General features: G+C 52.0%; 7 protein-coding genes across 11 annotated transcripts; all 7 read right to left on the bottom strand.

Moving 5' to 3' along the window:
- Positions 1 to 8,005: 8,005 nt before the first annotated feature.
- SUSD2 (sushi domain containing 2) lies at positions 8,006 to 15,735 on the bottom strand. Its single transcript, XM_080821976.1, has 15 exons — positions 15,626 to 15,735; positions 13,915 to 14,122; positions 13,656 to 13,807; positions 13,062 to 13,229; positions 12,319 to 12,493; positions 11,976 to 12,177; positions 11,693 to 11,778; positions 11,345 to 11,613; positions 11,127 to 11,270; positions 10,874 to 11,032; positions 9,754 to 10,002; positions 9,376 to 9,648; positions 9,056 to 9,232; positions 8,871 to 8,973; positions 8,006 to 8,715 (listed from the first exon to the last, which is right to left on the bottom strand). Exons 1-15 carry the CDS (start codon positions 15,702 to 15,704, stop codon positions 8,691 to 8,693), a joined length of 2,469 nt encoding a protein of 822 aa, XP_080678102.1. The 5' UTR covers positions 15,705 to 15,735; the 3' UTR covers positions 8,006 to 8,690.
- A 2,147-nt stretch (positions 15,736 to 17,882) lies between these two features.
- Positions 17,883 to 173,234, bottom strand: CABIN1 (calcineurin binding protein 1). The gene is made up of 37 exons (XM_080821182.1): positions 173,180 to 173,234; positions 154,369 to 154,445; positions 153,341 to 153,433; positions 152,105 to 152,218; positions 149,290 to 149,424; positions 148,001 to 148,181; positions 144,184 to 144,313; positions 142,612 to 142,761; positions 139,419 to 139,705; positions 138,167 to 138,335; positions 135,157 to 135,293; positions 134,387 to 134,604; positions 133,036 to 133,114; positions 132,260 to 132,447; positions 131,284 to 131,436; positions 129,897 to 130,091; positions 126,065 to 126,307; positions 124,131 to 124,287; positions 119,151 to 119,266; positions 113,709 to 113,870; positions 112,527 to 112,733; positions 112,159 to 112,304; positions 108,579 to 108,840; positions 102,764 to 103,024; positions 99,579 to 99,730; positions 96,661 to 96,839; positions 83,231 to 83,413; positions 78,210 to 78,541; positions 63,625 to 63,738; positions 31,110 to 31,273; positions 30,198 to 30,294; positions 28,610 to 29,284; positions 27,311 to 27,385; positions 24,835 to 25,117; positions 19,767 to 19,931; positions 18,506 to 18,732; positions 17,883 to 18,396 (listed from the first exon to the last, which is right to left on the bottom strand). The coding sequence occupies exons 2-37, from the start codon at positions 154,369 to 154,371 to the stop codon at positions 18,253 to 18,255; spliced, it is 6,576 nt and encodes a 2,191-aa protein (XP_080677308.1). The 5' UTR covers positions 154,372 to 154,445; positions 173,180 to 173,234; the 3' UTR covers positions 17,883 to 18,252.
- A 2,957-nt stretch (positions 173,235 to 176,191) lies between these two features.
- DDT (D-dopachrome tautomerase) lies at positions 176,192 to 178,996 on the bottom strand. Its single transcript, XM_080821329.1, has 3 exons — positions 178,495 to 178,996; positions 178,025 to 178,200; positions 176,192 to 176,434 (listed from the first exon to the last, which is right to left on the bottom strand). Exons 1-3 carry the CDS (start codon positions 178,600 to 178,602, stop codon positions 176,362 to 176,364), a joined length of 357 nt encoding a protein of 118 aa, XP_080677455.1. The 5' UTR covers positions 178,603 to 178,996; the 3' UTR covers positions 176,192 to 176,361.
- An 18,241-nt stretch (positions 178,997 to 197,237) lies between these two features.
- LOC308354074 (glutathione S-transferase theta-3-like) lies at positions 197,238 to 203,472 on the bottom strand. The gene is made up of 5 exons (XM_080821328.1): positions 203,252 to 203,472; positions 201,754 to 201,841; positions 199,771 to 199,921; positions 197,989 to 198,165; positions 197,238 to 197,657 (listed from the first exon to the last, which is right to left on the bottom strand). Exons 1-5 carry the CDS (start codon positions 203,361 to 203,363, stop codon positions 197,463 to 197,465), a joined length of 723 nt encoding a protein of 240 aa, XP_080677454.1. The 5' UTR covers positions 203,364 to 203,472; the 3' UTR covers positions 197,238 to 197,462.
- Positions 203,473 to 204,576: 1,104 nt separating this feature from the next.
- LOC308354072 (glutathione S-transferase theta-1) lies at positions 204,577 to 215,161 on the bottom strand. 3 transcript variants are annotated; one of them, XM_080821323.1, is made up of 5 exons: positions 214,895 to 215,161; positions 212,906 to 212,993; positions 210,969 to 211,119; positions 206,014 to 206,190; positions 204,577 to 205,810 (listed from the first exon to the last, which is right to left on the bottom strand). In XM_080821323.1, exons 1-5 carry the CDS (start codon positions 215,004 to 215,006, stop codon positions 205,616 to 205,618), a joined length of 723 nt encoding a protein of 240 aa, XP_080677449.1. In that variant the 5' UTR covers positions 215,007 to 215,161; the 3' UTR covers positions 204,577 to 205,615. The 3 variants fall into 3 exon arrangements, with proteins under 3 accessions (XP_080677449.1, XP_080677451.1, XP_080677450.1); XM_080821325.1 differs by lacking the exons at positions 206,014 to 206,190; positions 210,969 to 211,119 and having other exon boundaries at positions 214,895 to 215,077; XM_080821324.1 differs by lacking the exons at positions 210,969 to 211,119; positions 214,895 to 215,161 and having other exon boundaries at positions 212,906 to 212,988.
- A 7,127-nt stretch (positions 215,162 to 222,288) lies between these two features.
- On the bottom strand, positions 222,289 to 233,967 carry LOC308354073 (glutathione S-transferase theta-4; the record flags this gene model as incomplete). Of its 2 annotated transcripts, none has more annotated exons than XM_080821326.1 (5): positions 222,289 to 222,601; positions 223,821 to 223,997; positions 224,545 to 224,695; positions 230,763 to 230,837; positions 233,869 to 233,967. In XM_080821326.1, 5 exons carry the CDS (start codon positions 233,913 to 233,915, stop codon positions 222,404 to 222,406), a joined length of 648 nt encoding a protein of 215 aa, XP_080677452.1. In that variant the 3' UTR covers positions 222,289 to 222,403. The 2 variants fall into 2 exon arrangements, with proteins under 2 accessions (XP_080677452.1, XP_080677453.1); XM_080821327.1 differs by lacking the exon at positions 233,869 to 233,967 and adding an exon at positions 232,984 to 233,095 and having other exon boundaries at positions 230,763 to 230,850.
- Positions 233,900 to 237,106, bottom strand: LOC308354071 (glutathione S-transferase theta-1-like). Of its 2 annotated transcripts, none has more exons than XM_080821322.1 (5): positions 235,914 to 237,106; positions 235,742 to 235,829; positions 234,717 to 234,867; positions 234,254 to 234,430; positions 233,900 to 234,158 (listed from the first exon to the last, which is right to left on the bottom strand). In XM_080821322.1, the coding sequence occupies exons 1-5, from the start codon at positions 236,023 to 236,025 to the stop codon at positions 233,958 to 233,960; spliced, it is 729 nt and encodes a 242-aa protein (XP_080677448.1). In that variant the 5' UTR covers positions 236,026 to 237,106; the 3' UTR covers positions 233,900 to 233,957. The 2 variants fall into 2 exon arrangements, with proteins under 2 accessions (XP_080677448.1, XP_080677447.1); XM_080821321.1 differs by having other exon boundaries at positions 233,900 to 234,175; positions 235,914 to 236,348.
- Positions 237,107 to 248,637: the final 11,531 nt, after the last annotated feature.

Here is a 248,637-nt window from a genome sequence, read left to right as displayed (position 1 = left end):
AGAAAAAAAAAATCAACCATCTCGATATAGGCAGAAGAGCATTTGGTAAGATTTCCCAACTTGCATTCACAGTGAGAAGTTTCAGGAACTGTTAACGGAAAGAAACTTCCTTAATCTGATAAATTGCAGTGGCAGAACCTTTAGAGAAAACGTCATACTTCGTGGTAAAACATAAAAAGCCTTCCTTCTGAGACTGTGACCAGTCCCTTTTGAGACCAAGATAAGCATGGCAGGCTGGCATCATTTCCTTCCATTAACGGTAGGGAAGTTTTCACTAGCATAACAAGGTGAGAGGAAAAAAAATAAAAGACACAAGGACTGGGAAGGAGAACATAAAATTGTAGCTACTTTACAGATAAACTGTTAGAAATAAGTGAATTTCACACAATCGCTGGAATCAAGGAAAATGTACAAAAACCAATAGTATTTCTACATACCAGCCACAAATAGAAAACATTTTTGGAACTGAAATCGTAAAAGCATTAAACAAAAAATCAGGGGCGCCTGGGTGGCTCAGTGGGTTAAAGCCTCTGCCTTCGGCTCAGGTCATGATCCTGGGGTCCTGGGATCAAGCCCCACATCGGGCTCTCTGCTCAACGGGGAGCCTGCTTCCTCCCTTCTCTCTCTGCCTGCCTCTCTGCCTACTTGTGATCTCTGTTTGTCAAATAAATAACATCTTTAAAAAAAAACAAAGCCTAAAAGTAAAACTAACACGGGTATGCGAGATCTCTATAATAAACATTATAAAATATAATTGGGAGAATTTTTAAAAGACCTAAATAAATGGAGACTTATACTATGCTCATGAACTAGGAGGCTTCATTCTGTGAAGATGCTCATTCTCCTCACATTCATCTAGAGAGTCAATGCAACCTTAATAAAAATCCTCAAAGATTTTTGGGTGGAAATTGACAAGCTGCTTCTAAAATTCATGTGGAAACACCAAGAACCAAGACCAGCCCAGGCAATTTTGAAGAATAACATAAATGGAGGACTCACACTACCAGATATCAAGAACAAGCTATGTAATTAAGTAATTAGACAATTGATAAGTAAGGCAATTTGGTACTGGTGCGAAGATAAACTAGGCAATAGGACAGAACAAAGACTCACCGTGCCTCTGATAGTGGGGACACAGCAGTGCAGAGGGGAAGGAGGGTTTTTTCAACACATGGTAGCTGAGACAACTAGATATCTGCATGAAAAATGTTTACCCTGACCCCTACCTCACACCATGCACAATCTATTCCAGATGGCTTGCAGATCTCATTATGAAGTATGAAGCAACAATGCTTTTATAGGAAAACACAGGACAGCTTTGTAACTTTGGAGTAGGCGAGTGTTCTTAGGACACAAGAAGTATTAACTATAAAAGAAAAAATTGATAAATTAGACTATATTAAAGAACTTCTGTTCGACAAAAGATATCACTAAAACAGTGAAAGTCATTAAAACAGCAACCTACAGAGTGGGAGAGTGTTTATACTACTTATATCCGACAACAAACTCTTATCCAGAGTAAAGAATTTCTACAAATTAATTTGAAACATCCAGGTAACCCAACAGAAAATGGGCAAAGGACTAGAACAGACATCTCACAAAAGAGGTGCTCCATGTGGCCAATGAACATATGAAAAGGTATATAACTTCACTAAATGTCAGAAAAATGCGAAGTAAGTCCACAATATGCTACCAGTACATATCCATGAAAATGGCCAAAATGAAAAAGACTGACAATACCAAGTGTTGACGAAGATACAGCAAAAGGGAATTATCATAGGTTGTTGGTGGGAATGTCAGTGTTGGGGTCCGTTATCGAAGGAACGAGACTGAGACAAAGTGAAAGTTATGCAAAGTTATTCTATGCCAAGCATTAGAAGTCAGACTGACCGGCCAGGGGAACAAGACTGAGACAAGGTGAAAGTTATGTAGAGCTTTATTTTATGCCAAGCATTAGAAGTCAGACTGACCGGCCAGGGCTGCCTCCAAAGAGAGTGACCCTGTCCCGATCTCACAGGCTGGTTTTATAGGGCATAACTGCAGACCCAAGGTACGTGGCTTCTATTGTTAAGGTGTTTACTCCCGGAATTGATACCCGGAACCGATACCAGGAGCTACTGGGGCGTTTATTCCCGGAAAGAAGTCCGTGGATGTAAACAACAATATGGCTACCTAGGCAATATGGAGTTGCTCTGGCTAAGCAGGCCCTAATAGTTAAACAGGTTTTAACATTAAATTGGCCCTAACAGTCAGTTGTTAAAATCACTTTGGAAAATTGGTATTATCTATTAAAGCTACCAACACACACATGCCTCAGGCCCAGCAGTGCATGTTCCTGGGAACTTACCCAACATAAATTCATATATTTTTGTGTCAAAAGTAACATACAAGAGGGGCTAGGGATGCCTGGGTGGCTCAGTGGGTTAAGCCTCTGCCTTCGGCTCAGGTCATGATCTCAGGGTCCTGGAATCGAGCCCCGCATCGGGCTCTCTGCTCATCAGAGCGCCTGCTTCCTCCTCTCTCTCTGCCTGCCTCTCTGCCTACTTGTGATCTCTCTCTCTCTCTGTATGTCAAATAAATAAATAAAATCTTTAAAAAACAACAAAAAAGAGGGGCTCCTGCGTGGCTCAGTCATTAAGCATCTGCCTTCTGCTCAGGTTGTGATCCCAGGGTCCTGGGATCGAGCCCCGTGTTGGGCTCCCTGGTTGGCAAGCCTGCTTCTCCCTCTCCCACTCCGCCTGTGGTCCCTCTCTCATTGTGTCTCTCTCTACCAAATAAGTAAATAAAATCTTTAAAAAAAAAAGAAAAGAAAAGACATACAAAAATGTTCACGGCACTAGCCATTATAGCTCCAAAATAAGAACCCAACCCAATGTGCCTCAGCAGGAAAATGGATAAACAAATTCATTCGATGGAATAATCCTCAAGGAAAAAAAAAGTCAATGACAGCCTCATACCTCAACATGGATGAATCTTTGCACACGCAAAAAAAGTCAGACACAAAAGAGGATCTACCCTAAGATTCCATCTTCTTAAAGTACAAAGCCCACAAAACTAACGTACGGTGTGAGAAATCAGTGACTAACCTGGGGACGAGGGGGAGGGCAGTGCCTGATAGAGAAAATGGGGGAGGGTGTGAGGGGGTTGGTACGGTTCAATTTCTTGACATGAGTGGTGGTTAACTGGGCATACTCACTTTGGATTTTTTAAAAAAATATTTACTTATTTGAGAGAGGAAGAGAGAGGGAGAGAACAAGTAGGGGGGGCGATAGAGGGAGAGGGAGAAGCAGGCTTCCCACCAAGCAGGGAGTCCGATGTGGGACTGGATCCCAGGACCTGGCATCATGACCTGAGCCGAATGCAGATGCTCAACAGACCGAGCCACCCAGGCATCCCTTTGCTTTGGATTAATTCATTGAGGTGGACCCTGGAGCAGTGTACTTCCTTGCATTTAATTTATACTTGATTTATCAGGGTTCCCTCAGAGAACCTGCCACTGTGGGAGCTGGTCAAGGGACCTCTGTGAGACTGTTGTCTTCTAGCTGCTGTTGGAGCTTGAGCTCCATGTGGCAGAGTCTGGAGGGCAGGCACGTGGACATTAGGTGGAGGGGGTGCTCCAGAGCTGGCTGGAACCCCGCTTGTTGGTTGGAGCCCATGTGGATTGGTTGATACCCAATAGCCTTCTTGTTGCCAAGGGAGGCAAATGTTCCTGCAGAAGCTGGACACCTTTGTCAGGCACCCAGCCCAGCAGTGTGGAAGCTGAACGTGGCCTGAGGGCAAGTGAAACGGCTTCTACCCTTGACCTCTTCTGGTGCCATCTGAGCTGAGCCAGCAGACACACAATGATGAGGGTGAGCTATGAATGAGACTGCCGATCTGTTTCCCCTCTCCGAATTGGGCAAGGAACTCTCTTGCGGTCCCTCCTGACCCGGATGGGAATTCTGGGAATGTTCAGTCTAGCCAAGTTGATGTGGGCCTCACCACATGTTTTGTCTATCTGGCAAAGAGCAAACAATGTGAAGGCTCCTTGTACTGACGTGGGTGAGGGGACCCGGCTCTCCCAGTCGCTTAGGATGTCAGTGAGTGCCACTCCAGGAGGACAATGCACGAAGTTGTTTAACCAGCCAGTCCTCCGGTATGAACTGCTTCTGCAAATAAACCTGAACTTCTTGACAAAGGACAGCAGTGCTTGAAGAAGCAAAAGACTGAACACAGCTTCAAGCCCACCAACTGGGGACTAGTTCCATAAACTTCACATTTTTAATTTCGTATTGTAGGAAAATAACATAAACATGGAGCCTTCACCATCTGAAGCGTAGAAGAGTCAGGCTCTGAGGCATTAAGCACTTTCACGGTGTTGACCAACCGCTGGCACCACACCTCTCCAGAATGTTTTCATCTTCCCAGACTGAAACTTTGGTCCCATTAAACGCTAGCTCCCCATTCTCCTCCCCGGGCCCTGATAAGTCTTTACTGTCTGTCTCTATGAATGTGGTGACTCTAGGAGCTTCATATGAGCGGAATGGTACAGGCATTGTCCTTTCGTGTCTTTTTTTTTTTTAAATATTTTATTTATTTGACAGAGAGACAAAGAGGGAGCACAAGCAGGGGTAGTGGGAGAGGGAGAAACAGGCTTCCCGCTGAGCAGGGAGCCCGATGGAGGGCTCCATCCCAGGACCCTGGGATCTCCACCTGAGCTGAAGGCAGACACTTAACCGACAGAGCCACCCAGGCACCCCTGAGCAAGGACTCTTAACGTTCATCCATGTTAGAGCCTGTGGAGAACATTCCGCTGCATGGGCGGACCACGTTTCCTTTACCCCTTCCACCACCAATGGACACTTGGTTGCTTCCACCTTTTGGCTGTCACGAATAACGGTGCTATGAACACTAACCTATCTTGAGTATTTAAAAACCTTATGCCCATAGAATTTATTTTCAACAGTAATGAAAAACGTCAGACCATCTTTTTGCATCCCTGCCCCTGGCATTATAGTTAAGAGAAACTGCTGCAAAAATGGACCTCAAAATGTATTATGGTTTGGGGCACCTGGGTGGCTCAGTGGGTTAAAGCCTCTGCCTTCGGCTCAGGTCATGATCCCAGGACGGGATCGAGCCCCGCATCCTGTTCTCTGTTCAGCGGGGAGCCTGCTTTCCTCCTCTCTCTTTCTGCCTGCCTCTCCGCCTACTTGTGATCTCGCTCTCTGTCAAATAAATAATAAAAATAAATAAATAAAATCTTTTAAAAAATGTATTATGGTTTAATCACCAGTTTGTTTCTCATTCCGGTGGTAGTACTGGATGGCTGAACAGGTCAGTGAGGGAGGGAGAGGGTTCCCTGCCACATGCTGAGGATCCACGTTGGTGTGGGGTCCAGAGCCACCCTTGTAACAGAAGGGGCAGCAGAAAGATCTTGGAGGGATGCACCCTGTTCTTTTCTGCTCGCTTGGCACAAGCTAGAACTCAGTCACATGACCACCCCAGCGCAAGGGGCGCTAGGAAATGCAGTCTAGTGTGCAACCCAGGAGTGGTATCTGGGTGTCCTGGGCTGCTCGGCTCTGCTGTCTGCAGGCACCTACTCAATCTCACTTCCCTAATGGTTTTTATCCTTTGAAGTTCTGCTGGAACGGGACTCCTCCAGGAAGCATGCCTTGACTTCCTACTGCTGAGACATACTGCACTGAGCGTTCCCCCACAATGGGCAGCCATTGGACTGTGAGCTCTGAGGAAAGAGGTGGCCCAGGGAAGGCACTCAGCCACCCCAAGGCTTGCAGAAGGAGCCAGGCTGGCCAAAGAGGGGGCCCTGCTCCCCACTGTGCTCCACCGCTCCCTCAGCCCTGTGCTCCCCACTGTCTTCAGCTAATGGGCGGCCCTAGAGAGAGGTCAGAGGGCAGCGGCAGCAGATGCTTCCCCCATCTTGGGCCTGTGGCTCCTGCTAGGGCCTGCGGGCCTGCATGGTTCCTGCTGTGAGGTTCCCACGTTTGCGAGCACCTGGGCCTGGCTCTGTCACCCTCCTTCCTTTGTTCCTCAGCCCAGGGCTGTTGCTGGGGTCCTACGGTGGCCTCACCAGCTACTTGGCTTCCTGATTCTCCCATCCCTGTGTTTCTACTTCCTTGGATGACTGTCTCTCAAAATCCGACCAGTACAAAGGATAAGGGACTAGACATTGGGGTCTAACTTGGCACTGTGGTTTGGGGAAACCACTCCCCTGAGACGGTGGTCCCTTCCTTTGAGGTCTCTAAAGGGAGTCTTTGTGGGACTCTGGGACCTTCTGCCTCACACAGGCCCAGCAGCACCCGACTCCCTTCAGGCCCATGGGGAAACCCATCAGGTGTTGGGGCTTCCCAGCCTGGCCTGTCCCTGGCAGAGGGATTTCCAGACGTCTGGGGGCCAGGGCCACAGAGAGTGCACCCCTTCTGTGGGGGAGGGGTTGGGGCAGCTCTTGGTCCCAACAAATGTAGGGTTGGGAAGCCAGAGGGAGGCTATGTTTTCCTCTTTTAGGATGAAGCGTAACTGCCATGGTCTGATGAAGGAGGAGCCTCACTATTCCTCAGACTGGGCTGCACTTCTCTTCCTCTGAGCCTTCGCCCAGGCTGTTCCTCTGCCTGGAATGTCCTCGCTAACCAATCACGTCTCTGAGAATTCGACCTAACCTTTCAGTTATGGCCCGGGAGTTGTGAGATTTCCCCTGCCATCCCTGGGGTACCTGCTCCCCCAGGTCCAGGCTGCCTCATGAGGAAACTGACCTGTCACCCACTGTCTCGTGCCTGGACCAGCACTGAGGACTCAGGTCTGTGGGAAGTCAGCCCTGTCTTACCTCATCTGCAGAGAGGAAAGTACCTGCTCAGTGGCCAAAGGGCCAGCTCTCAGCCCCAACCTGCCCTGAGCTGGAAAACAGTGGGGCAGCAGCAGCGTGGGTCCTGGAAGGGCAAGCACTGACCCCCATACCCCTCCTTTAGTCTCTTGGGTACCACCCCAGGGAGACCCCCAACCCCTCTCATCTGTTCCTCCGAATATACCCCATCATGCAAGACTGCCTCCTCCAGCAAGCCTTCCAGACTGCACCTGCCCCTACCACCCAGCTTTCCCACCTTTGCCCAGGACCCTCAGCCAATGGCAAGTCTAGCAGGGTGGGGAAGCTCTGCTTCTGACCCTGGTAGCCAGTGCCAGCTGGATGGCCTGTGCTCCGGAGACTGTGGGATGACTCAAGGCTCTCCTAGCAGAGGGCGATGCAGAAGTGGGCCTGTATGGGCCTTGGCCAAGGTAGTGACAAGCCCACTGGCCCAGGTGGAGTGGCTGCGGACTGTCAGGACCTGGTGTAGGTCCCATCTCTGTTCCTACCATCTGCTGCCCCCACGTGGCCACTATCAGCACTGCAGGTCGCAGTGAAGGGAGCCTCCACTTCCACTCATTGCCTCCCACCCAAGGTTTTACATCCCTTGGGCAAGCTTCTGAGCCACTGGCCTGGACCAGGGAGAAATCAACCTCCAATCCTGCCCTCCACTGTGCTTTCCCGGAGACCCATGATGCAAGCCTGGCCCTATCATATGCTGCCAAGGCCCTCCCCTAGCCCACCACTCAGCACCCTCCCCAGCAATAGCATGGAGCCTGAGCTCCATACCCTGCTTCTGGACACTCCTAGGTAAAGAACCCAGGCACCCAGAACATGGGCTCTGGTCAGGAACTACCAGTCACTGCCTGCCTGCAGGGCGGTGCTGGGGCAGGGGAGGGGCCCAGGGGCGGGCTGGGCTGGGCCAGCAGGCTGCAGGGGTGGGAGGTGCGGGTGCCAGTGCTGGCCCCACCCCCTCCTGGGCACCCAGCATGGCACTCCATGGTGAACCCTTTGCAGACACTGTCCCTTGTCTTCAGCCCACGAAGTGGCCACCGTTCTCAATCCCACTTTTCAGGTGGAGACAGGCCAGTGAGGGACCCACCCCAGGTGGCTGGCCAGTGGACCAAGGTTGCTCTTGGTGCTACTGGCCCCACAAAGCAACCATGGAACCATCCAGAATCAAAGTGTATCATGAGCACCAGGACACCAGGGAGGGGGCACCACAGGCTTGTTTTCTCTGGGTAGAGAGGGAGGGGTATCTCAAGTGACATTCCAGTAGAGTTAGAAGGGACATTCCAGAAGAGTTAGAAGTGACATTCCAGAAGGGTTAGAACTCCGAGCCTGGAGCTCAGAGAGTGACCCTCCACACTGGGGTCCTGAGGCCTCTCCCACCAAGGCTGGGCCAAGTCCTGCAATCAAGGCAGCTGGGTGCTAAGGCTCCTGTGCTGGGGCACCAGGGACCAGTGGATCGGGGTCACAGGTATCAGACACAGAATCTGAGGTACCAGCATTTGAGTTTCAAGTACCAGAGTGCTGGGTCTCTGGAGACAGGCATTCGAATCGGAGGGAATTGAGTCTGGGGGTGAGAGCTTAAACTACATGGGGACTAGAGCACCAGGTGCCTGTCGGGAGCTGCCAGGCTTGAGCCAGGTGTCCAGGTCTGAGACAGAGCAGGTCACTAGGGTAAGGGTACACATGGGTATTAAAGGCTCAGGTATCAGGTGTCCAGGTCCCTGTACATGGTGCTGGGAATAGGGGGATCGAAGTGCCGGGGTGCACGCTCTCCAGCGCTTTCTCCTGGGAGGCTGGTCTTGGCTCCAGGTTCTTGGTCTCTGGCTGCAGGCCAAATGAGCCCCCTTCAGGGCTGCGAACCCCAGCTGGCCCTGGAACAGAGACACCATCTAGAGCAGACATGGATGGCACTGTGGGGTCTCAGTGGGCTGAGACCCTCCCTAGAGCCAACAAGGAAGGGGCACAGACGGGGGTCCCACTGGCAGAACCCTGGGTCTGTGGGGCTGGCGGGGGGGCAGGGCCTCACATGTTGCCCTTCCTGCGGCGCAGAAGCGCATACACCAGTGCGACCAGAGCCACCACGGCCAGGCCTCCGAAGATGATGCTCAGCAGGACCGCATGACTCCGAGCTGGAAACAGGGCAGAGAGGTGAGGGTGCTTGCAGGCGGTAGGGGGGAAGGGGGGAGAGGCAGGTGGGCCGGGCACCCTCACCTGGCTGGCACATCGGGCTGGGCCTGGACCAGGTGCCATCGGCCTGGCAGGTGCTGGCCTCTGCCCCAAACAGGCTGTAGCCAACGTCGCAGTGGAAGTGGACGGTGGAGCCCGCCAGGTAGCTGATACCCTCCTTGTGCCCATTGGGGGGCGGAGCCAGCCAACCACAAGATGTCACTGGGGTAGGGGACCAGGAGCAGAGCACAGGATGAAGCTACTGGCCGACAACCTCTGCCCCCCACGCTGCAGCTGCCAGCTTAGGAGGTCACGTCTCAGCGGGAAGTTCCCATCCCATCTCCTTGGCCCCCAGCCGCCCTCACCAGGCTGCAGGCTCTGCGCACGATGCTGGTGCCGCTGGTAGGCCATCCGCGTGCTGTTGCCCACACTCAGGCTCCCAGTGGCCATCACGTCAAAAGCACAGAAAGTGTTGTCTCCACATAATTCAGCCACCTCGGTGGCCTGACTGGGGTTGGGGGTGGTCTCCTCGGAGAACAGGGGCTGAAAGGTGTAGTCATGCTTGGACTGATGCAGGAAGTTGTTGACCAGGAACCAGGAGTCATAGGTAAGCAGGGACGAGGCGTTCTCCACGGCCCCTGGGGAGACGAGCAGCGGGTTGTGCTGGTGGCCGACGGTTCTGGAGAGTCTCCCTTCACACTGCCACGTTCCCCCCATCCCCAGTGGGCCTCAGGGTCACTCACAGTCAGCCCCAAAGCGGAACAGCTCGCGGGAAGTGGCCTTGGGGGGCAAGACCCTCCCATTGCGCAGGGTAAAGTCGTCGGTGGGGTCATCATTCAGTGTCCCAAGAAGGCCTTGCGTGTGGGTAAGGAACTTCTCAGGCAGGAGAACAGTCACACTCAGGAACGGACGCTGGACGATGACCTCCAGGCCAGCCCCTGATGACAGCATGATGGACACGCTGTCCTGGGCAGCTATGGACAGGAACATACCTGGGCACAGGGGGGTCTGGAGTCAGGGTTGTCCACTCTGGGCACCGTGCCGTGACTCCACAGTCCCAGGATGAGTGCGGCAGCCTCCGTGGGCTCCCAGGGGAGGAGTGTGTGTCCCCAGGGCCAACCCTGCTGTGACACTCCCTCACCCCAGGCCCACCCCTGTCCTAGGACCCCCCACACTGACACGAAGTGCCCGGGCTCCAAAGGGACCCCTCACACCAAGGCCCTGGCTGGGGGGGGTCACCTGTAGGCCCTCACTCCTCGAGAAAGGCAGCAGCCATGCCCACCTCCACCCTTCCTGGGGGTCCCTATACCGTCCGCAGTAGCAGGCCCAGCCCAGGTCCTGACCTGACCCATCCCAACCGCAAGAAATTCATTTCATTAACTCAGTTCCCTGAGGCCGTGCCACCACAGAAGGGGCAGACAGGGGGCTGCTCCTTAGCCCTTGGGGCCGACCAGCATCCTCGAAGCAGGTGATTCCTATCACTGCAGCTTCCAGCTCCTCGTCCCACCGTCCGGGCATCTCAGGTTTCTGATCACATGGCTGGGGCTCCATGGGTGTGAAAGCATGAGATGAGACCAGGTCCCCAGGCTGGACCTCCCTACCTGGGACCTAGAACCTCACCTGCCCAAACAGCCGTGGGCTGGGGACGTGGGTCCACCGTGCTGGGCCCCTCACCATGGGGCGCAGGGGAGAGGGGCAAACTTGTGCCGCTATGCTGGGACAGCATATGGACCATATCGAGGCCCCCATCTCCACATCCATGCCCCAAAGCCCAGGGCCGTGCCCACCATGAGAGGCAAGGCTCAGGTGGGAAGGAGAGGGTGTGAGAGCGGCCCGCAGAAGCTCCCGGGCCATCCCGCTCACCTTTCAGGTCCATCCAGCTCTGCTCGGTGAAGCTGAGCACTTCCTGGTTCAGCAGCACCTGCAGAACCCCCTCCTCACCATCCAGCCGGACCTCCACCACATCCGAGTTGCCCTCCTGGACAGCCACAGCCATCAGCCCTGTGCCTCGGTCCTGCGTGCCTGGGGTGGCACACGCAGAGCGGGGCGCTCAGCATCAGCCTTCCTCCCGGGAAGACCCCCCGAGCCTCCCAGAGCCCGCGGGCCCCAGCCTCACCCTCCGAAGTCGTCCGGGTCTGGGCCCGCCCATGCACCCTCAAGTTGGTCAGTGTGGCCTCCAGCAGCACGTACTCGCCACGCCCATTGAAAGAGAAGTTGGTGCCATCGAAGGTGAAAAAGTGTGGGTCCCCGAAAGTGGAGGCTGGGGAGAGCAGAGGGTCAGGTGGGCCGCTCTGGCGCAGCCCTGCTCGGGGCCTGGCCTCCGCTGGCACCCACCTAGGCGCGAGGGCCGGTAGTTGCGACAGTCACTGGATGGCCGCCGCCGCATGTACCGGGAGCACTCGGGCGCCCAGAGGCAGCAGTGGTAGAAGCTGACGACATCGTAGAGCCAGTGGGAGAGGCCAGGCACGCGGGGTGGTGTGCGGAATGGGGGTGCGCCCCAGTCGTGGCCACGGTCTGGGGTGCTGCCCCCCGTTGAGTCAGCCGTCAGGAGCAGGGTGCCAGCCGCCGTGTAGCAACACTGCTGGCCGGAGGCGTACCGGGGGCTGGGGGCAAGGACAGGTCAGGGCCACCGTTGGTGCCCGGCCCAGCCCCCCTGGCCCCACCACCGCCTGGGGGGCTCACCTGGCTTGCACAGAGCGCACACAGTGCACGGCCCCGGGGTGGTAGGTGCACACGCTGCCGTGCTCAATGTCACAGCCGTAGTCAGTCTACAGAGCGGGAGGCTGCTGTCACCTGCGCGAGCCTCAGGCTCTGCCACCCCCTCCCTGGGACCTGACCCCTCCTCCCTCCTTTAGCCCTCAGACCCCAGCCTCACCTCCCTGGGGCCTCTATCTACACACCCACCCTGGCTGCCTCTAGCTGGCCCCTCGCCCTCTCCAGGGCCCCGACAGCGGTTGAGGCTTACGTGGAAGCGGCCCGAGTCAGCCCGGGCCTGAGCCAGGGTGCAGGGGCAGTCCGGCACCTCCTCCAGGAAGTTGGGCAGTTGGTCCTCCAGTTCCTCCCAGGCCAGGCACTGGGCCCGGGCCCAGGCCTCGGGGTCCGCCTGGAAGTCCTCACCCAGGTGCCAGGCCAGCGCGTGCTCGTTGCTCCAGAGTGCGTGCACATCTCTGTGGGGGAACCGAGAGCACACTAAGGGCCTCACCCTTCCTCCGTCCCCCCTGGCCCGGGGGCCTCCCCGTTCAGCGTGCTGAGCAGCGGCCCAGGTCCAGCGGTCCATCCTCTGCGTGGCCGGGGCCCGGGGCCCTTACTTCTCCCCTGCATAGTATCTGCTGCTGATGATCCGAAGTGCACCCACTTCCCATCTCTGGTAGTTCTGCGGTGCGGGCTTGGGAGTGAAGGTGAAGGAGCCAGAGTTGGGGATGTTTGTAGCCAGAGGGTACAGGTACGACCACTTTGCGGCCCACTTATCTGAATATGGTGTCCCTGAGGGAGAGAAGGCCTTAGTCAGCGCTGGGGTCCCTTCAAAGAGGCCCGGGGCCCCTCCAAGTCCTGGGGCAGAGGAGGGGGCCAGGAGCCCATCTTTGTGCTCAGAGAGGCCTGACAGATAGACGAGACAGATGATTCTCAGAGGAAGGCCCGCCCCACTGCCCCAGGAAGGACCCTGGCTCAAGGGACCACCGTCTCCTCTTCCCACATGTTAGGGTCCCAGACCCACCTCGACGCCAGGCCTAGAGCCAGGCTAACAGTCCAGGGCCTTGGGAAGGCTGGGTAGAGCAAGCTTCTTCTATTTCCAAGGCAATAGATCCAAGGGCTGGGAATGTCCATACCTCCTCCCAGAGCTGGGCCCAAGCAGCGGGAGGCCTCCAGGCTCCCCCCACTCCCACACTTCCCCCCTGTTCCCGTTTCTTGCCAGTGCCCTTCCCACACAGCATCCCCACCTGGGATCTGGCCCTGCCTGGAATCCCTTTGCTCCCACCTCTGTAAGCCCCCAACTCCCAACCCTCAGGGCCCACAGAGCAACACCGTTGGGCCAGCTTTGGGCTGGCCTTACCTGTCTCCTCATAGCCCCAAAGCTCGATGATGACAGACTGTGTGGCCAGGGCAGAGGGCTCCCAGGTCACGGTGAGGTTACCCGTGATCCCAGCTGTGCCATAGTACTGCCAGCGTGTCTCATTCACCAGCTCGCTCTTCTCTGTCTCTGACACTCTGTTGGGGTGCACTGGGCAGGGGGTGAGGGGTAAGCGGAAGCCTGAGGCTCCGGGGGCTCTGAGAGCTGGGTGTGCCTCCCAAGGACAAAGCAATGGCAGTCCCAATGGAGCATGGTCTCTCCCAGACCCTCGCAGTCAGGAAAGGACAGAGGCTGCAGGAGAGGTGGGGCCCTGGCCTCCCCCACCTTCCCCTGGCCTGCCTGAGCCGAATGGCCCACCTTGCCAGGGGACCCCGGAAGCTCCCAATCCTCTTTTGGGCTGGAGTCCTGCGTGGATGCCAGGAGGCAAGGGGAGGAGCTTGAGAACCCTGGCCCCCATGGTTGGGCGCACCTCCAAAGGGACTGGTTGAGCCAGAGCAGCCGGGCAGGGCTGGCAGGCGAGGCATGCCTAGGGTAATTCCCTGTAGGGCGGCCAAGGCTCAGTAAGGCGGGACTCACCAGCCAGCCAGGTCCCCGAGCGTGGAAAGGAGCGACCATTGTCCAGAGAGAGTGTGAAGGGGATGCGGCCTGTCTCATACAGCAAGGGGGACACACAGTGCACACGTCCAAAGGAATCCACGTGTCCGAGGGTCTGGATGCTCTCCTTAAACCTGTGGGGGTTGCAGGTGACAGGAAAGGCGGGGCCCGGGTGGGGAGACCCCAGCCAGCCAGTTGCCCCTGGGCCCCCAGCAGGCACAGAGCCCCTCAGGCCTCCCACCTGCAGATCACGCCTTCAGTGGGGCTGAACCAGTTGAGATGCTGCACTACGAAGTCCTTGCCACCCATCATGGAGCCCGAGTAGGGCGAGATTTCCAGGCAGAAGTCCCGAAAGTCCGAGCAGCAGGAGCTCAGGCCAGAGCAGGTTGGGTGGCAGGAGCAAGACCCATCCCGGTCTCCACAGCGCTGGGAGCAGCTCCCAGGGGCACCTGGAGGAGAGGGCCCTGAGCACCCGGCTGCCCCACAGGCAGGGCTGGGCATTTCTTTTCCCAGCACCCAGGAGAGAGAAGCATCCCCAGGAGAATGCGGACCAGGAATCGCACTGACCGCAAGTGAACACAGTAGAAACCCACAGGCCCCGTGGGGTGAGGGATCCTTGGTACAATGATCTTGCAGTTGCCTGAATGACTTGCCAGAAGGAGGGGAGATAAGGGCAAAATGCCTCCATGCAGAGATTTTTGCAGCATCAAGAGAAGCCTCTAGGGCAGGACTGACCTTCGGCCACCAAGTCCCGGGAGACCGCATCCTCAGACGGCCAGAGGTGGCTGAGCCCTTGACCTGGGCTGGGAGGTGGTCTCTATTCCCTGAAGGGTCGGTGGACCCGGCCTGGTGGATCATCTGGAGTCCCACTGGAAGCCTGGCAGAAGCTCATTCCCCAGCCTCAGTGTGCCACATCTCCCTTTGCCAGGCAACACTGGCTTACGGACTGTGGCTCCCAAAGGAGCCCCACCCTTAGGGGAGAGGGTGAGGAGTGCTCCCCTCCTCTGAGGGGAAAGGAGAGTCATCTCCAGCAGAGGGCCCAGCCGGGCCAGGGGGAGGACGAGGGTGGTTTGGTGTGGGGCTGTGGACATCAGGCCTCAGCTCTTGCCACCCTGGGGACCCATGACAGGACTCCATACCTCTGTAGTGGGAGTGGCTGGGCAGGCTGGAGGGTGGACACTGAGGGGGGCACTGCAGACACCGAGGCAGGGATCACATGTCCCACCTGGCCCTTCCCTACCACTCCACCAAAGGAGGCCAGTCAAGAGCTGGGGTTGGACCTGAGCCACCCCGGGTGACCCCACTTCACCCAGCGCAGGGCCTGGCACTCAAGAGAGTCAATAAATATTTATTGACAGAGGATGTGAGGGCTCAAGGGAGTGGGGGAGGAGGCTGAATGAGGCCAGTAAGTGAGCTAAGCGGCTGAAGGGTGGTGGCGCTTCCCTGAAACAGGGGACAGGGGTGTGGCGGTGTGTGTGGGGGGAGCCTGACACTGCCAGCCCAGCCCAGCCTGAGGCTCTGGGGTAGGAGCCTTCCACCCAGACTTTCCCGGGTTCAGCCCCACCCTAATAAGGACCCACAGTCTTGCCTCTCACCGGTCAGGGGGCTTGGGGGTTGGGGCCCCCTTCACGTGTGAGCACACCCTTCCCAGGGCTCGGAGCTGCAGACGGAGGACTCTTCTGAGACCTCCCACTGACCCCAGTGGAGGGGGGGCACTTCCCTCCCAGGCAGCCGGCACCTCCCAGTGGGTTCAGGGTGGGCAAAGCCCAGACTCCATCCTGCCTGCAGCTCCCGGACCCTGGGCATCCCAGAATTTCTTCTCACAACCCCCAGTACAGTCCCAGATGGCCTGACAGATGGACAGAGGCTGAGCAGAGGGGGCGTCCACCTGGGCATGACCGTAGCAAGCAGGCAGAGGGAAGACGGGGCAGAAGCGCAGGGTGGGGGCGTACCTGCTGCAGGCCGGGGGCCGGGGCCGGGGGCTGTCGCGAGCACCAGCAGCAGGGCCCAGAACAGGACCGGCGGCTTCATCGTGCGGCCTGAATCCGCAGCCTTGCTGCGCAGCAGTGGCTGGCCGGCTGCGGGCCGGCTAACTCCCCTCGGCCTGGCCCCGCCCCGCCTCGGCCCGTCCCGCCCCGCCCCGCCCCGCCCGGCCCGGTCCCCTCTCAAAGTCCACAGGATTCCCCGGGGACCTGTAGGGCCCAACCTGCTCCGTTAGCACATTCCTGACCCGCCGGCCCGGGACACGGTGGGAGGGGGTCCGAGCCTTCCAGGGGTTGGATCCAGATGTCTAGAGGCTGCAACGTAGCCCACGGGATCCCACCTCTGGTCCAGCCCCGGGGAGGCGGGCGGGGCTCCGCTGGGGCTGGGCTTTGGCGGGGTGGTTCCTGCGGTCTCAGGATTCCAGCGCCCAGGGGCCCTCAGCCACAAACCTCTCATCCCTTGTCCTTGGCTTCCCTTCCCAGAGCAGGTATTCCCAATTCCTCCCCACAGCCTTGCAGGGAGGGAGAGCAAGTAACTTCCTGCTGATCGCTGGTATGGGTGTGTGTGGGTGTGCGTGGGTGCTGAAGGAGGGCTGGAGGAGGGGGCCCCTTCTGAGGGAGGTGAAGGGTGTGGGAGGGGCCCAGGCAGGGCAGGTTAGCAGTGGGGTTAGGGGCTGAGACCAGACCCCCATCCCCACCCTGGACTGGAATCCCTGGAGTGGCGTGGGCATCTGAAACAGGGCTCCAGAGAAGAGCCACCCAGCCCCACCCACCCCTGGCTGTCATTCATTGAATTTGCATAATCTCCTCAGTGTAATCTCTTCAGTGTTCTCCCTTCTCCAGTGCAGGAAAGGAAATGCAGGTCCAGATGTAGACAGGCGGGGTGAAGGTCACTGGGAGAGGCTGCAGTGCTGGGCCAGGGCCCAGGGAGCTTCTTGGAGACCTCCACTCCACTCCTGAGGCCTGGGACTCACTGGGACCCTGCCACCTGGGCTGGGTGTCCAGACAGATGGTTCTCTCCCCAGAGGCGGGGTCCAAAGGGGACACATCCCCAGACCTTGAAGAGAGCTGAAGCTGGCGGGGGGCTATGAGCTAAAGCCATTTGGCTGTGACCCATCTCAGCTCCTGGGATCTGGCCAGCCCCTGTTCCCTGGGCAGCACCTCTTCCCGTCAGGTGGATGGGTCTGCAGTTTCGTCAAGAGAGGTGGCTCCTAAAGGTGTCGGGAAAGCCAGTTGGGGTGGTTAGAAGCCACAACTCCCAGTTTGGTTGTGGGGTGCTCAGGTCACCCTCTGTAGGCAGGTGCTGGGGGCTGATGCTGGGACTCATCCCAGGCTCAGGATCGAAGGTGTTCCCTAATGGCACAGGTCAGGGGAAGGAAGATGATAGGAATGCTCCCCGGATGGGTCCCAGGTGCCCTGGGGACCTTAGAGTCAGGAATTTGGGGAGAGGGCATCAACTGAGTAACTGTTGCCCTCGCCTTGCAAAAAGCCTGAATTAGGGCAGTTCTGGCAAGGGTCTTTCCAAGGTCGCTATGCTCCTGGGTCCCCATGATGGCTCTGCCAGGTGTGGGCTGGGGACCCTGGCAGTGCCCAGCCCATGAGGGGCACCAGGCAGCAAGGTGCATCCTCATCTCCCTCCTGGATGGAGAGCCTTTTTGGGGAGACCCCTGGGGGTAGGGCCAGCCCAGATCCAGGGTGGGGAGAGGAGACAGCTAGGTCCCCAAGGCACTGAGGGGTTATAAAGAATGAACTTATGAACAAGGAGCCCCAATTTTATGTTGCACTGAGATCCGCAACATACATGATCAGTTCTATCAGAGGGCAAGTGTGGTGGAAGGTAAGTGCCTTTCCTACCAGCCCCCACTTCCCCTTCCTGACACTGACCCCACCTCTCAGGGTCCCCTGCACTGGGTCCCTATCACAAGAGAGTTCCTCAGCCTGGCCTGGATGCTGCCTGCTCCTCCCACCCCTGCCCACTCCAGAGGGGCACACCCCACACTCTTGAGTCCTTCAAGGGACACCCCAGAGACCCCTTCCAGGCCTGGCTCCAATCCCACCCAGAGGGTCTGTGCTCCCCTCTCCCCCCTCACTCACCCCCCCCACCCCCAAACCTGTCTGCTCCTGGGAGGCCCAAGGGTTGGTGCCTGACCAACAGGAAGAAGGGCCCAGAAATGCTGGCCAGCAACTGGTTGAGGGAGGCCCCCTGGGATTGAACAAAGAGGCAAAAGCAACTGTCCATCTTTATTAGAAAAGAAACCAAAAAAAGGGAGTTGGGGCGAGCCCAACCCTAAATGACCCCTCTGCTGTGACACAGGCAGAACCTGGCTCATCCGGGCATCGAGGTGTGGACATGGCCACCTGGGCTGGGTGTGGGCACGTTTATACAAAGTCAACATTTCATAGAAAAGGATGCCAGCCCTGCTGTGCGAGCCTCCTCCAGGCCCCCATGCAGGGGGGACAGACAACAGCCCAGGCAGGTGGGGAGGACATCGCAAGGGATGGAGGCTGGGCAGACCAGGGCCTGCGTAGGGAATCGTGCTGTGCCTAGGTCAGGCATGGCCCAAGGGGTTCAGGCCAAGGCGGGGAGGCCCCAGCCCTCAGATGTCCATGTAGTCGTCATCCTCATCCGTCTCGCTCTCCAGAGAGGACTCCTGGCTTGACGTCTCCAGGACCTCCAGGGCCGGCTGGCACAGGCTCTCCTTCCGCACGTTGGCCGCTGACTGGGCTGACAGGATGGCAGACTGCACACAGAGCGGGGCAGGGCACTGGTCAGGGGTGGCCCAGGCCCGGCCCCAGTCCCGCCTGTAGCCCACATCCCGCCCATGCCCCCCACTCGGCACCCATGGTCACCTTTAGCTTCTGCTTGGTCTCCTCCGAGATGCTGCCTTTGGGTGAGAGCAGGGTTGGGGTGGGCGGCGTGACGGTGATCTCAGGGGGGAACTTGGTGGCGGCCGAGGGGATGACCAGCTTTGGCATGCTGGGCAGGAGGCGCGACTTGGCCCGGCCAGGCTCTGCCTTGCCGGGGGGCCCCTCGGGTGGCTGGGCACTCACACTGCTGGGCACCTTGGAGCTGGTGACTGTGGGGTGGACCGTGGGAGCTGAGCCTTGCTCACAGCCTCCTGGACCTGCCTGCCCTTCCCTGGCTTGAGCATCAGTTTCCCCTCTGGAAGACAGAGGCAACCAAGAACGCCTCCTCCTGTGCTTTCTCTCGGCCCTCTGGTCTGTGCTGGCTGGCAGGCTCCAGGCCCCCTGCTGTGTCTGCCTTCCTGACTGCCCAGGTCTGGCTCTGGGCTGTGGGGCCTGGGGACTAGGACCCCCTGGGGAGTCCAGGGCCTAGGAAACAGGCAAGCCCCTGGAGCTTTCCCAAGGATTCTGCAGGCCCTGCAGGCACTGTGCACACATGAACTGTTCCATCCCTGCATCAATCTTAGGATGCATGTCCTCATGGTGTCCATACCCCAGGGAGGATGCTGGGGCCCGGAGCCAGTCACGCATCCACTTGCCCCTCCCGCGCCAGGGCTGTGTATCCCCAGAGCCTGGAGGCAGCAGTTCCAGGGCGGGCAGCCTCTGGGAAGCTCTAAGAGTCCTGAGCCATGGGGTCGGCCTGGCTGGTCTCCACATTCCTCTGAGATCCCATGGCTTTAAAAGGACCAGGGCTTACTCAGAGCCCATGCCTGGCTCTGCAGGGCTGGCACCACGCCCTACAGTCCTGAGTAGGGTCGGTGAGATCCCTGAACCTGAGGAATCCCCGAGGGGGCCAGCCAGTTGGGAAAGGATGACTACTATGCAGACAACGGTCTGGAGGGCCCTGACTCCTCCCTCCACATGTCAGCCACTCCCTTGGCCCCCATCTCTGGGCTGGGGGGGCTCCTCCCCAGGACTGAGCAGCCTCAGCTTGGGCTGGCCACCGGCCCTTGCCAGTCTCTGGAGCTGGAGGTAGAATAAGGGGCTCTCTACTCTCCAGCTCTTCAGCCCAGGCCTCCATGCCCAGTTGCCACTCCATTCGGCTTCCCCACTACTGGGTCCTCCCAGGCCCGGCTCCACCAGCTGTTCACCCTGTGCCCCCTCCCACCAAGGCAAAGCTCCCCACACTGCTCCCAAGTCGCCTTACCCTGGCTGCATGTGGGCTCGGTGCCTGTCTGGGGCGTGGACTCTGTGGGCCAGCAGTGTGGCTCTGCCGAAGGGCTCTCGGGGACAGTCTTCACCTGCTCACTGCACAGTGGCTCCTGGGGCGGGAAGCCCATGCCCTCTGCCGCTCCTGCCAGCTCCTCTCCCTCTGTGGGGACACAGGAGCGCTGTAAGTTACAGTCCTCACTCAGCCTGGAAGACAGGGACCCTTCCTCTTGAACCCTGGGACACCTGGCAGGAGACCTACACAGAGACAGCTTGCCACCTCCACCTGTGGACCAGCAGGGGCTTCTCTGGAACAATCGCATGGGTGGGGCCAGGCCGGTACTGGCAGGAAACCACTCCCACTCCGGGTGGACACTGGTGGGGCCAGCTCACTAGCTGGGGTCAGTGTGGGCCTGACATAGCAGGGGATCATGGACACTGTGGGCTCCCCAGCCCCGTCAAACACCATCACGGGACTTCAGAGGTGGGCTCACGGGCTCTTCCCTCTAGCCTGTGGGAGAGGCACTGAGAAACATGGTCACGACCCAAAACCAAGCCAGCTAGCTAATACCAAAGTGGATGGAGTGGTGTGCTGGCACCGTGCCCTCCCGCCAGGCCACACCTTCCCTGGCATGAGGCAGGGGCCGGGAATTGGCCTCCTTTGAGCCAAGGCCTGATGGGCCTGAAGGGTGCTGGCTGCACCTATGGCTGCCAGCCAGGCCGTTAGTCAGCATCGGTCCACGGGCTCCCAGCCCCCCCGGGGTTGCAGCCGCCCCTCAGCTCCTGCTGCATCCAGGCCTCCTCCTGTTCCTTTCTTCACCTTTCTCCTCTCTTCCTTTGTATTCAGGCCGAGATGGCCATCACCTCACCACCCTTCCACTGCCCCACTTCCCCATCAAGTCCTGCCTTCCCCTTCTCCAGCAGGTGAAGTGTCCCCTCACCCCTCCTCCACCCGGGGTGAAGCAGGAGTGAAAGCTCTTGGGAAGGAACAAAGACGGGGTGACTTAGCACCCTGGCCTCCTGCCTGCTGGCTTCCAGCTCCTGGAGGACAGAGCCTTCCCTGGCTGCCTATGCCATGAGCCAGTCCCTCTCTTCCTCAGGACCCACTGCATGGCAGTCATGATCACAGCCTCTTTGTCCTAGGGTCCAGCACCCTACACTACACCCCCTACACATCCCCCAGGCAGGGATGAGCACCTTGGAAGGCTCCTTCTGCTGCCCTCCCGGACCTGGGGAGCAGGGGCCACAGCCTGAATTCAAGTCCCTGAATCTGAGTGGGACTTGGTTTGCTGTCGCTGGGCATGCACTCATGAAGCAGGCCCAGTAGGTGTCTGGTCCAGGCCTTTCTAGAGGTGGTACCACTCTGCCTCCCTCTGCCCACCCTCTTCTCATGCAGCTGTCCCCTGCAGGGTCTGGAGCAGTGCTAAGGTGGCCTGGAAGGGCAGCTGGCTTCCCTGCTGATAGGCATCTACAGGACAGGAGCACGGTTAGGGGAGGAGCGGAGCAGGGTGCAGGGAGGGCCTGGAGCTGGCAAAATGGATGGAGGCTGCCCTCAGCGGGGCCAGGTGTCATGCTGGCTCTCTCCTACCCCAGGGGGCTGTCCACCCTCTGCAGGCCCTTTCCTCTTGGTGGGCTACCAGGAGGAGAAGGGACACTTGGGGAAGGGCATCTAGCAGAGAGCTTCAAGCATGTGGGGTAGTGCTCCCTAGGCCCAGCAGCCCCCTCCCCTCGCCAAGACCGCCCTAGAGGCCTGTGAGGAGGGCTGCAGGTGGGCCTGAGCAGGGTGGGGGTGGGGGGGTCAACCTGGAGGCCCAGCCTTTAGAGAAGGGCCCTGTGGGGCCCCCTGGACTCCCGGGCCTCAGGTTCTCGGTCAGTGGGAAATATATGGCCAGGCTGGAATCCTCTGCCATCAGGCCACTCTCCCTCTTCCCCTGGGCAGACTCACGGCCTGGGCACCAGGTCCCCAAGGACAGGTGTCCTAAAAGTGCCAGCCCTGACTCAGACTCTTCCTGGCTTCTCGAAATGGCAAGAGGCTGGCTTTACAGCCTGCTTAACTCACTGGCTGGTAGGGCCCTGCTCAGGCAGGCGTTTCCTGACCTGAGAATGGAAAGGCCCGAAGTGTCCTTTCCACTCTCCCTCCCTGATCTAGTTCCCCACTCTGAAGGCCTGACCCCTCAGCAAAAGGGACCCTCACTTATTCATGGACCAGGCACTATACTAGCACAAAACCAAGTCTGGGCCTGTGGCGGGCAGATGCCCAACAAAGAGACAAGAACGGAGGTGCTCAGTACAGAGGTGGGGGGTGGGGGACACAAGGTTAGGAGCCTCCCCAAGGGGATGCATCTGCCACATGAAGCCAGCGGCCCTGGTCAGCATGAGCTGGGCAGATGGGTGAGGTCTTAGTGAGTGACCAGGGAAGCTGGAGAGCGTCCCCGCCCATCTGCAGGCCCCAGTGGGTGGGACAAGTCAGGAGTGGACACTGCCAGCCACTGTCAGCTGCCTTCCCCTGGCCGGAGCCAGCAGGCAAGGGTGGCAGGCACTCCGGGGGAGGTGCAGGGTAGGGTTGTCCACCTTGGGGATGGTGCCAGGCCAGGTCTCCTCCGAGGCTGCTTTCCCCCTGTTCTCGAACCTTGGGGATGGTGTCCTGTGAAGATCCATCCCAAGCCTGCTCTCTCAGGTGGCTCGTGACCTCCTGTGCTGCCACCGTGTCTGACTGCAGCTCCTAGCCTGTATACTCTCTAGTTCCTGGGCGCCTCCGCAGGGTAAGCCTGCCCTTCCTGCCCATCCAAACTTACACCTGGGTCTGGGTTGCCCACTGGGCACTGGGACAGATGCAGATCACATCACCAGGCCACCCTGTCACCTCTGGGCGATCCCTTCCCAGTGCTCTCCCTGTCCTGGAGGTTGTGGGAGGCAGGCTCTGAGCCAATGTGCCCCTCCAAGCACGGCCCTGACGCCAGCCCAGAGAGCCCTGGGAACCAACAGGGTGGCCACCCTGACACTGCCAGCCAAACGCCACTAGCCTGCAGATCCTGAGGCGGTCCCCAGAGGCCGGCAGGTCGCTCCGCACCAGGGCCACGTGTCCCATACTCTCCACCCAGGGCTGCTCCCATTCCCAGTGTCAGGTAAGAGTTTGGTCCTAGCAAAAGGCTGTTCAGTTTAATTTGGAGGAAGGAAATAAGAAAGGATCCATTCTCCAGGACGAAGAATAACACCGGGAAGTACACGCTCTTGCGCTGATCTAACAGAGGGAAAAAATGGGTGAGTCACAGTTTGGGGCCTGCTTGGGTCCGGGACATGGTGAGGAGAGAGAAGGAAGGCAGCCAGGCTCCAGGTGGCCTGCTGTCCCCACCTCCTGCTATTCACACCTGGAGGAAACTTCCTATCCTGTACCCGCTCATGTGTGACCAGCACCAGTGATGGTCACTCGCTTCCAAGGTCAGGTTATAAAGGACAGTGCGGCTTCCTTTGAGTGCTCTCTCTCTCTCTCTCTCAGACCCTGGGTTCAGGTCCCCTGAGGACCCTCAGCAGCCCAGGGAGAGGCCCACAGTGGAGGATCTGAGGCCTCCAGTCAATAGCCAGTGAGAATCTGAGACCCGCCAGCAACTGAGTGAAGAGATGACCAGCTGACACCTTGACCCTCCCGAATTCCTGATCCTCAGGGGCTGCGGAATCACGGGGGTGAGTCAGGTGCAGGCCAAGAGCCTAAAGTGCGGGGGTGGAGACACCCTGGGGAAAGCCAAGTCTTCGTGGGATGGAGCGGTTTCCCTGGGCCGTGGACTCCTGTGGTCTATCACCACGCCCAGAACTCGTAGCTGTGCTCACTTCTGCCAAGTGCTGTGCCGAATGTGTGTCACCGCCATCTTACACATGGCGCGCTGGACACGGAGACACAATAAGCTACCCAGAGGGAGCAAGGACAGCCAAGGTCACCTGGTGGGGGAACTGCCCTTTGTCCCACAGCTTCAGAGGCTCTGCTCAGAACAAATAGCTGCAGACTGACTTAAGGTTAAGTGATTCTTCATTTCATGAGGCCATGACCCCTGTAATTGTGAGCAATAGGGTAGAGGATCCCTATACCTCTATGATCCTCAAAGCAAACTGGGGACTGGCATCAGATGAGCACCTGATGGCTGCACGACTGCAGGAAAGAGCGAAGACAGGGAGCACTGCCACCCTCGGCCTCCACTTGGGGAGCACCTAGCTCACGGCTGCCACCGCTGCCTTCAGGTCAAGGTGACACAGCCAAAAGGCTGCATGGGACTGTGACCGGGCAGACAGATGAGCCAGAAGGAGCAAAGAGCCAGTGCAGGGCCTCAGTAGGGGCACAGGCTGGTTCCAGAAGCAGGGCAGGGAGGGCAGGGGAGGGCCTGGCATCAGGGTCAGTGTCCCCTCCCAGGAAAGCTGCAGGCCTGTCTGCCCTCTGGTCTGCCAGCTGTCCTTGCCTGTGGGCTGCTGTTCCCAAGGGTATCTTGGGTTTTAGAAGAAACCTTTAGAAGGCCTCTGCCAGAGCCCAGGACCCTGTTGCTTGTCCCTCACAAGCCCATCAACCAACCTTGCTCTGTCCCATGCTGGCTGGCTTCCGTATGCCTTGCCCACGGGGGCCTGGGTAGGAATACCCCCAACCACAGCAGGTACCCAGGGATGGTTCACAGCCCTGTGAGGTCTCTGGGAAGCCAAAGTCAGGATGCCCTCTCCTCTCCAGAATTCCTATTTATCTATTCATCACAAGGTTTTGTGGTTAAGAGAGAGCAACGGATAAACACCTGATACCAATGCTGGCTCCCCACCTCCTCACCACACCCACTGTGAAGGGGCTGCTGTCCCCACCTCCATTTTGGGATGGGAGGAAGGTTGAGAGAGTGGTGGGCATGCCAGCAGGTTGTGCCCCCAGCCCTCCAGGACCCCCATGATATGCTTCTCAAGGATCACCCGGCTGGAGGTCGCCCTGGCCTCACCCTGCCCTGCCCCCACTCCCCATGCAAGGATCAGGACTTGCTGCCACTGGTGCCAGGGGCCGGGGCCCAGCTCTAGCCTCACTGCCTAGTGGATGGGATGGGACCTACCTGGGCCCAGAGAGACCATGCTGGGGGTGGCCTCAGGCCTATGTGGCCGAGGGGGCCCCGAGTCCTTGGATGGGTCTGGTGTGGAAGCCGACGCTGAGGGAGGGCCGGGGATGAGCGCCGTGGAGGTGGCCGGTGCAGGGCGAGGTTTGATGTGAGCGTCACTGGGCCGCTGGAGAGCATCAGCTGGCACAGAGTCAGGAGCCGTGGGAGCCACAGCCCCAGGGAAAAAGTTCTCTCGGCTATCCTTGGGGTGCTTTGGGGTGGTAGGTGTATCCCCTGCAGCCTGTAAGAACAAAGGGAGGTGAGGAAGGCTGGCTGGGCAGCCCAGAGCCCTCGCCATCCCACAGGACACCTGTCTGGGTCTGGGATTGCCAACCTGCCCTCGTGTCATCAGACCCTGAGCCCCCCATGCTCCCAGCGAGGCCCCCAGGCAGCCCTTCAGGACTCTGCAATGCTAGGAAACTGCTGGGGACCCGTAGCCCCTCCCTGGGAGGATGTCCAGGCCCTGCTGATAGGGACTCAGCGGAGGGCCTGCAGCTGGCCGACCTCATGCTCCCATTCCCAGAAGCCTCCTGGAGAGAAGCATGACTCCAGGCAAGAGAGAAGCACGACTCCAGGCAGGGGGTCACTGCGACCAGTTTGGGGACTCTCTCTGAGAGGCAGGGGAAGCAGACTCAGGGCCATAACCTACCCCCCCAACCGCCGCCCCACAACCTGCATGGCCAGAGGCGGGCCCAGGCCCCAGCTACCTGCTGATCCTCTTTGGGCCTTGATCTAATCTAAGAAATGCGACCCTTCCCTGCCCTTGGCTCCTGCCAGCTCAGTATCTCCTTTTGCCACAAGACAGGGAAGGTAGGTGTTTGGGGATTTCCTATGTGGTCCTATCACTGGGAGCACCCTTTCAAAGGCTGCATCAGAAACAGTCATCCTCTGTCTGGAGTGCTCACTGCCAACATGCCCCTACCTGGGTTGGCAGAGGAGGCAGGAGGGTACCCCTGGGGCCAAGCCCCACACTGCGGCCCCGGGCAGTTACTCCTGCCCCGTGTAGCAAAGGCTGTGGTGAGGGCCGCACAGGCCACAGGAACCGTAGTGGCTGCACCGCGAAATCTGGCTGCACTGGCAATGGAGCAGTGGGGACTGCTGGTGGCCTGAGGCAAGTCTCTCCTGGGCTTCTTCCTCAGCTGGGGGATCAGCCTGCTTGGTCAAGATCCAACTGGACTTCCTCAGACCTAGAGCCCTGGGCAGGGATGGTGGCCTGCTGCCCCACTTCACTGAGAGGAAGCCTGTCTGGACACTATCCAGCATCCTGCTGCTGGGGGACATGGGACTTGAGTCCCTGGGCTGTAGGTGGATGCCCATTGTCCTGAGTTCCTCCTTCCGGACTCCCTGTGGGGTACCTCCCTAGGGGGAAATGCCAAGAAAGGGCCATGTGTGGGCAACGATGGGAGGGGAAGACATGTTTTCTTGTGCTGCTGGGGAAGGGGCAGTTGGGCCACCCTTGGAAGGACAAGAGGCCACACCTATTCAAATGGCAAGTATGTGCCCTTTGACCCAATGACCCAGGCCTAGGGTCACTCTTTAAGAAATGCCCATATGTGGTACAGGAAGTTGCCCCATTGGCACTATTGAACAGGACTGCAACGGCCCCCTAGTTTTAGACAGGGTGCCCCCTTTCTCTGCTGGCCAGAGCCTGCCTATGGGCCTTTTCTTGAGCTGGGCCTCTCCCAGGAAACCCCTCTCCTTCAGCCCCGGCCCCTCACCCCCTCCTCAGTTCCACCACTCCTTAAAAGCTCTGGCCTCTGAGCCCCAAACTGATGGCTTCAGCGGCACCTACACCCAGGGTTCTGGCCTAGACCTCTCTCCTAAAGGAAAAGCCACTGGCCAGAGCCCAGGAGGGCCTCACCCCTCCTCCCTGCCACCGAGTCACGCTGGCCCATCTTCTGACATCTCAGCCCACCTGTAGCTCACTGGGCCCCTGCACCAGCCCATCCTCTCCACTCAGGAGTGGGGAGTCTTTCACAAACCCGGCAGCACTCTGCTCCCTCCCTTGCTGAATAAACCTCAGGACACCCATCCATTCTGCTTCTATCCAATTCATATCCCAGCCCCGCAACCCTTCCTCTACCTTTGTCCCAAATGGAGTGACCTTTCCAGGTGAGCTCAGCTGGGTAAGGACCATCTTTCCCATTTACAGAAAAGGCAGCTGAGGTGAGGGGACCCCTCAGGTCACACACTCAGAGCTGGGGTCTGGGTCTGCCAAGGCCCCACCCACCATACAATGCTGCCCCTCTTGGGCCAGTCATCAGGGGCTCCCTATGGGCCCAAGGCTCAGCTGCCTCCTCCATCTCTCCTTGACCCAGGCTGACGCCACAAACGGTCCCTCCTGAGGTGTGCCCACTTTGCAGCCTGCGGCCTAGGGCCCTGGCGTGGGGCTGGCCCCATATGAGGAGGATGGCACAGGCTGGGTCCAACTTACCTGTCTCTGGGCAGCAGCCCCGAGGTGGACCTGACAGAACTTCACAGCCTGCTCCAGCGCGGCCTCCTCGTCCACCTGAGCAAGGAAAAGGACCCGGGCCATGGTGGCTGGCCTCGTCCCAGCCCCCCGAGTGTGAGGACCAGCTGCTCTAGATCCCCTTACACTCCCGTTTTGCTTGGGGAGCATGGGCAGAAGCACACATCCATCTCCCGGGTCCATCCCGCAGGGCCACTGCTCTGGGCCAGGCCGGTCCTGTTGAGATCATGTCCGAGACCATGTTATCGTGTCCTCAGGGGCTGAGGCTGGCAGAATGGGAGCCAGATCCTGCTCCTCAAGTGAGCAGGATGAGTTTGAGGTCTGGGTGGTGGTGCAGGAGGGAAGGTCTGACTCACCCAGAGCCCAAGAGCCCAGGGTGCCAGGTGGATGGCAACCAGGCCAGGGAGGCCCGGGGGCCGCCCTGGTGGAGCAGTGGGCAGGGTGTGAAGAAGACAGGCCGGGGTGGCAGGAGCAGCCAGGCGGGGACAGGCAGGGTGGGGAAGGGCCCACCCTCACCAGCAGGGAATGCAGGGCGTGGTTCTTATTTACCCAGGATAGAAAGCAAGCAAGCCTGATCCCAGATGCTGGGGAGGGAGTGAGAGAACAGGGACTCTCCACAGGTGTACCACAAACAGACACGGTTTGGGAGGAAACCACTTATCAGGATGGACACCCAGTCTGAGCCAGCCGTAGCAGCTCTGGGGGGGCTCTTGCTGTGGAAATCTTAAACAGAGAAAGAGCTGAATGTCTAACATAGTGAAAAAAAAAAAAGGGAAAACACACTAAGGAGGGTGGCGGAGGCTCCTCACACGCTTGGGGCACTGAGCCTGCTTCGGATGCCAGCCACAAAGGTCTCTGAGGAAGTGCCCTAGAGCCCGGCACCGAGTGGGGTCAGGGGTCCTGTCCCCCCGTGCTGGATGTCATGAGATTTGTGCAAATGGTTTCATTTCCTTTAAAGTTGAGAACAGAGTTTTCCAAGCACTTTGTTCTTGTCTTTTTCATGTATTTTCCCCAGCTCTCCTGAGATACAGTTGACAAAATCGCCCCATACTTAAAGCGTACAACTTGATGACTAGACATGACCCTTGTTTTTCTGACTCTATGCCCTGCTTGAGGCAGAAAACCTCAAACAGAGGGAAGCAAACAGCAGGGCTGGGTGGGAATAACACCTAACAAGCACGCCCCATGGCCCTAGCACCCCTGGACAGACTGGGAAGGACATTCCGTGAGAATAGAATTGTAGGCCTGCCCCAGGCCACCCACCTGCTTGATGAGCATGTAGGTCTCGGACATGATCCTTTCAATGCGGCCCAGGTCGTAAGCCACACCCTTCTGGCCCTGCTGCCACACACGGTAGGCATCCAGCAGCAGTGTCTTGCCCGACTCTGTGTCCTCCAGGAGCTTCCTCTTTCGGCTGGGCCGTGTGGGTGGCTCCTCGGGGTGGCTGCCCATTCTGGCCCCAGTGGTGGTGGTAGGGGTGGCGGCTGGGGCTGGCTGGGCTGGTGTGAGCGGGCTGGGTTGTTGCCGGGCACTGATGCTCAACTCCTCGAGAGACAGCTCAGTAGGACGGCTCTCGGGGCCACGGTCCCTTGGGGGGCGGCCTGGCTGTGGGGGTGGCGCCCGTTCGGAGTCTGAGCAGCGAGCAGGGGCCTCACCCGTGTCCATGGGCTCGGTAGGCCCTGCCCGGGGACTCTCTTTGTCCTTCTGCTCGCCAGCCTGGTCTGTGCTGTCTCCTGCCTCCATGGCCATAGGCCGGTGGTTGAGAGGACCCACCTTGCCCCCTGGCTCGGCTCCTGGCCCTGGGCCATCCGCCAGAGGGAGCTTCTTGGAGTGGGGGAGGCCCTCTTGACTATCCTCGGGACTGGCCTTATGAGGGACGTCGGTGGTCATCCTGCCTCCAGGGAGGCCACAGGACTTGGGCCCCGGGCGTTCTGACCCCTATGAGAAAATCGAAGGTAAAAGACTGCATCTTTTGTGTTTCTACCACAAGGGTGACCAGCCCAGGCCACTCTGGGTCTGCCTGTCTGCTAGTTGGCACAGGCTGGCCCTGGAGACTTGCCCAAGGAAGTCCCTCCCTGTTCTGCTCCTCCAGCCTTGAATGGGGATGACAGGAGGCGGGAGGTGGTGGGAAGTGGCTCCACTCTGGAAGGATGGCCTGTGCGGGGACGGCCCTCCTCTAAATGCAAGGCTGAGGGGAGTACTGGACGTCTAAAGGGGAGGTGACCCACCAGGGGCCACCATGCATGCTGGACACAGAGCTGAATTTTCCCGTTTTGGGCTCTCACGTGTCCCTAATGCACAGCAGCCAAGGTGGAGTCTCAGGGGGCATGACCCTGAGCCCCCACACGATGGCCCAGCTAGTCCTACTAGGCAGGGGGCACTGCAGCAGCACTGCCCTGCCTCAGCCCCCTCCCACTAGGTTGAGTGGTCAGGGTGCTCAGCTCTGAGAGGGGGTAAGGGCTGTGTCTGCCTCGAGGTGCAGGGTTGTGGGGTGAAAAGAGGGCAGGTGTGCCCGGAGCAACCCGAGGCCTCATTCAGCCCACTGGGAGCCCACCGTGTGCTTTAATATCAGCGCTGCTGTGACCCTGAGGTTGACCTGCCAGGTGGGGGTACACTGCTCAGGGAGCAGCCTCAGGGAGTGTTGCTACCATCCTCCCCGCCCACAAGTCCACATCTGCCACGTGGGTCAGCGCCTTACTAAGTGTCTGCCACTTCCTCATTGTGCTGCCTTCCCCACCCAGGGGGGCAGGGGTGTGCTACTTCATAAGTAGGGACACTGGGACATGCCTCATGGCAGCTGAGCGAAGGGCCGAGGCCGCCTCCTGGGAGAGGACAGGGGCCATGGGTGTACCTCTGCAAGCTCGCTCAGGGTGTCCTCCAGCACCTTCACAGTGAGGATGAAGGCCCGCTGTGCCAGGACCTGGCGGTCAGCATCTCGCAGATACTTCCTGCAGGCACACGGGGGTGGCCGGAGAAGAGAGCAGAGCCTCAGAGCCACATGGCCTGGGGCGGTGGCCCACACCTCTCCTTGCCCCGAGAACACCTGCGGGTCCCTCAGCATCCCTTCTGCCTGGGGCACTCCCCGGAAGCCTTCCCTGAGCCTCTTGCCACAGCACCCAGCATGGACTGCCCTGGGCCCTCCGGGCCGAGCAAGAGCTGGGGGCCTCTGGCTTTTCTCTGTAAAGCTTGTCTCCAGGGTGCCCCAGACCCTGGCTGAAGCCCCCCGCCCCCACCCCCCACCCCAGCCCTTACAGGTGAATGAGACAAGAGAAGGTAAAGTGGTGCAGGAACAGAGAACAGCTGTTGGTCCAGCTGGGCCAGACCATGACTCCCAGGATCCCTGACAACCGCCGCAGGTGGCGGCTGCAGCAGATGTCCCTCGGGCCTATCCCGCCCTGTCTGGCAAAGGGATCCCTGGTTACCTCTGCGGCCCTGGTCCCCCTGTTGCCTGGCCAATTATTACTCGCCTTCCCCTGAGGGACCCTGGCTATCATCTGGACCCCTGTCTTCCCCCCGACCTGACAGCACCCTGAAAGCTCCAAGCTAAAGGAAAGTAGGAGGTAAGGAAGGGGTAACTTGTGTTTGCCCTGAGGGCACAGGGCAGGATACTGTCTGATACCAGACAGGCCCCTGAAGAGAAGGGCTGGTGTGGGCTCCCCAGCCAGTGGAGAGATGCCCCGGGTGGGTGAGGGGCTCTGGCCCACGGCAGTGCCAGCTGCCCTCATGGGGCTGAGTGCGCATGAGGCCGGGCGGCTGCACTCACTTGCCCTGGTCTGGGGTCCGCTGCAGCATGGAGGACACCTTCAGCAGGGTGCTGTGGTCCCGGAGCTGGGCCAGCACCTTGAGCAGCAGCACAATGGAGCGGTTCATGTGCCAGGCGAAGCTGCCCGGCCGGTCGATCTCGTCCACGGGGATCCGCCAGATGCCCTGTGACAGGGACAGAGGTGGGCGTGTGAGGGCGGCTGCTGTGGCTGGAGCCCGCTGCAGTACCAGAAGGCACTCTGCCCAGGCCAGGACATCTTGGAACCCTCCTGCCGTCCCAGGGGAATGGGAGTGTTCCCCCTATGGATGGTGGCAAAGGAGACACATGCTGTTCCGCCCTGTCCTCTTCTGAATGGCTGCGTGGCACGTGTGTACTTGTTCTGTCCCCTGCACGAAACATGCAGGTTGTGCCTAGTCAAACGCAACCAGCTGGAAAAGCCCGGAGCCTCTGTGCCTTCACACAGGTGCTGACTCAGCTATGCAACCAATTCCTAGGGCCAAACTGATGGGTCAAAAGGTGGCCACTGTGAACTTCTGGCAGCTGCTGCTGGCCAGACAGGCTCAAGCCTGGCCCCCACCCATGTGCATTCCCTCCAGCGATGCCCAGAGACTAGAGGGCTAGGCTGAAAATGACCTGCAGCTTGCAGAATGCCCAGCTTACCTCCAACCTGCCTTTGTCCGGGGTACGCTCCACCTGGGATCCACCCCCCCTTCTCCGCCATCCAACCTCACTGTCTGAAAGTTGAGCTGGAGCAGGACTGGCTCTGGGGAGCCCTGCCACCATCTCCCTCAGTCTGGTGTCAGACACCGGGCACCCTGCCCATCGGCAGCTGGTGCATCCCCATACCCAGCACGGTGTCTGAGACCTACTGGTCCAGCTGAGGCATGGTGAAGGAAAAGATGCCCAAGGGAGCGAATTGTAAGTGAACAGAAGCAGGCCTGAGGCTGCAAGACCTGGACATTAGGATTTACGTCTCTGGGACAGGACTTTGGGGGCCTGGAAGGAGCAGGTGGGCACACAACTGGCTCCCTGCAGCCAACACCCTAGAGAAAGTCCTGCCCAGAATGGACTGGGGCAGGGAGCAAAGCTGCCTCCTCCACCCGGGGGTCCCAGCAGGGTACCCAGGGGGTGTCATTCCCAGACCCTTCCTGTGGGTGCTCAGTGACTAAGTCCATGCTCTAGCAGTCCCGGGACGGAAGGCAGAGCACCTCCAGCCCTGAGCCACTCAAGCAAGAAAGCCTAAAACCCACAGCTCCAAGCCCCCACAGCCTCCACGCTTGATCCCGGGGGCTCACACTGCACACACTGGTGCCACCCCCCTCCCTCCAAGCAGTCTGGGGGTGCTGTGTGAAGGCTGGCAACCACCCTTCATCCCAGGCAGTGCCAAACAAGGCACTAGCTGCTTCCTGGCCTGGACAAAACCAGGAGGCTGAGGCCACCCTTGCCCACAGCGCTGACACCAATGCTGTATCTTCCAATGGGGCCCAGGTGGCTTCTACAGCAGCACAGGAAAAGCTGCCACTTGACAGGACAAGGGACAACTTTGAGCAGTTGTCTGGCTGGTGTGCCATGACACCCTGCCCCCAGATGTGCAGCAACGGCTGAGAAGGTGCCATCTCTGTTGCCTGCCAGGCCTCGCAGTGTAAGACTGAAGAGCCTGGCTCTTCCATGGCACTGCAGACATCACCCTGTTCCTCACCATGGGCTGCCATAGCCCATGACAGGGAGGGCAGAGCTCAGAGAGGAGTGACTCCCTCAGGGTCACACAGCACAGGGGTAGCCTGAGAGTTGGCCCCTCGCCACACCCACAGCTCTGAGGACAGGGAGGACAAGCCCAAGCAGCCCAGAGGGAAGCCTCCACCACCTGCTCCAGCCCTCCACTGCTGGCCTTGGGCTCCTTCCCACACCTCACAGGAGAGGGGGGAAGCCAGAAACACAGCCTGACCATGTGCCGATACACTGCAGGCGTGTGCCAGGGCTGGCCCAGCGCCATAGGCCAAGTCCGGGAGCTGGGTGTGACCCTACTGCTCCGGAATCTCACTCTTCCTTAGGGCACAGAGGGGCGTGTCTTGCTCTGCACTGTCAACCATAAGGGCCCAGAATGACCGTGGATTTCACTGAGGGCCTCCCTCTTCCCTGGCTAAACCTCTGAAGACTCGGGGACAGGGGGACGTCACTTTTCCCAGTGCACTTCTGGGGTCAGAAGGTCTCTCTCAGCTGTCTTGTGAGCACCCCCACCTGGGGGTGGAGGACCCCTGATGTCCTTCGGGGGGCAAGCAGGGAGGATGGATGGAAGACACACATTTGTTTCTCCAAATCGTGTTTGGGGGTGGCTATGTAAGAAGAAGGGTGCTGACTTTCCTAGACCCTCCCCTGGTAAGTGGCCCTGTTCGTCCCATGTCACCCCTGTCCTCCATGCTAGCTGAGTCAGGGCACAGGCTGCAGGAGTCAGGGTACAGGCTGAAGACAGGCCCGCCAGGGACTTGGGGTGAGTTCGGCTAAGGGCACAGATAAGGGTCACGGGGCCTCAGATATGGTGCCAGTGCCTCAAGAGGCTTCAGGTACTTGGGGTACATAAGCCCCAATGCCTGGCCCCCACAACTTGCCTGGTGGGCACCAGCCCCAGCCTGCACCAGCCCCAGCCTGCTCACCACCTCTGGAAGGGGCCCATTTCATCCTTGGTAAATTATCAGAAAAGGTTTCTTCCACAGCGCTAGAACCACAGGGTAGCTCCCACAACCCTGCCCCTCCCTGGCATTCAAGCCTGCCCTTTGTGCCCCTAACATTCTTGCCCCAGCTTGGGCCTCATCCTGCCTCCTGCTTCTGCTCTTGCCCCCAGTCCATCCACCCAGCCTGGGCCAGGACAAGTTAGGAAAAAGATAAGGTCGGTGCATCCCTCCCGCTTATATCCTTGACATCCAGCTTTCTTACCTACCTCAGCTGAAGCCTGAGCCTCACTGGCCTTTGCACTCCTCCTCCCTTGACTCCAGACACTCAACACAACCTCCCTCTTATAGAATTGTGAATTTTATGCTTCTCACTTTTTGGGGTGCCCTCTCACCTCCTCTGCCCAGCCAGTCTTCTGTGCCCTCTCAAGCCTGGCTATGATGTCACTTCCTCCCTAAAGCCCTCCTGGCTTGCTGCCCTCCTAAGTCTCTGCCAGGACCACTCAGGGTCAGCTCCTTAGATGGTCAGGGGGTGGGCCTGTGGCTGGGAATGCATCCTCAGTGGGGGCAGGTCTGCTTCAGCTCCAAGTCCCCAGGGACCCGACACAACCCCGGTAGAGCAGGCAAGGTGCCCAGCTTGAGAAGGGCTTCCTGCTTGCGGAAGCTTAGTTCCTCCATCTCCCTGCCAGTCCCTCACCCTGGAGGTTTCCAGGGTAGGCGGGAAACAATTCTGCTCACAGGGAAATGAATGCTCTTCGGAGCTCTGGGTGTGCACATGAGCCTTGCACCGGAGGGGGGTGGGTGGTGGATGCCAGCAGCATGCCTCCTTGCTCATGGCAGGTGAGCAACACACTCGCTGAGGGCTGCAAGGACCTGGGGCTGCTTGGAGGTGTACCCTGCCAGGCTCCTGGTCGGGCGGGGGCCAGCTCTCCCCTCCCCTGAAACACAGGAGGGCCTGAGAAGGTGATGCCAGAAGGAAAACACACGTGGCCCTCTGCAGGGTGGGCCAGGTGACCACAGCAGACTTTGCAGATGGTGGGGGACATGGGTAGGGTCCCTGCAGAGAGGGGATCCCAAACTCCTGCTCTTGCCCCCAAGTTCTAGAATCAAAGATGCAGGGCATTTACCTGTTTGGTTTTTTTCTCAGAAGAGGGATGGGATGTGCCAAAATGAGCCAGTAAGCATGCTAAAACAAAACAAAACAAACAAACAAAAAAAAAACCTCTCTGGAGGACTTAGCATGTCACCTCCCGAAGTGGGCCAACCTGGGACTGTGAGGGGTGGCCGGGCACCGCTAGACCCACCGGCAATCGCATGCAGGCAGGGGCTGTCGTCTGCTCATTGAAGCAAGGAAGTACCTTCAATAAGACACTTTCTGTCTGCCTGCCACCTGCTCCCTGTCATGCCATGGCACCACGGGCCTGCCCATCTCACGTTCTGGGACTGCCCTTCCCACCGCTACCCTTCCTCCTGCACCCTGTTCCCGATTTCCAGGATACTGCTCCCAGCCAGGCAAATCTGGTGGCATCAGAGTTCCACAGTCATGGACGTTTTCAAGCATACTCAGCTGGCTCAAACTGCTCACTGTGCAGGTGGGAACCTGAGGCCCACTGAGGGGCAGCGAGCCCCCAGCCACCTTGCTGGATGGCAGCCAAGCCCAGAATGCACGGCTGGCGCCCTGGGCTACCTTCCACCACAGCCACTGACGGATGGAGTCTGTCCGAGTGGCATCTGCCCCGCAGGCCCGTCTGTGATTCCTCTGCGGGCAGAACAGCGTCCCTGTGCCTGGGAACCAGACTCCTGAAGGGCTTTTGGTCAACTCCTGGGGAGGGATGGGGCCAGGGTGCACCCTGTGAAGACAGGAGTACATGTGTTTCAGGCCATGGTTTGGATCCTTTGACACAAGAGTGGCCTATTCGTTCATTTCCTTTCCAGATATATTCACACAGCCATAACATAACTGCCTATTTCAGAAAGGATGGAAGACCACACGTCAGGCAGAGAATCCATGGAAATTCAGAAGGGAACCACAGACACCAGAAGCCCTGGGGAGGTTCCTGCAGACATGCAGCTAGCCTCCAGGGACAGCTGGCCTGAGGGCGGGGAGCCACCAGGCAGAGTCATCAGCTGGCAGGGTGGCAAGTAAGCCAACAACTCAGCCTTCTGCCTAGGCAGTGCCAGGCTTCTGTGTCTACAGCCAGAGCCCCCACAGTACCAGCAGCCCCAAGACAAGTGGGACACTTCCCGCCTCCTACAGAGGGGAAGAAGCCGAAGCACCCTCCCCCTACCGCCCCTCGAAGAAGCAGGGAGGGCCCAGGGCAGGGACAGGCAGCTGGTGAGGGACGTCTGCACACAGAAGGAAGGGGTGCCAGCCAGAGTCCCACCTGCAGCAGCTGAGGCCACGTGCGCGGGCCTCAGGGAGGGTGTGGGGGATGTGCCAGGAGGCATCTGAGGGGGAGGAAGAAGGGGCCTAAGGAGAGGGCAGTAGGCTGCAGTGCCTGAGAGGGGGAGCAGCTGGGAACCGCCGGAGGGAACCCTGCACTTGGGTGCTGAAGGGCAGGCCAAAGCAGGATCACAGAGAGGTAAGGGCAGGAGTGGGAGCCAGTGGCAGCAGCGAGCCCACAAAGAGGGTCTGGGATGGGGCTCCCCTCGAGGGAGGAAGGCACCAATGGTGCTGGGCAGGGCCTAGGAGGCATGACTCAGGGTCCCTCCGACTTCTCCCCTGTGCCTCACCCACTGGCCCCCTGTCCTGTAGCTCTGGCTTCCCCCTAAGACTCCCCTCTGCCAAAGTGCAGGCACACACGCAATCCTGGCTGGGACAGTGCCTGCTTGGAGAGCTCTGGGGAGTTGGGGTCACCCAGCAGCAGCCTCGGAGCACTTAGGAACATGGGACCTTGCTCGAAGCTCCACCCACGTGCAGCTCCTCAGGAGCAGCTCAGCCGACCCCAGTGCACCGACCCCAGTGCGTCCAAGTGGTTCTAGGCTCCTGGCTAGCAGATGAGGTCACGGAGACAGACTATAACCACCTGAATAATTCATGGAGCCCCAGACTCTGAGCTGAGCGCTTGATACAAGTTATCAAACCCTCCCTGTAGCCTCGAGACTCTGGCATCCTCCTGCTGCTCTTAAGGAAACAGCTTCACAAGCTGAGCCCCACGCTGGGGCAAGCCTGGGGGATTCATGGAGGATGGACAGCATGGTTGGGGGCCCTTGGAGACTTTCCCAGGGGAGCTGAGAGCTGGGTTGGTGGAAGGGGTGAGGTGCTGCTGGGCCACCCTACACTCTTGCCTGTGAACACACTGGCCACTCCCAAAGGGGGCTGGAAAGCAGAGTGAGGCTGGTGCCTGGGCAGGAAGGCCACGAGGCCTTGGCCTCTGGTCACCAAAATCTTGGCAGGTGGCCCCTCAGGGATGGACAGCAGATGCCTCCGCTGGCATGGAGTACTGCTCCTCGCTGCCAGGCTAAGGTCGTGCTCATTCCCAAGGCTCATGCTGTCTCCAGCACATTGTCGTCTGGGGGCAGCTTCCTGGAGGGGCTAGGGACTCCCCTCTCCCCAGATTCCTGATCAGCGGGCCAGTCCACACCTCCCTTCCTGCCTCAGTGTGGGCTGGCAGGCCTTGCCCATCCATACTGCTGGACCCCTGGCTCCCTGCATACCAGCAGGGCTTGCCATGGCTTAGGAGCAACTCTGAGCTTGGCAGCCCAAAACCACAGGTCCAGATACAGTTCTGATTCTCGGTAGCTCCAAGTGCCCTGTGCAAGGCCACTGTTCAGGCCATTCTCAACAATACACCCCAAGGTCATTCTGAGGCTCCCAGATTTATCTGTCACCTACACGGATCCCATCTTTCAGTAACAGCTTCTCCGGGGCCCCCTCCCCTCCAAGGGCACAGGCAAAGGCCCCTCGGGGAAACAAGGGGCCCAGAAATGCCAAAGCAGAGAAGGAGGCAGGTGGGAGGTGTGGCCTTGTCGGGCTCTTCCAATTAAGCCACACTCAGACCCAGGGCATGGGCTTGTCACTGAGTGGACGAGGCTCAAGCCCTGGGGGCCGGGTGAAGACTCCGATTCCTCCCATGCCCACACTGGCAGGGACTGTCCCAGTGTGTAATCCACCCACCCCTCATTTTCCAGAGGAGTAAGGTGAGTTCACACAACCTGCCCGAAGCTACCTGGTGACCTGGCATGGGACCAGACACAGGGACTAGACTCCCCGACTTCAGGTCTCTCTCCCTGCATTCTCTCTGAATGCTTACAGAGGTACAAAAGGTTAGCAGTGTGATCTGTGATTTACAGACTAGAAACAGAAACACAGAACCAAGCAGTGACACCAAATCACTTCAGTTTTGAGCCAGGGCCTTTGAAGACCTGAGAAGGCCCCCCTGGAAAAGGGAAGCTGGAACTGGACACCTGCTGGCAGAGCAATGAGGAGTTAGTGTCCTCCACCAGTACCTCTGAGCGCCTCAGAGACTTCATAATCTAGTCCCCTGAGCCCCTGCTTTGGGCATGGCCTCCAGGACTCAGGTGTCCCTTCCCCACTCTGCTACTACTGGGGTCATGACCAACAAGGACACCTGGCAAGGCTCAAGCAGGAGGACAGAAGAGAAAGTAACCAACCCTGGGAGCACCCAGAAAAGCCATAAAGGAGACAGACTTCTGTGCCTTAGGGATAAACTAAGCAGGGAAAGGCAGTGAGATGCCAACAGTACTGCGGGAGACCCAGGGGTGCTCAATCTGTTGAGGCAACAGGTGGGCAGCTGGCTGTCCGGATCCTCTCCAGTTCACCCCAGGCTGCTGCAGCCAGAGGGGCTTACACCTGCCTGGGGCCTTCTTAGGCCTCCCCTACCTGACCAGGGGCTGCTCACAGGATGCTTATAAAGGCTAGCTCTGGAGATTAGCAGCCAGTCCCAAGCACCCAAATCCTGGGCTGCCCTGTCATGGCCTCCCGGACTCTGAGCTGCCTAGCGCTGGGCAGGAACAGCTGTGTCTCTCTTGCTCACCAGCTCCTCAGGCCCCCAGAACAGATCCTGGGGGGAAGGGAAGGCCTCCCACATGAGAGTAAAGCTAGACAGACGGGGATTTGGGGCCACTGGGCCTGCCCAAGCGGCTTCGAGGAAAGGAATGTTACAGGGCAAAGCCACAAACCCTGGCCTCCAAGTCCCCTCAACCTCGGTGCAGCTCTAAAGTGCCTCTGAGTGAGTCCCCAGCATGAACCAAGGCCTAGACAGGCTCTAGAGAGTTTATACCTCAGGTGAATCCCCTTTGGGTGCTGGGGAGGCCCAACTCAGGGTTGCTCCAGAGCGGCCTTGGGTCTCCCAGGGTAGATCGGCCTGGGAACTGCACAGAAAGCCAAGTGCATCCCAGGAACCAGGAGTCTCAGGGATGGGTCAGGCACACCCCCCAGAGGGGGTCCCTGCAAGTAGGAAAGACAGACACACCCATATCCAGGGTGAGGGGAGAGAAGGAATGGCTGGTATAAGGAGTAATGGGCTGGGAGAATGAGGAGGAAGGGAATAAGGGGAGGGGATACTCAGGGAAAGCCAGAGAAAAGCCAGGAAGGAGAACGGGCCAGAGGAGGAGCCTCTGTCAAGCGGGAGAAAATGGGCAATCCCCTAGAGCTGACCTTATCACCCAGAGTAACCTGAGCAGAAGAACAAAGGAATGTGGAATTTTTTTGTTTTTGAGCTCGCAATTTTTATCTTAAATTTTAACTCGGTAAACAGAGCACAAGTATTTTTTTTCTATCATCAAAACTCCTGTTGTTTAAAATGACCACAACGCATTACCCCACAGGTGTACCCAACCAGTCCCCTCCTGGTGGGCACCTGGGGCTGAGTCCTTAGAATTACTATGAACCATACTGGCTAAACAGCTTTCCCCATAGATCTTTTCTCCCTCTCCTTGGACTGGATCCCCCAAAGGGGACAAAAGAGTGGGTATGCTGCAGCAGCAGGAGCAGGGCCTGGATGCTGACCTATGACAGGGGGTGCATGTTGGGGGGGCAGTCCATCATCCCAGGCCTTCCCTGTCCCCAGCTAGCTCCGTGTGCCACAGTACGACAGATGAACAGGCCTCCCAGGGCTGCTTAGCTCCAATATTCCTGTTCGCAGAAAACACAGTGCTGTGAGCACCCAAGGGAGAACCCGTTCCTCTGGCAGAGGGATTCCTGCAACCCCCCCACCTCCCGCACCTGGCATGGGTGCAGTGGTGACTCAGAGCTCCAAATAGGCGAGGGCGGGTAGCCTGCTGGCATCCCATTCCCAGGAGCAGTGGGCATGGGGCCGTGGGAGCAGGCTGCTTCCATGCAGGTGACGAGTTGAAGGGAGCAAAGGAGCCCCTCAGTAGGGAGGGGTGCTGGGGTAGATTAGGGGCCTCTCCCCCCAGAGAAGCATAGATACTTTCCACGGTCTAGCCTCAGTAAGGCAGTCTTACTGACCCCATGCTGAGCCAGGACAGAATCTGGACCCTTGGCCCTCAGGTTAGGAGCAGCCTTGGGAAGAATACCAGCATCCTCCAAAGTCTTAGGGAGACACCTGTCGCGGGCAAATCCATATGGTCCTTCCAAACAGCAATACTACTTGGAGAGGGTGTGCAGGGCTGCACTTGGTGGCTGTGAGCCCCAGGGGCCAACGGTACTGACAGGGTAGGGTGCCTGTCCAGCTTCTCCAACATGGGATATTAATTTAGAGCTCATGGGGAGAGACTTGTCTCAGGGCACACAGCCAGCAGGGAGCTGAAACTATGGCAAAACTCAGACTGCTCTGCTCTTCCCACTGCACCCCGCCTGCCCCCAAGTAAGACGAACATCACAGTGCCCGGCTGGCAAATGCAGTGCCCTTCCCACAGCTGGCCCACACAGCTCCATCGCCTGCAGGAGCCACCCTCCTCTGCAGTCCTGAGGCCTTTGGGGTCAAGACGCCTCATCTTACCGATGCCCCGAAAAGCGAAGGGCCCTGCCCCTCCCACATCACTTGGAGCCACTGTCCTGCTCCAGGCCTAAGGTTGGTGGCACAGTAAGGGGCAGGCTAGGTTGAACACCACGGGGGCAGGAAGTCCTGCAGCTTCCACTGCAAACCCACCAGGGCCCGCCTCTCTGGCCGCAGGGTTGTACAGAAACCGCCAGGGGCGCCGTCGCCCTCCACCCAAGCAGCGGTCCTGGCGGGGCTCCCGAGGGCAAGGGATTCCCCGCGCCATCCACAGGTAATGAGTCCCCAGCACAGGCAGGGTTTGGGGAAGCCTGCAATTTGCCTGCAGCTGGCGCCCGCCTGCTTCCAGCCTCTTTTACCAAATAGACGTCGCACACTGGGTCCCCAGAACTGCTGGCTGCCCCTCCCTCCCCCCCCACCCCGCCTCCCGCGGAAAACCAGAAACGACAAACAACTAAGTACGTGGGGGGGGGGGGGTGGGGGCAGTCCACAACTCCACCACGGCCCCGCCTGCGTGTGCCGCAACCCCCCTCGCGCCACCCCCCACAACCCCGTCCCATGCCCCCGCCCCGCGCCCCTCTGCACCCTCCCTCCCACTCTGCCGCGGGGCAAGGTCCTGGCCCATCTCCGGGCTCCGAGCAGGCTAAGCAGGCGCTCACAAACCGCTGGCACCAGCCTCCCACCCCCGCACAGCAGCTATTTATAGCTGGGGAAGCACCGCGCCTGGTCGCTGCTGCCCACCCGGCCGGCCCGCTCACCATTCCCGGGAGCGGCCCGCGCTGCTCCTCCTTGGCGCCGCCCGCCGCGAAGTTGCTCGGGCCGGCGGCGAGAGAGCGGCTTTGGCTTTCGCTTTCGCGCGGCGCAGCGCAGCGCACACCCCCGCGCCCCGGCTCGCGGCCCCGGGCTGGGTCGGGCTGGACTCGCCCGGGGCTCGTTGCGCTGGTTTCTCCCCCGGTGGCGCGGGTGCGGGTGCGGGTGCGGGCTCCACTGGTGCCCGCCGCCCGCCCCCGCGCGCCGCCGCCCGGCCCACCCGGCCGCCCACCTGACGCTGTGCAGGGCGCCGGCCCGGGGGCATGGGGGCGCCGCGGCCCCGCCGCCGGCCGACTTCCTCCGCGGAGGCGCCCGGGAAACCACGGCCCGCGGGCTTCCTGCTGTGCCTGGCGGGCAGGGGGCCGGGGCGGGGGTGGCAGCCCCAGCCGACCCGGGGAGGGCTGGGCAAAAGCTTTGGAAAGCGGGGAGCCGGCAGGCAGAGGAGGAGAGGCGGTCGCAGCCCAGGCCCCCGCCCCCCAGCCCCGGTCAAGTTCCTACCCGCCGGCTCCGCCGTGGCATCTGTGCAGATGAGCTAGGGCGGGCGTCGGGCCATGGCCGCGGAGGCTCGTTCGTTCGCGGCGGGCCGGGGCGGGGCGGGCAGAGCCGGACGGGGCGCGGGCACTCGCTCCCTCGCTCGGCCTGGAAGCGGGCCCAGTAGCGCAACTGACTTGCCGGCCAATCCTCGCAGGTTCCCTGGCCTGGTGGGCGCGGGTGGTGGTGGGCTGTGCACCCGGCGAGGGGTGCAGCCCTCACCGCGGGAGGCTGTGGGTCCCAAAGGCGCCAGACCAAGCGATGTAGGGGCGGCAGGGAGTGCGGGGGGCCATGGCAGTCCTCACCCTGCACGCGGTAGCTATGTGAACGGTGCCCCCTGGAGTTGTGCCAGGCGAAGGCCCTGTGGAGGGCAGAGGAGTGGGTGTGTGGGGACACGCAGCTACACTGAGCTGTCCTTGCTGATCCAATGGGGCAGTGGGAGGTGGAGTAAAGACTTTCCCACTAACATCCTCAGGGGGAAGGGCAGAACAAAGATGGCATGGCAGTCCCCCTGTGGGCTTTACAGCTGGCAGGGGCCTCCTTTTTCAGTTGGGCTGCGAGGCTGAGCCTGGAGAAGGCCCTGGGTCAAGGCAGTGGGAGTGGCCAGGATGGGCTCAGGACCTCCTATCAGACTCTATTCCAAGAAGGGCAGTAGCACCTCTCCCTCTCAGCACAGGATAGCCTGGAAGGGGGACTGTGCTCCTTTTACAGATAAGGAATGGACTTAGAGGGAAGAGCCTCACCCAGGAACATAACACCCTGCCCCCAGCACCCATAGCTCCGGTGTGCGCACAGCACTGTGGGGCACATGGCTCCAGGACTGTCTGCCAACTACCAGCAGCTCCTCCCTTCCCAGGCGAGGAGAGGCCAAGCAAAGACAGGGACAGTGGACAGAGAGATGGTGCACCAAGCCCTGGCACCCCCACCGCTGCCCCCCAAAATTCTCTCTCACCACCTCAATGCCAGGACTGCCTTGCTTCCTCCTCCTTTCCCACACACCCAGTGGCCTCAGATCCACCTGGCCCCTGTCCTGGTGACACTTGTCCTGGTGCCATCTCCCTGAGCCAACTTGTTTCCACCTATACTACACTCAAGCTAATTCCTGCCCGCTAGTGTTCCCAATCTTGCTATGTGCCCCTGCCAGGTGCCCTTAGTTCAAATGGGCTCGGGTCTGACCTACCCCTTCAGCCAAGGGGATGTCACACACTCTGTTCTCCCTCCCTACCCCCTGGAGGACCACTACTTCCTGCCAGGCACTGAAAGAACCAGGCCGTGGTTCTAGAGGTCATCCACTTGCAGGGAAACAAGCATGAGCACAAGCCATCCTAGGGTTATGTGAGGACAAGGGTCTCCTGAGTGCTCGCCATAGGTCCAGACTCAAAGGAGTTCTAAATCCACACAGTGCTCAAGTCACAACAGCCCCTCGCCATCTACATGCATATCATCATTTGACACTCACATGTGGGGACAGGTTCAGAGAGGTTGGGCACTGGTTCAGAGTCACACAGCAGTAAGGTCAGTATGGCCAGGACCCGTTCCCAGGCCTGGCTGGCTTCAGAGCTGGATGACTCCTCCTGGCTGTACGGAAGGCTGGAGCAGACAAGTGACACTTGTGCCTTGCACAGCTCATGACCTCACTTCATACCTTATCCACTTCCTGTAAGATAAAGTCAGACCAAAGGAGGCTGAGAACATGTGCTCATCACACCTAGGCCAGGAAGAAGCTGTGTTGAGTATGTAGTTTTCTGGAAACCAGCCCCTGTGGTGCTCTCATGACACACCTGAGGCCCAGGGTGGGGTGAGGCAGCCTGGGGTCCCATGGTCTTAGCTGTCATAGTAGGAGGGAGGCCTGTAGCGGGTGAGGGGAGCTCAGGGGCTCTGTGCCAGGCCCCTGCCCAGCAAAGTCTCTGGAGAGAGACTAGCCTGGGACAGTGTGTGCTCCCAGTGGTCTCCAGCTTCCTCGGCCCTCCCCTGGGGACCTCACAGTACACAGCACCCCAAGCCCTGGTTTATGCAAGCCCTCTCCAGAGCCCCGTGGGATGGGCATTGACATCTCTAGCTTGTCAGACCACGGCACTAAGGCCCAGAACCAGGAGGGGGCAATCACTCTCCCCGAGCCCTTGGGAGGAAGCCTTCCTGGGTACACTGGAAGCCCCCTGGGGTTTCACATGAGAGTGCTGAGACAGGGAACCGGGGTGGGAGGAGGCTTGCATAAGATCCTCAAGAATTCTTTGGGCCCAAAAGAGCCTTGTGCTCCTTCGGGGACTCATTAGTACCCTATACAGGAGAGCCCCCATGGGTCCTAATCACCCACAAAGCACCTGGATGTGCAGTACACAGGCCTCTGACTGCTGTCCAGGAAGGATGGCAGCTCATCCACCTCAGGGCCACCCCTGAAACCTTGGCCACCCTGACCATGCTCACCTAGAGTCCAGCAGGAGCCCTGGCAAGCAGGGTCTAACCTGTGGACTTCCTGCTCTGGGTCAGCCCTGCGGATCAGGGTGCTCCTGCCATCTGTCTGGGTGTCAAAGGGCATGCTTCTGCCTGTCCATGGAGAAAGAGCGATGTTGGAAGTGGATGTGCTGGCCCTGGGTTGCACGCAGGCCCAAGCCTCCTCAGCCTTGGGCCAGGAGGACCGCCATGCCATCAGAGTGTCCCACTGCCTTTCCAAGGGATGTCTGACCTTAAATCTCCAAAGCAAACTTCAACAATTGATCATAAGAAAACAAAAGTCCCAAGGACATTGCCTGGTCCTACAGGGGTTTTCCCAGTCCAGCTCCAGGATGGGTGGGTCACCATGGAGAGGACAACGGTGGCAAGGGCAATAGGTAGGTCGCCCTGAGGGCCACCTCTGCACCACTGGCCCGAGGCCCCTGGTTAAGGGCCAACTCTTAAGAAGTGCTGACCCATCACGTCCCCAGCTGCTGTCCACCCAGCAGCCTCTGGCAGCCAGCGGGGAGGTGGGGAGCCAGGGCTTCACCCATTTTCATGTTGGGAAGTTGGGTGGCCAACATTCCTCTTTGCAGCCCCTATCTGGCTCCCCTGCCCACATGGTGCTGTCTGGCCACATTTATTGTCTACATCACAGCCATTTCTAGAATGCCAACTGCTCGCTGCCCTTAGTCAGGATAGGGGCCTGGCCTCCCCCGAAGCACGTGTGCTCCCATGGGTGGCTGCAGAGAGAGAAAGCTGAGCTGGCTCTCCAGGAGCCCAGGGATGATCAGCAAAGCCAGAGGAACTAGAGAAAGCGAAACTGAACGACTGTGGCGTTCTGGACCACAGTACCAGGAACATGCGGGGTGAGAAGGAGGTTGAGCAGGGTCAGAGGGCAGAGTGTGAACTGTCCCCAGGTGTCCGGACGAGCAGTCCTTACCAGGAACATGCGGGGTGAGAAGGAGGGTGAGCAGGGTCAGAGGGCAGAGTGTGAACTGTTCCCAGGTGTCACTGTTGAGTGAGGAGCCACAGAGAAGGATGAACACTGGCCTGTGGGCAGATGCTGTGACCCTGTGCTACTTAGTAGACAGGAAGACATGCCATGTACCTGGGTGTGGAACTGAGACTGACAGGTGCATGTGTGTATGTCCCCAAGCCTCTGCCTAAGCATGTCCTCACCCTGGGGGGGCTACCAGCAGAAAGGGCAGACGGGGCACTGTTCACCCTTTTCTGGACACTTTCTGGTCACTGGTGCAGTGCAGCCCCCTGGAGTAGTAACCACAGCCTTCCATAAAAAAATAGATGCTTGGCCTTTGGCTCATGTGCCAGTGAGAGTAAACAGCCCCCAGCAGAGGTGGGTTCCTGGCCTAGTGAAGCCAGTTAGATCCTAGAGCTTAGCTGCTGCCCCAGGCACTGCTGGCTGAGCTGCCCAGGGGACCATGTGGCCTTAGTGGTCCCCTGTGACCATCCCCTCTCAAGACCTGAGCCAACAAGACCTGCAGGTCACTCCTGGTTCTCTCCTGCTTTTACCTTAGTCCCCACTTGACCTAACCTCATCTTCCTCCTTGGCTAAGTCCAGGGCTGCCTTTAGGTGGCAGGAATTCTCCTTGGAGTTAACAGTCACAATCCTCAGCCTTGGGAGTTCTGAGCTGCCAACTAGTTTGGAGGCACAAGCCTTCCTGCTGCTCACCTGCCTCCCTGCTGCGGGACACTGGCTCTGTGTGTGCCTGGGCAGCCTCTCTGCCAAGTACATGCCAGCCTCAGACGCTGGGCCTTACAGTCCTATGCTAGCCAGCTTCCTCCCTCTTCCCTGATAGCTAAGACAGTGAAACGTGCCTCTCCTCCGCAGGTATATAGACCCCAACTACAACCCCACTTCATTCTCATATGCTAGAGCTTCTGGTACTCAGAAATTCTTTAGACTGTACTCTATGGCTGCAAGAGTGAATCCAGCTGTTTTGCCTGTATGACCATCAGTGAGGACACAGTGGTGGGGAACAGGGAAATGACATGCCCAGGGAAACAGCGCAGCTACGGTGGGCAGGGTGCGACACAAGGATCCCTGTCCCTCAGGCTATGGCTGTGTCTGCCTGAGAGAGCTGCACCCGTGCCATGTGTGGCACTGCAGGGACCAGCACGTGAGCCTCTGGCATGCACATATTCCTGCCACTGCCTTACCCAGAAGGGAATGCCATGTCCATATTCCCAGTCACCATGAGGCAGACGCGGACACCAAGGCTCTCATGGGCAGGGACCAATGCAGCCACAATCCACATCAACTCAGATCACCTGGCACTTCCAGCCCAGCCAGCTTGGGGATCAAGAGCAGAGGTGGCCACAGAGAGAGAAACAAGAACGAGACAAAGGGACTGTGCAGCTTCCTGGGGAAGACACAGTGGCATCCGGGCCGGGTGCTGTTGAACAGGTATCTCCCCACACAGGGGAACAGAAATAGAGGAGGAGAGACAGGTGGGGGGCCTGTGACAGCAGGGATAGCCAACAGGGACCACGTGCAGGGGCCTCTGTGGAGAGAAAAGGGTCACAGACCGGGTAGAGAAGGGAGGCCAGCAGGCTTCTCAGGGCAAGCTGGGTCTTGGGGCATGATTGATAGGGACCATGAGAGCCTCCTTGGAGTGAGAAGATGCTTACAATGGGCTCCTCTGAGCCCACCCCCATGTCAGGGCTGGGAATGAGAGCTCTGTCCAGGCTTCTAGAATCGCCCACTCTTTGGAGGACTGCTGAGCTGCTTCTGCTTCATCTCAGGAGGGAAGCCTGCATCCTAGAAAAGCCATGTCTGACATGCACACTGAGAAAACTAGGGCAGTCTAGCTATCGTCTGACCCCAGGTTCCTAATAAATGGACTTCGTGGGCTGGGGAGGTCTGGGGCAGGGGAGGCAGATGGTGGGCTGCTAAGTGAAGGGGAGTGATAGGAACCTCAGTAGGGCCAGGTTCAGGGCACGAGTGGCTATAGTAGCTGTGGCCCAGCCCAGGATTCTTCCCTGGATGGTCCCCACAGGATCCTCGTGCAGGGAGAGGTGGAGCTGAACGGTGGGCAGGGGTGAGCTGACATCAACTGCAAGACAGAGGCTAAGTCCTAGGCAAAGCTGGCACCTCCGTGGGCATGTGGGTTCCCAAGCAGGCCCACCACTTTCTCCTGCCCCACGATAGCCACAGGCAGAAACCCTTCAAGTCTCATAAACAGCATCAGAAGGGGAACAAACTCGTCCAGACTCTCCCTGCAGAGCACAGCTCAGTCCAGTCCACAGAGGTGCCCCCGAAGCAGAACACATTTGGGATGTGATCAGAAGACGCAACCCAGGCACAGTACCCATCCCCTCTCTGGAGCAATGTGCAACCTCTGTGGCAGCACTGGGACCTTCCACCCATGCTGTGAAGGGATGAGACTGGGCTCCATCCCCTAGCAGTGGGGTTGCCCTTTCAGAGTGGCTCCCACATAGACAGGATGCTCCTGCTGGCCCACCTCAGAAGGTCAAAGCCTGAACACAGCACTGTCCTGTGAGCCGAGCTACACTGACTACGGGGGACATGGGTCTTATTCATCTACCCTCCCCCAGATTTCCCTCTGACCCTCTGCAGGGCTCTTTTTGGTCCAGCCCCGACATTCACCTTCAGCTCTCTAGCCCCCAGTTCCTTCTCCAGGCCTTCCTTCCAAGCTACATAGCCCGCAGTTCTAAGAGCTCCCCACTCGACCACAGCACTGCCACCAGGAAACCCTGAGGTGGGCGCCCCACTGCCATGGGGGCAGAGCCAGCCTGCTGACCACAAACACAGGGCTGACCCAATCTACCTTCACCACTCCTGCCCTGAGCCGTGGTCCTCCTCACATCCCACACGGCCTCCCCTGGTTCCCTCTCCTGGAACACCTTCTCCCTGGTTTGACAATCTGGCCAACTCCCCCAGGAGTGTTCCTGACTACCTGCCCCCCTACCCCACCACCCGCTGAGGCTGGTAGGTACAACTGCCCTGGACCCACAGCACCCTGAGACTCACAAAGTAGTATACTCAGGGTGCATAGGCCAAGTGCTGACACCCAACCTCATACAGAAGTGAAGCTACAGAGGGTAGCGGACTCCTGTCACCCAGGGGAGGGCTCCTCACCCCAGGCCTTGGGGCCAGCCTCCCGTTTCAGAGGCCTCCCATAGCACCACCTCACTGGGTTTCACATGCCTCTGCCCCTGTGGCAGAGCCAGGTTCACTTCCCACCTGTGAGGAGCCCGGGCCGGAGCCTAAGCCAAAGCATGGTCTGGAGCCCAAAGTTCCCCACCTTCCTCCAGGTAGGTCCAGACGGGTCTCTCTCTGGGAAATAAGCCCTGCACTGACCTGAGGGGGCTGAGGTGGCCAGGCCCCAAGAGATGCCCCTGCTGCCTGGGGTTCCCTATGACCAGTGTTGGGTGGGCTTCCCCTGTACCCCAGAGTTGGCCCCTACTGGTATCTGTCCTACATGGGGAGTTGGAGGAGTGGGGTGTGGCTGGATGGAATCTGCAAGTCTGTGCTCCTACAGGTGATGGGCTGGAATTCAAGGGGGGAGTTCAAGGGGAAGTTCCACCGGCTCTGATATACCCTAATTTTAGACTTCTTATGCATATTTAGAGATCAGCATTTAAATTGTTTTTAACCAACTAAATTCCTGTACTTCCAAGGCCTTCCCAGATGGCTTTGATCCATGTCACCTTCTCTTCCTTCCACTGGCCCTAGTGAGCCCTGTCACCCATGTGCCTTATATCATATGGGTGCCTTCCCCCAGCTCCCTCCTTCTCCTGCAGGGACCCTCCAGGACCCTCTCCTGGGCACAATATCCTCATGGCACATGGCAGGCTACACAATCCCACTCTGCAGATGAAGAAACTAAGCCTTACAAAATCTGACTAGCTTGTCTGGAGTTACCCAGGTGTATGGCTGGAGCAACCGTGGAGCAGAGCCTGAGCCTGCCCTTGTGAGGGAGTCCTTGCTCTGCCCTCAGGGGCACTGGTGGCCACAGCCCATCACCATGGAAACCAGGCAGGGACTCTTGGAACTAGAGTTCTGGTTTGGATTTTCAACCCAATGCTGCTCTCTCAGAAGCAATTTGGTCAAACTTTCCAAAGAGGAAAAGTGGAAAAGGGGGGCTGGAGGAGGAAGAGACAAATTCCCAGACTGAAGCCACCACAGAAAGAAGGCCTGGCCACAGAGCTTAAGAAGCCTTGTCTGGATTGGCAGAATGGTGGCAGGGCAGTGACCTGGCAGCCTTCTCCAGGTCTCCTGGCCCTCCTTCCCAGGAGCCTGGACAGGGCAGGAGTGTGGCCGGAGCAGGTGGCACCCAGCCCTTCCTGTAAGCTGGAGAGGCTGCCTTTTCATGTTTCCCAGCGGGGTGTGTAGGAAAGTGTTCCTTTGGAAAATGGGCTGGAATACCACTGACCTCATCCACTGGCCCACCTCTGGAGATGGGGAAACTGAGGTCAGCAGGGACCAGGAATAGGAAGTCACAGTAAAATTATACTCTCAGGGCAGGGCAGCAGCCTTCACCTTGCCTGGAGTAGGGTGCGAAGATGTGTGGACCAGACATGCAGTATCCCCATCCCAGCCCCGCTCCGGCCCTGCCCTCCATCCACAGGCCCCAGCCACACCCACAGAGGCTCCTGGCTAAGAGAAGCTCCGTACAAGGCAAGCCCACCATTACCCACAGTAAAAGATGGGAGACATCAGGCCAGAGCGTGACCTACAGACAGGGCCTGAGGCAACCTAGGGGGGGCAGCCCCATCTCACAAGAATCCATCACAAGCAAAACCTGGTGGCCTTGCCATCGGCATGCTCTTGTAGGGGAGCATCTCTGAGCCATGGGCGGTACTGTCTGGGCCCCTCAATCGGGCTCCTATGGCCAATGCCCATCACCTAGGAAATCCATCCTCCTAGCTTCCACTCTAGCTTAGGGTGCCTCAGAGTAGCCAAAGGCTGTGGGCAGCTCACCCTGCACCCGCCCCCAAGCTCCCCTAAAGGTACCAATGATCTGTCTGGAGGGACAAGGAAGGGGAGCCTTGGCAAGGAAGGGGAGGAAAATGGGCAGCAGCCATGGGCACAGCTCTGGGGAGGGCAGGCAAAGGCCAGCAAATACAACCTGCCCTCTCTCCTGTCCCAACCCCTGTTGCAAAACCCCTTTGGGACCCTCAGCTGCTCTCCACGCCTGCCACGTCCCACATCTAGAATCCTTCCTGGTGGGGGGGATGCTACTGCTTCCTCTTTTTATCACCCAGGTGGATTTGGGAGAAGCAGGATAGGAATGTTACATGCTGCCAACAGCCCACCCGTGACCACTGCTGCAGGGAGGACCAGGCAAGGCAGAGTGGGTCTCTCCCATGCCCTGGGGCCCCTGTCTACCTACCCAGGATGGGTCAGTAACAGGCTCTGGTAGGGATTAGGCCCAGAAAAGGTCCCATCTAGGCTGTACAGGGCTACTTCTTGGGGCTCAGATATGTGACCTATAGCCACCTCAACACAGGGCTGGGACCACAAGGCTCTCAAGTATCACGGGCTGCACATTCAATCTCCCATCTCAGAGATGGAGTCTGAGAGGTCACATGCCACCCCACAGAGGATAAGGTACTTCCACATCCTGACTCAGTCAGCAGGTATGCCCGCCAGGCCCACAGGGGCAGCACCGTGGCAGGAAGCAGAGCCCCTATCCCACCACTCCCTGGCTCAGGAGCCTGGGGCTTGCCCCCTCGGGTTCCTCATCTGCAAACGGTAATGCAGCGCCCCTTCTCCCTGCAGGGTTTGGATGGGGCCAGCTGGTCAGAGCCTGGCAAGGGGGATAAAGCCCGGGGCAGAGGTGGATGGTCACTCCTGCAGGGCCCCTCCTATCTGCCCTGGGCACCATGGCCAACAGCATGGGCTCTTACCTCAAACCTTGTCAGGCCAGGTGCAGGCTGGGTGTGGGTGGGCTGGTGGGAAGGGGGGGCAGGGGGGTGGGCAGGGAGCGGTCTGAGCTCTCTGAGGCCAGGCGCTTTGGGGTGGAAATCCCAGCTTTGCTCCTTCTGGGCTGAGTGATGCTGTGCCTGCGCTGCCATTGTCCTTAGCCTCAGCTTACTCATAATGAGATGGGGATCATGGGGTTGAAGGGAGGAATAATGATGGAGGTTCCCTGCACCCATGGAAGCAAGCCCTGTGGCCTCCCTTCCCTCCATGGCAGAGGCCCACTCACTGGCAATCTTTCCCACCTTTTAGCTTTCCACAGGGCCATACCCACTGATTGGCCACCTGTAGCCTGGGGATGGGGGCACAGGGAGGGCCTGCCAGCAAGCCCCCTCTTCTTCCTGGCCCTGTGGCAGGGTGCCTACAACCTTAGCAGCCAGAGACCTCCCTCAGGCTCTCCCATCGCTCCCAGCCATCCTCAGGTCCTTGGTCCGAGTGGGCCGCCTGCCCTGTTCCGCTTTCTAAAGCCTTGCCAAGGCCTGGGCCTCCTCCTAGCAGTGCGCCTCCCCCTGCTGCCTTCAGCACCACGGTGCTGCCCCTCCAGATGGTGTGCCTGGGCCTAGGACCGCATCCCAGGCGGGTAAAGCCCGGAGCTCTCTGCCTGAGCTGTGTGCAGTGCCCCAGAATGATACAGCAGGGACATGTATCCAAGAGCAAGCCTCTAAAAACTAGCATGCAGTGGGAAAAGAAGTCTATGCTGGAAAATGTTCTTCAGGAATGTTAAACAGCAAGCTCCTGACCGATCACCCCCAGTGGCTGGGTGGAGAGGGCTTTGGGCTGAGGTCAGTGCTGGATATGTACACAATCCGCGCTGGCCCCCCGGGCTGGCCAGAAACTCTGGCATGGAAGCTGGTGCACAGGATGCGGGTCCCAGGCCTGGGCTCTCATCTGGGCTCTGCCACTTGCTGGCTGTGTGACCCAGGGCAAGTCACAGCTGTGCCACCTGCAGGGGTCTCTGCACCCCCTTGCAGGACTGGCACAGTGTGCGGGATCACGAATGCCAAGGGCTAAAACATATCCTCTCCCTCCGGCCGAACATTCTGGCACTGCCACAACTGTGGATCTGTATGATCTGTATCCAGGGATGGAAACGGTCTCCAATGGCAGAAAAGACTGCACGCTGGGGGATGACCATCTAAAGGCTGTTTACATTTGATTGTTGGTGGTTTTTTAAGAATTCTAGCTGTGTGGAGCGCCTGGGTGCCTCAGTGGGTTAAGCCTCTGCCGTGGGCTCAGGTTATGATCTCAGGATCCTGGAATCAAGGTTCGCATCAGGCTCTCTGCTCAGCAGGGAGCCTGCTTCCCCCTCTCTCTCTGCCTGCCTCTCTGCCTGCCCCTCTGCCTACTTGTGATCTCTCTCTCTCTGTCAAGTAAGTAAATAAATAAAAATCTTTAAAGAATTCTATCTGTGAATGAGGGTGGCTGGGCTTGGGCAGGGACTGAGGACTGTGCTGTGGTTCTGTCAGGATAGGGGCCTGGGTGTCCTGTGGCCTTGGGCCAGGATACTCTGCAGCTTCTCAGGTGGGAACAAGTACCCCCTCCTCTCCCCCAGTCAGCCACCTCTTGGGTTCATGTGGTTCCCACAGACAGAGAGACAGGGATGTGGACAGGAAGGCCTACAGCACCTGTTCCAGGCTGTTCCAGCCTGATCCTGGGCCCAGCAAGCTGGAAGCTGTGAAATTCAACAGAGCCTGCAGAGCCCAGGACATGGGAAGGAAGGAAGACCCGGGGATAAGCTAAGAAGCCACACAAGTTTGCTAACCTTTTAAAGACTCTTGAAAACCGGACCTTTTTTCCCTGGAGAACTTGAAGTGAATCTTTTGTTTACTTTTGCAACTGGCCAATAGATCATCTCAACAATGCTAAAAATAGCACCACTGCAGCAATTTCTACTACAGCCAAGGAGCTCAGATTTCCCCAATTTAAACTTTTCCCTTCTTTTCTGTTCTCTAATTCCCACTGTGATGTGACTGGATTTCCTTTAACCCTGACGATGGTGCTGCTGTGGCTCCACACATCTTAGTGTGTTGGGGGGGGGGAGCAGGACACCTGCCACAGTTACCTCCGCCAAGGGCAGGGCCAGGAGCATAGCCTGATCCCATTCCTCACTGGCCAGGTGGGCTATTCACAGCCACCAGGGACTCAGTACCATGGGGGAAGAGGAAAGCCACAGTGAATTCCCAGATAATTTCTTCTGAGAATCAGATGACATGGGTGCGCAGGAAGTACTGGGATGATGAGCAGTGGCCCCTCGGTGGCGTCCGGGAGTCCCACATGCACACGTGCAGACACAGGTCTATACCACACCAGGCAGAAGTGTGTGGGACAGTGGACCTGGTATGCAAGAGCAGAGCTGAGCTCCAACCTACCCCCTCCGCCCCCCCGCTGGCCTCCTCATGCTTCCTGTCCTTGCTGCCCTACCCATCATGCCACTGGTCTGAGGGAGCCCTGTGTCCCTCCTCTGCCTGTCTCTAGGGCCCATCTACTAGCTGCCATTCCCACTGCTTGGGTCCTGGCTCAGGGGTGGGCTTGCTGGGTAACCAAGCCTCGGTGTCCACATCTGTAAAGACAGGATAATGGTACTACCTACATCTCATGGGTTGCAAGGATTCCATGAGCTGTCATGTGTAGTAGAGTCCCCAAAAGTAGCAGGTTGGCAGCGCTGTGTACCTGCCCCAGCCTGGCCCCTCTGGTGCATCGTGTCAGCAAGTGTGATGGCTTAAAGATCTCGTCCCCCCAGTCCCTCTGCCCTAGGAGGAAGTCTGCACTCTGCACCTGGCCCAGCCTGGCCCTCTGCTGGCACACAGCACCTGCCTGATGCCCACGCTGGTTCACACCTCCCTCTGCTCGGAAGGCCGCCGAGCAGGCACCTCCTCCAATGTCACCTCCTCTGCCTTTCTCCCACTGTCAGCTCCCCCGCTCCCAGATTCTGGGGTATTAGCCCTAGGAGGGGTAGGGGATTTATTCAGGGCTGAGGGTCTCAAAGAGCACATGCACAAAGGTGACTGTAGTGGTGTGGCTCAGGCAGGTCCTGACACTTGCTGGAGGAGACCAGCCTAGGCAGGGCTGGGCAGGGCTGGGGGGGCAGGGGGTGGGGGTGGTCAAGAGGACATAGAGTAGGCTTGGAAAGGCTGGGCTGGGCAGTGACCCTGTGTATGGAAAAGACTGCGAGGGGACCACAGAGGGAAGCCCCTACTGCAAAATGGCCCTCAACCGGTATGTTTTCAAAGGACGATGAAGGCCCTGAAGCCAAAGGCCTGTGGGCAGGAGGGACAATGACAGCAGATGAGGTTCCAAAAGGGAGGCCAAAGGTGATGGGACTTATATTTGGCTGGAACAAACCCACCCCTGTCCCCACCTCCTCACAATCCTTCCCCATCTAGCCAGCCCTACCCAAAACCCACCATGAGCTCTGGGCACCCACAGCTTTCGTTCACCAGCTCACCTTCCCCAGGAACCTGGGTACTCCTCAATAGGGGGCCTCTCTAATGGCTTGAAGACAAAATGGGCTATAAAGTGATAAAGACCCAGTAAGAGAGTACCTCACCACCTGGAGGCCTCAGAGCAAGGTAGGGGCAAAGGACTCCACCCCCTGAAGGAGGGGGCAGAGGCACAGGACACAGTCTGCCACTGCCCATAGCAGATATCACTAATGGAGCAGAGAGAGCCTGGATGTGGCTGGTGATTTCCCAACACGGCAGCTAAAGGAGCTGGTCATGGAGTGGGACAGACCTGGGTTTGGATTCCAGCCTTACCACATGCATAGCTGTGTGATCTTGGCTCACTCCCTGGGCTTCTGCACACCGTTCAAAGGGCACAGATGGAACTGATCCCTGCAGGGTCCAACCCCCACCCCCCACCACTGAAGAAGCATACCCCACAAATGCCCCTTCAGTGCCGTCCTCTCCCAGTACCCAGAGCAAGCACATCAGCCGGGGAGTGGCCTATGAACAGGGCCTGAAAAAGAGGGTCACAAGCTCTGCTGTCCAACAGGGGAAGCCAGGTCAGCCTGGTGGGCAGAGGATAGAAAAGGGCTTTTGATTTTGACAGCCTAGGGCACCTGCTGGTGTCAACTTCCCCATCTGTACAATGGGGATAATAATAGCATCTAAGCCATTCACACATGCTGTGGAGGATCAAAGGCGGCACCCCAAATAAAGCCCCCAGGGAGAGCCTGTTAATGGGGCCAGTCCTGCCATTTGCTGCTGTGGGCCAGGCTGGGCACAGATGCTCTGGGCCTGTGGCAACAGTGGCAGCCTCCACTGTTACTGTGCTCTGCCTCAGGGGCCCCAGACCCTGGGTGGAGCCAGGCAGAGATCGTCTACCACAGACAGGTGGCCCAACCCAGTCGTGCCCACACAGGTGGGTGTCCACACCAGCCCACAGCGCAGGCATGGCCCCCAGGGGTGGTCCTGGCCTCTACCATTGCCCAGCTCCTGACTCTAGCCCCCATCAACCTGGAATCCCAGCCCCGCCTGCTAGAGCAGGGCTAGATGCCCATGTTCCTCTGGCCACTGCCACACCATCCTCCCTGCCCAATAAATGAACCATTCGGGCAACACTCTTGCTTGGGAGCAGCTGGGCCGATCCCAGTGTAAGAGCCAACCTGTGCCTGGCTTTCTGCTCTCCTTCCCTCATGTGCAGCTGCAGGCTACCACCCACGGGCTTCAGCACCAGACAGTGAGGCTCACAGTCTTCCTCCAAAATGGACGGGTTGTGGGACCTTACTTCCTGGCACCTCCATGAAATGGGCCTGTGGACACTCGACCTCCCTGACAACGTAGCTGGCCCAGGGCCTGGTGCACAGCAGGTTTAACAACAGGCCAACACATTTCTTGAGGTGTGGGCACAGGGACAGAGGTGGAACATGAACTAGTCACAACTGGTCCTGAGCAAAGGTGATGTGGGTGGACTGACTGCAGGAAAGGTGTGGGTCTCCTGCCAACAGGGGGGCTTCCTATTCCGACATTCCCTGGCCCTGACCAGAGAGGACGGGCGGGACTCTGCACTGGAGTGCCCCATAGGCCGGCACACCCTACACAGACGCTCCTGGGGCTTGTTTACTGCTGGGAGGCAGGACGAATCTGCTGCTGTCAGGAGCGGTATAGGATATAATTAAGTGGGTGGAGACCAACACCCCGTCCCTGGGTCGTGCCTTGGTCTTCCCTGATGTCTTATTGCAAAAGGCCCCGAACTTGGGGCTGACATCTGGGGTGGGTGTCAGTGACTCAGCTCCAGGGGTAGGTGCAAGTGAGGCAAGGGCTGCCCACAGGCCCACCAGGCACTGTGCCTCCCAGGAACTAGGAGGGGGCGGGTAGTGGGAGAGAAGGGCCAAGTCAAGCCCTGCAGCAGGAGGCAGATGTCTTGGGCACAGACCCCAGGACCTGGCCAGGGCTCACTCAAGCCAGGATGGGGCCTGCTGTCCCTCACTCTGGGGCTACTTGGTTCCCAGCTAACCCTGTCCCAGGGAACTCTTGAGGGTGGGAAGAATTCAGTCTTTAAGCATGCCCCGCCTGCTGGGCCCTGTGCCAGGGGACTGTGCCGGGGGTGGAGGGGAGGTGACAGAGACACTGTTCTGGATGAGGTCCCTGCTTGGGAGTGCCCGGTGTACTGGGCTCCAGAGCCTGTGCCCTGCGTAGCACCACTGGCCTCCATCTGGAGCCCTGGCTCCCTCCCGAGGGCCCGGGCACTGTCTCAGGCCTGGCCATGCATTAGGCTTGGAGGCTGGGCTTCCCACAGCATGCCTGCCGCTCCCTAATACCTGGCATCTGCTCACTGGGTGGGTGGAGGGGACTCCCTCAAGATCACACAGTCAACTGGCGGCAAGTTAGAGTAGAAGGGGTGTGACTGATTCCTGCCGATAAAGATGGGGTGCAGGGCATTTTAGAGGTCGTCCCTCCTTTCCCCCAGCTCTGGTGAGTGGCTCTCCCCTGAGCTGGCTGCCCAGCCTTTGGGGGCCCTTTCTTTCCCAATCAGGGCCCTCAACGAGCACTCAGGCTCCAGAGCTGGAGACCACACAACAAAATCCCTCGAAGAACAAAGACGACGGCTCCTGGTGACTGTGTCTCCCAGTACTTTCAGCAACATGGACTCAGGACAAACAGAACCACAGAGCCGCTGCCAGGTAGCAGCGCACACCAGAGCCGGGGCAGTCAGAAGCACTAGCCACGGGTACAGGAAGGGGCCTGGCCTTCCCAATCAGCCCACAGATTGGCCAAAGTGAAAGTCATCTGTGGTTCTGGGTGCCAGGAAGGGTGGAGAGAGGGCTGGTGAGAGGGAATCTGGATGGGATCTGCAGAACCACCTGGCTTCTGACACGTGGAGGCACTGGTTTTGGAGGGCCTGTGACCTTGGCCTGGAGACCTGCACAGGTGAGGAGAGAGACCGGGGAAGGCCATGTCTTTGTAACAGTGGAGAACGGGAAGCTATTGCTCCCCAGGGAAGAGGGCAGATCGATAAGCTGGAGGACAGACAGCAGAGCACTATGCAGCACTGACCAAGGAGGGAACACGACCTGCACCGACAGGCACCAAAGGCCATGCCGGGCCATGCAGAAAGGGGCCCATGTGGTGGGTAGAGACGGCCCCACATGTCAGGCTACCCCACTCCAGCTAGGCCAGGCCCTGAGCCTCTGGAGGGCCCCGGCCCCGTGAGAGATGGGGCTCTCACTGCTGGCTCTAGCCACGCCCCTTCTGATACCAGCACTGCCCTCCTGCAGCACCACTGGGATCCACAGTTAAGCCCCAAAGCCCTATGCAGGCTGACTTCTGATCCTAAGGGTGAGTTGTGTGATGTGCCAAGCGTGTGCCGGGTGAGGGCTTCCATCCGCCTATTGTGACCACCCTGCTGACAGGCGGCCCCATGCCCTATGTGGGGCCTAGGAAGGGGTGGAGTGGCCAGGAGCCAAGCCCACCTACGTCCAAAGTTTGTGCCCTTCTCAGTGGCCCCAGGGTCTGGGAACCTGCCCTGGGGGCTTCTGGCCACAGGCTGCTCACCTAAGCCACAGGCAGACCCCCCACATGAGGCAGAAGTGGCACCGTGACAGGGTAGCCAAGTCCCAGCAAGCTAGCACCTCCCCTCCATTCCCTCAAACTCGAGCCACAGCCGTTGCCCACCCCACGCAGTCTCGGACGCAGGAAGCCGTGCTAGTTGGGCCCTCAGCTTCCTTTGCTTCTTTCACAGTGGCTGGAAATTGGGTTGAAACAAGAAAAAACCCTGCCTGCTAAAATAAGCAAACATTTTGGGAAAGTAAGGAGAGCCATCTCTGGCTTGGTTACTATGGGAACGTTTCTGAAGCAACTATAAGAGGGAGAGAAGTTCACTCTGGACAGAGCAGCCAGCTCCAGCCTGTGTAGGCCCACCTTCCCAGGAGTGCACATACCAGTAAAGGAAGCTGTAGAAGCTTCTGGGCACTTGGAGACAAGCCCTCAGGCTCTACGGTGTACTTGGAGCCTGCTTTCCTGGCACGTTCTGCCCAGAGAGGGACAGTTCCCTGCACCCTCCCTCCCTGGCAGCCCACTCAGGGCTGGCACTGGCTTGGAAGGGTCCATATGTGCACGTACCCAATGCCCACCTCACACCCTGGCCCCAGGCCTCCCTGTCTTCCCTGCTCTGTTCTGCACAGTTGGCCTGGGGAACCACCTCTGAATCACACAGCCACAGGCCTCCGCCTGTTCCTACTGATGCAGTGAAAGAAAAGGCACCAGGGCCCAGGCCAGGCCCTGGTGGGGCAGGGAGGGCCGCAGGACCTCAACCAACCCCCAACAACTCTGGCTCGGTTTTGGCAGAGACCAGACCATTCCACCTGGTGGGAGAGGCTGAGGTAATGGGGCCCTCAGCTGGGGCTCCGGCCTGCTCTGGAGCACAAGCCATGGCCCAGGAGCTCCAACCTGCTCGGCAGATGGCCCGAAAGCAGGGATTTTCCACAGCAGAGGAAGGGGGTGGGCTGGGAACTGTTCCCTCACAGTCAAGTTATGGAACAGTGGGACTGGAGATGTGCCAAGTTCATTCCTCTCTCTCTCACATGCTCATCCAATCACACTGCTGCACCCTGCTACACGCTGCAGTTACGTGGCTGTGGGTCCCCAGCCAGCTGTGCAGCAGGCCTGCTAAACCCCCCATGCAGGAGCTCCCATGAAGAGAGCTGCCATCAAAGCCCCAGGTCACACTCACCGGCCCTTCAGCACCCAGCCCTTTGGCTGGCTCTTCACCCAGCACCGCCTCAGCCATGGCCCAGCCTTGACGAGCTCCCCCAAGGGGACCTCTGTCTCTTGGCCCTTTCCTGGCTGAGGAACACCCGTGCTGCAGTGGGAAGCCTGCCTCCAACACACCCAAACTCCTTAAGAGTCCCCCGACTCTCCCATGTGCCCTGTGGCATCATACAGAGGCCCTACATGGAGGGACCCGCGTGTAGGGCTCAGCCGCAAGCTGTCAAGCACCCTGGGGCAGGGGCGCCACAGCAGCCAGCACTGGCTGGACCACGAGGACATGCTGGGAGACTGGCTGTTAAGGGAGAAAGCAGGAATGTAATCGGTCCACAAACACTGAGCACCTCTCTGGGCTAGACCAGAAGAGCTAGGGACTCGAGGAACACGGCCCCAAGACAGGCACAGGCAGGCCCGCGGCAGCCTCCTTATGAGCACGAAGCCGGGCCCCATATCTGTGCCCACTCAAGGAGACTGTGGCCCTCGCACGGCACAAAACTGGGTGGCAGCTTCAGAAGTGAGATGGCCTATGCTCCTTTCAGGGAAACTTCTCTCAAACTCAATGTCAGGGGAAAACAAAACAAAACAAAAGACCCAGGTTGCTGAAAAGCACGTGCGTGTGTGCACACACCACTTTTCACAGCTGCAAACAAACTTGTTTGATTTTGTACACACACACCTGAGACAAGAGAACAGCCCAACCACGCACAAAAGCACCTCTGAGAAGGCCACGGCACCTGGGCTCTGCTGTGTGTCTGGACTGTTGGCAGTGACAATGGGGCCCTAGGAAACTCCCACAATTTTCAGAAATTAGCACTAATAAATAACAGGAGGGTCCCCTAGCCCAGGTCCTTGAGGATGGTGAGGGGGGCTGTCCAGATAACCTCTTGGGTGGCACAGGTGGCCTAGGACAGTGGGGGTTTTGAGGGATGGCCAGTCAGGATGCCTAGCGCCCCTGGCTCTCACTCTCCCTGCACCTCCTCACAAGGGCCAGCAGCCCCATGCCTTTGCCCCTACGCCAGGCCGAAGCAGTAACCCCAAAGCACAACAGAAAAGAGAAGAACCAGCCTGCTCCTCCCCACCTATAGCCCCACTTGTCAGAGCCACGGCCCCATCACAAAAGAGTCAGCTAAGGGGGCTCTAAATGTTCCTCTGGAAACTTGGCAGGAAACCATTTGCTCACACTTGGTCAAATCTTCCAGACAAGTTCGTGTACCGAGAGCACGTAGGGTCAGCACTCTCTGGGTGTGGAGGAAGTGTCCACCCTGAGGTCCTCCTGCAGCAGGGGCAAGGACAGGTGGGGTGGGCTCAGCAAGGGCAATTCTGTCACCAAGCAGCTGGGAGCACCTGTCCCTTGGTACTTCACAAGTGGGGGTGCAAGCATCTGGCTTCTGCCCAGAGGGTAACATTTTGGGCTAGAGAAGCACGAGGAGCCCCAACCCACCTCCAAAGAGAGGAGTCGAGAGAGTGGGTAGTTAAGATTTGGGCAGGAGAGGGCATGAGGGTGGTGACACAGCAGGTTACTGGGAACCACGGAGAAATGAACAGCTGACACGGCAGAGGTAAGACTACCCACATCATCCAGGCCAGGCTGGGTGACCCATATCTGCAGGGGCTTCTGGTGACAGGGAGGTGTTGCCCAGGTGCCAGGCTCACCCAGGGCTCTGCCAGCCTTCTCTCCCATGGGCACAGCCTGACTGCCCTTCTGCAGAACTCATTTTCTGGAAGGCCCCAGAAACCAAGGAGCTGCTACGGGGAGTGAGCCCAGTAGGGAAAGCGCCTGGAGCACCCGTCTGCCAGCTCAGACATGCCCTGGGTTTACAGGCATCTGAGGTGCTGGTCTCCTAAACTCTGTCATTAGGAAGGGTAAGCATGCCAACCCACAAGGAAGCCCTGGAGGCTGGCTCTCTCCTTCCAGCATTACTATATAGTCTCTGAGGGCAAATACCACCAATGGGACAGGGAAGAGGGAGGGAAGCTGTTTTCTTGGAACACCTACCATGTGCCAGGTCCTCACTTAGGGTCATTGTCCCATCATATAACTTGATCCCTATGATTACTCTTCAAGGCAGATAGTAATGGTAGCTCATTTGATAAAGGAGCTCAGGAAAACTAGCTAGCTGCCTGGCTCTAGCTTCAATTTAGCAACTGCAGGAAAAAAAAAGGCTTGCACAGCACTGACAAAGAGCCCATTTCATTAATAGATGGAGTTTTTATAAATCAAAAAGAAAAAGATCAACAATCTAGTAAGAAAATTAACATGAGTAGAAACAGCACAGAAGAAATTAAAACTGCTAATGTGATATCCTGGGCAATCCCACTAATAATAAATGAAACATGATAGCATTTCTCACCTACCAAAGAGTAAATATGTAACAGTTAAATAATACAGAGTGTAGAAGAGGTCTGAAAGAAATGAATCTACATTTGGGAAGGATCTTTGGAGGGTACTGTCTTCTAAAACTTGAAAGGCACCATAAACCCATTGACCATGGAATTGTTTCTAGGAATTTATCCTATGAATGGATTTCCACATAGCAAAGATGTATGTACGAAACACGGAAATAACAAGACCGGGAACCACCTACATGCCCATCAATAGGTAGGGTATGGGGAGGTAAATTGTGGCACAACCATATGTTGGGAATGCTATGCAACTATTAAAAAGACAGAACTTAAAAAAAAAAAAGACAAAACTGGTTCTTAAACACTCTCTAAGATATGTTTTTAAGTGAAAAAAAACAAAAACAAAAAGCAAAAAACAAAGGTCAGAAGCACGTGGACTTTGTCCTTTGTGTACATGTCTGTGCCCCTGGATTACAAACAGGCAGACACCCTCTGGAAGGACACACAACAGGGTGAAGAACGGTGGATGCAGCCTGGGCATCTGGGTAGAAGGGAACTCCTCTTCCTCTGCAAGCCGTTGGTACTGTGTAGATTGGTTACAGATTATATCTACTGCTTGTCTATAAAATACTCAGAGAGAGCAAGAAAGAGAGACCGGGCTGGCAAATGCAGAGCTCCTGGGCTCCACAGCCCCTGCCTAGCCATTAGAAGGTCAGAGCCTGAGAGAGAAGGGCCATGGACCCAGACACCTCACCACCTGGCTGGCTCTCAGTAGGGAAGCCCCCACTGCCATGTGCCTCAAGAACCAGCCTTTGACACACCCCCTCCAGACCCAAGACCTGCTCTCCTCAGCTCCTGTCCAGGCCAACCCCACCCTTCAGTTTTCTCACGTGTAACAGGGTATCAGGGAATACAGAGAAGACACCAAAGCTCAGAAGGACTGGGTAACTTGCCAAAGCCACCCAGCTGGGAGCTGGCTGTGCTGGGAGGAGAGGATGAGGACTTGCTGGTGGAACAGAGTACGGGGCCAGCTGTGCAGGACAGAGCAAGTGAGGGAGGGAAGGGCCTGGGTGGGGTGGCCAGGAAGGGTAGATGTGGGCTTTATGGGGCCCCAGGGATGGAAAGCAGATGGGCCTTGGTGACAGGCCAAGGGGTGGGTCTTTACCCTACCCAGAATATCAAGGCTGGAAGGGTGCTGAAAGCCCAGCTCTGGCCAAACTTGGTTTTTAAGCAGTAGAGCTGGCTTCAGTCAGAATTTCCTAGGTGCCCAAGACCACACAGGGGCACAAAGAGCTGCTCCAGGAGGAGACCCTGGGCCTGGAGCCCCTTCACCACTGCCTGCTGCGGCCCCAGAATATCTGAGGCTCCAGAGAACACACTGAACCCATCCATACCTCTCCCTGCAGATGGGCAAACCAGCGCCGAGAGGGGGCAGTGACTTGCCAGAAGTCGCTCGGCAGGCACGGCCCCACTCCCGAGTCTGGCGCACGCTTGACTGCACCACCCTGCCCGCCCTCCAAGGATGCCGCAAAGCCGTGGTCTTGGGAGTGCCTGCCCAGGGGGGGCCATTTGCACGCCTCCGGCGCAAGGCAGTGCAGCAAGCAGCCTCGGAAATCAAGAAGGCAAAGTACTCACGTTGAAGAAATTGGTCTTGTTCCTCTCGCAGAAGAGCCCCTGTGCCGGCATGTGCTGCAGTTGTTGCCACGGGATACCGCTGCCTAGCAACACGTCGCGGGCCCACTGGAGGTTCTGGGGAAACAAGAAGTAGGTTGGAAGTGAGTGTGTGGGCAGCTCGCGGCGCCCACGGGGAAGGGAGGCAGTCCCCTCCTTCCTGGCTGCGTTGGCAGGGCGGCGATGAGCAGCGGCTCCTGCAGACACCGATCCCACAGCTCCAGGGAGCTCTGGCTGCAGGCTTTGATCATCTGGCTGTGGGGTACATTTCCGGCACTGGTTTCCTGCCTAGCACAGCTGACTTAGGAGAGTGTGGCCTCAGATTGCCCAAGAAGGGTGCAGATAGGGACCCCTCACCTGGACTGGCCTTGAAAAGCTGCTACATGGAACCAGTGCCCTGCCTTCTCTCAGGGGGACCCCTGCTGGCCCAAAGGGGCAGCCCTGACTTGTCAGGGTGTTAGCAGTACTCATCACAGCTGGCGATACAGCCACCTTAGGCTTCAAAGAGCTGGTCCCTGTAGGATGCCAGAGGCGTAAGTGCTTGGGAGGGGACGGGAGTTCCACCCATAGTGCTCAGGCCAGTGCTCTCTGGGCAGTAGTGCCCCCGACTCCAGGCCCAGGGACCTGGTAAGGTGGGAATAAGAGCCTGCTAGCCCAGGTAGGACTCCGGGGAACTGTGAGAGGCTGGGTGTGGGCCTGGCTGCTTTGGCCTTCTCTGGGGCCTTCTCACTGACTCAGAGGGCAGCCCCTCCCCACAGGCTGTCTGGCCTGCCACCTTCCCCTCTCAGGTCTTTCCCACACTAGGACCATCTCATCCCAGTACCTGGGACACAGCTGTCTTACAAGGGAGAAGCCAGGAGGGGGCAGGAGCTGGGACAGGGACCTGGACTGCCCAGCATCAGACCCTCCTCTTTTCCACAGCACCCATCCACCCCCAGCCAAGCAGTACTCCTCCCCCATTCCCATCCAGGTCCCTTCCTTGCCTCTCTCACCCCTGGTGTCAGGTCTTTATCACCTCGAGTCCCAATTGCTTAATGCCTTCTCATGTCTCAGCCTACAAGCCGTCTCACCTGCTCCTGGGCTCAGTATTGGTCAGGCTGAACTTATGAAATAGTCCCCATAGTCACAACTTTTGGCAGAATTGCAAAGCCCAGCTCCCTGGCTTGCTGGGTGGGGGCCCCTGCTGGCCTGCATCTGAGCCTCTGCTCCTGCCTCTGCACAGAGGGACACGCCCCACGGGCTACTGTCAGGGCTGAGGGCTGCTCTGCACCCAGGACCAGGCCAGACCCCGCAGCTGCAACAGGGTGGGATACAGAACTGAGGATCCCTCTGGGATGGAGACAGGTGAAGTTTCAAGCACGCATCTCCTGGATGACAACACTCACAGCAGACGAAGCTAGCTCTTCTGTGGAAGCCTGAGGGAGATAATCTCCTGGGGAAAGCCTGGATAATTAAGCCTGGCAGTGACTCCAAGGCCATGTCCTATGGGGACGTGGCCTGGCTCTGAGACTGGCTGAAGGCTGAGGCCCCATCAAGTCAAGGCTGTCCTCGCCCAGCAGGGCTGCAGCCCAACCTGGTCTGAGCAGGTTCAATGTGGGGCTGGGGACTAGAGGGCCATGGGCAGCCCAGCACACAGGACAGCAGGGTCAACCCCTGCTGGACTCGAGAGGGCACATGCTGTCCACAGCCCTCTGCACAGTGGACCCCTCTAAGCCTGCACTTAGGAAGCTTGCTTTTTTGCTCAGAGCCCTCCTTGAACCCAGACACCTGCTCAGACACATCTGGCATGCTAAGATCAGGAGCAGACTGAGACTCTGCCTCTCTCACAGACTCCGATCAGAACAGCAAGACGAGCCCAGAGTAGGAATCACACCAAGGGCCACGTGGAGGCTGCTCTCGCTAAGGCTCAGTGGCTGTCAGGGAGGGGCAGCCACAGCTACAGTCTCCTGAGACATGACTTTGCCATGACTCTCAGGCCTTTCTAGGGCTTCAGGGGCTGATGCCACAGCCATTCATGGTGAATGACGAGGCTTCTTCCTGAAGGCCAAGGCACCTCTTCTCTGCCCCCATATGGGGGAAGCAGAAACAGGCAGAGGAGAGGGATTACCCAGGCAGCAACAGTCCCTGACCCTCAGCACGGGCCCTTGACCAGGAACACAGGGGCCACTCTGCCCTATACATAGGAAGAAGAGCGAACTATTCAGTCCCAGCCTTTAGCTTATGAGTTCCAATGTGCCAGGGGGATCAACTTGCAGTTCACATTCCAATGTCCAGAGCAGGGCCCAGCACAGCAGTATGGCTGAGAGACCCCGCCTCCCAGACCAGTTCATTAGGAAGCCTCCTGAGGCTGGTTACAAGCCTGGCCTGATACTTCTCCCAGGAGACGGAGGGTCAACCATGGACAAATGGAGCATGGAGCAGGGAAACGGTGGGTCAGGTGTGCTTCATTTCAAGGAATAAGATCCAATTCAGATTAGTTCAAGCTTCTCAGGGTTCCTCAGGGCCCTGGGACATAGAACCCAAAGAGAAGATAAAGCTTCAGACCTCCAGCAGGCAGGGCAACTGCCTAGGAAGCCCAAAAGCTCACAACCTCTATCAGTACTCAGCCATGATCCCTTGGTCTCAGTGCCACTTGGTTCAAAGTCTCTCCCAAGTGAGATGGGAGAGGCTGCCAGTCTAATCAGCCATGAAGGGAACCCTCACAGAAAGGGACATGAGACAGAAGACCGATACCTGCACTTTAAACATGACAGGTGAGTCCACCTGACCATGACCATGGAGACAGGGTACAAAGGGGACTCACCTATGGTTCAGTCTAAGTAAGTCAGTGAGGCTCCTCTGGGAGATGACACCTGAGCTACAGTTTGCACCCAGCTGTGACGGAGCTGGAGTCATGACATGAAAGCCCCTTCTGGGGTTCCTTTGGAATTTAAGGGAAGTGTCCAGTTAGCAGCAGTTTGAGAAGTGTGGGGAAATAAGACTTGAAGAAGCATCTCCGTGGTGGCTGTGATTTTCATAAGAACATCAAGAAAATAAAATACAACAAAGACTTCCATGTGGCTTGGGGGACACATGAGAGAGATGGCACCAGGGCCAGGGTGGAAAGAGTGGGGGACCCTGCTTCCCTGAGCCAGGCATCTCATTCCAGACCCCAAGCTGGTGGGACAGGAACACACATCCCTGGAGGGCTTCTGTTTCTGCCAGAAGCTGCTCTGCAGCTTCTCCCATAACACCTGCATTGAGACAGCCCTCCCAAATGAACAGTCAGGCAGAAGGTGGAGGACCAGGGAGGGAGGAGGCTGTAGGAGAGGTCCCAGCACTCCTAGAGACCTGAAAACCAGCCACTTGACAACTGAGTACAGAAAGCGGGAGGCCTGCCAAACCCGATCAAGACTGTCAATTAGCCTCCTGCAGACTTGGCCCCTGCACACCAGCAGAGAACAAGGCTCCTTAGCTGTCTCCCAGGCCCGCCAGAGAGAGCCGATCGATGGCTAAGGCACAAAGCGTCCAGACGGCTCAAGGGAGATCTCAGCTAATTTCTCTCTGAGGCCCCGGATGGGAGCTGACAGAGACAAGGAAATCTGCGCAGAGAACTGACAAGCGCCAGGCTTGGGCGGGGGTGGAGCAGGGGGTGCTGCCCCACTGAGGCACACCTATACTGCAGAGTCTGCCCTGCAGCTACACGCTGCGGGGTGGCGAGAGGCATGATGCCACCTGGGCTGGGCCCAGCACATGACTCCTCATCCTCAGTATCGCTGGTTTACCAACAAGGAAACTGAGGCTCAGGGAGGTCCAAGAGTTGGTCCGAACCCCCCAAGCCAGGAAGAGGCAGAGCCAGGCTTGCATTCTGGTCCAGACCCGAGGGACTCCAAGGCTTGGGCTCTTATCTTGCACCCCCACCCCAGGGTGGGCAAGTCATTTTACAAATCTACCTGGGGTCATGTTATGTGCAGCTCCAAGGCAGCCCCGTCTCAGGCCTTGAGCAACCTGCCACCATGCCACTGGCCTGGAGCCTCAGCTTACCGTCACCCCCTGGGAATGGGAGAAACACCATGGAGCCACTTGCCAGATAACAGCACCAATCTTCCTGGGATCCGTAGGCCCCCTGAAGCTTAGTGCACAGACCCTCCTCTGACAGAAGGCAAAACACACTGAAGGCCCAAACGGGGCAGATGGAGGGAAGAGTCCTGATGAGAGATGGGGGAAAAAATCCCCAGAAGCACATCGCACCTCAACATCCTGCACTGTCTGGCACCTGGATACCCCTATCTTGCCATAAGGCCAAGGGACTCTCCTGACTCATCTACTTGAAGGCCTCAGCTCCTTGAGAGTGAGAGCCAGCTCCATAACTCAAGTTTACCCACACACATGCAGGTTCCCCTCCTATCCTCCCCTCTCCTATCATGCATGGCCCTGCAGCCACACCTGCCTCTGTCCCCACCTTGGTCCCTACAGGTCTCTCTGCCTAGTGCCATCTCACCCCACTTCCACCTGCCCCAAATACAGTCCCCACAGCCCCATGGCCACCTTAAATAGCCTCTTCTGCTGACCCTCCAATGGCTTTGTTGTCTGCACCCTCTTGTGTGTCAGCCCCATGAGGGCAGGGATACCATCTGACTTCTTCACTGATGGCTCTTCAGGGGCTAGGCCCAGATGGGGTCCACAGAAGAGTTGTGACAGATATTTGGGAAGAGTGAAAGGAATGGGCAGGGTGTGAACTTGTGGGTCAGTTGGAGGAGCCAAGGCAGGAGAGTACCAATTGTGCGTGGTGGGGTGGGCAGCCTAGCAGGAGCACTAGGGCAGAGCGAGCACCCCGGGCTCCTTTACCCAAGGAAGCTGTTGGGAAGCTCACGTGCTGGGCAAACATGAAGTCCATCTTTCAAGATACCCTTCTCTGTTCTTTCTTCAAAACAGTAATTCAGAAGCCCTAGATTGGCCTGATAGTTCTTCACAAGGGCCCACAGTGCCACACTCTGAAGCGCTATTGAAGGAACAGACGAACAAATGCCTGGCAGCCTGGGGGTCATATAACTAACCTCTTGGGGCCTCAGTTGCCCACATGGAGGATGAGACTGGCAGTGACCATCAGGCCTCTCTTAGGGTCAGCTGAAGAATGCCAGAAGTAGCAGATGGAAAGCAACTGTCCACAAATGCACCAAGTTCCTCACCTGCACCTTGGGGAGAACACCCCAGCCCATGCAACCCACTCCCCCTGCCAAGCCGGGCCTTCCCGTATTTTCTCCAAGGACCTGGCCTTGCCCCTGGACTTGGCAAAGTGTGCCACTGCTTCCCCTCTGCCCTCCCCACACGGACCTGAAAAGCCAGGCCTGAAGTGCAACCCCAGGGCTGCTGGGCAGGTTTGGCCAGCAGGAGGCATGAGTGGAGCAGGGCAGAGACCAGAGCAGAGCCATCTATCCCAAGTTCCCTCTGGTGCTGAGAGTTGGCCACCAAGGATGAACAGCTCTGACAGGCAGCCTACTGCAGAGGTGCCCGGGGCTGGCCAGGGCTCTGCACTACCTCTTCCCTGTGAGTTCCTGACGTCCTCCCAGGCCCCTGTAAATCACTCCTTCATTAAGGCTCTTCGGATTAGCAGTTGGATAGAGCCATCTGAGGCATGACTGGCAAACCCTCTCACTTTCTACACAGCAGCCTGAGTCTCTTACACACACAGCCTTGAGGTTGGTTTAACCTCAGAATGATACCCCACAGATCCTTCCTGCCTCCCCAGGCCCTCATGACCTCTCCCCCCACGCCCCAACCCCCAGCCAGTCACAAAGGCTTCTACCTGATTCTAGTCCTGCCAGGCCCATTCCCATCTCAAGGCACACATGTGGGCTATGCTGTCCACCCAGAAGCCTCTCTTGGTATCACCTTGCCTAGTTCCCTCACCTGCTTCAGGCCTTTGCTTAGAGAGACCTTCCCAGACCTCCCTGCCTAAAGAGCCACACTCCCCCACTGCACGCCCTTACCAGCATCATCTTTCTCCCAGACGCATCACTAACGACCATTAGGTGTGTTTCTACTCTCCATTCCCTCTGTGCGCACTCAAGGGGAGGGTCTTCGCTGTGCATACCACTGTATCCCTGCCCCTCAGGCAAGGGCCTTGCACGTGACAATGCAGGAGACAGCTGTTGAATGAATGAACCTGCAGAGATGCACACAGGACAGTACTAAAATATAGGGGTTCGGCCTTGTCATGGTCTATGGGATGACGAGGTGGTAGTGATTTCTTCCAAACTGAGTATGATTTATAATGGGTGCTGCCAGCAGAGTACTCAACCCATTCAGACTGCTGGGATCCATATCTCTCCTCCTCCTGAGAGACAGCAAGGAAGACAGTGGGTCCTTATGGGGGCCATTTGTCCCTCCTCCCCAAAGGCACAGCAAAATCTTCAAACCATGTTGCAGAAAGACTTTGAAATGCATAATAGAGATTCTGAAGTTGAGACAAATCTCAAGTTTCCTTTTGAAAAGCCCATTAAAAAAAAAAAAAAAAAAAAAAAAAAACCTGGCTAGCTGGGATGAGCAGCATCCCAGGGATTCTGCATGGGGAGCCTGGGGCCTGGAATCATTTTGTGCATACAGAAAGGGAGAAGGGACTGAAGGAAGGGGCACACCCTGCTCTGTGGCTGGCACGCCCTCGTCGTGCTTGGCCCTGCCCTCTGACCTGGAACGTGTGGTTTACCACCTACTCCTGGGACACTCACTGTGTGTATGCAGCAGGGTCTCCCAGGTTGCACCCTGGGGTGGCTGTGTCACAGCCTGGAAGGTCAATCCCTTCACAGCCATCCAGTTGGACCATGCATGGCCCTCCTCACAGGCTCTCATTTAACCTGACTCTGCAGGGTCTGGACATGAACTAGTGGCACAGGCAGGTGGGAAACTACCCACAATGGATGGGTGAGGGGCAGGTGCTCACAGCCCGGCTGACCAGTCTCTTGCCCACGCTCACACCAGAGCATAGGCTGACTCTGAAGTCAAAGTTCAGTGGCTTCTCTGGAGATCACAGGCAGCAGCAGCACAGTCAAGATTCTCCTGGCAGGAGGCAGCTTCTCACCAAACAAGTCCTACACAGACACTGGGGCTGGGCTCACCCTACACAGGTTCTGGGCCACAGAAGTTGGTCTGATGGGGCTGGAACGGCCAGGCCACTATCCCGCCATCTACCATTGGGAGGAGGGACTGCAACAGGGCTCAGCCAGGACACTGAGGCAGCTTCCGCCGGGAGGACAGTTGGACAGGGGCAAAGGCCCAGAGCTGGTCTAGAGCACTGCACAGCCAGTGGCTGCTGCTCCCATCAGAGAGGTGTGCACGTGGGGCTTGCGAGTCAGGCTGTGCGCTCATCATCGGTATGAATGTCTCCCAGCTGGGAAAGCACTATGAACTCACTTTTCCTCACAATAAAACTTAAAACCTACAGCAGAGATGCTGTTATCCCCACCTGACAACTTAGGAAACCTGTCACAGGACTGGAACTAGAAACCAGCTGTCTAGCTGACTGAGCCTGAGTGAGGTTCCAGGAGCTGTTGTTTGGAGGGGTGGCTCAGGTTCCAGCAGGCATACCGGGAAGGGGACAAGTGCTGGGAGGGGGACACACTCTAATCACAGGGTCTGGGGAAGGGCCAGGTGTATGATCAGGGCAGGCTGAATAGCCCCTTGCCCATCTCATGCCCCTGAGGCTCCTGAGCAATTCTCACCTCTCGGTGACAATGTGGATGCTAACTATCAGAGAGCCGCTCCAGCTCAGAGGGGAAAATCCATATGGCACAAGGTAGGCTTCATCCCGTAGCAGAGCGAGCAAGGCTCACGCCCACCCTGGAGGGTGGGAGGAAAACCTTTTGGTCAAGTGTAGGTTGACTGCAAGCCAAGCCTTGACTTGGGCGCTGGGGATAGATGAGCAGAGCCCCAGCCTGGGACCCAGAGGTCAGCTGTGCGCTGAGCCCCAGGACGGTGGCCTCTTCCATAGAACAGGCCCTTCTCCTCTCCTCTCCTTCCTCACTTGGGGTGCCATGCACCCCTGGCTCACTGCCTGCCTCCTGCCACACTGACTGGCAGCTGCCCAATTACCATGAGGCCACTGTCACAGGAGCTGGCATGTCAGCCTTGCTTCTGCTAAAGCTTCAGTGTCCCACACAAGGGCTCTCAGTAAGCCTTTCCTGGCTCAGCCTGAAGTAGCCAGTCAGTGACCATGTGGCTTCAGCAAGAAGCTGGGCATCCAGCCATCCAGCCAGGTGAGGGACATGAGTTAGAAGGCGTCGGTCTCCCCGACTTGGAAAGCAGAGCCCCAGGAGCTCCAGGCCCTGCCACACCCTCATCAAGGCATTCAAGACAAGCTGCTGTCCCCTTAGAGCCTCAATTTCCCGCTCACCCTGCCTGGGCCAGGTGCTGTGCAAAACAACATCCAGGAGCTGACCCAGGCCAGGCTGCCTTAGTACCGCAGTGGAGTCTGCTTCTTGACCTTTCTCTTAAGATGTCAAGTGACCTGGGAGGACCAGCAAGAGCAGAGAATGCGAAGAACATTCCCCAAGTTGACACCCAGCAATGAGCACAAAACAAGTAAGTTTAGGAAAGGCCGTTAATTTCAACAAGAGGGTCCCCAGAGAAAACTTCCTCTGGAAAGCACCAGTGTTTACAAACTCTAGCCTCTAAGAAGGGGGCACATAGCCCTGGTGCCCAACTCCCTTGCCCACACAGAACTGCTAGCGAGGGGGTGGTTGCTCACCCCCAGGCCGCCAGGAGGAGAGGCTGAAATGTTTGATTCTAGTCAGACTAGTAGGTAGGAAGTGGTAGCTCAGTGTGATTTGGAGTCCCCTTTTCCTAATGGCTAATGGTGTTAAGCATCTTCTCCTGTGCTTACCGGCCATTTGCATATCTCCTTTGGAGAAATGTCCACTCAGATCCTTTGCCTACTTTTATGCTGGGTTGTCTTTTAATTATTGAGCTGTAAGAGGTTTTTTGTTTTTTTTTAATATATTCTAAACACAAGTCCCTTATCACAAATAAGTATACCTCAGAAGTACTGTGGGTTCAGTTCAGGACCACAATAACGTGAATACCAAAATAAAGTGAGTCAAATGAACTTTCTGGTTTCCCAGTGCCTATAAAAGTTATGTGTATGCTATACTATAATCTATTAAGTGTGCAATAGCATTATGTCTAAAAAAACAATGTATAGACCTTAATTTAAAATTACTTGATTGTTAAAAACTGCTCACCATCATTTGAGTTTCAGCAAGTCATAATCACTGATCATAGATCATTATAATATAATAATAATGATGGGGTGCCTGGGTGGCTCAGTGGGTTAAGGCCTCTGCCTTCGGCTCAGGTCATGATCCCAGGGTCCTGGGATCGAGCCCTGCATTGGGCTCTCTGCTCAGCAGGGAGCCTGCTTCCCTTCCTCTCTCTCTGTCTGCCTCTCTGCCTACTCGTGATCTCTGTCAAATAAATAAATAAAATATTTAAAAATATATATATATTAATAATGAAAAAGTGTGAAATATCGTGAGAACTACTCAGATGTGACACAGAGACACAAAGTGACCAGATCCTGTTGGTGCTGAAAGACTTGTCCAACAATGGGTTGCAGCAAACCTTCGATTTGTAGAAAATGTAGTGTCTGCGAGGTGTAATCACATGAAGCACAGCAAAACCAGGTGCGCCTGCACAGGATCTGCAAACAGTTCTCCCTTGGTATGGACCATCTTTTCATTTCAATACTGTCTTTTGAAGCACCAGTTTTTAATTTTGATGGTGTCACATTTCTTATTATTTATTTATTTTTATCACCTGTGCTTTTGGGTGTCCTATCTGAGAAACCACTGCCAGGTCAAACTACACCTATGGTCAAAAATCAGTTGGCCGTAGATGTATGCCTTTGTTTCTGGGCTCCCAGTTCTAGTCTGTTATCCATACACCTACTCCTAGGCTAGTACCAACCACACGGTTTATCTTCAGTTGTGGTACAAAACATGTGGAAATTTATCACCTTACCCATTTTTAAGTGTACAGTTCAGTAGTGTTAAGCATATTCACATTGTTGTGCAACAGACCTCTAGAACTTTTCCATTTTATGAAATGAATTTATTAAAATTCTATACTGATTAAACAACTCCCCATTTTCTCCCCCAGCCCCTAGCAAACACCATTCCACTTTCTGTTGCTCTTATTTTGACTTATTTCCTCGTGTAAGTGGAATCATAGGGTGTTTTATTTTTTTGGGTGTACCTGGCTTATTTCACTGAGCATAATGTCCTCAAGGCTCATCCACGTTGTAGCACGTGTCAGAATTCCCTTCCTTTTAAAGCTAAATAATATTTCACAGTTTTGATTACTGTAGATCAGCAGCAAATTCTGAAATTGGGAAATATGAATCCTCTAAGTTTGTTCTTTTTCAAGACTATCTGGTTCTAAGAACCAACTTATAACCCACTCTGTCCTAGACCCCTTGCAGCAGGAGGTGCTGAAGTTCCCCAGCTGAGCCATAGGCAGTGGGTGGGGGGAACTGGGACAGGGGCACCCATACCCCACCCTTCTTTCTGGCTCTCATTAGTGAATTTCAGAAGCCTCACAAAAGAAGGTCCCAATGCCATGTGGTCTGTCTACTGGGCTGTTCACAGGGATTCCAAGAGACAGGTTTTTCTGAGCATAGACTGACAGTCCAGGTCTCAAAATCCTGGTGGAGACTATAATCTTGGAAACTGTAAGTGATGTAATAGGTAGACTTAGGGTCCTTATGGCCAACAGCACCTGTGATCTTCCCTAGGGTGAGGAGAGCATTAAGGAGCCCTGCTTCCTCAGGTGTCCCTGGCCCTCAGTGTAGAATAGCAGGAGGCCTGCCTTGGCAGGCCCAGGGGTCAGCCTGTGCACAGCAAAGCCAACCTTGGGCAGGAGCAAGGCCTTAGGCAGGCAGCAAGGGTCCCTCATGGGCAGCTTCAGCCAGCTCCAGTCAGAAGACCTAGTAGACGGGCTAGGAGCCATGGGAGATGCTGACACTGAGGAAATGGGCTCTGGGGTCCTGGTGAGAGGCTCAATGGGAAGGCCCCCAAACCCTCACCCCATCACCTGCGCAAATACCACAAGAGAAGACTCCTGTCATCATCCCCCTGCTCAGCTGGGATCTGAACCCAGGTGAGCCCACATTCAGAGCCCACATTCCTTCTCCTTCCCCTAGAAATCCTGCTGCCAAAGGCTAAGCAAATGGTTCCCTGCACCCTAGGGTAGTTTCTCTGCAGAGGCCTGGGGTGGGGAAGCCTCTGAACAGAACAGAGCTTCTTCAGCTGGGAAAACTTGAAAGACCCAAAGGATCTGGAGTCAACCTGTGCAGCCCCTGGGGCCTCTCTAAAGGCAGGGATAATGGATGTTCCAGCCAGCTGGCCACTGAGCCATGAGATGGCAACAGGAAAATGCTACTGCCAAGCCCACAGGCGGATTTTATGAAGAAATGTGCTGCTGTTAAATATACACAGCGGGAAGTGTCTGTTACCAAACAGCTGTGTTTGGAAAGCAGTCACTGCTTGTCGGCTAATGGTTCTACATTAGTCACTGAGAGCACTGGCTGTGTCCCCCAGATCTGTGGACAAACTGACACCCAGGGCCTGGGCAGAACCACGCCCAGCCCCCAGCACAAGGTCGTGCCCCAAACAGGATCAGCCTTAACTCAGGCTCTCAGTGCAGTGAGGTGTTAACAACCTGCCATTCAAGCTGGGTGACACTTGCTGCTCAGCAAAGGTCTCTGAGTCAAGTCAGCAAAGGAGCCAGTGGAGCTAGCTGGGGTGCACCAGGGCCTAAGGTGTGGTGGCCTGGAGAGCTCTTGAGGCATACCCAGCACCCACAGACAACTGCCAGGTAAGAAAGGGGGTCTTCCTTGGAATCAAGACCAGCATTCCATTTCTCAAAGCCCAGGAACCCAGCCTAGGAATGCAGCTAACAGAAGAGCCAACAGAAACAGAGTGTGATGGCTGTGAGAAGGTTTTCCGGGAAGGAAGCCAAGGCAGCCTCCATCCCCACGACCAGTGATGGCTGGATCCACTGGGGTCCACCCACCCACCAGACCATCAGAGGGTGACCAAGGTGACCTGGGGGACATTCACAGAAATAGCAACAAAATGGCAAACTGAGCACAGATGCTCTAATGTCGGGGGGAGCAATGGAGCAACCGGGCCGGGATGAGGCTACCTGAGCCAATGCCAGGCCGTCATTCCCCACTGTGGGACCCTGAGCCAGGTATCCAGATGTGAAGTGGAGAGAGACCAAGACCCCCAGCTCCTGGACCTGCAGTATCTAAGAGCCGCAGAAGTGACAGTCAATGGCGTGTGTGCACGAGAACTGGAAAAAATACACATACAAAATAGCTTTTGTTTTAGGGTGGCAGAACAGTGGATATCCCCCCTCTAACTTTTAATTATAGATTAAATTATAGATACTATTTTCCACTTCTAAAAACCTCATCCAGCAAGGGGACAGGCAGGGAAAACGGCAGCCTATGCTTCTCACCAGGTGGGGCCCTTTACATGTATCATCTCCTTTGAGCTTTAAGCCATTCAATGGGGAGGCAGGGGCTGGGTGCTAGGGGCTCTGTGGGGCTGCACTGCAGCTCAGCTCTCCCTCCATCTAACCCTGCATCTTCAACCCCTTCCATAGTGGCTGATCCCTCTCTAATAGGCACCTCGTACCCCAAATTCTGTCACAGCAACTGCTTCTGGAGAAGACCACCTGCCACAGTGTGGGGAAGGTATTGGCTCAGCACTGGAAGCTCCAAGTGCTGCTAGGAGCCGACCACAGCTGGAGAAGCTGCATGGCTGCTTGGAGGGAGCATCTGAAGAGAGGGATACCCAGGGTGGCAGAGATCCCGATGATGGATGCTAGTGTCCCTTCCTACATGGGGCTCTGCTCCTCTCAAAGGAGAGAAGAAGGAAAGTTCCCAAAGCAGTACTGAAACATGGTGGGGGGCAGGGGCAGCATCAGCCATCAGTCCCCGAAGACTGCTGCAGAGAGGGTTTTATTAAAACACAGGTCTACCTGGATTCCAAAGGCCCAGGGCACCAGAGGTAAGGTCCACCACAAAATGCAGGCTGGCCAGTGAGGGAACCAAGCTCAGACAGTTCAGTGGCAGCCAGGAGAGCCAGATGCCCTGAGGCAGACATCCCATCCTTCCCCAGGCTCACCAACACCAGCTTCCCCTGCTCTGCTCTGACAGAAACCAACCAAGTCATGTGAGCACTTTGGGCAGGCACGACTATGACAGGGCACCTACCTGTGCCTAGTCCCCAAACAGAATTTGGTCAAGTAACAACTTCCTGTCATGTAACTGGCACCAAGCCAGCATCCATCCCTCCAGCCAACTGCCCTTCCTGGCTCTTCAGAGGTCCCACAGAGGCTGATGGGGACGGGGAGGAGGGTGGGGGAGGGGAGGAGTCTCTGGGAGGAAGAAGTTTCTGAGCTCGGACCTTACTGAGTAGGGGAGCCACACAAAATTACAGACTATAGCGAGACTCCAAGGGCTGCCCCTGCTTAACCCCAACACCCTGGCCCTCTATGGCCCTTACCCACACCAGTTTGGCTTACCCAACACTGCCACATGCCCAGACAATTTGCCTGATTGGGACTCTGCCTGTACTCCAACTTGCCCAATGTCCCCTACTCTGCCCATGGCCACCCTACAGGTCTCAGCCTCATGGGTGCCTTCATGGCGCTGCAGCAGCACCCCCACCCCTGCATGTCCCCCATTATCTTCTCCGTAGCATGTGTCACAACAGGACTAGCTTTATTTGCTTGCTTGCATATTTTAAAATCTGCCTCCCCTAGAATGGAGCTCGGTGGGGGCAGATGCTGTGACCAAGACACTTTCTCCAGTGCCTCCCAGGTGCGTGAGGAAGGAGAAGAGCACAAGTGCCACATTCCCTGCACAGATGCCACATGCCAGCAGAAGCAGTCTGGCCGGGAAGCCCCTGAGAGTGTTGAAGCCTGGGGCACAGCTGTTAAAGAATTGCTACATCATCTGCTTTCCAAAAAGAGCTGGAGGAGGCTGTCAGCACCCAACCCCCATGCAGCAGAGGCTGTGAAGATGGTTCTGGCAGCTGCACTGGGGAGGCAAGCCCAGGGGCAGGATAATGGTACGGAGGTCTCGCCACAAGATGAGTCTGGAGGGGATGGAGACTGCATCGGAGCCCTGGGACAGAGAGGAGGGGGTGCCTCTGCAGGGCATCTAGGGGATGTGCACGTGGGGCCACGCTGAATGAGAGTCACTACACCAGCCCCGCACAGACAACAGCTCAGCCTTCGGCCCGCAGCCAGTACCTGAGCCTGAGATTCTGCTTCAGGATCCCCCATGATCCTCCCATGATTCCCTGCTGCAGCGCACAGTCCTCACCAACTCTCAACCAGAAAGCTGGAGCACTCTTGGATGGGCCCACCCCCTACATCTCTCCTGTCCCATCCCTTCCATGCACCTCTACAAAGGTCCTGAGCAGCTCCAACACTCAGATGCTCGTGGGCCCATGGAAGATCAAAGCCCTCTCCTGCCCCAAGTGGGCCAGCAGCTCACTCACCCGGTGGGTCTTGCTGTAGGTGTAGAGGAAGGCCAGTCGATAGAGGCTCTTATAGTGCTGGGGGAAGCGGCTGAGGCACAGGCGGAAGGAGGCGATGCACTGCTCCGTAAGGAACTGGCGCTGCTCCTCTGCCCCAGCCGGCAGCCCCTGGGGAAAGGCTGCTGGCTCCCCTGGGGGGTCAGCTCTCTTCTTCCCGTCGCACAGGGCAGGTGCAGATGCTGCAGGTTTGAGAGCAATGCAGGTAGAGGCTGGGGGGTCCGCAGCAGGCTTCTGGCTGCCTTGCTCTGTGGCCCGGGAGCCTTCTGTGCTCTCCAAGGACTCCTCAGTTTTCCCTGTGGGTGAGAAGATAAAGAAAGTCACCTCGGTAGTGGTCCAGCAAAAGAGGTGCCTTAGTGAGGTGACTCACTAGGCCTGTGCCCTTGCTAGACAGGTGAGGGACACAACAGACCCAGCAGTAAGAGGCATGGGGCCTGGTGTTGACTCTGCCCCTGCCAGCTGAGTCCTCCACAGCCTCCCAGTCTCTTCCCCTGTGAAACAGGATGTCCTGGCTGGCACACAGCAGAGGGGCCCCAAGGCTGCAGAGAGCGGGGGTTGCAAGCAGGGCTCTGGGTCTCCCTCTGAATGGCAGCACAAGGCTGTCCCGCCTCTGAGGCCTGTGCAGGTGCACGGGAAAGCTGTCCACAGAAGGACGGTGTGGCCACTGCCACCATGGAATGAAACACCCAGGAAAAGCACACAAAGGACTGCACCTGCTCCGCCACTCAGCATCTCAGCCCACAGCCTACCCGACATCCTTCTCCAGGGCTGCTGCTACTACTGTGCATGAACCAAGAGCTTACTCACAGGAGAGCCCAAATGGGGTGGCAGGGGCTGCAGAAGAAGATGGCTGGACCAGGAGGGAGGGATGGAAGGAAGAGGGTAGGGGCAAGCAGCAGGAGTAAGGTGGCTCTTTGGGCACCCAGAGTCTGGCAAGGTCTGCGCGGAGGCCAGAGAAGCAGCCTGGCACCACTCTGAAGCCTGCCTGCCACAACAGGCTGAGCCCCTTCCTGCCCTTAGCCTGATGACCCTTTCCCAACTGTAGTGACAGCCAGAAGGGTAGGGCCAGCTGCAGCGCGGCAGAGTGGTCAGGGACTAGGGTCCCGAGTTCCCCTAAGCAAAACCATGCAGACCTCAGGTGCACATAAAGCTCTTCCTGAAAAGAATCTGACCAAGACAGAGCCAAGCTGCTCAGCACAGCACACAAGGCCACCTCCCACCAGTACTGCCATTCCTCCTAGCTCCCCTCCTGGCCTCACACCTTGAGACCAGCCATTGGGGAAACCTTGCTCCTTGTTCCTACCTCTCCGCTGCTGCTCCTTCTGGACATACCGTCTGTATTCCCTACCCTGCCTCGCCCACTGCTCTCATGTTCAGGACTGCACTCGCTGTCACCTCCTCCTGCAGGCCTCCCCGGCCCCAGGCTGGGGTTTGCGGAGAGCTTTGTGCACCCACCTTTTTGATACCACCCATCCCACTGCATTTATGCACGGATGCCTCCGCCTCCCCCTCCCCCATCACCTAGAGCCTAGCAAAGGCTCTAGTTTAAAGCTGACTGAATGATGGGAAAGCAGGTCACAGTTGATCTCGACACTATGCTCTCCTTTCAGGGGAGCTCAGGAAACCACGCAGGTCCCACAGGCACCCACTGAGAGCTTGATGACAGCAACCAGGAGTCTGCTCAGGGCTGGCGTCTTACAGGGGACACAATCGCCTTACTCACAAATATGCCCAATTTCCAGTGTTCAATTCAAGGGATACATTTCAAATATTGCTCAACAAATATGTTCTGAACAACCAGTCTGGGCCCAGCCCTGTGCTAGACACAAGGGAGATAGGGAAACAGGACGAAGACGCAGGCCTCCCTGGGATTCAAATAAGATGCTAAGCGTGTGCTCACACACAAAGACACACTTTCTTAAGGAAAGTGAGCAGAGGATCAAGAATTAATCCAAAGAGAGCTCAGACGGCATGTGTGAAGACATATGAAGAGAGAGGGAAAAACCGCAATGCCAGAAGAGCGAAAAAACTAGCTGCTTGGGATCCAGGTAGCCTAAAGAGGCCCTGGAGACATGGGTGACACATCTCACCCGCAGTGTCCACTCTTACGGCTGAATGAGCCTCAAAGTCCACATTAGTGGGAGGAAGGGGGTCAGAAATGTCAATAAACCCACACAGTACTTCCCAGCCAGGAAGCCCAGTCCTAACCCTGGTAGCATGAAAGCAAGAAGACTTCCTCCTACAGATAAAAGCAACATTCTGGCCACCCTGGTGCCCACTGCTGGCAATGAGGACTGGCTTAGAGTACCCATGGTGCACACACCAGGCCCCCTCCCACTTTGGCCACCACCACCCCCACCTGTCTTGAACGTGGCACTCAGGCATGGTCATCAGGCCTCTTCCTGACCAACAAGGGGCAGGCACAGCCACAGGATGGCAGTCCTAGAACGAGGTGCCTAGTAGCTGTCTCAGCATCCTCAACCCACATCCTGCTCTGGGCCCAGGTGGCAGGGAGGGCCCAGGCTGGGCACCTGTGTCCACTGTCTGGACCACAAGCTGTTGACAAACTCTGCTGTCCTCAGAGTGATATAACACAGTGCCCTTGTGTTTGGGTAGTGAAATTTGGGCAGCTTTTTCCTCCATTAAAAACAATAAACCTTTACTGTTGCTACATTCACGTTATACATTTTTTTGAAGCTCTGTCTCCTAAGAAGGAGAGCTTCAACTAGCTGTAGTGGAGCAGTCACCTGTGGAGAAGCCTCCTTCCTGGAAGCATCCTGTCACAAACCAAAGTGGAGAAGTAAAGAGGAGAGGTGAGTCCTCAGGAGCTGGTGCCCACTGGACGCCGTGAGAGGGAGGGCACCTGAAAGGGCACGGCTGTCAGAGCCGAACTGACTTCCTCTTGGCACCCAGGGCCTGGCACAAACTTGGGTTCCATTACACCCTGCTGCTCAACAATGCCCATGAAATCTGTGAGTGAGCCCTGTGCCACTGACCGTGACAGAAGCAGCAGGCTGGTGGCAGGGCCGCCCACGAGGGTGCACCCAAAGGGCTGGGGTGTGGAGCACAGTAGGGGCACACACCCAGCCCTGGCCCAAACCATATCCTGGTTTCTTGCAGGGGGCCAAAAGCTGCGGCAGCCCTGGTGGCCAGGTTCCTGCCTGCTGGGAGCCCGGAGGAGGGGGTTCAGAGACCACCACTGGCCAGAGCCAGGCCTAGAAATGCACACTGCTCCCTATGCTGTATGCCTGGTGTGGGCTCAGAGCACATTCCCTGCTGCACCTACTCTCCCGACAGGAAGCTCACCAACTTCACTGTGGTTACAGGGAAAAGCTGGGCTTAGAGCAGAGAGCTGCATCCATAGAAGTAAAATGCTTCCCTTCAAGCCCACCAGCTACTGCGGTGACTGGTTTTGCTTGAACTTTCTTTACCAGTGGCAAGTCCCTACACTGTCTACTTAAACCACTGGCTCAGAATGGAAGGAGGGCAGGGGTAGGATGCCCCTGAGTGTCTAGAAAGCCCAGCCCAGCCCAGGCCAGACTATACCTGACCCTCTCTTGGCTCAGCACCCCAGCCTCCATCCCCTACTTCTCCAAGCACGGTGGAGAGAGGCCTGTGATGATACAACAGCACCCATAGCAGATCACTGTGCTTGACGAACACAGACAATAGGCCTCACCTGGACATGAACAAGCCTTGCTGTATTAGGGCATGGCCCTATTGGTAACTTTCTCCTTCCCCTCCAAACTCCTTGGGGTGTGTTTATGTCAGTTGCAGAATATCAACATCGGTTTGGGACAGCATAACAAGCTGTGAGAAAGTGAGAAAGTGAGGCACTGGCCTCACCTTCCGTGTCCTCCTCCCTGCCCCTAACGGGGCACCTCTGCCAGCCTGCAGGGCATGCAGCCTTACCATCTGCTAAGGCCAGCCAGGGAGGCAGGTGAGGAGCAGAGGGCTGGTTAGGCCATCACCAGCATGAAGGGCTCTGGCCGCATCTACATATCAAGGCTGAGCCTTGACTCTCCGAGCCAGGGCCTGTGCAGACACATCCTAGGGGGGTCATCGCCAACCCTAGCTGCCCCTTCCAGCCCACCCAGAGTGGAAGAATGGGCCAAAGGTTAAGTGTGCAGACTAACCCTGGGCAAATTCCCGACCTTCTCGGAATCTCAGGTTCCTCACCTGTAACGTGGGAAGAGCCATGGGACTGTTTCCTAGGGTGGCTGGGAGGACAAAAGGAGTTCAAATAGGGCCTGGCACAGGACCACTGAGCATGGGTCTGGGTGGTTGCTGCTGCTGCTGTTGTTGTTCGGCAAGCCCTGGCCAGGGTGGGAGAGCTCTCAAAACCCACAGCCGGCTGCCCAGCCACAGCCCCAGAGTGGCGCCGCAGACACGAAGCCTGCCCATGGTCTCCCAGGAGCCGGGCATGGGGCTCTGCCCACTGGTTTCCACAAAAGGAGCCTGGGGGACCCATGAGAGCTGGGAGTGCCCTGGGGTTGGATCAGGGCCCCCTGCCCAAAAAAGGGGGCACTTTTTCCTAAAGGCCTGATGTGACTCAGACTAAAACGAAAACACATTGGTGACATTTAGGATCCAAAGACTTTTTTAGTAACTATGTAGCAAGAAAAAAAATTTGGGCACTCATGTTACGGAAGTGGCTTTCCCACATTGGGCCACAGGGTTCACAACAACGACATGTGTCACCGAGTGCACACTGTACTCCAGGCACCGTAAGAGCGCCTTCCTGAGCTCCCTCGTTTCATCCTCACAACCCCTGGAATGGGCCTTGGGATTGCTCCCACCCTACAGGGAGCAGAAGCCCAGAGATGTACGTAACTTGCCCAGCTGAGGTCCCAGAGCAGCAGGCGAAAGAGTGAGGACAGGAGCCAGACTGAGCCTAGGCCACTCAGGGGCCCATGCTCTTTAGACTGCCCAGACTGCCACAGGTCACCAAAGCAGTTCTAACGCACAGAGCTAGGTCTTCATACCTCGTTCCTCTGTGGCCCCCTGAAGGTCTTTACCAGTCGGTCCTGCTTGGGAACTGGGAACAGGCAGCTTCTTCTCCACGTAGAGCTTTCGGGAGCTCTCCAACGAGCTGGCAGGCTCATTAAAGAAGTCCTGTGTCGAACTGGAGTCTGAGAGTGCCACAGCCGTGCTGTCCTGGCTGCGCTCTGAGGGGAAAAGGAGGGAGAGAGGGCGGCAGCATGAATCTACACCAGCTCCAACATGGAGGGGCCTCCCCAGGGTGAGTGTTCTGGTGACTGTGCTGCAGAGGAGATGGCCTGAGAACAGCCACCGTGACCCTGCTGAGCCCGACTCACGCTGGAGGCCACTAAGCCACTCACCAAAGGCACCAATCTCCACGGTCAACCTTATGGGGTTTCCCCAAATGGTGGTGTTCTGATAAATGGTTAACAACTGGCTCACAGGGTAGGGGGGAAGCCCATGTTTGTAGCATTTACTGATTTCTGTGGTGTAAATACCCCCACCGTGGCCAATTTCAGGCTACCAGCCAACATGATCTTGCTGAAGGAGGAGTTGGAAGGAGATGCATGGTAGTACACATTCTCTAGTGTTTCTACCACACAGAGACAACAGGCATAACCAACTGAAGCAGGTGAGAGTCCTGCAGACATTTTTATCTGGTTGCTATAGGCCAAGTGCAGTCTAGTGTGAGAATGGAGGTCCCTGGGAGACATAGACACAAGGGAGGTTGTTACCCGAGTGTTAGTTCCTCTCCTTGGACCTCCACTTGTGCTCATGAGAAAGACCAGGGGCAGTGCAGGAAGAGCGACTGAAGGAAACCTCCCAGTGGTGCAGGCCTGGAGACGAGGCCTGTTTGCTGCTATAGGAAAGGCAGGAACCACTGATGGGACATTTTGGTCCTGGGGAGCAAAAGCCGTAAGCCAGATGGGGAGAGACAGCAAACCTTGTTGCCTTCAGGGTACAGGTGAAGACCCATTACAGCTGTGAGAGGGAAAAGAAACACCTCTGCAGGGAGGGGCAGGAAACCATTTAGGGCCCAAATATTTGAAGTCTCCTGCTACTAGGGGAAGAAAAGCCCCACTCCTGAGATGCAGGGACACAGTCTGCCTAAGTCTGAGGCTGGACAGAGACAACACATAACCAGCCCTGCCCCTACCCCAGGCTAGCAAGCACAAGTAACACACAAAGCAGTCTACCACAGGAAAAGGGGCAAGATCATGGACAGTGACCCTCCCTGAGGTGTACACAAAAAGCCCAAGGCTGAAGGTGAGGATGGAACACTGAGAAAAGGTTCTGGCAAATCAGCCCTGCTACAAGCATAAGGTAAGATCATAGGAATTTGAAACCAGTGGTACACTGAAGGTAACCATGGCAACAACAAAACCCCACCCCAGCTCAACTTCTGACTAGCCTAACTTCCCCTCCTAACAGCCTAGAAACAGGAGAGAGAAGCCCATTCCAGGCACAATATGACTTATTTCAGTTTCTTCCATCCTACACATAATATCTGATACTCAATAAAAAATGAGGTGCATGTGTGCGCGCGCGCATGCACACACACACACACACACACAAGAACACTGTCAAGAGAGAAAATAATCAACAGAACTAGACTCAGAGATGACTCAGATGTGGGAACTACCTGATGGGAAATTTAAAACTAAGATCAGGGTCACCTGGCTGGCTCAGTTGGAAGAACATGTGACTCTTGATTTTGGGGGAGTTCAAGCCCCACATTGGGTAGAGATTACTAAATAAATACACTTTAAAAAAACAAATAAGATAAATATGATATATAGATGTGATTAATATGTTAAAGGCTCTGGTAGAAAAGGTGGACACATGCATGAACAGAGGGGGAGTTTGAGGAGTGAGATGGAAACTATGAGCAAAAGTCCAATAAAGATGCTGGAAATAAAAGACACAATAGCAGAGACAAAGAGTGCCTCTGTCAAGTTTCTCAGCACACCTGACACAGTTGAGGGAAAAATAACCAAAACTTGAAGATAGATCAGTAGAAATCACACAAACTGAGAGAAGGAGAGTTGGGGGGATATCAGAACAGAGCACCCAAGAGCACCCAAATGATCTAACATACTAATTAGAACCTTGGAGGGAAATGAGATGAACACATGTCTGAAGAAATATTTAAAGAGATAATGACTCAGAATGTTCCAAAAATAATGGAAGACATCAAATCACTAGGAATCTCAGAGAACACCAATCAGGGCAAAGACTCTTCCACAATACCCATAAAACAAACAAACAAAAACAGCAACAACAGGGGCACCTCGGTGGCTCAGTGGGTTAAGCCTCTACCTTCAGCTCAGGTCATGATCTCAGAGTTCTGGGATCAAGCCCCACATCAGGCTCTCTGCTCAGCAGGGGGCCTGCTTCTCCCCCCCCCCCCCGCCTGCTTCTCTGTCCACTTGTGATCTCTGTCTGTCAAATAAATAAACAAAATCTTAAAAAAAAAATACACCAACAACAAACCATGCCTAGGACTCACATTCAAACAGCTGAAAACCAAAGGTAGAGAGGAAATCTTGAAGGCAGAGAAAGACACATCATATATAGAGGAACAAAGTTAAGAACTACAGCACACTTCTCATCAGAAACCATGCAAGTCAGACAACATCTTTAAAATGCTGGGGGCGCCTGGGTGGCTCAGTGGGTTAAGCCTCTGCCTTCGGCTCAGGTCAGGATCCTGGGGTCCTGGGATCGAGCCCCGCATTGGGCTCTCTGCTCAGCGGGGAGCCTGCTTCCCCCTTTCTCTCTGCCTGCCTCTCTGTCTACTTGTGATCTCTGTTCAATAAAAGCCATAAAAAAATTTTTTTAATTAAAAAAAAAAATGCTGAAAGAAAAAAAAGAGTCAATCCCAGGGGCACCCGGCTGGCTCAGTCAGAAAAGCATGTGACTCTTGGTCTCAGGCTTGTGAGTTCAAGCCCCACAAGGGGTGTGGAAATGACTTAAGTTAAAAAAAAAAAAAAAAAGTCAACCCCAAATTCTATATCCAGTGAAAATATCTCTCAAAAATGTAGGAGAAACAAAGGCTTTTTCAGACAAACGAAAGCTGAGAGGAATCCTTCCCATGAAATCTGAGTTACAAGGAATATTAAAGTTCTTCAGGTAGAATGAATTGAAACCAGACAGAAACTGGATCTACCTGAAGAAATGAAGTTCCTCAGAAATGGTTAAAGTAATAATAGAAAAGACATTCTTTTTCCTTATGTGTAGTTCCTCTAAAGTATTCCTGTCTGCTGCCTAAAGCAAAACTAGTAGCAGCCTCTTGTGAGTTTATAGTTTATGTAAAAGTAAAAGGAATGAAAACAAGGGTAGAAGAAATGGGCGTTTCCTTCACTGCTGATGAGCAGTATAATATCAATTGAAGGTGAACTATGATCATTTAAACATGTATTTTGTTAAGCCTAAGGCAGTCACATTTTTTAAGAAATATAAATACCAAACCAATAATAAAAGACAAAACACAACCTTAAAAAATAAAATTTTGTCTCCAACTTTGTGTATCTGAAAGAGGAAGCTCAATGAAATGGGAATCAAGAGAGCCAAGTTCAATTCCCTCTCATGCCACTCACTTAATTGTATGACCTTGAACAGATTAAGCCCCTGACTACCTATGAGCTGCAACTACATATCCCCTCAGAGAGGTCAATGGACAGCAGCATCTGGGGACACAGGGAGAGAGACAGACATGGCCCCCAGGACTCTCCAATCCTTTGCTCAACTAACTCAAATACTGGGGGCCCCCAGGAGGGCAGAAGTGAGCAGGCTGGTGGGCAAAAAACTTGCAACAAAATATAAAGTTGTTTCAACAAAAACAAAGGCCTGGACTCTGAGAAATGCAGGCTGCATCAGTTCAAATCCTGCTCAGTCACTTATTAGGTTGGAGAGCCTATGCAATTGCCCTAATTTCTTTACATTTTTGTTTCCTCCTGTGTCAAACTGTGATACATACAAATGCCCACTTCCCAGAATTGTTAGGAAGATTAAATACGTTAGTACATGTAAAGAGCTTGAAACAGGGCCTGATATACCGTAAGTGTTGACAAAAATATCACCTCAACTATTAGTATTATTCCAGAAAAACTGGACTGATTTTTCCAAGTAATGTCTCAACCTTGACATTAGAGATTTCATTCTGAACGGGCAAAGGATTCTGCTTATGATCACGCCTGGGCAGCAACATATGGATGGGGTGTTATCACTTCTTACACACTGACCTGACAGGGTTGTCCAAAGTCGTCCTGTCTGCGCAAAGAAACACAGAATTAGGCCTGTGCTTCCAAAGGCAGCTCTGCCGCTCCACTCTCTTCATGCAGGTCTAATCATAGACCAGGATTTGGAGACAGCGACCTCTCAGACAGCCTCACAGAGCCTGTCATTGCCCTTCCTCCTTAGCTGCCTTTGGAATGTCTACTGCCCAGGAACTGGTGGGTATCAGTATCAGCTTGGCTGGTGGAATGACAGAAACTGGGATGAGAAGTATATCTGAGACCCTTCAGCGGCCAACACAGAAGCTCTGTGTCTCACTAACAGGGGAGCAGGGACTTTGGCTGGACCCCTCTGTCTCACACTCAGTGAGGAGCTCTTCCCTGACCAGCAAGGCCAGATCCCAAGGCTCTGTGAGCACCGAATGGGGATTCCTGGCAGGCCTGCAGCCCTCACAAGAAGTCCCAAACACAAGTCCCCAGTGTGAGGGGATCACTTCTCCCAGAGAAATGGCAGGGGCAGCCCATTTGCTGTCTCTGTGGAAAGGAGAGCCTTGGCTCCAGAGGCCACACAGGGTCACCGCAGGAGCTCAGGACTCAGGAGACTCAGACCCACATTCCGATCCCAGATCTGCGACTTGAGCTGCTCCAGGTCTCCCAACATATTAACCACTGCTTTCCCTGCTCTGTCCCCAACACACAAATGGGATCCCCACAGGGGCCTGGCCTCTTGCCTGGCATGCAGGCCTGAGAGCCCAGTGACCCACCTTGCCCTGCAGCGCTTACTCTGGCCCTGACAAAGAGAACACCGATGGCCCAGACAAGATGGCAGGCCACACTCCTGCAGCAAAGAAGTCCTTCTGAAAGGCCAGAGCCGGCACTTTTTGCCAGCATCCAGAGCAGCTGTAGTCACTGTACGGCTGAGCAGCACGTCATGCAGCAAGCGTCTGGGAAGCACGCCTAGCCAGAGGATCTCACGAGAACTGGCAGACTGCCTGATGAGCTCACGTACTCACAAGCTGTTGGGCTTTGGGCCTAAAGAATCACTAATTTGCTGGAATCCCAGTTGTGATTATTATAAAAACCATGGATTGGCTTAAGCAAGCGGATATTTACTCCCAACATGCTAATACCCTCTTGATGCTGCCTACGGAGGGAACCTCTACTGCACCTGAGCGAGCAGGGAAGGCAGCAGACTGCACTAAGAATGGCGTGGGAAAGACAGGGCAGCACTGGGCTGCAGGGGGGTCTGCTGCCCTGGGGACAAAAATCAGCAGGTGGGGCCTCTGCTGAGACTTTAAAAACAACAGCCACAGCCAGGGAGCAGGACACGTGTAGGCTAAGGGACTGTGACCAGGCCTCCCGTTTTGAGGCTCTCATTCACAAGAGAACCCAGAACAGCCCACCCTCTGAAAGGGCGGAGAGCAAAACCCAACATGAGCCCTGGGGGGCACTGTGATGATTCTAGACAAGCCCTCATCCTGCGGGTGACCGGAGAACACCTACGGAGCCCTGAGGAAGGCTGATGCTGGAGGGAAGTGACAGGGATCTAGAAGCTGCAACCCCGCCCCCCGCCACCCCCACCACAGTCAAGTGACACCCCCTGCAGGCAGGCTGCGGGGTCAGAGCTGGAGAGGTGGGAGTTCTGCACACTGAGGTGCCCTGGCTGGAGCTGGTACCCCCTCCTTACCAGGCCTGTAAAGCAAGGGGGCGGAAGGCGCATGCCAAAGTTCCTGCCCACCCCTGAGAGGGCTGTGTGTCTGGGAAACAGAGGATAAGCACATCACTGCAAATGAAAGCCCGGGGCCAAGTTCATCTCCAATCTTTTCGGAGAGGGTTGGCACAAAGCTATTTAAAATCATCCTGATTTTGAATACTAGGAAGCAGCCTACACCAAGGTCTCACACCAAGAAGCAAGTCAGATTAAAAGAAAACTAAGTTCATTTCTTTTACATCACTGGGGTGAAGGAGAGGAATGAAAAGCTCTTAGACAATGATCCTATCACTGGGCAGAAGATACCTCTGGGCAAGGCCCAAAAGACCCTGAGCTTGTCCTGCCTGCCGCATGGCCAGCCGAATTCAGCACAGGCCCAAACAGCACCAAGCACAGCATGGACACTAACACTGTGCCCTGATAAAGGGACAAGGGGAGCCCAAATGTGTCTGGCAGTTCTGGCTTAAAGGGCGCACAGCTTCCCTCCAGGGCTGGCTATAGTCCCACCTTTTCCTCAAAGCAGTCTATGGATATCACATTTCTTATCTGGAACATGGTGGGCCAAGGGTCCAAATGAGCTGACCCACGGCTTTGTGTAACTGTGCACTAACAGCCTGGGGTGCTTCCTCCATACCTTCCAGGCACCGCAGGACACCTCCAGGGTACTGGCCTGTGCCGATGCTCAGAGAATAACCAGATGGGTCTGCCAGGGCTCGGGAGGCAAAGGCTGCTAAGCTGGGAGGCAGCAGCCCTCCCTCCTCTCACCTGCCTGCTGAAGCAGAGCCAGAAGCAGAGAGCAGAGGCAGGCAGAACTGGCTGCCTTCCCCCCTCTGCCACCACCTGCAGGTCCCACAGACTGGCCTGGGCTGGGGATTCTCCTGGCCTCCTGGTCCTGAGGCAGAGCAGGAGACCAATGGGTGGAGAGGGTCTTTCAGGGAAGCATGGACCTAAAAGGGGACCCTAGGGACTGCCCACAGCCCAAGATCCTGATTTCTTCAAGTAGCTGCCTAGAGATCAAAAGGAGAGAAGACACACTAGAGGACAGCCTGGACAGGCTGGACAGGCTGTCTCTGCTCTTCCTCAGAATATTCTTTTAAAAGTCTGCCCACACGAAACCTGTTCATACTAAATTAATATTTGTGGCAGAATTATAAATATGTCATTCTCTTATTGTTAATCACTAGAATGTTTCACATCTCTGCCCCTGGGCCACCCCTGCCCCTCCCTGGAACGCTTAGAGGGATATCCATCTGCCAGCCAACTGCTGATGACACCTTCCACTTCGGAGGTGGGACCTACAGGGCCAAGAGCAAAGGAACGGCAGCTGGGGACACAGAGGGAAAGGGATCTGGCTTGGTGACAGAAAGGCTGTCCATTCCATTGAGTGTGAGAGCGGACTATATTCAGAGGATTTTGGGGTTCATGTTTGACTCAGTTCAAATCCCTTGAACATTCTCAGGATTTCCAGGCCAACCTAAAAGAGCTCTTTGCTTACAAAACACAAGTTTTCTAGTACATTCTCTCCAGCTGCTCCAGCAATTAAGACTAGAAACAGCTCACAATCATTTATTTCATCAGCTGAGTTCAATGGAAGTTTGAGGGAAAAGGTATGGTTGTACCATTGAAATCTGCACAAACTCTGATTGGTGAACTTCGAAAAGCTCACAAATGCTCTGCCAAGTAGAAAGCAACAGGTTTCTAAGAATAGTAAACTTGGGTGGAATCAATATTTTGATAAATCTCTCAACTGGATTAACTCTGCCCCAGTGGGTCCCTTTCTGATGACCACCAGGAAAGAACACACCCGCTGGAAGGTAGCCTAGCTGTATGGGAGGGGCGCCCTCTGGCAGGCCAAGGAGCCTGGACAGATGCCCAAGAGAAGAGAGATACCAGATACACTAGGACCCCTGAAAAAGAGGCAGACACAAAGAGGCAGCAGGTGCCCACGAGAGTATCACTGTGGCCAGTGCTTAGACAGCAGCGCCAGCCCTCTGGGCCCTGGATGCTCAGAGCTGGGAGAAGACCTGGCCTCATGTACACTGCTTACCATGTGACCCTCACCATGCATCACTCTGTCACATTGTGCCTAGAGCAAGAGTTCTTGTTTCCCTATCTCGGACCCAGCTGGTTTCCCAAGCTCTCTCCCTGCAAGGTCTCTCTTCCTCCCACCCCCAATAACCTCAGTATCCAAACATGGTGGGACTCTCCAACGTTCATGTCTTTGCTCCCACTGACCCTCACCTGAAACAGCCCTGCAGACCTCTCTGGAGGGCTACCTCCTCCAGGAAGTCCTCCCAACCCACTATGCCTCCCAGCCAGCTCACGGCACTCCCTCTTGGCACCAACCACTGGCCCAGGACACCACCTAGGAACACAAAGATCCAACCAGGCAGCAGGGATCAGGGTGCCCTCCTCCTGGCTTTCCGCATGGGGCCCTGTTCCATGCCCAGCACGCAGCAGGGACTCAACATATGCCATGACCAGCTTCAGCCTGGAGAGGTTTCTTGGAAGGTAAGAATGGGGAAGAGAAGGAAGGTGACTGGCTCTGCCCTCTGACAGCATCCCTCCCTGACCCAGCATCAGTTCCCACCCTGCACGGGCACATGCAGGCCCTCCTAAGCTTCCCTACAGGCCTCCCATGAGCTGACTTCTCCCTCGCCCTGGGAAGGGAGGCTGGCGAGGACTGATGACATGCACAGCCCCCTGCCCGAGCCTGGACACCGTGTACCGTACACACAGGGCCCACCTCAGAGCAGCTCGGCTACTGTGCACGATGTGCATTTTTACACATTTGTCCTTGTGAGCATAGCTTGGTATCTTAAGAGTCTATCGCCTTTGTTACTTTTTTGAAGCCAGAAAGAGCAAAGCAATGGAAATACAGGACTAAGCCGCCTGCCAGGCGGACATGTGGTTGGAGGAGGCCACCACTGCATCTGGCCAGAACTGAGAACATGGGCTGTGGGCAGAAGCCAAGCACATCAAACACACACTCTCCAAATCACAGGACCAGCAGATGTGGAGGAGCTCCTGGTCACAGGGGGAGCAGGGAGCCGGACTGACGACTAAGCATGCGGTCTGCGCTGTCCCCTGAAGCGAGCCGTGACAGTGCAAGCAGAAAGACATAGCCTGGAGAACAGAGTGTGGTCAGGGTTAGGGGCAGCACGGGCAATATTGGTGGAGGCAGTGTGGGTGAGCAGGCGAGGATGAGCACAGATGGGACACGACACAAACAGTGACAGCATGGCGGGTGAGGACAGATGACCACATGGGAGCTTGCTTGGGCACCCTGGGCTCCCAATATGGCCCACACCCTACAGCCTGGGGCTCGGCGCAGGCTCTGTTCGTGCCTTAAGTGGGGCCAGATGGGCATCCTGCAACCCTAACACCAGCCTCCATGGCTCTCACTCTCCTGACCCCCCGCTTATTCTCTTTTCCCACCCTTCACAGTAAACACTGACACACCCCTAGTCCTTGGCTCAGCTTTGCATCCTCAGCGAGGCCTCCCACCCACCAAGGCCAGGCCAGGTCTCTTGGGGGTGGTTTCAGTTGCACCCTGACCCTTAGCTGATTCACAGCTTCACACCTGTCTTCCCCAAGCACCTGCAGCAGGATCCAGGATTATTCCATGCACCCAGCACAAGGTTGATGGGCACTAAATGAGCATGGCCATTGGTTAGCTAAAGAACGCCATAGAAGGCTCTGCCTCAGACTGACCACAGGGCAAGCCCTCTGCTCTCTGAGGCCATTTGTGGCTCCAAGATTGTCAGGTGACACGGAGCACGGCAGGCAGACAGCAAGGGTCTTGGCAGTCCAGCAGAGCCACTAGGTACACATCCTGAAGCCTGGCTGAGCCAGGTGAAGCTATGGACCAAGGCATCCTGTAACGACCCTGCTCCCTGGGCCCTGCTACTGACAAACCTCTAACAAGCAAAGCAAGGAAATGCACACAGATCCAGTCTCCATCAGGTCAGCAAATACAGGACCTTCCCAGTGTTAGCCTTCTCTGGCCTGGGGTGGAAAGAGACTTAGACCCAAACTCTCTCCTGGCTCCACCCCAGCTAGACGGATAGCCCTAGATGAGGGCCCAATTGCCCCCAGCTCGGCTTCTTCCCAGGACACTGGACACGTGGCCAAGCCTGCAGGGCTGCTGTGAGAATGGGACCCCAGGCACCTCTCCTAGAGCCCAGCCCAGAGCAATCACCCACTGCTATATGGTGGGACCCAGTTACTCACACACACGCTCACATACTCCATGCCAGGGAGGCATTATAGAATTTGTTCAGAAATCTCATTATGCCCTGTTTGAACATGGGTAAACAGCGATCACTGGGAGCCCCTTGAGGGTCACAATGTACTCCCTACGTGATTTCCTTTTCTTGGTCTGAAGTGTTAACACTATGGATTTCAGGACTTTGGACAAGTCCCAAGATGGAAGGGAAAAATAAGGAAGCCAGTGACGAGTGGTCAGGCAAGGGCTGCCAGTAGTGGTGGCCATGACTTAGTTCGTTCTCTGTCTCAGTCTCTCTCTCAGCTTGGCCAAAGGGTCCTTCTTCAGGTCAGCTGTGGGTACCCTCCCAGCCTCTCTGAGAACAGCTGGCTTTCACACCTGACCGTGGTGGAGTTTTAGAGCAACCCAAGGGCCATACCAAGGGTTTTCAGCCAGAGCTGTGGACAGACCGTAGGAAGCTTCCAATGCTAGTGCAAGATGGCACAAGGGTACAGGTGGGGCCAGTCCAGAGAGCAAATGTGGGTTCTACCATGAAGCCATTATCAAATGTCAAGTATCTAGATAAAATGCGAAGCTATTTTTCTAGATCTCTTTTAAAAATTTACACCAAACAAGAATTGACCTCAGCTGATTACTGATTTTGAAGCATAGGTATACAAAAGTAGAAGGGCACCTTGAAGGCAGGGTATCCTAACCGTACCCAAGGGAAGTCCTAATGCCTGGCCCTGTCTAGCTGGTAACAACTTAGCCTCTGACAGGCTCTAAGGTGCATAAGACTTGGGCCCAGAAAGCTGGAGGCACAGGCCTACTCAGAGGCTATTGCCTCCAAGGGCATCACTTGCCCCTTCTCTGAGGCCACATCACTGGCCTAAGAGAGAGAGGGTGCAAACCAAGGATGACCAGACCCAGACCCAGGCTCCTCCCACTGTGCGGTGCTGCATGGCCATTGTGCCAACTCTGATGCCCAGGGGACGACTGCATCCAGGATGTGGCTACAATGTGTGCACACCCTCCTTTCTTTAATACCCATGAGAAAAACATTACTCCCATTCTCCAGGTGAGAAAACAGGCTCAGAGTGAAGTCCCTTACTTGAGGTGGCCAAGCAAGGTAGCAGTGGGGCTGGGATTAAAATGCAGATCCCCAACTCCATGGCCTGCTCTGCCCTGGTATCCCTGTCTGATCTCAAGTGGGTCCCTGAACTGCTTCTCTTGGTCACTGCCAGGGCTGGAAGCACTCATCAGCCTTCCTGTCAAAGGGCTTGGCTATGGCCTAGAGTGAGCACTAATGTCCCGTCCTCCCACAAGAGAGGCTGGTCTCGGGCAGAGGAGTTGTATGGGAAGTGTGAGGCCACTCGTTCTCCTCCCGGGGCTAGTTAGCCAGCCCTGGGCCATGGGAGGTGGGAGCAGAGGTGGGCAGTGCAGGCCTTGAGGCTACCAGCGTATCCCCTGACACGAGCAAGCTGCTGCTTCTGCCAGAGCCAGGGCCTTTCCCTACAAGCTAGTCTAACCGCTGAAAGGGCCACTTTAACATTCTCAGAGCATGGCTATTTTAGGGAGCAAACATTTTCCTGTTGCAGACACTGCTCTCTTTCTGCAGTGAGGAGGGCAGGAGTTCTGAAGGCACCAGCAGCCAGGCCTGTATGGAATCAGAGCTTCCTGGTACACTGGGCTGGGACCGGGTGAAGGGAGACCATGGTTCCACATCATTGACAGAAATCGCTTTGAAAAAAAAAAAAAAAATTTTTTTTTTTACAGTCACTGAAAAACGTACAACTGCTGCAATTTTATTTGAGCCCCTATGTATGGCTCCCTCTGCAACTTCCAGAGCAAATAACTATCATGTCAGCACTCAGGACAGGTCACACCCGTGCCTGCCCCCAATGCTCTGCTTCCCTAGAGCTACACGTGCTTGGGACAGCTGGGCAGCAGTGCCGGAGCGGCATCATGGCCTCTTCTCGCCTCCCTTCCTCTCTGCTCCAGAGTGTGCCCACACCAGGGGAGCCACTCTCAGCTCTAGGGGCTCCCGACACCCAACCTCAGCTCGAACCTACAGGCCTGTGGACAGCCACGGGAGGCACTCCTTTCTCATGAAAGCTGGCCTGATGTGGAATCCTCACAGGAGTACCTGACAGAAACCAACTTGCAGAGCGGACTGATGAAAGGTGGGGAACAGGGACGTTTCTCTGTTGAACTCAGGTTAAGTAAGAAGGGGAAGGACCTTGTGTCAGGACGTGTGCAGGGCTGAGTTGGTCCTCTGGGACACAGGGAGGTGACACAGTCACGCAGCAGCACGCACTCAGCTCCACAACCTGTCTGTCCACACATTCCCCGCAGGCCAAGCAGAACCCAGGAGGGGGAGCTGCAAGTCTCTTCTCTCTCAGATCACCAAATCCCCGCCCAGAGGAGTCCCTCACGCCATCTTCCTTTAGGGCTTCTCTAACCCTGCTCTCACACCCCTTTCCCTCACAACACCGCAGGCTCTGGGAACCCATGTGATGGGTGAGGGGTTGTCCCATGCCCTGGGGAGGGCAGAGCAAGGCCTGTTTCCCCACAGCCTGATGGTGATCATCGACTTGTGAGCGAAGGCCTGCGTGTCTGTCGGCATTGTCACTGCCCCCCCAGGGCGCCACTTTTACACCCTCTCAGTCCGATTTGGTTCATTCCAGCAAAGACTTTATCACAGCTTAGCACTGTAAAGGTGAGGAGGAGAACATGAAGAAATCAAGCTATGAGGTCAGCATGCGAGCCTCCTAATGTTAGTAAGAAATGTGGTTCAAAGGTCGCCACCTGCCCTATCCCGTGTGGGATGGCCTCGTTCACAGTCCCAGCTGATTCCCACCACCCCACTGTCTGGACTCCCAGGGGTGACTGACTCAGCTTCCCACGGCGGTCAGAAGGACACGCTGTAATAATGCCAGCACGATGCCAGCATCACTGGGCTGACTGCACAGAGGCCACTACAGGCAGCCTGCAGACCCTGACAGCTAGTCCACAGAATCTCAGAGTGGTGAGATGCCTGAGCCTGCCTTGCCCCTTCCCAGCCCCCAGGTGGGCTAGCTGGCAGGTGGCGACCCCGAGCATGTTTTGGAAGCACAGAGTCACCGTGAGGCCATGAGGTTAATGAACAGCCGCAACATTGCCCGTGTCACCCCAGACCCAGCACCCCCCCTCACCAAAACAAAGCGAATCATCACCCAAAGCACCCTCCCCCGTGATTGGCGTGCCGCCCTGGGCTGGCAGTAGGGAGAACAGGGACTGTACCGTCCGGCGTCGCCTGCTGGTGGGGTTTTTTACATTTGACGTAATCGTGGTCAATCGGAGTAGCTGTGTAAGGTGGGGATGTCAGACCTGGGCCAGAGGAGGAGGGGAGGGAGGCTCCGGGGCCCGGCAGTGTCCCAGCTGAAGAGTGGGAGTCCTCGTCCACCAGGCAGGCCTTCTCTCTGTGGGAAAACGGTTGAGGTGCAGGTCAGAATCTCTACATCCTGCGGAAACGGGACATGTGCTGGTCTGAAACAGTGCCCCCCCCACTTTTTAAAAAAGATTTATTTATTTATTTATTTGACAGACAGAAATCACAAGTAGGCAGAGAGGCAGGCGGGGGGGGGGGTGCAGAAGCAGGCTCCCTGCTGAGCAGAGAGCCCGATGCGGGGCTCGATCCCAGGACCCTAAGATCATGACCTGAGCCGAAGGCAGAGGCTTAACCCAATGAGCGACCCAGGCGCCCCTGGAACAGTGCCCTTCTTGACTGCTGGACACCATGCCACCTTCAAGGGCCTCCTCTGCCCTCCTACGGCCCACTGCTCCCACACACATCAAAGGACTTTCCCCTCTGGCTGGTGATCCAAGGTGCTGAAGGAGCTGCCCCCATGGCACCCACTTGGGCTCTGGCCCCCAACTGGCCACTATCCAACCATCTCAGGCCCCAGGCCCCAAGGAGACTGCAGGGGAGCTAACAAGTCCTTCCTCAGAAGCACCCATCCCAGGTCCCCTCCATGCCAAGTCAGCACCCTTACATATGATGCCTGAGGCCTGACAGATTTAATTCCCAACAAGATGCAGACAGAGAAAACAACTGGATTTGCGTGTCTGGGTGGCTCAGCTCGTAAAGCAGCTGCCTTCAGCTCAGGTCATGATCCCAGGTTCTGGGATCAAGTCCTGCATCACGTTCCTTGCTGAGCAGGGAGCCTGCTTCTCCCTCTACCCTTTCCTGCTGCTTGTGATTTCTCCCTCTCTCTAATAAAAAATCTTTTCAAAAAAATCTGGGTTATTGCAAGCTCCCATGTGTATAAGGAAATCTGCCACAACACTGTTGAGCAAAGAAGTTAGAAACACCTGAAACATTCCATCAAAATGGCTATAGAAAACATGCTGCACCCATGCTATGGAATAATACACAGCCTCAGACTGCCAATAGCCACCAGAAAGAATAGAGTAAATGGGGTACTATCTCTATGGATGGGGTTCCAGACCTCTGGTTAGGGGAGAAGTATGCTCTAGAATAGCCCCTTCAGCTATTCAGCTATTCTGCTGCCCCTTCAGCAGAAACTCTATAATGTACATAAATATAAGTGTGTGTAAATGCACAGATAATTATTTGAGAAAACAAACAAAGAATAGTGGCTAATTCTGGGGAGAAGAAGGGATTTGTCACATTTTAGCCTATATGTTTATATATAGCCAGAATTTTCCATAACTTGAACATATTCATATATTATTTGTATAACTTAATAATTTTTTAAAAGACTTTAGTTATTTGAGAGTGAGAGAGAAAGCATGAGTTGGGGGGGGAGGGGCAGAGAGAGAAGGAGAAGAAGACTCCTCCGCTGAACAGGGAGCCTGACATGGGGCTCCATCCTGGGACTCTGGGATCATGACCTGAACCGCAGGCGGATGCCTAACTGACAAAGCGACCCTACCCCTATAATTTAGTAATTTTTAAAAAAGATTTATCTATTTAACAGAGACAGAAGGAGAGTGAACACATGCATGAGCAAGGGGGAGGGGCAGGGGGAGAGGGAGAGAATCCCAGGCAGATTCCCAGCTGAGCGTGGAGCCTGGCACAGGGCTCAATCCCATGACCCTGAGATCATGACCTGAGCCGAAATCAAACTGGACACTTAACTGACTGAGGTACCCAGGCATACCGATAATTTTTTTAAAAGAGTTACAATCAATAAAAGAGAACATCACTGTACTTGGGGGCTCTCTGTGACTATAAAGTACACATGTATAATTTCTAGGGCACACCACATCCACATTTCTCCCATAAGACAATGGGCCTCAAGGCACAGGTCTCTCTTGCACTTGGCTGAGCCCTGCGCAGTGCCCAGACAGGCAGGAGCACAGAGGAGAGGCAAGCTGAGCCAAAGCTCTAAGATGTGGATACCAGGGCAAAAGAAGTCTGGGCCACAATCAAGGGGAGGCCCAGGGGTCCTTCCCAGCCCAATGAGAGGACCATACCATGGCCCTAGCATCCCTATGCTCTCTGGCACCATAGGAAGAGCCTGCAATGCCCCTCTCTGCTTCTTGGGAGAATAGGCAGCACACAGGCCCTAATAAGTTCCCAGCTCTTGTGAGGGACCATGGAAAAGGACCCAGGAGTAAGAGCCTGCAACGTGAAAACTGCTTTCCTACAGTGTTCTGCATAGGGCAGAGCTGTGCCCCAGTGGGGAGAGGGAATTAGCTGGCTTCTCCCTAGGAACTGCCCCTGAAGGTGGGCTAGCAATGGGCATGGTCCCAGCATGAGGTAACCTGGGGTTGTACACTCAGCCTCTCCTTTTCAGTTTCAACAGAAATAACTCAGTCTGGGGTGCCTGGGTGGCTGAGCGGGTTAAGCCTCTGCCTTCGGCTCAGGTCGTGATCTCAGGGTCCTTGGGATCGAGCCCTGCATTGGACTCTCTGCTCAGCAGGGAGCCTGCTTTCCCTTCTCTCTCTGCCTGCCTCTCTGCCTACTTGTGATCTCTCTCTCTCACTCTCAAATAAATAAATAAAATCTTTTTTAAAAAGAAAGAAAGAAAGAAAGAAAGAACCCAGTCTAGCCATCAGGAATCTCCAGATGAGTTCCAGAGGCTCAAAGAGCTCTGATTCACTCAGCAGCAACCCCCTGAATGCCACTCCCTGTAAAGGAACCATCAGGGTACATATGGGGGTAAGCTGTTGGGTGAAAGCATGCTACTCACTTCTCTGAAGCTTTGGGCGTATTCTTCTCCTCGCCCCTGGCAAAGGGTCCTTCTGCAGCCTCCTTCATGAAGTTGACCAGGACCTCTGCACTGACCCCAGAGTCTGGCTTCCCCAGGAGCTTTAAGATGGAAGCATGGAGCCGGAAGTACACCTAGGAGAATGACACTCTGGTGTGAGCAGCCCTGCCGGTTGCTAAGGTTCGTTCCACAGGCCAGTCAGCCACATTGGCAAAGAACCCCTGACCAAGGAGACCAGACCATCACACATTGCCTTTCTTTATTCACCTTTAAACCAGCCAACCTATAAGTCATTCAAAGCAAGCTCTGACAATTAAAATGGACATGAACTCTCAAGTGTTCCAGCTTAAATGTTTAGCCAATAACGCAGGCAAGCTGTGGTAAGACTATGAGAGTAACAAGCCTCAGCCCCGCTCACTGGGCACCTCCTCCTACCACAGCCCTTGCCACCCTCTGTGGGCCCCTCTCTGGGCACCCACAAAAAGGGAGCCTCCACACCTATCTCCCACTGCACTGAGGGCTCCGTGAAGGGAAGAACAGCGGACTTCTGTTTGTGTGCCCATGGCTGGGCCAGCCAGGTACTGCAGGCCTGGAGAAGCCTGCCTAGTGGGTGCAGGACAGGTTGCAGGCATGCTGCACCAGTCGGGGCCTCGGCTCTTCTTCATTTCCTTGAGTCCACACCACAATCCTCCACTTACAAATTTATGAGCTCAGCTGCCCAAAGCCCCACCACCTGCAAAGCTCAGGCCCAGGTTAAACTCGGGTCCAACCTGCCCTCTGCTGCTCCCAAGTGAAAACCGCATCACACACAGGCACTGCCACAGTGACTCGGCCTGGGCTCCTGCCTGCGGCACAGACTCCCACATACAGCACCAAGGATGTTGCCAAGACTGGGAGCCCCTGTGGCTGCAGACCCTGATTAACCAGGCCCCCCACACCCAGAGGTGGTTCTCAAGAGATGCCGCCAAGGCCCCCCGGGGAAGATGCCAGCTGGTCCACCTGGGCAGCACTCTCAAGGGGGCATCCTGGACAGAGGGGTCCACCCCCAGAGCCCTGCCATCCCTAGCCCGCCTACGGCCCCCAGAGCAATTAGCCCACCAAGTCCATCTGCAGCTGCAGAAAACCTCTGAGGCCCCTACCCACACGCAGATGGCTCTGCCTAGAGGAGCACAGAGTGTTCAACTGGCCAAGATGAACCAAGCAGTAAGTTCAGTATTTTGACTGAAGGTTCAACAGCAAAAGTAAATTCCCACCAGGGCAGGGTTAAAGTCTTAAGAGAAATGTCATTTTTAGAGCAGCTGAGTGCTCATTCTCCTGAGAGCTGGCATGGTGCGCTAGACCTCCGTGCCTCACCTGGAAGTGCCTGGGCCCCACAGGGATACAATTCTGCCTGCTCACTGGTTCCATCAGGCAGCAGCAGAAACCAAAAGTCAAAGAAACACCACGGAGGAAAAGAGAGCGGTTTCTTCCTGAGGACTGGACTACCTCCCTGCACATGGGTTCGGTGCTACCAGAGGTGATGCACTGGGTGGCTGGGCTCAGGAGAGCCGGCCCCAACTGCCCTTCTCTTCTGCTGCTGACTGAGGGCAGATCACACCAGCTCTCTGGGCCTCAGCCTTCTCAGCCCCAAAGTGGGAGTCCCTCCAGGGATGGGCCCGTGAGCCTGAGTGGAAAGCACAAAAGAGCTGTGATGGGAAGGATGTGGGACCTAGGGCCAGGAATGACTGCAACATGGAAGCTGTTGAAGATGTGCTCAGTATGAAACCACATTTCTACATTTCCCCCATGAACCCTATGCATGTGGCCCCCACACAGCTGCTGCCAACCACTCAGCATGAACGGTTTTTCAAAGGCATATTTATAAAAATGAGATGTTTTTGCTTGCTCACACAATTAGCAAATATTTAAAAGAGGGAAAACAGACATGCTCATAGGTCTGTATAACCTTTCAGGGCAACAAGACGCTATGGATGTGACATTAAATGACCCACGACAAGCATGCCCAGCCAGGCCCTGTCTGCACCCTGGCGAGGAAGAAGTGGAAAAGAAGGACAAACCCATGAAGAAGGGATTGGACAAATAAGTGGATGTCCAGCCAGACTAGAGGGCACAAGGGCAGATAAGGAAGCCCACAATGCCTTGCACTACATCTTATCCAGTGAAAAATGCCAAATGACATGCAAAATGACAAGAAAATGTTACTATGTATCTATACATTAAGAGGGGGAAAATCTAGAATAAGTACATGCCCAAACTGTGAACAGGGATTACTAGGTTGGGGGGCTAGGATCACTGGAGACTTTAGTTTTTCATTTTAAACACTTCTGAATGTTGGATTCTTATATATTTTTAACTACAAATATGTGTTAATTTTATAATCAGAAAAGAATACCATCAAGGCAGACAAGGCATAATAAGCAAGCAGATTCTCCCCCAAACTCCAAAAAGCTTGCTGGGCTCAGGGGACCAGCAGGGGCTGGGCATGTAGCCTCAGAAAGGGGAAAGCTGACATGCTCTGGAAGCAGCAAGGCCTGGGCCAGGCCAAGCATATGTGGATCCTCATCCATGCACTCGCTTTCCTCCCTACAAAAGGTGCTGGCTGCAGCCTCCCGGCCTGCCTCCCAGCACTGCCCTGAGCATGGAGGAGAGCATGGTGTGAAGTGCTCAGAAATCATAAAAGCAAATCCGAGCAGTAAACAGCTGCTCTGCTCTTGAAGAGCAGTGCAAGACCCCAAATCTGGGGCCAAGAGAACAGGCTACTCTCCACCATCCCACCCCTCCTCCACCCCCAGACCCAGCCTTGTCCCTCTCCTGCCAAGCTGGGTGCTCTGGGCACAGCCTGTGCCCTCGCCGGGAACAAGGGAATCAGGAGACGCTATGCCACATCGATGTCATCACCAAGTCAGTTTCCAGCAACCTGAACATGCTAAAGGGGGAAAGGTGGTTTTCTTCTGGGAAAGACAAACAGAACACTCACTCTCCCAGAAAGGATGGTAAGCACCCCTTAGAAGAGAGAGGAAAGGCTCTGCACACAGAGCTGCTGAACACAGAGAAGTTTCCAACAGGTTGCACAGGAGTCACTGGGACCTCATGACCCAGCCCCAGGGAGACAGAGAGACTGGCCCGCCCCGGCCCAGCTTCCCCACCCGAGGCCAGCACTGTGTCACCTCCAGGGCCTCCATGGCCAGCTCAGGGGGGTTGTGGTAGTGGATCTTCTTGGGGTAGCGGGCAGCCTCCTCGTGCAGGTAGTGGCCGGCCTGTCTGTAGTGCAGCAGGTAGACGGTGGGCGGCTGCTGCTGCTTCTCAGCGACCTTGCCCAGCATGTAGTGGATGAGCCACTCCTCCTCGTCACCATCGCCCTCGCAGCGCGCTGCCGACGAGAAACAGTGCCTGGCTGTCTCCAGCATGCTGTCGCGCCGGCCCTCCATCTGGAATGAGAGCACAAGACCGGGCTGGCCAAGGCCCAGGGCCCAAACCTGCCCAGGACTGTGCCTTATGCTGCGGGAAGCCCTGTTGCCTTCTTTGCAAAGTTATAATCTTCTCAACAACCCTGACACACAGAAGTGCCATCACCATTTCATAGCTGGGGACACTGAGTATGTGGAGAGGCCACGGGACCTGTCCGTAGCACACCTCAAATAAGGCACAGAGCGGGATGGACATGTCAACTCCAGTGTCCTTTCTTTTACCATCCACCTGCAGTATCTACACTACATAGTCCAGGAGTTTACGAAGGACCTCCTGATCCCTTCTGAAGGTCCCAACTGTGACCCTCACTATGGCTGCACTGAGGTCCTCTGCCTAGGAAGGGGAAAAAGCCTGAGGCCAGGGCTGCTGGGAGAACCAGGCCAACAGCAGCTCTGCTGTGTCAGTCTGAGAATGCAAAGAGCCACCACCAATGTTCTGAGCCCTGCATTGCAGGTGATGAGTGCTTCATTCTTTCCCCGGCTCACTAGGGTAGAAAGTGGAGCTGGAGAGGGTGTGCACCCAACACCTGGCAACACAGCACTGGAGAGGATATGCACCCTGAGGTCCCACAGGACTTCACATCCGGTCCTCTGCACCCTTCCAAAGGGACCTGGGGTGCTAACAGAAAGGCAGATTCCTGAGCCCCACCCAAGACCCATGCCTTGGAGCTGTGCCTCCAGCCACCTTCTCACACTCAAGGGTGGAAACAGCCAGGACAGAGATCAGCTTCTAAGATGCTTTCCAACTCAGAGGATCACATTTCCCAGTCCCTGTATAAGGGCTATGGGCCAGCACCTAGGTGCTATCCATGTGGAATGTCAGCCATCATGGGCTTGCATCCCTTCCTCCCAGAGCTCCTGGGCTAGGATGTAGAATAAAGACTGCCAGGGTGGGGCCAGAGGGGCAGCTGTTCCCAGAACCCCAGGTCTCTGGCCCCTCATCTCCATGGCCCTAGCTCAACAGCAGGGAAGCTGCGACCTCTTCTAGTCTCATCTCAGGGACCAAAGGACAAGAGAGGCTGCAGGCACTGAGCTCTGGCAAGGGCACTGCCTGCCTCCTGTGAGAGGAGTACCTGTGCCCCACTGTGCACAGGAAGGCTGCCCTACGGACATCTGTCCAGCGGACGCTGATCTGTGTGAACCTCCTATAGCAACAGCCCTGGCTGACTGGGCCAGCACAAAGAACCCCCAGCACTCTGTCAAACACTCCCTGGGAAATAAAATTGCCACCTAGGAATCAAGACACCATCAGTGGGTGAGATACGATAGAGAGAATCACATTGGAGAGCCAGGACACAGCACAAGCCAAGTGAGTCCATCGTACCCCTCCAAAATGGGATTCTGTAGCAGATCTGGGTAAATAAAAGGCAGCCACTTCACTAGAGTCCTGTTCTGACTGCTCGGTAGCCATGCGGCCTCAACCAAGTCACTAGCCCTCTGCCCAGCCAGCTCTGCCAATGAGGGTCCTAAAGCCACCTCCTGAGAAAGGAAGGGCAACTGTGAGGAGCCCCATCTGGTCTGGTACCACACAGATCCCCACCAAGAGGCCAAGCCCCTCCCTCCCCCACACAAAGCACATGCCACCAGAGTCCCTGTCCTCAGTAGATGTGATGGTCAAGATACTTCAGGCAGAAGAGGAGGGAGAGCACTGAGGGTCCACTATATCCCAGAACTCTGCCAGACACCCTCACACTACCCATCCACCCCTGAGAGAGATGCACGCCTGTTGCCGCGACACCTCATTCACCTTGCGGCCAGGGTGACTGGCCCCGGGCTGGCCCAGGAGAGGGGCTAAGGAGGTGTCAGTTCTCACAACGCTGCCACACAGGAGGAACTGTCAGCCGGCTCACAGCCAAAACCACAGCAGGCACATCAAGTTCCTCCCTCAGGCCACACAACTAGAAGGCTCTGGCTGCAAAACCTCTGCCCTTGCCTGAGAACTGACAACAGGGAGACCGCCAGTTTTCCTGTAACACACCCCTTTGGCAAGTTTGCAGGCAGAAGCCAAAATGCACAGCTATCAACATGTGTCCTATAGCTCCTCTGATCAGACACAATAAGCCCAAACAGCTCTAGCAACCAAGGGGCTGTGTCCCCATGACATACTTCAAAGTAGGAAACTGCTTTAACAGAGGTAGAAAAAAAACCAGGATGCAACTGGGAGGCAGCCCTGTGAGGCAGTTTTCACCCTGGGGAACCATGCCAAACCTCCTTCCTTCCCTGCCTACAGGGACACCTGCACACCCAGTGGATTTCCATCTCTCTCCTGCCACCCCCCAACACTCCAGGAAGATGGCCTAGGAGCCCAGTTTCAGGTCCTGAACTACCTGGGCCAAGAGCTTCCAAAGGATCAAAATGGAGTTCAACCACAGAGGCCAAGAGCTACACAGGAGAAAGAACAGTCAAGGGGAAGAGGTGTGCAGGGAGTCGACCTGGGTCTCCTGTCTATTGCCCACTCTCTGCCTTCCCTGCCCCTTCCTGGGAGAGGCAAAAGTTCCCTCCTCTTGGGGAGCTCTACAAACAAACCCCTCAAGTACCAATGGCAGAAAGGGCGCTCTGATTTCTCATCATATTTACTTCCTGGATAACCTCTATTCTGCTAAATCCTACTGGGCTTCACTGGTGGGGAATAAAGAATCCCAAGGTCTGTGCTCCACCCACCCCACTGAGTCCCAGCAGAGGACAACAGTGTTCTGGTGCGAGCAGGGAGTTAGCTCCAAGCCGAGCAGGGAGTAAGCTCCAAGCCGGCTCAGCCCTGGCTTGGAGCCACGACAGTTCAAACAGCATGGAGCACGGGGCCTCTGCACAGGATGGTCACAGCTAAAGAAGGCTACATGGCATGAGTAGAGCACAACAACATGGTGCTGAGTAAAAAAGAAGCTCAACGCCATACACAGCACAACAGCATTTGGGCGAGAAGATAAGAACAAGTAAATCACAGCATTCCTTCTAGGAGGACATGTATACATAAGAAATACTGTTTGTTTAAGGTCTGGAAAGATACAAGTCTAACTGTAGGTTGCTCTGAAGCAGGAATGAAGGGACTAGAAGGCAGGGTGGGGAGGAGCCAAAAAGATTTTAGCTTTGTCTTTACTGTGGCAATTGTTTTAAAAAAGGTGTTTCTTGTATAACTGAAGAGTGGTTTCTATAATGGAGGAGATGGTTAAAACAAGAGCCATGCTCCTCTTCTCTTGCCCATTTTTCTTCCAGGGTTTGGCCTTGGCACAGAACCCAACACCTGCCCTTGCTCCACGGCCACACTACTCTTCTCACCATCTTTGTCCTCTGCCACCGGTGCCAGGCTTGTCCCCAGGATACCATGTCTAACCCACCCAGGGAGCCCACTTCTGACTGTGAGTCCCTGATGGGACCTTTTAATGAGCTCCCCACTCCCCCTGAAAGAGGTTCTGATGCCCAGTAACATGTGGGTTCACGCACTCTGGGCAGAGAAAGAGAGGGAAAACCTTAGGGCCGGAGTGCCCTGAGTCCAACCCCCTGAGACAACCCTCCGGGTGCACAGGCGGTGGCATGCAGAACTCATGGGAAGGTGAGGTCACTGGCATTCCTCAAACAACAGGGCGAGGTAAAGCCCCAGGTCGTGTTTCCGGTTCACCCTTGTCAAGCATGGGTGACATGCGGAGACTGAGAAATATGTGGAGAGAGAAAGGGATTTCAGCCTTTTTGAAGCTTTCTCAAAGTGCACTCCGATGTCTGGCGGGACCTCGTGTGGGAACTCCGAGGCCCCCATGGCTGCGGACGCAGCAGCAACGGCAGTCACACCAGCACAGGAATGTTCAGGAATGTTCAGATTCTGCTGGTATTCTTCCAGCACAGCCCCCTAGCACTTTCACTGACACCCATCCCCGCCCAGCTTCGTTCTGTAGTCTGTCTCTTGCTGATTTCTGCACCTAGTCTGATGGTATAATACAGATCTACTGCAAAGTTAAATGGCAAATGTTGACAAAAAATGTGGGATTTCATGAAGTTGATGAAAGTAATGTAGACAAAGCCTTTATGAGCACCAGGCACATTTAACGTGGTTGACAACCACCCAAAGGGAGGACAACTGTTCAAGGAAGAGACCATATAAGGCACAAAGACATCAGAGAATCCTGTGAGAGGGAAGCAGCCCTCAAATATTTCTGCAGAGGTAGCTGTCTAAATTTATGCTGCCGAGGTGAAGGGACATCATAGCATGCTATCATAAAACTACTGGGAAATTAAGCTCCCCGCAAACCAACCAAACTCAGTCTTTCTGGGTTCCTTTGAAGAATTAACACAACCTTGCAATTATCACCAAAATCCTAGTAAGGTAAGATTTAGGAGTTATTTTCATTATTATTTAATTACTAAGATAAAGTCCCAAGCACACCTTTTGGCACTATTCACTAGGTTAACTGAGCTGCACTGCGAGTGGATCAGCTTTGACCCTTTGCTAGGAACTGCCCTCAAACAGCAGCCCCGCCCCCTCACACTCCTGCTAGTGGATAGGGATGCCACCCAGGTACAAAAGGGGCCACCAGGGGAGGGTGACATTTATATCATTATTACACTCCCATTTATGCTTTTCTGTACCAACTGAATTTTTAACACTTAAGGACACCTCATTTCTGTATAAAATCAGTAAAAGCAACAGAGAACTGTTACTTCCTTGCACAAGGCTAGGACTTCCCCTACTTAGCACAATGTGGGAAGGTCAGGGTCATCAGGAGGCCAAGCACTCTGGAAGCCTGTGACCTGCCTCTGAAGGCTTGTGGGTGCCGGAGGTAGGGGACTGGGCATGACAACAGGGGCCTAAACTCAAGGACGGAGGGGCTTTTAGGATGGCAGCACAGCCATAGTTGAGAGTCTCACTGACCAGACTGCTCTCACTGAGTTCCCCTAACAATCCAATGGAAGCACTAACAAGGCTATTATCTTGTTTGGATTGTGACCACATATAATCACTGAAAGAAACAGGCCCCTTTAGCACTCTGTTCTCCTAGAATCCCTTCTGGACCATGCCATCTTATTGCCACATCAGCCTTAAACATGTCAGTGGGACTTCTTCACTTCCATCTCAAGGAGCCAAGGGTGCCCTGCTCAAAGAGACCTCAGGCCAGACACCCAGCAACCCGCACTAGGGGAACTCCCTACCAAGATGGACTTCAAAATTCCCAACACGGTGTTAAAATTTTTACAAGGACTCAAGAACTTCCTTTGAAGGAATGGGGAAGAGACAGCTACTTCTGGTGGCCAACACCCCTCCCAGCCTCTCCACTGCCAGGAAACTGATGGCTCACCAGCCAGATCACCAGAGCCTGGCCCCAAATACACCCACACCAGACTAGGTGTCTAAAGACCAAGGACCAAGCTGTCACTGACCATAGTTAGCTTCAGTCTAGGAGAATCATCTGTGAGCTCCCAGCATGGTTGTGAGGACAAGCGCAAGGAATGGATAGGACAGAACTCTGCCACCTGAGGGCACTTGAGTCAGATGGCGGGATGGCAGTCCCTCTGCAGAACCCCTCCTCACCTGCTGCACAAGCTCAGGGGGCAGCTCAGCTCTCCACTGCTTCAGCTGGCGTGAGGCAAAGGAGTGCAGGGCGTAGGACATGGTGCCATACTCGATCCACAGGGACAGGTTGGAGCTGTCAATTTCCAGGGCCCGCCGGAAGCAGTTCAGGACAGGCGTGGCATGCTTCCAGATGGGCCCGTCACTCTTCAGCTCATTGGAGTTCAGCTTGTCTTGAATACGACTGGCCCGGGCCAGAGCCATGCCTGCCCAGGAATCAAACCTGTGGTCACGACAAAAGCGCCAGTAAACACCGCTGCCCTTACAGCACTGCAGACATGATAGCCTGCAGGATGGCGATCCCAGGTCTGTGGGAGCTCATCTCCCAGGCCAAGGCCCAGAGCCCAGCTCTACCACCCTGCGACTCCATGTTTCTGAGCTATGAAATATGGCTAAGAAAACCCACCGCAATGGGGCACCTGGGTGGTTCAGTCCATTAAGCATCTGCCTTTGTATTGGGTCAGATCCCAGAGTCCTGGGATCGAGCCCCACATGGGGCTCCCTCCTTGGCCGGGAGCCTGCTTCTCCCTCTCCCTCTGCCCCTCCCCCTGCTCCTTCTCCTCTCTCTCTCTCTCTCTAGTAAATAATAATAAAAATCTAAAAGAATAAAAGGAGAAAACCCACCTCAAGAGAGCAGGGCGGCTGGGACAGCACAAGACCTGAATCTAAGGTCATCTAGCACCTCACAGGTACTCAGTAAGTGTTCTAAGAGGATCCCCACCAATTCGAGCCCAAATTGTGCTCACATGCACGGTGGGCTCTTGGACTCTGCTCCCCTTTGCTTCCTTGCTTGGAAGGGTTAGCCCTAGAATGCCTCTGATGGGAAGGAAAAGGGGTGCTTTACAAGGCACTGCTCCTCTAAGACGATAGGAAGGCTCCCATCCTGCTGCCTAATCCCTCACTGGTAGCTCCTGCCACCAACACACTCACTGACCAAAAGCATGGCGCAGCCGAGACCCCGAAAACACAGCCATGCAGCTTCTGCATGGTTCTCCCTCCAGCACATTCTGCCCTCTCCAGCTCAGTTCCCAGCACCAAGTCAGAGAGTGGGGGAACCACAGGATGGCTAAGACCCTATTGCTCTGAGATCGCCTGAAAGTGGTAAGGAAAATGCAGAAGGTTCTCTGAGATGGAGACCAAGGCTAAGAGGATTTCTGGGCACTTGGGAGAGTGGAATTTCCTGAGTGCAAGTGTATACAACAGAAAAGGCAGTAATCACATGATAGATGCTACCCTCCCTGAATGCTAACAATTCTTGACCCACTGCTACACAAACTTTAAAACTGGCCAACTGCCTTCCTGGACTATTTGACAGTCCCAAGGTGTGGTAGGGACACAGCAAACTTATGAAGCTCACAGATGCTTCTGCCACACTCCAGGCACCTGGAGATGAGAAAGTGCGAACAAAGGAGCAGTAAAGAGGCCTAAAGGCTTAGATGGTATCAGGAGATAGCAAAAACAAAGGCTTTGGCCCCTGTGTGGAGGTTCCAAGTGTACCCTTTCCTCCTCAGGGACTGGGGCTCCAGAGCTCTGCTCAGATCACCTCCAGGAGGAAACACAGGAGGAGGTGTCAAGCTCCCCTCGGACGGTGGGAACCCCGTCAGGGACTTTCTACCAGGGCCAGCTCCTTCCACACTGAGGATTTTTCCCTCTTAACTCCTCCCAGAGTGCCTTCGCAAGCCCCTTTGCCCTTGCCTTGAGAGAAAGACCACATCACAGTGTATGCCCAAATGCCTGCATGAGTACCAAAATGGAAAATACTACCTGCAGTCACAAATGTAAGTAACCAAGAATACAGACACATCATCATAAAACCTCAAAATGCTCCTCTATGTGTTAACAAAAGCAAAGTCCTGATGTGGGTTCTTGATTCTAGCAGAGCAGTACACAATCCACACTCGGGAAATGCTGACCCACAGGGACAATGGGGACTGGTCCAAGGGCCAGTGATGCCATGAACTCAGGAGGAGGAAGTGTCCAGAACCAGCGTGCTGGGTTCTTACTCATGTGGGGCAGGTTTGTTCCTAGCACTAGGCCCAGAGTTGTTTCTTTGGCAGAGGGATGAGCTGTCTTGGGGCCTAATCCCTTCTTGTCCCCCCAAATGCCACTCTATGAAACACCTGGCCAAGGTGCCCCAATCCCAGCTGAGCCAGAGCAGATGGAATAGTGAAATGAAAACCGGTCAAGAAAAGCTGTTGCTAGCATCCTCGAAGACTCTGTTCTCCCCACAAGAACCACCAACATACACTGGCCAGAACACTCCACCATCCACCCAACTGTCATGGGCTTCACCTGTACCTAGAGGGCTCAGAAGATTTAAAGAAAAAACCAGTATCTGAACTTCCATCCTAACTAGCACAGAAGAAGAAACTGAACCCAAGTCTTCCCTGACATCTGCTTGCTAGGGAGGGAATGAAGGGGGCCCAGGACTGGGCCACCAAGTTCCTCCTGGCCCTGGGGCCAGTCCTCACAGGACATCCCACCTCCCTGGGAGGGCTCTTGGCAGGCCGAGCCTGGCAGGTTGATACCGTCCGAAGAAGTGTATGTATAGGTTTGAAGCTGAGCTGTCATGAGCCTCATCTTATAGCCCAAGTGGCTGCTGGGTGAGAGGTCCCACACCAGGCTCCCACCTCCCCATGGACAGGTGGGTTTTATCACCCTTACCTTTTAGACATGGAGAGAGCAGCACAAAGGAGGTGACTGCTCACTGTCTAGAGCTGTGAGCACTCAGCCAGCCTGAGCGCAGCTCTGCTCCACCACACTGGCCCACAGTGACCCCAGAGAGGACATCCAGGGCCACTGGCACATGGCTCCCTGCCTGGAGGAAAGCAGAGGCTGAGCAACAGGGGGCTCTGGGAGAACCTTTCCCACATGCTACAGAAGTTGTGTCAATTGGTTTCTCCATTCAGATCCCAATCCCTCCCCTAAGCTAGGTGGATCCTGACAAGGGAGAGCTCTCTGGTTTCGCCTGAGGGTAGGCAGCCACTGTGGCCTGGCCCCTGAGTACTTACCTATAGATACTACTCTGGACCCTTTGGACACAAGTCTTACCTTGACCCAAGGCTAACCTCCTAGGTGTAGTAGCCATGAGGAAATGTTCCCTCTCAATCAAATGAACCAGACTTTATGAGTAGGGCCCTTACCCTAAAATAAGGAAACAACCATAACTAAAGACATGTAGAACACATCAGCCCACTTTGCAGGGCTGGCAGCCAGGAAAAGAAGCAGCATACAACCAAGAGGATGGAATGAGGGGGCACTCCCTTCCCCTGCTGGCCTGCATCCAAACGGACAGCTCATACCTTCTCTGATCCCAACGCTCATCTCAGGTATCTTCTAGAAAGAAGCCTACTTCATTGCTCTTCTCTTTATGAAGAACTTGCCTTTCCCCAAAACTGCAGAGTGCTAAACACACTTTCTCATTTGTTTTTCCCTGGTCTCTTTGCTAGAGCAGGGAAACCCCAAACTGGCCCAGTGAGGAGCTTGCTGGGCTGGAGTCACTCCAGCCCTCCCTGCCCGGCCCAATGCCCAGGTCACTGACCTGTTGGGGCAGATGCAGATGTCATGCATGTAGAACTTGATGGCCTTGGACTGCTCCTTGTTTTTGAAATGGTAATCAGCCAGGAGGTAGTAGAGCTCATTCACCACTGGAGGGGAGGGGTCGGCCCCTTCTGGGAGGCAGGGTACCTAGCAGGGGAAGGACCAAGGATAAGGAGAGAGGGAGTCAGGGTCTCAGGTGTGATCAGTCATGCTGCAAACCCAGGACCATTCACATTAGCACAGGATAGACTCTAGGCTTCTCATGGCCCTGACCTCTGATACAGAACAAGGAAAGAAGCCAAGATGCATAAGCAGCAGTGCTGGAGGAAAAAAATGACAGGACACAGTCCCATCACACTCAGTTCCTACCTCAGCCGAGGCGCCCTCAATGTAGGCGGAGACTTTGTCCAGGCTCAGCGCTGGCCTTTCTGTGCGGGGCACAATGGTGGCGATTCTTTTCAGAAGGTTGGCCAAGTCAGCAGACACAGTGCTAGTCTTGTAGCTGTCAAATTCAGGAAGGGTCTTGGGCTTAAAGTACTCGAACATAAACAGGGCATCCTCCCATATAAGGTCGACCTTGAGAAAAGACAAAAAGCAGATCATAGTGTAGTCAGGGCAAAAGCAGAAAGGGAAAAGTTCTTCCATGGAAACAACACAGATAAGGTTACAATATATTAGAGTTTAGAAAAAGACTTGTATACCCTTAAAAATGTGCATACCAACTGTAATCCCCAAAACCAAATGTCTGAAGAGCAGACAAGTAAACTGGCATCCGCCTGGCCTTTATAAAGACAAATATTGGAAACTGAGGGCTGCACTCTGTGAACCCATGTGGCCATGCCAGAAGGTTCAATCATGAGCGGGGACTGTGGCCAGGCCACAGACCCTCTCGTTGAGCCTCAGCTGTCCCACCGCTTGCTCTGGACGAGGGCAGTTCTGCATTCTGTATGGTGCCCTGTGGGTGCCCTGCCCAAGTAGCTCCTACTCAGGGGATGGAACTGGTAAGACTGGAGAATAAATGATGAGCCATGAGGTCATATACCCAACACTGCTCTGAAAATCAAACAGGAACAAATGAAAACCTCTAATGAATTATTTGTATTACCCAAATTGGAAAAAGAAATCCTTTGAAAATTGCCATGCTGCACTTTTGAATGATTAGGCAACATCTGTGAAGGTAGTCTTTGCAAGGAAAATCCTTTTCCAGGGTGCCTGGGTGGCTCAGTCTTTAAGCATCTGCCTTCGGCTCAGGTCATGATCCCAGGCTCCTGGGATTGAATCCAGGGTCAGGCTCCCTGCTCAGTGGGAAATCGGGAAATCTGCTTCTCCCTCTCCCACTCCCCTTGCTTGTATTTGAGCTTTCACTCTCTGTCAAATAAATTAAAAAAAAAAATCTTTTCCTGTGATCAGACTATGTCCAACCATCCTCTCATTCTCCTGGTGCAAAAGCAATGTGTCTGATGTCCTTTGAGAGTGCTCAGAGCCCCTGATGCTCTGACCCCCACTCCTCTGCAAAGGGGTGGGTGCAAAGGGTTGGGGCAGCTCCCTCACCTGCTGGGCCGAGTGCTCCTCCAGGTACCTGGCTTTGCTCTTCTTGCTAGGAAAGCTGTACAGACAGTAGAAGCACTGCTCCAAGGCCGTCTCCAGCTCCTCCTTGTAGGGGTGTGTGTCTTCAGAGGTGGACGCAGCGAGTTCCTTCTGGAGAACTCGTACCTATGGTAGGCAGGAAGAGACGCCTGAGAAGGCCCATAGCTTCCCTGGCACAGTGGGACCCCAGGGAGACCACCACTCTGTTAATTCTGTTGACCTGAGGAAGCTGTGTCTGTTGGACCTGTTTCCTGGAAAGGGCCTATTCTACTCAAAGGAGCCATTCTGGGCCCAGCTCTGACAGTGACCTCCTAAAGAGCTTCCTGCCAAACTGCCTTCCTTCCAGCATGCCCAGTCATATATACCAGCTGCTAGAAGGGGATATTATATGCCCTCTGGGAACTTCTCTACTTATTTATTGGCCATTCATTTGCTTCCCAAATATTTACTGAGCACCTCCTTATGCTAGGCACAGTGTGAAATACTCCAGAAGCTCAGATTCCAATAGAGGGGCACAGTTAATTAAACAAGTGGTTATAATGCAACATGGTAAATCCCATTAAGGCTGAGGGAGTTTGAGAGTGACTCCTTCTCTCTCAGCATAAAATATAAAAATACAGCAAAAATATATCCAAAGAAATAATATCCCAAATATATCCAAAGCACAAAATATAGCCAAAGAAATAATAAATTATCCTCTCAGACAACATTGAACATAAGTCAGCTAAATTAGAAATCGGTACATAAAGGTAGCAAATACCAAATATCAAAACTTAAGAGCATGCAGCTAAAAACATACTTGGAGAAAACATAACCTTCAACACATGTACTAAAAGAGTGAACACTGTCAATGAGTGGCCCTCCAAGCACAGTGTAGCACAAGGCCTTTCCCATATGCTTCTACACATAGGTTGAAAAAGACTCAGACCTTAATGAAGGGAAGATGTTACTTAAGGGACCGTTTAAGCATGGTGCAATTTCAGGGGGATAAGCATGTAGTGTTTCCCATAAGTTTCACACATAAATTTATAACACATCTTAATAAAAGGAAGAAGTTACTGGGGTGCCTGGGTGGCTCAGTTGGTTGAGCGTCCAAATCTTGATTTCAGCTCAGGTCATGATCTCAGAGTCATGAGATCGAGCCCTGCATCTGGCTCCACACTCAGCAGGGAGTCTGCTTGAGGATTCTCTCCCTCTGCTTCTCTCCCCACTTGTGCATGCTCTCTCTTGCTCACTCTCTCTCAAATAAATAATTAACTTTTTTAAGATTTTATTTATTTATTTGAGAGTGAGTGAGCAAGCGAGCGAGAGAGTGAGAATGCATGCATGAGCAGGGGGCAGGGCAACAGGAGAGCTGGAGACTCTCCTGATTGAGCAAGGAGCCTGACTTGGGGCTCAATCCCAGGACTCTGGGATCATGACCTGAGCCAAAGGCAGATGCTTAACTGACTGAGCCACCCAATCGCCCCAATAAATAATCTTAAAAAAAAAAAAAAAAGGAAGAAATTACTCGAAGGATGCTTTAAACACAGTATCCTTTCAAACAATTCAGCAAATGTCTTTTCACACAGGTTTTTAAACACAAGTTTGTAAACACATCTTAGTATCAGGAAGATGTTACTGAATGACCTTATACAAGATGTTGAGCACATGGTTTTTTCCAATGCTCCTGTACTTAATTTAGAAACACTAATACCTTAACGATAGCAAGATGTGAAAAAAAAAAAAAAAAAACAAGAAAGAGGGAACGCTGAAATAAGCTTTCACCACAATAAAGTTACAAAAAACACAACATACATCCAAATAAATAGTAAGTATTAATGTGGCAATTAATGACTTAGAAAGCAAAGAAAAAAAACCAGATCAATAAACCAATAGCTGATAGTTTGAAAAATTTTTATTTATTTATTTATTTTAGATTTATTTATTTGACACAGAGACAGAGCCAGAGAGCACAAGCAGGGGTAATGGCAGAGGGAGAAGGAGAAGCTCAGTAGGGAGCCTGATGCAGGACCCTAGGATCATGACCTGAGCCAAAGGCAGACACACAACAACTGAGCCACCCAGGCGCCCCTGAAAAAGCTAATTTAGATAAGCTTCAGGAAAGACTGGCTTATAAAAAAGGAAAAGAGGAAGCACAAATAAATGATTTTAGCACTGAAACAGAGGGATAACCAGAGGTACCACAGAGACTTTTTAAATCATAAGCATACTTCATGAACAACTTTATGCTTATGTGGACACTATTTCAAAAATATAATTGGTTTAACAAAAGAAAATCTAAATAGGTGTAGAATCTCCAAAGAAAGGGTCAATAGTTTAAAATTTATTCTCCCCCCTAAAAGAGGAGAGAGAGCTCAAGGCTGGGGTGACAAACTATGGCCCAGGGGGCAAATCCTCCTACTGCCTATTTCTGTATAGCTCAGAAGCTAAGATTGGCATTTACATTTTTAAATGATTGAAAAAAAAAAAAAAAGCAAAAGGAGAATGTTATTTTGTAACATATGAAATTCAAATTTCTGCATCCACAAGTTTTTACATATTATCTTTACATACTGACAATGGATGCTTCTGCACTGCAATGGGAGAGCTGAGTATCTGCAACAGAGCCTCTATGGCCGACAGAAGCTTCAAAGATTTACCATCTGTCCCTTTACAGGGAAAGTTTTGCCAATCCCTAGGCCAAAAGCATTAAGACAAGGAAAAAAAAAGAAACTGTAAGGATTGAAAAGAAGGGAAAAAATAGTTATTCATGGATGATATAAGTGTCCACACAGAAAATCTGAGAAATCTATAAGCCACCAGAATTACTAAGAGCAATAAGCAAAGGAGCTATGCACAGGAGAAACTTCTTTTTTTAAAAAGTACTGTTCCTATCTGTCCACACACACACAATAGAAAACTTAATTTTTAAATATCTATTTACAACAGGAATTTAAAAAAATAATGCCCAGGTACGAATCTAACTGAATACACATAAGAGCTTAAGGAGAATAAAATTGTATTAAGGGACATGAAAGTATAAGACCATTAAGTAGATTAATCATAGCAGGTATCAGTTTCTCTCAAAGGCAGTATGGTACTGGCACAGGAATACCTACGTCAGTGTAAAGAACAAAGTCCAACAACAAACCCTCACACATATGGACAGAAGATGGAGGGGGCCTTACAGATTCAGGTAGAAAGAACAGACTCTTTGATGAACGGTACAAACCAAATGGCCGCCCATATGGAATGTAAAATGGATCCCTACCTTATGTCATAAACAAACAAACAAAAATTGAGAAGGAATAAAGACTGAATGGAAAAATGAGAGTGAACTTTAAGATTAATATAGAGGAGAATATATTAATAATCTTGTGGGAGGAAAGGATTTCTTGAAGTACAAAAAAATAAAACAAAACAAAGCAAACCATACACAGAAAATGAAAACCCCACAAACCATAAAGGACTAATAAATTTGGCATTTAAATTCTGTAAAACAAACACTACACACAAAGTTAAAGGACACGTCACATAAAATTGCCTAGAAATTAGAACTAAATACACACACACACACACACACACACACACACACACACTCAGGCATGTAAAACTGGTGAAACATATGTATCAGACAAAAGACTGGAATTCAGAGTACATAAAAACTCCACAAATCAATAGGAAAAAGAAAAAAAGCCCAACAGAAAAATGAGCAAATTATATGAGCAAGCAAATCACTAGAGGCCACCTAGAGGGCCCTGAGCAGAGAGGGCAGTCAATAAGCAGAGGCCAAGTCCACAAAGGAGAAGTTGTTGCCCGCATGTAAAAGCTGAGCCTTGGGTAGAAAAGTCAGGAGATATGAAATGAAGCATGAGGGTATCCTATCACTTCCACTCCCTCAAATTCACTTGGCAGATCCTGGCAGCTAGAATTCACGCTCCACCAAAGAAGACACAGCCCAAGGAAAACCTGGAGTAGGATTGTCCCATCATCATCCCCACTGCCTGCCTGGAAGGCGGCCCCTCAGCACGGCTCCTGCTGGGTACCAGCTTGCAAAGGTGCTACCTCATTCTAAACCTTCCCCCAAGCAGCATAAGGTCATAAGGGTGACTGACTGCCCTGCAGAGGGGACCCTGTGGAAGAAGACAATGTCTCCACACTCTCTAATCGAGTAAGCGAAGGCAGAAGCGGGAAGTCGCCAATTCCTGGGCAGCAATATAGTCTAAGCTTGGCACGATTCTTCCAGAAATGATTCTGAAGCATGGAGCTGACCAAGGTGAGCACCCGGGAGGCCCTCAGAACTCACAGGGAGAGGAGACAGGCATCTATGGCTAGGGCTCCTGCCAAGTCTCTGCCTCCTCCGCGCAAGTGCTCTGCAAACTGTCAAGCCTCACACATACATGAGCTCTACAGATATTCTCAGTCTCATTCATTCATTCATTCATTCATCCCATGATGTATTAAGCACCTACTATGGGCTAGGTGTGCTGTGCTAAGGTACTAGGGTCCAGCAGTGAACAAAACCAACAAAAATCCTAGTTATGTATCAGTGGAGAAGAGGTACACAATAAACATACTAGATAAAAAAACCACATGGCATGCTAGAAGGTGGTAAGAGCCATGGGGAAAACATAGGGCAGAGGAGGAAGATCAAGACTGGGGAGGCACACTGCAGCTGTACAGAGGGTGTGCTTGTTCACTGAAAAGGTATACAGCAGAGGTCAGCAAACCTCTTCCTGAAGGGCCACACACTAAGTATTTCAGATTTCACGTACCGTATGGACTCTATCAGAGCCCCTCACCCCTGCCACTGTATTGTCAAAGCAGCCACAGTTAATAGGTAGATGAGTGGTTATGGCCATGTTCCACTAAACATTTATTAACAGGCTGGGTCGGGTGCCCTTCTCATGCTCTGTAACTCAGCAGCAAGTTTTGGGGATGGGAATCGTGCTGCTTATCCCCAGTACGCCCAGTCAATCATAGCTACCAAGTGAGGGAAGGCTATTTGCACTCACTAAATATTTACTTACTAAGTAGCTATTGATTCAGCGACTACTACCTTGTATGACTGGTGCCCGGCAAACAGGACTCAATGGAAGGCAGTGGGGAATGCAGCTGTTACTTCCAGGACCCGGCCCCATGCCTGACACACACATAACAGATGGAGTAATGAGCAGTGGTTCTAAATCCACCTGTAGGTCAGGGCCAGGTCCAAAACCCCTGAACTCAGGTGCACAATGGAACCAAGTTCAGACTTTCTGGCAACTCTCAGTAGTCACATACAAAATCAAAGGAGCACAGCAGGCCCTAGTGCGGGGGGAGGCTAAGCAAGCAAGCCTCAGGGTGCCAACCCATCCCAACCCACACTCCACCCACCCCACACCCCCACACCCCACAAGCCCTGGCCAAGAGGGCAGCGCTTACGTAGAATCGCAGCAGAGCCCCATCAGAATTGCAGCACCAGGACCTCCTGCCCAAATATTCATGGGCTGTGTTGAGCAGCATGAGGGAGGATGGGAGCATGGGTGTCTCTGCCATCACTAGGGAAAGACCAGACCGACACAGAGTTAGCATGGGGATATGTTTGATTGCTGCAAGGTGAGTCTCTCCTTTGTGGGCTTTTCTGTTTTTACCAAGGTGGCCACAGATTTTTCTTTCTTTCCTTTTTTTATCTTTTTAAGTAAGTAATGAGTTGACTGGCTTTACTAAGGCAATACATACTTCTCAAAAAAAACAATTCGAATCATACAAGAAGACATAAGGAATGCCTCATCCACCTCCATATAACCACGCTGACATTTGGTGGACATCACTGGAAGCATCCCTCTGGGCACATATGAAACATTTTCAAACAGAAAGATAAATATTTTTTAACAATGAAACCCATACTACATATACCATTTCTTCAAAATTCTTGTATGTAGGCCTATGGGAATATTACGGAAGAAACACAGAATGACTAAGTTTCAGTTAAGTGTCTGTTCACCACTAGAACTATTACTAGCTCCTTAAATATCCTTCTGTGTTTTTGAAACTCTAGTCTATAACTCACTAGTGGGCTTTTAATTAGCATTTTTAAAGAGGACTAGGATAGAACACAGGACAGAAAATACCAGTGGGGCTCACACCCAGTAGAGTAAGGATTCTTTCATGAAATTTGTTTCATACTTTTTGACCATCGGCCAGCCCCAGTCAAAAAGGTATGAAAGGGGGGCACCTGAGTGGCTCAGTCACTTAAGTGTCTGCCTTCAGCTCAGGTCATGATCCCAGGGTCCCGGGATGGAGCCCCACATTGGGTTCCCTGCTCAAAAGGGACTCTGCTTCTCCCTCTGCTCCTCCCTCTCCTCCCCCTGCTCATGCATCCTCTCTTGCTCACTTGCTCTAATAAAAAATAAATAAATAAATTTTTTTAAAAGGTACGAAAGGCATGGATTTAAAACAAACAAACTAACTCAGAAAATCATGAAGAAATTAAGCCATACTGGCCCTTTAGTTTCCATTTTCAACAGCATCAAATGATTCTATTATACAAGATGGATGACAGCTTGTAACACTTCCTTTCTCCCCTTCTCCCAGTGTTGTTGTACATATTAGTTGTAGCACTTCAAGGTTTGTAACACTAACACTGTTCCGTGTCCATAATTAGCACAGTTGCTTTCTCTCAGCTCCAATTCTAAATGGATTTGATGCTCATCACAAATTCTTGCCCGTGGCTTTTCCACTCCTGACGAATTTCATTCTGACTCATGTTGGTTTACTGACTTTACCCTCTAGTGGTGTTTTTAGAAGCACCCACAGAAGCTGGAATCCCTGTTTATAAATGTCTGTTGCCACTATTAATGACAAACAACTTGGCCAGATGTCCTAGCTTGCACCATCTTTCCTGGAGAACAGTGTAGACTTTTAAATAGCACCTCAACTGCCCTGAATGCAGCTAGGGAGAAATCTGAAATGAATCTCGTGTTTTATCCTGTGAAGACAAATTGCTTTTTCAGTTTAGAAATCTAAAATATCTTTATTTTTTAAAGTAGATCCTTAACCTGGATGTACCTTGCTATGTGTCAATTTTTCACGATGTATACTGAACACTTTGAATCTGCACATGGTTTTTATTACAGAGAAATTAATGTTATTCCTGTGTTTGACAGAGGGTTGACTGCTTGTCCTGTTTCACTGCTAGAGTCTTTCCATCAGAAGCACAATCTACCCTCACAAAGGACCACCTGTTTCCCACACCCATCCTTCTTGTCAACGCTTTTAGCTCTGATTTGTATCCCTGGGTCTAGCCAAACTCATTCTGCTCCTCGCAGTCTGGATTATTAGTTTATATTTGTGAGGCTTGGTTTGCAATGTTTTCCCTTAGTTTTGCAACTTTCCTTTTCATTTCATTCTGCTTATTCGTTTAAATTTTGTCATAAGTGATTTCTTGTGCAAATCATTACAGGGCCCCAACTCTGTTCCTTGGTGTAAGTTTTCTTCCTGTCTGAGCTCATCTATTTCTTTTTCGTCCCCCACGCAGGGTAGGGGGGCGGGCTACAATCTGCCAGCACACTTGCCATGTCACTTCTCTCTACCCCAGCATTTCCTCCATACTACGCTTAAGTACTCTAACATATGACGAGTGAATTTTCTGGGGCACTCTCCCAAATATAAGGTCAATTTACCCTTTCCTTCAAGCCATAATTTTAAAGTAGGTGCTGCTCTCAATCCACTTTTCTGTAACCTGTGTCTGCGGAAGTAGAAGGGAGATCACACTGGGCTAGGGCCACACACAGTCCTCACTGGGGAATCTGGATTTTGTCTTCTCTCTGAGATGCCCTTTAAGGTAGGACTGGCTACCCACTGAGAGGAGTGCAGTCAGCAGATAGCCCCCAGATGTCAGCTCCTTCAGGGTCTTCTATAGCTGCAGAGATGCACCTCACCCAAGGCCATGCACTTCCTGTGGGGGTCCCTGTGCAGTGACTGAGCAAGATGGGAGTCTAAAGACCGGCTACTTGAGGCCAACATGGGATGACAGCTCTGATGGGCCCCTCTGGCTCCAGAGCTGCCTGCCAGGTCAGACAAGGCCTGGGTCAGACCTGAAGCGCAGATCAACTTCCCTGTGCTCTATCCTGCTTCCTCTGCCGTTAGCAAGTAGTGATCCCCAATGAACTGGCTCAGAGAACTCAATATGACAATGTTCTACTCTACAACAGGTCCCTCACCACCCAGCCAGTAATGTGCTTCATCCCTGGACCCCTTCCCTCGGTGAGGTCTGGTCACTGGAAGGTGGCAGGGCCCAGGAGCCCTTCATGTCTCTGCCAAGCCCAGGGTGATATGGAGGGGCTTCCCCAATAGCCTGCTATCTACAAATGAGAGGACATTAATAATATTTCCCAGGATTTTGCCCAATTCCCAACTTCCCTCAGCTTTCTTACCGGTGGGAGAGGAGGGGACAGGAACCACACCTGCTGCCAGTCTACCAGAATCTTGGATTCTTTCCCTTGGCCTATCCTCTCAAGTTGATGGCATTCCACCATCCCCCTTTCCTTGTTTGCTTACCGGCAGGTTTTTAAAAACTATATTTTCTTTGCATAATTAATCACAGGGGAAAGGATACTCTTAATTCAGGAGTCTTTTGTATTATAAGAAAAACAATAGACATAGTCATAAACCTTAATTGTTTTTTTCACCATTAAAACCCTTCTGGGGGGAAAAAAAAATCCTTCTGGAAAATAAAAAGGTACCACTTGTCATGAGCTCAGAAGATACTCATCCTAGAAATTTATCCAAAAAATCAATTAAGCAGAAGCAAAAAGGTATACATGAGGTTCACTGAAGTGTGACCTATAAGAGAGATATGCTGCAGGCATCCTGAGGGGTCAGCAGGGGGGAATGGCTCAGTAAAGCAGGACACCTTTCAACAGCATTACAAAAACCACAGGGCAAAACCGAAACAGCTTCATAAAATAGGGCCTGAAAGCCTTTCTCAGTCTGGCCCTTCCCGTGTCCAACCCACATGGCCCAGCTCTCTTGCACCCCTGCTCACACTGCTCCATTTCCCCAGTGTCTTCCTCTGCCCCTGCTCTTCTCTCAAACCTCAGCCCGATACCACCCCGCCCCCCGCCCCCACCCCGGCAGCTGAGGCACCCTTCTTTCAGCAGGCCATACTGGCTTGGTGCTGTGGGTGTTCTGGTCTGTCTCCTTCCACCCAAATCTGTCAGAGTAAAGTGCCTTATTCCCAGAGGTCTGACATGCAGTAAGCAGTTGACAAGAATTGGGGGAGTTAGAGAAGTTAGAGAGAATGAATGGAAGGAAACAAACCACATGTTAACTCTGGCCTTTGCTAGGTCATTGGAATAGGGATGACTTTCTTTATTTTCCACTTTTTTGATTTTTCAAATCACTGAGGAAAAATCCCCAATTAATTTAATCTCAAGTTTAGTTGAATACGTAAATATGTATACTAAAATCTCAGCTATATAAAAAAGTTGTGTCATTGGCCAAATCTAGACAGAAAATGCAAGAACATTCTACCACATGGTAGAATGACAGGAAAACTTGTTTAAATGTCATTAGCTGCTATTGTTAATTCTTCAGTTCACTGCATTTCCCACCACTGCACTGACCTGGCTCAAGTACCACCTCCATGAAGAGTCCTGGGCTTGCCCTTTTTGGCTTCTTGTTCATAACTACTCATCATTTAGCAACCCCATGTGCCAGGCACTGATTTGACAAATGATAGATTTATTATTTCATAAATAATAAATTTTTTATTAATAAATAATAATTTTATTTTTTTAATTTTATTTTATTAATAAATAATAAATAATAAAATAATAAATAAATAAAATAATAATAAATAAATAAAAAAATAAATAAATAATAAATTTTTGTCCTCAGAACAACCCTCTGAGATAGGTACCATATTCCCAGCAGGTACCTGGGGAATAGATGCTGAGAGATTGTATGACTTGCCCAAGGTCACACAGCCAAGACGTGACATTTGGGATGTGGAACCTCTGCTCACTCCCTACTTCCCTCCAGCTGCCCACACTCCCGCCCTGACGGGCTCACACCAGCAGGGGCCAGAGCGCAATGATTAAGTGCAAGGGCTAGTGTGTGGCTGCCCCTCTCACAGGGCTGCCTTGGGGATGAAAGGCATAAGCAAGCATGAGACTGCCCGGAGCAGCGTCAGCACTCCTTGTAAGCACTCGCCGTGCTATCATTCTGTGCTGCCACTGGCACCAGACATGAAATAGCACACACCCATTGCTTCTTGACCTCACTGCACAATTAGCTCCCTGAAGGAGCTTCTGCTTCTTCTGAGCACCACACAAAATCCTGTTGACTGAGCCCTAAGTCCACTCAGCACCTGTACAGGGCTGTCAGGGCCTACCCCCACCCAGACCCACTCCCTGGCACCTTCATCTGCCGGGTTCTGGAGCTGCTGCTGGTGGCAGAGGGAGTGGAAGGTGTCCTCTTCCTGCCAGATGACCCGGTGCAGGATGATCCACGGCAGCACTGAAGAGACATGGGGCTCCTTGGGCTCCTCCTGCACAGCCATGCTGCAGTCGATGACCTGGGAGAGGGAGAAGAATAGGGGGTGTCACAGTCAGGCCAGCTGTCCCTTCTACCCTCTGGGATGACTTGTCAGGGCAGAGGTGGGGACATGGACCTAGAACCATTCCAGCACATCATCAGAGTCCCAGGGTGCCCAACAACAGAGTTAAGCTCAGGCATCAGAGGATCCAGCTCTGACAATCCTCCCTCATGTCACGTGCAGCTCCTGACGCCCTCAGCACCTACCATGTGCTGGGCCCAAGCCTGATGGAAGGGTTACAGAGGTGAGTGGGGCAGGGCAAGTTGACAGCAGGAAGAGAGCAGCAGGAAGAGAACCACAGACAAGCCACTCAAGAGTTAAGAATCAGGGGTGCCTGGGTAGCTCAGCTGGTTAGGCGGCCGACTCTTGATTTTGGCTCAGGTTGTGGTCTCAGGGTTGTGAGATTGAGCCCCACAGTGGGCTGCAGGCTCAGCATGGAGTCCACTTGTCTGTCCCTCTCCCTCTGCTCCTCCCTCTGCTTGCATGCATGCTTGCTCTCTCTCGCTCTCTCTCAAATAAATCATAAATAAAATCTTTTCTTAAAAAATTGGGAATCAAAATCAGTATGGCTGCTGCATTTAAGGCAAATGAGGGTCACAGTAGGGTCTCAGAGGGGATGGGGACAGGGGAGAACCCTGAGGTTTCCTGGAACAGAGGTGACACTCCAGTTGAGTGGCTGTGGTGGAACCAGTACTGAAGAGAGCAGGAGTTGGTAGCAGAGGACAGGCATGCAGGCAGAGGCCCAGAGGCAGCCAAGGAAGCAAAAGATGAGTAAAGGAGGCTAGGCTTGGGGCACCTGGGTGGCTCAGTGGGTTGGGGCACCTGGGTGGCTCAGTGGGTTAGGCCTCTGCCTTCAGCTCAGGTCATGATCTCAGGCTTCTGGGATCGAGTCCCGCATCGGGCTCTCTGCTCGGCAGGGAGCCCGCTTCCCCTCTCTCTCTGCCTCTCTCTCTGCCTACTTGTGATCTCTCTCTCTCTCTGTCAAATAAATAAATAAAATCTTTAAAAAAAAAAAAAAAAAAGGAGGCTAGGCTTGAAGTCATGCACCTTGGGTGATGGGTAATCCAGAGGACTATGGTGGGTGGAAGAGAAGGAAAAGTACACTGATATTTCCATGTCGTGGTGATGGCAGCACTGGGAGGGTAGAGGGGGCAAGGAGGACTGTGGGGAGCAAGCCGCCACAGTTCAAAGAAGAGACAGCAGTGGCCTGGGCTAAGGCAGAGCACTACACACAGAGAGGCGAAACAAAGAATGGGGACATTAAGGATGGGGATTTGGCAAGACCTGTTGACAGCCCGAGTAGTTGTTGTCAGGAGAAAGAGCTTAAGGAAGGTTCCCTGCTATGAAGCCCACTGGAGAACACGGAGTGTGGTGACCACCCCTTGCATATGAGAGCCAGGATGATGTGGGGTGGTGGAGAGCCCTGGTGGGGAGAACAAGGGCCTTGGGTACCAACCCCAGCTCCACCTCCTGCTCACCGCACACACGTCAGGGCCTCCTGCCCTAAACCTAATTCCAGCCCTTGGGGATGGGAGGGTCTGGAAGAACCCTGTGGTGCCCAGTGCTCAGCAATCTCCACCCCCCAGACCCAGCGAGCCCCAGGCAGGTGTGTAGGCAGCGCACAGTGACCCGCCACCTAAGGTGCCCACTTCCTACAGCCAGAGCAGCCAACGCATCCCCTTGGGGTGCCTAGCTTGCAGGAAATCCGGTGAGCTATGAAGAAAGGGCATGTCCGCAGGAAGGAGTGGTGGGTTACCTGGATGAGGTTGTTGGTAAGTCGGGTGAGGCCAGTGGCGGAAGACGATTCCTTTAGGATGCTGCCGTTGCTGTCAGCCGAGAGCGCCTGCTCAATGCCCAGCAGCAGCTGGGTCACCGTGGCCACCCACTCCTCCTTCGCTGCAGACTCACTCGCATTCACCATCTGCTGGACAGCCTCATGCAAAGCCACATCGGAGCACTCAAAACACTGCCGGTGGTCCTTTAGCCGGAGCAAGGAATCCTGAGCATGGGGAGGGGCAAGGAAGAAGAGAAGGAGGAGGGCATACCATGAGAGGACTGCGATGGTGCTCTCCATGCCTGGTCCTCAGGGCTGAGGAGCAGGTAGTTGGGGACAAAGACATGAGGGCAGTCCAAAAAGAGGGGAAATGGAGGCTTTCCAGAGGCCTTGAGGCATCTGTGAGGGCAATCACAGCACGGTGGGTGCCAGTCAGGGGGCTTTCAGAAAGGGGCTTGACCTCTGCACCTCTGCTTCCTCATTTATAAAGCTGGGACGTGGAGGAGGCCACAAAGCTGGCGAGCAGCCAAGGTGAGACTGAGTGACTCCACCACCTCTGTCAGCTCTCATCCTGAGCCACAGTGTCCCGGGCCACCTAGTCACACACTCATCTGGTGCCACAGCTCTGGAACAGTTTCAGCAGGGAGGGCAGGCTCCCAGGGAGGGACTCTCTCTGTGGAGGAGGGTCTGAGCAAGGCCAGAGCAGAGGCAAGCAGCCAGGAAGCACTGAGGTCTTGGTTCTGAGAGGCCCGCCCTACCCAGGTACCCAGGTGGAAAAGGCACCGGGAGCAGGATATGAGCCGCCGTCCCTAGCACACTCAGTGCCGCGCCTCGGCACGTGCAGGAGCTCTCAGTACGCCACACTATTTTAAAATCTCCTCTTTGGGAGCCATCGTTTTTTGTGCAGCTCCCTTTCCTTTTGCTCTAGAACATAACCCACTTAAGGCCCTCAGTCTCAGCCACTTTCATCACCATGCCGCTGTGTGGGGAAGCTCGGCCTGGCTGTGAACTGGCAGATCTGGCAGGTGGCCTGTTAGACCAGCAGGGAGCACCTGCTGCCCAGAGCCCCGTGAGGCTCTGACCTCGCTGCAGCCCACGCCTGGCAGCAGCTCCACACAACAGGCACAGCTGCACTCTCTGAGCTGATGCAGACAGGGGTGCCTAAAACTGTCTTTGGGATGTGCTGCAATGTCTGAACACAGATCAAAACCACCCCCAATTTAAAACTTCTAATTGCCAGGAAAATGGGGCCTGTGTTTCTTTAGAAAAAGCCAACACTCTCTAGCAGGAGGCTTGAGGCATGAAGGAGCCTAGAAGCACAGACGTGGAACCTAAAGGCCCAAGCTGACCCCTCCTGATCAAACACCAATCACACAAGGGGCAGGGGCTTACTGTGTAGCAAGATAAAGATGACAGACCTGGGAGTGCAGCCAGCGTTGCCATGAAAGTCAGGGACAAGACAAGGACCCACCAGCAGTGCTCTAATGGGACATAATCCCCAGTGCTCAAGGCTAGAAAGAGCTCAAATGCACAAGAATAACTGCCAACAAATGAGGAGACCAAACTGCCGCTGACTGTGGGCAACATGATCGTCTACCCCAAACAAAGAGAAACTATCAGAAAGAATGGGAATGCAGCAAAGTGGCTAGATTGAAAATAAACATGCAAATATTGATAGGGTTCCTATAAACCAGAAATGTACAGCTAGAAAATATAATGACCAACAAAAAGATCTTGCTCAAAGTCACAATCAAAAATACCAAGAACTTAGAATCAATTCAACCAGAAAAAAACTACACAATTATATCGAAGAACATTCAAAGCAGCTTGCCTAAATAGGGAGAGAGAGTCGTCATACTGCTAGAAGATTCCAAATTAGACCCCCTCCACAGACAAATTCCATAAAAGCTAGACCAAGCACAATAAGTGCAAAACTAACACCACTAGAAGAAAACAAAGGCAAATACAGTTTTTATCTATTTGTTGACATGCTTCTTGTCTGCCTCCCTTTCTAAAATAGAGGTTTGGCCAAAGGGGGCCTCTCTCCCCTATCCAGTGCCAGGCACACTACAGGAACTTAATCCATGTATGTAGAATGAGTAGATGAATATTCTCTCAGTCTTAGAAAGGCTACCTAAGCATAATGAACAAAATCACAGACCTTTAAAAATATCAAAAGATTTGACAAGATAAAATTCAAAACTCTTATATGTCCAAAAAAAAAAGTCACAATTTAAAAGCACACTAGGAAAAAATATTTGCAACTTTTGAAGAAAAAAAGATTAATAACTTTAAAATACAAAGAGTACTCAAAATCAGTAAGAAAACACATCCCCTCAATGGAAAATTGAGGAAAAATCAATGGTCACTTATCCTCAAAATAAAAACCATGTCCTTTCACAGCACTTGGCCCAGGCCTCACCACACACCTCTCAAGTACTACTCAATGCCCATCCAACCCACCAGCAGAGCACCTTGCCACACTGAGGGGTTCTGGACGACAGCAGCAGACTGACATCTGACTACTGGGCCATCTTAATAGGCCCAGTGGGGGCATCTTCTCCCCACCTAATGGCCTCCCTGGTACACCCAGCCATACCTCTCATATGCAGCCACGCTGGACACTCCTTCATTCCCCGCCACCCAACCCTGCAAGCCTGCCACGGCAACTGGGGTCAGACACATCTCATGCCTTGATTTCAGCACAGGCCAGCCTGACCCTCCTCTTCCAAGAACTGGAACCTCCCCCTTCCTGTCTCCCACTCTCCCTTCCTTCCCAGAACCAACTCTCTTCTCCCCTTGTACCAGGATGGAGATGCCTCCATTTGCTCCTACAGCCACACCTCTTAACTATTTCCCAATTTAAGAAAGTAAATTGGAAAGTGTCACATAATGGGAGCAAAAAGCCTGGAAGAAGATTGGGTTCTCTTTCCAAATTGAAGAGGAAGGACCCAATAAGATAACAAATAATCACAGTAAGAATTGATTAGCGTGTGAACCATAAGAGACAGGACACCAGACCCGCCAATGCCCCTAAGCACATTGTGTTTATCACCATCCATGTTTATCATTCAACCCCACGCTTCCAAAGATGGTGGCACTGGTGTGAGCCAGCACCCACCCACATGGCGCTTGCTACATGCCAGGCATGGTGCCAACACACACTAACTTGTATAACCCCTACAGCAGGCCGCTGAGGGATGGACAACGGTTGTCTCCATTCTAGAGATGGGGAACCAAGGCACAGAGAGACTGAGTAACTGAATGGCACCAAGCAGATCCTGATGCCCCGTGCTCAGTGTTTACCTCCTGAAGAAGGCAGACACGGAGGGAGTCGAGAGGACACATGGCTTCAAACACCACAGTGATGTTCTATTTTTATCAATCATGTGACTCTACACGGGTATTTACTTGGTCTTGACTATACTGTATAGTTTGTCCATTTTAACATCTACTCAAAACTTAATTCCAAAGGTAATACAAAAAGGCAGAGGAACAAGCAAGTAGATCGCTGGGTGCCATGCTGACTAGTCTCCCTTCCTCATTTGCCAAGCAGATGTTTCGATTCAAGCATGGACTTGTCTTGAGCCACACAGAACCCTAGAACCTGCTCTCCTAGGTTCCAGCTTTCCCCCAGTCTTGACCATGTATTTTAACTAGCATCTTCCTGGGTGCCAGTCGGCAGTTTTCACTCCTGCTTTTCTCTCCTAGGTGCATGTCATTGAGGGCCACCTCAAAGCCTCCAGAGAAGAAACCCACAACCAAGCAAAGAAGGTACGAGGTCAGGGCAAGGGGGACCGTGGGCAGCACATACCTGCAGCAGCAACAGCTGGGCTGGCCTCTCTGGAATAGAAGTCATAAACTCCAGGTGTTTAGCCCGGTCAAAGCCACTGGTACACAAGGTAGGGCGAAGCAGATGCACGACGGCCTTATAGTCCCCAGCCTCGTAGAGCCGCTGAATCTCCTCCAGGGACTGGCACCGCTCCAGTGACTTCAGGTTCTTATCAATCTGGAAAAAGCCCAGACATGCTGCTCAATGACAAACCCCTCACATCTTCTCTGAATCTGGCCAGTGTCTGCACTCACTAGACCCAGAGGAGGAGTATGAAAGTAGATTCTCTGTTAGTACACCAACATTTACATTAAACAATAGCTTTATAAAAAGTACTTCTATTGGGGTGCCTGGGCAGCTCAGTCATTAGAGTGCTTCTCCCTCTCCCTGCCACTCCCACTTGTGCGCATGCTCTATCAAATAAATAAAAAATGAAAAAAAAAAAAGGACTTCTATTAAGGTCAAGGCACTCAATTCTTTTAAAAACAAACAAAGCAAAAAATGGGGTGCCTGGCTGGCACAGTCAGAGGAACATGAAACTCTTAATCTCAGGGTCATGAGTTTGAGCCCCACCTTGGGTATAGAGATTAAATACCTTAAAAAAATAGCAAAATACAAAAACTATCCCAGAAGGAGAGAGGTTCCAGATAATTCTCTGCCACAATAGTTGGACAGCAAACTAGACTCCTGGAACTGAGAAACCAGAGGCCACTGGAGACTTCGGGGAGCCCTGGTCCAGAGGCTGAGACACAGCATTGACCCACAGAACTCTCTCCTCTCAAGAGTTCTGCTGTCTCCCCCAGAACGCAGGAAGCAGGGGCACTGCACTTGGCCTTGCCCAGAGAATTCTGTAAGAGTCTGAAGGACAGTCAGCTGAAGTGGACATGTCACAGCTGTGGAACTGGGTGGGGTCTGAGGCTGCGCAGTAAGAACAGGATCAGAAACAGACAGAACCTGACATACATGCCCCATACTGCTGACCCAACCCACAGCCACAGCCAGACCAGCACTGCAGGCTTCTACAGCAGTTTCCCTCTAATCCCGCTAGAGCTGCTGCAGCAGTTGGCCCAGAGAGCTGAGCAATGATCATTCCAGATCTTGCCGAAGGCCTCCCTCCATCCCTGAACCCTGCCGCCTGGACGGGCTTTCCCTCAGTGTGTGTGTTGGTGGGGGGGGCGTGAGTCCAAGGTGCCCTTGTGCCCCAGAGCTGCCTCTCCCAGGCTCCTTCATCCTCCCCAGAGAGGTAGGAGCCCTGCTCAGCACCTGGGCTGCTCTCTTGCTCCACGGGGACATGGCAGGCCTGGTCCAACTCAGCCAACCCAGAATAAATCTTTGACCAAGAAAACACCGTTAAATAACTCCCACTCACCTCCTCCAAGGAAACAACAGAATCATTGTAGAGGTTGGGCAGGCGGATGACGATGTCTCTTTGTTCAGTCCCTGCCTCAGCCTGGATGGCAGTGGAGCTCTGGAGAAGTTCTGTGCAGATGTCATAGTTCTCCAGGGCCTGCTCCATGTCTCCCTGGTCATAGGAAAAGCAGTCAAAGGTCAGGAACAGAAGGAAGGAAACTCCCTGTGCTGTGCCAGGTGCCTTACCTCCCTGATCCCACTAGACTGCAGGCACCAGAAGGGTGGTTTTGTCCAGAGACTGCTACACCCTCTAAAAGGGTTCCTGGACACAGCTGGAGCTCAACAAGTATTTGTTGGACAAATGAATGATTACTTCACACCACAGTTCTAAGGGAAGGAATCATTAACCCTATGTTGCAGATGAAGACACTGAGGACACTTGAGGAAGGCTGAGTGTTTGTTCAAGATCATGAGCAAAAAAATAGCCGAGCCAGGATTAGCAGCTAGGCCTGTCCTAATTCCAGAGCCGACTACGACAATCATTCCACCACAGTGTACTGGGCACCACCATGTGAGGTGATGGCTAGTCCACCCTGGCCATCTAGACCAGGCTCTGAGGGGAAGCCTTCTGAGAAGTCATGCAAGATAAGTGGTTTTCCCTTCTAGAAAACTCTGCATCCATCTGTGTACTCATTCAGGGGCTCTCAGGAAAACAAAGGCAAAGGGTTCAAGAACCCAAGGCAATCCTGAGTGTAGAGGCCTACAGGGTACACAGGAGATCCCTTCCAGAGTTCTGTGGTCATGATGATATGCTGGACAAACTGGGGGCCATCCTGGGTTACCTGAGATCTCAAGCTTCCCCACCACATCCCACTTCCTCCTCCCAAGCCCTGCGCCAGGCAGGAGCCATATGTGCACCTGCACACATATTCTCCAGAGTACATCCAGCTCTCTTCCCCTACCTTTGGGGCCAGGGAACCAACCACAGAACCAACCTGCAGTGCCAGGAACCGAGCCTTTAACCAATAAACGCGGACCACAAACTCCAGCCAGCCATCCTCAAACAGGTCCCGCTGGGATGAGGCAAATGACAGCTGCAGGAGGTCCCCCAGGAAGTGGGTTCCTGGGAAATCAGGCCCAAACCTGCCATTCATCACACCAGCAGGGCAGTTCCGAGGAGACACTGTAAACCATTCAGGCCAGAACAAGTCAATTTCATGTGCACGTTCCAGACACCCTTCTGCTCCCTGGAGCTTGCCCTTAGCCCCCACCACACCTGCTTTGGTGTCCAGGAGTACCCTGAGCCCCTGGAGCCTTACAGCCCCTCAAGTGGGCAGGATCAGAGAAATCAGACAAACCAGACAGAGATGGAGAGACCCCAAGGGCTCTCATTTTACTTACTGAACTTTGTTCACCAAATAGTGGTTTAAAAGTCAGAATGATACACATCATCTAAAAAAATTATTGGGACACATGAAGTGTCAGGTGATGACTTGAGAAATCTGAGATCCTACTTCCTTCAATCCTAAATGACAGAAAAAGCAAGCAGGTGGCTCCCTCTGGGGGCTCAGCTGTAACTAACTACTTCTTGAGCGTTCAAAGGATTTCTCAGGGACCCTGGATTTTCCCTAGTCCAACAAGCCAACCCAGGAAATGTGCCCACTGCAGATGGAACTCTGAATTCCATGACTCAACCTCCTACTCCCGTTTCCTCCTGGCTGCTGAGGGTTGGGAAAATAACTCCTACCAGAGAATACAGAATGCCTCCTACCTGCAGAACTTCTGCCCTTGGTCAGCAGCCACTGGTCTAGCTGGAGCTCCATGCAGGAGAGAGACATCAGCATCATATCCTGCAGGACAGGCACCAGAAGGTCAGGAATGAAGTCATAAAGAGGCACCAAGGGTGAGGCATGGGATGAAATGAAACTAAAACTTACTTTGATAAACATATAATTCTTTCTTCAACCTACTTTCCATTTTATAATCAATGGCTACCTGCCAGGACATAAAAAGAGGCACAAGACTTGGGAGGAGCCAGAGACCTGTCTTCAGTCCTAAGGGACTGCCCTACAGAAGGGGCAGCTCTGTCACCTGCCAAATGTCAGGCCAGATGCTGCAACCATACTACAGCACTCAAGCCTCAAAAGTAGCTGGGTCAGGCATCACCTCCAGAGTCACAAGGAAGCTGAAGTTCAGCAACAAGGAGCCACCTGCCAAGTGGGCAAAGCTGAGAAATAACCAACCTGGTTCATGTGGAGACCAAAGCCTCACCTCCTCCAGCCACTCCACACTGCCCCTGGGGAACAGTCCCTGAGCTGTCCCTGTGGAGGGAACACGGGCTTACCTGGCCCTTAGGACCTGTCAAACCCCTGAGCTCTTCGGCCTTCTGTGTCCCCAGTCAGAAAGACCAATCCGACGGGCTCTGAAGGCACCCAGTGCACCCTCCCAGGCATCTAGCCTTCCCCCGTAACAGGAGAAGGGGTCCAGAGCATCCAGTGTTCCCTTGAGCCTCAAGAAGCTCCGAGTGGAGGAGCCTGGGGTGCAGAGTGCCGTCAGGGGGGAGGCTGAGCATGGGTCAGCCCCCTACTTACAGTGGGCCCCACCACTTCCCTAAGCAACCTATTTAGCCTCTGTACTTCTGTCTCCTCACCCACTAAAACACAATTTAGTAACATTCCCTGGCACCTGGAACACAGCCAAATGTTTCACTTTCACCCACTCTCTCCACTGGCTCTCCTCCATCTTGGTAAGGCACCCCACAACCAACCAACCCCTGTGCCAGGGCCAGCCCTAGAAGCCCTGTCCACCATCTCATTCCCTCACCTCCGCTTACAGCTCATCCCATAGGCTGTACCTCCAGAACCTTCCGCTCCACTGCCACCACTGACACTCACCCGGCAACAGCCTTCTAATGGCCCCATGCCCACTCTCACCTCTGAGTGCAGCCTCCACTCAGCCACCAGGGACCCCTCTAGACACAAACCAGTTCCCATGACTCTCCAGAGGCCCAGGTTCTGGGCCCACAAATGGATGCAACCGAGGAGGCTCAACATGACAGCAACCCCATACTCACAGAGCCCGCCCCCAACCCTAAACCTGAAGAGGCCCCCCGCCCACCTGACCTTGATGTGCTTGTTGCTGCAGTCCCTCAGCAGCGGGTTGGGCAGGCTAGTGCTGTGCCTCCTCCAGCTGTGATAGATGCTGAGCACCACCTCTGCCAGCCCCGGCGGCCACCTCAGCAGGAACTTGTGGCCCATGCTCTTCAGGTAGCGCATCATCAGCTCCAGGATGCCCCCGTTGGTCAGGTTTTCCAGCAGGAATGCATGTACGTCCTGCTTCTCTGCCCAGGGAAGGAGAAACAGCTGACTGGAATGAAGGACCTTCCAAGCCAGGGTCTCCCGTTTCCTCTGGGAGAAGAGAGAGGCAGGGGCGGGGCCCGGCCAGGCAGGGGCAGCTGCAGGAGAGCACCTGTGGCCTCCCAAGGGGCAGTGCTCCCTGGTGGCCTCCAAGCCTGGCTCCAGCCCTCACCAGCTATGAGCAAGCTGCTCTAAATCTCCAGGTCTGATGTGGGGACTGAAGGGCCAACCTGCACGCGCTGCCTCAAGACGTGCACTCAATAGCCGGTCATGTGCACATGACTTGCAAAGCCATGCCCCCAGCTTCCACCTGAAGCACACGCCCTTCAGAGAGCACAGTCAAGCATGAGCCTAGACATTTTCAGCAGATCTCCCAACCGACCACATTGCTCAGGCCCAAGACAAATCCAGGAAAACCCCTGACCATGCTTTAAAGATCACCCTAGAACCATTTCCCAGAACAAAACCTAAGCAGGCTATAGGATAATGGGAAGAAGAATTCCCAACAGTGAATGATCAAGCTGCTCAATTCCTACCAGATTCCATGAATGTAGCCGAGTCGTATGACAGTCGGTGAGGCCCGACGCTTGGGAAGCTTTGGAGTTTGGCTTCTGACTGGACTTCGTAAGTATTAAATGGGTCATCTTCCTCTTCTGGGTCCAGCTTTCTTAGCCTGCATGGAACACACCAAAATCACAAAAGTCATACCCACACATTCTGACATGAGCACTTGAATTCTTCCAATTAGAGAAATGAATGAGCAAGACAGAATAAGATGCCAATCAGTGAGATGAAGGGGTCCAAAATCCAGGCCTCTGGGAGGCTCTGCCTCTTTCCACGCCTTTCTGAGCTGGCATCTAACCTATATCCTCACCTATACCCTCATTCATTCCAACAGGACTTCAACTGGAATTCAGCTGTGAGTGTGGCAAACCCTGCCCAGTAAGCTTACCTTCTCAATGGGAGAAAAAGACAATAAACAGAAACATGAAACGAAGAGCGCAAATAAGGACCAACCACCACAGAGTGCTTAAGACAGAGGGTCACAGGGCACATTCTTTGGAGAACTGAATCAGGAAGGCCTCTCAGAGGGAATTAATGCTGACAATGAAGGAGGAAAAGGGGCTGGCCATGCAAAGAAGCAGGACAAGGACAGGTGGAGAGGCACAGGCCAGAAGAGCACCAGGAATGTTCTAAGAATGGAGGGGAGCCCAGCAAACAGGGAGAAAGTGGAGTGAGTGGAGTATGGGGGCACAGAAGGCCCTTCTGAGCTTGGGCCCTCCATGCCTCCATGGCTCCATGGCTCCCCACAGAGCCCTGGGCCTGAGGAGGATGATTCTTTCAGCACCTCCCAAGGACCACGTTTTGGTCATCCAGTAGTTTCTCCTCAACCAAGCAGCCCTGGGGCATAAACACATAAAACAGGGCCCTACTGGATGGCTTCATTTATTTATGCACACACCCCCAGGATCACTACTCTGGGCACGCTCTCACGTTGCTCCTACGTGGCCATTCGAAGAAGCAGACATGGAAACCAACAATTAAAACAAAGATAAAGGGGCACCTTGGTGGCTAGGTGGGTTAAGCCTCTGCCTTTGGCTCAGGTCATGGTCTCAGGATCCTGGGATCAAGCCCTGCATCGGGCTCTCTGCTCAGCAGGGAGCCTGCTTCCCCTCTCTCTCTGCCTCCCTCTCTGCCTACTTATGATCTCTTTCAATCAAATAAATAAAATCTTTAAAAAATAATAAAATAAAGATAAAGAAGATAGAAAACATTCCACATAAAGAGGGCAAGAGCAGCTCCTGGCTAGCTCAGTGGGTACAGCATGCAACTCTTGATCTCAGGGCTGTAAATTCAAGCCCCACACTGGATACAGAGATTACTTTAAAAAAATTTTTTAGGGGCACCTGGATGGCTTAGTAGGTTAATGTATGCCTTTGGCTTGGGTCATGATCCCAGGATCCTGGGATCGAGCTCCACATCGGGGACCCTGTTTCTCCCTCTCCCTCTGATACTTCCCCTGCTTGTGGTCTCTTGCTCTCCCTAATAAAGAAAGAAATATCTTGGGGAAAAAAAAAAAAAAAGAGGGTAAGACCCTTTCATCAGGGCTGAACGGAAGATAGAGAAATGGGTCACCAAGACCCTTGGCATCATCAACCATGGCCCCATCCTGCAGCTCTCCTGAAGGGAGACCTGCTCCTGGCACTAACCCTGAAGAGGAATTTATCAGAGAGCACCAATCACATCCTCCACTTACAGAGAACAAACCTGATTTCCAAGCACTTCACTTTCACCCCAGAAAGAAAAAGAGGCAACAAAGGAGCAAAATGGATTCACAATCCATCTAAAGCTTCTGGTTCCTCCTCTTGCACGTGGATGTTATCACCCCTGAAAATAAACTGTCAAAGGCCAAACCATGAGGACAAAGGACTCCTGGTTAAAGACGACTGAAGGGGCACCTGGGTGCCTCAGTGGGTTAAGCATCTGCCTTTGGCTCAGGTCATGATCCCAGTGTCCTGGGATCAAGCCCCACATCAGGGTCCCTGCCCAGCAACCAGGGGCCTGCTTCTCCCTCTCCCTCTGCCATTCCCTTGGCTTGTTCTCCCTCCCTCTCTCTGTCAGTAAATAAAATCTTAAAAAAAGAAAAAATGCACACATGTTTACCTTCTAAACTCCACTCCAGAAACTGTGAAGGGATTAAAAGATACAGGGGATAGGGATTAAAAGATACAGCAGACAAGAAACGTGTTCACCAAATGTCAGATGGCAGCAAGATGATGGAGCATCAGAAACAGAACTGCTCTCTCCACTCAGCTAAGGACAGGGGAGGAGGCATTAGGAAGCCCATGTACCACCACCATAAACAATGGTGGCCAGGAGGGTTCAGGAATCGGAGGCTCTGGCGGAGCTGGGGCGGCAAGGGCAGAAAGCGGGAGCGTGGTGAAAATTGACTTAAGGAGCACAGGCACCCAGGCCCCTCCCAGGTGGGGGCAGCCTGGACCCTTCTCCTCCCTTAAGGCATCTCTGACAACACTAAGAATTGGTGAAAGCAAGGGAAGATTTATGAGTCTGTCCTCTTTCTCAGAATTCGAGTGAACCCTACTGAGCCTGGAGAAACCAAGCATGCACACTCTTCCTGAAAGTGGAATGGGTGCTACTTTTTGTGGGGTTTCCCAGAGTTTGCACCCAAGCAGCAGCAGCCCTAGGTCTCCCAGCAAGTGGGTGTCTATGTGTGCATGAGGACACGAGTGAGTGGCCTCCAGCTCGGTGATCCATCCATCTCCTGAGGGCCCAAGGAGTATCTGGTTCTCTGAAAGATGTATAAGTCACAGTTCCTGCCTGCAGGAAGCTCAGAGGGAAGAGAGGTGAGAAAAACCCACAATCCCAATCCATTGAGATCTGCGCTTTGGACACTGGCATAGATGTTATGGGAGAACAAAGGAAGTGCCCAGAGGAGGGGGAGGCAATGGAAACTTTATCGGTGGTATAGGCTGGAGGTTTGCAGGTTTGCTTGTTTTCACAAATGAGAAAAAGTGTGCACAGTACCTGGATGGCAAGAACTTCATCAGAAGCTCCTGGAAGTCTACCTTCTCTTCTTTCTTGCACTTGGTGTTTCGGACACGGGCAGACCGTCGCTTTGCTGTTTCTCCACTCTCTTCTGTAATCTTCTTCCGCTTCACTCCTTTCTTGGATTTATCTCCCCCAGAAACATCACCTTCATAAAGAGTGCAAACTGAAATCTTACAAGGGGCAGGGATCAGAAAACACACTACAAAGGCACATCAGTGCCTCTAATCTTCTAACTCTACCAGCATGTTTCACTGTCATCTCTGATGTTCAAGAAACCTCCCATCTTTTCTTTAACAAGAGTCCTGAGGAAAGTTAATTTCAAACTCAAAACACTTGATTCACACTTCGTTCAAATTCCCAGAACCCATAAGCCAGATCTGAAGATTACTTTCCTTGGCTACAGAACACCGAGGTCTCCAGCAGTCCCTCCTCCCACCCCTACCAGCTGGCTGTGAGAGCCTCTGGTGCCTCAGTGCATGTACTTGGGACACGACAGAGCAAGTGGCAGTGACACTAACTCTGCCCACCACCCAGCACCTTCTGAGCATTCAATGACAGGACGTGAGCAAGAGCATCATGAGAATTACAAGAAAGCAGAGGAGTGTCATGTATAGTTAAGCAAAAAAAGAACAATCACATACAAGTTCATTCAGAAACTCGTTTAACAGCCAGAGAGTCTTTGATTCAGGGACACAGAAATCAAGAAAAGGCTTGGGAACTGCTGTCTGAAACTTTTTTTTTTACTACTTCATTAGTAGTAAAAATCAATAAAACCACCAAAAGCTATATTACCACATATAGTGGTAACTCTGCTGACTTTCTCAAGGTCAAAACACTCCAGTGTCGGTGCACAACAGTTCAGTGCTACAGGGCACAGCCAGCAGGAGAACAGGACCAGTAGGGGGCCCGGCCAGTTCCCCAGGTACCAGCAAGAAGAGCAACCCTTCCACCAGGACTTAGCAGCCAGGAGTTTAGGAGTCCCAAGAAGCTGTGCTTCTGAGCTCCAACCCCAGTCCCTTGGGGGCCTCATTGCTGAAGCGACCCCTGACTGGCCCCAGCTCTGGGAGCAGACTCAGCCTCTCCTGCAGAGCTGGGGGGCTCCCACTTAAAGCCTGGGCCAGAAGCATCAGCAAGACCCATCCCTCTGGGAAGGCCAGGGCACCCCAACACTCACTCCTGCCCCACAAATGGGGCCTCCCCAAAAACTGACCCCAGGAGGCCCCCTCACCCGCAGGGATGCCGGTCTCCAACAGGCTGGGACTGTGCAGTGGGAAGCTGGCCGCAGCCACGGAGGCATAAGAGAGCACAGGTTCTGCCACAGCCACAGCCGGGTTGGTGGTGACGGGGCTTGGCTGGATCACGCTGACAGGGGCCACCACCACAGAAGACACCAGAGGCTGGCTGGGATCCTGGTAGTCGGACAGGTCGATTCTCTTGCCAAGGCTGGGCCGCAAGGGCTCACAGGTGGTGAGGTGGTTGTACATGGCCAGTAGACTCTCTCCCAGGCACTTCCAGCTGCAAGGAGAGGGTCACCACACCTGGTCAGCACCAAGCACTGGATGCTCCAAGCCCAGGCCCAGCTGACCTGTGGAGAGGCAGCAGTGATGGCCCCATGGCTACCATCCCCATGAGGGCAGACTGGAGGGCTCAGGGTTTTGTCGTCAGTTATGGACAAAATCCTGCATCTAACACACTGAGGTGGAACAGACCAAGCAGGAGCAGGGCCCACAGCCTCCTCCCCTCGCCCTGGCACAAGGCCTGAACTCAGCCTCAGGCACCCTCAGACTCCACCAGGCAGGCATGAAAACCGACTCACTTCAAAAGCTCCTTCCCTACAAAGTCAAATTTTTAAATCATCTGTGAGTCCCCATACGCCAAGATCATGGCTATGTTGTATGCCTTGTGATATCTGTGTCATGTGTGTTTTATTGTGGTATGCCATCTTTATGTTGTGTTATATGGTATGCTGTGGTATGATATGGTGTGGTATGATATATCCGTCCATCTCTGAATGGCTTCCCATGCTCTCAGGCCAAAAACCACACCCTCAGCCTCATTGTAATACACGCCTGACCTTGCCAACTGGCCTGGTCTCATCTCACACCCCACCCTCACTCCCACCCTCCCACCATGCTAGCCTGCTTTCAGTTCTGCAAACAAAATCAGACCCCTGCATACCACAAGACCTTTCCACAGGCTTCTCTCTATCCCAAAATGAGGCCCTCACCCCCAACCGCAGCCTCTCTACCTGGTCAATGCCACTCCTTTGTCAGACGCTAGCTCCAGTACCTAAGTTTTCCCTGACCCCCAAAGCAGTGCAGACCCCATTATGAGCTCCCTGCAAGATGCTGTGCTCCTTTCCTCAAAGGGCTCATCAGCTTGGGACATGTGCCTTTTCTTCCAGGTGACTGACTACCCCTCAGATCACCCCCAGAGAGGGACCACACCCACCATACTGAGTCCCCAACACAAGGCACAGTGCCTGGCATGAAGCTGGCATCTAGTAAATGCTGAGGGAAGAATGAAAGGGAAGTTTTCATTTCCTGGAAGGGATCTCCTACCTGTTCTTTCTCTGTCTTCAGTAAAGGCTACATGCACACGGGGAAGAATTTGCTCATAGCTGGGTTATGTCTAATGCCTTAAGTACACAATTTCATTCGCTCGTGCCTTGTCTAATGGGCACTGAATAGACCAAGGGGTGGCAAACCGTGGCCCACAGCCTATTTTATACAGCCCACAAGCTAAGAGTCAGCTAAAGGATTGTTACACACAAACCCCCACCCCAAACACACCCCCTCCCCAAGGAGAATACACAACAGAGATGGTACCTGGCCCACAAAGCCTAAAGCATTTACCACCTGGTTACCTGTGGGACAAGTGTGACAAGCCCTACAATAAACTGTGGTTATTTTAAAAGCCTGACCCCTGGGACGCCTGGGTGGCTCAGTTGGTTAGGCGGCTGCCTTCGGCTCAGGTCATGATCCCAGCATCCTGGGATCAAGTCCCGCATCGGGCTCCTTGCTCAGCGGGGAGCCTGCTTCTCCCTCTGCCTCTGCCTGCCACTCTGTCTGCCTATGCTCACTCTCTCTGACAAATAAATAAATAAAATCTTAAAAAAAAAAAAAAAAGCCTGACCCCTTCCCTCCCAGAGGACTCCACACTCTTCCTCTATAACCCAATCGCAGACTTCACTCCCAAGCAAGGTTTCCTCCAGCCAAGCCCATCTCCCTCATGCTTCCCTTTGGCCTTCCCCCCGCACAAGGGCAACCATGACACCAGTTCACAGCTTCTCTAGTCCTATCACCAGGATCCTCTCCAGCCATCTCCAGTGTTCTCAGGCCTTGCCCCTCCTTCACCGTAACAGGGAGGAACTCAGGGTTCTTCCCAAACTCCCAAAAACCTCAGCTAGGGAGCCCACACTCAGACAGGATGGGGCTCCTGACCCATCTGACAAAATAATGGGAAGGGCATCTGACAAGAGTCTGAGAGCAGCCTCAACTTCCTGACCATGTCAGGGTCTGGGCAGGAAGACATTCCTGGGACACTCCACATGTGGAAACACACAGGCAGCTGTACCATGGATGAAAGCCAGCCCCTCCTGACTGGGTGCAGAAATGTTTGTTCTGTGCTGGTCCCCAGCTGTTCTATTTCACTATCACAACAACTCTATAAGAGAGGATTGCTCTCCCTGCTTTTAGGGAGTGACATGTAGCATCCCAGGGTCATCCACTTAGGGGTTCCAGGACTGGCCCCAGGTCTGTCTGATCCAGGGTGGGACATAGACCACTATGGGACATCTCTGAGTATGAGAACATTGCTATCAAGGCATGCTATATTCAAAGATTCAGGACTCAAAGTCAGAATTTCAAAAACAAAAACTACACACCAGATCTCACCAAGGGGCTGAATGACCCCAACTGTGGGAGGCTGCCAATACGTCTCATAAACTGTGGGACTCGCAAGGGCTATGTGGAGGCCCATCCTCCAGGGCACCCTGTGTGGCCCTGGAGGGACAGCAGGAGCTCAAGAGCCATCGAACCCACACCTGGGATCAACTCCAGACTCCATTCACCATCTGCCTGCTCTGAACCCCATTTCCGCCAGTCCAGTACTTGGCAAACATTACTTTCCTTTTCCCCTCTGGGAAGGGCAGACCGAGAGGGGGCGTGCAGGGATGTGGCAGGTGGCTGGCATCAAGAATGGCAAGGGCAAAGAGAGATTTCAACTGGGCGTACTTGGGAGAGGCCTGGCCTGCCTCTTGGCAGCCAAAAAGTGTGTGCGCACCTCTAGGTGTCTGTCTGGTATGCACCAGGCCCCCACTCACACCGTCAGCCCCAGGGCAGGCCTCAGGGCCTCTCCCTCCTGTGCAGGGCCCACCGGCTGCGGCTGACCCAGCAGTCCCAGGAACCAGGACAACCTACGTGAAGAAGGGGATGGGCTGCACAAGCTTCAGGTCTGGCTCCTTTGCTCTCACGGTCAACGCTTGCCGCTTCTTCCGCAGCCCCAGGGCCTCCTCTACAATGGCCTGCGTCTCAGCTGCGCTCACCGACACATCGTGGATTGACATGTCACTAAACCATGTAAGAAAGACAGAAATTACAATGTTACAAACTGCAGCCAAGGCTGAAATTTTACAGACGGGGATGCAGTTAAGTTAATACCCTTTAATCTGTATTAATTCTTCCTACAAATAAAATAACCCCTTGAGTCTGGCCTCTAAGGGCAGTAATTAGCATTCTTAATACCCACATACAATAGAAGTGACTAATACCCTTTGTTCCCTCTACAATTCAAAATTGAGCTAAGGGTTTTCATATGTTTAACAATATCAAAGTAATGTCAGAAAAGCCACAGAAAAATAAAACCTTGCTAACAATTACCTATAGAGAATTGTAAAAGAATGTAACTTTCCCATCCTGCCCAGCCCAAAAGTCATCAGGCTACCTAAGCCTGCCAAAGTATAGCCAAACCACAGAAAGGCAGGGGCTCTAAGGCCTCAGGTGCCCTCACACAGACACACCTCCACCTGAGGCAGCCTGGCAGTACCTGCCCTCCCGCCCTGGCTGTCCTGACCCCTCTCTGGCCTCTACCACAAAGCCACTTGCTTATGGATTTATTTTTCCCTTTTCTCTCTCTCTCTTAAGACAGCACATTAGGACAGATATGAACAAGAAATAAAGTCTTAAGAGGGAGAGACACAGAGATAAATAACTACTAACCCCTCACCAGCTGAGCTGCAGGGGCCAAGGACCAGAGGACAGAGGAGCTGGCTCATTTGGAAGGTTGAGGGCGGGAGGCAGCCAGAGTTTGGAAAGCTGCCCAGAGGTGACCTGGGAGCTGGAACATAAAGGAGTAATGGCACAACAGGCAGAGAGGTGGGAGGCTGACCTTCCAGGTGAGGCCATGAGGGAGCCAGGGCACAGGGACAGGACAGTGCACAATGGGGCCAAGCCTGGACTCTGTCGGGGACCTAGGGAAGTCTTCTCCTGGGGCAGGGAGACACAGGAGGCAAGGAGAAGAACTAAAGGGGTCAAACTGTAAAGGAGCTCCAAGGTGATGCTCTGAGCATCAGCTCTGTCTTGGAGGCAAGACAGTGGTGTCAAAGTCATATCACAGACACTGAACTTGGGAAACACGTGGAAACAAAGCCCTGGAAAGGGAAACGGTGGGTGGTGGGCAGATAAGGTGGCCTGTTGGCTGCCACAAGCACCCAGAGGAGAGCTGGTGAATGCCAAGAGCCAGCAGGGTGGAGGGAAAGGTGGGCAGCAGAGAGCCAAGGAGGCACTGCCATGATTAGGCACACAGGCGATTAATAGGCAAAGCAGGATCAAAGCCAGGTGAGGGGGTACAGCGAGGGATAAAGTGCAGGGGCTCAACTGCCAGGAAGTCAGGACCTGAGAGAAGGAGGTACACAAGCCTCCTGATATCCACCAGCCACATACTGTTGGGGGAGAGGGGAGTGCAGAACCAGCATAGAAAGAGGCAGGACCCACCATTTAAGGAACATTCGGAGGGAGTCCTTCCGGAGACAAGGCTGTTCTTCAAAGATCTTTTCCTTGAGAACCAGTCCTTTGCTATACCGACAGTCCTTCTCCAAAGCTTTGCATATGAAGTACAGACATGCTGGTAAGGAAAGAAACAATTGATTTCTGAGTGTGCACCCCAACCTCTGGCCTTGCCAGTTAGCACTAAGAAAATGACCCTATTCTAGAATCAAAGAAATGCTGGCAGACAATGAGATACCACTTAATCTGATTCAATCAGGAAAGATGCTGAAAATACTACTACCCACAGCAGATGAGACAAAGCCAAATGCTGATAGCAAGGACAGACTGTACGATGACCTTTCCAGAGAGCCATGGGTATTATACAACCCTCAGCCCAACAGTCCACTTCTAGGAATTGCTGCAAAAACCAAGAGACCCGTAGTCATTAGCTATTGGCAAACTGGAAAAAACCTTCAAAAAATCAGGAAAGCACTCAGCAGCACCCGGGGAGCCCAGTTAAGGAAAGCTTCCCCAATCCACACACCGGGTTGCTGAGCAGTCACTGCACAAAGGGTTGAGAGGTGTGCTTGCTGACCAGAAGGAAGCCCACGAGAGGGCATGGGGGAAAGGCAGGAAACCAAACAGACCACAGAGTGAACCTCCATTTGTACATGTAAAACCTGTTTCTGCTCCTTTTGCTTACCTGCATTTTCCAATTTTCCTCCTTCTTTTTCTTTTTTTTAAACTGTTCTTACTTGCAGGCAGTAAATGTAAACATTTACTGCCTGCAATTAGAGGCATGCACATCATTTATGTCAACAAGCCTTCTCAAATCAATGATCTGGAAAGCCTATCCTCTATTTCCTCCAGGAGCGGTGACAGTAACAGGCAAAGCAACACAAAAGAAAAAACGGGATGGCAAGGAGTCACACAGCAGAGCTGTGATGTGAACTAGGAAAGCCTTTGGTATTTCTAGGGACTAGCCCCTGACAGATGTGACTGCCATAAATAAGTCCCCAGCAGGCCCAGTGCCAGCAGGCCTCACCTGTGAACACACAGGAAAACAGTACAGTGCAGCCAAGTGTCAGCTCTGCTCCAACTGGGCACTGGGACCACTACCATGCCCCACTCAGCTTCAGAGTCTGAGTGTAGATCGATTGCAACCCACTGCTGTCAAGAAAAACCAGACAAAGGAGGATCCAGGATGAGGAGGAAGGAAAAGTAGAACAGAAGCAGAGACGTGGGGATGGAAGCTTTGAGAGGCAGAAGGAAGTGGTGCCCTCCTAGAGTGCCACAGAAGGAGAGAGCAGAGCCTAGTCACAAAGCTCCACATATACCACAATGCCCTCCACAAGGCACATGAAGGCTGTGCAACCTATGCACAGGGAGGGTCTGGGGGTTCCAAGACAGCCTAGCAAGTAGCTGACCGAATGGCTGCATAGACGGCCTAGCAGTTCCTGCCCCACACAAACAAGAACACGATTTCTCTGGGACCACGGTGGGACACGAGAGTGGCCATCAGAGATGCCCAGAGAGAAAACCAGAGAGGCCTGGAGCCTTTGGTGATGTTGGCTCTCAGCAGGCATTTTGGCTGTGGTAAAGCTCATGGCACTAGCTGTACTACACTGGCACTCCCACCGAGGGAAGGCCTGGGAAGTTCCAAGGGAACAAGAGGTGGTCAGCAGGCATCAACCCCAAGCACCCCTGCCTACTCATCTCAAGTGGATAAATGCCACTGGGAGTTGAATTAACATGCTGCTTTCACTTTGGGGTTTAAATGAGTGCCTGGTCTGGGGCGCGCCTGAGTGGCTCAGTCAGTTAAGCGTCTGACCCTTGATTTCAGCTCAGGTCTTGACCTGTGTCGTGGGTTCATGCCTCACATTGGGCTCCATGCTGGGCATGGAGTCTATAAACATACACACACACACATGCATGCGTGCATGCACATACTAAAATCAATAAATGAGTGTCAGTTCTATCAGGCCAGGGCTCTCCCTGACAGGGCAGGGTGCTTTGGGCACCCCCCAAAGCCTGGTCTCCCCTGAGGACTTCAGTTTACCAAGTACCACTTCTCCTACCAGGAGAGAGGGGTACAAAGAACTAAAGCAGGTGCCTGGGGAAAGAAAGGCAGAACACAAGACTGTCCAACTCAGGTGGCTCTCAAGCTGCCAGAGAACTTAAAAGAGGAGCTTGAACACCTCCTGAAGAAGGAGCTGTGAGAGTCCGAAGGGCTCTGCACAAGCACTACCGCATTCCGCTGGTGGGCATGAAAACCGGGGCAAGCAGCACAGCAAGTGCTGTGTCCTCCAGAGTACGCATCAGGAACATTCCCTGCAGTGTTAGGCAAGAACTCAATGTGCAAGCACAGAACCATCAGATTGTTGCAGACACACATAATAGACAACATGGTGGTAAAGAGCCCCGAGTGATGGCCTGGGGGCATTCACGGACAGACAAGAAGAGTACGGCCCAGGGAGCCAGGCTGGGAAGAGTACACGCTGCCACCTGATGCCACCCAGAGGAGCCTCGACAACAAGCAGAGTTCCTCTCTGGCAACAAAAGGGAGAGAAATCAAGATCACCTCTGGGATGGAAATGACTGGAATGGGAGCCAAAGCAGCCTGCCTTCCGGGTCTCTAGAAATGTTCTGCATCTTAACAGGCTCCACATGTACATACTGTGTACTTTATTCTGTGTGTGTGCTACCTCAATCAAAAAGCAGCTGTGGGGAACCGGAAGTGGGGAATGGTGAGCAGGGCCTAGTGCCTCTCTAAACACTCCACACTATTTGTCTTTAAAAAGGGAAGGAAAGGGATGCCTGGGTGGCTCAGCTGGTTAAGCCACTGCCTTCGGCTCAGGTCATGATCCCAGGGTCCTGGGATCAAGTCCCACATCGGGCTCCTTGCTCAGCGGGGAGACTGCTTCTCTCTCTGCCTCTGCCCACCACTCTGCCTGCTTGTGTGCTTGCTCGCTCTCTCTGACAAATACATAAATAAATAAAATCTTAAAAAAAAAAAAAAGGGAAGGAAAAAGCCTCTGCCAGTCAGTCTTCCAGGCCTAAACCTTGAAAGTGATATAGCAAGTGCTCATTGGCATGTCCATCCTTAAAAGAGTAACTGGCCCAGACAGACACAGAGCACCTGCACACACCAGACCAGCCTGCAGCATAGTCAGCGGACAGAGCCCCGGGCTCCCATTGCACTCAGCCCTACTCTGAGCATTCCTGGAGAGCCTCCTTCCTCTCCGGCCTCAGAGGACACCCAGAGGAGGCTGACTCCTAGAACACCTCATCAGTGCCTGCCTCAGGACTAGCCCATGCAAAGGACAAAGGTATTCTCTGCAGAACAGACAGAAAGGCTGGAGCCAAGGAACTTAAGCCAATGGAGGGCAGAAGGGGGCTCCATCTGGCAGATGGCAGAGACCATTCTAGTAGCCCTGCTGCTCTACAAAGAAACGAACTGCCTCAATAGGTAGTGAGGTCCCCAGCACGAGGAGGAGTCAAGCTGCAACTGCTAGGCCATCTGTCAGTGAGTTATGGAAAAAGGTTCTGGCTCAGGATGGCACAATGCAAGGATGAAATGAGACAAGCAAAGGGAAAACCACTCAAGAGAGCATGCTACCTATCACCAAAATACACTCAAGAAATCTCAGTTGAGTGAAAAAGACACACGCAATAAAGCAGGAATGCAAAGCCATCTCCCTTCCTGACAGTCTAGCAGAAAGCCCTCGAGTGTTAACCTGGCCTCCAACTTACCCAAGCTGCCCTCCCTCCTCTGTCCGCAAAACACGAGCACATGGGAGAAAGCCATCAAAGCCTGACTCACTTGTATAATCGCTGAGGGTGTACAGGACAGTGATGAGGTTGTCCAAGCAGGGCCAGTGGTCAGGATTGCACCGCAGCCCTTCCTCAAAAGCATGGCGAGCCAGGGGGACCCGGATGAGTCTCAGGGCCACATGTCCGATTTTATACCAGAGGTTGACATCCGTGGAGTCCAGCATGACTGCCTGGAAGCAGCACAGAGGGCACACACACTCAATTGGCTCTCTCGCTGAGCAGGCGCCTATGGTGACGGGAGGGGGCAGAGCACCAACCCAGCCACCCAAACCACCCAGAAAAATGGCCAACACAAGTTACAGGAAGCAATTTATCAAATTCAGAACATCTTCCTGATGCAGTTTGTCACTCTGAACATCTGTACTCCTTACATATCTGATATTTAAGTACCATTAGTGAAAGTACCCTTAAAAGAAAACGGGGGGTGCCTGAATGGCTCAGTGGGTTAAGCCTCTGCCTTTGGCTCAGGTCATGATCTCAGGGTCCTGGAATTGAGCCCCACATCCAGCTCTCTGCTCAGCAGGGAGCCTGCTTCCCCCTCCCTCTCTCTGCCTACCTGTGATCTCTGTCTGTCAAATAAATAAATAAATAATATTAAAAAAAGAAAATGGATCTGGGGGGTATTTTTGTGGGATTTAAAAATTTTTTATTTAATTTTGAATTGTGGGGTTCTAGAAAAATTATGGGCTCTGGTGACAGATCTCAGTTCACATCCTGCTCCTACACTGACTGGCAGCGTGATCCCAAGCCTCAGTCCCTTCACCACTAAAATGAAGATTTTAATGCATCCTGCATCCCTGCAAGATGATGTCCGGTTAGCGCATGTGTGGAAAGGAGTTCGCATGGTGTCTGGCACCTCAGAGGTGCCCACAGAGATGGTGACAGTTAACACCGAGATCACGGCTATACTATTATGAGCAGGTACAGAGTGCCAAGGGTCAAGCTGTGTTCTTAGCACGGGTGTATGTACCAATTCATTCCATTTTCACAACCACCCTCTTTCTTACTATGCCTACAATACTGCTGTAGACCTGGAGGCCCAGAGAGCAAGCAACTCAGCACGGCCACACGGGCCCTGAGTGGCAGAGCACCAATGCACGTGCAGGCCCCTGCTCTCTCTGAACGCACTGCTGCCAGCTGATGAGGGTCTCAGGGACCACAGCCTGGTGATGCGCCACTACAAATTCTTCTTTTTAGCCAACAAGACCATAACCTCACTCCTTCCACCAAGAGCTTTCAAAAACCTCAAGGGGCCAATAAGCACTGCCAAAACTGCACCTCTAAGTAGAATTCCATAGCAGTCTCCAGGTCCTCTCGCTGGGCAGCCAGCTGGGCCAAGTTCTTATACGTGGAATATTTCAGCATCAGCCCAGGGTGCTTCAACCCTTCTTTCTCATCACCGGATGAAACTGCCTGTGAACAAAAACAGAGGTCGAGAGTGACACCTAGGCCCTGAAGCCTCAGCAGGACACCAGGGTTCCCAACTGGCCTCTGCTGCAGGCCCTTGGCCCAGTCCAGTGCCACCCTCCATTGGAAAAGGAAAGCCCTATACTAGATGTCCTTGGAGGACCCCTCCAGCTCCAAGCAGACAGAGAAGGAAAGCTATATCACTACAAGGCAGTTTGCAGATAGTCTCGGCACCCCATTGCTACAGCCAGGCCTGAAAGGTCAAACCTAGAGCCTGCAGCTCCCCCGGAGCAGGCCTGAAGAGGGAGGACAGGGCATGAGGAGGCCACCTGGGGGCAGCACCAGGGTCTGGAGATGGCCAGGCAGCCAACTTACGCATATCTATACAGCTGGCAGCAAGAAGAGCACCGATTAGGAATCAGGAGGCTGGGCTCCCAACTCTGTAACTCATCATGTAACTGTGGACAGCGACTTTAACTAAAACTTTAGCACCCTGAGGACCTCTGTACTGCAAGGACAGTAATCCTACCCCAAATAACAAAAGTGCAAGCCAAAAGAGCATAAAGATTATAAATGTGCTTTATATAAAAAGTTATTTCACTACAGCTTTTATGAAAACTCTTAGAAAATCCTACAACTTCTAAGACACCGCTGATGAGGAAAACTACCACTCTAACCACGGGACAAAATAAAACATTTTCTAACAGAAAAACTAGGTGGCACAAAGAACTTCTTTCCAGGGGCAGGTCCATATCTCAGCCTTGTCCTTGGACAGGTCACATTCACATGACATTCTTCTTCATGATCAGAACAGGTAAGACCTGAAGACATGCAACCTTCAGGAATAGCCCCTTGACTAATCCAAGAAATCTACCCTAGCACTCTTATGGAATCCCAACAAGAAGACTAAAAAGCTCAAATCAATCTCATTCCTTATTTCTCCTGTCATCTGGCTTATACTGCAGAAAGATCCCCAACAACAGGCTCATCTGGACACCAGGTATCCTCGCCATTCCAGGTACAGAACTGTTCAAAATCTGGTATGAACCCTTCAATAGAGGCTGTGAGAGTCTACCTCGGAGACCAGCCAGTGTACCTCCACACACAACAGCAGAAGCCCTCATAACTAACCTCCACCTAACCAGCTGGATTCCACACCGTCCTCCATCCTCCATGACAGACACGCTGATGGCCACGGGAGATGAAGGGCTCACCCGAGCAAGCCTCCCCAGCGAAGCTGGCCACTTCTTAGGTGTCAGCTGTGTTCCAGGGCCTGTTTATGCCAAGCGTTTGGGAGACTGTAACTACATAATTTAGTTTAATCTTAAGTATACCAATGTGGATGAATGTGAAAAGAAACTTTTCTATACATTTTCTGTACTTTTCAACTGTTTACGATGATCGCGTTTTACACTTATAAGCCAACGGGGAGTGTGCTACAGCAGTGCTTCAAGGCTGAAATGACAGAGAGGGAAGTGGACACACCTACGACTATAAGGCCAATAGCACCCTTCCAACTTTGCTCTGCTCACCCACTCACCTCTGAGGCCTGCTCCATCATAGTCTGACAGAAGACGCCCTCCTGAAGCACACACGGCCCCTGGCCCATGGCTGGAGCTCAGTAAGGTAGAATAAAGTTGTTTTCATCTCTGGGCCCTTACTCACTTCCTACTAATGGGGGAGGGGTAGGTCACAATTCCCACAGCCCTAATTCCAAGACACTACAACCAACACCAGAGAATCCCGACATCCACGCCTGAGGGAAGGGATGGACTCCTATAACCAACAATGAGAACTCAGCATTCTGCCTCATCTGTGGTAAAAAATCATCCAGGGGTAGGGACACAAGGCAGACATAAGAGTCTGCCTTCCTAGAGGTGTAGGAGACTGCTCAACTGAAGGACCACATTCCAGAAAAAGCCCATGGATGGAGTCTGTCTGCTTCCTTATTGCACATCTCGGTGTTTAGTGTTTGGGTACTTGAAAACAAAAGCCTTTCCTCCTAATGAAACATAATTCTTCCTAAATCAATTTCAAGTTGACACTCATTCTCAAACCTCCAGGAATCATCTCCATGACCCAGCCAACTCAGGTCTGGCTCACTTGCCACTAGCATGGCCCCCATGCTGGATCAACAGGTCCTGCCCTGCCTGCCCCTCTCCACCATACCCTGTGCCCTAAACATGGCTCTGCAGTGCTCTCCCAACCCTTTTCTCTGACTATGTTTTTCAAAAGCCCAAGGAGCGCCTACACAGGCTTCCTGAGCTCACAGGCTATCACCTAAACAGCATTTGCCAAACCATGTTGCCCACAGGATCATTAAGTATCAGAAAACCATGGGTTCTAATCCTGGTTCTAATGCTTCACTAGTTGGGTGGCTCTGAGTTATGAACACCTCACTAAGCCTCCATTTCCAAAACTATAAAATGGGGACAGTGGACCCCACCTTCTCAGCAGAGTAGCTGCAAAGAGAATGTAACAAAGTAGCCTACACAGGGCTCTTACTAAGAACAACCACCCCGCATGCTTCACTGGATTCACTCCACCCTCATGGCAACCCAATGAGGCTGACACTCTATAGGTGGGGAAGCTAAGGGACAGAGAGAGGAAGTAACATGTCCAAGGTCGCCCAGTGAAGAAGGGGAGGGCAGAGGGCAAGCTCACCGCCTGGACTGTGGTGCCTCACCTCTCGTAGCAGGCGCGCCTCCAGGAGCTCATGGTAGGCCTTGGCTGACTCCTCAAACCGGTCATGTTTCTGGAGATCCAGGGCCTTGTGATACAAGGCAAAAGCCTCTGCTTCCTGTGAACCAAGACAGGAGACTACAAAGGTTTGTCTTTCTTAAGCCAAAAGTGTGTGTAAGGGGGCTACAGTCGAGGCCACGTAAACTGACAACTGTTCCCTCTGTAGTAGAAACAGTCCTAACACTCCAACCTGCCAGGAGCTCATCATTGGGAGACGAACCCCTCAAGAGTCCCCCAAGGAGCATGAGCAACACAGGCTCAAGTGAGTCTAAGCAACAGCAAAACACACACTGGCCCAAGGACACAGGATCAGAGCAATGGCAAGGTTATGAACCCAGTGGGCCTTCTCTGGGTGAAGCTGGGAGAGTGGCCACACCAGCCAGAATAACCCAGAGATTCCCAGAGAATATGGGTGGTTTCCATTGCTTTCCACTTGCCACTCTGCCCTAGCCTGATCATTGCCCACAGAGGGTAACAACCTCCTCTGGGACAGAAGAGGCACTAGGCAGGCTGAGCCCCAGGAACATCCCTTGAGGACCAGGGATAGCTGACTATTGGCTTTTGAGAAGGCTCAAGACTGCCTACGTGTCTCCTGTGAAAGGGGAGCCACATGTTCATTCCAGGTAAAACAAAAATGGGAAAAAGAAGCAAGCCACTACTGTACTATGGCAGGACACAGGTAAAGAGATGGGTGGAGGGAAGGAAAGAACCAGGCTGAAGTGGAGGCGATGCCAGGCCTCATGGAAGAGACGAAAGACCAAGAATCTAGAGAGCTGACGTTGAACCTGGCCCCTCACCGACCTTCAGTGAGACCCCCTCAAGACATCTCCCCTCAAGCGCCTCTTCACACTGGCCCATGAGGGCAATGCACAGGGAAACCTCAAAGCACCGTTAACATGCTGCCATCCTTGGGCATGCCAAGTCCTGAAGTTAGCACAAAGAATGAGCTGCAGAAAGTTAGTCCCCGCTGGACAAGTGGGCGCAGGGGCTGAACTGGCCCAAACACTGCTCACAGAATACAGAATTTCTCTTCGGTGTGACCACCCTCAAGTGAAGCAAGTGTAACAAGAGATGGAGAGCTAAAATCCCATTAAGTCTTGCGAAGGCATTTAAAATGAGGTATGTTCTACAGAAATGAAAAGCAGGGTCTACCTACAGAGGAAGACCATGGATTACATACCTGGGCCTCCTTGGTCTGTGTTTTGTGACTTTTAAAGCTTCCTTCATGATCATCCTCAACTGTAGAGCTGGCATTTAAGGCTGCAATTCGAATCTAAAAACAGGGATTTGAGGCAAGAAAAAAGTTGCTTTTGAGATGTCACTTGTCTCTTTAACAACCTACAGTGAGGGGCGCCTGGGTGGCTCAGTCGGTTAAGTGTCTGCCTTCGGCTCAGGTCATGATCCCAGGGTCCTGGGATTGAGTCCCACATTGGGGAGAGCCTGCTTCTCCATCTGCCTGGCCTTCCACCTAGCTTGTGCTCTCTCTGAATGTCTGTCTGTCTCTCTCTCTCTGACAAATAAATAAAATCTTAAAAAAAAAACAAACTGCAATGAATACAACTCTGCTTAAGCACATGATCTTATAACTCAAGCAGCTATGGCCTTCTCAGAATGTAATGAACAATAAATGATCAAGGAGAAAAACAAAGACCAGAATTTGTCCAGGGGAACCATAACAAGCTACTTGGGGAGCACGTCCTGGGTGCTATCCACTGCAAAAGGAACACCCCAGCAATGTTAGATACAACAGATGATCTAGACATCAGAACAACAGACACTGGGGCACCTGGGTGGCTCAGTGGGTTAAAACCTCTGCCTTCGGCTCAGGTCATGATCCTGGGGTCCTGGGATGGAGCCCCGCATTGGGCTCTCTGCTCATCAGGGAGCCTGCTTCCTCCTCTCTCTCTGCCTGCCTCTCTGCCTACTTGTGATCTCTCTGTCAAATAAATAAATTAATTAAATCTTTAAAAAAAAAAAAAGAACAGCAGACACTAACAAAACATGTGAACTTTGTACCTTTTTCACAACTGCGGCAAGGCCCAGCAGAACATATTAACTAAACATCCTTACCCTCAACTGCACCAACAGCTCTCCCAGGAGGAAGGCTGCCCCATACTGAGTGTCCCCCAAGATAATGGCCCTCACCCCCAGGAGTGAAGTGACAAAACAACACTGACAACAGCAAAACAGGCAAGCACCAGTCCTTACCATACTCAGAGAGCTTCAGCACTGCCACTGAGCACCACTTTCCATCACTGGCAGGGGCTGTGCTGGTCCACAATCTCCTAGACAGGAAACAGGAGAGACTGAGAGAGGGCCCAAGAAAAGCCAGGCACACCACAGTTCCAGGGGCCCATCACAAAGCAGTCCCCAAATCCAGGGGCCTACCCAGATCTAAGCACACAGGCCAGTGAGCAACTGCCTCAGGATGGCTGTGTGATCTGTCACCCAGGTTCTGTGGCCAGAGCTTCTGCCCTAGCTAGGCAAGACACCAGGCACTGGGGACACAGAAGAGTGAGATCAACTCCTGCCCCCAGGGCTCACTGTTCAGCAGAGGAAAGAGCCCTATAAACAGTTATTTTTTTTCAATAATTAAATGAAATCAAGGGTGCCTGGGTGGCTCAGTCCTTAAATGTCTGCCGTCGACTCGGGTCATGATCCCATGTCCTGGGATCAAGACCCACATCAGGCTCCCTTCTCAGTGGGAAGCCTGCTTTTCCGTCTACCACTCCCCCTGCTCGTTTTCCCTCTCTCGCTGTGTCTCTGTCAAATAAATAAATAAATAATCTTTTTAAAAAATAATAATAATTGAATGAAATGAAGAGAAACCCAGGCAACATCTACAGGTGGAAAACAATCCACTTGAAGAGATCCAGGACAGTGAGTGAGGCAGCCCTCGTGGTAAGCCCTGGGAAACAGCACTGAGGTAGAGCGTGATGAAACAGAGAGGCAGGGGATTGTGGTGTGATGGGGAAATGTGGACACACGCAGATGCCAACACAGCCTGTGGCTGGGCCTTAGAGCAGAGATGGGCATGGGGGATGGAAGAGTGCTGAGCCAGAGAAGTGGGAAAGTCATCCTGTAGGCAACGGCAGCCACCAAGAGTTTTCAGGAAAGCAAAATTTTAGAAATACAGAAAAAAATATTAGAGGTAGGCAGACCAGTTTGAAGTCTGCAAAAAAGGACAGGATTGGTGAAGATATGGAGAAATTAGAACTCTGTATATTACTGATAGGAAGGCAAAGTGTGCAGCCGCTGTGGAAACTGGTCTGGTAGTTGCTTAAAATGTTAAACACAGAGTCACCGTATGACCCAGAAATTCCACTCCTAGGTATCTACCCAAGAGAAATGAAAACATATGTCCACACCAAACCTGGTTCAAGAATGTTCACAGCAGGGGTGCCTGGGTGGCTCAGTGGGTTAAAGCCTCTGCCTTCAGCTCGGGTCATGATCCCAGGGTCCTGGGATTGAGCCCCGCATGGGGGTCTCTGCTTAGCCTGCTTCCTTCTTTCCCTCTCTCTGCCTGCCTCTCTGCCTACTTGTGATCTCTGTCTGCCAAATAAATAAATAAAATCTTAAAAAAAAAAAAAAAGAATGTTCACATCAGCATTATTCATAACAGCTTCAAGGTGGAAACAACCCAAATGTCTGTCAACTGATGAATGGATAAATAAAATGTGGTATGTTGATAAACGTATTATTCTTCAGTCATAAAACAGACTAAAGTAGGGGCACCTGGGTGGCTCAGTGGCTTGGGGCCTCTGCCTTTGGCTCAGGTCATGATCCCAGGATCCCGGGATCGAGCCCCGCATCGGGCTGTCTGCTCGGTGGGGAGCCTGCTTCCTCCTCTCTGCCTGCCTCTCTGCCTGCCTCTCTACCTACTTGTGGTCTCTGTCTGTCAAATAAATAAATAAAAATTTAAAAAAAAACAACAACAGACTAAAGTACTAACACGTGCTACAACATGGATGAATCTTGATGCTAAATCAAAGAAGCCAGTCACAAAAGGCCATGTATTGTCAGATTCCATTTATATGTAGTGTCCAGAATAGGCAAATCTATAGAAACAGAACGTAGATGGTGGGCTACAGGAGAGGGACAAACGGGGAGTGACTACTAATAGGTACAGGGTTTCTTTCCAGGGTGATGAAAATGTTCTAAAACTGGTTGTGGTGATAGTTCCACAACTCTGTGAATACACTGAAAATCCCTGATATATATACTCCACACAGGTGAACTATATGGTATGTGAATTACATGCTGTTATTAAACAAAGAGATGCCAGGAACCTGGATAGAGCACTGGACAGAAGGGACACACTCCAGGGGGCAGACTCATAGGATTCGGCACCTGGGAGGCTGGAGGGAACAGAGGGGTTCTGGATAACACCAAGTGTTCTGGCCTGAGGGGCCGGGACAGGGAGGGGCACCCCCAAACAAGCCAGATCTCGCAGGAGGAGGAGATAGAAAAAGTCCCATCTAAGAGGCTGGCAGAAGGCCCTGAAAGGGCCCAGCAGGCAGTGGAAGTGAGCCTGGGCATACAGACTGAATGCATTCTCCACCTGGATAACATGAATTGACTGCTATTGCCAATAGCACTACAGCAATGATTTCTAGCATGGTTTCCACCATGGGCTCTGAGTTCTCCAAGGGTTTTTACAAGAAAGGAAGTACAGTCTTTTCACAGACAAGGAAGACTCAAATCTCCTCTAGGCTAATAGCTATTTTACCTCCTGGGTTCTACAGCTAAGAAAAAAGAACGTTGAGGCCCAGTGTGGAAACTGCTGCTTTACCATAAACTATACTATGATGGACACTGTGACTGCCATACGATACAGGAAAAAAAAAGAGAGAGACAGAGAGAGACAAAAGTAGAAACTATACAATTAAAACCCTGCATCTAGACTAAAATTTAAAAAAATACACACATCAATAGATGAACCTGGATAAAGAAGATGTGGTATAAATATATACAGTGGAATACTACTCGGCCATCAAAAAAACTGAAATCTTGACATTTACAATGATGTGGATGGAACTAGAGACTACATAATGGTAAGCGAAAAAAGTCAATAAGAGAAAGACAAATATCCTATGATTGAGATCATATGGGATTTAAGAAACAAAACAGAGGATCATAAGAGAAGGGAGGGAAAAATAAAACAAGACAAAATCAGAGAGGTAGACAAACCATAAGAGATTCTTAATCATAGGAAACAAACTGAGTTTTGCTGGAGGGGAGGGAGGTGGGGGATGGGATAACTGGGTGATGGATATTAAGAAGGGCCCGTGAGGGGCACCTGCGTGGCTCAGTGGGTTAAAGCCTCTGCCTTTGGCTCAGGTCATGATCCCAGGGTTCTGGGATCGAGCCCTGCATGGGGCTCTCTGCTCAGCAGGGAGCCTGCTTCCCTTCCTCTCTCTCTCTGCCTGCCTCTCTGCCTACTTGTGATCTCTATGTGATAAATAAAATCTTAAAAAAAAAAAAAAAGGGCCTGTGATATAACGAGCACTGGGTTTTACATAAGACAGATGAATCACTGAGTTGTACCTTTGAAACTAATAATACACGATATGTTAAGTGGCTGCCTTCAGTTCAGGTCATGATCTCAGGGTCCTGGGATCAAACCCTGCATCGGGCTCCCTGCTCAGTAGGGAGTCTGCTTCTCCTTCTGCCCCTCCCTCCCTCCCTGCTTGTGCTCACTCTCTCTCTCATATTAAAAAATAAATTTAAAAATCTTTTTAAAAAATTAATTGAATTTAAATTTTAAAAATTTTTAAAAAGCTTTATCTACAAAAAAAGAAAAAAACAAAACATACATATAGGGGGTGCCTGGGTGGCACAGTTGGTTGAACATCCAACTCTTGGTTTCAACTTGGGTCTGATCTCAGGGTCATGAGCTTGAGCCCTGTGTCAGGCTCCTCGCCCAGTGCAGAGTCTGCTTGAGTTTCTCTCTCCCTCTCCCTCTGCCCCTCCCACCCCCATCCTCTCTCAGATAAATAAATAAATCTTCAGAAAAAGAAAAAAAAAATACACACATAGAAAACAAGCACTGGCAAGGATATAGAGAAACTGGAACCCTCATGCTCTGCTATGGAAAACAGTTCAGCAGTTCCTCAAACACTAAAACATAAGGTTACCTTATAACCCAGCATTTCCACTTCTGGGTATATACCCAAAAGAACTAAAAGCAGGGGCAAATGATTATACATAGGGGTAAAGAGTGCAGGAGAGAAGTTGTAGGGTAGCGCTGATACCTAACCAGAGGCCTCCCAACCGGCTCTCCACAGGGCAAGTGCTAGCCCCAGGTCACAGCAAGTCTTCCCAGATGCCACCTGAAATCCTCATGGAGAGAAAAATAAGAGGAGCACCCAGGGATGACTGAGAGATCAGGTCTCTGTGTGGCAGCAGCAGGCCCCACATCCACAGGTGGAAGGACATCAATATAGCCATCATGTCCGAGGGCAACCTACTCCTGAAGGAGGAGAGCTTACCTGTTCCTGCCTCAGCAGCACCTTGCAGGAAGGCACCCAACAACCACTGGGATTGTGCTAGATGAGCTAGTGCCTTCCCCTGGGGCTTCTATGCCACCCAGGAGCAGGATGGGTGCAGGTCCCATTTCGAAGTCACTCCCAGGACAGACTGTATGAAGGATGACCAGCCAAGTCGGAGGGGAAAAACAGTGAGCTCCAAGTCGAGAGAGAGGTTTCTGGTCCCACTTGCTGCCCAAGTCCTTGCGCACCCCTCTGTCCACCTACCTCTATAGAGAAAGCCCCTAGACTCCTCAAAACAAAAGCTCCCTGGGCACTATGATCAGGGCCAGAAGACCCTCACAGAGCCCACGGTGCTGAAGAGAAAATAGAACTTTCAGGCTTCCTAATTCTTTAGAAATTGTTCAAGCCAATTGTCCCCACTGAAAGAGGCTCCTGTGCTAACTTTAATGTAATCTAAAAATACAGTACCTTCCACTCCTCTACCACTAAAGTCCATCCCAGACACTTACAAGACACATCTGTGTTATCTCAAACTCAAAACAGCCTCTGGAAAGAGTATTGGGCTTAGTCATATTTTTGTCCCTCTTTAGCATTGTCACTTTGGACAGGTCAGCCAGGCCCCTTAAGCCTCAGCCTAATCAGCAAAATGGGTATGATAATGCTTATCTCCTAAGGCTGGCAGTCGTAGGGCTGGACACAGATACATACTGGAACTGAGGCATACTTGAGAGTGTCCACATAACATTTGAAGAGGAACCTAAAAAATGGTCCTCCCAACGACCTGTCTTGTACATTAGTCCCATGAGACCAGGATCCCCTCTACCACAGGCCCACAATTCTATCTTATCATTACCACTCTTCCTCAGCTCCCTCAATTTCCAGTAGCAAAATAAAGAATGAGCCAGAATACTGTACTCTTAATACAACCTGACAGGACTATGGGGATTCCATAACATGGACTGTATTATCCCCTTTACTTTTGCCAAAATAGTACAGAGCAGTCACTAGCTTGCAACTGACCTTGGATTTTTAAATATCAGTACATATGAGAATTTTTACCTAGGATATAACAATAAAACAGCTTTTCAAACCTGAAAATCTTACACTGACTTAATACAGCAAGAGCAGGTTCTTTCTAAATTTCCTCTACATACTCTCACCTCTGCCCTGGAATTACCCTGGGTATCTCCCACCAGCCTGTAAGCTCCTAAACAGTCCTGTCTTATTTATCTTTGCATCTCCATGTCTGGCACAAAACAGGTGCTCCAGAAAGGAAGGGGTGAACAAGCAGATGAGTGGTATCTAGGCGGCATATTTTAGTGGGAGATGTATTTAATTTCTCGGTCAAATCTTTCTCTAAGACCAGCGTCTGTCATTCACAGGAGAACCCTTGTATGACAAGCTAAGCTGCAGAAGCCATGCAGAGGAACAGCTCACTAACGGCTTTGGTGACACTGAAATCTGACATTCCTGAGTGAAGAGAAACATTCCCATCTCAATTCAAATGGGACTTCATCAAGGAGCTTCCCTGACCCCCATCCCTCTGATGTGCCCCCTACTGCACATGATCATCACACACTGTGTTCTCCATTAATGATTTAAAAAAAAAAAAAATTAAAAAGGAGGCCCCTGGGTGGCTCAGTTGTTAAGCATCTGCCTTCAGCTCAGGTCATGATCCCAGGGTCCTGGGATTGAGCCCCAGAGCCCCACACTGGGCTCCCTGCTCCGCAGGAAGCCTGCTTCTCCCTCTCCCACTCCCCTTGCTTGTGTTCCCTCTCTCGCTGTCTCTCTCTGTCAAAGTAAATAAATAAAATCTTAAAAAAAAAAAATGAAAACTTTTAGAAAACCAGGATTAGGGGTACCTGGGTAATGCAGTCAGTTAAGCATCTGACTCTTGATTTTAGCTCAGGTTGTGATCTCAGGGTCATGAGATCGACTGACCCTGGCATTGGGATCCAAGCTCAGCATGGAGTCAGCTTGAGATTATCTCTCCCTCTCCCTCTGCACCTCCCACTTGCGCACACTCTCTCTAAAATAAATAAATCTAAAAAAAGAAAGAAGAAAACCAGGAATAAAAGGAAATGTCCTCAATCTGATAAAAGGCATTTTACCAAAGAAGCTATGGCCAACATCATAAATTTTTAAAGATTTTATTTATTTATTTATTTATTTATTTAGAGAGGCAAACAGATGGTAGGGGTTAGAGAGAGAGAAAGAAGGTGGAGGGGCAGAGGGAGAGGGAAAGAAATCTCAAGCAGACTCCATGCTGAGTGCAGAGCTCAATGCAGGGCTCGATCTCACAGCCCTGAGATCATGACCTGAGCCAAAATCAAGAGTCAAGATGCTTAACCAACTTGAGCCACCCAGGTGCCCCTATAGCGAACATCATAATTAGCTGTAAAAGACTGAATGCTTTACCCCCTAAGATAAGGAACGTGGCAAGGATGTCCACTCTCATCACTCCTATTCAACAGTGTACTAGAAGTCCTAGTCACCCCAATAAAGTAGGAAATAAAAGCAAAGAGATTAGAAAGGAAGAAATGAAACCACTCATATTCATAAATGACATAACTGTCCACATAGACAATCCCAAGAATTTATAAGATAAAGCCCTAGAAGTATCAGGTGAGTGTAGCAAAGCCACAGGGTAAAGGTCAACACCCTGTATTTTTATATACTAGCAACAACCGGAAATCAAAATTGGAAAAAAAAAAAAAAAGTCATTTAAAATAGTTCCAAAAAAAATAAATAAAATACTTAGGTATAAATCTAAAAAAAAAAAATATGCCTGGATGGTACAGTCGTTAAGCGCCTGCCTTCAGCTCATGATTCCAGGGTCCTGAGACTGAGCCCCACATTGTGCTCCCTGCTAAACAGGAAGCCTGCTTCTCTCTTTCCCACTCTCCCTGCTTGTGTTCCCTCTCTTGCTATGTCTCTCTCTCTCTCTTAAATAAATAAATAAAATTTTTAAAATAAATAAATAATAAAAAATACATACAGAATGTATATTCTGACACTTAGAAAACAATGATGAGGGGTGCCTGGGTGGCTCAGTGGGTTAAGCCTCTGCCTTCAGCTCAGGTCATGATCTCAGGGTCCTGGGATCGAGTTCCACATCGGGCTCTCTGCTCGGCGGGGAGCCTGCTTCTCCCTCTCTCTCTGCCTGCTGCTCTGCCTACTTGTGATCTCTCTCTCTCTCTCTGTCAAATAAATAAATAAAATCTTTAAAAAAAAGAAAAAGAAAACAATGATGAAAGAATTCAAAGAAGACCTAAATAAATGGAAAAATATATCATATTCTTGGACTGAAAGACTCAACCTAGTAAAGATGTCAATTTTTCCCAAAGGGATATACAGATTTAATGCAGTTCCAACCAAAATCACAGAAGCATTTTTAGCAGTTAATTCTAAAATTCAGATGGATGGGGATGCCTGGGTGGCTCAGTTAAGCAGCCGACTCTTGACTTCACCTGAGGTCACGATCTCGAGGCCCGGGGATCAAGCCGAGTCAGGCTCTGTGCTCAGTATGTAGATCTCTTTTGGGATTCTCTCTCTCCCTCTGCTCCTCCCCTCACTCGTCGTGCTTGCTTGTGTGTGCCCCACCCCACAAATAAACAAATCTCCTAAAAACTTTTCTCAAAAAAAAAAAAAAGAAAGAAAGAAATTTAGATGGAAAGGTGGTACTAGAATAATCCATTTTAAAGATTTTATTTATTTGAGAGAAAGGGAGAGAGAGCATAAGCAGAGGTGAGGGGGAGAGGGAAAGGGAGAAGCAGACTCCCTGCTAAGCAGGGAGCCTGATACGGGGCTCAATCCCAGGACCCTGGGATAATGACCTGAGCCAAGGGCAGAGGCTTAACTGAATCACCCAGGTGCCCCTGGAATAATAACCCAGTTTTGAAAAAAAATAAAGTTGGAAGAAACATGCTGCCTAATTCTAAGACTTACAATAAAGCTACAATAAAATCAAGACAGTGTGGTGTTGATGAAGAGATAGACACATAAATCAATGAAATAAAATAGAGCCTGTAAATAAACCCAAGCAAATATGGTCAACTGATTATCAGCAACAATGCAAAGACAAGTCAATGAAGCAAAGATTTTCTTTGCAACAAATGGTAATGGAACAAGTGCACAACCATAAGGAAAAAATAAAAATTAAAAAAAAAAACAAAACTTGACCAAAAATTCAATGCAAAAATTAACTCAAAATGTATCATTTCTAAACATGTAAAATTAAGAAAACATTAGAGAAAATCTTTGAGACCTGGGGTTTCAAAAAAAGAACCAATTAAAAAATAATCAAAAGACTTGGCTACCTCACCAAAGATATACATGCTGCAAGTAAGTACATTAAAAGATATGCAATATCATTAGTCATCAGAGAAATGTGTATTAAAATCATGATGAGATATTACTACAGACCTAAGAGAATGGCCACATTTTCTAAAAAACTGATAACGCCAAGTCCTGGTGAGGATACTGAGCAACTGAAATTCACACAATGCTGATAGGATTGCAAAACGGGGGGCACCTGGGTGGCTCAGCCGTTTAAGGATCTGTCTGTGGCTCAGGTCATGATCCCAGACTCCTAAGACCAAGTCCTGAATCAGGCTCATTGCTCAGTGGAGAGGCTGTTCCTCCCTGCATGCCGCTCCCCCTGCTTGTGTGGTCTCTCTTCTGTCTCATTCTCTCTCAAATAAATATAATAAAATCTTAAAAAATAAATAAAAAGGGAATGCAAAACAGTACAACCATGCTGGAAAATAGTTTTATTTATTTATTTATTGGGGGGGTATTTTATTTATTTATTTAACAGAGAGAGTGAGAGAACACAAGCAGGCAGAGCAGCAGAGGGAGAGGGAGAAGCAGGCTCCCCACTGAGCAGGGAATCCAATGTGGAGGTGGATCCCAGGACCCTGGGATCATGACCCGAGCCTAAGGCAGTCGCTTAAGCAACTGAGCCACCCAGGCACCGCCCCCAACTTTTTTTTTTAAGATTTTATTTCTTTTCTTTTCTTTTTTTTTAAGATTTTATTTATTCATTTGACAGAGATCACAAGCAGGCAGAGAAGCAGGCAGAGGGAGAGGAGGAAGCAGGCTCCCCGCTGAGCAGAGAGCCGGATGCGGGGCTCGATCCCAGGACCCTGAGATCATGACCTGAGCCGAAGGCACAGGCTTTAACCCACTGAGCCACCCAGGCACCCCAAGATTTTATTTCTTTATTCATGAGAGACAGAGAGAGAGGCAGGAGGAGAAGCAGGCTCCCTGTTTGATGTGGGACGCCATCCCATTACCCTGGGACCATGACCTGAGCCGAAGGCAGACACTTAACCAACTGAGCCACCCAGGCACCCTGGAAAATAGTTTCTTACAAAGTTAAGCACACAATGACCATATGATGCAGCAATCTCATCCCAGCTATTTACCCTAGAGAAATGTTCACACAAAGCCTGTATGTACATGTTTAAAGACACTTCATTCAAATTACCAAGAAGTAGAAACAAACCAAATATTCATTGCCTCCTCCTGAGGGTGCACAGGAGAAGAATGAGGCACAAGCAAGTCCGCTGCAAGAGAATGGGGAGGTGGGGGGCACAGTCTTTTCTACTGTGCCCTCAGGAAGCGGCAATTCTTCAACATGTGAAAAAATAAACTGCTGTGATATACCACACAGGGAATACTGCTCAGTAAAACACTACTTTACACAATGGAATAATGCTGCTCATTAAAAGAAACAAATAACTAATGCATGTAACAACTCAAATGAATCTCAACTGTATTATATCATGTTGAGTGAAAGAAGCCAGTGTTGGGGCGCCTAGGTGGGTTGGTCAATAGAGCCGAAATAGTCCCAACTATTGATTTCAGCTCAGGTCATGATCTCAAGATCTGAGATCAAGCCCCTTGTCAGGCTCCTTGCTCAGTGCTGAGTCTGCTTGAGATTCTCTCCTCCCTCCACCCTTCCCCCCACTCTCTCTCTCTAAAATAAATAAGTAAAACCTTAAAAAAAAAAAAAGAATATACACCAAATAATACAAATAATAACAGGAACCAACTCTATGAAACAAAAAACACATCAGATGCAAGGACACATAAATAAAAACACACTAATAATAAGATACTTTCACTCACCACTATCAGTATAAGACAGGTCAAATGGAGAAAACAATAAGTAAGGAGACAGAATATCTAAACAAAATGATTACAGGAAAACTTACAGATGCATATCACTCTACATTTGCTAACAGAGACTACACATTCTCTGGTGTTTACAGTATATTCACAAAACAAAGGAGCATATAAGTCACAAAGTCACAAAGAAAACATCTTCTATAAAAATATTTTTAGGGGGCGCCTGGGTGGCTCAGTGGGTTAAAGCCGCTGCCTTCGGCTCAGGTCATGATCCCAGCGTCCTGGGATCGAGCCCCGCATCGGGCTCTCTGCTCAGCGGAGAGCCTGCTTCCTCCCTCTCTCTCTGCCTGCCTCTCTGCCTACTTGTGATCTGTCTGTCAAATAAATAAATAAAATCTTTAAAAAAAAAAAAATATTTTTAGGGGCGCCTGGGTGGCTCAGTGGGTTAAAGCCTCTGCCTTCAGCTTGGGTCATGATCCCAGGGTCCTGGGATGGAGCCCCACATGGGGCTCTCTGCTCGGCAGGGAGCCTGCTTCCTCCTCTCTCTCTGCCTGCCTCTCTGCCTACTTGTGATCTCTGTCTGTCAAATAAATAAATAAAATCTTTAAAAAAAAATTTTTTTTTAAATCTCTGATCACAATACATTAAAATTAGAATTTACTAACACTACCACTGCCATCACCACCACCACCACCAACAGAGACAGGTGTTTCTATTTAAAAATTTAAGTACCTCCTATTAAACAACTTCTGGAGGGGCACCTGGGTGGCTCAATGGGTTAGGGCCTCTGCCTTCGGCTCAGGTCATGATCCCGGGGTCCTGGGATCAAGCCCCGCATCGGTCTCTCTGCTCCACAGGGAGCCTGCCCCACCCCCACCCCGCCGGCTGCCTCTCTGCCTACTTGTGATCTCTGCCTGTCAAATAAATAAATAAATATTTTTTAAAACATAAAATAAACAACTTCTGGAAATGCAGGTAAAATTGGAAAAATGTAAGGAAATACTAACAATGAAAACACAACAAAATCATCTAAGGCGGTGAGGGGGGGGATCGTATGATTATCCCCACAGAAAAGAAAGCCTTTGACAAAATTCAATCCCCTCCATGATAAAAAGCACCCAAAAAAATAGGAATTAAGTAATACTTTCTTAGATACCTTAGTCCTAAAGCCAAAATCTTATTTAATAGAGAAACACTAGAGGCATTTCCATTAATATCAGAAACAAAGCAAGGATGCCCATTGTCTACTACTATCAACCATTATACTTAGCGTATTAGCTATACCATTAGAAAAGGGAAACCAATTATAGGTAGAAGAATGAGTAAAGAAGAAGTAAAACAATCATTAATTTCATACAATGTAATAGAATACCTGGAAAACCTCAAAACCAACGATAAAACTTAGAAGAACTCAATAAAGGAGCAAAACACAAAAATTAACATACAAAAGTCAATAGTGTCCACATAAACCAAAAATAAGCACAAGACATTACGAAAAAGTCCTGTTAGTAACAGCAACAGAGATGATTAAATATTTAGAAATAAAGTTAACAAGAAATGTGCAACCTATGCAAGGAAAATTTTAAAGTACTACCAAAAGATACAAAAGTAAAATTGATCAAATGGAAAGACATCCTCAGTTCTTGGACAAGATTCAACATTATAGAGATGTCAGTTCTCCCTAAGTTAATTTATAAAATGAATGCAATACACAGGGCACCTGGGTGGCTCAGTTGGTTAAGCCACTGCCTTCAACTCAGGTCACGATCCCGGAGTCCTGTGATCGAGTCCCGCATCAGGCTCCCAGCTCCCCCAGGAGTCTGCTTCTCCCTCTGACCTTCTCCCCTCTCATGCTCTCTCTCACTCAAATATAAATAAAATCTTAAAAAAAAAAATGAATGCAATACAAATAAAAATGCCAACAAGATACTAGACAAGTTGATACTAAAGTTCATATGAAAAAACAAAATGGGGAACCTGGGTGGCTCAGTGGGTTAAAGCCTCTGCTTTCGGCTCAGGTCATGATCCCAGGGTCCTGGGATCGAGTCCCACATCGGGCTCTCTGCTCAGCAGGGAGCCTGCTTCCTCCTCTCTCTCTCTCTCTGCCTGCCTCTCTGCCTACTTGTGATCTCTGTCTGTCCAATAAATAAATAAAATCTTAAAAAAAAAAAAAAAAACCAAAATGTACAAATAGCTAGGGAAACAGTGAAAAAAGAAGAAACACTTTAAGAGGGTATGAGCCCTACCACACAGTAACACATACTATATAAAGCCTAAATACTTAAAACTATGGTACTGGCACATGCATAAATAGAAAGACCACGTCCAGAATTAGACTGGAGTACATATGAAAATGTAAAATGTGACAAAGGTGGTATCTCAAACCACTGGAGTCAAAATGAACACTGTAACAAGAGTTTCTGGGGAAAATTGGTAGCCATTTGGAAAAAGATAAAATTAGATCCTTAACTCACACCATATACATAAATAAAGTCCAAATGGGTTAGGGATCCAAATGAAAACAAAAGCAACCAGACAGGGGCACCTGGGTGGCTCAGTGGGTTAAAGCCTCTCCCTTCAGTTCAGGTCATGATCCCAGGGTCATGGGATGGAGCCCCGCCCACACAGGGCTCTCTACTCAGCAGGGAGCCTGCTTCCCTTCCTCTCTCTCTCTCTGCCCATCTCTCTGCCTGCTTGTGATCTCTGTCAAATAAATAAATAAATAAATCTTTAAAGAGCTCTTAAACCTGAGGGAGACAGCATTATTCACAATAGCTAAAAGGTAGAAGCAACCCAAGTAAGTGTCCACTCACAGATGAATGGATAAACAAGGGGTTTCTGGATGTCTCAGTGTGTTAAGCATCTGACTCAGTCTCAGCTCAGGCCTTGATATCGGAGTCATGAGTTCAAGCCCCACACTGAGCTCCACACCAGGCATGGAGGCTACTCTAAAAAAAAAAATGTGGTATATATATACAATGGAATATTACTCAGCCTTAAAACGGAAGGACATCCTGACACATGCTACAACATGTATGAACCTTGAAGACATCCTAAGTGAAATAAGCCAGCACAGAATGACGGTGCATGATTCCACTTATACAAGGTACCTAAGCAGTCAAGTTCATAGAAAGTAAAATGGTGGCTGCCGAGAGCCGGGGGAAGGGAAGGATGGGGAGTGTTTAATAGGTACAGAGTTTTAGTGTGGGAAGATGGTAATAAAAGTTCTGGAAGATGTATGGTAGTGATGGCTGCACAAGAGTGTAGATGTATTTAATGTCACGGAACTATACACTTAAAAAGAGATTAAAAACTACATTTCAAAAAAAATTACATTTCACATTAAATGTATTATACCACAAGCAAAGGAAAAAAAAACCCAATAGAAAAATGGGGAAACTGGGGCGCCTGGGTGGCTCAGTGGGTTAAAGCCTCTGCCTTCAGCTCGGGTCATGATCCCAGGGTCCTGGGATCGAGCCCCGCGTCGGGCTCTCTGCTCAGCGGGGAGCCTGCTTCCCCCCTCTCTCTGCCTGCCTCTCTGCCTGCTTGTGATCTCTGTCAAATAAATAAATAAAATCTTTAAACAAAACAAAAAAAAAAATGGGGAAACTATATGAAAAGACAAGTCACAAAAACATACATACAACTGGCCCTCAAGCCTATGAAAAGACATTCATACTCGTAACTAGAGAAATGCAAATTAAAATAACACTAAGACAATGTTTCTATTGCACTATCACTATCACACTCGCAAAAATTAAAATTCACAAAAATTAACAGCTCACTCTGTTGGAGGTTGTCAGGAAATAGGCACTATTTTCATACATTTGATGGGAATGCAAACTGGCACAACCACTCTGGAGAGGAATTTGACAATAGCTAACAAAATTACAAATGTGCTTACCTTTCAACCCAGCAATTCTATTTCTAGGAATCAATCCTAAAGAGGTACCTCCAACAATATGAAATACATACACGCAGGGTTATTCAGCCCAGCATTGTTTGTAATTCCAAGAGACTGGAAACTTAAATGGCTATCAATAGTATAGTGGATGAATAAACTATGGTACATCCACACAATGAAGTAATACGCAGCTGTAAAAATTAATGAAGAAATGTTTATAGCAGCATTATGCATAGTAACCAAAAAGTAGAAACAATCCAAATGTCCATCAACTGATAACTGGATAAATAAAAGGTGGTATATCCGTAAAACAGAATATCATTCAGCCATAAAATGCAATAGACTACTGACAACAGGATGAACCATGAAAACATCATTCTAAGTGAAAGAAGCCAGTCACAGACCACATATTGCATGATCCCATTCATATGAAATGTCCAGAACAGGCAAAGCTATACAGACAGAAAGTATTAGTAACTGCCTAGGGCTAGGGTAGGAGACAATGAAAAGTGACAGCTAACCAGTACAGGGTTTCCTTCTGGCGTGATAAAAATGTTCTAAAATTGATTGTGGTGAGGCACAACTCTGTGAATATGAAAAACCACTGAATTGTATGTAAATTTTATCTCAATGAATAGGTAAATTATGTATAAATTTTTATCTCGGGGTGCCTGGGTGGCTCAGTCATTAAGCATCTACCTTCGGCTCAGATCATAATCCCAGGGTCCTGTGATCGAGCCCTGAATTGGGCTCCAGCCCTGAATTGGGCTCCCTGCTCAGCGAGAAGCCTGCTTCTCCCTCTCCCACTCCCCCTGCTTGTGTTCCCTCTCTCGCTGTGTCTCTCTTTGTCAAATAAATAAGTATCTTAAAAAAATTTTTTATTTCAATAAAACTTTTTAAAAAATGAATAAGATCTCTATGAACACATAAGGGTGATTTTCAAGACATATTTTTTTAAGATTTTTTTAAAATTTATTTATTTGACAGACAGAGATCATAAGTAGGCAGAGAGAGAGGAGGAAGCAGGCTCCCTGCTGAGCAGAGAGTCCAATGCGGGGCTCAATCCCAGGACCCTGGGATTATGACCTGAGCTAAAGGCAGAGGCTTTAACCCACTGAGCCACCCAGGTGCCCCAAGACATATTTTTAAGTGAAAAAAGAAAATACAATCATCTATAGCATGCTATTTTTCATATACGAAAGAAGAGGATATAAGAAAATGCACAACCACCTGTTCATTTGTGCAAAAGAAAGGATAATCCAGACACCAAAGTGATCAGTTAGCTGCAGGGGATGAGCAGGAAAGGGGTGAAAGGTAGGGGAGAACAGGAACAAGGTGGCAGGGATGGGGGAGGGAGTGACACTTCCCTGAGTATATCTTTGTTACAGTTCTTACTCTTAAAACTACAGTCAGTATCCCAGTCAAAAAAAATCGAGATCTAGAGGAGCCCAAATGGAATATAAACTTTAACAATAAATACCAACTGTATTACAAATTACATGACCACACTGAAGGGTATGAGGAAGAAAAAAAACTGACCTAAGTAACTGTGGAGAGTAGTATCTTGATTGGATACTGTAAGGCTAAAGCAACAAGAATTGGGATCCCAGATTTGGAGCAGAGAGAACACAAGATAAATCTGGAACATTTTGAGGTGCCAGAAAATAAGTAAATGCTCCAAAAAATGATGAGGATTTGTTGAGTACATAGCAGCTAACCTGAAGGAGATCCTGAACAAAGCCAGAACAGTGAAAAACAAAATAATGGTAACATTAGATTTTAACCCATGGAATAAAATGAGTATCTATGGGGCCCATATTAATATAAATAAATGAGAGAAGGGATAGCTCTTCCTTTAATTGAATTTGAATTAATAAATGTAGAAGGAAAGAGAGAAATAGGCAATTACTTTCAGGCAAACATCCCAGGGACCCACAGATGGATGCTAACTATGGTCAGTGGGCATAAATTTGTGAGAACCAGAATTCCCATCCTTCCAAATATTTCCCCCAAGATACTTACCAAAGGGAAAGATAGTAACTTTATAGTATAGAAACCCAGCAGACACCAACTAAACCAAGCAATGAAGATCAATATCACCAGTACTAAGACCTATCAGCATCTTGAAATCCTTGATTTGATATATTGAGGACAATGTTTGTGTTATACTGGCCAAAAATGCATAACCTCACATGAATTAAAAGAAAACATTAGACAAATCTAAGTTGAGGGATATTAGACAAAATAACTTATCAGTACTCTTGAAAAATATCGAGGCTAAGAAAGACAAAACTATGTAATCATTAAGGGCTAAGGAAACTAAGGAGCAATAACTAAATGCAATATGGGAAGTTAGAATCGTAGAGTGAAAACCAGAACATTGTGTGGCAAACTGGTCAAATTCAAACTACGTTTACAATTGAGTTAATAACATTATCAGTATTAGTGTCCTGTTCCTGATAGTTGTATGATGATTCTATAAGATGTTAACATTAGGAGAAGCAAAGTGAGAGAAGTAAGAAAACTGTGTTATTGTTGCAACTTTTCTCTAAATCTAAACTTAGTTTAAAATAAACAGTTTAAAAAGAAATAGCTACTTGAGCATTGACATTATGTATTCATCATCTGTAAGCAAAGTGATGGGGCCCATGTCTGTATTATTCACCACAAACCCAGAAACCCACTAAACGGAGCCAAAAAAACAAAAACAAAAACAAAAAAGGCAGCTATTGAATAAAGAAAGAAAGTATCTATTCATTTCTCAGACTCCCAGCCCTGTAATCACACTATCCTAGAACAGCACATTCAGGAGTTTAACGTCACAAATTTCCAAACTCCTTAGACCGTGGTTTCCAGGGCCTTAAGAACACATGATAAAGAACAGGACACTTTGAGTACCTCAGCACCTTGACCCAGTCAGTAATAAGCAGTGGTGTTTCCTGACATGCTCTGTTCTGGGAGTAAGGAAGTTTAGATTTTAGGCCGAGCTGTGGTACTTCCTGGCTGTGTGGTTAGCTTTGCAAAAAAGACCCCTCTTTGAATCTGTTTCCTCGTTTCTATGAGGTTTGGGCTAGATTAAGGGTCAGCAAGTTAACCAGCCTACTGTTTTTGTATAGCCTAGGAGGAAAGAATGGTTTTGACATTTTTTAAAAGATTTTATTTATTTATTTGAGAGAGAGAGAGAGAGAGAGCACAAGCAGGCTCCCCTCTGAGCAGGGAGCCGGACTTTGGGCTTGATCCCAGGACCCTGGCATCATGACCTGAGCCCAAGGCAGACGCTTAACCAACTGAGCCACCCAGGAACCTTGGTTTTAACATTTTTAAATGGATTAAAAAAAAAATTGTGACACATCAAAATTATATAAAAATTACATAAGATTCAAATTTCAGTACCCATAAATAAAATTTTATTGGAACACTGCCACTCACATACCTATTGTTCCGTCTGTATCCACTGTAAAATGCCAGAACTGAGTAGACAGAGTAGGCCTCCTAATCCTAAAATACTCACTATTATAAATATGCTTATTATATTCACAACACCCTATGACATTAAAATTAGATTAATATTATACGTAGTATTACACTTAACACATAAGTTTGCCAACCTCTAAAGGAGACCACTCAAAGGAGATTTTAGCTGTAACCATAGTTATGGATCCCATAGAAGGAACTTCAGCTGCATGAAATCCTAAGTCCCACAGTTATGACCCATAGACACACAGTAACCCAGGCCCCAAAGAGTTAAGTGGCTCCAAAATCACTTGTGCAGACACCTGAGCGTGTCAGTAGGCTCTATCTATCTACCTGGGGTCCTCCTCCTCCTCCTGAGAGGCAGTACACTCAAGATTTTCAGTCTAGGGGTACCCGGCTGACTCAGTAGATACAGCATGCAACTCTTCATCTCTGGGTTATAAAGTCAAGCCCCACATTGGGTGCAGAGATTATTTAAATATAAAATCTTTTTTAAAAATGTTCTTTTCAGCCTAGACTTGGGCTGACCCATTAATTAGCTGGCTGACTCTAGACAAGACCCTTCACCCCGTCTGGGCCTCAGTTTCCACCCGTATAAATGGCGCTAATAACAACACTCACCTAGCAGGGCTGCTGTGAAGGTGAAGTGAAAGGACGTAAGTGAAGTAAAGGGTTAGCATTGGGCTCAGCAGCCGGCAGACGCAGAATCAACGGTGGCTCCTGAGGCTGTCACCGAGAACCACTGCCGAGGCTGGAGCCCGTCCTGAGCACCCCAGGGTGACGGCAGGAGCGGTGAGGAGGCCCGCGAGGAAGCCAAGAGCCCCGGCCTCGCCGCTCCCGCACTCCAGCCTCGGTTTCCCCGACTGTGGCACTCAGGCTACCGGAGGCGCCCCCCTCCCCCGCGTCCGCACCGGCCTCGGCCCGCGTCCACCGCCGCTTAGGCCCGAGCCTCTGCTTCAGCAGAGCCGCGCCCCCATCTGGGGGATGCCCCCAAACCAGCCACCCTGGAACTCACCAGGCGTCTCCACAGCAACGGCCTGCCTGCCTCGACCCCAGCGCCGGCCGGCAGCGCGCCTGACAATAAGGCGCGCTCCCATTGGCTGCGGTGCCGGGTCCGCTAACCAATCAGAGAGGGCGCACGCGGAGCTGGCCCGCGGGGCAAGCACTCGGGGGACCCCGAGTGCTGCGTGCGGATGGGCGCGCAAGTGTAAACCTTCCCGATCCGTGCACTTGAGCACCCGAACTATTGTGGGCTCGGAGCGCCGGCTTGAGGTTCCGACCTCTGTTCCCGACCACTTGTAATATTTGGGAAACGCTGAGTTTGGTGCCTGGCCCTGATCTGGGACAGGTGCTCTGAGGCAATGGAAACTTGGGGAACACTTAGAGGTAACCAGGGGAGGAGGAATGTTCTCCTTTATTTACTCTGTGCCTCACCTCTCTCTGAAAAGGATTTGAAGCCCAAAAAGCACAGATACAATGAAATACTGAAACAAAGATAAAAAACAAAAATCACACACACACACACACACACACACACACACACACACACACACACACAATCAACACGGGTTGGGCGCCTGGGTGGCTCAGTGGGTTAACCCTCTGCCTTCAGCTCAGGTCCTGATCTCAGGGTCCTGGGATCGAGCCCCGCTTTGGGCTTTATGCTCAGCAAGGAGCCTGCTTTCCCCCTTCTCTCTGCCTACCTCTCTGCCTACTTGTGATCTCTGTCAAATAAATAAATAAAATCTTAAAAAAAAAAAAATCAAGACGGGTAAATGAGCAGGCTGAGGAGCGACAGAATTCCAAACCTGGAAAGAGGAGTCAGCATTTAAATTTTTTCGGAAACGGGGCGCCTGGGTGGCTCAGTGGGTTAAAGCCCCTGCCTTTGGCTCAGGTCATGATCTCAGGGTCCTGGGATCGAGCCCCACATTGGGCTCTCTGCTCAGCAGGGAGCGTGCTTCCTCCTCTCTCTCTCTGCCTGCCTCTCTGCCTACTTGTGATCTCTGTCTGTCAAATAAATAAAAAAATCTAAAAAATAAAGTTTTTCGGAAACGGCCTTGGACTGAGAGAGGTTAAACCCTTGGGAGGCAAGCCTTTTAGGGAAAGATTTCACAGTGTGGTTGAAATTCATAGTTGCTTGAGTCTAGCAAAAATGATTTAAATAGGAAGGAATATTATGGCTTTCTCTTTAACCATATATAAAGACAATAAAATCATGGCGAACTCACAGCTTCAGTTCAGAACAATAAAGCTTTAGTGATACCCAGAAATTGCAAAAATAATGGAGTCATGGGGCACCTGGGTGACTCAGTCAGTTGAGCATCTGCCTTCAGCTCAAGTCAGGATCCCAGAGTCCTGGGATCCAGTCCCACATTGGGCTTCCTGCTCAGTGGGGAGCCTGCTTCTCCCTTTGCCTGCCACTCTCCCTTTTTGTGGCTTCTCTCAAACTCTCTCCCCTCCTCTCTGTCAAATGGATAAATAAAATCTTAAAAAAATAAAAAATAAAAAAAAGATGGGAAGAATAGTCCACGCAGCAGAGAGCTGTGTGGCAAGCTTTGGAGGTGAGAAGCAGTGCAGGCCATACAGGATCCTCAGGCAGCACAGTATGACCAGGGGGCAAAGCTCATGGCCACAGTGGGTATAATGTGGAGAGGGGGAGGGGACAGTCGCCCACAGCAACTAGATGACCTCACTCTCACTACAGTGGTGACAAAACATTTAAGGTGGGACCAGATAGGTGGCTGCTGCCTTATGGTCCTCTCTAGGGTTAGGCCTGAACCTGTCCTTGGACACCTCAACCACGCATTCAGATTCACCCCACAAATGTTCCCTGAGCCCCTCTGGAGAAGCAGGATACCCACATTGGCAGAAGGAATAAGTGCAGGAGCAGTTGGGACAGGGAACCAAAGAAAGGAACTCCAGGCTCTAGGTTTGTTTTTGTTTTGTTTTTTTAAGATTTTATTTATTTATTTGACAGACAGAGATCACAAGTAGGCAGAGAGGCAGGCAGAGAACGAGGGGGGAAGCAGGCTCCCCACCAAGCAGGGAGCCCGATGCGGGGCTCAATCCCAGGACCCTGGGATCATGACCCGAGCCAAAGGCAGAGGCTTAACCCACTGAGCCACTCAGGCGCCCCCAAGCTCTAGGTTTTAATGAGAGTCCACAGTAGTGGTCAGGAACAAACACCACAAGCACACGAACTCTCCACTGGAAACTAACTTTACCATGCTGACAACATAGGCTAAAAACCTCAATTTGGCATTTCACAGGTGTATTAAGACAAGGATGAGACTTTCAACTCTATAGGTAAACCCAGTGCTCACTGCTGTGTCTAATGGTCATGGCATGCAAACTCTACATCGACCATTTGCAAGAAAACTATAAAGGACACCCCTTGGGCTCCCCCGACCCTACCCGTTTACCCCTGAAATGTGAAAGCATGATATAGTATTTAGATGGCGACTGCATTCACTCTGTTTCTGGTGGCAGACATCACATTTCCAGGTTTGCCATTCCAGGACACGGCTTTTACTAGGTGAACAGCTACAGAGGATTCTCAGCAAGACTCATGGGAGAAGATGGAGTTTGGGAATGCCCAGGAAAGGTCCCTGAAGCCCAGCTGTCCTGCTCCCCTGCTGGGCATAGCATTCTATGGGGCAGTAGGCTGCATGGGCCAGCCCAATCTGAGGACAGGTACCTCTAGTCAGCAAAACTTGCAGGAAGACCCAGCCTGGGCCAGGTGCCAGCCCCACCAGTTTACACGCGGGGATGAAGAGCAGGACCTCCAGGCTGCCACCTTCCACCCTTGGATTTGAGCAGCCTACATACAATACATGAGAAAATGACCTAGAAGACAGAAAACGTCCCACCTCTCAGGTTCCCTAAAAAGTTTCCACATCATAGGCCAACCCTGCTGCCCAGGGTGACCCAGAATGCCAGGGAGGGGTAAAGGGAGAGAAAGAAATCGTGTCTGAAATACAAAGGTCTTGGGCTGGGGCAGGAAAAAAAAAAGAAAGAAAAAAAAGACGAAGGTCTCTTCATTTATTTGACACGAGGATGGGGAAAAGGACTGTGAGGTCACAGGCACATCTGCATGAAGGAGTGCCAGAAGCTGGTATCCACCAGGCCCTTACTCTGCCAGGAAGCCTCTCTGGCAGACAGCTGGCAGATGCTTGCTTTGGATGCCCTCTGTGCCAATCACAGGAAAGTCATGACTGTCCCTTTCTTGCCAATCTGCCAGGGCTCCAAGGGAAAGAAGCGGATAATTATCCTTCAGGAGAAAAAAAGATAAAGGAAAAAAAAAAAGATGTCATCAGCTTCTTAGCTAATGCCTCATATTCCAAGACACCCAGCCAGGCACTCCTACCATGGACTTCCAGACTAGCCTGCCTTAGCCTAGCAGGCATTTTGCAAACCTGCCTCATCCCGTTCATGATCTCCCACCATGGGCCAGTCAGAGGCAAGATGGTGTCTGCCCCCAGACACCCAACACAGCTGCCTCTGTGGTCATTGTATGCTTTGTCTGTGGACTCAGAGGGGCATCCCTCCCACTTCCAAACTAAAGGCTCCCAGGGGGCATGGGCAGTGCCCCAGCCACCTTTGTTTTCTCAAACCCTAGCTCAAAACCAGGCACAAGGTGACCACCCCTCCCCCCACTGATGTCTATGGAATGAACAAACATGCCCCTCTCACAGAAGTGATGGGAAGTTCCTGGTGAAGAGCAAGATACTTGGGGTAGCCGAAGGGTTGTAGGGGAAGGGCTGGTATGACAGCTTTGGTTTTCCCATCTCTAAACCTCACAGGGATGGCATGTCTACACAAGGTGGTATGAACAGAGGGACAGAGCTTGCAAGGATCAAAAGGGGTGATGCACATAAGGTTTCTAGAGATAACCTGGCACACGGTAAGCATTTACTTGTTACATATTTTTTTTCCAATTATTATTTTGCCCCAACTTGAGGACCGGGTCTGAAAACTACCAGGAGTAACCATTCTTCACCAGCCTTCCTGGGCCAACAAAGGATCCATTATAGAAGGTTCTTTCAAACTTCTCATGCTCTTAGTTCCTCACAGGCATGGGCTTGGTTCAGGAATATTTCTTACTCAGAGACAAACGTAAACTCTGACACAAGATCCCAGGTTGGAGGGCTGTTCGGGCTTCTTGGGTGACCATTTAATACATTCCCTTCTATTCACAGAAGAGAAGCCTACAAACTGGAGATGGTTCATTTCCAGGTTTGTCAGGCATCCTCCCTCGCTGTGCTGGACCCAGAACCCAGGTCTTCAAACGTCCAAGCCAATGTTCTCTCCACTACTCGCTGAGACTCCTAGGAGCCTCACCTGGGACCTACTTGGCTACAGGCCCACAGGTGACACGGCCTCAGGACACACCAAAAATTCCTCCCAACCAGCCTGGAGAAGTTCTCCTAGAAATTATTCTTGATTTTCCAAGATGTGCAGAAGATCGCCTCTCGGACTTTTGGCTAAGATCAACTGTAAGATGTGGAGAAGACTAGAGGCAGATGATAAATGGCCATAGCTTTGTTAGGTTGGTAAAGTTAACCACCATTCCATGGGAGTCTGGCAGTTCTCCCAGGGGGCGGTTAAAGGACAGCCTTCCCACCTCCCAGATGGAAACAGCCAGGTCTGGAAGGCCATGCCTTGCCCACGTGTCAAGAGGACCAGGGCAGAGTCAGGAATTCATTCAATCCCGCAACCATTCTGAGGGTGGACCCACCATCCAAGGGCGCCCGGCACTAGGCCCTTCTCGAGCAGGGCGAGGAATGCATTTTTCCCCCGAACCTTAGATGGGGCTCTGAGATGGGATCGCCGCCCCCAACCTCTACCTGCCCCCACGTACCGATCCTGGCCCAGGTTCAGCTCCTTGGTGAGGAACTCGAAGAACCGGGCGCTGTGGCCGCGGTTGTCCTCGGCTGTGCCTACCACACCGATGGAGGAGATGAGCAGCTGAGCGCAGGGCTCCGTGGAGCCATTCACCGCCATGGCCAGACCCGGTCTCACCGTTACGTTCACGCGCTGCGGGGAACACAAAAGTTTCGCCTGAAGCCGGTGTAGGCCAACATGCACGGGCCCCTGGCGTCAGGGCTAGAGGCTCGGGACGGGGTCCTTGGCGGTCACGTCAGTGTCAGGGCCAGGGAAGGCAGCACGCAGCAGACCTGAGAGGTGGGGAGAGTGGGAGGCCAGGGCCTGGCGGGCGGGGTTCCCTGCGGCGAAGAGCCCCGGTCGCGATGGCGAAGCCGGGGCGTGGACAGAGCTCTACACGGGTCCACCAAGCCTCCTCCCGCCCGGTGTTCCCCTGCCCACGCTCACGTCCTCAGGTTTGCTCAGGATGTCTGCAGTGGCCGCGCAGAGCCGCTTCTCCAATCCCGTGGGCACACGGCCGGCGGACAAGTTCGTGTCCAACTCGACAAATGGCATGTCTGCAGGAAAGAACCGGAGGCGCAGGGCAGCAGAGAAAGAACGCACAAAGTTCGGGTCGGTGTTCCCCAGGGTCGCGGACTAGGCAGCAGGGGCGGGGCGCCAGGGAGACCCGGCTCCCTATTGGTTGGACAGGCAGCAGCGTCCCCGGATTGGCTGCATAGTCTACACACCGCCTCTGCTGGCGCTGATTTCCGGAAGTCCTAAGGCCAGACCAGGAGGTGGGGGTGGGGGGGGGAGACTGAGGTGTGTGACCCTTCCCCAAGGAGACCGGACCTGAGCCACGGCCTGGCCGCCCGGGTCCTGGCCTCTACCGACTCCCGACACACTGGCCAGGGGTTTTCTGCCTCCCTGAGCTCCTGGGTGGTGCAGTCCTCTGCTTCTTAACCCATATGTAGATTGTTAACCTTGAAAATAAAATAGCCAGTTATTTTATCAGTAAAAATGGGTTTATTCGAGGATGGCAGAGAATTGCAATTTGGGACACGCAGCCTAAGGCAAAACCACAGGCAAGGCCAACCAACAAAGAAGAGAAACGTTTTTTAACACAAGAAAGGGAGGAGTTGGGAGGCACTGTTATACACAAAAAGTCCGCTGGAATAAACTGGGAGTTAAGAGTATAGTCGCTTTTCAGTGGCTGAGTTGTGACAGCTCACTGGCTGGACGGAGCAGGGGGGTTGGGAGGTATAAAGATACCTTTCCCCGGCTGGCTGGCAGCATATAGTCTTCTTTCCCTTGGGAATGCAAGGTAGGGCTCATCCTGGTGGGGTTGCCAAGGGCTGCAAGTAGGAGGTGTGAGTTCTCCCTCCTGTGGCCTCCCAACTTTATTGTAAATGAGGTTTCCTTTATTCCGTTTCACAAAATAGGAGGTTTGAACACACCCAAAACACGCACACCTGTAGGGACCTTGCCCAGGTTCCATCCTAATTTTTTTTTTTTTTTTTACTGTGTTGCCACCATTTCCAAGTAAGGCCACTTCACGTGGTATGTGGGAATCCGAACTTTTCTTGACCAGGAGCCAGGTGACACTTGTGAGTTCAGGTGAGGCTGGGTAGAGAACTTCTGGCTCCCTGCATCTCCACCTGGCTCCGGCAGACATCTGCCTTTGTGGCCTCTTGCACCTGTGGCAACCTTGTCTCATAGAGAAGTACTGTCCATCAAGGGGTAAAGGCATGCCCTAGTCAAATTACCAGCCATCTTTATAGTACCCTATATTTTTATAGTCAAAACAAAATGTCTCAAAGAGCCTAGATGTCCATCAACAGATGAATGGATAAAGAAGATGTGGTATATATACACAATGGAATACTATGCAGCCATCAAAAGACATGAAATCTTGCCATTTGCGACGACGTGGATGGAACTAGAGGGTATCATGCTTAGCGAAATAAGTCAATCGGAGAAAGACAACTATCATATGATCTCTTTGATATGAGGAAGTGGAGATGCAAGGCGGGGAGTGGGGGTTGGGGGGAGGTAGGAAAAGAAAAAATGAAAGGATGGGATTGGGAGGGAGACAAACCATAAAAGACTCAATCTCAAAAAACAGACTGAGGGTTGCCGGGGGGAGGGGGGACGGGAGAGGGTGGTGGGGAAATGGACATTGGGGAGGGTATGTGCTATGATGAGTGCTGTGAAATGTGTAAACCTGGCGATTCACAGACCTGTACCCCTGGGGATAAAAATACATTATATGTTTATTAAAATAAAAAAAAAAGTCTCACTTAAAACATGGAAGTCTTGGGGTGCCTGGATGGCTCAGTCAGTTTGGTATCTGCCTTCAGTGCACGTCATGAGAACATTGGTGGTATAGCTCAGTGGTAGAGCATTTGACTGCAGTGCAGGTCATGATCCCAGGGTCTTGGGATCTAGCCTAGTGTCCGGCTTCCTTGGGGAGTCTGCTTCTCCCTCTGCCCCTCCCCCACCCTTCTGCTCATGTAAACTCTATCTCTCTCTTTGTCTCTCTCTCTCTCAAGAATAAATTGTAAGGGCCTGCTTAGCCAGAGCGAGCCATTTTGTTGTTTATGCAGTAAACTTAGATTGATCCTGCCCCACCCCCCAGAGGAACTTACTTAGAAACAAATCTGGGAAACCAGAAAAATATGACTGTAAAGCCCACCAGGGAGAAGCTGGATGCTTCTGCTCCCCAGGGCTGGAGTGGATGCGGGGATGCCCCATCCCTCCGGGGGGGATCGCCAGAGGGTACGGGCCCTCCCAGGCGGTCAGGAGACCCAGAAAATCCCCACCAGCAAGTGTATCTAGGGGACCAAGAAAATCCCCACCAGTGGGTGTCTATAGGGGACCGAGAAAATCCCCTCCAGCTGCTGGGTCTGCAGACGCTCATAGGGGACCAAGAAAATCCCCTCCAGCGGCAGGTTGCGTTTTTGAGTTGGGATTATATCTCGCACACCTTTGGGCTTGACATCTGGTCGAAGAAGGGCCGCTAGGTCTGTGGCTGTCTTTGTCTTGTCTTTTTGTTGTCTGTTGTGTTGTTTGTTGTGTTTAAAGAAATGGGGCAAGCAGAGAGTTAGGGGACTCTGACTTTCATCTCTCCGTTCCTCCTAATAGATGTGGGGCTTCTCCCTTACTCATTTCTTGTGTTAATGGCTGGCTATAACTGGAGCCAACTGTGGTTAGTCTAACTCGAGACAGACTTTAAGGAATATTCCCAAGCAGCTGCCGAAACTTCCTTTGTTTCGGGGAAGTTCCTTGCCCTCTCTGGCCCGATGTGGACTGCCTAGCCCCTTCCCCCTTGCTGGTGGGAAAGCATGGTGTCTGCTCCTCTCTTGGAGCTGATGAGCTCTAAAACTGGGAACCCTTTCTCTGCCTTCTGGCGGCATTTTGTTCTGTTCTTCACCATCGGGAAACAAGAAGAGCCGCCCCGGGACCTAACACCACCCCCCCCCCCACTCCGGATCTTCCCACCCGTGTCTCAGGTAAACATTCGAAGTGGAGTGGGCCTAGGTGGAACGTAAATCAGTATTTGAACTAAGTTAAGTTTGTTGGGTTAATTAGGATGAACATGTCTTTGAAGTTACAGCAGTAAATATGAAACTTCAATCAAAGTTTACTTAAGATCGGGGCGCCTGGGTGGCTCAGTGGGTTAAAGCCTCTGCCTTCGGCTCAGGTCATGATCCCAGGGTCCTGGGATCGAGCCCCGCATCGGGCTCTCTGCTCAGCAGGGAGCCTGCTTCCCCCTCTCTCTGCCTGCCTCTCTGCCTACTTGTGATCTCTCTCTCTCTCCCTCTCCGTGTCAAATAAATAAATAAATAAATCTTTAAAAAAAAAAAGTTTACTTAAGATCAAATAAGCTCGTGTTATTTCTGTTAAAATCTGTGTTAAAATCTATTAGCAAAGAGATGACTGAACTGGTGGTTAATTGTCTGTCTCAAAGTTTTAATGGGTAATTTGTTAAAGTAACTTTCAAAGTCTTTGGTAACCGGAAACTTTAAAGTTTTGGTTGGATGACAAATGGAATTAAATTATGGACATCTAGGTCTTAACCAAACAGGATAAAATGCTAAGTTATTAATTATGGGTGTAGGTTTGTGCTTTTGACTTCTTAGTGCAAAGAAACGAAGAATATTTAAATCTGTTGGTAAAGATGTTTTGTGCTTAACTGATTGATAAATTTGCCATCTAAAGAATTCTGTTGTAACAGTTTACAATTGATTTATATTTAGTCTTCACTAGAGATTAAGGTGTTTCTAAGAGTACAAAATTCTGGTGAGTGTAACTAAGACTGATAAAAATAAGGAAGACCACTCTGTATGTGGAAAAAGTAGAAGATATGTTAAAAAATAAGAAATGGGAATATATCTTGTTAAAAGTAAGAAAAAATAATTTTGTCCTAAATGAAATAGTTGTTTAAAAGGAAATAGCTTGGGACAAAACCTGAATGTAAAGGAAAATTATAGAAGGTTTGTGAAGGAAAATCTTCAGAAAAAAAAATTTAGATATGGTCAGGTTGGACTAAGGAAAAAAAAAAAAAAAAAAGGAAAAAAAGACCAGATGCCTGATCCTGTTTAAATAAGAAAGAAAGAAAAACAGCCCCCAAGGTGATTTAACACTCTCCTGACATACCTTCACATAGATTATACTTCCAAGTGAAAGGGTCATTTGACCTTGAGAGATTGGGAAAGTGCCCCAGCCTTGAGAGACTGCGGAAAACACCCCGTTACCATCCCCCATTGCCTGTAACCATAGAAACTCACCCTTATTCATATAGAATGGAAGGGGAGACTGATCACCTCCCACTAGCCAGGGATACACAGAGGGGGGAGTTCAACCTGTTTGAATCTGAAGAGTGCCTGACTGTGTGAATCTGTCTGTATGGTTCCACTGCTCTACGGAGTCTAAGTGGACTGCACCCTGAGTCTCGTGGGGCGTCATATGGTGTAACGGTCATCTACTCCACGGAGTAGCCTGGTCCAGGGCTTATAAGGACAGACCTTAGCTAAGATGCTCCTAAGTTCCCGCGATGGACGCGAGCAGGACAGCATCTGAAAGATCCCCCTCCCTTTGGTCTGCAACTTCATTCACGATGGTAGGGAAACCCAGAAAACTCACTATCTTAAGACCGCATGCTTAAGAATAAAAAAGGGGGGGGAGGGTAGACACTGGTATAGAAAAGCTGGTTTTCTCTGTTTAAAAGGGCAAAGTCTTCTTAGGTTAATTGATCTGTTATGGTTTTTGTAAGGGCTTACCTGAGCAGAGGGACCCATCTTGTTGTAGTGAACTTAGATTGACCCTGCCTCTCCCAGAGGAACTTCCTTGCAAGGCCTGGATACAAGGGCGGGCCAGGCCAGGTGAGGACATCCAATCAGAGGGGCATGCGTATATCCACTAGGGTAAATTGAAATTCAATTGGCTGCCCGTGTGTAACCTAGCAGGTTTTTTTTTTTGTTTTTTTTTTAATGTGTGGCAGATCTAGCATGACTGCAGTTTTCTCTGTGTATTGCAATCTCATTGGCTACCTGTGTATAGCCCGGCTAAAAGTGCCTCTATAAAAGCTGGTTGTGAGGCTAGTAGGGAGTCTCGCTGGAGCAGTAAGAGCTGTCAGCAGGAAGAGTCATCGGAGAGTGGCCACGTCTAGAGCAGCCTCCCCTTCGGGGGAGTGGCCTTGCCAGAGCAGCCTCCCCTCTGGGGGAGTGGCCTTGCCAGAGCAGCCTCCCCTTCGGGGGAGTGGCCTTGCCAGAGCAGCCTCCCCTTCGGGGGAGTGGCCTTGCCAGAGCAGCCTCCCCTCTGGGGGAGTGGCCTTGCCAGAGCAGCCTCCCCTCTGGGGGAGTGGCCTTGCCAGAGCAGCCTCCCCTCTGGGGGGAGTGGCCTTGCCAGAACAGCCTCCCCTCTGGGGAGTGGCCTTGCCAGAGCAGCCTCGTCCAGAGTGGCCTCATCTGGGGAGCGGCCTCATCGGGGAAGCATCCTCGTCTGGAGCAGTCTCGTCCACAGCGTCCTCGCCGGGAGCAGAATCTGCGTCATCGGGGCTGTCATCCTCGTAGTCATCATTGCCTCTTCATCGTCGGGAGCAGCCTCGTCCAGGGAGCGGCCTCGTCTGGAGTGGCCTCGTCTGGAGAGCGGCCTCGTCCAGAGTGGCCTCGTCTGGGGAGCGGCCTCATCGGGGAAGCGGCCTCGTCAGGGAGCAGCCTCGTCCAGAGCGGCTTTGTCCGGAGCGGCCTGTCGAGGTCATCATCGTCATCTCTTCGTAAGAGACAGCCCTTACCAGTCGGTTCGATTTTCCATGCTTGGCGCGAAATAAAGCTTTGCTTGACTTTCGCTTTGCATCAGTCTCGTTCCTTTGATCACGGACCCTAACATTTGGAGGGGGCACCCGGATCAAACGACAAGAACTGAGCCAGCATTGGAATTTCAAAAGGCCTCTGGAGGTATTGGGATTTTGTCTGTCTGTCTGGTCGTGGAGCTCCAGGATAGGCCTCTGGAGGTATTGGGATTTTGTCTGTCTGTCTGGTTGCGGAGCTCCAGGATATAGCCCACCGGGGAGAAGCTGGACGCGGCCATGCTCCCCAGAGCTGGAGAGGATGCGGGGACGCCCCATCCCTCTGCTGGTAGATCGACGGGGGGTTCGAGTCCCCCTGGGCGGTCGGGGGGGTTCGAGTCCCCCTAGATGGTCAGGGGGTTTGAGTACCCCTGAGCGACCGGGGGGTTCGAGTCCCCCTGGGCTGTCTCTGGGGGTTCGAGTCCCCCCTAGGCGGTCATCTGGGTCTAGCGACCGGGGGGTTCGAGTCCCCCTGGGCGGTTGGGGGGTTCGAGTCCCCCTGGGCTGTCTCTGGGGGTTCGAGTCCCCCCTAGGCGGTCATCTGGGTCTGTAGGGGGCCGGGTAACCCCCACCAGTGGGTGAGGGCCGCTGGGTCTGGTTCTGGTCTGTGGCTCATCTTGGCGAGCATCTGTGGCTCGTCCCGGCGAGCATCTGTATGGGGGCCGGGTAACCCCTGTAGGGGCCGGGAAAACCCCCACCCGCGGCAGGCTCTGGATGAGGGCCGCTGGGTTTGCGGTTGTCTTTGTCTTGTCTTTTTGTTGTCTGTTGTGTTGTTTGTTATGATTGAAGGAATGGGGCAAGCAGAGAGTAAGGGGACTCTGACTTTCATCTCTCCGTTCCTCATAATAGATGTGGGGCTTCTCCCTCACTCATTTCGTGTGTTTAGGGCTATAACTGGAACCAGCTGGGGTTAGTCTAACTCGAAACAGAGACTCTAAGGAATGTTCCCAAGCAGCTGCCGAAACAAATTTTGTTTCGGGGACGTTCCTTGCTTTCTCTGGCCCAACGTAGACTGCCTAGCCCCTCCCACTTGCTGGCTGGGAAAGCATGGCGTCTGAAGTGGAATGGGCCCAGGTGGAACATGAGGTCTGTTGGCGGAGGGATGGCTGGGCTGATGGTTAATTGTCTGTCTCAGGGTTTTAAAGGGTAATTGTTAAAGTAGCTTTCGGAGTCTTTGGTAACCTGAAGCTATGAAGCTTTGCTTGGATGACAAATGGGATGAAGTGCTAGGGCACTGGTTGCTGCAACTGGGTTGGTGCTTTTGAAATCTGTTGGTAAACATGTTTTGTACTTAACTGCTGTTGTAACAGCTCACAATTGGTTTATATTTAATCTTCAGTAGAGGTTAAGGTATTTCTAAGAATGCAAAATTCTGCTAAGTGTAATTGAGACTGATGGGAATGAGAAAAGCAACTCTGTTTGTAAAAGTAGGAGATATGTAAAAGAGAAAAGACCTGATGCCTCATCCTGTTTGAATAAGAGAGAAAAACAGCCCTGAGGCTACTGTCGGAGCTAGATCCATTCATGAAGAATGGAAGGGGAGACTGGTTGTCTCCCATTAGCCAGGGATACCCAAAGGGGGTGGTGTCCAACCTGTTTGAATCTGAAGAGTGCCTGACTGTGTGGATGTGTCTGTATGGCTCCACCGCTTCGGCTACGGAGTCTGAGTGGGCTGCACCCTGAGTCTCGCGGGGCGTCGTATGGCATAACGGTCATCTACTCCATAGAGTAGCCTGGTCCGGGGTTTATATAGACAGACCTTAGCTAAGACGCTCCTAAGTTCCCGCGAGGGACGCGAGCAGGACAGCATCTGAAAGATCCCCCTCCCTTTGTCTACGACATCATTCACGATGGGAGGGAAACCCAGAAAACTCATACCTTAAGACTGCACCCTTAAAAATAAAAGGGAAGGACACTGGTATAGAAAAGCTGGTTTTCTCTCTGTTTAAAAGGGCAAAGTTTTCTTCGGTCAATTGAAATGTAAATGGTTTTCTCTTTGCCTGTCCAGAGTTGTAAATGAGTTCTCTTTGGCTCATAAGGCTTCCTCGATATGCTAAGTTACACAGGGAGTACTGCCAAATCAATGATAAACCTTGGGTTACATTTGGATAAATGCTGTAACTACTCCAGAGGTTCTATACATTTCCTAAAATTTCAATGTTTTGATAAGGGTCATCACTTGATATTTAACCATATCTATTCTGAGTTTTTTTTGTAATTTGTAATTGTTTAAATTCTCTTGTAAGATGAATTCCACCCTAAAGGAAAGTTAAATGGGAGCCGTTCAGGACAAATACAGGTCTTTGATATGTTAAAATCCTGGAAACTGAAATGGGTAAAAATTTACAGACGTAAGGGCTGCATTTGGACTAAATCAGAATTAGTAACCTGGGACTAGATGAACTGAAGGTAAGGAGAGCTTACGTTTCTACCGCCAGGCTCTATTGGGAGGCCTCCGTGCAGCTGCAAGGAGACCCATAAATTTATCTAAAATTAGTACAGTGACTCAAGGTAAGAATGAGTCGCCAGGAGCTTTCCTAGAAAGGCTAATTGAAGCCTACAAAATGTATAGCCTGATCAACCCTGAGGCACCCGAGAATCAGAGGGCAGTGAATCTTGCGTTTGTCAGTCAGTCAGCCCCAGATATAAGGAGAAAACTTCAGAGAATCGAAGGATTCGAAGGGAAGAACTTGACTGAGTTAGTGGGAATAGCAGAAAAGGTGTTTAACAATAGGGATGCACAGGAGGATGAAAAACAGACAAAAAAACTGGTTAAGGTTTTGGCATTGCATCAGGCAGGGAGGAGATGGCTAGGGGATAATAAATGGAAGGAAAAGCCTAAGCACAGAGAAGACAGGCGGGAAGACTTAGGTTCAGATCAGTGTGCCTTTTGTAGGGAAAAAGGACATTGGGCCAGGGAGTGCCCCAAAAGGAAGACAGCAGTGCTTGCCACCAGGGACTGAAGGGGCCATGGTTTGGAGCCCCTCCCCGAACCTCGGGTAGAAATTGAAGTGGAGGGGAAATCAGTTGATTTTTTGGTAGACACGGGAGCCCAATTTTCATCATTACTTAAACCTATGGGAAAACTGTCTGGAGAGGAAGTTTGGGTACAAGGAGCAAATGGCACAGAGAGACATAAATGGACAACAGAAAGGACTTTGAATTTGGCCTCGGGAATAGTTAAGCATCGATTTTTGGTCCTCCCTAATGCCCCATATAACTTGATGGGAAGAGATCTCCTCCACAAGTTAAGAGCTGGCATTCAGTTCTCGGAAGGAGACATGACTGTAACCTTGAGACAACCCACTGTTCAGGTGGTTATGGCAGCAGTAGATGAATATCTCCTTTATGAGCCAGTCTCAAAACCAGAGGAGACGAAGGAGGGGAGCCTTCTCCAAATCCTACAGGACGAGTTTCCCCAGGTCTGGGCAGAAGGGAAGCCCCCTGGTTTGGCCAAGAAACAACCTCCAGTGGTGGTACAACTAAAGGCGACAGCTACGGCTGTTCACGTTCGGCAGTATCCTCTTCCCCTGGAGGCAAAGGAAGGGATCAGAAAACACATTAACTGCCTTCGAGGAGACAGGATTCTAGTTCCTTGCAAATCTCCATGGAACACACCTTTGCTGCCTGTCAAAAGGCCGAGACTAGGGAGTAGTGCCAACCCGTCCAGGACTTGCGGGAAGTTAATAAATGGGTTGAAGATATCCACCCGACGGTGCCTAACCCCTATACCCTACTCTCCCTCTTGGGCCCCAAAAGAACTGTGTATACCGTTTTAGATCTCAAGGATGCATTTTTCTGTATATCTTTAGCAAGGGAATCCCAGCCCCTTTTTGCTTTTGAGTGGTCCGACCCACAGGAAGGATTCCAAGGCCAGCTCACCTGGACCAGACTTCCCCAAGGGTTTAAGAATTCGCCAACTATCTTCGACGAGGCCCTACATGGGGATTTGCGTGAGTATAGAACTTCTAACCCGGGAGTCACTCTGTTACAGTACGTTGATGACTTGCTAATAGCAGCTGAGGACTATGAGTCATGTTTTCGGGGGACGAGAGCTCTCTTACAGACTACAGGAAAAAGGGTATCGGGTGTCAGCGAAGAAAGCACAGCTCTGTCAGAGCCTCGCCACTTATCTAGGCTTTGATCTCCACGAGGGAGTGCGGTCACTGTCTGAATCCAGGAAACAGGTGATCACCCAATACCCCCGCCCCACTACGTCCCGGCAAGTGAGGGAGTTTCTTGGGACAGTGGGCTACTGTAGGCTGTGGATACCGTGGTTTGTGGAGATTGCCCGACCTCTCTACGAACTGGCAAAAGGAGGGCTCACTATGATAGAGTGGACAACTGAGGCAGAAGGAGCATTTCGGGAATTACAAACAGCCTTACTGAGTGCTCCAGCATTGGCCATCCCAGATGTTACCAAGCCCTTCTACTTGTATGTGGATGAAAAAAGTAGGGGTGGCCAAAGGAGTTTTAACTCAGACTCCAGGACCCTGGCAAAGGCCAGTGGCCTATCTTAGCAAGAAACTAGATCCAGTGGCAGCTGGGTTTCCCCCTTGCCTCCGCATATTTGCTGCAACGGCCCTCTTGGTCAAGGATGCAAGTAAATTGACTTTGGGTCAGAATCTCATCGTAACCACCAGGCATGCTATTGAGGGCCTTCTCCGGACTCCACCAGACCGATGGATGACGAACACCCGGGTGACGGGGTATCAGGCCCACCTCCTCAACGAACCAAGAGTGACCTTCCGGCCCCCAGCGGTGCTAAATCCAGCCACACTGCTGCCAGAGGAGCTGGCTGACCATCCACACGACTGTGGGGAGGTCCTAACTCAAGTCACAGGAATAAGGTCGGATCTCAGAGACATTCCCCTCCTGGATGCCGAGATGACTCTGTTCACAGATGGGAGTAGTTACATGACCAATGGAAAGAGGAACGCGGGGGCTGCAGTGGTTTCTCCTGAGCAGGAACTCTGGACAGCAGTCCTGCCACGTGGAACTTCGGCACAAAAAGCGGAACTGATTGCACTCACTAAGGCGCTGCAGATGGCCAAAGGTAAAACTGCCAACATCTATACGGACAGCAGGTATGCCTTTGCTACCCTCCACATACATGGGGCTATTTATAAAGAAAGGGGCCTATTAACAGCAGAAGGAAAAGGAATTAAAAAAACAGAGGAGAAATATTGGATCTCCTCCAGGCAATTTGGGACCCAAAAGAGGTGGCTGTTATGCATTGCCAGGGATACCAGAAAGGGACTGATCTGATTTCAAAAGGAAACCAATTGGCAGATCGAGCCGCAAAACAGGCAGCCCAAAGAACAGTACAAGAACTAGTTACACTCCCAGCTCCAGCCCTGCCAGAAAAACGAAACTATTCAGAAGAAGACTTAAAGTATTTACAGAAGTGGGTTAAATTAGACTATGAAGGAGACTGGGCTAAGACTAAAACAGGAAAAATAATCCTTCCTCGAAGATTAGGTAAGAAGTTAGTAGACCAGATACATCAGGGTACTCATTTGGGGATACGCAAACTCAAGGACCTTATAGCCAAGCAATTCCAGGTTTCTAAATTAGGGCGTATGGTTCAGGATGTAGTTGATAGATGTGCTCAATGCCAGGCAGTTAATATGGGAAGAACTAAAATGGGAAGAGGGAAAAGAGAAAGAGGCAAGGAACCAGGAATTTATTGGGAAATAGATTTCACAGAAATGAAACCCGGAAAATATGGGCACAAGTATATGTTAGTTTTTGTAGATACCTTTTCAGGCTGGGTGGAGGCTTTTTCTTCCAAACATGAGACGGCAGGGGTGGTGGCAAAAAAGCTACTAGAAGAAATCATTCCTAGGTTTGGGCTGCCTCTTGCGATCGGGTCAGACAATGGCCCTGCATTTGTGAGCTCAGTCTCACAGACATTGGCCAAGGCCGTGGGCACAAATTGGAAACTATATTGTGCCTATCGGCCCCAAAGTTCCGGGCAGGTAGAGAGAATGAACCGGACTATTAAAGAAACCTTGACAAAACTAATTCTGGAGACTGGCGGTGGATGGGTGGATCTCCTTCCTTTCGCCCTCCTCAGGGCACGATGTACACCCTATTTAAACAAGGTGACCCCATTTGAAATAATATTTGGGAGACCACCCCTGCTCTGTCCTCGGCTACAAGAGGTTGCCCTAGCAGAAATGACTGATCAGTCTGTACTCCAGTCACTGCAGGCATTACAGTCTGTCTTTAAAAAGCCCATGCAGGGATCCGGACTGCCCACATTGGGACAGAGACGGAGGTGGAACCACATCCTTACCAACCCGGGGACTTGGTTTGGATACGTCGCTATCAAGTGGGGAATTTGGAGCCTCGCTGGAAGGGACCATTTACTGTTATCCTGACCACCCCCACAGCAGTAAAAGTAGAAGGCATTAGGGCCTGGGTTCATGCGGGTCATGTCAAAAGGGCCGAGAGTAAAGACACCCCCCAGAGATGGAAATTGCAGCCGACAGACCCCGCTGACCATGGACTAAAGTTAAGATTGAAAAAAACTATGAGTTTATTGTTGCTCCTATTGTTACCTGTTTATGTGAAGTAGAAGTGGAGAATTAGACAAGCAGATTATATAAAGCAGTAAATGTTAGTCTTACATGCTCAATATAACATTGAACTGGCTGAAAAGTCAAGGATTTGACTATTCTCCAAAGAAAAGGGGGGAATGTAAAGGCTTACCTGAGCAGAGGGACCCATCTTGTTGTAGTGAACTTAGATTGACCCTGCCCCTCCCAGAGGAACTTCCTTGCAAGGCCTGGATACAAGGGCAGGCCAGGCCAGGTAAGGACATCCAATCAGAGGGGCATGCGTATATCCACTAGGGTAAATTGAAATTCAATTGGCTGCCCGTGTGTAACCTAGCAGTTTTTTTTTGTTTTTTTTTTTTTTAATGTGTGGCAGATCTAGCATGACTGCAGTTTTCTCTGTGTATTGCAATCTCATTGGCTACCTGTGTATAGCCCGGCTAAAAGTGCCTCTATAAAAGCTGGTTGTGAGGCTAGTAGGGAGTCTTGCGGCCACGTCTAGAGCAGCCTCCCCTCTGGGGGAGTGGCCTTGCCAGAGCAGCCTCCCCTCTGGGGGAGTGGCCTTGCCAGAGCAGCCTCCCCTTCGGGGGAGTGGCCTTGCCAGAGCAGCCTCCCCTCTGGGGGAGTGGCCTTGCCAGAGCAGCCTCCCCTCTGGGGAGTGGCCTTACCAGAGCAGCCTCGTCCAGAGTGGCCTCATCTGGGGAGCGGCCTCATCCGGGAAGCAGCCTCGTCTGGAGCAGTCTCGTCCAGAGCGTCCTCGCCGGGAGCAGAATCTGCGTCATCGGGGCTGTCATCCTCGTAGTCATCATTGCCTCTTCATCGTCGGGAGCAGAATCTGCGTCATCGGGGCTGTCATCCTCGTAGTCATCATTGCCTCTTCATCGTCGGGAGCAGCCTCGTCCAGGGAGCGGCCTCGTCTGGAGTGGCCTCGTCTGGAGAGCGGCCTCGTCCAGAGTGGCCTCGTCTGGGGAGCGGCCTCATCGGGGAAGCGGCCTCGTCAGGGAGCAGCCTCGTCCAGAGCGGCTTTGTCCGGAGCGGCCTGTCGAGGTCATCATCGTCATCTCTTCGTAAGAGACAGCCCTTACCAGTCGGTTCGATTTTCCATGCTTGGCGCGAAATAAAGCTTTGCTTGACTTTCGCTTTGCATCAGTCTCGTTCCTTTGATCACGGACCCTAACAGTTTTCTCTTTGCCTGCCCAGAAAACCCAGTTTCTATGTTTTGTTTTATCAGGTGTTTAACATCCCTAATTATATTTAGGGATGTGTTTTAAAACTTTCTAAGGTTTTAGCAATTGTCGACAAGATTTAAATTGTAAATGAGATCTCTTTGATTCATAAGGCTTCTCCTTGGTATACTAAGTTACTCAGTAAGTGCTAAACCAATAATAAACCTTGGGTTACATTTGGGTAAATGCTGTAACTATTCTAGAGATTCTATGCATTTCCTAAAGTTTTAATGTTTTGATAAGGTCATCACCTGGTAATTTAACCATATCTATTCTGAATTTTTGTCATTTGTAATTGTTTTAATTCTCTTGTAAGATGAATTCCGCCCTAAAAGAACTTCATATGGGAGACTTTCAGGACAAATACAGGTCTTTGATGTGTTAAAAACCTGGAACTGAAATGGGTAAGAATTTACAGAAGTAAGAACTGCATTCGGACTAAACCAGAATTAGTAACATGGGACTAGATAAACTGAAAGGTTGTAATGTTGTGTCTCTTGATGTTTTGTCTTATTTTAAACATTACTGGTTCTGTAATGTTTGCTCTTCCAGACTAGGGAAACTTTTTCTTAAGTTATCTGTAACTTACAGAGATGTAAAAGTACTCATTTGTAAACGAATCAAGGCATTCAACTTTTCTATCTGAACCCTCTGAAACCAAAAGGTCTCAGTAAGTATTCTTTCTTCCATGGCAATCAGTCATTTGCATAAGTTCAATAAGAATCTGTTCTCCCGGGGCGCCTGGGTGGCTCAGTGGGTTAAAGCCTCTGCCTTCGGCTCAGGTCATGATCCCAGGATCCTGGGATCGAGCCCCGCATCGGGCTCTCTGCTCAGCAGGGAGCCTGCTTCCTCCTCTCTCTCTCTGCCTGCCTCTCTGCCTACTTGTAATCTCTGTCTGTCAAATAAATAAGTAAATAAATCTTAAAAAAAAAAAAAAAAAGAATCTGTTCTCCTTGTAAGAGGACACCATTGGAAACACTGGTTATTTTACCAAGGCTTTCACTGGAATGTCATATTTGAAAAGACTCAGATATGACTAGACAGCTTAAAGGAACTAAGGTTGACTTTATAAAACCTGGAGCCGTAAAGCCCCTTGGAACTGTTGGCCTGATACCTTGCTTACAGAGTTCCCAGCAGCCTTACCACGTGAGTAAAGAATGTCACTTCCTGGCAGGATACTTTGAGAACCTCAGGAAGAGAAATTTGCCCAAATTGACAGGTATTGCAGGCATGTCTGATGGCAAGTACATGGCTTGGCTTCTGGCCCGGAGAGGCTACTAAAAGTTCAACCTAGAGATCCCTTATAAGAAGTTCCAGCAAAGCAGATTCTAAAAGAGCTATATGATTACTTACTGTTCTTGCTGAGCTTATGTAAATAATTAGGCCAAGTTTGTTAAAACTGGATTGTTTTTCAAATGAATTAGTCCTGATTTGGATATCTCTGGGAATGGTTATTTTAGAGAGAAAAATTATGTTTTAATAACACGCCTTTATGGATGTTAAATTCTACATTTGGTTGTCTTTAAATGTTTGTTTACCTAAGCTAGACAACTTGAGGTAAACTTCAGAGGAAGATTTAAAATATTTACAAAAATGGGTTAAACTAGACTATGAAGGGGACTGGGCTAAGACTAGGAAGAAATTAGTAAGCCAGATATATCAGGGCACTCATTTGGGGACACGCAAGCTTAAGGAGCTTATGGGCAACCAGTTTCAGGTTTCTAAATTATGGCGTATGGCTCAGGATGTGGTTGATAGATGTGCTCAATGTCAGGCAGTAAATGCGGGAAGAACTAGAATGGGAAGAGGGAAGAGAAAAAGAGGTAAGGAGCCAGGAATTTATTGGGAAATGGATTTTACAGAGATGAAACTGGGAAAATATGGACACAAGTATATGTTAGTTTTTGTGGATATCTTTTCAGGCTGGGTAGAGACTTTTTCTGCCAAACATGAGATGGCAGAAGTGGTAGCCAAAAAACTACTAGAGGTTTGGGTTACCTGTCACGATTGGGTCAAACAGTGGCCCTGCATTTGTGAGTTCAGTCTCACAGGTATTGGCCAAGGCGGTGGGAACTAATTGAAAACTATATTGTGCCTACCGGCCACAGAGTTCCAGGCAAGTAGAGAGAATGAACCAGACTCTTAAAGAGTCCTTGACAAAGCTAATTCTGGAGACTGGCAGTGGATGGGTGGATCTCCTTCCTTTCGCCCTCCTCAGGGCATGATGTACACCCTGCTTAAACAAGGTGACCCCCCTCCCCCCCACTCTGCCCACGGCTACAAGAGGTTGCCCTAGCAAAAATGACTGGTCAGTCTGTACTCCAGTCACTGCAGGCATTACAGTCTGTCTAGCCCACACAGGGATCCGAACTGCCCACACAGAGACAGAGACAGAGCTGGAACCACATCCTTACCAACCCGGGGACTTGGTTTGGATACGCCACCACCAAGTGGGACACTTGGAGCCTCACTGGAAGGGACCTTTACTGTCATCCTGACCATCCCCATGGCAGTGAAAGTAGAAGGCATCCGGGTCTGGATTCATGCGGGTCACGTCAAACGAGCCAAGGATGAGGACGCCCCCCAGAGATAGAAGCTGCTGCTGATGGACCCCGCTGACCATGGACTAAAGCTAAGACTCAAAAGACTATGAGTTCATTGTTGCTCCTATTGTTACCTATTTATGTAAGAGCTTCTAAGTCACCTCATAAGACAGCAAAGTACAGGTGGGAAATTAAACGAACAGAATTAGGAGAAGTGGAAAAGGTTATACAAAGCGGTGAATGGCTAATTCATCAGCCAACTGTGCAATTTAATGTAACCTTATGCCAATGGGCACCCATTAACCCCTATTTAGATGCCTTACAGTTTTACATGTGCCCTAACACTGGGCCTCCCCAATGCGTTGGGGGGAAGGGCTTGGGGGTCCACCAGAGTACTATTGTGCACAATAGGGATGCTATAAAAGTTTGTTCAACTGGTCTCCGTGGATGACTTCCCTAAAATCAGCAATTGCAGGCCCCCTGGTTTTATAATTATTAATGTTACTTTTTGGCCTCTGCATTCTAAACACCCTAATGTCATTTGTACAAAAGAAAATTAGAGCGATAAACATGTTAATCGTACATGCTCAATATAACTCCTTACAACAGAAGAACATAGAACTGGCTAAAAAGTCAAGGATTTGACTAATCTCCAAAGAAAAGGGGGGAATGTAAGGGCCTGCTTAGCCAGAGCGAGCCATTTTTTTGTTTATGCAGTAAACTTAGATTGATCCTGCCCGCCCCCCCCCCCCCGAGGAACTTACTTAGAAACAAATCTGGGAAACCAGAAAAATATGACTGACCAGCCCCTAATAACAGAGCCCATATACCAGGACGTGTCAGGTCAGGGGGAGGTAACAGAGCCCAGAATACAAGGATGAGTCAAGCCAGGTGGAGACATCCAATCAGGAAAGCACCTCCCTAACCACCCAAGAATGTGGGCCCTGCCTTTTGGGCGCCAATTCTGACCAGAGTGATAGGCTAGTTCAAGTAACTACTATAGGATGAATTGTAATTCAATTGGCCACCTGTGTGTGGCCAGGCTCAACCACATAGCCTTTGCTCTATAAAAGTTAGTCTATGAGGCTGGGAGGGGTCTCCCCTTTGCAAGAGACGGCCTGGCAGGTCAGTTTGATTTTCGATGCTTGGCTCGAAATAAAGCTTTGCTTGACCTTCGCTTTGTATCAGTCCCGCTCCTTTGACCATGGACCCAACATAAATATTTTTTAAAAACATGGAAATCATGGGGCACCTCGGTGGCTCAGTGGGTTAAGCCTCTGCCTTCGGCTCAGGTCATGATCTCAGGGTCCTGGGATCGAGCCCCACATCGGGCTCTCTGCTTGGCAGGGATCCTGCTTCTCCCTCTCTCTCTGCCTGCCTCTCTGCCTACTTGTGATACCTCTCTCTGTCAAATAAATAAATAAAATCTTAAAAAAAAAAAAAGGAAATCCTGTTGATATGGCTAAACATGGTACTCTCGTCAGTGTTGCAAAGTTGTTTCACTTGTAAATGAACATACAACTGAAATTGTGTGGGTGTGTATGAATAATTTCAATTACACTTCTAAAAATTCCATATTGAGTGTGCGCATTAGAGGAGCCTTGGGGCACCTGGCTGGCTCAGCCGGGAGAGCATGCAACTCTTGATCTCAGTTTTGAGTCCTGTGTTGAGTATAGAGATTACCTAAAAATAAAATCTTTAAAAAAAAAAAAAGAGGGGGACCCTCCATGAGAAGGCAGGCAGTCTGAGAAGCTCCATTCATGACTGTGTCCCATTAGCAGTTTACTGGTTGAATAAGAGATCAGAGGGTCTAGGATACAAGACAGGTAGATTCTAATAGTCTTGAGGAGAAAGGACAGGAACAGGTGGCAAGTCTGGGACCCAGGGTGGGGCACAGATAAAGAGAGTGGCCAGGGTTCTGAGTAGGAGCGCAAGGCCTCTCAGCAGCACCCAGAAGGCCAGGAACTAACCTGGGACTTCTCTCCCTGCAAGGAGGTTCATGAACCAGCCCTGTACCCAAACCGCCTGTGGGAGACAGCATCACCCCAGAGGGAGGACAGAGAGAGACCTAAGAGACCAAGGTCATACCTGATCCAGACACCCCTTCACCAGCTCAGCTCCTATCTGTGACATGTGCTCAGCCCAGGGGGTGTTGAACCAATTTTGTTCCAGGGCTGAGAGAGGGAAGCAGTGGGGCTGATGAGCCTGGTGGGTGTCATCTGACTTGGCTTGGGGTTGGGGAAGTCAGGGAGGTCTCCCTGGAGAAGCAAAATGGTGACAAATGCCTAAAGACCACAAAGGGCACCGGGCAAAGGTGATGAGGGGCCCTATTAGCAATGGAAACAGCCTGAGCCAAGGCCAGGAGGTGGAGGCTGGAGCTGGGAGAAGGGGTCTAAAAATGTTGGGCTACTGTGTGCAACCAGAAGAGGGTGTCCTGGAGGGGTGGGCAAGGACTTGAATGCAAAGTTCAGTGATTCATACTTTAGCCTCAGAGCAGTTCAGCACCATAGAAAGTTTTAAACACAGGAGGGACAAGGTCAAATATGTGTTTACTAAGCTCTTTCCAGGGGTCACACAAAGTCAGAGTGGAAGGGATGGGAGTGAAGACAAAACAAAAGAAGGAAGACCTGATGCCTGGAGGGAACCGGGGAACAGAGCCTGGAGAGTGTGTCTTGCTTACAGCCCAGGAGGAGCAGTTCCACCTGTTTATTTTGAAAACAGAGTCTCCATCAACTCTGCAGGCCTGGCCTCCCCCTCACTGCAACAAAACCTGCACGGAGGGCTTCAGCTTCTCCTTTGTGGCTGGGTCAGCTGGAGGCAAGTCCTTGACCTTCATGACAGCTGCATGTGCCTCCTGAAAGAGGTCCTTTCCCACCTCCGCCTCCACACGTTGGCGCCATGCAGCCAGCTTGGGTCTGCTTTTGAAGACTTGGCAGCCAGCACTGACAGGCTATGGGGAGAAGGAGCCGGGTGAAGGGGGTAGGCATGGTCAAGCACAAGGCAGGATGACCTGGCTGAGGAATTCTCCAGGGTGGGTTTTCCCTTCTTGGCCACACGAGTAATAGGCTGGAGGTTCTCTCCCCCAAGACACTGGGAAGCTTCTCAGTATCGCTGCAGGATAGGGTCTGAAGTCCCATTTTACAGATGAGAACACTGAGGCTCAGAGAGTGAAGTGGCTTGCCCAGGGTCCCACAGTCAGAAAGGGCAACATGAGCTGGTACATTGGCTCCCTCCCAGGACACCCCAGTGCCCAGTGGATCACCCGACCCCACAGCACTCACATGCATCAGCTCTGTGATGGCCACCAAGTCAGCCACTGAGATGTGAGGTCCAGCAACGAAGTCCTGGTCCTTTAGGAACTTGTCCTCAAGCAGCTGCAGGCACCTGTCCAGCTCAGCCAGAGTAGATGCCAATGTCTCAGGGGGCACCTGTTCACCCAGGAACACCGGGAACATCATCTGGCGGGTGGGCAGGCAGAGAGAGGGCTCAGTGTCTATCCAAAGCCTAGCCTAGTTCCTCATCCAATCTCATCCAATATATCACCAGGCCTTCCAATTTCTCCTCACTTCAACCCACTCTTTCCACCCATGGCCACCACCAGCCCAGGCATTATCTTCTACTCCAACATGGACAGCCTCCACCTCTCCCTAGGTCCTCATGCAAGGCAGCCAGTAGGGGGAACGTCTGCAATCCCAGACTGCCCATATCACCCCCTGCATCAAGCCTTCCATGGCTCCCCACTACCCTCACCATGAAAGCCTCAACACAAGCACCCCCCCGGCATCTACATGACATTCTCTCCCTCTGCCACTCCCCTGCCACCTCACGGGTGGGTGTGTGTGATGTGTGTGCATTATCTCTCTCCCAAATAAATGAATCTTTAAAAAAAAAATTCTTTAAGTAACTTTTCTGAAGACTTTATTTATTTATTTGAGAGAGAGAGAGCACAGAGGGAGAGGAAGAAGAAGAAGCAGACTCCCGGCTGAGCAGAGAGCTGGGTTGGGGGCTCAATCCCAGGACCCCAAGATCATGATCTGACCCAAAGGCAAACGCTTAACTGACTGAGCCACCCAGGCACCCCTTTCTTTCTTTCTTTCTTTTTTTAAGATTTTATTTATTTATTTTAGAGAGAGAGCGAGCGAGAGCACAGCAGGGGGAGGAGCAGAGGGAGAGAGACAAGCAGACTCCATGCTCAGCGCAAAGCCTGACCCAGAGCTCAACCCCAAGACCCCAAGATCATGACCTGAGCTGAAATCAAGGGTCCGATGCTTAACTGACTGAGCTACCCAGGTGTGCAAAATGTTACTTTTTTCTAACAAATCTTTGTCGGTTTTTTGCATGTTTTAAGTTTAATCCTTTCCTCCTTACATGAATGTCATTGTATAAAGAAAATCTATTAGGCTTTTCTCTAAGTCTTCCAGTGTTTTTAGGCTTCAAAATCCTTAAATACCCAGAAATCAGACCAACTTTATTGAAAGGTCTCTTCATTTCTTCCTAGTCTGAGATTTTTCACTTAACACTTCTCTATCTGAAAAAGTATGTGCGTAACCAGAGCTTGATTTTTTTCTCTCTCTCCCAAAAGGCAATATTTCTGCAGTTGGGAGCATGCAAAAGGGCATAGGGTTGCGTCTCAGCAGCTCAGGAATCAGAGCACATCTGGAGAAGTCACCCCCTGGCTCTACCTTGGTTTCCCCTCTGGGAAACAAGTTGGTTGGACTAGGGAGTCTCTGGCATTCTAGAATTTGGTGTTTCAAGACCTCAGGTCTCAATGAATTTCTTAAAAGATTTTATTTTTTATTTGAGAGAGAGAGAGAAAGAAGGAGCAGGGGGGAGAGGCAGAGGAAGAGAGAGAAGCAGACTCCCTGCTGAGCAAGGAACCCCCTGCTGCCAGCTGCCAGGTGGCTTGATCCTGGGACTCAATCCTGGGACTCCAGGATCATGACCCTAGCCAAAGGCACATGCTCAACCGATTGAGCCACCCAGGTGCCCTGAACGGAATTTTTTAAACAGAAAGCACTGTCCCTTGAGCATTCTAGAAGGGTCCCCATGCTGCCATAGCTCACCTTCTGCCACATGGCTCGGGTGCAGCTACTCCGAAGGGCTGTGTGCTGCCAGGCTAGGTACTCGTCCACACGGGCACGGGCCTGCAGGTCCTGGGGATACCAGTGGTCAGGGACCTCATACTTGCGACTCAGATACAACAGGATGGCCACACTGGGAGACACGGAGGAGATGAGGAACACGTACTAGTCACTTTCTGTCCCCTCCCCACTGCTCACATCTCCCCAGCTCCTATAGGTGGAGCATTTCACTATCTTCATACCATGATGCAGAGTAGGAATGTGAGGCTCAAAGAGGTTAGGTGACTGCCTAGGGTCACACAGCTCTACATTGCGTCATCCTATCATCTGAGCTAAGGGCACCAGGTGAAAAACAAAATGTCTTGGGATTTCAGAAGGATGGTGATGGGGTACTCAGAGAGTGTTTCCAGGAGGAAGGGGGGCCCAACATGGTTCTTGAAAGACAAGAGCGACTCACATGGCACTCTGCACTGTATCTGATGCATGGTCATGACAGAAGTAAAGCCAGCTGTCCCCTCACACTCCCTAAGGTTGGGATAAAGCCTCCCAGGTGAATGGGTCACTGCTTCCCACCCTGTCCCATCTCCTCTCTACCTGCCCAAAGCCTCCTCCCCCAGGAAGCCCTCTCTGACCTCCTCCCCTCCCTTCTCCCTCCACCATGTCTGACCTGTGCCTCATGTCTGGCCTGAGTACCAGGTCTCCATGGATGTTGGACTGTCCAGTGACCAGAGGTTCTGAAGCCAAGTGGAATGTGAATCTGGCTGTACTATAGAGGTACTGTGTGGCTTCAGTAAAGGATATCACTATCCAGCCACCAACCTGGAAGCTGGCCTGGGCTCTCATCTCTCCCTCCTACGTCCATCGCTCCAGCACACTCTTGAGCTTGACCTTCAAGGGCAGTCAGAACTGACCACTACATCCCTCTGTACTACCACCTCGGTCTGGGGTGCCAGCACCTCTCTCTTGGATTAGCACAGTACCTTTTCACCCCAGTCAGAGGGATCCTTTAAAACCGAAGTTGGATCTCAGCTCTCCTCTGCTTAAACTCCTACAGTGGCCCCATCTTACCTACAGTAAAAGCCAAAGTCTTCCTGGCCACACAGGCTACCCACCGACCTCAGCCCTGGCTTACTCCCTTCCCTCACCCCAGCCACGCTGGACACCTTGTCTCTCCAACCTTACCCCCAAGCACTGTCCCACTTCACTGCCTTTGGCTTTGCTGTTCCCTCCTTTGGCTTTGCTGTTCCTCCTTCCCAAATACCCTGCACCGCTGTTTCTGTAGGTCTCTGCTCAGATGCCTCCTCCTCAAGGGGCCCTTCACCCAACATCTTACTCAAAATTGCAGCCCCCCACCCCTTACCGTGCTTATTTTCTCCATGGCACTCATCACCGCCTGATAGGTTACACCTTACAGAGATTAGCAGCACTCCCCCCTTCCAGAACATGGGCTCTAGGAGGCCAAAGACTTAGAATTGTTCAATGCTTGGGCCCAAAGGGCTAGATGGTTCCCCGTGGGTGCTCAGCAAATAGCCACTGAAGCTCTCTGGGTGCTCTCTTGACTCCCAGGGCAATAGAACTTGCCCAAAATTTGTAGAAGTAGAAGCTCTAAAGAGTGTAGTACAGTTACTCCTCCATATTTCACTCTCCGCTCTCCTTCCGTCTGGGGTCTGAGTGGGCAGAGAAGGCCTGGAAACAGGCTGGAGGCCCTGTGACCTTGTGCAAGTCCCTCCCCTCCCCTGGCTTCAGTTTCCTCCTTTGTAAATTTCCGGGGAGGTGGAGGAAGGCTTGTTGGGGGTGGGGGGAATGCCATGATTTCCATAGCCCCTCCCAGCCCCAGGCTCTCTGCCTGCTGGGGCTGGCACAGGTGCTCAGGGCACACCAGCTGTGATCCAAGCCATCAACAGTAGATACACGGACAGCTGGCTGGCCTCACAAGGCCTGGGTAGCCGCCTGGGGACCTGATACCTCTCGGCCAAAGTGAAGTCCCCATCCTTCAAGGCTGGCACCTTCCTCAGGGGATTCACCTGGGCAAAAGCATCGCTGTGGTGCTGGCCTGTGGGAGAGACCAGTGAGGCAGGTGAGGAGAACTCTGAGCCCCATCCCCCACTGAGACCTCTCCCACCCCCACCCTTACCCCCACCCCCACCGCACCCCCACCCCAATATCCAGGCACCAACTTTCTGAGGCCCCTATCCAGGTGGGCAATAGGAAGGAGACCACTCTGGTGGTCACCAGGCCACAGACCCTGACGCCACCAGAGGTCCACCCTTCCTGGGTCCACCCTCCCCGGGAACCTGGGCCAAGCAGCATCTCAACTTGGCCATGAACGGGGAGGGTGAGTCCCTGTGGCTGTAAGTCACCCCTACCCCGGGCCCAGCCAATTCCATCCATATATCAGACACTCCGGTCTCCTCCCTGGGCTCTAAGCTTGCCCCTGCAATCCGTCTTCCTAAGCCGGCTGTGTAACCTGTGCACACCACAGAGCTCCGGCCACACCTGCCCCCAGCCCTCATTCAGACTCATTCTCTCCAGGAGCTCCTGCCCTCTTCCATCACCCAGCTTCCAGCAGCTCAGTTCTTCTTTCTGTCCCATGCCAAACGCTCAAGGCTCCTTCCCCAGTGGGGGTTCGCAGGTCTGACTACACCATCAGAGTGGAGTCAGAGGGCCTCAGTGGAACCAGGCTCCAGCCTGGCCACAGGCCCACCAAAGGGCCTCTCTGCCCTTCACCTCGGTGAGGAGAATCACCCCTACCCATTCTCCCTCCAGAAAATGCCTGTGCCCAGCCCCCATCCCAAGGAGTGCTGGAAAGGCAGAGCAAGGTAGCAGCATTGCCGTTGGTGGCCCAAGCTGGGGGCACCAAACACAGAAGGTAGGCAGGCCTAGGTAGAAGTAAAGAGGAGACCAGAGCCAGGTGGAACTGCCTTCTCCTGCTGGCAGCTGCAGAAATTCAAGAGAAGCAGGCTACTCCAATTCAGAAATGAGGAGGCGGTTTCATTGTTTTCTCCAAGCCCGGGTGTGAAGGCATCTGGGCACTCACTCCACTTCCCCACGCCCCCCACCCTTCCCACCTCCCACGCCCCCCCGCCCCCACTGCCCTCTCTCTGCTGTTCTCCCTCTCAACCTGTATTTTTTCTTAAAGATTTTATTTATTCATTTGACAGAGATCACAAGCAGGCAGAGAGGTAGGCAGAGAGAGGGGGGAAAGCAGAGAGCTAGATGCGGGGCTCGATCCCAGGACCCTGAGGTCATGACCTCAACCGAAGGCAGAGGTTTAACCCACTGGCCACCCAGGAGCCCCTCAACCTGTATTTTGAAAAATGTTTCGTATTCACTAGGCAAAGATCGGGGATCTCGAAAAAGGCACAACCGATAACTGGTTACACAGTTCCCGTACGGCAGCAGGCGGGGGTCCGTTAGCACACGGGCGCCAGGACAGCGGGGCCTGCCTTTCTGCCCCGCCCACCTTTGAGCAGCTCCACCGGGCGCAGCTCGAAGGGGATTCCGTTCTTCTTGGCGAAGATGTAGACGGCGCGACAAGGCTGGGACAGCAGGTCCAGGTAAAGCTCTAGGCCCATGGCCGGAGCAGCGGTCCGCCCCGGGGTCGTGCCCAGGGTATATAAGAAGGGGAAGAGGAACGGCTGGCAGAATCTCCCAGGCCACCGAGCCTAGAGCAGAGCGCGATCCAGAGGAGAGGGGTGGGGTTGGGGGGTGGGGGCGTCTGAGCCCCGCCACACCCTCCCCGCCCATTGGATGGCTCTGGAGAACTTTGGGCCAATCAGCGGCGCCCCAACTCTCCCTCCCTCCCTTCTCTGGAACCCTGGCAGCAGTTCTCTTGGTGGAGAGGGCGCTGGAAGATTTGGCTTGTGACCTGAGGTTTCACTGCCCGGTCATACCCCTTCCCCGGACCTCAACGTCTACCTTTGTCAAATGGTGCAGTGGAGGGTGGTAATGGGAACGGGACGCCAAGAACGCTTCCAGCACGGACCTTCAGTGAATTTAGGATCGTAAGGGCTCGGCTGCCTTCAGTTGGCCCAAGTCACCTGCCCGAACTCAAGGAGGGAACTGAGAGAGGAGGGGCTTCTGACTCCCCAGGACACAAAGGGAGGCACTAAACGGAGGTACAGTAGCCTCCCCTGGGCCCAGTGCCCACGATGGAGGCTCGGGAGGTTTCTGGACCCCAGCTCCCTGTAGAGGCCCGGCATCCCGGAAAGAGAGAGCCGCCCCTCCCTAATTCTTGGGGTCATATTCATTACACTCCAGCTAATCCTTCTAGCAGTTGGCAGAAGCCAGGGGTGGCCCATCCAGAGGTCTGCAGGAGGTCTGTAAATTCCCCACTTCCTTTACAGGGCCAAGTCCCTCCAAATGACACTTTCTGGCCCCCGAGGACCGTGGACATGAACCCCCCCCATTCCCTAAGAGAGGCTCTTGGGGGAAGAAGACCCTGCCCCCAAAGCCAAGATTCAGAGAAAACCCCTTGGCAAGAGGATGTTATTGGAAATTTTAAGTAAGATTTAAGTAAGACCTATCCACCCCTTCCCCCTCTTCCCCCCTCACCCCTCCCTACCCCGCTCCCTCCCCTTCCCTCCCAGGGAGAGACTGCCTTCCTGGGCTAGTGCTGGAGTCCTCTCCAGGCTGGGAGGGGCCATGTTCTCCATCCCCTTCATTGCCCTGCCCTCCCGCACAAATCACTTTTGGCAGGATTACTATAATATCCAGTTTCCTTGCTCTCTTTGGCCACCCTCAAGTCCAACCCCCCCCACCTCCACCTGCCACCAGAGAGCCAGAATATTATGTTAAAGATTTTATTTATTTATTTATTTGACAGAGACACAGCAAGAGAGGGAACACAAGCAGGGGGGGGTGGGAGAGGACGAAGCAGGCTTCCCTCGCAGAGCAGGGAGCCGATGTGGGGCTGGATCCCAGGACCCTGGGATCATGACCAGAGCCGAAGGCAGACACTCAATGACTGAGCCACCCAGGCTCCCCCAGAATATTAATTTTAAATACAATCTGGTGGGGTGTCTGGCCGGCTCAGTCAGTAGAGCTCACAGCCCTTAATCTCAGGATCATGAGTTCAAGCCCTACAGTCGGTATGAAACCGACTTAAGATATAAAGAAATAAAGAAATGCAATCTGAGCACACTATGCCTATTTATGGTTTACAGATCATAGGCATGGCCTTCAAGGCCCTGCATGACTGATGCCTGTCCAGGAGAGCTGCTGTTTGGCTTTGCCCCTCCTGACCAATTCGGCAAACAGAAGCAGGACTCCTGAGCTACAGTACTTGATGCCAGAGGGCCATATCCTGGGAGGTTGGCCCAGCCAACTGAATGATGACCATGCCTATAGTCACATGTGGTATGCCTGCTGATCCCTGTGCTGTCGGACAAATCACTGTCTCTGAGAATTAGAAGAGTAGAGGGCATTTGTTAATTTCACTCTTGGCAACCATCACGGGGAAGCTGACCCACAGGGCCTCAGAAGAGGGCTTGCCTTTCTGATAGAGACCAAGACCAGGGCCAAGACAGGTCAAATAAATCACACATCGAGCTAGAAGAGTAGGCTCAGGCTTAGCCCAGGTTTATTTCCCAAACTGAAAACGAAATGCAGTGATTAAAGGAGATGAGATCTGGCTATTCCGTTCTCACTTCGGCTTTTAGGCCGCTGTGCAAGATAGTGTGGGTGTAGGGGTCTAACCAGGGGAGCATAGGTGCAGTGGCACTTGGGCAAATCACTTCGGCCCTCTGAGCCTGCCTCCCATGGGACATTGGAAATGAAGGTGCTTTGTGAACTGCCAAGGGGAAGTGCAGGGACGTGGCTTCCTGGCTCAACCAATCATGGCCAGTACCGCAGGCATTAGCTTCTGCTTTACAGTGGGGTCTGCAGGTGGGGACTCCTTGGCCTTCATGATGACCTCATGGGCCTCCTGGAAGAGATCCTCTCCCACTGCTGCCTCCACACGCTGGCGCCATGCAGCCAGCTTGGGTCGACCTTCGAAGACTTGGCAGCCAGCACCCACAGGCTGCAGGGAGAAAGGAAACAGGATGGGGGTGGAAAGTAAGGTCAAGGATGGCAGCCTCTGCCTGGTTTGGGGGTCCCAGAGCCCCAGAAGAGGTTTTCACACATAAGCATGGCCCATAGCCAGGTGGGGGCAGTGTGGGCAAGACTTCGGCGACTACCCAGGGCCCTCCCCACCTAGCAAGCCACCCTATCCATAGCACTCACATGCATCAGCTCTGTGATGGCTACCAGATCAGCCAGCGAGATGTGGGGCCCGATGAGAAAGGCCTTGTTCTGGAGGAACTTGTCCTCAAGCAACTGCACGGTCACATCCAACTCAGCTAGAGTGGCTGCCAGCATCTCAGGAGACACTGGCTCACCCAGGAAAACAGGGAACATCACCTGGGAGGCAGGGAGGCACGGTAGACAGTTAGGGGCCAGCCCAGCCTCAGGGGCAGGAAGGCGAGTGTGCCTCCCCCACCCCAGTTTGAGCTGCTTTCTGGTTCTATACACCTGTCTTCGAAGGCTGGGCGGGGCCTGCAGGGAAATTCCCAAAGGACCACTGTTTCCAGAAATATTCCTGCTTCTGTGATCTCTGATGGCTGAGCCTCAGGGGGCATCTGACAGGACTCAAACCCCTTTGAGAATGGCTCAAACCCCTTTGAGAATGACTCAGGGGGGACTTGAACAATGAGTTTCATACTTTGGAAGTAGGCGGTTAGCCTAGGGACAGTCTATGTTATAACTTCTTTCCCCTGAATGTAAAGTCAGTACCTCTTACTGGATAAATAATTAGGATGGGCTTAGAAGGTTTCCACTCTGCCACTTACAAACCATGTGGCCTAAAATAAAATACCTAAACCCTCTGAGCCTCAATTTCCTCATCTATATTATAGGAATAATAGTACATGACTCTCTTATAAATGGGAAAGTGGGACAGTCAGTTGCCTGAGATGGCACAGCCAAGAAAAGACTATGCCAAGAGTAGAATGGACATTTTCTGACAGCGAGCTACCAGGAACTAAGGAGGAGGGCTAGGAAAGGGTAGTGTCCAGGATCTGGGAGGAAGGTGTTTTAGGGGGAAGCATCAACAGCCTCATGGCTGGCAGAGCTATGGGGAGATACAGTGGATAAGGAGCAAGGGAAGAATGCTTCATGCTTCATTTCATTAAGTTGCTTGGGGGAGCTTGGGACTCAGGTCAACACAACTAGGATTGTACATGAGCTCTGGCTCTGGGCTTCAGTTTCCTCCCCCATACAAGGTAGACAGAATCAGCAGTCTCTCACTGGTGCCCTGGACGCCAGCCCTGAGCTAATGGCATTCCTTTGACTACAGAGTTTTTTAAGGATCAGGGGGCGCCTGGGTGTCTCAGTCAGTTAAATGCCCAACTTTTTTGTTTTGTTTTTTGTTTTTTGTTTTTTTTTTTTAATTTGACAGAGATCACAAGTAGTCAGAGAGGCAGGCACAGAGAGCGGGGGAAGCAGGCTCCCTGCTGAGCAGAGAGCCTGATGTGGGGCTCGATCCCAGGACCCTGAGATCATGACCTGAGCTGAAAGCAGAGGTTTTAGCCCACTGAGCCACCCAGGCACCCCTAAATGTCCAACTCTTGATCTCAGCTCGGGTCATCATCATAGGATCATGGGACTGAGCCCCACATCAGGCTGCACACTAGACATGGAGACTGCTTAGGATTCTCTCTCTCTCTCTCTCTGCGTCCCTCCCCTCCCCCACTCTCTCTCTCTCTCTAAAAGAAATAAAAACAAAAATTAAAATTAAAATATGGATCAGTTGCTGACATTTAAAAATGGGGGCATTTCACATATAAGAGTCCAGATTTCCAGCTTTTTTTTTTTTTTTTTTAACTTATTTGGGACAGACAAAGAGCAAGGACAAGTGGGTAGAGGGGCAGCGGGGAAACAGACTCTCTGCTGAGCAGGGAGCCCAATGCAGGGCTCTATCCCAATCTCAGGATCCTGGGATCATGACCTGAGCCAAAGGCAGAGGTTTAACCAACAGCCAATCAGGTGCCCCTCTAGCTTCTTTTCCATATAAAGGGTGCTGGCCACAGGGTATGCCTGCTCAGTATCTAAGGCTGATGCTGGGGAGAAGCCACTGCGTCAGGAGGGCACAATGAACTCTCAGTTTGCACAACCCCAGCTAGCCCTCCTCCCTCATTTTTTATTGGCCTCGCCCCTGCCAGAGATTATCTACCATTTCCCTTCTGTTTCAATTTGGTTGATCCAAAATTCGCAGGGTTTGGAAGAGCGGTTTTGTTCCTCTTTAAATGTAACAGATCATACTAGGTTAATAAGTACATTGCAATTTATTTATATAATGAATTACTGTAGAGTAGTTAAAATGGATAAATTAGATCCACCCACAGCAATACAGAAAAATGCACAATGCAGAGCGATATGAGAGCATTTATATAAAATTTTAAACATGCAAAGCAAAACTTTATTTTGCTTATGATGACAACTAAGTGTAATAATGTATAAAATCGTAAACTGGAAGAACTCCAGATCCCAGAACAGAACGGCCTCTCAGGAAGGAGTGAGGGCAAGGGAGAGGTCTTTTGAACGTTTGTCCTCTGTTTCTGTTTTATATAAGAAATGACAGGAAACAGAGAAATAAAGCTCATGACCCACAATTAGCAATACACTTTATTGTTTTTTTTTAAAGATTTTATTTATTTATTTGAGAGAGAGAAAGAGAGAGCATGAGGCGGGGGAAGGAGAGGGAGAAGCAGCTGCCCACTGAGCAGGGAGCATGATGTAGGGCTTAATCCCAGGACCCTGGGATCATGACCTGAGCCGAAGGCAGATGCTTAACCAACTGAGCCACCCAGGCGCCCCTATCCATACACTTTAAAAAATGAGGAATCCTGCTTCTGATTAGGACATCAATGTCACAAAAACCATAGCTCCCATCATAACAATGGTGGTAAAAAAATAATCTTATCTTTCCTTAAAGCCATCAAAGAGTTATAGAACTTTTAAAAATAGAAAATAAAAGACAAAAAAATGAAAAAGAAAAAAAGCCTAAACCTATGCTGTCTGATATGATAGCTGCTAGGGAGCTCTTAAAATATGGCTAGTCCTAGCTGAGTTGTGAGGTATACGCATAACACACATGGGATTCTGAAGACTTAGTACAAGAAAAGAATGCAAAATAGTGCATTAATGATTTTTCTACCGATTACATGTTAACTATAATTTTTTAATTTTTAATTATGGTAAGAAATGCATAATAAAATTTCCCATCTTAACCATTTTTAAGTGTACAGTTTCATGGCACTAAGCACATTCACACTCTTGTACAACCATCACTGCTGAGATAGTCTAGGGAAAGCAAGAGGGACTTACTTAATTCCTGTGAAAGTCCCTGGTCTGATACAAGGGTTAAAAGTTTCCATAAGCTGGGGCGCCTGGGTGACTCAGTGGGTTAAGCCTCTGCCTTTGGCTCAGGTCATGATCTCAGGGTCCTGGGATCAAGCCCCGATCTCAGGGTCCTCAGCAGGGAGCCTGCTTCCCCTTCTCTCTGCCTGCCTCTCTTCCTATTGTGAACTCTCTCTCTCTGTCAAATAAATAAATAAAATCTTTAAAAAAGATGGCCATAAGTTTAGAGACAAACACCTTCTTCTGGGAAAGAGAATGAATGAGAGGTAAGAGCCATGAGGCAGTAATGGTTGTCTGGGCAAAATTAGAAGTAACAATTTAAAGCCTGCTTACACAAGTATTTCTATTTTCCAGGAGCCCTAAAAGAATGTCGACCATGAAGAAAAACATCTTGTGATTGTCTTGTGTCCACTAAAAAGTGACTCCCACTAGATAATAACTGAGGGACTGAAGGATGCTTCCCCACTTCCAGCCCCTCACCCTTTGGAAAAGGGCCTTTCTAAGCCTCCTACCGTAGGGAGCGTGTAGCGACATTCCTCTTTCTTGCTGGCCCCCTTTTATACAAGCTATCTCTAATAAACTCCACCTGTTTTCTTTCTCTGAAGTTCCATGTTCATTTCTGTGACTCAGGAACCTAGACTCAGGGGTCGGGTAAGAGCACCATCCATCTCCAGAACTCATTCATCATCCCAAACTGAAACTCTGTCCCCCTTAAACAACAACTTCCCATTCCCTCCTCCCCTGACCCCTCGCAGCCATCCTTCTAGTTTTTTGTCTTTATGAACAGAATAGGAATTTCATATAACTGGAACCATACAGGGGCACTTGGCTGGCTCAGACGGAAGAGCATGTGACTCTTTTTTTTTTCCTTTAAGATTTTATTTATTTATTTGACACAGAGAGGGGGAGAGAGAGAGAGCAAGACAGCACAAGCAGGGGGAGTGGCAGTCAGAGAGAAGGGGAGAAAAGCAGGCTCCCTGCTGAGCAAGGGGCTTAATCCCAGGATCCCAGGGATCATGACTGAGCCACCCATATGCCTCTCTACCTTTTTTTGAACATAATGTCTAGCATACCATAAGACATGCAAAAAAAAGAAGAAAATGTGACCCATAATCAGGAGGATAAAAAATGGCCAACAGAAATAGACCCACAGGGGACAAAGGTATAAAAATTAGCTGCAAAGACCTTAAAGTAACTATTATAAATATGTCCAAGAATTTAGAAGAAAAGATGGACTAAATGGGTAAACAGATGGTGCATTTCAGCACAGAAAAGGAGATTTTAAAAAAGAAGCAAATGGAATTTCTAGAACTGAAAAATACATGTTGTTACAGAACCTGGATTGGGTCCTGATGGAAGAACCATCCGGCGATCTTTTGGAGACTTTGGAGGATCAGAGTTTATTTAACACCTACTGGCTCAGAGGAGAGTGATCTCCAAAGGTCTGAGCCCCGAGCACAGACAAAAGGGGTAATTATACCCTTCTATTTCTGCATACTTGGTACTTTTGGCACATGCATGGAAGCAGGGCAGAGAGAAGAACCCAAAAGAGCCCTGGGCCAGTGGCTGGGACTCCTTTGCTGACTCAGGTGACACCTTAGAACACAGATTTTCCCTTACCAAAGTCTCAAATGAAGACTGTATTAGATGGGTTTAATAGCAACGTGGGCACAACAGAAGAAAGAATTATCAAGTCAAAGTTAGGTCAACAGAGACTATCCAAACGGAAAAGAATGCGATGGTGCTTTCGCCCCTTTGGGGCAATGCCCTCAGGGCCTCACCTTGTGCCACAGGGCCCGGAGGCAGCTTCTCCGCAGGGTCGTGTGCTGCCATGCCAGATACTCATCCACAAGGGCGCGGGCCTGTACATCTTGGGGGTACCAGTGGTCAGGGACTTTATACTTCCGGGTCAGGTAGAGCAGGATGGCCACACTGAAGGGGAGGGAGGACATGATGGGTGGAGGAAGGACTCTAGGCTAGGGGCTTAATCAAATTCCCTTCTTTAATATTCCTGACAATGTGCCAAGGTCTTTGCCTTATTCTTCAGAGAAGGAAGTCAGGCTTAGAATACTGATGGGACTTGCCCCGGGCACAGAGCCATTGGTGGCAGGGCTAAGAGTCTTTCTGAGACTAACACCCAAGCTCATCCTAGCACTGGGCAAAAGCCCACAGCAGAGTATCCTGCCAAGAGTATCCTGTTCAGAGTCAGTCTCTGATCAGAGGGCCAGAGGGCTTCCTGGAGGAGATGCCATCAAAGCTAACCCTTAAAGCTCAGTTCTTTCCAGTCTGCGTCCATTCTCATCCTCTGGCACCCAGACCAGCCTCAGATGGCCTGACTGCTCAAAAAGGCTTTCCTGTCATCCCTTTGTCCTCCCTAAGGCACCCCGTAGGAAACACTGGGGCTGCTGCAGGATCATGGAACAGCAGAACAGACCAGGCGCCTGGAGCTCTCCTCCTGCCCTAGGTCATGACGGCTACCATGGTGTTGGGAAAGGCACGGATCTGGAAGGACCCTGAGATGCATGAATTTGGAGCCATAAGGAAGCTTTCAGGAACTTGGATTACTCCAAGGGTTGTGCACCCCATCCAGTAAGGGCAGAAAACCTCCGTTCCCTATTAGGAATCCTGTATCCACGTCTTGGCTTAACAACTCACTTGTCTGTACAAGATATTCTGTAGCTCTTTTTCCTCCCAGCTAATTGTTCAAACCACCTCTAGGGACAGCTGCAGGTCCCTGGGAGTCACAGACCTCCTGACGGTGAAAAAAGACACAGAGAAATGCAGAAATCGCACGATGCCCCTGGCAGGCACCATGGGTGCTCAACACTGGGTGACACAAGGACCCAAGACAGCAGAGAGCAGCAGAAAGAAGAAAATGACACTGACATAATGTCGGGAATTCTTGGGGGGAATGCATCCATCTCACAATTCCAGCGATAAGTTCAAAAGCTTCAAGTTCTCCTTGTTATGGGAGGGGTGACATAGGTGATCAAAGGAGCAGAGTGGGGGGGGGGGCGGTGTGTGAACTTCCCTAAAGAGGTTTCCACTTCTTGGGATCTGTTGGAATGTAAAACACCCACATGCCTCACAGTCCTCCCTTGGGTGAGGCCCACCCAAGGAGGCTGCAGCCCAGACTTGGAGTCACAGGGTAGACCAGAAGCCTATGGGCCATCTCGAGCCAGAGCACCATCCCGAGCCAGAGCGCCATCCCTTCCCTGTCCTATGCCCCTGCCCTGGGATACACTCACCAATAAACACAGGATGGGTACAGAAGTAAAATATGCTTACTTGCCCAAGCATTCCCGTGAACTGGACCAGCAGGTAGGCCGGGGTCCGGGTTCCAACCCCGACTCTCTATGGGATGTTAGGCTAAGGACCCTTCACCTCTGAGGAGTTTAGTTTTTTTGTCTCTAAAATAGAGGGTTAAAGGGCGCCGGGCAGCTCAGTCAGTTAAGCAGCCGACTCTTGATTTCGGCTCAGGTCACGATCTCAGGGATCTAGCCCTGTGTGGGGCTCTGAACTCTGTGGGGAGTCTGCTCATGGACTCTCTCTCTCCCTCTCCCTCTGCCCCTCACTCTGCTCACTCGAGTTCTCTCTCTTTAACATAAATAAGTAAATAAAATAAAATAAAATAAGTAAATAAAATAAAAAAGTAAATAAAATAAATGGACCAGATGGTTCCAGTGAGTTCTGGTGGCAGCCCCAGGGTCCTAGTTACCTCTCAGCCAAGGTGAAGTCTCCATCCTTCAAAGCAGGCACCTTCTTCAGGGGGTTCACCTGGGCAAAGGCATCGCTGAGGTGCTGGCCTGCAAAGAGCCCATCATGGTGGGCAAGGAAGGAAACACTGAGCCCTGCGAGGCCTGTGCCCACTCCCTACTAAGCCCAGGCCCCAATTCCATGGTTCTTCTCCAGCCCCAGGTGCTCTCCTGCATGGCAAAGGCTAGTGAGGGCCACTTGGGTAGGGGCAGGACACTATTCTGCCAAATGTTGCAAAATGGACCTTGAGAGCCCCTGCCATGCCAAGTCCCACTGGGCACAAGCTCCACCCACAGCCCAAGGGGCAAGATGTGATGCTTCAGCTAGGCCTTCACATGCGCCCCACCCACCACCTCTACACCATCCCCGGCCTCATAAGTTCACATTCAGGATGCACCAGGCTGCCAGAGTGAGGTGACTAGTCACCTGAATGGAGCTCTGATTCCTTATAGTGCCCCTTTCCCTGTGGACTCTAAGGTAAGGTCACCAAACACAGAGAAGTGGCTTTCTCCCAGTGTCTATTTACTTGCAAATAACTTCTACCAGCTCCTCTGTGTCCCCTTGTTCACACTGCCCTAGGCCACTGGGGATACAGGGCTGGTCCTGCCTTTAGGTTCTGCTGGAGCTGGAACAGTCACACTTTTGTCCCACCCACAACCCCCAAAAGATGCAGCCTCATGTCCCCTGGGCCCCTAGGCTCTGCTTGAGTTTGTGTGAGTGGCTCCTACTCCTGCAGATGCTGTCAGAGAGAAGCTTCTAAAGAGCATGTAAGCTTATCAGCCATCATCCTGCTCAACAGTCTTCAGTGGCTCCTCATTACCCCAGGATCAGGCGGAAGCTCCTCGAAGCCATACATGATTGCCTTAACACTCTAGCCTCAACACACCCACTGTCCTCCTCCCTTCTCCCTCCCTTCCCAGTGTGCCTTCACTAGACACACCTGCCCTGCTCTCCTAGTGAAACCCACCACTCTGCACCCTTTATTTAACAGCCTGGCTGGGATGTTCCTTTGTCCCCATGCCCTGTCCCCTGTACACGGCAGAGATGACCCCTGGGGAGGACAAGTGGGAAATCCCCCCAGCAGACTGGAAGAAGATGAAGATTCGGGCAGAGGGACAGGCCAGTTCAAAGGCAGGAAGGCAGGCAAGGGCGCGACAAACCGCGGTGGTAAAGTGATGGGGGCAGGGGCGGGGAGTGGGGGTTGGAGGCTCAGCCAAACAGAGTTACCCCATCTGCCCACCGAACAATACCTCCATTCTGCTTCCCTCAGCTGTGTCCTTGGAGCCTTGGGAGACTACCAGAGACACAAACCCTCCAGCTCAGGAGTGCAGGGCTCAACATGTTCCTGCAGCCTCCGGGTAGTCTCCCTTCAAGCCCCCAGCATGGTGAGGGGAGCCCTCCCAGCAGGCACAAGAAGGCAGAGAACAAGGGGAAGCAGAAGGCAACGCCTAAGAAGTAGGGGCAGAAGGGGGCCCCCAATGCAGATGGGGCTGATGCATAGCGCAGGGCTGGTAAGTGGGGACCCTGGTGACTGGCTGTTGCAGAGTTCTGGCAGTTGGGGGCCACAGAGGAGGGACTGGGCTCTGCCCCAGTCTCTATGCTCGGCCCCCTAACCCCTCACCTCCTGCCCCCATCTCTTTTCTGGAGCTCCTCTCTCCCTCTGTCCAGGTGCACCCTGTTTTCGTTCACCGGGTCTCTCTTTTTCCTCAAGCTCTCCGCCCGCCCCGCCCTTCACTCGTTCACTCGGCCTCGGCCGCGCCCCATCGCCTATCCCGCGGGACCGAGCCCAGTTTGGGGGATTGATTACCCGACTCTCTCGGATCTCCCCGGTGGTTCACCTTTTTCAGCAATGGCCCCAAGAAGAGGTGGGCGCCGGGCGTCCTCTTAAGCAAGATTTGGCCTCCCCGTTCCTCCCCGATCTCTCGGTTCCCAAACCCAAGACTGGGCCCACCTTTGAGCAGGTCCACCGGGCGCAGCTCGAAGGGAATGCGGTTCTTCTTGGCAAAGATGTAGACGGCGCGGCAGGGCTGGGACAGCATGTCCAGGTAAAGCTCCAGCCCCATGGCGCCCAGACCGACACACCCGAGCGCAGCCAGGAACACACTCGGTCCTGGGGCCACGCCCCACCAGCCTCCACTCCCGGTTGGGTGGCTCCGTGCACCCACTCCGGGCTCTGGGCTCCGGGCACCGGGACTTTGGTCCAGTCGCTGGAGCGGCCAAGGGCGTGTCTGAGGGGTTGGGACCGAGAGCTCGGAGCGGAGCCGGCGGAGCGGTGACGCGTAGGTCTCCCCTCCACGGGTCCCGCGGAGGTCCCCAGTCCTTCGTGACAACCTTATTTCACTTACCATGTTGTCTTCAAGGTTCATCCACGTTGTCGCTGTCAGAATTTCCTATCATCTCCATTTTAGAGATGTCGAGATTGAGGCAATAAGGGACCATGGACCCAGAAGTCTGGCTCCAGAGTCCATGTTCCCAAGAACACTCCAGAGATCGTGATACCTGAGCAGACCTTGAGGGCAGTATGCTGAGTGAGATAGGTCCAACAGGGAAAGACAAATACCGTGTAATCACACTTATTTATGAAATCTAAAAAAAAGCCAAACTCATAGAGACCAAGTAGAATGGTAGTTACCAAAGGCTGGGAGGTGGGGAAACTGGAAAAATGGGTAAGGGTACAAACTTGCAACAAGAGATAAATTAAGTTGTGGAGATCTATCACAACATAATGATTATTGGTCAACAACATTAGTTGTCAACAATATAGACAACAACTGTAGTACAATTTCAAAGTTGCTAAGAGGCTAATCTTAATTATTCTCCCTACAAAAAAAGAAATGGTAATTAGGTGACATAATAGACTGTTAGCTCATGTTACAATATATAAATGTATCAAATCAACAGGCTGTACACCTCAAACTTCCACAGTGTCAATTATACCTCAACAATAAATAGGTAGATAGATAGATAAAATAATGGGGAGGCTAGAGAGCTACAGGGCCCTTACAAGTCATCATGCCTGGATTCACCTGCTAAGCCCTAATTTCAGGCCTGTTCCTTATGACCCGGCTATTCCCCAGAGCATGCCACCTCGCTGGTGAAATGGCATCAGTGTCATTTCCTAACATAAATCCAACTGAAAATGCATCCACAAGAACATAACATTTTCTACACCGTAAGAAAGCTCTTTGCAAAGAAAGCAAATGTTGGTAATAATGATTCTCAACTGAAAAAAAAAATTTAAGGAAGGACAAGAACTTCAGATATCAGATGTTGAAGTTTGAAAAAGGGGCTAGACCCTCAGAGGAGGCCAGTTACTTGATCCCCACTTCCCGCTGACCCCCAGGAGGAGGGCATTCCCCCCGGAGGAGCTGGGCAAGGTCCTGTCTAGGGCTCAGCCTCAATCTTGAAGGCTCAAAACCTAATTTGGTCCATATTCCAGGATTAATCTTTTTCTTAGGATCTGAGTCATATAACTCAACTCACAAGAGACTGAGGGATTTATTATTCTATGGAAAAAGAGATCGAGGCCCTTTAGACAGAATGCTCCCAACCAGGGCTCAGAGCAGTCTCGGAAGTGCAATCTCCCAGCGAACCTGGGGAGTCAGAGTGAGGATGAAACAAGCCAGACCACCTGCCAGGCAGCTTCCACCTGAGAGCTTTAGAGAGTCAGAAAGACCATCTGTATTCATTAATTATTGCTACATAATAAATTACCATGAACTTAATGGTTTAAAACAACACATATTTATTATCTTACACTTTCTGTGAATCAGGGGTATGGGCCTGGGTTCACTGGATCCTCAGGAAGGCTGCAATCCAAGTGCCAGCCAGGACTGGGTTCTCATCTAAGGCTCAAATGGGGAAGGATCCACTTCCAAGTTCACTCGGGTTTTTGGCCAAATTCATTTCCTTGCCGTGATAGGACTGAGGGTCCTGGCTTCTTGCTGGCCATTCTCAGCTCCTTGCCCCAGGGACCTCCTAACATGGCTGCTCAGTTCTTCAAAGCCAGCAAGGGAGAGAGCCTCTAGAACCAGTCTGCTAGCAAGATAGAGTCTTGTATAATGAAACATAATCTCAGAAGTGACATTCCATCACCTTTGTCACTTTCTGTGACTCAAAAGCAAGTCATGGGCCCTGGACACACTTGAGGGGAAGGAATTATAGAAAGATGTGAATATCATCAAAGGTCATTGGGGGAGGGGGTCAGTTCATTTTTTTTTTTTTGAAAGATTTTATGTATTTATTTGACACAGTGAGTGAGAGAGCACAAGCAGGGGGTAACAGTAGAAGGAAAGGGAGAAACAGGCTCCCCACTGAGTAGGGAGCCCAGTGCAGGACTTGATCCCAGGACCCTGAGATTATGACTTGAGCCGAAGGCAGACACTTCACCAACTGAGCCATCCAGGCACCCCGGGGGATCAGTTTAGAGTCTGTCTGCCACATCTTCCAAGGCTTCATAGGTGTGCAACCTGTGCAACTGCCCAGTTCCCCCACCCACATATAAATGGGTCCCACAGTTGCTTTAATGCTTTGCTCTTGCCATCTTCAATTTCTTTTTTTATTTTATTTTATTTATTTGACAGAGAGAAATCACAACTAGGCAGAGAGAGAGGAGGAAGCAGGCTCCCCGCAGAGCAGAGAGCCTGATGCGGGGCTCGATCCCAGAACCCTGAGATCATGACCTGAGCCAAAGGCAGAGGCTTTACTGAGCTACCCAGACGCCCCTTCAATTTCTTAATAATCTTTGATCAAGGTGCCTCTCACTTTCATTTGTAGCCAGTCCTGACCAAGGGGTCCAAAGAGCTCAGAAAGCCAGGCATTGCTCCAGGCAATGACAGGAGCACCTGGTGACAGGAGGGCCAGTTGCTCTCCTGGGGCATCCCACCTTCTTGACATTTAAACCACTACCATCTTTGGCAAGAAACATAGGTGCATTTAAATATCTTCAGGAGGGGCGCCTGGGTGGCTCAGTGGGTTAAACCTCTGCCTTCGGCTCGGGTCGTGATCCCAGGGTTCTGGGATCGAGCCCCGCATCGGGCTCTCTGCTCGGCGGGGAGCCTGCTTCCTCCTCTCTCTCTGCCTGCTTCTCTGCCTACTTGTGATCTCCATTTGTCAAATAAATAAATAAAATCTTTACAAAACAAATAAATAAATATCTTCAGGGAAAAAAATGCTTTTGCATTAAAGAGTTTACATGATTTAGGTAATTGTTACTCACATTGTGGCCCTTAGAGCAGCAGTAGCAGCCTTGACCATGAGCTTGTTAGAAATTGTTGACCTTCAAAATAGAAGTTCTTTTACTAGCAAAAATTGGTTTATTCAGGAATAGCAGAGAACTGCAACTCAGGACGTGCAAGCTAGGGCAAAAACTACAGGCAAATCCCACAAATGATAGGGAGGAACAGTATTTTATTAAGAAGGAAGATGTTGGGAGGGGTTGTTTTGAATGAGAGTCCAATAGAGAAAAACCAGAATTCAGGGTGGTCGGGGTCTCATTGGGTGTTACTGGGGTAATGGATTTCTTTCCTTCTTTTTATCTGAGAGAGAGAGACAGAGATAGCAAGAGGGCGAGCAGGGAGGAGAGGGAGAAGCCGGTTCCCCGCTGAGCGAGGATCCCAAAGCAGGGCTCGAACCCAGGACCCCAGGATCATGACCTGAGCCAAAGGCAGATGATTAACTGACTGAGATTCATTACCCCCTGGGGTAGTGAGGGGGTAATGAATTTCTTATAGGAGCAACACTGGACATCTTTTCCTGTTGAGGTCTGTAATTGACAATTCTCCCTATAATTGACATCAAGTGCTATGGCATGAGAGGTCCCCCCTCTGGCCTCCAGATTCCATTTTAGTGACATTAGGAGACATAGATAGATATTCCATTACAGATATATAGATATTCCATTATAGATATAGTATTATGGAATATATATACACACATACACATACAAACACAGATTATTATTCAGCCTTAAAGAGAAAATAATCTTGGGGCACCTGGCTGGCTCAGTCAGAAAAGCATGCAACTCTTGATCTTGGGGTTGTAAACTCGATTTCCACAGTGGTGTAGAGATGACTTAAAATAAAATCTTAAAAAAAAAAAAGGTAATCTTGTCATTTGAAACAACAGGGATGAACCTGGAGGTCACTATACTAAATAAAACAAACTAGACACAGATAGATGAGTACTGCATAATCTCATGTGTATGTGGAATTAAAAAAAAGAAAAGGAACCCTTAGAAGCAGAGGCTAGATGATTATCAGGGAATGGGGGGATGAGGAGCCGTTGATCAAAGGGTACAAAGTTTTAGATATGCAGGACGAATAAGTTCCAGGGATCTAATGTACAGCATGGTGACTGAAGTTAACAGTACTGGATGGTACACTTGACATTTGCTAACAGGGTACGCCCTCTTTGTTCTCAACCACAATGACAAAATGCCTACTATGTGAGATGGTGGATGTATTACTTAGCTTGATTGTGGTCATCATTTCACAATGTATGTGTATATCAAAACATCACACTGTACGCTTAAAATACATACAATTTTTTAAAAGATTTTATTTATTTATTTGAGAGAGAGACACACAGCTAGGGAGGGAACACAAGCAAGGGGAGTGGGAGAGGGAGAAGCAGGCTTCCCGCCGAGCAGAGCCCGATGTGGGACTTGATCCCAGGACTCTGGGATCATGACCTGAGCCGAAGGCAGACACTTAATGACTGAGCCACCCAGGCGCCCAATACATACAATTTTTATTCGTCAATTGTTCCTCAATAAAGCTAGGAAAATAAAGAAACCGGGGAGTAGGGCAGAATTGTACTGAAGTCATGCTATCAGACAGTTTTAATTTCCCACTTAGCTCTCTGAGGGAGGGTACTGGTCTGGTCTGTCCCTCTGTTGACCCCGAACATCCTTTTATGTTCCTGATAGGGGCAGGGGGCATCTTTCAGTCTTTCATCACCAAGTGTGTTGTTAGCTGTAAGTTTTTCATAGGTGCCCTTTATCAAATTGAGGAAGTTCCCTTCTACTCTTTGTTTGTTGAGAAATTCTATCTTGAGAGGGTGTTGGATTTCATTAAATGCTGTTTCTGCACCTATTAAGATAATCAGGGGATTTTTGTTCTTTATTCTATTGCCATTGTGTTAAAGTTATATTGGTTGATTTTCCTATGTTGAACCACTCTTGCATTCCTGGTCACGATGTGTAATCCTTTTAATATGCTGCGAATATGATTTGTTGGTATTTTGTTGAGAATTTTTGCGCCTGCACTTAGAAGGGGTGTTGCCATATAATTTTATTTTCTTGTGCTCTTTTTCTTGGCTTTGATCTCAGAGTCATACTGGCTTCCTAGTGTAATAGCACTCCAACCAGTCTTCAAGCTTACGCACTCCTTGCTTGCTGACGTAAGTTCCTTGATCTGTAGCAGAACATTCCTTGAAATTTGCAGACCACTGGCCATGAGGAGTGAAGGACCAAACTCTCCCGAAAGATAAAGCCTGACTACACTCAAAAACAGCTGCCAGTGATGCCAGCAAGTTTGTTCAGGGTCATGTCCACATAAGACTAGCCATCTGGGTGCCTGTGTCACCTCCATGTAACCCCCCTCCCTCTTCCCCTGCCTTCCCATTTAAAACCCTGTGGCTTCACCTGGATGGGGAAGATGATCTTCGAGACGTTTGTCCACCATCTTCTCAGGTTCCCGGCTTCCTGAATAAAGCAACATCTCCTTTCCCACCATCACTTGTGTCTCAAGTATTGATTTTCAAGCTGCCAGAAGGAAAACCTGAGTTCAGAACCGATTCTCCACCTGGTAACAACAGAATCAGATGGGAAATGTTTCTTCTTCTTTTTCTTCTTCTTTTTTTTTTTTCTTGGAAGAGTTTGTGAAGGCTTAGTGTTTGTTTGTTTGTTTTAAGATTTTTATTTATTTGAGAGTATGAGGGAGCAAGAGAGCATGAGAGAGGGGAGGGATGGAGAGAGAGAGCATGAAGAGGGAACGGGATGGGGGGCAGAAGGAGAAGGAGAAGCAGACTCCCACTGAGTAGGGAGCTCCCTGTGGATTCGATCCCAGGACCCTGGGATCATAACCTGAGCCAAAGGCAGTCGCTTAACCGACTGAACCACCCAAGTGCCCCTGTGTTTTTGTTTCTGTGTGTTAGAGGTATTTTCTAACTTCTCTATGGTTGTTTAAGAATATACTGTTTAATTTCCAGGTATTTGTGAACTTCCTAGTTTTCCTTCCGTTACTTTCTAATTTCACTCCATTATGTTCCAAGAACATACATGATTTGACTTCAGACTGTTTAAATTCATTGAGATTGATTTTGTGACCTGACAGATGATCTATGCTAGAGAATACTCCATGCGCACTTGAGAAAAAATGTGTATTCCAGGGTGTCTGGCTGGTTCAGTCAGAAGAGCATGCAACTCTTGACCTTGGGGTTGTGAGTTTGAGCTCCACTTTGGGTGTAGAGATTGCTAAAAAAAAAAGAAAATTTAAAAGAAAAAAAAGATTGTATATTCTGTGGTCATTGTGTGGAGTGTTCTGTGTATATATCTAGTAGGTCCATTGGTTTACAGCATCATTCAAGTTTTCTACTTCCTTCACAATCTTCTATCTTGTTTCATTCATTATTGAGAATAGAGTATTGAATTCATCAACTATTATTATTGATAATTTTATCATATTTATTTTCTAAGTTGTATTAAATCCAGTTGATTTTTTTAAACATTTATATATTTATTTATTTGAGAGAGAGAGAATGTGTGAATGCAAATGCACATGTGTGGAGGGAGGGGAGGGAAGGGAGGAGAAAATCTCAAGCAGACTCTGCACTGAGGGCGGAGCCTGATGCAGGGCTCAACTCACAACCCTGAGATCATGACCTGAGCCAAAATCAAGAGTGGGATGCTTAACTGAGCAACCCAAGAGCTCCCAGTCGATTTTTTTTTAAAGATTTTATTTATTTATTTGACAGAGAGAGATCACAAGCAGGCAGAGAGGCAGGCAGAGAGAGAGGAAGAAGCAGGCTCCCTGCCGAGCAGAGAGCCCGATGTGGGGCTCGATCCCAGGACCCTGGGATCACGACCTGCGCCGAAGGCAGAGGCTCAACTCACTGAGCCACCCAGGTGCCCCAATTTTTTTTTAAGTCAGCTCTATGCCCAACGTGGGGCTCAAACTCACGACCCTGAGATCAAGATTTGCTTGCTCAACCAACTGAGCCAGCAGGGTGCCCTTAATTGTATTTAACTTTTCGTTTTTAATCTATTTTTGGAATCTGGGGGGACCCAAGACTGCCACCCTCCCCCACACCATACATACCCTGTGCTCACTCCAACTGTCCAGGCTCAGAAGCCATGGTGGTGGTTATAGTACTTTATTCAGCAAGAAATGAAGTTGTTTTTAACACCTCCTCTAAGGGAGGATGCTCAAAAGGGCTGACCCTGCAGGATGGGCTGCTTCTACTTGAACTTCTGCAGCAACTCGCAGATCTTCTCCTTGACCATTGGATCCAGTGTTGAACAGTCCCACTCTGCCAACTTCATCAGCCGGTCATGGGCCTCCCAGAAGAGGCCAGAGCCAATAGCCAGTTCCACCCTCATGCGCCACTCAGCTATCTTGGAGCTACTGAGGAAGACGTTATACTGGCTTCCCATGGGCTGTAGACAGACAAAGAGGAAGGAGCGGTCAACCGGGAATAGGAGGGCAAGGGGGGTGACCAGCCCCACCTGGGTCTCCTCACAGCCTCGGGGGGTCTCCCCATCGGCCTCCCACAAAGAGTGAGCCTGTGACCCACCCCACCCCCAGGCCTGGGCAAGAGGTCAGATGCTATGTGATAGATGTGGGGTGAGCATTGGAAGATCAGAATCTCCAGGGTTCTTGGCCACTGGTCTTGCTCCAAGGCTCCTGACTCCCTCTCTGAGGTGACACCTGGCCCAGATGTCTCCCACCTCTCCAGCATGAAACTTTCCATGGGTCCTGCCTTCTTCCAGGAAATCCCTTGTTCGCAGATGAGGGTGGGAAGAATTCAGGGTTTTTTCCTCCACATTGAGCCTTCCTCTGCAATCAGGCACAGGGCCTGGAATGGGAGACCCAGCAGGCAGTCTAAGAAACATGCACCCAAGAAGCTTGGGGGCCCCAAAATGGAGTGGCTGCGGGTGAAATGTAAGGAGTAGGATGTGAAATGTAGGGGACCGCACCACCTGGGACAGAAAAACTGAAGTGGTTTTTCCTGGTAATGGTCTGCCCTGCACCCTGGCCAGGGACTAAAGGGGACACGTGGCATACTGGCCAGAGATTATGTGGGCCTCTCAAGACATCAGCCCGGGCCTAAATTGGCCATCCTGCACACCAGCTAGGTCAGAACTGGCCACCCTCCCCTGCAGGTAGAGACCACATAAATGCCCCACACCCAGGTATGTTATGCCCCCCAAATGCACAGTGGGCGCCCCTCAGACCAGAGCCGTGGGAGCTGCTCTGTATAGCTGTAAGTCAGGGCTCTAGGAAAGAAGCACTCAGCCGGAAGGATGCTTTAGAGGCCTCTGTACACATCCTGGAGAGTCCAACGGGAAGAGAAGGCATTCAGGATTCTGGCTGACTCGCTGAGAGATGCTGTATTCTTCCCTCTGTCCTGGGCCCGCCCTCCAGCCCCTCCCCATGCTGAAAAATCATTGTGAAGCATGGATAATCGTGGTCTTCCTTGGTTCAAAATCTGTGCTTCCTGTCACCTCTGGGTGGAGTCCAGGCACCCCAGCCCTGACTCCCACAGTCCTCCATGCCTCCTCCTTTACCAGCCTATCCTCAAGCTATGGCCCCAGTGGTTACAGAGGAGTCTCACCTGTGCCCAGGCTCTGTGCCCCCACCTACCCCACTCCGCACCTGCATCATCTCCACCAGGGCCACCAGGTCAGCCAGTGAGATGTGGTCCCCGGTGATGAACATCTTGTCCTGCAGAAACTTCTCCTCGAAGAGCTGCATGCTGTTCTTCACCTCGGCCAGCATCTGCTCTGTCTTCTCGGCTGGAACCTCCTCTCCTGTGATCATTGGAATCAGCATCTGGCCAGGGTGGGGGAGGAGAGGGAAGAGGAGGCTGCCCTCTAGTTCCCATCTGACCCTCTGGTCTTCAGCCTCCTTGTCTGCTGGAGAAATGTTGGGCAGAACCAAGGGCATAAAGTAGGTTCACCTCTTTTAGTGGCTCTGGTTGGTATAGGGCCATTGTTCAGGGGGATTTTGAGGTCCCAGCAGGAAGTAATCCTATGATTGGTTAGTGATGTCCGTCACAGGCATGAGATAAGAAGTAAGGGTACATATATGGGCTATTGGTCATCTTCAGATTTGGTGGTCTCTATGGGCCCTTGGACTCAGGTTTTCTCATTCGGAACGAAATTTCTGGAATCCTATCCCAGCTTGAGTAATGTCACCCCCTCCTGTGTGCCCTTCCCTTTGTTTTTATAAGACTTTTTCATACCCAGTGGTTCATTCCACACTCCCATCAGCTCTGTAAGGCAGGCAGGAGAGGGATCCAAGGAAGTGAGGCTCAGGAAGGCGGAGGGAGACTTGTTTGAACTCACTGGTGGTCAGCCCTAGCATTGGTCCCACTTACCTTGATCCAGAGGATCTTGGTCATGGGCAGCTGAATGGCAGTGTGCTGCCAGGCCATGAACTCATCCACACGGGCGCGTGTGTGCAGGTCTGGTGGGTACCAGTGCGAGGGTGTGCTGTACTTGCGGCACAGGTAGAAAAGGATGGCCACACTGTAGAAAGGGAAAGCCAGGGGCACTGCTCTTGCCTTCCCCAATCCCATTACGCCCACCCCAGTGTGGCCTGGGTCTGATGTAGGACCTCCAGCCGGAAGTGGGCTCTAGGCACTGACATTCTTCTAGGGGAAGAATAAGCCCAAAGGATGCCAAGGAAGGCAGTCAGTCCACCAGCCAGTGTGTGCAAGAGGAAGGCCAGCAGGGTGAATGGTGTTCACCATCCATCGGAGAAGGGCAGTCTCGATGGAGAACAACATGTACAGGAATTCAGGGGTAAGAGTTAGCAGTTTGGAGAAAAGGAAAAACTGTGACCAGGAGAAGGATGGGAAGAATGGTCAGAGACAATGAGGCCACCGAGGGAGGCCCTCAGAGATGAAGGAGGATATGGACTTAATCCTCAAGGTTATGGTTATGTAAGCAGGAGGGTGAGAAAATCCACCTTGAACTTTAGAAAGACCTCTCTGTCCTACAACTCAATAGCAAGAAAACAAATAAACCAACCAAAAAAGGGCAAAGAGCTGGAGGAGACATTTTTCCAGAGAAGACCTCCACATGGCCAACAGACACATGAAAAGATACTCTATGTCAATCATCAGCAGGGAAATGTAAGACAAAACCACCATGAGATATCACCTCATGCCCCTGATAATGGCTACCGTCAAAAGGACAAAAAATAACACGTGCTGGCAAGGCTGTGGAGAAAAAGGAACCCTTCTGCACTGTTGGTGGGAATGCGAACTGGTGCAGCTGTTGTGGAAAACAATATGGAATATGGAAGGTCCTAAATAGAACTACTGTATGATCCAACAACTCCATTTCTGGATATTTATCTGAAGGAAACAGAAACACTGTAAGAAAAAGATATCTGCACCCCCACATTCACTGCAGCATTATTTAGAAGAACCAAGACACAGAAACAACCTAAGTGTCCATCGATGAATGAATGCACGGAGAATGTGTGGTGTAAATATACAATGGGATGTTATTCACCCATAGAAAAGGAGGAAATCCTGCCATCTGTGACAACATGGATGGAACTTAAGGGGTTATGCTAAGTGAAATAGGTCACACAGAGAAAAACACAGTGTGAGCTCATTTATATGTGAAATCTAAAAAAACAAACAAACAAACAAGCAAAAACAAAGCCATAAATACAGAGAACACATTGGTGGGGGGGACAGGGGGATAAAGTGGATGGAGGAAGTCAAAAGGTTCAGACTTGCAGCTATAAGTCACAGGGATGTAATTGTGATCCAAGTTAATAATACTGTGTTGTAGGGGCGCCTGGGTGGCTCAGTCGTTAAGCATCCGCGTCCGGCTCAGGTTGTGATCCCAGCGTCCTGGGATCGAGCCCCGCATTGGGCTCCCTGCTCCATGAGAAGCCTGCTTGTCCCTCTCCCACTCCCCCTGCTTGTGTTCCCTCTCTCGCTGTGTCTCTCTGTCAAATAAATAAATAAATAAAATCTTTTAAAAAAATAATAATACTGTATTGTATGTTTGAAAGGTGCTGAGAGAGTAGATCTTAAAATTTCTTATCACAAGGGGAAAAAATCTACAACTCTGTGTGGTGATGGACAACTACAACTTACCATGGTGATCATTTCACAATAGATACATATATCGAGTCATGATGTTGTACACCTAAAACTAATAATATGCTATATGGCAATTATATCTCAAAAGAAAGAAAGAAGCGCCTGGGTGGCTCAGTCGTTAAGCGTCTGCCTTCAGCTCAGGTCATGATCCCAGGGTCCTGGGATCGAGCCCGCATCAGGCTCCTGATTCTGTGGAGAGCCTGCTTCTCCCTCTCCCACTCCCTCTCTCGTTGCTAGTGTTCCCTCTCTCGCTATGTCTCTCTCTATCAAATAAATAAAATCTTTAAAAAAAAAAAAAGGAAAAGAAAGGAAAGATCCCTCTGGTACTGGGTGGAGGGGTTCTGAAATGGGCAGAGACCACAGGGGTCTGGGGAGGGTACAGACTGGAGGCACCATTTGGGGGGGCCTTGGCTGATGGGGGGCAGGAAGGGAGGAACACAGGGTGGACACAGGCATTTGAGGTATCTAGGACCTCTGGGGCCCTACAGAGTCCTGAGCCAGAGTGTCTGATAAGACATCAAAGTCCAAGGAGCTGCCCCACCCACCTTGTTCTCCCCTCAATACCCACCACCTGTGCAGAGTCAGCAGATGAGAAAGGAGCAGAGATGGGTGGGGGGAGAGGGAGGGAAGGAACAGCCCGGGAGGGAGGAGGGAGGCCCCAGAGGACCAACTCTATAAGAAAGGACAGAAATCCTAAATCATCTCAGATGATCTCACAACAACCCTGTAAGGTGGACACCAGTAGGCTTACATTTGAGGAAACTGAGGCTCAGAGATACAACAAACTTGCCAAAGACACACAGACCGTGAGTGACAGGACTGGGGTTTGACCCCAGCAGTCGGGCCCTGAGCCTCAGCCCAAGCCCCGCCACTGTTCTTGACCACCTGGCATAGTGTGTGACCTTGGCCAGGCAGACCAGGGGGGCTGGGGAGGAGAGTGAATTGGCAGTGGAGACAAGAGGATGGTCCCCGCGCGCCCCCCCCCCCCCGAGGGACAGGCAGAGGCTTGCCTCACTGGCCTCAAGCCCCTCCCCATTTTGTGCCCTCTGGAAATACCACCCTAGGGGGCCAATCCTGGGGTCATGACTGTTCTGGGCAGACCTGTCAGTGGTGGCTCCCAGTCCTGACTGGTTCCTCCCAGGGTGTCTGTAGCCTGTGCCACTCTGCTCGAGCCCACAGTCCCCAGTGACACACTCTGTGTCTCCATCCTGCACCTTGAGGCTAGGGCCCCCGCTGCTCGTTCTTGACATCAGCCTTCCTGGCTCCCCCACTGGGAGCACCAAGGCCAAGTGGGGCCCACCACCAGCATATTCTTGAACTCTTCTTGCCGGAGACCAGAGCTTGCTGTGCCTGGAGGAGCCCCCTCTCTTGGGGGGCAGACCCCCGGCTGGTATCAAATTTCCTGGGATGACCCTGAGTGGGTGCCTGGCCTTGTCTACCTAGCACCCTGTCACCAACTCCTCTCACAGGGACCTGCTCTGTCATCTTTAATCCAGGGACTCGGCGGGGGGCGGGGGGGTACTGGCATTCAGGGGTCCCAGTGTCCCAGACCACCACAGGCAAGACTGTGACTCAGAGCAGGCCCATGCATGTCCTTCCCTGGGAACATCAGATAACCTGAGAAGGCGGGGCTGATCCTTCCCCAGACAGACGTACAGGGAGATGGGCCGGGGAGATTCTGCCCATCTGGGCTGGAGGGGCAGGGAGGTGAGGAACGGTGGGGATGTCCAGCCACCAGCAGACCCGAATCGGGGCAGCGTAGGTAGGGGCCGAGTCTTGGTCTCCCTGGTTCCAGAGGGTGGAGCCACCACCCTAACAGACCCAAGGGGCAGAGCAAGGAGCCAACAAGGATGATTTTCAAGCCTCAAAATGTAAAACAATTTGCCCTGCTAGGTTTCAGACTTGCTTGGGATGCATGAAATTTTTATTTTCCCTTCCTATTTCTCTGTTAGGGAATGGGAATATCCACCCTGGGATGTCCCCCACACTTACTGCATTTTTTTCTATTGTTATTTTTTACGTTTATTTATTTGACAGACATAGCGCAAGTAGACAGAGTGGCAGGCAGAGGGAAAAGGAGAAGCAGGCTCTCCACTGAGCAGGGAGCCTGATGCAGGGCTCGATTCCAGGACCCTGGGATCATTACCTGAGCCAAAGGCAGCCGCTTAACTGACTGAGCCACCCAGGCACCCCTCTATTGTTATTTTTAAGTAATGTCTATAATACCCAATGTAGGGCTTGAACTAAGACCCTGAGATCAAGTGTCTTATGCTCCACCGACTGAGCCAGCCAGGCACCCCTCCCCATTGTATTTTAGAAGCAGGACAACTTGTCAACTGGCTTCCCAGGTTCACAGAGAGCAGAACTAGGCCCCAGGATGAATCATCCCCTGTATCTCACCCATCCCTGATTTGGATAATGTAGACGGTGGCATTTTGGGCTAAGAGTTGACGCCAGAGTAATTAAGACTTCTGGAGATGTTGGGATGAGGTGACTATATTTTGTACATAGGAAGGATATGAATTTGGGGGGCCCAGGGGACACACTGTTATGGGTTGAATTGTGTACCCCAAAGATGTGTTGAAATCTTAACATCCAGGACCTCAGAATGTAGCTTGATTTGGAAACTGGGTCTTTACAGAGGAAGTCAAATTAAAATGAGGTCCTGGCGGGGTGCCTGTCTAGCTCAGTTGAAGACCGAGTGACTCTCGGCCTCAGGATTGTGAGTTCAAGCCCCACAGTGGGTGTAGAGATTACTCAAAAATATAAAAGTAAAAATAAAATGAGGTCTTAGAGTAGATTCTAATCCCATATGACTCATGTTCTTACAAAATGGGGAAATTTGGACACAGAGACACACACAGGTGGAAGGCAAGATGGCAGTCTCCCAGCCAGGAATGCCTGAGGCTACCAGAGCTAAGACAGAGGCCTGCAACAAAGCTTCCCCCAACTCCCCAGCATGGCCCTACCAACACCTCAATTTTCACTTCTAATATCCGGAACTGTAAAAAAAAAAGAAAGAAAGAAAGAAAGAAAATACAATTTCCATTGTTCTAAGTCATTCAGTCAGTGGTAATTTGTGACAGCAGCCCTAGGAAAATAATCCAAGCCCTGGGCCCCACCCCCCGCCAGATCCTGTGTTCACTTGGAAGATGTACCTTAAACTTATGACACCATCTCAGAAGCAGTCAACCCAGAATCTTACCAAACTTCTACTTCCAATGACCAGTTTACAGGAAATGAAAGGAAGAGAAAACCATGTAAACATGACACCATGAGAATCTGATCAGCAAAACTCAGACTGTGGGAAACTCCACAGGACAAAGAACTCAGTTTCTTCAACCACGACAAAAATGTAAAGGCAAGAGGTGCCTGGCAGGCTCAGTCGGTTAAGTGTCTGCCTCCAGCTCTGGTCATGATCTCAGAGTCCTGGGATCAAGACCCACATCAGGCACCCTGCTCAGCCTTTAAAAAAAAAAAATATGCAAAGGCAAAAACGTGGGTCATGGAGGGGGCTGTAGATGAAAAGGGACCCAGGAGGCACATCAACAGCTACAATATGTGGCAGCTTTTTCTGAGCCAGATTCAAATGCACAAGCTACAAAGAAACTCTCTGTGAGATAATCAGAGACTTTCGAATACAAATAGGATATTAGTTAAAATCCAGGGATTATTATTAATTTTACAAGGTGCCATCATGGTATTGATGCTTTTTTCTTTTTTTTCTTTTTTTTTAATTTTAAAGACTTTATTTATTTATTTGACAGAGATCACAAGTAGGCAGGCAGGCAGAGAGAGAGAGGAGGAAGCAGGCTCCCCGCTGAGCAGGGAGCCCGATGCGGGACTCGATCCTAGGACCCTGGGATCACGACCCGAGCCGAAAGCAGAGGCTTTAACCCACTGAGCCACCCAGGTTCCCTCTTTTTTTTTTTTAAGATTTATTTATTTGAGACAGAGAGTGCGCACACGTGCGCGGTGGGGGGCAGAGGGAAAGGGAGAGAGAGAATCCCAAGCAGGCTCCATACCCAGCACAGAGCTCAAGGTAGGGCTCAGTCTCACAACCTTGAGACCATGACCTGAGCCGAAACCAAGAGGCAGACGCTTAACTGAGCCACCCAGACACCCCCTGATGCTCTTTTTTTTTTTTTTTAAGAGCCCTTATCTCTTAAAAGTGTATTCCTAAGCATTTATGGATGAAATGATGGGGTGGTTGGCAGGCAGGGGAATAGAAGGGGTTACAGGTGATGAAAAAATGGGCTCCCCGAGTGGACCACTGTTGGAATGGGGTGATGGGTGTCATGCTGAGGTTGCTATACTCCTCATTATTTGGTACTCATTCTACTTTGGTGTACATATAAAATTGTTCACGGTCAATAAAAAATAAGCACTAGCAGGTCAGCTCTGCATGGATCTCTGGGAGGAGCAGAGACAGATGGTGGGGTGCGGGCCCCCAAAAGGTAAAGACTTACCTTTCAGATAAGACAAATTTTCCATCTTTGAGGCTGGGTAGCTTCTTTAAGGGGTTGATCACTATGTATTCCTTACTGTGGTGGTGACCTGAGAGCGGCAAGAAAGGTAAAGGTCTGAGGGCACCGGGACCCCAGGGAAGAGAGAACCAGGTCTCCCAGAGGCAGAAATTCTCTCTAGAAGGGGAAGCAAACCCAGAGGAGTACCATGGCTCACTTCAAGTCGAAGGGCAAATCAGAGGCTGAACAGGGATTAGGATCAAGTCTCCTGCTGGATCCCAGGTTCAGTGACCAGGACCATCTGTTGGCTCACAGAAGTTGGGGACCTCCAGCCCCTACTCCCAACTCTGGGCCTGAAGCCACAGCCCAGGAAACAGCAGAAGCCCTAGGAGCCTGGATCCCACCCTCTACAGCCCCCTCTAAAAGGCGCAGGGCAGCCAGGAGCCCCGGGCCCCAGCATACGGCTGGAATCCAAAAGGGAGCCTCTCATAGGCAATCAGTCTCTGAGGAGTTTTGTTTTGTTGTTGTGTTTTGGCATTTTTTTCCAAGGTCGCTACTTTGTTTTTAAACATTTTTAAAATTTAAATTCAATTGATTAACATATAATGTATTATTAGTTTCAGAGGTAGAGGTCAGTGTTTCATCAGTCTTATGTAATACACAGTGACGTTACATCATGCCCTCCTTAATGCCCATCACCCAGTTACCCCATCCCCCCATCCCCTCCCCTCCAGCAACACTCTGTTTCCTATGATTAAGAATCTGTTATGGTTTTTCTCCCTCTCTGATTTCATCCTGTTTTATTTTTCCCTCCCTTCCCCTATGATCCTCCATTTTGTTTCTTAAAGTCCACATATGAGTGAGATCATATAATTGTCTTTCTCTGACTGACTTATTTCGCTAAGCTTAATACCCTCTAGTTCCAACCATGTCATTGTAAACAGCAAGATATTATCTTTTTGATGGCTGAGAAGTATTCCTCTGTGTGTGTGTGTGTGTGTGTGTGTGTGTGTGTGTGTGTGTACCACATCTCCTTTATCCATTCATCTATCAATGGACATCTGGGCTCTTTCTATAGTTTGACTCTTGTGGACATTGCTGCTATAAACATTGGGGTGCAGGTGCCTCTTCGGATCATGACATTTATATCTTTGGGGTAAATACCTAGTAGTGCAATTGCTGGGTGGTAGGGTAGCTCTATTTTTAACTTTTTGAGGAACGTTGTTTTGGTTTTCGTTTTGTTTTAAGTACATTCTGCTCCAGGCGCCTGAGTGACTCATTCATTAAGTGTCTGCCTTAGGCTGAGGTCATGATCCCAAGGTCCTGGGATTGAGTCCTCCATTGGGCCCTCTGCCCAGCAGGGAGTCTGCCTCTCCCTCTTCCTCTGCCCTTCCCCCACCCCATGCTCTTGCTCTTTTGAGTGCTCGTTCTCTCCCAAATAAATAAAATCTTTAAAAAAAAAGGTAAGCTCTGCTCACATGAACTTGAACTCGGTTTTTTTTTTCTTGTTTTGTTTTTTTTAAAGTAAGCTCTCTGCTCAACATGAGCCTGAACTCACCACTCCAAGCTCAAAAGTCCACACACTCTACCAGCTGAGCCAGCCAGGCGTCCCAATCTATCCGGAGTTTTAACCCTTCCACAGCTAGCTGCCTGTGGCTGGAAACACTTCTAGGGCTCGACTCACACCTCATTTCAGAGCGCCTGTTCTCCTCTGTGTTCTAGAGACTTCTGCCTCGGCAACCTGAGCTCTTAAGAATGCCTTCTGTGCTTGGAATAGTGTTGGAGACCAGCGGCCTGCGTACCACTCAAGGTCTGTGTCACCTTGAGCAGGTGTGAACACGGTGGGGAGGATAGGTGTGAACTGAAGCAGGAGCCTTGACTCAGATTTGAATGACCACACATTTTGGCAGCCTTTGCCAACTGATCAGAGGTGCTGCAGCTAAGAAGAGGCTACCCTCCCACAAGGAAAAGCCAAGGGCACTGGATGGGAGACTGGGGGACACTCAGCAGCTCTCCCTTCCCCTTTGACCTTAGAAGAGCCTGTTGGTCATAGCAGGGGAGAAAGTGAGGGAAGATGGACAGCCTACAATTCCCTTGGGAAACGTTTCTTCCCCTGGGGACTCTGATGGGTGGAGTATCCTCTGTGTCTCAGCTTAGAGACACCCTAACCTTGTGCCTGCTGCCCTCAGGGTCAGACATATGCCCTGGAGCAGGGGGTGCCTACCCTTTAGCAGATCCACAAACTGGAAGTCGAAGGGGATGCTGTTTTTCCTAGCAAAGATATAGACAGCACGGCAAGATGCTGACAGCAGGTCCAGATAGAGCTCCAGGCCCATGCCGAGCCACACGGTGGACACCCCCACCAGCCACAGCTACCAGGCTCTGAATCTGAGCCTATATGTAGCCTGAGCCCTTGGCCTTGGCCCTGTACCCTTCAGCGGTCTCCAACTCAGGCCCAGGACACCGTGTTCTGGAACTTATTGTTTCACTTGGTGTTGTCATGAGGCCAGGAATCCCGGAATTCTCACAGCAGCAAGGATTCTGGGGAAACTCAGGGGTAGACTAGGTAGAGGCCCCCGCTCAGGGGCAGAAGGCGGGGGCCACCTGCAGCCCTGCCCTTCCCCTCCCTCTCGGTGCATGTGTGTGCATGTGGCCCATTTCTGAGAAGGACTTACACATGGGAATTCTCAGGGTCAGAACTTCATTGCAGAACACGACCCAAGGGGTTCTGTAGAGTCCAGAATGAGAACAGGGCAATGAGAACGAACCACGGAGGGTTTCAGAAGCACGATCGGGGGTATGCATAGGTCAGCCTAGCCTGAACTGCAGGTAGAAAAGTGTGGGGAGGAAAAGAAACAGAACCCTGGCAAGCAGTCAGGGCCCCAGGGACAACGTCACAGGGGTGTCAGGGGTCAACCAGCCAGGCAGAGAAGCCCAGAAACTTCAGGCATGGCTTGGGACTGGCAGTGGCCAGGGGAACTCAGCACCTGGCAACTCAAGAAGGTAATTGGACCCAGATGGAGAGGCCTGAGTGTTGTCACTTGAGGCTGTGTCATCGTGGGACATCTCTTGTCCCTCTAGATTCTGCTCAGAAGCAGGGAGAACCCACCTCCTAAGGCCGAGTGAGGCTAGAGACAAGCGGAGGGCACACAGCATGTTTATTGTGGGCAGGAGAGAGCAGGCCTGGCCACTCCCTTCTCAGCTGAGCCGCTCCAGCAGTCTCTGCACCAGCTCCTGGGCCAGCTTGGGATCCCGCTGGGCATCTCGGGGGTCCCGAGGCTGCAGCACAAGCCTGTGGGCATCCTGGACAAGCTCAGGACCCAGAGCAGCCTCCACTCGGGCTCGCCACGCTGCCAGCCGGGGCCAGTCTTGGAAGATGTCACAGCCGACAGCAGTGGGCTGGGGAGACAAGGCAGCTGGAGCAGGGAACTCAGCGCTGGGCCCAGAGTCCACCCACCCCCACCCCAGAAGGCAAGCAGGCAAGAGAAGCTCACCTGCATTAGCTCTGTGAATGCCATCAAATCTGCCAGGGAGAGCTGCTCGGTGGCCAGGAAGGGCTTGGTGGCCAGGACCTCCTGATCCAAGTGCCTCAGAGCTGGCTTCAGCTTCTCCAACAGCCGGTCTAGCCGCACGGGGTCCACAGGCTGCCCCGAAAAATGGGGCAGGAGGGACTGGGCGGGGGAGAATCGAGGCAATTCAAACATCCTCAGCCACCTGGCCACCCCTCCTGGCCCCCATCCATCAGTGATACCCCCCCTGGTGGGCACTGTATCCAGAAGGATTCTGAGGTGTCATTCAGACTCCGGGGAAGGAGTGCTGTGACAGATTACAGATGTCTACCTGGGACAGGGGATGAGAGGCTGTATATAGGCCAACGGGTTCTTTCCAGCATGGGGGCGGGATGGGGGGTGTCTCCGGCTCCCACCCAAGCCTGCACACTAGGGCAGGGAGTCTCACCTTACACAGGTAGACGTTGGTGGCCGGCAGCTGGATGGCGGTGTGCTGCCATGCCAGGTACTCGTCCACGCGTGCGCAGGCCTGCAGCTCTGTGGGGTACCAATGGGCCTCCGCCTGGTACTTGCGGTTCAAGTATAAGAGGATGGCCACGCTACAAACAAGGGGCGTCGGAGATTTCCCCAGCCCTCAGCACTGGGCAGCAAACAGGATGATCCGGCTGGATCTCTCTCCCAATGCCGCCTCCAGGGGAGGACGCCCCGATTCCCACATCCCCAGCAACGGTCATCTTCTCCCCACCAAACTTCTCCATTCCTCAAGTGCTTCCCCAGGGGCCCACATTTCCAACTCCTCTCCCTTCTAGGGAGAGCCCTCTGCCTCCAGGCCCCGCTCTCTGGTGTCAGAGTCCTACTGAATGGGAGGCAGGCAGACCTGTCGTGGATGGCCTGCCCGAGGGGTCTCCCAGCTCCCTCCCAAGCCAGTGCTCCCCAGAACCCCTTTCTTGATCCCCTCTGGTCTCCTAGTACTTGGGGACCAGTTTCTATTCTCAGGCAAATCCTGGGGGAGGGTCACATTACTTGCCCATTTTACAGAGGAGACACAGGGGACACGAAGTTCTGTGATCTGTCCGCAGCAGAGAGCGAGGACGTAGGGAACTGGGATTCAGAGCCCAGTGCTGATCTGGGGCTACCTGCCTTCTGGCTCCTGGGACTGAGAGGCTGGGCTTGGGACATTCGGGGAGGGCTGACCTCAAGCTCCGATCTTCCTCAGCTGGCTCCAGGTGGTCCAGGCCTGACTGAGTGACCTATGCCCCTTTTTCCCAGGCTGAAGCTACCAGCTTTAGGCCCAAAGCAGCCCCCTAGTCCAGCCCTTGCCTCCAAGCTGGGTGAGCCAGAAGTGGGGGAGGGAACTACACCAGTTTGGAAAAATCTCCCAGAGAGGGGTCATCAGTTTTCTGCCTTCCTCCCTCCACCTCCCCCAACCCAGAAGAGCCTCCTCAGACCTCAGGACCCCCAGAACCCCATTACCTCTCCGCCAGCAGGAAGTCCCCATCTTTGAGGGCAGGTACCTTCCCCAGGGGGTTCACCTTCAGGAATTCAGGCTTCAGGTGCTCCCCTGAGGGGTGGAGAGGATGAGTAGCTCATCAAGTTCTCGCCCCTGGACAACCCCTCCATGGAGCCCAGCCTGGTCAAGGCTCACCCCGTCCTAGCTCCACAGGCCGCAGCTCAAAGGGAATGCCATTCTTCCGGGCAAAAATGTAGATGGCACGGCAGGGGGGTGAGTACAGGTCCAGGAACAGCTCCAGGGGCATGGCTGCGCCTCCCACTGTCTTCACCTTCCCTCTACTCAGTTCGGCCTCTGAGGGTTTGTTTGGCCCCTCCAAAATGGGGCCTGAAGAAATATGTTCCCCTCCCTGAAACCTACTTCCTCTGAGGTACTTGCTGGGCGCCTCGCCAAGCCTCCACACCTCCTGGCCTCTGTGGAATGGAGGTGGGGTGGGCTATTAGAGACTGGTTGCTGGTTTTCCACAGCAGGGTCCCCAGCCTGGCCCTTCTCCTCCTTCCCAGGGTGTTACAAAAGCCTGGACACCCCCACAGCCATCTCTTCCCTCTGGCTGGGCCACCCCCTTATCTCGGCTTCCTGGCAGCCAGGGCAGCTTTCACAATCCTAGCTGAGGTGGGAGGCTCCCTGGCAGCAGACACACATGATTGGTCTTTAAGGCCTTTTGTGTCTTTCCTCCCACAGGCTCCTGGGATTCACACACACACACACACACACACACACAGAGTCATGCACTCACAGACAGATTCACACACAGTCACAAACTCACACAGTCACACACAGAGTCCCACACACAGAGTCACACACTCACACACACACACAGACTCACATGCACACAGACTCACACACACAGAGTCACGCACTCACAAATTTACACACAGTCACACACATGTACACAATCACACTCTCAATCACACATAGTAACATACACAATCACTTCACACATGCACACAGTCATGTACTCACTAACACAGATTCATACACAGTCACAAACTCACACAGTCACACAGAGTCCCACACACAAAGTCACACCCTGACACACACACACACACACACACAGACACCCACAGTCACACAAAGTCACACACTCACAAACACACAGATTTATATAGTCACACACTCACACATACATAGTCACACAATCACACAGTCACACACACATACACACATATTCACACGCAGTCACACACGTAGTCACATGCTCTCACACAGTCACACACAGAGTCTCTCTGTCTCTCTGTCTCTCTCTCTCTCTCTCACACACACACACACACACTCATATGACACGACCCCCACCCCCAGCCCAGTCCTCTCCTCTCTCCAGTCTGAGTAACTGTCCTGACATGCTGACTTGGTAAAGACATCTCTATTTATTTATTTATTTGTGAGAGAGAGAGAGAGAGAGAGAGAGAGAGCATGTGAGCACACAAGTGGGGAAAAGGCCACAGGGAGAGAGTATCCAAGCAGACTCCTGCTGAGCTCAGAGGCCCAACTCAGGCCTCCATTCCACCACCCATGAGAGCAGGACCCAAGCCAAAACCAAGAGATAGACGTTTAAACAACTGCACCACCCAAGCACCTCAAGGCATCCCTCTCCTGGCCATCCACCTCTGGTGCCCCCCACCTCAGGTGCAGCACCCCCACCCCCTGAGGCTCCGGCCAGCCCCCTGGAGTCTTCCCTCCTCCTTACCCAGACCCGATCCCTCCAACTCCACCAGCTTCCTACCCAGCCTCTCTACCTCCACCAAAGGCCCTCTGTCCTAATCCACAGGGATTTCTCGAGTCCCTGTCAGATCCCACACTCCCCTGTGCAACTCCCTCCCACAGCCCAAGTACCCTCAGCCAGGTTGCATCCCCCCACCCAGTGTAGCCATGCTCCCAGCCTTGTCCATTTTTCTCCCTTCCTCCTGGACTGTCCTGTACACTTCTTTTCTGTCAGAACCCAAGTCTTGGGTCAGAACCCAAGTCTTGAGATGCTGAGGGGTGAGCTCTGGGGCAGCACCTCTGTGAGCCGTGGGTAGGTTGGGAGCTGGGGCCTAGCATCCACGCTGGCCCATGCTGGCGTGGTGGGTCATGGAGCAGGTGACAGCTGGAACAGCCCCCTGGGGACTGAGCCAGGGCCTCCCAGGAAGCTGCCCCCGCCCCATTCTGGGACCTTGGAAAGTCAGAGCTACTTCCTGACTTTCTTGACCCATGCAAGGCAACTGTAATGTTCCCCACTGTTTTTACAGGAACTGAAGTCTGCCAGGCAGGACTGTTAGGGACAAAATCCACCGTCCACAAACACAAGTACTTGTAGGACATGTGACTTGGGGAGGACTGTCCCCACCCTTGGTTTCAAGGACAGTTCATGATTCAGCCCAGCCAGTGAAGACCCTGTACTCCTGGGCCACTCTGATTGGATCAGGCAGGGTCCAGGGTTGTGGCAGGACTTTCTGGGAAGGAGGGACAGGGAACAGGCACAAAGCTGACTCCTGCTGAGGCCCATGGTCCTTCCCAAGGGAAAGGTCTGGAAGCCACCAGCTGCAGAAGGAGCACAGCTGGCTCAGACTCTCACCCAGTGGAGAGGGAGAACCAGGACTGGGCAGCCCCAGGAGCCTGCCTGTCCACAGCCGGCCATCCTGGAGCCCAGACAGGAGGGAGCGAAGCCACGCAGGCCCAGCCAGGCTGTCGATGGGAGGCTGGGCTCAGACCCAACATGCCCAGAGCCGTCAGGGAGTCCAGTATCCAAGACCTGTAACCCAACCCTGCACAGAGAATCCCAGCTGGCTTTACCATATTGGACAAGAGCCCCAGCCATGTGGTACACGGAAGAGCCGCGAGAAGCGTGACAAAGAGAGTAACCTGGAAGCAAGATGCGGAGATGGAGAGAGGGACAAGGGCAGCTAGGAACTCTTCCCTTTGTTCATTTACTCATTTATTCACCCAGCCAATGGGGAGTGAGTCTCAGAGACAGACAAAAAGCAGTGGAGGGAGAATAGGCTAGGGGACCAGAGAGGGGTCTTTCTTCTGTCTCCCAACCCTCTTAGTGGGGTCCACCAGAGGGATTAACAGCCTGTGCCAGGACCTTGGAGATGGGGCTGTGGGTCCCAACACAGCCCTCTCCCCCCCCCGGAAAGCCCCCATTTGCTCCTGCTGAGCCATTCCCACAAACCTCAGAAGCCTGCAGGCCTCTAGTAGAAGAATTCTCTGCCATTGAATGATTCCCCTTCATGCTGTCCTCCACCCAGCTCTCCACACCCCACTCCACCATCTAGCGGTCAGGCCATGCCCCTGGCCGATCACATACCTGAGCAACAGTAGTCCTGGGAACTAACAGCCAGCCCTCAGCATGGCTCGAGAGCCTGTCTGTGCTCATTTTGCCACCATGACCTTGGCCTGCCAGCATGCCCCTCACCATGCCCAGCTGCTGGAGAGTCCCAAACACACCTGACCTTCCTTCTTTCAGCATTAGCTCATGCCCTTCCCTCTGCCAAGACCAGTTCGGGATTCAAGGTCATTTCCAGGAGCCTCTTCTGTCTCTCCTCCAGAAACAGGAGACCTGAGGATCCCACTAGCCCCCTCCTTTGATGGTGCCCAGTGTGGCTAGTTCAGCAGTGGCCCACCCTCCAGGACATAACTGTCACCTACACTGAACTCACATTGAGTGTTTACTGTGCACTTACATCTCCTATTTTATTGCAGTGCCTTTTGAAAGCAAACCAACCAATTGTGAACAAAAAAGTAGCTGGTGTGGGTCTAAAAGGCACAGGATGTCTCTACTCCCAACCCTATGAGGGAAGATGGAAAAGGTCCAGGAAAACAAGCAAATTGGAGGAATCTCTGAAAGGGAGGCCACAGGAACAGGATCAAAGAGGGAAGACACCCACCAGGGACCCTCAGGGCAGAACAGATGCGACATGGGAGCAGCTCAGGGCTCAAGCTGGGAATGACACAGGATGGGTAGAACCCTGGTAGGAAGGCCCAGGGAACCATGAGCTCCGAGGCCAAGGTTAAGGACCCCATTTATTGGTTGGCAGTGCCATCTACTGTCACATCCAAGAACAGCAGCCACATAAGCCACGTGGCCTCCCGCGGGGTGTCCTGAGAAACTGGGAACCCTGGACCTCTCCTGAGAAAACAGATCACTAGACAAAAAAACAAACATTGGCAAAAGGAACTCTGAGAAACTTGAAAGTGTCATGTGCTTTGACCTGTGCTGTTTCTGTTACGTAAGTTCAATTTCCTAAGTTTTGTGTTCAGGCACGTGGTCGGTGATGAGAAACCCTTGATTGTAAAACAGGGTATGGGGTGCCTGGGTGGCCATGGTCTCGGGGTCCTTAAATTGGGCCCCAAGTGGGGCTCTTTGCTCAGCGGGGAGCCTGTTTTTCCCTCTCACTCTGCTTGCTACTCCCCTTGCTTGTGCTCTCTGTCTCTCTCTCTGTCAAATAAATAAAATCCAAAAAAAAAAAAAAAAGGCAACAACAACCAAAAAAAAACCAGGGTGTAGTCTTTGTGATGATTAAAGATGCTATGTTTTATTTTTCTTTTCAAGTTTTTTTTTTTTTTTTTAAATTTGACAGAGAGAGAGACACAGCAGAAGAGGGAACACAAGCAGGGGAAGAGGAAGAGGGGGAAGCAGGCTTCCTGCAGAGCCGGAGCCCAATATGGGGGCTCGATCCCGGGACCTTGGGCCCTTGATCTGGGCCCATGACCTGAGCTGAAGACAGACATTTAACAACTGAGCCACCCAGGTGCCCCAAAGATGCTATGTTCTTCCCTCCCTAGACCCCACTAGGATGCTAGTGAAACCTGTCACCAAAGAGTTGACAGGGCAGGAAATGCAGCTCAACTTTTTCCCCCAAATTTGCTTATCCTCTGTCCCCTTGTTTCTGTAAAATAACATTCACACTTGACAAGTGATAACCAAATGTTAATTTTAAAAAATTTTTTTAGATTTTTTTTTTGTTTATTTATTTGAAAGACAGAGATCACAAGTAGGCAGAGAGAGAAAGGGGGAAGCAGGCTGCCTGCTGAGCAGAAAGCCCGATGTGGGCTCATCCCAGGACCCTGAGATCATGACCTGAGCCTAAAACAGAGGCTTAACCCACTGAGTCACCCAGGTGCCCCACCAAATGTTAATTTAGTTGTTTTGCAGGAGCTCAAGCTTTCATAAAGAAGCCAGCAGAATCCAGGACCACTGACTTCCTCTTTGAGCACAACAAAATGAAATTGACCCTCCCACACTCAGCAAAATTCCTGGTGCTGATCTTGAGTCACATGACTCTTCCCCCCTTTACCCAGACCCTCTTTTGCTGGACTTTATTTATTTATTTTTTAAGAACTTTTTTTTTTTTTTTTAGATTTTATTTGTAAGAGGAAGAGAGCATGCTCACAAGCAGGGGGAGCAGCATGCCAATGGAGAAGCAGGCTCCCCATTGAGGGAACTTGATTCCAGGACCCTGGGACCATGACCTGAGCCAAAGGCAGACCCTTAACTGCCTGAGCCACCCAGGTGTCCCTTGCTGGCCTTTCAAAATCCCTGACTCTACCCCTTCAGGTAGGCAGGGGTGTGTGTGTGTGTGTGTGTGTGTGTGTGTGTGTGTGTACTTTTATCTTATTTTAGATTTATTTATTTATTTGATAGAAAAAGTGTATGCATGAGCTGGGAGGAGGGCAGAGAGAGAATCTCAAGCAGACTCCCCACTGAGTGTGGAGCCCGACTGGGGGCTCAATCTCACCACCCTGAGATCATGACCTGAGCTGAAATCAAGTGTTGGATGCTTAACAAACTGAGCCACCCAGGCGTCCCTATTTTATTTTTTTTAATCGCTTAGAGTAATTTTAATTCCAAGATAGCTAACAGACAGTATTATATTAGTCTCAGGGGTACAATATAGTGATTCAGCAATTCCATACATTTGTCAGTGCTCATCCTGGTAAGCGTACTCTCTATCTCCATCCTCTATTTCACCCATCCCCCCACCCACCTACCCTGTGTGACCACCAGTTTGTTCTCTATAGTTAAGAGTCTGGGTTTTTTTTTTTCCTTTGTTCATTTGTTTTGTTTCTTAAATTCCATCTATGAGTGAAATCATACAGTATTTGTCTTTCTCTCACTGACATTTCATTTAGCATAATGCTGTATGACTCCATCTATGTCTTTGCAAATGGCAAGATTTCGTTTATTTTCATGGCTGCATAATATTCTGTTATACATACATACACATATCTTTATTCATTCATCTATCAATGGACACTTGCGCTGCTTCCATCAATTGGTTGTTGTAAATAATGCTGCAATAAACATAGGATTACATATATCTTTTTTTTTTTTTAGATTTTATTTATTTATTCGACAGACAGAGATCACAAGTAGGCAGAGAGGCAGGCAGAGAGAGATGGGGAAGCAGGCTCCCTGCTAAGCAGAGAGCCTGATGCGGGACTCCATCCCAGGACCCTGAGATCATGACCTGAGCCAAAGGCAGAGGCTTAACCCACTGAGCCACTCAGGCCCCCAGGATTATATATATCTTTTTGAATTAATGTTTTGATATTCTTTGTGTAAATATCCAGTAATGGAATAACTTGACCATACGCTGTTTCCATGTTTAACTTTTTGAGGAACCTCCATGCTCTTTTGCAGAATGGCTGCACCAGTTTGCATTCCCCACCGACAGTGCACGAGGGTTCCCTTTTCTCCACATCCTCAACGACACTAGGGAATGTTTGAGGCTTGTCCCCTGTATCCTCGCGTGGCAGCCTTTACACGCTATGTCTCACTGATGTCTCCACTGTGTGTTGGACAGATGAACTTGGGTTCGGTCACACTAGTGTGAAATAGAAAGGCCTACAAGCAGGAAGAAAGGAAAAGAGGAGCGGGCTTTGGTGGGCATGTGTTCAACAACTCAAGACACGGGGCTACAAAAGAAGAGCGCAAAAGGTTGAGGTGGCGGGATTGTGGCCTGGCATGGCCCCCAGAACGCACATCTCACAAAAGCCAGCTGGGTGAGGTCAGGGGCCTTCGAGACTGTACCAGTGAAAGCCTCAATTAGGGCGGAGGGCTCAAAGGGGCATATCCATCTGTATCCCAGACACCATTCTTAGGTATGAGGGCCCTTCACAAATGACACAAAAAGGTCACAGGAGAAGAAATGACAATGGATCTGAACACTTGAAAAGTGCCCAGTTTTATTTAAAAAATGTAAACCCCGAGGAAAACTAGCGTAAGAATCCACTCCGCCCCCATCCACCTGCCACAGTCAAGTTTTTCAGGACAGAGCACACGCGTGCATGTCACGTTATAAGCTCAAGTGTGTCCTCCCCCGCACTCCTGTGTCGAAGTCCTAACCCCCAGTGGGCCCTAATCCAATCTGACCGGTGTCCTTATAAGAGAGATTAGGACCCACAGAGAGACACAGAAGTGTCTCACATGCACAGGGAAAAGACCACAGGAGGACACAGGGAGAAGGTGGCCAACTACAAGCCCAGGAGAGAGGCCTTGGGAGAAACCGACCTTGCCAACACCTTGATCTTGGACTTCCAGACTCCAGAACTGCAAGAAAATAAATTTATTTTTTTAAGCTCCCTGGCGCCCCCACCCCACTCTGTGGTATCTTGGTTCAGCGTCCAGAGCTTACTAACAAAAACAATCCATGAGGGCTAGGACAACCTCCACAGACAGCAGTGTGGTGATAGCCAGCAAAAAGGGCATGTGATGGCAGAATCAGACCTTCAAAGGCAGAAGACAAACTGATGGCTGCCAGAGGAAAAGGGAGATAGGGGGTGGGCAAAATGGGCAAAGGGAAGTAAGGTACAGGCTTCCAGTCACAGAATGAAAACCGCACGGGGATGAAAGGCCCGGCATAGGGAATACAGTCCATAATATTGTGATCACATCGTGTGATGACAGGTGGTGGCTACATTCGTGAGCCTAGCATGATGTGTACAGCTGTAGAATCACTACACTGTCCGCCTGAAACTGGTATAACATCATGTGTCCACTAAAAAAACACAAAACAGGGTCCCCTGGGTGGCTCAGTGGGTTAAAGCCTCTGCCTTCAGCTCAGGTCATGATCCCAGGGCCCTGGAATCGAGCCCTGCATTGGACTTTCTGCTCAGCAGGGAGCCTGCTTCCCTTCCTCTCTCTGTGCCTGCCTCTGCCTACTTGTGATCTCTGTCTGTCAAATAAATAAAATCTTAAAAAAAAAAAAAAAAAAAGCAGTGGGGCGCCTGGGTAGCTCAGTTGCTAGGCGTCTGCCTTCGGCTCAAGTCATAATCCCAGGGTCCTGGGATTGAGCCCCACATCGGGCTCCCTGCTCCACGGGGAAGCCTGCTTCTCCCTCTCCTACTCCCTCTGCTTGTGTTCCTTTCTCGCTGTGTCGCTCTCTGTCAAATAAATAAATAAAATCTCTTTAAAAAAAGTTAAAAAAAAACAACTTTAATAAATAAATATTTTTTTAAATAAAAATCATTCCATTTTGGGGCACCTGGGTAGCTCAGTGGGTTAAGCCTCTGCCTTTGGCTCAGGTCATGGTCTCAGGGTCCTGGGATCAAGCCCCGCATCAGGCTCTCTGCTCAGCAGGGAGCCTGCTTCCCCCGCCCCCTCTGCTTGGCTCTCTGCCTACTTGGGATCTGTCTGTCAAATAAATAAATAAAATCTTTTTTTTTAAAATCTTTCCATTTCCCTCCAAACTCCCCCACCCACCCACCCAAAAAAAGACACATGACTCCTTTAGCCAGCAATGCCATTTATGGGAGTGTCCCACAGCCGTACTCAGCAGTGACCCACAAGGGCACTGGCAGTAATAGTCACAGATTACTGGTCCATTAGCTGGAATGTGTGGCCACGTCACGGTAAAGCATTTCGTGAACCACTGTGCCTGGCTCGGGGAGACTCCTTGAGTTCATACACACAAGGCGCTCAGAGCAGCTGGCACATCAGCAATTATGCTCCATGACTCAGCTGTCCCAACTCTTCCAAAAAAAAAGTTCTCTGGACACCTAGGAGGCTCAGTCCATTAAGGGTCTGACTCCTTTTTTTTTTTTTTCTTTTTTAAGATTTTATTTGTTTATTTGTCAGAGAAGACACAGTGAGAGACAGAATACAAGCAGGGGGAGTGGGAGAGGGAGAAGCAGGTTTCCCGCTGAGCGGGATTCCTGATTCGGGGCTCGATCCCAGGACCCTGGGATCATGACCTGAGCCGAAGGCAGACGCTGAAAGACTGAGCCACCCAGGTGCCTCAAGGGTCTGGCTCTTGATTTCAGCTCAAGTCATGATCTCACGGGCCATGGATCAAGCCCCACATCAGGCTCAATGCTTAGCTCAGCTCAGAGTTTGCTTGTCCCTTACCCTCCACTCTTCCCCTTGTTTGCTCATTTATGCCCCCCACCCCACCCCATCTCTAAAATAAATAAATAAAATCTTTTTAAAAAATGTTCTTTAATGAAATGGCCATGTGTCAAGATATTTCTCAGTAACTAGTATCTCCCAGACACCAGTGTCTCCCCACCCCCATGACCCCCTGTCTGCTATTTTCTTTTCAAACATGGGATTCCACAAGAGAATGCCAGTGGTGCCTCTGATGGCCCAGTCAGGCATGCAGACTTGCTTTAGAAACCTGTTTGACAGCGACTTCGCTGTTTGAAGCCCTTAAAACAGGCTTCATTGAATTGAAAATCCAATGGAACTGTCCCAATTCTGTCCTGGCCAGTTTGAAACCCATTTGGTGTTGGTTGCATTGAAGAGAGTCCCTGGGCACAACTTGTAGCTCATCAGGAAAACAATTCTCCTTGCTAACAACCACATGGGTGCCTCAGTCTGGGGTTGTAATGCTGATGCGAGAATGTTGTGTGATTTAATGCAGATGGACTGTCTGGATTCCAGATGTGCATGTGTCTTGTCTTGTATCCCTAACTGGAAGCAAGACTCAGATAGCAAAACAATGTGGCCGGAGATGACCAGATGGTGCTGGGCAGCTTATTGCTGGTTACGACGTTAGGGTCCTTCACTATTTCCAAACCTGTGCAGCTGCTAACTATTTTCCCTGCAAAGTCATGTCCGTTGGAGCCCATTCTCAATCAACTCATCCCTTCTTGGAGAGACAGTTGTCGGTTTATGGAGTGCAGGCGAGTGAACTGGCTAAGCATGGTGCTGTGCCTCACCATGGGCACTGCCTGCAGAAGAGAACCTAAGTACAAAGAATGTTTCCCTTGTCATTGCCAGGAAAGATGTAAGGTTTAAGATTTAGCATGATGAGGGGCGCCTGGGTGGCTCAGTCAGTTGGGCATCCCACTCTTGGTTTCTGTGTAAGTCACGATCTCAGGGTCATGGGACCAAGGCCCGCATCCGGCTCTCTGCTCAGTGGGGAGCCTGCCTCCCCATCTCTCTCTCTGCCTGCCTCTCTGCCTAATTGTGATCTCTGTCTGTCAAATAAATAAATAAAATCTTTAAAAAAAAAAAAGATTTTTATTGGGCACCTGGGTGGCTCAGTCGTTAAGAGTCTGCATTCAGATCAGGTCATGATCCGAGGGTCCTGGGATCGAGTCCCATATCAGGCTCCCTGCCTGCTTCTCCCCCTCTCCCTCTGCCTCCCATTCTCCCTGCTTGTGCACTCACTCTCTCACTCTCTCCTCCTCTCTCTCTCTGTCAAATAAATTAACTTAAAAAATAAAATAAAATCTTGGGTGCCTGGCTGGCTCAGTTGGTTGGGCGACTGCCTTCGGCTCAGGTCATGATTCCAGAGTCCCAGGATCAAGTCCTACATGGGGCTCGCAGCTCCATGGGGAGTCTGCTTCTCCCTCTGACCTTCTCTCCTCTCATGTTCTCGCTCTCTATCTCAAATAAATAAATAAAATCTTTTTTAAAAATTAAAATAAAAAAATAAAATTTAAAAAAAAAGATTTTCTTTTTAAGTGATCTCTATACCCAACGTGGGGTTCGAACTTACAACCCTGAGATTAGGAGTTACATCCTCTACCAACCGAGCCAGCCAGGCGCCCCAATAATCTACACTTTGAACCCAAAGAAGCAAAGTGGTGAAATGTATGTTTTAGGAATCAGTCCAGATGTGAGTTCCTTCTCAAGCAACCTCACCAAAACCATATAATGGGGCAGGTCTATAGAATCGTGTTCTAGAAAGTATAACTATAGCTATCTGGGCTAATGTAAAAATAAGTGAATACATGGATGGTTGGGTGGATGGATAGATAGATAGATAGATGTGTTTCTCACAGGCTAGAAGAACAGGCCAAATGAGCAACAGGGCAAGTGACTTTGCTCACACCCAGGGCTGCTGGAAACTGTAACTAGGAGAAGCCAGATGCCTGAAGAGCCCAGGGTGGGGACTAGAGGCTGGCTGGGGGGTACCTTTCAGCCAAAGTGAAGCCGTCATCCTTTAGGATAGGCACCCTCCTCAACTTGTCCCTTGGGAAAAATTCTCATTTAGATCATGCCTAGAGCAGCCAACCAGGACACAGGGAGCTGAATGGGACCAGGGCCAGAACCCCATCATCTCCCCACCTCCACACAAGGCAGGTGCTCTCAGCTACCCAAATCATCACACCGGCAAGGTTTGGGAGCCTCTGCTATGGGCTAAAGGTTTGTCTTCCCTTGTCCTCCAAAGCCCTATGGTGAAACCCTAACTGCTAAGACGATGGGGAATGGGACAGTACCCTTACAAAGTGACTCCAGGGAACTCTCAAGTCCCTTCCACCACCAGTCATTATGAACCAGGAAGCAAACTCTCATCAGACACTCAATCTACCAGCACCTTGATCTTGTGCTTCACGACCTCCAGAAGCATGAGAAATAGATGTTGGTAAGGGTAAGATGTTTAAGGGTAAGCCACCCAGTCTCTGGTATTTTTGTTTTTGGAATTTTTTTAATTAACATATAATATAATAACTAACATATAATGTATTATTTATTTCAGGGGTACAGTCTTATACAATTCACAGCACTCACCATAGCACATACCCTCCCCAATGTCCATCCCCCAGCCACCCCATCCCTCCCACTCCTCTCTCCTCCAGTAACCCTCAGTTTATTTCCTGAGATTAAGGGTCTTTCATGGCTTTTCTCCCTCTCTGGTTTTGTCTTGCTTCATTTTTCCCTCTCTTCCCTTATGATTCTCTATCTTGTTTCTCAATGGGATTTTTTTCTTCAAGATTTTATTTATTATTTGAGACAGAGAGAGTGAGTGAGAGAGAGGAAGAGAGAGTACAAGCAGGGGGAGCAGCACAGGGAGAAGGAGAAGCAGGCTCCCCTCTGAGCAGGGAGCCAGATATGGGATTTGATTCCAGGACCCCGAGATCATGACGAGAGCCAAAGACAGACACTTGATGGACTGAGCCACCCAGGTGCCCCTCTGGTATTTTTGTTCTAGCAACCCATGCAGCCTGAGACACTGCCCAAGGTTCACAAGCTGGAGGTTTGGGGTGGTGGCTACGTTCTGATGCGAATGCCTTCCCTCTGGGTAAGGGAGGCCGCCAGGTACAGATGGAAGGGAACCCAAACGTTCTGGCCTCCGAGAGGGAGGGGTGGTAAGGAGAGGATATGTGGCGTGGAAGGAGCAGGTCCCTGGACCAGTACTACTGAGTCTGGCTTGGAGGGGAAGCCTGGTGAAGATATGATGGGGCAGCCAGCCTGGGACAGCAGGTCCATGTAGAGCACCAGGTCCTTGGTGGGGCAGGACACTGTGACCAGCATGGGGGTCTGAGAGCAGGGATGGTAACCCTAAGTGTGACCACAGCCAGTGAGAGGCCACCTCGTTCCCACAGGTTGGAAGTCAGCTAGAGGCTGACTCTTCCACTGCCTGGAAGGACACGCCAGAATGAGGATGCAGGAACCTGACACATCAAAGCCAAAACCCTGCAACAAACC

Source organism: Martes martes (assembly GCF_963455335.1).
Source record: "Martes martes genome assembly, chromosome: 13".
In the NCBI taxonomy this organism is placed as follows: Eukaryota; Metazoa; Chordata; class Mammalia; order Carnivora; family Mustelidae; genus Martes; species Martes martes.
This window is presented reverse-complemented; position numbering and strand designations above follow the sequence as displayed.

Excerpts from the sequence above, each read along its gene's own strand:
- SUSD2 (XM_080821976.1), bottom strand. The coding sequence starts at position 15,704 with ATGAAGCCGCCGGTCCTGTTCTGGGCCCTGCTGCTGGTGCTCGCGACA. Across the intron at positions 12,178-12,318 it reads AGATACTATGCAGGGGAGAA|AGATGTGCACGCACTCTGGA; the intron begins GTAAGGGCCCCG and ends GTTCCCCCACAG. Across the intron at positions 8,974-9,055 it reads CAGCCCGATGTGCCAGCCAG|CTCGGAGTCATGCGGTCCTG; the intron begins GTGAGGGTGCCC and ends CCCTGTTTCCAG.
- CABIN1 (XM_080821182.1), bottom strand. Across the intron at positions 131,437-132,259 it reads CTCGGTTCCTGGCACTGCAG|GGAGACATGGAGCAGGCCCT; the intron begins GTTGGTTCTGTG and ends TCCTATGACCAG. Across the intron at positions 119,267-124,130 it reads CCAGAACCCGGCAGATGAAG|TGATGGCAGAGACACCCATG; the intron begins GTGCCAGGGAGT and ends GTCTTTCCCTAG.
- DDT (XM_080821329.1), bottom strand. The coding sequence starts at position 178,602 with ATGCCATTTGTCGAGTTGGACACGAACTTGTCCGCCGGCCGTGTGCCC. Across the intron at positions 178,201-178,494 it reads TCCTGAGCAAACCTGAGGAC|CGCGTGAACGTAACGGTGAG; the intron begins GTGAGCGTGGGC and ends TGTTCCCCGCAG. Across the intron at positions 176,435-178,024 it reads CTGAACCTGGGCCAGGATCG|GATAATTATCCGCTTCTTTC; the intron begins GTACGTGGGGGC and ends TTTCTCCTGAAG.
- LOC308354074 (XM_080821328.1), bottom strand. The coding sequence starts at position 203,363 with ATGGGCCTAGAGCTTTACCTGGACCTGCTGTCCCAGCCTTGTCGCGCC. Across the intron at positions 201,842-203,251 it reads CCCGGTGGAGCTGCTCAAAG|GCCAGCACCACAGCGATGCT; the intron begins GTGGGCGGGGCA and ends TCTCTCCCACAG. Across the intron at positions 199,922-201,753 it reads GACTTCACTTTGGCCGAGAG|TGTGGCCATCCTGTTGTATC; the intron begins GTATCAGGTCCC and ends CGTGTCTCCCAG.
- LOC308354072 (XM_080821323.1), bottom strand. The coding sequence starts at position 215,006 with ATGGGGCTGGAGCTTTACCTGGACATGCTGTCCCAGCCCTGCCGCGCC. Across the intron at positions 211,120-212,905 it reads GACTTCACCTTGGCTGAGAG|TGTGGCCATCCTGCTCTACC; the intron begins GTAACTAGGACC and ends CCTCCCCTTCAG. Across the intron at positions 205,811-206,013 it reads CCATCACAGAGCTGATGCAT|CCTGTGGGTGCTGGCTGCCA; the intron begins GTGAGTGCTATG and ends TTCTCCCTGCAG.
- LOC308354071 (XM_080821321.1), bottom strand. The coding sequence starts at position 236,025 with ATGCCCCTGGAGCTGTTCCTGGACCTGTACTCACCCCCCTGCCGTGCC. Across the intron at positions 234,868-235,741 it reads GACTTCCTGCTGGCGGAGAG|CGTGGCCATCCTCTTATACT; the intron begins GTAATGGGGTTC and ends CCTTGTTTGTAG. Across the intron at positions 234,431-234,716 it reads CCAACGTCTACCTGTGTAAG|TCCCTCCTGCCCCATTTTTC; the intron begins GTGAGACTCCCT and ends TCCCCCGCCCAG.